This window comes from Cyanistes caeruleus, chromosome Z (genome assembly GCF_971803275.1).
Source record: "Cyanistes caeruleus chromosome Z, bCyaCae1.hap1.1, whole genome shotgun sequence".
NCBI lineage: Eukaryota > Metazoa > Chordata > Aves > Passeriformes > Paridae > Cyanistes > Cyanistes caeruleus.
The window spans coordinates 61480118-61768475 of NC_141732.1; the positions used below are offsets into that span (position 1 = coordinate 61480118).

General features: G+C 38.7%; 4 protein-coding genes and 4 long non-coding RNA genes across 20 annotated transcripts; 1 reads left to right on the forward strand and 7 right to left on the reverse strand.

Annotated features, from left to right (window-relative positions):
• Positions 1 to 5017: 5017 nt before the first annotated feature.
• Positions 5018 to 7785, reverse strand: LOC111941534 (uncharacterized). The gene is made up of 3 exons (XR_002870092.2): positions 7665 to 7785; positions 7176 to 7218; positions 5018 to 6181 (listed from the first exon to the last, which is right to left on the reverse strand). It is a non-coding gene; the product is annotated as an uncharacterized LOC111941534 (long non-coding RNA).
• Positions 7786 to 24467: 16682 nt separating this feature from the next.
• Positions 24468 to 28443, reverse strand: LOC147648505 (uncharacterized). Its single transcript, XR_015280124.1, has 2 exons — positions 28348 to 28443; positions 24468 to 27803 (listed from the first exon to the last, which is right to left on the reverse strand). It is a non-coding gene; the product is annotated as an uncharacterized LOC147648505 (long non-coding RNA).
• A 14178-nt stretch (positions 28444 to 42621) lies between these two features.
• IPO11 (importin 11) lies at positions 42622 to 123978 on the reverse strand. Of its 6 annotated transcripts, none has more exons than XM_086867093.1 (33): positions 123602 to 123897; positions 123073 to 123141; positions 120375 to 120474; positions 116539 to 116612; positions 116111 to 116254; positions 112304 to 112404; positions 107494 to 107566; positions 103953 to 104156; positions 102188 to 102320; positions 101212 to 101270; positions 100352 to 100400; positions 99179 to 99249; positions 97608 to 97800; positions 96727 to 96879; positions 96422 to 96465; positions 95471 to 95561; positions 94006 to 94053; positions 93289 to 93394; positions 89551 to 89677; positions 87560 to 87593; positions 87339 to 87379; positions 86133 to 86249; positions 84655 to 84768; positions 83333 to 83448; positions 81784 to 81860; positions 76981 to 77060; positions 76294 to 76374; positions 73881 to 73976; positions 72243 to 72356; positions 71205 to 71326; positions 51453 to 51548; positions 47883 to 47967; positions 42622 to 42934 (listed from the first exon to the last, which is right to left on the reverse strand). In XM_086867093.1, exons 5-33 carry the CDS (start codon positions 116246 to 116248, stop codon positions 42770 to 42772), a joined length of 2928 nt encoding a protein of 975 aa, XP_086723219.1. In that variant the 5' UTR covers positions 116249 to 116254; positions 116539 to 116612; positions 120375 to 120474; positions 123073 to 123141; positions 123602 to 123897; the 3' UTR covers positions 42622 to 42769. The 6 variants fall into 6 exon arrangements, with proteins under 6 accessions (XP_086723219.1, XP_086723221.1, XP_086723223.1 ...); XM_086867095.1 differs by having other exon boundaries at positions 120375 to 120444; positions 123602 to 123813; XM_086867097.1 differs by having other exon boundaries at positions 120375 to 120444; positions 123461 to 123611.
• On the reverse strand, positions 57996 to 61750 carry LRRC70 (leucine rich repeat containing 70). The gene is made up of 2 exons (XM_023944608.2): positions 61523 to 61750; positions 57996 to 60903 (listed from the first exon to the last, which is right to left on the reverse strand). Exons 1-2 carry the CDS (start codon positions 61538 to 61540, stop codon positions 59089 to 59091), a joined length of 1833 nt encoding a protein of 610 aa, XP_023800376.2. The 5' UTR covers positions 61541 to 61750; the 3' UTR covers positions 57996 to 59088.
• An 840-nt stretch (positions 123979 to 124818) lies between the features above and the next one.
• DIMT1 (DIM1 rRNA methyltransferase and ribosome maturation factor) lies at positions 124819 to 133021 on the forward strand. 2 transcript variants are annotated; one of them, XR_015280125.1, is made up of 13 exons: positions 124900 to 125082; positions 125220 to 125293; positions 125717 to 125803; positions 126194 to 126255; positions 126366 to 126459; positions 126553 to 126602; positions 127475 to 127598; positions 127709 to 127801; positions 128088 to 128238; positions 128511 to 128575; positions 128860 to 128923; positions 129432 to 129538; positions 130271 to 133021. XR_015280125.1 is itself a non-coding variant. In XM_086867105.1 (12 exons), exons 1-12 carry the CDS (start codon positions 125028 to 125030, stop codon positions 130311 to 130313), a joined length of 918 nt encoding a protein of 305 aa, XP_086723231.1. In that variant the 5' UTR covers positions 124819 to 125027; the 3' UTR covers positions 130314 to 133021. The 2 variants fall into 2 exon arrangements, 1 of the variants encoding a protein (XP_086723231.1); XM_086867105.1 differs by lacking the exon at positions 128088 to 128238 and having other exon boundaries at positions 124819 to 125082.
• Positions 132978 to 190657, reverse strand: KIF2A (kinesin family member 2A). 7 transcript variants are annotated; one of them, XM_086867099.1, is made up of 21 exons: positions 190251 to 190653; positions 167448 to 167542; positions 166075 to 166194; positions 165589 to 165643; positions 163501 to 163566; positions 162804 to 162904; positions 160341 to 160436; positions 159511 to 159565; positions 156369 to 156531; positions 152998 to 153088; positions 152795 to 152858; positions 152301 to 152392; positions 151927 to 152069; positions 151038 to 151242; positions 147608 to 147718; positions 143419 to 143486; positions 141604 to 141717; positions 140326 to 140476; positions 138672 to 138773; positions 136569 to 136704; positions 132978 to 134743 (listed from the first exon to the last, which is right to left on the reverse strand). In XM_086867099.1, the coding sequence occupies exons 1-21, from the start codon at positions 190312 to 190314 to the stop codon at positions 134658 to 134660; spliced, it is 2178 nt and encodes a 725-aa protein (XP_086723225.1). In that variant the 5' UTR covers positions 190315 to 190653; the 3' UTR covers positions 132978 to 134657. The 7 variants fall into 7 exon arrangements, with proteins under 7 accessions (XP_086723225.1, XP_086723224.1, XP_086723226.1 ...); XM_086867098.1 differs by having other exon boundaries at positions 163444 to 163566; XM_086867100.1 differs by lacking the exon at positions 190251 to 190653 and adding an exon at positions 189787 to 189805 and having other exon boundaries at positions 163444 to 163566.
• Positions 176231 to 177318, reverse strand: LOC111941488 (uncharacterized). The gene is made up of 2 exons (XR_002870047.2): positions 177088 to 177318; positions 176231 to 176917 (listed from the first exon to the last, which is right to left on the reverse strand). It is a non-coding gene; the product is annotated as an uncharacterized LOC111941488 (long non-coding RNA).
• A 35556-nt stretch (positions 190658 to 226213) lies between the features above and the next one.
• LOC147648506 (uncharacterized) lies at positions 226214 to 231984 on the reverse strand. Its single transcript, XR_015280195.1, has 3 exons — positions 231825 to 231984; positions 231654 to 231753; positions 226214 to 229031 (listed from the first exon to the last, which is right to left on the reverse strand). It is a non-coding gene; the product is annotated as an uncharacterized LOC147648506 (long non-coding RNA).
• Positions 231985 to 288358: the final 56374 nt, after the last annotated feature.

Consider the following 288358-nt stretch of genomic DNA (forward strand, 5'->3'; position numbering starts at 1 on the left):
AACATATCTGAGAGCTCAGATTTTTCACCATGACCCCTTCTGAAATGCTCCTGAACAACCTCTGGATGAGATGATGAGACCAGATGGTCTTGGCATTCATTTCTTCTTGTCTTGTTTGTGGGAAGCCAGGTCCAATCTAGTTCTCTGCTGTTGAATATGCAGAATTTCCTTTTGTCTTTATTTCAGTCTTTTCTTCATTTTCTTGAACTAAAACCTAAAATATTAGGCCAGACAAAACTCTCACAAGTGTCAGTAGGAGATTTGTCAATGTAAACACTTCAGCACAGACCTGAGAATTCTTTGCACACACTTTCATCAAAACAAAGTTCTAAGGACAGCTTAAGTCTTGAAAACCATCCTACAGTAGCAAACAGAAGAGACTATCCACAGTGCAGGAAAAAATAATTTGTGGAGGATGGTACAATATTCTACAAAACACTTTACCTGAAGTTTTGTTATAATATTTGATGTCATTTGTTTTCTTGTTTCGCTTTACCTGCATACTGATCTGGAAAACCATCACTAAATCCAGCAGTATCTACAACAGACTGTTAAGATATCTGCATCTGAACTATGAAACTCCTACAATGATAAATACAGCTCTATGTGGGCGTTGTCACAAATGAAGAAATTCAAGAGGCAGCTTTCCACACAGACACAACTGCATGTGCCTATGGTCTCGCTTGAAAAACCTGCACATTTTCTTTCCTATCCTTCCTTCCTCCAACACATCTTGAGCGCACCACGTGATTCCTACAAAATTATGTAATTATTTTATTCTGTGGTTCAACAAAGATTCAGAATAAACTTGCTGTTTGTTTGGTTTTTTTAAAAAAAAATCTACATCACTATGTCACAGCAAGTGTTTCCACATTATTTGAATAATGTCAGTCCTGGAAAAATTGTGTGTCACTTATATGAGGTCGTCGTTAACAGTAGGTGAATTAGCTTTCAATTTGCCACATGTCACACCTGTTGCCTTTTAAGCAAGGCAGACACCCTGGTTCAAGGAGCAGCACAGTGGCTATGCCCAGGCCACTCGGTCCTTTGCACACAGACATCAATGTGATGGATGGCAAATGGCATTTATTGCAGGAGAATCTGACATTTTATAACCTAGGGTCACTGTGTTACTCCCATCTGCTTTCATCACAGCCAGGTGCTATTGGCTAATTGCAGGGGTCATTACCATACTAAAGAGGAGGGGGAGTTACTGTCTTTCCATTACATCCCGATATCTTCCGAGCCACCAGGCCCTGCTTCTACATATTCCCCCCTCTTTATCCTTAATCAAATTTGCTAGAATATAAGGTGTATTAGTCTCAAAAAGTTCTAACGTTATTTTCTGTATTCTGTATTTATCTCTAAACATTTTGTCTAACTTGTCTATATTATAAAAAGTTTTAAAAGTAGATATTATAAACTTGAGAAAAATATAGGGTACACTATACTTAACAAAAAGGGTAAAAACTTATAAAATAGACATCACAGTTTTTCATTAACAAACATAAGGCACATGCAGTGACCAAGTGTATTTTTAGAGCATCTGTTGCCTTTCTGTAAACAGGATGTTAACTTTTTCTAGTTGGCTCTTAACAAAAGACACAAGCTTATTTAAAACACACGGTTTTTCAATTATCTGCAGGTCTTCATCAATTGTCATTTGTAGCTGAGACAGTCTCTGTTGTTGGGTCACGATGGCAGAGATACCTGTGGCAGCACCAGTTGATCCCAGGCCAAGCAGCATCGCTATGGTTACACCTATCACCAGTTCTTTTTCTGAAGTCGGGTGAGTCTCTTTGCTTGCAGGCTTAACTCTTCATCCAGGTGGTACAGGACCCTGGGAACAATCACAACTTGCACACAAAAATCGTAAGAAACAGTGAAGTTAAAAACTGATAGGCATAGGTAATCATTGTCTCGTCTGTGCTTATCAGCCACTGCAGGCTGGAGCCTTGCAGTTTAGGATTTATTGGTGAGTGGATCCTCTGTCCCCCCTCTGTCATCTGGACTGGGAATGCTAGCGCAGCTGAAGGGACCCTGCTGGCATATGCAGCTTTTATCTGTCACCAGTCTGTGAGAGGAGTATCCTCTCTCAGTTCTTTTCTAATGTGGAGGGGAGCATTCTTGTTTATTGTTTCCTCTTCTAAGGACTCAGTCTCTAACCATTCCTCTTCCTTAGTATCTCAGTCGAATCAGAACTTGACTGGCTGGCCATTTCCTGTTTCCCGTGTGTTTTGTTGGGCTCTGGCCCTGCCTACAGCCCCTGTGGGTGGGCTGTTTCCTCCCTCCTGGTTCTCCCCACCCTTCAGTCCACCCTCCACTCCGCCTTTCACCCCACCTTTCACTCCGCCCTTCACTCCACCCTCTGTTCCTCCCTCTGCTTCACCCTCCTCTCCTTTTCCCCTCTCTTACATTCCTTTCCCTCTCCCTCTGTACACTTCCCCCGGATCTTATCTCTTTCGCTTCAGTTTCTCTTTCTTCCTCACATTCTTTATCTTTTTCATCCCCCTGACTATGTTTATCTCTCATTGCCAGTGCTTGTTCTTTATTCTCACTAAGGACATTCCTTTCCCGCTCTATGTCTTTTTGCTCCATTTTGCGCCATTTTGCGCCACCTGGGGGGTTGGTTCCCCCTGGGCTTTTTGTGCAGCACCCCTGGCCTCTTCTGTTAACTTTCTCCAAAAATCTTCTGCTCTCTGTTGTCCCCTTGAGAGCAGATCAGGGTTTGGGGATTGAGGGGATGTATCTCCCTCTTGTGTCCCCTTCGGCTCAGCCGAGCTGCTCTCGTCTGGGGGCTGTGAAGTCTGGGTGGCCGCTCCAACCCCCAGTGTCGGGGTGGCCAACAGACAGTTTCTTGCTGCCCTCCAGGCCTCTTGCTCTTGTCTAGCTTTTTGTAAAGCCTTGACAACCTTCCCCCATGACTTAAGATGTTTCCCACTACCCGAATCTATGGTTTCATTAGCGAGGGCTCTGGTACATTTCTCCCACACCTCAGGGTGGAGAATGTCCACTGGTTGCTCTATGACCGCAATATGCAAAAGCCTTGCGATAGCAAGTGTAAAATCTTTAGATCTACAGTCTATTCCCCACTGTTCATGTAATTCAGATACAACTTTTATCAATGCTTCCATCTTCCTTCTGGTCTCAGGGATGTCACCCTCGCCAGGACTAGTCCAGCTGTCCTGACTGCTGCTCCCGTTTTCCAGGCAATCCTCACTTTCTGGGTTTGAATCCCTCTTTTCGAATTTGGCTTCCCGGGTTTTCAGCACCAAATGTTGTCTTTTAAGCAAGGCAGACACCCTGGTTCATGGAACAGCACAGTGGCCATGCCCAGGCCACTCAGTCCATTCCACACACAGGCATCAATGTGATGGATGGCAAAATGGCATTTATTGCAGGAGAATCTGACATTTTATAACCTAGGGCCACTGTGTTACTCCCATCTGCTTTCATCACAGCCAGGTGCTATTGGCTAATTGCAGGGGTCATTACCATACTAAAGAGGAGGAGGAGTTACTGTCTTTCCATTACATCCCGATATCTTCCGAGCTGCCAGGCCCTGCTTCCACACACACCTCCTGTTTCAGTTCCTGTATTTGTTCAATTGTGAAAAGTTTTATGTAGGTAGATATGTAGATATTAAAAATCTATTTGTAATTTTATTCCTTTGCCATTTTCCCCCAATAAAAGACAAATTCCAAAGCTTACAGAACAAGAACAAAAGCCCTTAGTAAACTATTTAGAAATCTACACAAAATTATTATTACTCAATCCAATTGTTTATGCCTATTTCTTGCCTTGGTAATCAAGGATTCTAATTACAAATTTAATATCAAAAGAGTAACTAAAAGAGATACTGATGGGTTTGGGTGATTGTGCTGCATTTTCCCCATCAGTAAGGTTCTCATAGTTTTTTGGGCTTCTCTGTTTATTGGCAAAAGTAATCCCTAGTGCTGTGATTTCACTGATTAGATATTTTTACAATATTTTATTTGAAAGTGATTGATAACTTCATTATCTGACTTTTGCTGGCATTTATAAATTAAACAAAAAAATACACTTAAAATAATGACTGTTATTAAGACTCATATTTCAACTAATTTCCTGATGATCAACACGAAACAAACACTGGCCATGCTTTGGAGTGAAACAAAATTGTTGAGACATTAGGATCTGATCAAGAAAGATTCCACACATACATCACATTTCCTAATGTGGAAAGCCAAGCATGTACAATGTTTTCTATTACTATAACAGCCCCTTTCCTAGGAGACCACAGCTGTCAGCTTGGGAAGGCAAACAGTACCAGAATGCCCAGGAATCACAGGGAGAGAGAGAGAGACTGGGCTTCAGCTGAAGGCAATACAAAGAGGAGGAGCAGGAAGAGCCCAGGACTCCTGACATCAGAACACTGTCCTTCAGGCTCTCTCCATCATTTTCCATTGCCCTGGGATCTCTATTTGGTAGTAAAGGCACAGCTCCAGCAGCGATGAGATTCCCTTCACGGTGACTACATTCCCAGCCACCTCATTTTACCTCCTTCAGGTCTGCATGGATCCCACGGATACAGGACAAGCATCAAAGCTTTTATTCTCAGCACAGTACTTTTCTGGCAACAGTAGAAAAAAGCCCAAACACTTCAATTACTACATATATGTACAGGAAGACATTTGTGAAGAAAACAAGACAATAAATTGAGTTTTCCGAGGTGGCATCATTTCATTTATCTATCACTAACTGATTTTTTTAATATCTTATTTCCCCCATTAAAAGGAGAACACAGATGAAATAGTGGTAATTCTCAGCAGTTCCCTAAAGCTTGCTCTCAAATATTTTTTTTCCTTTTAAAATCCTAAACCATATTAATGCTGAACACAGAAACATATAAGTTGTTTTCTCTGGCATATATCAACTGAGCACTAGTTGTATCAAGTCTAGACATCTCAATTTAGTAGGAACTTATGTAGTGGAATAACTTATAATACATGATAAATAATAATATTTTTTTTAAATTCCACTTAGAAGACAAGGATACTAAAATAGTGATAAACTACAGTCTTCTGATAGCTTTTACCCTTCTTTCCACCTTAAAAAAAAACAGAACTAGAACAGACATCACAAGATAGGCTGAAACAAAAAAAAACCCTGAAAAACTACTAGTCCACAGCAAGAGCAACTTCAGCTATGCCTTATGCCCAGATTTTTTGCAAAAACAAAAAACAAACAAACAAACAAACAGGCTTTGTGATATACCCTTAAGAGTTTTTTTATGTTTAGTCTTTCATTTTAATGTCCTGAAAATAAATGAGCCATAGGACTGGATGGTGAAGAAGTAGAGATTGCACCTCCTTCTTCTGTGCTGTATTTACAAATGTATACCATATACTCACTGCTCATGCCATACCAGATAAAAATGAGTAGTGATCATGTGCCAAGACAACAGTTCAGAGGACATCAGAACCTCCAGCATGGTTTGTCACAAGATGAGCAGTGTTTTCTAAAGTGGGTTCGTTACTATTCACACACTGTGCCCTTTCAAGGTATTAGCCATCATTTCAGCTGTTCTTTTTGGTTAGACAGTATTGCTGCTGAAAACTGAGAGATTCAGCATCGACTGTTTCAGGGTTGTAATGCCTGAGCATGGGGATTTAATGCATTATTTGCATCAGTATAAGTATGGCAACATCCACACTCTCCTAATAACTGTCCATTGGCATTTCCATGATTTAAAGGTCAGCTGTAAGAATTTTAATGAAATCTGACACAAAATTTAAAAGAAACACTCTGTACAAACTATAACCCAGAGAAACTGATCTTACCTAATTTCAGAAGTTACAGTCTATAGACATGTATACCTTTAGTAGGTACAGAGGACTACCTGTCCTTTTTAACCTTTTTCTGATCAATTAGACCCTTTCCAAACCACAGTGCAAATATATGAGATGTACATAAAACATTTGCACATGTTTATGCACAGGGATTCTTAATTCTTGAAAACAAGGCCAAGTTTATTATATATTTGTAGTGCTAGAATCGTGAAAAATTCTCAGCCCTCCATGAAAGTATGTGGGCTAAACTCCTAGTGTGTTAAATACCACGCAGATGTACAATGGCTCATAGTCTCCAAAACAGAGTTCATAATCTAACAGTCTGATCCATGGTGAGGGGCAATGAAGGCCTAGAGGAATGAAGGAAAGATGAAAGTTAGAAAAATAAAAGAACAGCTAAGCACTTCTGAATAGACAGTGCAGTGTCTGTGCTAAGCAGTGGCATCACTGTGAAATGTCATTAGATTGCACCCAGACAGAGATTTTCCTTGTCATTAAATGCTGCTTTTTTCTTTTTTCTGTATACTGACTTATACACACGTTCTTTTGAGGATAACTTGCATTCTGAAACTCTTACAGAGTCTTTCTGCATATCTTTATACCAAAGACATGTTTCTATTCCTTGAAGGATTCAGTGAATACCATGATGACAAGAGCAACTAGACCATATTCAGCACTTACAAATTTCAAGGAAATTTCCTTTTTCTTTTTTTAAAAAAATTATACATGAATTTTGATAGAAAAATTCGGAATGCAATTGCTTTTCTCCTGAATTTGTTCACTGCAAGATACAGTAGCAATTTATTTTAAATGCAAATACATGGAGATCCATGGAAAAGTAGAGGTTTGTTTAACAATTCTGTATTTTTATCACTTAAGATATTATAAAAGGCTCCTTAACTTCTTCAGAAAAATTAAGAAATCCTGTTTATTTTCTGGAGTGCAAATCAGCTGACCATTTCAGCTGTCTACTGATAGCAGCAGCCTTTTAGCTAGCTGTTCCTGGTCTTCACCATGGAAACAACTCCCTTGTTTGCTCAGCACAGAGTTCATCCCCTCTCCTTACCCAAATTTCTCAGGTACCTAAATGCAAAGTGGAGTTTAAGAATTTCTATCCTTGAAAAATAGACTTGGAAAATCTCCTTTGGAAGATAAATGCTTTTAAATGAATAACAAGCTTTTTAAAAAAACCCAAAAATCAATGACACCCCAAGCTAGAGGCCCAGAGCTGAACTCCACTGAGCAGTATCTCATCCTATCACACTGCTCAGTGTCTTGAGTTTAACATTACAGAGTGTATGTGCAGCTACTGCAGGAAATGGAACATGTGCCCACTCAGTTTACCTTTCACAAAGGACAGACCAGCAACTGCATTGCTCCATCCACTCTGCAAGAGAGACACGATTCCTTGGTTTGTTACCACATTATGTTCTGCAGAAAGTGTCTGATTTAGCAATCAATTTCAAATTAAAATACGTGTATTAAATGAAGTATAAACAAAGTTGTGAAACTGGAAAGAAAATTACAAAGCCATTTCTTAAAATTTTCTCTCTTATCTCAGCCTTGGATGTACCTGGCCCAACAGTCAGGTAAGATTTAATCTTCTTACAAGTGAACCTTGGAAGGATATGATTATACCTAATTTGTAGTAAATTACAGGAAACAGAGCGTTAATTTAATCCTGTGTCACGATTTTTGCTCTTTAATAACTACTTTACAGGATAAGGGTTTTATGGCCCTTGGAAAGCAAAGCTGCTCACTTAGCCACCACAAAACTAGATTTTAAAAACTTTTCTTGCAGGATGAAAACAGCTGGGGGAAGGTATTTTAAACCTCTTTCTCCAAGCATGGTTCCATCAGTGTCCTGGCAATCCATCAGCTGGACAGCACTGCTGGGCTGCAAGTGCATGAAAATGAGAAAACAAGAAAAGTATTAATTTACCTTACAAGCTGATGAAAAAAAGTTATTGGCAAGTTTATGAACATGAAAAGCCAGCTGTAAGAATATTTCCACTTGTAAACAGGAAATACTTCCTTTCCCCTCAAATACAACGAAGATTTGGCAGAGTAATTTTTCCTCTATAATGCGGTCACCTATCACATGGCAGTCATGGTGTTCAGAAGTGTGGAGAACTAAACTCTGTGTCACTCTGCACCAATACAAAGTTCTGGAAAAGTACCCAGCTAGGATGCTATCATACCAGATTCATATGTTTTTTGGTAGGTGAGCAGGTTTTTTTTGTTTGTTTGTTAGATTTTGAGAGTTTTTCAGTGGGGGGTTGTTGCTTGTCTCTTGGGTTTTTGGGTTTTTTTAATGGGGATAATGCCACTCCAGTAGCTCTGTAGATGTTCTTTAGAAAATAGTTAACTTCTATGCTTCTGGCCCTACCAGACCAATACCAAGAAAAATTAGGGTTTACAGACATAGGTCTAAACACCGGAACTCTTAAGGAAAAGAGAACTTAATCAATTTTGACAAAAAAAAAAAAAAAAAAAAAAAAAAAAAGAGAGGTCTCAGAGGATCAGGTCTTTGAGGATGTAATCACACAGATTTCCAGGATAAAGAAATGCTGGAGTTTTACTCCTTTTATTTTTCTTTAATATATTGTAGTGGTGGCAGATCACTTACCTAACAGTGCTTTTTACACCAAAAGGCCGTGTGCCAATCCAGGTTTTAAAAAGTTCTTGTTCCTTTTTTTCGTGCCCCACTATTATAATAATCTCCTTCAATATATTCAGCTACCATATATTTAGGACCTTCATAAAGAGTACTAGTCCATGAAGAGATTTCTATTCAGTGCATAGATCATAAGAAAATGAAACATCAGAGATCATTTTTCAAGCAAGCCAAGGTCTTTAATAATACAGCCAAACAATGCTCTACACACACTGGAATAATCTTTTCATTATCTTTGTACGAAGGACACCGACATCTTCTCATTTTTCTCAGTGACATGAATCCTGACACCAAAAAATTCTGAAAACTCTCCTTCATATATTCTTGCTTTGATGAAGCATGTCCTTTGAAGTTCTGTTCTGTGAGTGCTTTTGGCTTGTGCTCAATTTGACATAATTAAACAACGTATTATATTTATGTATGCAAATAATCTCACTCAAAGTAAATGAAATGCCCTCTACACTCAGGATCAAACCCCTCATTTGGAAGAATGGAGGTCATTTGCCCTTTCTTGAGAGGTGCATTTGTGAATGTGAGATCAGAAGCAATCCCCAAAAGGTTTTAAATTATTACACATCATTTACTGAAGAGTCTGTACCACAAATAATAACTGTATATTAATAAATTGATTTTTATTTTCCTATCTTTACTTCTGGAAAGAACTTGTTGTGCTTCTCTTTTTTTCACAACTAAACATTTAGATGCTCAAGTGATCTGCAAAGAATTTTTCATTTGTGCCCACATCTCCTGTTTTGCACTTGCATCTGGCATTTTATTGATTTCAATAAAAGTCTCTAAATCTTAGAAGACTTCCCAGAATGTCATTTCAATTTGTTTTTGAGAAAGGTTTTATAAAATTATGAAATATTTTTTTTTTTTTAATTGAAACTTTCTTACTTCCTGACACTTTCAGCAGGGTGAACTGAAATGTTTAATTTGGCCTTTACCCTAGAAATTTTTCAATGTTTGTCTCATTATTGTCATAATTTCAAGCATTCCTCAAGAGGCACATCTTCCAGCCAGGGTAAAACTGAATATCAGTCCAGACAGGTAATAGCCCAGAAGTTGTATTTTCAAGAATATTTCTTTTTCCTATAAAAAATTAAAAAGGAGCTTAATATTATGTCACACCAATTTCCTTCTTCTTTGCTGGTCACCCTTGAAAAAAAAAGAAGACTAGAGCATGATTCAAGTAAAGCAAGCAAATAAATAGAACTATAAATAAATAATTTCACTTTATAAGTTGTACATACTGTCCTAAAGGCAATGAGAATTATTCTCAGATGATCCATTTCCATATTCACCTGCTTCCTGCTATCAGCTTTAGTAGTAAATGTAATGAAATGTAATTTTTACTGTAATGAAGTAAAAACGTTGATGGTCGTAGATGAATTGGATATGAAGGATTCTTTCTATGCAAAAATGGTATTCAATAACAAAGAAATACACTCACTGCTGGACAGTTTGGAGATTCAGTGCATGTATTATCTATATATTGTATATACATAGCTATATGTATTAATGGTAATTTCCAGAGTCACTGCATATTTCAGATTTATTTTTAAGATGCAGTGTTATGTACATTTTTTTTTTGTACAGTATTGTATATCCTGTACAGTTATTTATCAGACACTCTTAGTGTGAAGGCTCATCCTGATCATTTTAATTATCACAGGATCAGTTTGGCAATAACTGAACTATTTGGTATTTGACCGCAGGTCCCAAGGGACATCTTGGCTCCTTAGGATCCGAACTTGCTCCCTAACTTAGAGATGATTAGTTTGCAAAAAGAAGATACACAATGTAAGTAGTCACTCACAAGTGAAAATCACTTGAGGTTCCCTAACCTCTGGTACACTATTACATTGTCAGTTTTAAACTAACTAGCCACAAAACTTGAGATCTGTGCACTGATGAGAATACAATTAAAAATATTCTCCTGTAGTGAAATACACAGATTAAAAGCAAGCAATATCAAGAGGCTGTACAGAAAAAAGAAGGGAAACGTCTTTCCAGGAACATGAAAAAAGCCCCAGCCACAGCAGATCTATTTTTTTATGAGAGTAGCATGATAGGAGTTCATTCCTTGTTTGTGTGATCAAAGACAGAAACCCAAAGAGACCAGTGCAGAACTTTTACCCTCTCATGGAAACTAAAGGAATTACTTAACCATAATACTTTCCAGGAAAAAACCTCTCTGGCTCCAATTTATATGGCTACTACTGGGGAGTAGGTTACCTCCTTGTAGGAGTTTCTTCTGAAAATCCCTGGAGAGGACATTAAGGTTAACCACTCCATTATCTTTCTGTAAGATAGGGTAGCAAGTCTCTTGGGAAATATTTTTTTTAAACTCCCATAGAAAGGAAAACCAAAATATGTAATTTTATGGGGTGTTTTTAATATTATTACTGCCCACATTTACACAGTAGACACCACTTGGTTTCTTTAGGGCTCCATCTAAAGAACTAACATGAAAGATATTTGGAATTATCTGTATCTGTTATAGAAAAGCAAATGTTTTAAAACAGCTTGAAGGGGATTTTTTTTTGCTGTGTGTCACCATTCTTCAGAACATGATAGAGCCCAGAACTGTGGTCATGATGAATTTAATAGAAATCTATCACTAATAAAGGTAGGTGGATGGATGGATGGATGGATGGATGGATGGATGGATGGATGGGTGGATGGATGACTGAGTTGGTCACAGTGCAATTCATACCCAGCTTTTTAAACAAACCCTTTATCCAAGTAAATTTTGTTTTTCATTGACATTAATCAGGTATGTAAAGATTTTGTATACCAGCATGGAAAGCATATGAACAAACAAAAAAAAGTTCTATTGAATACATGTTGCCTACATCATTTTAGATTAGGCACATGCTATGGACTGTGGCAGGAATATTTCACAATTTATTCAAAAGGAAGCCAGAGGATCATGCCACTGAAAATCTGCTGAGAGGAGCTATGGAGAAGAAACACGATTTCAAACATGAGACATGTTTCTTAGTTGCAATTTTTAATTATTTTTTTCAACAGCCACTTCTTATATTCAAAAGAATAATCAGAAAGACAGGGGCACTGCGTAGCACAGTACATGCCAGCACGGCAGTACCACTTGCTATAAAACGTCTCAAAGCTTTCTGTGGACCTTTGCCAGAGTATGCTTTATGCACAAAATACTATGATCTACATTGGAAGGTTTGGTGCTCAAACTAAATGTTAAAATTTTCTTTGTTTCCCTTTGGGATAAATAGCTTTCATCTCTTAAATACACCAACACTTCACACAATTTACATAAATGGGAGAAGTGCAGTCTGGATTGTAGCCTCTGCAGTAGTTTTGCCCCCTGGCTCAGTCCCAGGCAGGCTTAGATAGCCCTATTCAATGTAATTATGCACTCAAAGTCAATTTTGTTGAGCCTGATACCGAGTCTGGCACCAAGAAAGTTAAGAGAATCATTCCACATAGCATTGCTACTAATACATCCATTCTGGGAGACTGGAATGGGTCTTAGACAATATACAGGCACTGGCTAGCTCCTTGGACATGGGTAAATGTCTTATGGTGCTGCTGGAAGGAGGAATCTCACCTGTCACAAACAGCCTCAGTGATGTTCTCAGAGACCAGCAGCTGAAGTCAGACGCTGTGGCAAGTGTTACATGCTCCCTCTCACACAGCTCAAGTAATGATACAAACCCTAGTCTTTTGCTATCATTTTTAGTAAAGAACTGCCAAGGTACACAGATATTTGAGTATATAGCATGCATTGACAGACCTACATACTCAAGTAAGTCATCTTGAAGTGTTCCTCTGAAAGAATATATACAAGGAAGCTGATATTTTCCAAATGCTCCAGTCACAGGACACCACAATAAGCTTTATTACCCACTATCAAATGCTGATTCCATATTAAAACATGCTGTTTAGCAGTTTAAATAAGACACATTCATTGTCAGAGTCCTAAGCACTCAGTGTTCATTATAGGAGAGCTAAACGCCTCAGAAAATGTCATCATTTTCTCAATAAAAATCCATTGGTTTAACCACCCAACTAAACATCAGCAGCCTGAAGTTTACAAACAAAAAAAAGTTTCTTAACTGAAATGGATATGTAAGTTCCTGAACAAAACAACATTGCCACAGAAAAAAAAAGGAAAGCATTTATTTATTTTTAACCCATGTATTTTTTCTTTCAAGTAAGTAATGATTTGTCGAATTTTTTTTGTTGCTGTTATAAAGAAATTAATTCAAAGATGGAATAAAGCAGCTATTCTAAATTGCTAAAAACAGGTATTTGGAAATGAAGTGGCATCACAAACAAGTATTGTACGTTTCATAATCCGATGCAGTTGAAGTGAATATGATGGCACAAAACTTTCTAATAAGAAATACCAGAGCAGGAATCAAAATGATTACCTGACTGACCAGAAAGAATTGAAAGAACAAGAATCAATATGGGACTTACTTTGGTGACTTAAGCAACGATGAAAGCAATTCTGCTTTAACTTAGTACCATAACATTGGCATAATTTACTAATCCTGAATGCTGGCATTACTTAATATTCCCTTCAAATTTAAAGTGTTTATTTCAGTTCTTCAGGACTGTAAGATTTCTTACTTTCTCTATTTTTTTCTTTAAATTCAGAGAGGTCAAGTACCTAGAGAAATATCTCTGTGAAAAGGCATCTATATTTCTGGCAAAACACAAAACCAGAAGCAATAAAGCTTTTTCTTTGTTCACAATCTCAACAGCCATCAATCTCTGATTACTATTTAAACATCTCTGTAGGTCTATTCTTCTTCTGAACAGCCTCTGCTGAGACCAAACTTTTAGGAGCCTTTATAAATAGTGTAGCTGTGTAATTTTATTTCATTTCCAATAAAAATCCAACCACCTTCAGCTGACTCCCCGGACATATGGTATAGACATCAGTTATAAAAATGATATGCCCCACTACAATGTCTGGAATGAATAGATTGATGCTGGGAATGGATGGCTAAGTGAGAATAAATTATTTAGTAGCCAGTATACAAAATCAAATGTCTGTGCTTCATTCCTGCCAAGGGAATGTGAAGAATATCTTTGAACAAGAGTGCATTGGGGCAATAGCAAATGGAAATTACATGTCAAATCTGCCTGCTTCTTTCTGGTGGTAGCCTTTGAGCCCAGGGACTTTGTCTTTGCATTAGCATTAAAGAAAAAAAGATGTATCTAGCCTTAAGAATAAGCAACCATAATCCCCCTGTATCACCCGGTGTTGTAGACTAAAGTACTGCATCAAACACCCAGTTAACAGCTCATTCCCTCTATAACTTTCCAGATTCCAACAAGACAATAAATTCAATATAATCCTCTGCTTGCCTTATGCAAGTTTTACATAAGGAAAATATAACTGTCTATAATACACAAGTGTTTAGGACTGAGGAAACTGGGAACAGGAAACTAAGCTTTCGTAACACAGAAACCAAAACAGAATTGGAGGGAGCAGCAGATGTGATCATCCAGGGTGCCAGTAATGCTACAGCAAAGGGCAGTTAGGAAAGAAGCCTTGGAAAATAATGTTCCTGTATTTAAATTATACATGTGGGATTTTTTTCTAATTAAATAGCAACTTTCCAACTGAAAACACACCTCCATTTTTCGGGCAATTTTTTGGTTGGTTTGGGTTGGGGATTTTAGTTTGTTTTTGGGGGGTTTGATTGGTTGGTTGGTTGGTTTAGCTTGGTTATGTGATGTTGATTTTTTATTGGTATTAGTTGTTGTTGGGTTTTTCCTTGATTTGATCTTCTGTTGGTTTGGATTTTTTTTTAGTAATCTAACTTACTCTGTGAAATCTGTAGTAACAATATGAATAAGAATTCTCTACTTGTCTGTTTTCCCCCCAGTCTTTCCCTTTGAAAAACACCTCATCTCAGTATTTCAGTGAGGCAGGTCAGATTTGGAGCTGCTTCTGTGAAAAGCTGCCTTTGTTGTGCCTCAGTCAGCTACACTTTGCATCTGTCCTTCCAGCTGCCTGCCCCTCACTCACAGTGTGCTGGGATAACCAGATGCAAAGTGAGCCCAGAGCACTCCCATCCAGAAACAACCTTCCAGCAGAATCCAGGAGAAGTATAAAGATGTGAGGTGTACAAAGAGAAAATTTGACAGTGTTTCTTAAAAGGTCAGAGGATTTCTAAAAAAAACATTAGTAACTTCTGACATCTCAAATGCAAACTTTCTTACAAAAGACAGGATATTCTGAAAACAGAAGCCTCTGGGGATTACTCCTGTTCATAGCGCTGCTGTGCAGCAACTAGAGCGTCAAAAGGTCAAAAGTATTGCTGAATACAACATACAGAAGAATTATTTGATATAAATTTAGTATCATAACAATTTCCAGTAAGAAAGGTCTTAAACATGGAAGGAAACTCCAGGATGCAGCTTTCCCTACACAAATGTATTTTTCAAAACTAAAAAGTGAGTCTTTTGTACATTATAGAAGAGGTCCAGCTCTTAAAATACGCAAATACCAAGCTGGAATAGTTTAAAATTACAAACAGTTAAGCAGCAGTTTTCAGCAGCCAAGCTGAAAAGGCTTGCAAAGGTTTGCTCTTCCTCAGGAAAGACTGAGGAATATGTACAGCAATACATACCCATGCTACAACAAAATTCCCATTTAAAGATGATTTCTGATGCACTAATCCATTAAAACACCTGGCTTAAAAACAGCATGGGAATCTTTTCAGAGAAGCTAATGCTCCCTAAGTTGGTCCCCTCCTGTATAGGTCTAGAAATTTCACCTTTTGAGAATTTTATAGCCTCTGTAGTTTCTGATTCTTAAAATTTAATTAGAAAATAATAGCACTTGGGTAGTATTTTCTATTTTGATTTTTCATCTTCAGTTGGTGTGCCAATAAACACAAAAAAATAGCTCTCTCCTTTGAGCTGCTTTGAAGCATGTTAAGAGAAAGGTCTTCACCCAGAGGGTGGTTGAGCACTGGAACAGGCTCCCCAGAGCAGTGGTGACAGCAGCAGCCTGGCAGAGATCAAGGAGCGTTTGGACAATGCTCCTGGGCACATGGTGAGATTTTTGTGTCATTCTGAGCAGATCCAGGAGTTAGATTCAACAAGTCAGGTTGTTCCCTTCCAACTCAGAATATTCTGTGAACTTATTAAGACCATCAAAGTTGCTGCTTCCTGAATTACTTGTAGCACTAATTCTTCTTCAAAGTAGGTGTTCTACCTGTAATTATTACACTGAATTTTTCAGAAATGGTTCTACAACGTTTTCTTGATACATTCAGTCAACTTAGGTCTGTAACTGGGATTTCTAATGCCATAAAGCTACATGTAGGTACACGCTCTTTAAAACCAACTATTAAAAAATAAATAGAAATAGGTGAAAGATACACCCACAATGAAACTGGAATGAGTTAGAGAAAGCCCTTTTCTTTCTAACTCTTCAGAGCTTCAGCCTTTGGAGCCTATTCAGAAGGGCCAAGCTGGCCAGCAGGTAGACAAAGCAAGCACACAGCCAGTGAATGATTTCTAAGGACAGGTTAAACATCACCCCTTCCTCTCAACCAATCATTGAGTGAATGTAGGTGAACATCACCTCTGTCCACAGCTGACATCCTATTCAGCATTCAAACAAAATTTATAGTACATATTGGCAGTGCTGGATCAGTTCACCAAGCCTGATTTCTTAGCACAGAAAAGCAGTCAGCTGAAGGTATTCACAAAAAGACAGATGATCTTGCAAACTCTACCATGCCAGTGGGTCTTACTATTAATAAATCAAGTACAGAAGTGATGAAAATTAGTTCACCTACTGATAATTTTATCTCTTTTAAAGGTGAAGTCGCAGCCTGTGCTGATAAATCCACATAAAACCAGAGGTTGTATGTTTGATGGGAGGTTCCAAACAGTGAAGACAAGTCCTACATTTCAAAAACTCCCTATGTAATGAAGGTCCAGCGTGATTCAAAAGAACATCCAATTAAATACATGAAGTAGTGGCATTTTTAACCACTGTCCATATGGAACAATTTTGAATTGTGGTCTGTATTAGAAGAACTCTACTGTGCAGAGTAAATCAAGACAAATGGATTACAAATGGATTAGTGTTTATCCTAAGCACAGTCACTGCAAACACAATCCCTTTGAGCCCCACAGGCAGGTTACCCATGGCAGGGACAGACTTCAGTGGCTGTGCCTCACGAAATCTGCTGTGCTGATGGCCACTCGTGGCTCTGGCAGCTGCTGGACAGAGGAGAGGAAGACCTGGCTGGCTGTGTGCAGGGCAGGGAGATGTCAAGCTCAGTCTTGACCAGACCTTCTCAGCACCACCTTTATGATCTAAAATCACAGGCGTCAATAACAGAGGAACATAATACATAGGTGTTGCACAACAAAAAGATGTATGAGCAAGTGAGTTTATAAGAGAAACAGTAGATCTGCAGTTCCCTCAATGGCTGTAGAAGAGGGAAGATGAAATCTGGCAATTTGAAAATCAGAAGCCAAATTTTATTTGTGTAGTTCAGGATTTTACCACCAGAATCCCTGTCAAACTACCAGGGCAACATGTAGCCCACGGTGATAACATTGTTTTCACTTCTCCTTTCTGCACAAATAATTCCGTCCAATTCTGAATCCATTTTATTTATTTTTTTTAATAAATTTTAAAGGTCAGAAAAATGGTTATGCACCATAGTACTGATTTAAGGAGTTGAAAAATGTATGACCTTCCCATCTGGAAGAATTCTTTTTTAGCTTTTGTATTTTGCTATTTTAAGTGAAATAATTTTCTGCTCTAGCTGTTGAAACACTGATATTCCCAAGCATTATTTCTACATCTTTAAGTTTAAAAAAGATATAAATAGGAAGAAAGGCTCTGGTAAGTCTGATATCAGCTGAAGAAGAAAAGATAGCTGATTTTCTTTAACAATAGTCACAGCAGATGAAAAAATATTTGCAAAAGATGAAAAAATAAGGGTTTCAAAATCTAAAAAGCTAATACTATTTTCCACTTTATATACCTCCAGAGCTTGTTCTTTTTATCTCCAAAGAATGGTGTAAAAAATGGGGTTAATGTCTTGCAGCTGAATAACTCCTGGTTGTGTGATATTAGATATTGGGGTTTTTTTCTCTTCCTCACATAAGTTTGTTCAATTCACAGATGTTGCAGACTTTGGATAGAAAATCTCAAAGGAAAACATTCAATATTCATACATGTTTTGGTAATACCAAGGATATAAGTGCACAGTGTAGAATATGCTATTATTCATTTGAGATAGATTTTAGGGGAAGATCTAAAAGGCTTCCTCTTCCTGGGGTTTTTAAAAGATGTATAGATGTGTCACTTAGGGACACAGTTCAGAGAGGAATATGGTGATGCTGTGTTGATGATCAGAGCTGATGATCTCAGAAATCTTTTCCAAATGATTCTATTCTATGATTCAAGAATAGCAGCAGCCAGAGTGGAGCTAACATCATCCTCTCTGGCTGTGGGCTCTCAATCCTTCCATCTCTCCCTGCTTTCTCCATCAAGGCAGTGCCTTAGTTCCCAATGCCACCTTTTCCCAATCAACATCTCCCTTTTTTTCACTCCTCTTTCCAAACAGAGCAAAGCCTAAGCTGGGTCCTGCCTGAAAAAGCAGGAAACTGACAGTGTTGGACCAATCCTTGGACAAAACTCTCCAAGCACAACTGGATCATAATGAAGTTTTACCATTAAAATCACAGAATTATGACAGTAATATCAATCAATGGTTTTAGTAAATGGGGAGAGAACTTTTAAATAGCTTTGGCTTCATCACAGCCAAAGAATTGCTGATTTCCTTAGATATACAGTATATTTATATACAGTATAGAGTATATTTATTTCCTTAGATATACACTATGGATTCACTCTCAGGTACCTTATCCATTTTCTTAAGTTACAAGCTTAATTTGTATTAAGCAATGAGTAAAACTGATTGTATAGCTACAAACTTAAAAAAAGCTAAAAAAACCAACCAAAAAAAACCCCACCCCAACCCCCCCAGCAACAAAAAAAGATAAAAAAAACCCAAACAAAAAACCCAAACAAATGAACAAAAACAAAATCCAACAAAACCCAAAGCAACCAAACAAAAAACAACAAAAACAAAAAGTACAAACAAAAATACCCCCAAAAATTCTAAACTAAAATATGTTTACCTAATATTCTACCATAACATCCACTCATCCTAATTAATTACTTTATATATAATAAATAAAAAATAATTTGTATTTGTGTTTTGCAGTGCTAAACATTCAGCCAATACTGCTAATGCAAATTAAATTATGCCAGTAAGGGCTGCCTAGTGACACATATCTCAGTATTTTCACCCACAATACACAATAGGATGTAAAATGTGCTCCTTACTACAAGGCAAGGTCCCCAGCAGAGCTGCTCAGGGGTGTGCAGGGTGAGCTCTGAGTTTAAGAACACTATTAAAAGCACAGACTAAAAAAGTTAGCCTTTTACACTTCAAGTTCATTAATGGAGAGAAAGGAGTCATGTCAAGGGAGTCATGACACTTTCATAGAGGATAATATGAGAAAAGCTGATGGACTCATTGAAATAAAACCTCATCACAAACTTGTGAACAATTCTTTCTCTCCAAACTAAGCCCAAGTCACCCTTTCAAAACCATTCAGTCATTCCCTTCAGCCATGATGAATCACAGAATATTTGGGGTTGAAAGGGAACCCTGGAGATCATCTCATCCAAACCAATGCCAAGGCAGAATCACCTAGAGCAGGTTACACAGGAACATGTTCAGCTGGGTTTTGAATTTCTCAAGAGGGAGACTCCACAACCTCCATGGGCCTGTTCCAGTGCTCTGCCACCTTCAACATGGAGAAGTTCTTCCCTATGTTGAGATGGAATTTGTGTTTTAGCTTATGACCACTGCTCCTCATCCAGTGTCTGGGCATCACTAAAAAAAGTCTGGTATCATCCTCTTGGCACCCACCTTTGAGCCATTTGTATGCATTGAGGAGATCCCCTCTCAGTTTTCTCTTCTCTAGACTAAACAGGCCCAGCTCTCTCAGTCTCTCCTTGTAAGAGAGATGCTCCAAGCCCCTCATGATCTTTGTGACCCTTTGCTGGAGCTGTTCCAGGAGCTCCTTGTCTCTCTGGGACTGAGGAGCCCACAGCTGCACACAGCACTCCAGGTGTGGCCTCACTGGGGCCCAGTAGAGGGGGAGGTCAGCTCCCTTGACCTGCTGGCCACACTCTTCCCAAAGCAGCCCAGGATCCCACTGGGTCCTCTGGCCACAAGGGCACACTGCTGGCTCATTGTCACCTGGTGATCCACCAAGACTCCCAGGTCCTTCTCTGCAGAGCTGCTCTTTAGTGGGGCAGCCCCAGCCTGTGCTGGTACTTGGGGTTATTCCTCCCCAGGTGCAGGACCCTGCACTTGCTCTTGAACCTCATTAGGGTTCTCTCTGTCCAACTCTCCTGCCTACCAAGGTCCAGCCAGAAGGCAGCAGAGCCTTCAGGTGTATCAGCCACTTCCCCAGTTTGTCTTGTCAGTATGAAATCAATCTTGGCTAAAAGGGAAAGAAAAATGAGAGAAACCTGAGAAACCTGTATGTGCATACATGGACACAAATAATGTTGTAAATATATATATATATATTTATTGCCAGTAAAAGATGGTCAAGTGATAAATTGATTCCAGTTAGCACTTGCAAGAAGTTAGATATAGATGTGATTAAATCATGTTTAACTAAATATAAAATTCATTTATCCTAGTTCTCACACTAAAAACTGACCATCACAAAGCAAAATGCATACTCATGAGCATATCTGAAAAACAGGTATGCAAATTTAAGTTTTGATACTCACAGCTGGATAAAAATAAAATATTTCTGCAGACATACCTTTCAATCATACTGGTTTTCCAAGCACAGCCCAGAGTTACCACTAATGGGTAATCTAACAACAGTGCTTGTAGTCGGCAATTTAATACACCCTTACTCATCCTGCTGAGACAGAAGAGTGAAGAACATGTTCGTGAGCAGAGAGGGCTCAAGAAATGCCAGACCTCTGAACTAAATATCTCATTCAGAGTCTGGCAGCAAAGCAACAGCAGCCAAAAGTCCACAATCACAGAGATTAGAGCTATAATGCCCTATTCACTCATTCCAGCTAATTCCCCTGAAAACTCAATATCCTTGCTAGCACTTTGCACCATTACCTCTCACTGCTTTTATTTTTCAGGGGTTTTTTTTTCACCTTTGAGGTCAGAGGCACACTGAGGAGAAATTACTTGGAATAGTGAAAACTATTTGTTCTTTATCTGTAGGATCTATTCTCCCTTAAAATCATGATCTCATTTTATCAGAAAAATGGCAAGGAAAGCACAGGTGATTTACTCAGAAGATTTTCATTTTTTAAAATTATTATTATTATTGTTTATATTTCAAGCTGAATAAAAAAAGTAACAAAGCTCTTTTGAGTGAACTTTTGTTCTGTGCTGATGCTTTCTGACCCTTAAATTAGTAATTTGACAAAAAGATAAAGTGTATCTCCAGACGTTTTTTTCTGTAAGTTGTTCAGATGTGTGGTTTATCTATTTAATTTTATTTTCATTTGTATGTAAATGATAGAAGAAAAGAAGATGGTAAGTTATATCAGCCAAAATGTACCTTCAAAATGAAGGAGCTTATTGACCTAAAATACCTAACAAATCTTTTATTCAGACAATGCAGAGACATTAAAATTGTAGAAAACTAAACAGAATGTACAGGCTGTTAAGGCAGGTAGCACAGTATTAAGAATTCCCTGGTGGGAAATTTCTAGCTTTGATCTGAACCAATCCTCATAGGAACAAAATTCAATTCAATTCAATTCTTGGACAAAACAAAGGACAAAATTCTAAGCCTAATTTTGCATTTCAAAAGAGTCTTCTGTAAAGCCAAGGTAAGTCTTGGAATGTTTAATGAATGCAGATGTTTCATTTCTGAGAGAGAGGTTGTACACTGGGGTACAATGAAGAACCACCACTCCATGGGCTGAAATAAAGGCTCAATTAGCCCACAAACAAATGGCTGAATATGTTATTCATTGTGTCTGAAACGTGTTAAATCTCACATTAATAGCCAAAAATATTTGTCTCTAGCAAGAGTTGCTTGTTACCTTTCTCCAAAAGCAATGATACAACTCAGCAGGAGTAGGAAACCCTCCAGGGCTTGGGAGTGTTCCTTAAGCCATGCTAGTCCACAGAGAAAAATTTAGAAGGGATATTAAAAGCACAGGGACAGCAAACCCACAGCTGAGCTCTGTCCCACCCCACCCCTTCCTGCTCCCTCCCTTGTACCAGCAGCACTGTAGGAGCAAAGCCATTTGCAAAAAAAAAAAAACCTGCAAACCACAATTAAATGAGCTTTCAGCTGAACCAGGGTGGCAGTATGGAGACATAGATAGTATGACAGGATCTGCCTTTTTCCCTGCTTTTCTCTGGAGCCCAGGGACCTGCTGCCAGGGTGACTTGACCCTTGAGGGGACGGCACAGAAGAGGGGAGATACCCCTCTAGATTAGAGTGGGGAAAACCTTGTGGAGTCCACAGGCCTTTGCAGCCACATGTTGGTGCCTTTGGGGTTCTGGTGTTCTAGTGTTTTGTGGGGATTAGTGTTAACCTTGTTCAGCCCCCATTTGCCATTTATGTGCCCTTCCTAGAATGTTCATCCTTCCCTTAACCCCCATTGGCTCTGTTTGCTGCATTGTTCCATCCCCTTGGATCTCCTGGTCTTAAGCCACTCCCTTGCACCATTTTCCCTTGTCCCTACTGGACCTTGACCCTCAGATCCACCCCTTTTGTCCCTCATTTAACCCTGTGCCCTGAGCCCACTCCTTGGTTCTTGTCCCTGCACCTACTGAAGGCTGTGTTCAATAAACCAGTTGCTGGATTGCCACATGAGAACCCACCCCTTTGTATTAAACTGTAAATAACTGCAGTAAATAAATGTATTTTCTGTGGTGTGCTCCAGGCTTGGACGCAGGTCGCTCTCTGGGATCTCCTTGCGGCACACGCCGTAACGCATTCCACCTTTACAACCTGTTTCCTGGACAACTGCATTGTTGCCTTTGCACTTTCTCCCTCCGTGCACAGGGCCCCCCCTTCATCATAAAGAAGCCAGAGTGCTTGTAAGGAGGTGAACCATCTGCACCATCTAGATGTAGTTCAGCAGTCTCACACCTGTCCATTCCTTGCCAGCTGCAACCTAAATGGGTTTGAGAAAACACAACCAGAACTCAGCAGCACAAATGAATACAGCGGAAAAAGTGGACTCGCCACCCGCTTGTACAATTCTTGTTCCTAATATTCCTCCTGTATCATGTCATGTCATCAAATCAACTAGATAGTAGAAAAGCATTCGATCTGTGTAATTAGTTTTTTATATAGCTTTGACTCATAGAACATTGTTTTTAAAAATCAAGACAATTTGAGAGAGAGAGAGAAATGTATATATGTTTCTCTATGTCTATAACTCAACCAACTAAAATGCTTCTTGCACTGGCTCTAGGGAGCATGAAAACAATTTCTTCAGCTTTAACCTTCAAGGCATTGAGTATGTGAAGGAATTGTAAGAAAATAAAATCTTATCCAGGCAAGAGCATTACAGAGTGAAGAAGTAACCATGAATGAAAGCTACCCCACATCATAAGAGGTTATGAGAGTAATTTCTATTTTAGAAAAAAAAAAATAGGGGAAACCACATTTGTGCATATTGGAAACACATGTGTTTCCTTGGAAAGTTTTGGTGCTAAATCCTGAGTCCTGCTGACCTAAACTGGTCTGCCACAGGAACAAATGCTCATCACTCAGCTTCCATACTTCAAAAAAGCACAAGGTTTTGCTTAGTGAGTTTTAAGTAGTTTAGGAAATGAACCCAGACGCAGATCAAAAAGTTTGAAAGATTACTTAAAATTTGATGCAACCATACTTCCTGGAAAAACAAAACCCAAATCCCAATACAATTTGCTATAAGAAAAAACCTTTTTTATCCCGTCCTTACTCAGACTCAAAAGTTTCTGCTTTCTCCTATTCCACGTTACCTAGAGCAATAGGACATGTATAATTTTTATCTCCGTTTTAATATCCTCTTTCTCCCTTCAGAAACCCTGCCATACAGACAGAATACAGAATTGCATCATAACTTCTTTTACCTGCATTTATTTTTTACTATTTTATCAGCCCAGTTCAATTTTTACTCAATGTGAACATAAAGTTCCACAATAACAAAGCTGATTCTGGTTCCTTCAGACCTTGTATTGCCTTTTGAAATTTAGTGATCCCTGAAATCTTTAGTCAAAAGGAGGCTATTTTAAAACAGCACCATCAGCAGTAACTAAATTAATCTCAGAACATGATATAAACTGTACAGTCATTAATGCCATTCCCTAGACACTGCAGATGATAAATTGGACTTTCCTGAGGTTTGATGACCAAAAATAGGACCAAGACACAATTTATTAAGGCTCTGTGCCTCCTGTTTGTACCTGCATAACATAAAAACATTCAGAACAGAGCAAAGGCACAGAAAATGGTTTAGAAACTTTCAAAACTACCTCCAGCAAATAAATGTAAAAATGTAATATAAAAATAGGAGTGAGTATTCATAGTAGGTAATTGAGGAACAGCTATGAACCTCCCACACAACATATGCACAAACAGACACTGTAATTATTATAGAAAAGCTGCAAGTGGTAAGAAGACCAAAGTGTTTAAAAGTTTTTAAAGGATTGACCCTTGAGAAGAATCATCCTATGAACAGGTGCTAGAAGAGCAAGAGCTGAACTTCAAATCTCTAGAAACTGTCTTGATCATCCTTTTTAAATAATTATATTAATATACTGGCCCAAATAAATAACTGATGGTGAATTCCACCATCTCAAGTGCAATTTTCCATTGATGTCTATTTTTTTTTGCTTTTAAAGTGCACATTTTATTTCTGTCTTGTCTTTGTTCATGAGTACATTTAAATTCCAACATTCCCAGCAAAACACTGCATCATCTTTGTATCTTCATGAATACTTTGTATTCAGCTTTGTCATCATTACACAGTCTTCTGTAACACTATGGTATTCTCACCGAAAGCCTATGAAAAACTACACTACACATGAAGATCAGCTTTTGTTCACTGAAGAAGATTAAAACCCTTTTTGAAACTCCTAAAACCTTTCATGCCATTAGGCCTGCCATCAGCATACACATTACTTTTCTCATTTTTACAGTACAATGCCTTGCAAAGAAGAGGATTCAAGGCAAAGGAAAGAGAAGAGAAAAAGCAAAAGCATGTGAAGCAGCCAAAGTATAGTAAAGTTGCTCCTGAAATCTCTCTTTGCTATCAGGTACTGGGGAGTTTTTAAGCTTCTTGTTTGGTTCAGCAGTCAAATATATTTCATCATGTGAGGTTAAAAAACCTTAAGGTTTTCACAGGTTTCAGGGATGCTGGCCCCAGGAAATTCCAGTTTCTACATGAAAAAACCTTAGGTCAACTCAAAACACATTAGTGCTGATGAAGAGAATCTATCACCTTTGCATCTGATTTATTTTTTTCACACTGTCCCTTTCTAGGGACTAAAATGACCAATTCTGGTGTATGCACATCTACTCTACAGGCTCACAAGGCTCACCTCACCCTGTGCCTCTAATAAGAACTCCACAGGTAATTGCATACATGGAAACTATTCACACACTTGAAAACACTGGCCAGATAAGTCACAGCCAAAAATCAAGTAAACTAAGACAATTGTTGTTTTAATACTGTTAAACTTAAGATGAAAAAAATACTATGCAAAGTAAAACTCTTTTCTGACATGCCATGTACTGACTCTAGAGCTGTACAAATAAATACACACATGTAGACCCGGGATTCTGAGTCATGAGTCTCTAAAAATGAAAATCAACACACTGTCCTTCACAGCAACCTTTTCCTCTCCCCAGTTGTCATGAACTCCTGAGTGCATCGAGTGACAGGGGAACAAAACACCTGACATCTTGGTGTAAAGTGCTTTGCTTGTTAGACTTAACAGGCATCCAGCCTTCATCCAGGGTTTATCAAAAAGACTGCACAAAATAGATTCCCCCTGAATGGTTCCAGGACTCCTGAATGTCCCCTGTATTCTGTAGGATGCTACCTTCTATTTTCAGTTTATTGTTTTTAAGCACATTTTTCAAAAGCACATGCAGGTGGCAAAAATCTTACTTCACATTGCCTAGTGTTTTTTCTGACACAAATATTTTCCCCAGAGCAACATATCTCCTGCTTCCACCCAAGACAGCCCCTTATATTTACCTCAAATGTATCACCAGAATTACTAGAAGCTTTGTTCTCAATCTGGTTATTGTCTCATTAATGCTCAGAGGACTGACATTTGCAAGCAGCCTAAGCTGAGTGCTGAAATCTTCTTCTGAAAAACTCAGACTGGTGTATTCACTGTGTGTAGAAACATCTTCTACATTACAGAAGATAGCTCAGTCTCTTTAACATGGTTTTCATAGTTTATTTTCAGATAATGTGTGCAAATAGGCCGTGCAACTCAGTGAGATGGAAAATCCTTCATGACAGGAATTAAAAATGAAAAGTGAGATTTGTAAATATACCAGGGATTTTAAAAGTTACTATCAAGAACAACTGTATGTTCTTTGCATATTCTGTCCAAAGTTCTGGGATAAAGAATGACCCTGCAGTAACTCAGACACTGGAGGAGACCTGGAGCAAGGGCAGTGTTAAACTTAGAAATTTAACTTGCATTTCATAGAATCATAGAATGGTCTGGGTTGGAACAGCCTTTAAAGATCATCTATTTCCAAGCCCCCTTCCATGGGCAGGGACATCTCCCACTAGACCAGATTGCTCGAAGCCCCATCCAACCTGGCTTTGAACATCTCCAGGGATGGGGCATCCACAGCTTCTGTGGGCAACCACTGTTCCAGTGCATCACCAGCCTCCTGCATTGCAGAATTTCTTCCTAATATCTAATCTAAGCCTATCCTTTTTTAGTTGAAAAGTCATTGTGCCTAGTCCTGTCACTGCCTGCCCATATTAAAAGTCCCTTTCCAGCTTTTTTTGTAGGCCACCTTAGCTACAGAAAGACTGCTAGAGGGTTTCCCCAGAGCATTTGTTTGTTCTCTGATTACATGACTCATCCTGCCTCAGGAAATACAGTGGTGTTGCAAACATATATATGCTATAGCACATATGTATAGCTAAATCTCTGCGAATCTTCTCTCATTGCTCACAGCAGATGCTTGTTAATGCATTTAACTCCAGTACAAGCATATATGGGGAGCTCACACAATTCAGTCTAGAAAGAGAAACAAATTTAAAATTGAGTGTCCTGCCATTTCTTAGAAATTAAGAACCCAAATTATGATACTTCATGTGGAACACAGAGATTGTTTTTGTCCCAAAATATCAATTCCTAAGGTCATTACATCACTACAGAAAGAAAAGAAACAGCAAAAATACCAGCTGAAACAGCTGAACAGTTGAAGTTATATCAGCTGATATATCTGACCTTCTAAAAAAAACAACCCTAAACCAAGTAAATATATTCTGCAATATAATTTGCATAACACTTGCCTTTTTCTGATATTAATTCCAGGAAAAGCAGTTGTTTTGATATTTATAGAGCCAAACCAAACCCATCAAATCTTCATGAGACAATTTTTCATCATGTACTTTTCCCATATATGAAAAAATTATTAATTTATGACTCAAAATATTGGATAGAGGAAAGTATGTATAGGTTTCTGATATTGATGGTTTTCAGGGGCTGGTGGTGTGTTTGTTTAATTAGCAGAACTTCAGCTCTGCCAACAGCTTCTATATTAGTGCAGAAGCACCACAGCAGTACTGCAGTGGGACATGTGATATGATGGATTTGTGATACTTGAGGTTAATGGAATTGACCATATTCAGCTGCAGAGTTGAATAATGAGGCCTGGTAAAGCCTGCTAAGGTAAGCAAATCCTTAAGATTTATCCTCTTTCTTCCTTCCTGAACACCAATAACCTCTCAGGTAAAATTGTTATTTTGTATTTGGAAAGATTCCACCCCAAAAAAGAGCGTTTATCAATTACATAGACAGAAAACCATACTGTGCTGTTAGGGTGTGCAGTCATCTGTTACAATAATTATATTTAATACAGGATTATACCTTTTCCTTCTGTGTACTACCATTAAAAACTGACATTATCCCATTTATACTGCTTTTTTTTCTCTTTTCTTCTTCAGGTCCTTCAGCAGAAAGCTTTGCTCAAGTGAGGCTCTCCTGCCAAAAGAGAATTTTTTTCTCTGCTTATGCACTGTGTCAGTAGGCAAACATATGCTTTCAGCAAACTGTACAGCATCTAGCTAAATCCAGGGCAAATGCATATGTCACCTCTTAAATCAAACACTCTCTCTGTAATTTTCAGTCTGCTCCAAATGATAGCAATTCAACCAAAAGGGGAATTAGCCCGTAGTACTTCTGGGTTTTTTGGCAGACATAATTAGTGCCAAATCATTTAATAGCTTGATTTAACGCACTCGTGTTCATTTTTGCTTGTCAGTTTAATGTGATGATAAGCAAATATCTGATGAGAAGCAACCCAGTAGTCTGGTGTTGCTTATTCTGTAGAAGAGAAGCTGAGGAAGGACCTTACTGCCCTCTACAACTGCCTGAAAGGAGGGTGTAGCCAGCTGGGGCTCTTCTCCCAGGTAACAAGATCTTGTAGTTGATAGCTTGAAATGTATTTTTTCCCCTCTTTTAGTTATGATTCCCCCCGCCCCCCCAGCTTCTTTTTCTCCCAAGTGTTTGCCTGGCGTCAAGTTACCGTGGTTACTGAAGTTTTTCTCGGCGAGAGGCCGGATAGAGTAAAGAGAGGACCCCGCTGGCATTTCCAGCTGCTTGAAGTTTCTTTAGCCCAGGAAAGCACGGGGCTGGGAGAAGAGAACTCTTCTTTCCAACACGGAAGTTTGTAACTCTGTTTTTCTTGTCCCAGAATGCCTCTGAGCTATGGAAGCTGAGAGGGTATGCTCACCTTGCCTTCCCTTTCTTTCCCCCCTGGGTTGCCAGGAAACCAAGCCCCCTCTCTCCTCCTCTGCCCCTCTGTGGAGAATACTCCTACACCTTTGTGGGCATTTGAAGAAGTTGGTGTCTGTTATTTCTTATCTTGGTGTGTGTAACCTTGACTTGTAGAAAGTTTGTAAGATGTACTGAGAAAAATAATTGATTCTTTCTCTGATGTTCCCTCCCTCCGAGAAACCCTGTTAAAAGAGACCCCCCAGACCCCAAATCCTTGGTCTCTCGTCCTTTGGATTCCCCTTCACAGAAATAAACTGTGGAATGCAAACCAGAGAGAGAGTCCCCCCCTGATTTCTTTACTTGCTCTATAGACTTGAATTCTTGAAGAAAATCAGTGAATCTCACAAACATATGCTGGCTTGAAACTCGAGTGAAGAGAAACCTCATCACTGAGCTAGCTGGGCCACACTTGAGTCAACAAGAGGCAGGACAAAAGGAAGTAGCCTCAAGTTTCACCAGGGGAGGTTTAGATTCGATATTTGGAAAAAAAAAATCACAGGAAGGGTTGTCAAGCATTGCCCAGAGAAGTGGTGGTGTCCCTGGAAATGTTCAAAAAGCATGTGGATGTGGACATGGGGACACGGTTTGGTGGTGACACAGTGGTGATATGGTTGGACTTGATCTTAGAGGCATTTTCCAGGCTTAAGGATTCTATGATCCTATGAAAGCAAGAAGTATCATCAAATAAGAATCTCATAGTTTTAGTTAGTCTATTTTTCTTACTATGAAGTGTGAAGTGTGACACACAGAAGAACTCATCCTACTGTTCCCAGGAAGAGTTACAAGGTCCAAGAAGAATCTGAAGCCAAATAAAAAGATGAGGAGAGCGGTGCCTTAGCCACCACCTCTGTGACCACAGTGATGCACCGTGAGCCACATGGTGCATTACATCAAGGCCCTGCAGCTGCCCAGCCTCAGACAGCAGTGCCCAGCACATGCCTTTCCTGAGAGCAGCAGCAATGAGTAAATATTAAAAACCAAAAAATCTCCCCACAGCACCAGTGTGAGTGAGCATGAGGCAGTGTTCTAATTCTCTGCCCTGTCCATCCAATCCATACTGCTCGTGTTTGTCCAGGAAGGGTGTCCCACCTTAGGAGCTGAGTCATTGTTGCTCTTCACAAACCTCCCACTCAGCTCGACATCTTCAAGCAGCCACAGTACAGAGCTGGTCTTCCAAATTTCAGTGTGCTTTCTGGGAAAAAAAAAATAGATCCCAAACAGAATTGGGCAGACTACATATGAAAGGACTACACTTCTTATTATCTGGGCCCCTGTGACTTACAAGTGCAGGTCAATTGTGGACAAGTTAAACTCCTCAAAGTGCTTTTAACTGGGCCTTAGTGCTGTTGAGACACCACTGAGACATTCAGACTGTAGATTAGAAGGCAACAGGTATGGAAACACCCTAATTGCCATGCTGTTGGCTGAACTTAGTTTGACAAAAGAAATTATTAGCTCAAATATGAACCAATTTGAGCATAATTTATAGATTCCAGGTCAGTTTAGACAGATAAGTTTGGCTGCTGCATCAGTGCTATGCAGGGCCAGAACTAACAGCAAGTGTCTGAGCCTGTGTAAACAGATCCCAGCGTGGTGTTTCTGGTCACTTTTCTTCACTTGAGAATGCTGCATGCAACAGCACAAGGGTATTTGTAGCAAAGACATCTCTGGTGCAGCAAATACCATCAGTTTTGGCTCAGCTAGAGCTGAGTTAATTCTTGAACAGTCTGTTCATATGAGCCAGGTTCAGGGAAAGCACAAAGCAGTGGAGGCTGTCCAACATGGACATGGGAGATAGCACAACTCCACAAACCAAGCCCTAGAAGGACAGCACAATAAGCAGTTCTGCAGAGGAAAGAACAGCCAGCTTGGACTTGGAGCCTTAACACCCTGCTAGAGCTCCATGTGGTACAAAAAATATTTCTGGACCATTTCTCACTATGTTCTCTGATAGTAAAATTATCCAAGCAGTAAACTACAATTACTCTGCTGTATGGGGCCCCTAAACAACTCAATGGGGAAAAAATCAAATCCTCCCATCCCTTACCCTGAGAACACACAGCTTGTCGGTTCTTGACCTATGCTTTATAATTTCACATCATAAAAGACTGGAGAGGAATGGATGCCCTGGGTTAGGTATAATCTGCCTCTACTCCAGCACTTAGAAATCTCTTATAGTAAGAGTGTATGTTAGCTTATTAATGTCACAACCTTTTCACTTTAAATTGTGTCTCTAGAGCCTCAACTAACGTGTACTGTATTTATGGGCACTAAAGCTTATATTAGTTACTTTATTCAAATTTACTACAAAATGAAGTTGAGTTAGAACTTCAGTTTAACCTGAAGCTGCACACAAAATCCCCTGTACTTGCCTGAACTTAAAATTGCTTAGGATTTTATTGGCGTAAGATTTTATAGACTTTGAAGTGCAAACATAACTGTGGGCAAAGGGAAATAATATAGATTTTAATATAATTTCCACTGAAAGAACTGTTAAAGTAATAACTTTGAGCAAATTTAGTATTTGGTAGACTGACAACTCCAGAGATAAGATTACACAACAAATCCCAGTCTCTGAAGGGGAGGCAAATGGGGTTGGTTTGTTTGTCTTTTCTTAATCATATTTTCAAAGTCATACTTTTCATTGGTGATGCCTACAGTAAGGTTTTACATCTATATTGGGGATGTGCAAAAATTATCAGTAACAATTGTGTTTTTGCCGCTTGGTGACTTATCACTGATCTACTGCAGTTGAGCTCTGAAGCTTCAGTCCCACACATCTTTAGTATGAGTTCATGGGGTTTAAAGCAAATGCCTTGTGTTTCTTATTTAAAACAGGAGGACAAGTTACATTAACAGCATCCCAACTCTGCCATGATTTCTATTGCTACTCTAAAATATGGCTGCAAGAAACAAATAAATTCTTGCTCCAAAACAGGAGAAGTCCTAGCAAACTTGAATGCCCCAGATGCAAGATTCAAGGGCATATTTCACTGGGCAAGCTCTGAGAAATAAAATAATCCTGGTAGCAGTGACAGAAACACAGATCAGTGCATGCACACTGAACTGAACATTATTACCCTTACACTGTGTTTTTCCTCTTCTCCATCCTTTTGTGTTTACCATTTTCATAATTTAGTATCATTCACTTCTTATGTCTGTTCCCATGTCAACTCTCATCACCTTCCTCTTTCCTTTTCTTTACCACTACATTTTTTCTCTTAAACACACTTTTTCTACCCTCTTCCTTCCTAAGGCAATCCATTTCTCTTTGGGTCCTACTGAGGAAATCTTGTACTCACTTGTTTTCTGGAAGCAGGCAGGTAAAATTTGCCTTCTCCAGAGCTACAAAGACAAATCACACAGCAGACAATATAAACTGGTTGTGGTTAAATTCCTTGTAGCTTTGGGGTAGGACAGGTCAGGGAGAATTAGTTTGAAAATAAAGCAAATTCAAAGGTGCACCTGGAGTCTTAGAGCCATAGAATCATAGAATGGCTTGGGTTGGAAGGGACATTAAAAATTATCTGGTTCCAACCTCCTTCCATGGGCACAGACACCAAGACCTGGTTACTCAAAGCCCCATCCAGACTTGCCTTGAACACTTCCATGGATGGGGTAACCACAGCTCCTCTGAGCAGCCTGTTTTACCACCCTCACAGCGAAGAATTTCTTCCTAATATCTAATCTGAAGCTACCCTATTTTAGTTTAAACATATTTTCCCTTGTCCTTTGAATTCATGCCCATGTAAAATGTCTCTCTTCATCTCTCTTGTAGGCTTCCTTCAGGTACTGGAAATCTCCAATTAGGTCATCCTGAAGACTTCTCTTTCTGGCTGAACAATCCAAATCTTTTCCGCACAGGAGAGGTTCTCTATTCCTCTAATAAACTTGGTGGCCTCCTCTGGACTCCCTCCAGCAGGTCCATGTCCTTCCTGTGCAGGGACCCCAGAGCTGAGGCAGCCCTGCAGGTGGGGTCTCAGCAGAGCAGAGCAGAGGGGCAGAATCCCCTCCCTGGCCCTGCTGCCCACGCTGCTCTGGATGCAGCCCAGGACACGTTTGGCTCTCTGGGCTGGGAGTGCCCATGGCTGGGTCATGTCCAGCCTCTCACCCACCAGCACCCCCAAGCCCCTCTGGGCAGGGCTGCTGTGATCTGTTCATCCCCAGCCTGGACTGATACTGGGGTTTGCTCTGACCCAAGTGCAGCACTTTGCACTTGGGCTTGTTAAACCTCATGAGGTTTCCATGAGCCACTTCTCCAGCTTGTCCAGGTCCCTCTGGGTGGTATCCCATCCTTCAGGTGTGCCAGCAGCACCTCTCAGCTTGGGGTCATCTGCAAATCTGCTGAGGGTGCACTTGACTCCTTTATGCCATTGATGAAGGCACTAAGTAACACTTGTCCCAGTACAAACCTTTGAAGGTCACCACTTTTCAGTGATGTCCATTGGGACTGAGCAGCTGACCATTACCCTCTGGATATTACCATCCAACCAATTCCTTATCCACCAAATACTCCTATTGAATTCTTCTCTCTCCACCTTAGAGAGAAGGATGTTGTGGGGGACTTTAAAGGCTTTACAGACGTCCAGATAAATGACATCCATAGACCTCCCCTTTTCCACTGATGTGGAAAAATCACTCCATCATAGAAGGGCACTGGGTTGGTCAGGGAGGACTTGTCCATGGTGAAGCTAAGCTGGATGTCCTGAATCACCTCTCTGTTCTCCATGTGCCTTAGCACAGCTTCCAGGAGGATCTGTTCCATCATCTTCCTAGTCGCAGAAATGAGATGGACAGCTTGGCAGGTCCCAGCGTCTTCCTTTCTACCCTTTTCTAAGATAGGTACCGTGTTTCCCTATTTCCATTCACCTGGGACTTCACCTGACTGCCATCACTATCTTTGTCAAGTGCCAGTTGAAGCAAACACAGAATATTTCTGAAAGCCTGAGAAAATCTTCTCAATTTCTACCTAGCAGTTCAAAGAGTCCCAAGATTTAGGGTCAGCAGAATTTTCTAATGCCACTGAGTTTTATTTAGTTACAGCTTGTGACTAACTTGCATCTTCTATATGTTTGTCAAGGTAACACAGCATATTAGCAATGGCCTAAGAAATACGCATTGAAGGTAACTCTGTTTAAGAAAAGAAAAAAAAAAGCTTTTGACTCTGGTAAATAGAATGGGAAAATCCCTAACTTAGTGGTCAGTTAGGATCAGCATCCTGGAATCCTTCACAATAAAGAGTAAAAGAGGTTAAAAATAAAATGTAGAAATAGATCAGCCCTGATATGGTCTGCTAGGTCTGAGGGTTGTGCAGTGTTCTAGTGTTACTTCAAAACAGTGAAGAAGGGACTCAACAGAGTAAAAATAGTCATTTTCTAAAGCCAGTTTCTGTCATTATTTTTCTATTTACAAACTGATTTTACGTACTGTGCAAATTAAGATAATTCCATTCAATGCCTGTGGGCAATAAGACATTAAAGACTTCATTACGTCTTTGGTGCTTAAGTCACACTTATATGCGTATATGTTAAAACAAGAGCCTTGAACTCCTGAGATCATGCTGTCATGAAAAACAGTCAACATTCCCATCTCAAATTAAGGTAAATGTCTTCCTTGCTCTTTTATAAATGGGCCAAGCCAACATTTGCTGGTTTTTGTTGTGATGAAATATGCATATTTCATCATGCGCATATGTGATGCCTCCAAACAAATTCAGGGTTCATCTGTCTCCAGTTTTGCAAGTTCACCTAAAAAAAAAAAAATGGGACAAAAGAAATCTCTTCTTCATTCGTCAGTTTCAGGGCAGATTTTGTGAGCAAACTCAATGTTAGACATTACAAAATCAGACCACTCCTTCCACAATTAACTTGCCAGATGTATGTGTCAAGGCAGAAAGTCTTTTCAAATTCTGCCTTTCCCCACATTAGTCCTCCCTTTACAAGAAATCAAATTAAAACATGAACTCATCTCTCCTGAAGAGGTCCTTATCTCCTTCTAGGCCTCTAGGATGTATCCTCTTTGTGAAGGTTCAGATATTTCTACTTCCTCACGATAGAGTACCTGTAAGACTCCTCCAGTCTGCAGAAATTCATATTCTCTTCTTTTTATGGGTCCATCTAGTCTCCAGCCCAAACAATGACCAGTACTCTGCTCTAGCCCATGAGCAATTCTGTTTCTTTTCCACAGCAAGTAACATTAGAATCCACTGAGTTTCACTATTTTATCTTTCCTGAGAGAATGTTTCCTCCAGAGCCACTCCACAGAAGGAGATGGTCAAATCTTGAGGAATCTCAGGAGTATGTATAAGTAGCCAACAAGAGAGATAAAGAAAAAGGGAGCTGAAATCCTCTCAGGGGTGCTCACTGACAGCACAAGAAGCAATGGACAAAAACTGAAATGTGAATTTTGTTTGAACATAAGATGTGAGCATGATGAGAGAGGCTGCCCAGCGGGCTGTGGAGCCCTCATCTGTGAACACACTCAAGAACCAACTGGACATGGCTCTGGGCTATCTGCTGCAGCTGACCTCTTGAGCAGACAGGAAAACTACATGACCTCAAGGGAATATTCCAAAGTGGACAATTCTGTGAAATCTCATTTCCAGCTGTGTGACCTTGTTCAGATTCTCTGTCAGCAATGAGACCCTCTAGATTTCCATTTCACAAGCCCCAGGCAAAACATGACACAAAAGGGCTGACTCTAAACCGTCTGTCACAAGGCAGATCAGCATTTTCTAGCTCTAGTGCTTCATCTATCTTTGTGTTGCTATTTGTGTTGTTTTTGCACAGCCTGTTTGTTTTTTTTTTTCTTTGCAGGGTGGGGAGGGACACAGTGGTGTCTTCCGTGAGAAACTGCCAGAAGCTTCCACCATGTCTGGCAGAGCCAATTCCTGGTGGCTCTGAGGATGGAGATGCTGCTGGCCAACTCTGGGCCAATTAGATGTGATGGCAACACATCTATGCTAACATATTTAAGAAGAAAGCAAAGCAATAGTAGCAGCACAGTTTTAATTCCAGCCAGAGAAGAGGAAGAGGTGAGAACATGAACATGGAAACACCAAGGTCAGTGCAGAAGGAGGGGGAGGAGGTGCTCCAGGTGCCAGAGCTGAGATTCCTCTGCAGGCCATGGTGAGACCATGGTGAAGCAGCTGTGCCCCTGCAGCCCTTGGGGATCCACAGGGGATGCAGAGATCCAGCCACAGCCTCTGGGGGAGGTGCTCATGCTGGAGCAGGTGGATGCCTGGAGGAGGCTGTGATCCAGTGGGAGACACAGTGGAGACAGGGGGACCCTGCTTCCAGGCTGGAGCAGCCTGTCCTTGGAGGATGCACCCCGTAGGAGAGTGACCCACGCCACAGCAGTTTTGGGAGCACTGTGTGCCTGTGGGAGGGACTCACAGCAGTTTTGGGAGGAGTGCTGCTTGTGAGGTTGGAACCACCCTGGAGAAGTTCACAGAGAACTGTCTCCCGTGGGAGGGACCCCATGGTCTCACAGGGGAAGGACTCCTCTCCCTGAGCAGCAGAAGAAAATCTCGGCTGATGAACTGACTAAAATCCCCATGTCCTGTCTCCCTGAGCTGTCGCTGGGAAGAAAAGAGGGGTTGGGGGAAGAAAAGGTGTTTTTAAGAGCTTAATTTACTTCTCATTATCCTCCTCTGCTTTTGTTGTAATCAACTCACTCTGTACCTGTAAAGCTGAGCTTATTTTGCCCTTGGAGTGTTTTCTCCTGGTCCTTATCTCAACTCATGAAGCTTTCATTAATTTTCCTCTCCTCTGCCCAGCTTTGGCAGTTTGGTCAGTGTCAAACTGCAATACTGCTCCACCCTGCTTGGTTACATTCTCTGCCATTTCTACTTCACTGGCAGTTTTTTTCCATCCATGCTCCTAAACCATCCATAAAGTTTGCTAAAACAAAGTCCTAATAAAGAATCTTTGCAGAATCTTTCTTCAGCCAGGTTGAAAACTGCTTGTTCTCTCTCCTGATTTCTGCCTGTTACTTAGATGTTAGCATTTCACGTCTGACTGCACCGCCACCCAGCCTCCCTAGGAGCCTCTGTGCTGCAGCCTTCCGAAAGACCAACTCCTCTCATTCAGCCATGCGTTTGACACTGCGCTTGCAGAATCTCAAGAAAGAGGCTGAGATAAATTTGTTGATTTCTTCCCAAGTACTTCAGGAAGTGGAGGATGAAAAGGAACTTCTGCAGAGCAGAACAATTCTGCTTGCAGGGCTCTCAGATGGATCCTCAGGGGAGAGGGAATAATATGTCAAAATGCTTCAACAAATGAGTACAGCTAACAGCAAAAGTCTGGATTAGGACTCCTGGGACTTGGTGTCTACCCACACAGGAGGCATTACAATATCATTAAATAAAATGCTTTAATAGCTTTAAAGCCAGATCGGAGAATATGGGACTCACCACTTCCTTCACCCACAGCTGTTGCACAAGCCAATCTGTATCTTTTGTTCCTCAGCAGAGTACTTGATGGCCGGCATACAAGAACTGCATTTATGTATTTAAGAACTGAAAAACACAAGCGCTTGTGAAAAAGCAGGCACTTGTTACAGATGTAGTAAACCAAAAAGTTACACTTGGTAGTGTAAGGTGTGGGAAAATACAGGGCAGAGCATTTCAACAGCTGAACAAGGTGGAAAAGCTGTTTGTCCATGTGGTTTATGCCTGTAAACTTCCTTGCATACCTGCCTGATATTTAAAGTTGGGTTGGTGAAACATCAGGGTGAAGGTACAGTTTTTAAGTCTATTCCCTTGAAAGCTTAGTTAGTGAGTCAGGAGTCATTCCCACAATCCAGATGTATAAGAATTACTAGTTTTTCTCAGAATCCTGTAAAAAATATCTGCAAGATATCTTTATAATTTTAGTAAAAAAACCCCCAGATTGTAACTATTAATAAATAGTTATTTGCCATTAAAACAAAGAGTACTGGTTTAAAATACTTTTTAAATTACTTATGGTGCATTTTTGAAACGCTGCCAAGCAACAAAATAACAAGGTGTACACTTTCTCTGCTCAGAATTTACCTATCAGGAATTTCCATTTTCTCAATGTGGTAAGTTATTGGGTATTTGTCTATACTGTATGACTGATTCAATTGTTTCCTGAATAACTAATGAAACAGTTTAAAACACAACTGCCATCTATCAGACAAGCCCCTCAATGTTCTGTTACTTTCTCTGATTAACACCAAAGATTTTGCTGGTGAAAATATTAGAAAAACAAATGTAACTTCTGGGTCAAATATTCGCATCAGCTAAACATCTTCTGTTTTAAAATGCTGTTTTAATAATCACTTCTGCTGGTTAAAATTCCAGCAGGAGGGGATGACAACCTGCAATCACAGTCAACATGACTAATTTTTTGTCATCGTTTTAAGTAGCAACTCTTCATTAGCTCTACGCTCTATTATGGAATTGAATGAGCTTTCAAGAGACTAATGTAACAGCTGAAAACCAAAACTTTCATATTACCTGAACCAATCTGCACATTCAGCAAATAGTTTTACCTAAGAGGATTTATTGTGAATGTTTCAGGCTTTTCACAGTTTTAGAGGTGACAGCTTGACTTCAAAATTGGCTTGTATTTTATTAAAAGTGGGTTAAGTCTTAAAAAGGAGAGAAATACAGCATTAAATCTAGGTCAAGTAATATGCTTCTGTTGAGTATTTTCCCTTCTTCAGAAAGGGAATGAAAAGTAAACTGCTTGCACAACTCCAGCCCAGGTGAGCTTCCTTGCCATCTGCCAATATCCACTGTTTACTTCAGAAATGACACTCACCCTGAAGTGGGTTGTGATTTTATTCCCTATAATCAACTTCTAAGTTGACCTAGTTGCTCTAGTTTCATTTATATACTTCTGGTTTATATTTGCTTGTTTGCAGCAAATTCTTTTAATCCTTTTCACTTCATTTTAGACCTAAACTGATCGTCCATTCTGTATAAATTTTAAAACTAACTCCTTCATAATCAGTGTATTCAAGCATGCTGTATATAGGCTGGTTATACACAGCCTAACAAACTGATGCATGGCTACCATGAGGAGCAGAGGATGTAACATTTGTAAGCACTCCTTATGGATACCCAATTAAATTTTTAAGGGGGTTGTCTTCACTTAATTTGATTTCATTTTCCCAAGAGTCAGCGAAATTTGTTATGAACAAGCTATTGAGCCTTATGAAATGTTTTTACAGAAGTAGTCAAATCTGACTGCCTGGTGATAAGTCATCATTATTAATCATAGTTAGCAGCAAGATGGAAATTGCGAACACTTTAAAATTAGTAATCATTTATTTTTTTGAAGCAGCAGCATTGAAGCAAGACAAGTAAATGAGTCTGAAGAGCCTTCAAAATGTGTACCTTAGTTACAAAGATGCTGCTTCTGCTAAATGAAGATGTGGCATATTCGCTGTTCTAACACTGTGAGCTGCAATTTAGGAGCATTACTAGAGTTTGGAATTGAATAAAAACTAAGGAAAAAAGTCAAACATACTAAATGGTATTCAATATTAACTGCAAATCTAGTATCTATGTTAATATGATGTAAAGAAATGATTGTATCATTGCTGAATCATCAGAAAAGAGTGTACCTGTTATGATTTGCAGCTAAGAGCTATGATTGTGCTTAGGAATTTGGCCTTCACTCCAAATACCTTGGGAGAACATGTCTGAACACCTGAGCTTCCCTCCTGCAAATCCTCCAAGGCTAAGAACATGGGATCATAGAATGGCCTGGGTTGGAAGGGACCTTAAAACAACCTAGCTGTAGCCCCTCTGCCATGGGTTGACATCTTCCACTAGACCAGGGTGCTCAGAGTCCCATCTGAAATAGTCTCAGTAATTTAGGGAAAATACACTAGAAAAAGCTGATGAGTTATTTGTGTATGCAAAGATCCTGAGAAGAAAGAAGTAGACATGAATAGCCTGCATGGTGTGTTCTTCTCTGGAGTCCTGGAACCCGTCTGTAGTGAAGGCACAGTGGGCAGAACACCCCCTGCCAATCTGCCAGCTATGCTGCAAGCAGTCACTTCCCTGGCAAGGAGCAGGGTTCTCTCCAGCAGCCCAGCCCACAGTGCCTGCTGGGGCAGGCACTCCACACTCCCTGTGGGATACAGCTATGGCTGAGGTCTCCAGCAAGAGCCTGATCCTGGCACTTGCTCACAAATGATGCAAAATCCTCCACCACTTCTCTGCAGGGAGGGTGGGAGGCCATGGCCTCACTGCTGGCAAGGCAAAGAGCACTGCAAGAACTATTGAATGGAAATAATTTATAGCTTGGATAATTTTAGTTTCTAAAGCTGAAAAAGATTTAACAGCTTGCAAAGAGATCACATGAGTTATTAACACTTCAGTTAAATCTTCATTGATACACCAAAGTTGTGTTTTGAAGATGGAAGCAGCAGAATTAGTCCTTTCATTTAATAATTATCAGAAGCAGAGCTTGTCTTCACCTTCATCATTGCCTTTTAGAAAAAGTAAACTGGTACCATTTTTAAGAATTCAATTTTTCCATAGGAAAAAAAATACCCCAATTTAAATTACTTTTGTCTTGAAAATCAAAGCCTAGAGAACAAGAGAATCCAAGATCCTTTCTCACGAGCTTTCCAGAAACTGTATTTTAGTGCTTTGGTGTTAGGCTAATTGCTGTATTTGGTTTCTGTTCTTTCCCTAAAGACCGAAGTTAAAAATCTCACCATCAGATTCAAAAAGGGCTATAGTTTGCTGCATTCCTAATCCATACTATTCCAGGGAAAATGCTATGTATATGGGTTTAATATCTAATGGTAGTATGTAAGAGTTTTTCTGCTGTTTCAAGCTGAAATTTCTCCACTTTCAGTACTAGATTGTTGCTGGCTGCAGATGGGCACTTGTTTGGCATTGTGCTCATTGACAATGGGTGTCATACAAACAGTTATGATAATAATTGTATTCAATTATAGTCCAAGCCTCAGAGTAGAATCTTCCAAGATCTCAAGCCAAACACCTAGTAACAAATTTAACTTGTTCCCAAATGCATATGAAAATGAACACTTGCAGTTATTCAGAGACATGACTCAGGAAGTTAATCACAACTTACTGTGCTGTTATTAGCTGGAAGTATGTCCATCATTCTTGACAGGGTCTCTGCCACCACCATGCATTAACATTAACCGCAGTTAACTCTCCACCACATGAGGTAACGGGGCTGGAGTTGCTCTGAGAATGATGCAAGCAGGCAGGTCTGTCTCAGCCACGATGACAGACCTGACCTGTCAGATGCTGCACGGGGAGCTGGGTGGTCACTCAGCAGAGAGCAGCCTTTAGGCCAAGGCTGCACAACAGCCAGGAGGATCTGCCTCCCTCCAAAACTTGAGGGAGCGCCCTCGGCACCACACAAGGGGTTCTGCGGAACGGTGGAAGGACAGTGCTGATTCCTGCCAGGATGTGTTTCTGTGTGCCAGGCAGTCATGCCAGGTGGGGTCAAAGCTAGCAAGGGCGACCAGATCTGCACAGACTTTACACTAAGCTAAAAGCTTAGGCTGGCTGTAGATGAACTGCACAACAAATCCAAACTTAGTGAAAAGCTGCCAGGTTCTGGTAAGTGTGGTTCACAGCTGAATGGGACCATCAGCACACCGAGTCTCCTCCCTTGCAAGTACCAAATGTAACCAGATAAACCTATTAATTACGAGATGATGATGGTGGATGATCGAGGAAGTAACATACACATAACATACAAACAAATAGTAGCAATTATTCTGGCAATCCTCCCTATGACAAGGTAAAATGCAGGAAACAATGAGCTGAGTTCTCACACAACTTCTGGTAGATGCTGACATCAGGGGACAGGAGAGGTTTTGCATTCAGAACTGTGACGGCCCCAACTGTCTCTGACATGTATGAGCCTTCCTCTGCAAATAGAGGGAAGGTTTCAAAAAAGATCACTCCCTAAAAGATCAGTAAAAGAAGGCTCGTATTTTTAAAAGCATCTGGTAATCTGCTAAGATTGTCAAAAGCTTGTAGGTGTCTTTAAACAGCTAATGCCTTCTAGAAAAAAAAAACTGATTCACTAGCTGAATCATCCTGTAGTGAGGTAAAGTTAATTTCAACTTTGAAGGTGGAAGATCAGTACTTAAAAAGTCTGAAAATGGAAATCAGCATTTTCTTCCCACTTCAAGGTACAAAAACCAAAGGCACACAGAAAGGAGCTGCTTTACCCCGCCGGTAACTAATAAATAAATAAAAGTAAGCCCATGTTTGTAAATAATTGTTTTAACTGTGACCATTTAGGCTTAAATGTTCTAGTAACAATTCTGAAGTATCCTCATGACATGGCTTTCATGAAAAAACAAAGAATTGAGATACTGTACATGGTAATTTTTTAAGTAGTCCAGGTATGGCCACAGATTAACTACTTAATGTAGTAATTAATGACTGAGTAATTAATTACTCACCTACTTGTGGTGAGTTTCTCTGTGTTATGATAGCTAGAAGTGAAATAGAAGTAGCTCAAGAAACTCGTTTTTTGGTAACAAAAATTAAGAAAACTTGGTGATAGAAAACTCACATCTTCAGACAGAAATACACACTGATGTTTTCTAACAATTCAAATACAATTTAAGTGTTAAAATCGAAGTTTCTTCTTCTCTGAGACAATTCAAATGGGAATTATCTTTTTCTCATGAAGGAATATTTCTGTTCACAGTCTAACTGCTTTCCTAAATCCCACTGTTTGTAAGGTTGAACACAGAGTCTAAAAACAGCAATAGAAAGGGAGAAAGTTACAGATCTACAGTATTAAGGGAAGCAGCTTCTGATACTGAATTCTGTTAACAGACACTTCGCATTAATATACATTAGTAAGCTCCTGCAGACCTCTGACTTTATGACAAAACTTTGTGAACCAAAAACATGGTTAATGGTACCAAAAAATGGTACTACACCTAGGGCAGCATAGGCCATGTTAGGAATCAAGGAAATGATAATACCCTTAATTAGCCCTTTATTATTAAAAAAAAAAAAACAAAAGAGCATAGATCAAGAGCAACAGCAGAAAATTTTTTTTAATTTTTGTCACAAGTAATTTTCACCTTTCATTAGATTCATCCATACAAGACAGAAGCCTAGAGTTCTTTTGATACTTTTGAAATAAAAATTTGACATACAAAATCCTTTTTCTGCTTATTTAGAAGCCTTGTAAAAATTCTTGTAGCTGGGCAACTATTTCTGTATCCACAGTTTCCATAAGGGCGTGAAAACCTTGTTCTCCCAGTAATTCCTGCTGTGCCTTTAACTTTTCATAGATGAATTGCTGCAGTGACACAGTGTGTACTGGGTCCTTCAGTGCAAGCTGTGGAAAACATGTAAAAAAAACATATATATAAAAGAATGCAATAAAAATGCTCCATGACTTACGCATTTGTATTACAACCTCGCCTCAAGAAAGAAATCTGCTTTTATTTTCTTTGTACTTACTTGAGAAACAAGAGGACAACACTTGTGCAAAACAAAGATCAAATTAATTAGTATCAAGGCAAATATCAATTTAAAACTGTTTGAAATAGTGTCAAATAATGAGTCTTACACTTTGCTCTAAGGTTTCATGCTTCTACAAGATAACACAATTTCAAAGCTGCTTTTTACTGCTGAATGAGATTCCTGTAACTGCTAAAAATCAGATCAGATCTTACCAAGGACTTTAGTGATGGCATGCACTATGGTCAGTTTAATTTTATTAGTAAGGAAACAAAACATCAAAAAAGTGAAACTTGTTTAACTATACAACAAACAAAATAAACTGTCCATATGTATAAAGAATTGACACACTTCAGTACTGATACCTATAAACCTCATAAATCCAGCTGGATTATGCAATTTTCTTTTGGGCAGAGAAGGACAGGGTATTTGTCACTATCTTCCAACATTAACTGCCTTTAAATGAAAGCAAAAATAGGTAAAAGAAGAGGCTGCATTGACAGCATTGGCTGCTAATTTCAGTGTCATCAGACACATGGGCAGGCTCAGGGCATTGACAGTTTGTGACAAAAGCCACATTTGTCCCTCAGTCCACCAGGCTGGACAGGAGGGGACAGGAGATGGGAAAGCCTGGTGCTCGCTGCATTATGAAGTAGGATATTGAATTAATGCAGACCTGTGATCTGCACTGTGATTCAGTGTCAAACCCAAACAACACTGCTGTTTATGCTGTAAGGTCAGGAAACTATTTTGCTATTTCAAGGCAAGATTTGATCATTTTATTACCTATTACTCCCATTACACTCTATAGAACTGGGAAGTAATTGCAGTAACAGTTTGGTACTCTGTAGGAGATTAGTTTTTTTTTTCAATAACTGTAATTTGAATCTCTAGAATAGACTTTTCTAACTAAATTTCTAAATCACAACTACTGTAATCAGTATTTGCTGAAGTTAGTGACATTCTTTTCCTGTCTTGCCAAGAAAAGAATCTACCAGTTTCTGAATGATTTGCATTTGTTCATCTAAAACTGTAATTTGGGACATATAATGCATTTATAGTTAGTTTCTGTAAGTTCATTGCTGTGAATAAAATTATTCTAGGGAATTCTGCACAGAAAAACAGGTATTTAAATATAAGTGTACTCATCCTTGTGACCCTGACCAAAGCCACTCAATCATACCCTCCAAAACTGGGACAAGGGAGAAAAAATATAATGAAAGGTTTATAGGCTGAGATAAGAACAGGGAGAGATCACTCACCAGTTTCTCACGTAAGCAAAATAGATTTGACTTAGAGAAATTATTTTACCACAAATCAGATCAGGGTAGGATAAAGAGAAATGAAACAATCTTAAAGCACCTTCCTCCCACCTCTTCCTTCCCTCCTTAGGCTCAACTTTAACCCTAAATTCTCCACCTCCTCTGGAGCACCTTGAGGAACAGGGGAATGGGGATTGCAGTCAGTTTATCAAATGTTGTCTGTGGTGCTCTTTCCTCCTCACACTCCTGCTCCATCATGGGGCCCCACCCACAGGAGACAGTACCCCCTGCATCCATGGGCTGCAGTCCTTCACTAACTCTTCCAGTGTTGATCCTTTTTTTCCCATAGGGTGCAATCCTTCAGGAACAGGCTGTTCCAGCATGGGCTCCTCTCTCCATATGGCTGGCCACAGGTCCTGACAGGAGCCTGTGTGGGCTTCCCGAAGGAAGGTCCCAAAGAGGAGAAGGGAAGGACCCTCAAGGGGTCAGATTCGTTCGGGCATCCACCTGCTCCAACATGGGCTGCAGGTGGATCTCTGCTCCACCACTGACCTCCAGGGGCTGCAGGGCCACAGCTGCCTCACCATGGTCTGCACCAGGGGCTGCAGGGGAACCTCAGCTCCAGTGCCTGGAGCACCTCCTGCCCCTCCTTCTGCACTGACTATGGTGTCTCCAGATTTGTTGTTCTCACATATCTCACTGCTCCCTGGCTGCCTCACCATTCAAAGCAGTAGCACTTGAAGCCAGTGACAGACTTCTGTAGTATGTTTAAAGCTTGCTGCTAGAAGCATCATCTACCATCTGTAAGTCAAATATGACTTAATACACTAACTTATTTTCATTCAGATAGTCACACCAGAAATATTTCAAGTAAATGAAAATTTCCTGCAACGAGAAGAAATTGATTTTCTTTTGCTCTACTTTTTTGGAACTTGTATTCAGAACTAATAAAACAAGTAACAGAGTTTGATATAATGAGTTTGTCAACAATATTTGACAGACAGCTGCAGTCTTCACTAAGCAAATATAATCATAAGTTTGAAAGAACAGTAAGCATAGCTGGCAAAGGACTGTATGTTCTGTAAGGACTATATATTAAGTCTGAGTTTCTGGGTGTGTGGCCGTAGGTGCTTTACTGAAATGCACCTGATTCTGATAAAGCAAAACAAACCTATTTTCCAGTTCAAAAAAACACACTAATAAATTTCAACAGCTTCTCAGTCAAAACAGCTACAGACAGTAAACAAAAATTTGGATAGTAACTGTAATAATATTATTGAAATGTCCTTTACGCTGCTTGGTGAAAACCTGGATTGGACCAGTTTTTAAATCTTAATTGATCTTGAAACTGGATACAGGTGCCCACCCTGGGGCTGGACTGAAGAAGCTAATAAATCATTTCACTGGCTGTAAACACTGGCTTGAGGCAAACAGTTCAGAGGTTTTGCTGATTCCCTTTAGGTTGTTCTGGATTTTCTTATCCCATTATATATTTATTCCCCCTTTTACTTTACCAGTGGCATCTGCTACTACAGTTTTCCAAGTTTCATGTGAGTGTGTGCACTGGTGCCCCTAGAGAGAGGAAGGAATTTCCATCACAAGTAGGTAGGAATGGGCCCAGGTAATGTTTTGTTCTAAATCCAGTTTCTAAAATAAAATGTTATCTGTGCTTTAGAAGCCATGATTAACAATTCTGATTATTATCTGACACTTCTGCTACCAGTGACCTACCCAAATGACCTGTACAAATTTGAAATAAATAGCCAAGTGTCGTGTCTCAATTTCTGCACCATCTGCAAAGCTATATATCAAGCTATTTCAGCTGTGATTCAGGATGAATTTCTAGCTAACATTGATAACAACTACAGTTCACTTGCTTTCATAGCTGCAGGAAATAACATTAAAAAGAGAAAGAATACAGTGTATACTAAAGTTAGCTGAAAAAATGACAGCGTAGAAGAAGGCTTAAGTCAGAAATATATCAGGACAAATTAACTAAATACAAGAATGAGACGACTAAAATAGCTGTTCTTACAAAGAAGGCTTGGAAGGAGAAAAATAAAGGATTTCCATAATGCTTAGGAATCTAGAAAACACAGCAACCATGGAAATAGTTAAATTTAGATTATGAGATTCAAAATGAAAATTAAGCTTTGACATTCATGTATGATAATTTATTCTCTGTAAACTTTCCAAGAAAACAAAAACTGAAAACATGTTTAAGTTTAATGTTAAAGAGCAGATGAGGAACAAATCTCAAGCAATTCCTTAGAAAAAAAATGAAAGTGATATGAAAAAGAAGATGTGTATAAGGGAAGATACACGTAAGGAAAGTAAACCAAGACCTTTAATGTGGTGTTATTAGTCTGGTAAAGTTCCTCCTTATCAAAGCACATTTATCTTTATTCAAATGACCATTGATGCCATATTGCATGTGACCCCAGAACAGTTCCCTCACTGTAACTGTGCTCATCAGCAAAATATTGTTGCTGCATCATTTAATGATACAGGATAATTCAGTGTGCCTTGCTGCTTTTCATTTTGCCTGACATATCCACACTGAAGGTAGTCCTTTAAAAATCCAGCAAGTCTAAATTCCTCAACATATATCCTAACCATTTAAGTTAACCTGCAACAGAAAAATTAAGATCTGACACAAAGCTATTAAAATTTAACAAGACAGTAATGTAGTCTGAGTATGCTCAAAACTAAAAAGATAAAAGCATTGTAGATTTAAATTTACTTTGCTTTTTAAATCTAATTAACAAACAAAACATGTCTCTCTCCCTATGATCTACAGACATATCAATCCCTATTGATAACACTATATACATATATATCTACACTGAGAGATTATACAAAACCACCAAGAATAAATGCTCTCACTCTGCTAAAAACAGCTAGAATTTAAGCCCACAAGCAAGAAGGAAGTTTAACAGTCTATAGATGTTTTTAATAATAACAATTATAGAACTGTGTAAGGACCACAGAAGATTATATTTCCATATTTTGTTTAAATCTGAAATTGCAAGACACTAGGAATTTCTCTTAAGGCATTTCTAATAGCAGAAGAATATGTAAAGGTTTTTGTATTTTTTAAGAAGACATATATTATATTGCTTTTCTAAATATATTCTGATATATTTATTAGTATTTAAATGAAAAGTTACACAGGTATACACTGGCTTCTTTGTAAGAGTTCTTTATACTAGGAAAAAATTCTGTGCAGGCACATTAATTCTTTTATATATAAGAAATTTAGCCTGCTATGACATTTCAATAAAGTTTAGTTCTCTGCTTTTTTCAATAGACTCCTTCTATATTGTGTTAATATCGTAATGTCCAGATTTTGTGAACAGATGATGTTTATTTTGATAACAGCTACCAAGATGCAAAAGGCAGGCAGAAGCGTAAGAGCTGTGGCTGCAAGGTTTGGCATTAAATTTTTTTTTCATTCAAAACTTGAATTTTCCAGGAACAATAGATCATCCAAATCTAAAAAGAATTTTGTGTGGCAGAAGTGAAACAGTTCTATGACTGAATAACAGATCTAAAACTTACCATTTTTTTCCTTTTGTCTTGTTCTGTGGGAGGTTCCTCATCTTCTGTAGCCTTGGGCTCTTCAAAATGAGACATTAACATGCAACTAAAAATGGGAATAAGAACAGTTTTAACATACACTATCATTAAAAATTATTTTAAAGCACTTTTGAAAACACAGAACAGATATTGGAGTTTGCTGAATGTCAGGCAATCTAATCACAAATAATTATTTTTCTGAAAACAGTGAATCTAAAGAAGCCTGAATGCATGTTCTCTGTTACCTCTACCCATATAACCATCTCAGTTATCCCCATATTTTGTGAGTTAAAATGCATTTGTGCACATAGAAAATGGACTATATGGCTTTTAAAAAAAAAAACATAGAAAATCCTACTCTTCCTTACAAAAATTTTCCACTCTTTTCAAGAAAGTGCTATACAAGCACTCTATGTTAAGTCAGTGGCACATACACAAAGATTGCAAAGATATCTCATAGCATTCATGTTTTTCATGAGATTTCTTACAAAAGGACCTGGAAACTAGTAAGGCCAGTGCCATTGGTTCTACAATAAAATCTGCAAGACATTGAACAAAGGTTTTAAACTCCTTTTTTTTTTCTTTGTGAAGCCCTCAACCAGCAGGTACCCATACGTTCAAATAACAGCCAGGTTTTAATTTTTACTTTTGAAGTAAGTATAAAACCATAAAAAATGAAGAAAAAACACTAGTTTAAAAGTCAGAGGCTTTTCTGTCTGCTGAAATGGATTGAATGGACTTCATAAAGACATTGATGAAAGCTATCCTATAGAAAACATGTCTTTCATTCACTTTTCAGTCTCTACACTGAAACAATAGACAAATATTTCACCATTTTATCAAATCTTTACCTGGAATTTCTCCCTTAAAAACCAAAGCAATTTAAAAAACATGCAGTGATGATAACTTGCCACCATGTATCAGATATGACTTAAGACATGAAGGACACATTATTTACATATTACAAAGCACCAAGACAGATGCAGATTACTGCTCATTTTTAGTCCTGTACTACTGTGCATTTTTAATTGCTGCATTCCACTAGATGTGAAATACTCCATCAACTAAAATGAATAACCCATTTTAATGTTATCAAAACAAAAAAAGTCTTGATTTTATGTGTTTTTATATGATTTTATATGAAAATGTTCAGATTTCTTCTGTTTATATGTTTAGTTTTCTATTAACATGAGTATAGAGCTGTGTGAAAGACTTGATAAACAGCACAACAAGCAGGGTCAAATACTAACAGAAAGGGATTTATTTATTTTTAATAAAGGGATTAGTTATTTCAAAATAACTATAAATAACTATTTTATATTTATAGTTACTATAAAATAACTATATATAACTATATAATAAGCTAATTGCTTATCTCCTCCGCTGAAAAATGGCTGCTTGCATCTCAGTTTATTTAAGGAAAAGGAGACAAAAATGTCAATTGTCAAAACATAAGATTGAATTAACTTTTTCAGACCTTCATAAATTTTAGGTACCACAAAATTCCAAACATGAGGAGAGCAGAGAATAAAAGAAGTGATGGTGATAAAACTGGGAAAAATCTGAGGATTGGTGAAACAAGTCTAGAGCAATGGAATGCTTTCCTCTTTCCAGAAAATGAGAGGTTTTCTTTTCTAATTATCACTACAATGTGAAATATGAACTCTAGGAAATCTGTCCGTAATCCCTTTGTATTGCAAGACAGTGTAAACATTTCCATAACCTGATTAAAATCCAATATAAATCTAAAAAATGACAAACTACTTCCAAAATCTCACTGCTCTAACTATAACAGTTTCTTTAAAATTCCAGTTTAAATGTATTCATTTAAAGTGGTTAAGCCACTTAAGCCATTGCCATTGTTTATCCTTTACAATTGTCCCTGTACATGTTTACCCTTTCTTCATCCTTCAGTGGCTTAAGTTCTATAGTGTTTCAGCTTTGATTTTCCTGTGTAAAACATACACAATTTTATTTCCTGCACTAAAATAATTATCCAATATGCTAATCAATGGACTACACATTATCTTTCTTCTGAACCAGTTTGGGCTTAAGCCATTCTTCTTCAGTCTGGAGAGCTAAAACAATGCACATGATTTCAGATCACTGCTCTCCGTTCCAGATGATGTCAAAATATATAATGCAAATGTCAGAATCTTTCAAACAGCTCTTTCAGAACCTGTCAACATAAATATGGTTGGTTATGTGTGGGTATATTTTATGAAGTAAAAACAACGCCCAGAGTTAGGAAAAGTAGTGACAAGTTCTACAAGCCTTTAGGCTTAAAATATTAAATGAACTAGGATGAAATTTACTTATTTCTCAGTGAGAACAAGTGCTGGCAAAGCAACATGTTTAGAAATAGAAGGGCTCTACAGTGTTGTCTCCAGCAGTAAACAAAACAGCACCAAACACTGTACATATTCCCAGACTTTGGAGTTACATCTTCTTTCCTGAGAGTTTGGTGGGAAGTACTTTGGCAAGCAATTCTTAGGCGTAGCTCAGGCACAGTGTGAAGTGCGTGTGGACTGTTCTCTACACAGTTGTGTGCATAGCACCTGTTTTAAGTGGAGATTAGATTGCATTTTGGCTGCTCTGTGCCACCTAGTTTCAGTGGCAGCAAACATCCCCTTAAGCAGTTAATTAATTAGCTCAGATACTGAGCTGGGATACAGAGATACAGTCTGTTCCACCACCACGTAATGATCTGAAAGAAAATGCTTGATTCTTAGCATCAGTAAAATCTGTTATGATCATGTAGTGTCTGTAAGAATATCCTACAGAGCACCTGTTTTTAATGTCTTACAACTCTCCATTCTAAAAGTAAGTAATCATTACAGAGATAAAAATGATATTAAGATCTCTGTACAAGAAATATCTTTCTATTCATTAGGTTGGGGTTTTTTCCCCCCCAGCTTTGATGGATAACAGCCAGTAACCAGGGTGCCATCAGGAGATGAATGAGTGTGCTGCTGAGTGGCAGCACATGGACACCTCCAACACCCACATTTCTGCCACAAGCAAGCTCTTGCCCCTATCTCTGGAGACTGTCTTTTGAAATGTATGCTGTAGCAGTACATGTGTTACATGGAACAAACAACTGGAGAACTGTCTGTGTGGGATATGCTTTTAAGTTCTCCAAGCTGTAAAATACTGTACACTAGGTAAACTCATATGAGGTTCACGTCACACTCAAAGAAACTCTGAGCTACCTCTGAGCTACGGTGGTCCCTATAAACATGCAAGCTTGTTTTATTGAAATTTTAGATGAAACAGTCCAGGAAGTAAAAAGCAAATCTAAGCATATGAATGTTTTAAGACATCATTTTGCAGATAACTTAATGAACAATACAAAATTTTACTATTGTTTTAAGCACTCTTTCCCCACTGCAAATATGTTCTTTTAAGATCAAAAATTTCCTCACTTCCTTTTTGAGAAAATAGGACTTTAACAAACATGTCTTAACTGTGTACAATTCTTCAAGTGAAAATATTTTATATAAAACAGTACTGCTACTGTTAAACCCAGTTTAAATTAGATTTTCTCCTTACTCTTTGTATGTTCCCGTTTCAGAATCTTCAGTCATAACATCATGCAGTCCTTCCACTGAAATGTTGATGATACCACAAAATTTATCTTGGATAACACTGTAAAAGAACAAAATTTATTTTGGATAACATTAGAAAAGAACAGGAAAGTGACTTAGCTAAAGGAACTGCACAGGAAATTTGTTCAATTGTGGAGTACATTTACTGAGAGGTATTTTCCTTGCTTATTGCTTAGCTGAGCATGCTATCAAGCAACTAATTCAGTAATTTTTTTTTAATTACAAAAAGGCTTTAAAATATACATGAAACTTTATTTTTAAATATAACAAAACTTAATATGCCACTGAAAACCTCAACGTAATTGCAAATGGAATAGAAAAAAAATATACATTAGCACAGGAGTCAAGAATTGAGTGGGAAAGGCATGCTCCTACCAGCAGGGAGGAGAGTCATGGCTTCTACTCCTAACACATTTACACCTTTTCTACCATCAGTACTCAATGCATAAACACAACCCCTTGAGTGATGGTTGCTTGCAAAGAAGGTACACTCCCCTACTTACCTTTATTTCTTCACCACCCTGAGTAGCATGCTCCCCAGAGTGGGTAGAAAAACCCTGCACCCAGTTCTGCAAGAAAATGTCTTTCCTGACTGTACAGAGAAAGGGCAACAGGATTAATCTGTTTAAACATGGGCACCTTCTGCCATTTGACACATAAAGCTATTTAGGAATAATTCAAAGGGTTGGTAGAGATCACTTGGGAATTAAAAGGCAGGAATACCTTTACTCAGCATGACCTGAAGGCTTGACTAGATGAGCTCACAATGCCCAAAATTGCATTGAACACATTTCCACTTGCTCCTGCCTTGAAAAAGCATGTGCCTGTAGAGTAAGGGCATATAAACGTGATCTCCCCGTGATGGAAGGTAGGTGCCACCAGCTCCTAATTAATGGAGAGCAGCCACCTGTGGCTTCTGCACCATTTCCTACTACTGTGGATCGAATGCCAAGGATATGCTACTGTAGAACCTGGGTTCTCACGCTTCTACTCTATGAACTGTGGAAGTGTGAAGACAAACTGCAGGTGAAAAACTGCTCATCTCAGGAATATCTCTAACTACATGCAGCAAAGAAAGAGAAAGGACCTAATGATGGTAAACTACAACCTTTTGCCTGGGACTGCCTGGGACTGAAGCACTTTATTGCTCCCTGTTTGGAATTTTAAGCTTAATTGTCCCAAAAAGATGCTGTTGGTGCTGCTCCCTAAGAGGCAGAGGCAGAAGCAGACATGTTTGATTTATTTACAGGCACCAAACATGAAGTTCATATACTGTACTTCAATTGTAGTTGATGATTATTTTAACACAGACAGATGTATTTCCTAATATTCTTTCATTTCCTTTTCTTATTTGGGTGAAAACTGAAGACATGAATGAACTGTAGCTCCTTATACAACAGCAACTGTTTTTGAAAAACTTCTTGTCAGACACTCAACAAAATTTTACACATGTGAAAAACTGTTAAATAGCAATAGCTGTCTTAGAAAAAAATGCTTATCAAGTTAGAATACTAAGCATAGAAGATAGTTCTTATATATTTGTTTTGATAAAATTATCATTTCATTCATGATCCTTTGTTTCAAAGGTATTAATTTTTGTTCCTTTTTTTAAATTCAGCTCCTGTTGCATGCCAGAATCTGAAGTGTATTCTGTATCATCAGACTTGAAATTCCTGAATTCCACAAAATGAAAACAGACATAATTTTTACTGCCTGATTGCCAGCTATGTATTTCAAAAGACACTTATTCCTTTGCCAAAAGGCTTCCCCATCACATTCAGAAGAGCAAAGCATTACATGTTGTTAGACTGAATCTCAGCAGGTTCTGAGGTTCTGCAAACATCAAGCAAACAACCTCCTGACCTTACAGCACAGCTGAGAAAGTGAATAGTGCCTCAGTCGCCTGCAGAATGAGCCCCCAGAGACAGAGCAGGTTTCTTCACAAAGTCAGAGGTCCTGCCTAGAACACCTCCATTAAGACTCTTGTGCCTCATCCTCGTTTTTGAAACACATCTCTAGGAAAATGCCATTAACATAGTTAATATTTTCCAACAAGCTGCCCTCAGACTCATGTCAATAGCAGGCAAGGGGCACTCAACGGAGAACAAATGTCAACACTTTGAGCCCTGGAGAAGTAAACTATGCCCTGTTCATATACATTTATTTAATTAATAATACAGGATGCTGTCCAATACCTGTATTATTCCTTCCTTCCAAGCTGCATGAATCCCAGAACAGTCTGTATTGAAAGGGACCTCAAAAGTCACCTAGATTTGAGACCCTCCTGCTATAGGCAGGTCACCTTCCAATGGACCAGGCTGCTCAAAGCCCCATCCAACCTGGCCTTAACCACTTCCACGGATGGAGCATCCATCCATGCCCAGCTTCTCTGGGCAATCCAGTGCCTCTCCACCCTCACCGTAAAGAATTTCTTCCTAAAATATAATCAAAACCTACTCTCAGTTTTAAGCCAATCCCCCTTGTCCTATCACTACAGTTTCTGATGAACAGTCCCTCCCTGGCTTCCCTGCAGGCTCTTTCAGACACTGGAAAGTTGAAGTCAGGTTTCCATACAACAGTTTCTTCAGCCACAACTTTCTCAGTCTGTCTTCATAGTGGAGATGCTCCACTCCTCTTATCAACCTTGTGGTCTCTGGACTTGCTCCAGAAGTATCAGGTCCTTCTTATATTGAGGGCCCCAGGGCTGGATGCAGCACTCCAGCTGGCATCTCGTCAGCACAAAGCGGCAAGAACATTGTTCTTGACAGGGCAAAAGCACATAGGGAAATCATTAATTTCTTAGAAAGGATATTCTTACTTTATGACATAAATGAGAAATAGTATTTCACCACTTTCTTTAGTGGAAGATTCATAAGTGTTTTTCTGGTTCTTTTAACAAAAACAAAGAATGTAGAACACCTTTCAAAATGTAATTTCCCTTCAGCTTTCAGTAAATAAAATAGCTTTTCTTTTCTCCCCTTTATTTTTTTCTTTCTACCATAGAAGCACTGAAATATTTACCAAGTATGGAGCCATTAAACACTGCAACTGTTTCTAGAACACAAGGCACATGCTGGTGAAATATAAAGATACCACAGACTCACGCTTTGAAAAAAGAAACCTCAAAGTTCAGTGGCAACATAAAATGCATCAGGCCTTATTTCCACAGATAAGAAAGCAAGCCATGTCATGCAATGTAATACCTTTTCAAAGAGAATAAAATTAACCTGCTTATTTCAAGAAAAAAATAGAGAAGGCATATGAGAGGATTCAAAGAAGACAAATGCTGTATTCAGGTGAATTTTCAGAACAGAACAGTCAATGTTTCATACTAAAATCTTAAACCTGAAGGAAGGCACCATTTAGGCCATTTAGTTTCTCCCTTGAATTGCATACAATCCAGATTAGCAATGAAACAAAAAAAAAGCATTAGGCTATAACTTTCCTGCACTAAAATAATTATCTAATATGACAATCAGTGGGCTACAAATTATCTTTCTTCTGAACCGGTTTGGACATAAGCCATTTTTCTTCAGCCTGGAGAGCTACAGTACACATGATTTCAGATGACTGCTCTCACTTTACTTCCAGATGATGTAAAAATATATTATGCAAATAATATACCCACTACCAGTCTACCAGCACTACCCAGCCTTCCTAAATTACTGGGTCAAAACCTCTTTCGGTATGCAGGAAAAATAAAAGGCCCACAATTAGGACCTAAAACATTCCAAAATCCAGTTTCAAAGATATGACTACATTTTTTTTTTATTACAGAAAGGATATTTTATGCTGCCTGTTAATAAAATTCACCTTACCAATAAAGAAAACAAAACTTAGCATTCAGAGCAGCTTCCATATGAATACTCTTGAAACTTTTACTTTGAAGTTTGCATAAGTTTTTAGATAAAAGAATATAGGCTTTGCAAGGGACAAAACAGCCTCCATCTGTTCTGAAAATAAAAAAGGTAAGTTTTTTTTCTCATTCTGTCTCTAATTTCTAACACATACAGCTATCTATACAACTTATTATCCAGAGGTTTTATGCAAAAATTCACAACTTTTAGTTCAATTATATAGCCAACTACAGTAAACAAAGCTCTATCATAATGTTAAAACATGTCTTGACATATTTTTAGTGGTGCTTAAATAAAACGGACCCCACACCTATTTCGCATATCCCTCAGAGAAGGAGAAAAAAAAATCTATATGAGAAAAAATACTTCTTCAGAGAGTAAAAGAAAGATAAAACATTCTCGGCTTTTCTACATTCGTGAATGTATGATGCAATGAACACCAAGAAGAGTTTAATTTCATATCTTTAATAGCGAACATATTGAGAAAGCTTAATTAATTCTTTATTCTTATCCCATTAGCCAAGGAAAGAGGTGGAGTGGGACAAATAGAGATTACTCTGCACATACTTTAAGTGATGTAAATGATTATTATACACAAACACACCCTTTAGGAGCTTCACAGTTCTCAGGAGCTCCTAAAGCAGTCAAGTAGCAGCTAGGACAATTTTTCCAAAGGAGTCCTATGACTGACCATAAGCCTAATCTTCACGAAGCACCACTTTGCTTTATGAGGGCAGACTCAACTAAGGCTTCTAATGTATTCCCTAATGATTTTAATAAACTTATGAACGACAAGTACATGAAAGGGTTGGTTTCCTGGTGCAAACATTTAAATACAAAAGATTCTGACTGTTAAAGAAAGGCATTTCCCTCACAACTGCATAATAAATCTCTCAGTGCCTTGTTAGTCTAATCTCTGTGTTGGCAAGCTGGATATTAGAGGATGTCTCCACTCCTAAGGATAGCTTTCAACTGCTCTCTCTGCTGCACAAACAGCTGTGACACCAGCTTCCTTTCACGTTCTACCACCACAGATGGTGAGACTCATACCTGGGAAACAAATCCCACAGCAGCTTATCAGTGAAAAAGATCCGCCTACAGAAAGAACCTCTCGTGCCTTTCTGTAAAGAGCAGCTGTGGAAACCAGAGCCTAAAATAACAGAGCTGCTCCCTGCCAGATTTCTTTGAGAATTGAGAATTAGGTTTATTCAGTTTTTAATATTTGTGCACAACCAGAACTCCTCTGTAACAAAGGCAGAGCAGCATTTCTAGCAAGAAAAACTTCACTATTTTCTACTGCATTCAAAGTCCATTATTTCTGAAGCTGTCCACGTAAAATTAAAAATCTAGAAATATAACACACAAAATTGCTGAACCTATTACTGTGCAATCATTGATTGTGTAGTTGTTACTAAGTGAAAACAAAATTAATATTTATTATGGATGCTAGCTTTGGAACAGGCTGCAGGGAGCTGCAGAAACTGCAGGCCCATGGCCTCTCAGTCCTGCCTGAGAAGCTAGCCTGGGAAATTCATAGGAGGATTTCAAAACAGTCCTCAGAGACAGAAAACAACTGCCAGGTGCTGTTTGTCTGTCCTCTTGTTTTCCTTGCAAGAAAGAGTCAGAGGGTGTTGTGCCCCACTGACCAATGATGGTAATGTAGTGATTTGCTAACCAATAAGAGTTTCCTTTCTGTACTTTCCATGTATCTGTCTATAAGACAAGCCTAGAGCAATAAACTAGAGAGATTCTCCTGTTCTGACTCCCTTGAGAGTCTGTGTCGTTCTTTTCGCCGTTCCTAATTAGAACGACAATTTATCACAAGGAATTGTGCAGGCGAGACAGAAAGCAACAAAAATGGGTTAAGGAGGAAGAGACTGCAGTGGATTAGCCTCCAGAAAAAAGTGCATAAATTACAGCCAGTGTTTTCACTTCTTAAAAGCATTTGTCCATTATACTTAACATCTGATCTTAAGTGAGAAAAATATTTTAAAAAGTAGTTTCTATTCAAGTAATACTGAACAGCTTAAGCTTTTGTTCAAGAAGCTGAAATGTGTGTTCCTTAGAAGTATCTGATCTATGATAACTGTATCATAGAGAAAGAAAATGACAGAAAATTACAGTCAAATACACTATTATTTCATTACACTAATAACAAACAACAATGAAATCACACTAGGACATTCACACCCACTCAGGGAAGATTTATATATATCCTGGTAGCAGGTAAGAGATTTTTTTCCCTTCTGGAAAAGAACTGCAGATGGACAAACAGGATTTCCGGAACCTGCGCAGCCTGGACACGCACAGGACTTACACCAGCGGGAAAGAGAGGGTATAGAACAAGAATGCTGAGGGCAGTTCTGCCTCAGCTGGAGACTGCCACAGGCTCCAGGCTGGAGCCTGGAACAGCAACACACTTTACACAATTTAAATCAACATCATGGAGGAAAGTCTATCAAAGCATTGTTCCCCACTTTTCCTTAAGGAAAACAGTCTGACTGTAAACCGTGTAACTTAGAAACAACACAGCTGAAATTTCTAGGGCACAGGCCTGTAGAAGACAAACAGTATCTACAAGACTAAGTCCCACTGGTTGTAAATTTTACAATATTGGACTATTTGGAACATAGTTTTATGACTTTTAATTTCCGTATAAAGTTTGAATTATTGAAGTAACAAACAGAGAAACAAAAATTGCAGAAATTAAGGTTGAAAATTAAGCTACAACATATTAGACATAACCTGACAACAGAACACCAGCATTTGAAATGGAAACAAAAAGTTAAATGCAAACTATATAGAAAAGATGAAGTGATCACTAAGAACACATCTCTTGAGCTGACACATCCAAATATAAACCAAATATGTAAATGTTTTCAACCATTAATTTAGCATTATGTACTTACAGCGTAGTGTACTCCTTCAATTTGCACCTCTTATCTAGCTAAAAAGTCCCTCAAAATATTACTACATAGGTGACATAGATGATGATCTTTAATTGACAATAATTAACCAGCTCTACTACTTTATACATAATAATTTGGTCATTAAACTTTGGTAAATTTCAACAGAAATTTAGCTTTTCTTAACTCCAATTTGGGGCATTTCACAAAACGATACAGACACACACTATCACTTTAATATATTCATTATACACACTGAACACACAACTTTGTATATTACAATATGCTATAGGTATGAACAGAATTTGTATAGTTTGACATTATTCTCTTACTCAAGAGTTTGAACATGCTAGCTGTAAACGTGCTTTTTTTCCACTGAGCTATATTTAACAGAGGAAGAGTAGAAACTCTATTACAATGAACACATGAAACACAGTTTTCTAAATCCCCAAAATTTCTTGGCTTCATGATCCCAAAAAGATGTTGTGCTGCTTCCTTATTTCTATAGGAACTTACATCATTAATACTGCAAAATAAATTAAAGTGTACTTTATACTGCATGTATAATTGAGCATAGGTGAATGATTATTACAAATAGGGACTGAGGTTAATAAACCTATCCATGTTAGTTTGAAATGACATAATGAAATAATCAATAAATTTCAAAACATTCAGTAAGCAAATGGTGATGCAGAACCCAAATTGTGCCATTTTCCACAGTTCTGTTAAGCAGTTGATTTTAATTGGTGGAGGTATTCTTACAGAATTGAGTTCTTGATTTCTTGACCTTTCATACCACCAAATCAAATGAGATAAATTACAATGATGAATGTTCGAACAAGATGACCTGTGCCTGACTTTCTGATGCTGTTCGCTTGAGTAGCCTTATTTGGTCCAGTTCTGAATGTTCCACTGATTTCCGAGTTAGAGATTGCACTGAGTCAGTTATGTTGTATCTGCCAGGCTGATAAAAGCCATAATATTCTATACTCTTTTCCCCTGAGTTTTCCAGCACCTTTAGTTTCTGCCTAAACTGAATAACTTTACAAGTTAAGAACAGGACAACAGCACAAGCCAGAATAAAAAAGGCTAGTAAGATGTCAAAAGCTTGATTCAGCTCTTCAACCTGTTGTGTACAAATCAGAGTTGTTTTCAATGATACAGGAGCAGGATCTGTTGTAAACAACTGTTCTTCTACATTTCTATTAGTAGGTATAATTTCCGCTGGTATTTGCACTGGTAATGTTGATAACACCGTAGCTGCCTGTGATGGCATTTCAACAGCATATTCCTCATAAGGCAGTGGGGTAGAAGATGTAGCTGTAGTTCCTTCCCAGAAAGCAATGTACTTAGTTTCTGCAGTGAGAAACTGCTGCAACGTGTTGTGCCTGTTCCCTTTATGCCAGGCCATCAGCAGAGTGGTAGCGCTGTGATGCATCCCAACAGATCCTGGACTTGGGGCAGAGCCTGGGTCGGCAGTGGGGCCAATGCAGTTTGAAAACCGAGCCCACTTCATATAATGCAAAGGTCTCCCACGCATACTCTGGGGATTCTGACAGTGGATTTTTGCAGAAACGGAAGATGATGCTAGCCAATTAAGTAACGCAAGCATTTTGCAGCTGCAGTTCCAAGGATTAGAATGTACCTGCAGATGAGTTAAAGATACTAACGGTTTGAGCACTTCAGGTTGTAATTCCGTGATATTATTAAAAGCTAAACTGAGTACTCTAAGTGACTGCCCCATTTTTTCAAAGGTACCATCACCAATATTGGCTATTTTATTTCTGTCTAGCTGTAGATACATTAAATTGTTCAACAAAGTGAAAGTGCTGGAATTTATACTTTCTAAATCATTATAACTTAAGATTAGCTGGCTAAGGTTGTTTAATCCAAAAAATCCATTTACAGCAACACATTTTAGCTTGACATTTTTCAGAGACAGATATCTAAGCTTGTTAAGTCCCCTAAATGCAAAAGGCTGAATTGATCCAATGGGATTGTGAGACAAAGTAAGTCTTTCAAGATTTTTGAGCCGTCCAATAGCATTTGATGGCACAAGTGTTAAGTTGTTACCTTCAAGAAACAAATATGCAAGATTTTCAAGATGATGAAATGCTGAATCTGATATCCGTGAAATCTTATTATTTGCTAGGTTTAGTGTCTGAAGACTTATCATTCCCCAGAAAGTCCCACTTCCAAGGACACTGAGACGATTTCTTTGAAGTGTTAAGTATCTAACAGAAAGAAGATCACTAAATAATCCTCTGGGAAGAAAAGCTATTTGATTATTCTGAAGGTATAAACAATGAAGATTGGAAAGGCCTTCAAAGATTCCTGGATCCAGGCGTTTAATATTATTGTTATTTAGATGCAAGTAGCACAGTTTGGGGAGGTCCACAAAAGCTTTTGGGTGTACATACAAAATACTGGAGTTATCCATGTAGAGTGCAGCAAGCTTCTGAAAGCCACTTAGATCCTTTGGAGTGACATGTGATATATTATTTCCACTGAGGTAAACAAGAATTGTTGTTTTTGGAAGGTTCCAAGGGATGCTTGAAAGCCCTGCATTACGACAGCTAACTTGTCTCCCTGTGCAGAGCTGACAAGCAGATGGACAGCCAAAAGCCTCCTTCTGGAGCAGCAACAAAAGAAAACAATTAAATATATACAGGAATGCTCCTGGGCAGGGTGGAGAATTTTGCAGAATACACATATCCCTGTCTTTGGCCTTCTTACTCATCTCTGACTTCACTAGTAGAGATAAAAAGAAGTATATAAATATTAATAATTCAAATATATTCATTATATATATTAATGATTAATAATTATTTGAATCTATGTGTACAGTCTTAAAAATATTAGTGTTGTTCTCAGTATTGATATTTTACCTAGTATTTTTTCATGCCAAACAAGCAGTTCAAAAACTCTAACTTACTAACTGGACTATGCTGCAAAAAAAATTTTAAGTAAATGGACAATTAAAAAAATATACCGGTAACATAGCCAGAAAATATTTAATTGGCTATAGCATAAAAGCATCTAACCTGACAAAATAACAGCTTCTATTAAATTAAAAATACTATACATTAACCACTTCTTATAGTTAACCATCACTAAGAAATGTTTCAAAAGCATTCAAGCAGAAATGCCAACTGTGAACAAGTTACCTTTTACTGGCAGCTCACTTGCAATTTGAATTTTATTTTTATAAAGCTAAGTTACTTTTAAAATAAATAGAAGCATTTCCTTACCCCAAATCTGAAGTTCATTATTTCCGTTATTTTGCTGTTTGCAGTCCACTGGACTATGTTATAAGCTGACCAACTACACTCATTTGTGAAACCTTTGTAAAGGCAGTATTGCTGTGTACTACAGCACTCACATTTTTGCCCCTGGGTTTGAAACAGTTTGCTCAGGAAACTAAGAAAGAAGTGCCTGAAGTCAGGTTGCCATGGATACAGGAAACCCTGGGACAGGAAGCCATTTTATCTGTGCTTCAGAAGCATTGTTGGAAAGGAAATCTCAATGATTTGTTTCTAGAAAACCAAGAACTATCTTAGTCTGTAACTGCTGAGTTTTGCTGTTTGAGTTTTTTATTTGGAGTTTTTTTGTTTGGTTTTTTTTTCTTTTTTTTTTAATCTACTGATTTAACTAAGAGAGCTAGGAATAACTTTCAGAATAAAGCACAACTATTTGCAGCAGCAGTACTGAATTACCTGTACCTCCCCTACCTTTCAGCTAGAACCTGAAATGCTTTATTGAATCGGTTGCAACAATTACACTGTTCTTTGTCTCCAGAGCCAAACTGCTGCCACATTCACACACATTCCAGTGGTCTGGCCAAGAGGAGAAACACACACTCTGGAGGGAAGAGCCCAGTGTCTCCTGCCCTCTGGGCAAGGCACAACTGGCTGGTAATCCCAGAGAAACCTGTGAAATCCTAGGACATGAGACCCATACGATGTGGCGTTAAGCTGCTATGTACTTCTATTTCCGACCTGACCCAAGCACTTCGTTAAGTCTCACTTCAGGCCACCCTTTTTAAAGCAAATTTATCCACAGAAGACTATGAGAGTGTTTCTGGTTCTGAGAGCCACACCTTTCATGCACAGCTTTCATTTCCTGTAGTGTCCCCTGCGCAGAAAAACACTTCATTGGCTATAAATATCCCTCTTGCTTAAGGACCGGACATTACACCCTCAGTTCATCCTTCACAGGGAAGAAATACTTGCAAAGTATTCAGTCACATCATCAAAGGGGAAAGGGGAATTTAAGCCTACAAACAGCAACATAACTAAGATTTCATGATTTTCCTGCAACGAGACCTTCTGCTCAGCCAAAGAAAGATGACAAAGCCCATCAATAGCCATACCCAAAAAAGGGTGCAACAGCAGAAGAATCAAGTCCCTTCAGCTATAGTAATCTCACACAGGAAGCATGAGTTCACATAAGGGATGAAATGTAACCCAAATGTCTTTATCTATATAATCCAATCTGAAATGCACATGAGAACGGGAAGTAGAACAGACAAGGACATACTTTTGAAGAAGCTTTCTTCCAAATACCTAATCTAAAATAAGAAATCAGTAAGTAAAACTGGTCCATGGGCCATTTTAGACAAAGCCTGTTACAACCCAGAATTACAACTGCAGTTGTTTTTTTTTTTCTGAGACCAACAGATCAACAAGAAAACTAATTCTTCTTCAGATTTCAATACTTATTTTCACACTTATATTTTTTCACAGTATTTCACATAATTGTTGACATAGAGAAAAGTAAAATAAAATGCCATGTCATTTAATTAAAGGGAAAACACTGTATAGTTCACAGAAACACTGATGAAGTATCCTGGATGTGGGGGACAGAACAGCAACGGAAAAAGATTATCAATAGTCAGATGAGGGGAGAATCAGAGACTGGCCAAAAATAGAAAGGGACTTCAAACAGGAAATTATGCTCTACCTAAACTTCACTACCTGTAGCCTCTTTATATTGAAACCTATATTTGTACAAAAAACCACCAAAAAACCCAAAAAAACTTTTCTTCTAAGGTGTGCTTTATGAAACAACCCTTTATAGCTACAAAAAGTCAAATTAAAAAAAGAACTTTTAAAAGGCAAATGTTCATAGAGCTCTCTTTTTGCAAAATGTCACAAGCAACACATTTTGAAAAACTAAATGAATTAATGAAGCTCTCCAGTATATCAGACAGCATAAGAACTTAGAAGAACCAGTAGAGCAGTGACCAGATAAACGAAAGCTGATGACCAGTAAGCTGGCTGAATGTCTCTGTGACCTTGCACTGAAAGTACCTTACGAATATTCACAAAATTTTTGCATAAACCCTAGTTCCATTGTGGTTCTGAGCACACTGAAGACTATTCTGATAGCTGAATCCCATGCCCAAAATCGGGGAAAAAAAAAAAATAAATCTTAATCTAGATCATAGCTCCTCCCATTCTGTACTAGGAAATGTAGAGAAAGTCCTGTTTTACACTTTGTCAATACTGCACCCAAAGGCCTGCAGAACTAACTGCAATGTAATTTAGTTATTACTTCATTAATACTACATATTTTTAAAGTATCTGAAAGCAGTACCTGTCAAGAACCAGACACAAAATTATGTACCACATAAATGATAGCATTTTGGGAAAAACCATAAAATAGGCTGGGTGGAATACATGTGTAACTTGGATCAGCATTTCTCAAACTGGCTTATACTTAAACAAAAAAATCCATTACTTTTTGAAAACTGTACAAAAAAATCCAGGGAACACTAACAAGCTTAGGCAGCTCTCATATTTCATTCACTGCAAATTTTCTTCTGTAGTGAGAGAACTTCTAGGTTTGTACCCAAATACAGCTTCACATGGTCACAGAGAAAATTATTTTTGAACCCACAAGTGAATTTTATCTTAATATACTAATATTGATGAAGCTATTGATGCTATTGGCTTTTTAACATTAAAATCTAGTTCAACAATAACTCCTTGTAAATACAAGCTTGAAACCTGAGCAACAGCAATTTGTCAAATTGTGCATAAAATGACAGGTTGAAGTAACTGAAAGAACATACAAGCACTGTACCCATGCAATATAAAGCCAATATAATGTATATTAGGTGGGACAAACTAGTCATCCAAATCTCACTTATGTATATAGCAGAGAGCATGCAGCAAGTTCAAAAACAGGGTCTAAAGTCAACATCTGAGAACGGATTTCATTCTCATAATCACTACAAAATTATGATAAAGCCCAAAAGCGAGAACAACCAAATTTTAGCACTGTAATTATTCATTTGACCTTTTAAGAGTGAAACTATGTATTGCCCTCCCATTGTGTACTTAACAACCATCTGTTCTTGCAGGGCTTCCTTGTACTTTTATTCTCCACAGGTAGGCTATTGTACAAATTTATTTTTTCAAATATCTACTTCCTTCTGCCTACATTATCTCTAGACATGACCACAAATCAAAGCAATTCAGGAACTAAACTACTGCTTAGGTAGCACAGACATCAACATTTAATTAACATCCAGTAGGCAGGTGAACTGTTTTACACCTTATTAACTTACCAGATCCCAAAATACTTTTCTGTTTTTCTCCTTATCGAGTTTAACTAAACATTTCTGATTGCCTCAAATATTATAGATACCTTCTAGAATTTAATATTTCTGTTTCAGTAAGAATACTGACTTTCTGCTCCATTTACTGAAAATTTCTCTCTTCCACAGCATGAAAACTATGAAGTTATTTTTCCCGTTGAGGATTTGAAAGTAAGTTTCTATTCTATGAACATAATTTGACCTTAGACTCTAGCAAAATAATATGACAGAAAGCTCTTGTGAAACTAAAAGCTCATTTGAGAAATTGTTAGAATTTAGTTAGTTTCTTCTCTTTATCCAGAAATCTAAGTCTTCCATGGAGCAACCACTAAGTTTGTGAACAAACCAGTAACATAATAAAGGCTGGCCCTAAATGTAACACACAGATGTGATATGCTGACAATAACACTGTAGCTTTAGCCTTTAGTTTTCACTGCAATTCTGTTCAAACTATAAAAGTATTAATGTACTCAATATGAATGCAAATCAAACCAAAAGGTCCAAAGAACTTAAATTCATTTCCCAAATTTTAACTTCTAGAAATTTAATCAAAACTCAATTGCAAAACCACATTCTGCCCACTAGTTTAGGAGACAGAATGGGCATATTCTTGGCATTAGCAACTGATAGCTCCAGATATTTAACAGAAAGAGACAGCTTCAATAGTTTGTAACAACTACTACAGAGAATACCCACACAAAAAATACAAAAGCTACTTCTTAAAAATACAAGCTACTTTTATACTTAGGTAATTTTTAATATCAAAACCTGATGTTTTGTTTTAAACACTCTCTCATTAAATTGCCTGATTGAACAGAATTGTTGAAATGAAACATCATTTTTCAAGACAGTATTTATTTGCAGAAGGTCTTGTAGTGACATGGGTTGTGATGTTTATCACTTCTGGAATCTTACCATAATAGTCTGGCACTGTTAAAGAAAATCACTGAAAAATCTCTACAGCTACTCTCTGTCAAATTTCACAGAGTATAGCACAGAGAGATAAGCATATATACCAACATGGCTCAGACAAATCCAGGTGCAAAACCAGATGTAAATCTATGTTTTAGGTTTGGGGTTTTTTTTATTTTTTGTTACAGTCTCTTAATTTTTACACATTTTTAGTAATATGCTATACTTCTGTCACTATTTATTCAGTATCTAATTTCCAAACATGTAAACAATACATTGCAAAGATTTTGCAGGAAGCTAGTTAGTCTGTTATCTTTTGCTGACTTTTATATAATTAAAATATTAAAATTTAGGGTAAAACATAATTAGAATAGTTTTAAGACTTCTGAAATATTTTATATAAGCCATAAACAAAAACAAGATACCTGCAGCAACCAAACCATTATGACTACAGTTTTTTTGGTTGTTTTTTTGGGGTTTTTTTTCAGCAGCAGCAGCAGTTTAGCTGCAATTAGTGATATAATTCCTTGCTATCAAGGTATATTTTTCCTTAAAACCAAAGCTTAAGGGTCTTAGGGGAAAAGATAATATGCTTCTGACCAGTCCATACTAGCAATCAAGTGTAGGAGAAAAATTGATGGAGACTGTGAACAAATAAAGTTTAATAAGTGCATCCTTTTGCCAATGCCATAATGTGACATGCAATTAAAGAAGTTGGCAGTGCTCTGTGCAACCTTCTGAATTATGCAGACTCTGATAGTCAGACTAAGACCAAACTCACATTTTTCACTCTTATCATTAAAACTGCACTGTTACCTGTCAGACGAGCTAAATAAATCCAAGGCCAAACACTGATGACAACTGCAAAATCATAATTTAAGGAGCTCCTTTAAATGCTAATAGTCTATTAGAGGTGTGGGTGAGCATGCCTTTAACTAGAGGGATTAAAAAAATAGAGGGGAATATAAAATAGCTTCAGTGTATCATCTCTATAAAGAAAAGAGGATGTACAAGTAATTATGTAAGAAATTCTGACTTTATAAATGAGGACATAACTATCCTGAAGAGAACATGACATTTTATTAGGTACTTTCTTGCCATTTACTAATATTACATATAGACAACTTTTTGAGAGGAAAATTAAAATTTCTAACTAATTTTACCAAATGACAGAGGCAAAACTCTATAATAACCTAATGAAGATTTATAATTGCATACTGTAAGTACTTACACTCACAAAATGCCAATTATCTAACTGGCAGAACTCATACTGGCTGACATATCAGACTTGATACACAATGAGAAAAAGCAGACATTCATTTACATAATGATTAGAAACCTGGAGAACCTCTTAACCCTTTCCTCACAATACATGAACATACTTGATTCAAAGGGGTAAAATGAAAACCACTCATTACCAGAAACCCAAATGAAGAGACAATAAAATACTTCATATTTTAAGCTCAGTAGAGTCTCCTGTACTTTAGAATGGTACCACTCTGCACAGGAAGGTCCACCAAAAACAAGCTTATCCTCAAGGACCACAATTAGTGGCCTATTTTGAAAAGCACTTTGAGTAAAAGTAAACTTGGCAATCTCTCATTCAAGCATGACAGACAAAGTGGAAAAAACACACACCTGTAGAAGGGGAGTACTTAGCTTTCAACATGGTGTCAAATGCTACCTGTGGTTACAGTTAGGTATCACTCCAAACTAGGCTGACCATTGACACTTTAATGTTTCCAAAATCTATTTCCATATCCTTACTAGAGAATAAATGTTCCCATCACACTTTAGCATCTTTTGGTGTTGTGGTCTACTAAAATACACACAACTGTAGGAATAAAAAAGATACCTACTTTGCTAAAGAAATCATTAAAAACTCTCAATATTATCGAAGAAGGACATTCCAAAATACTGTAAAATACTGGCTGTATACTGCAGTAAGCAAGCTAATTATTTCCAGAGCGACAAGTAGACAGATATAGGTAGGAGAAGGGGACATAGTACTACTTTAGCCACTACAGCATCAGCAACTACAACAGATGCTGAAGAGTTCCAAATGCAGAACCCTAGATAGTGGTGGCTCACACATTTTCCACAAAAAATAAGAGGCAGAATGTTGCTACTGACCATATTCACTAGGCACTATTTTAGGGACCAAGGGCACTTCTAGTAAAACTCAACTCAGTCTCGAAGAGTACTCTTGCAGCTGTATGTTAACAAACAAGCCATTAAGGATGCAGACAAGAGCAAATATGACTGAACTATGACAGCAGGAAAATCATGACATTTGTGAATTTACTCATCCAGGTTACTGTCACATCTCATGTCCCACACTCTAGCTCAAAGAAACTTCAAGTCTTTTTGTGTTTTTCAAAAAGCCGTTCCTGTTAGAGCTACTGTGTGTCTATGCACACTTTCCTCATGTATTAAATATGGAGACACTGTAGCTCCACCGGTGCATTCTTACTGCCTGAATGTTACCAGTCCCACTGTTATATAAAACAGTTTAAAGACAGAAGTCCTTAACCTATTCTATGAAACAGCGAGATTCCTTAATAAATGAATGAAAATGCACTAGGATGGATGAGTGATAAATGGGCAGTAAGAATACAAAGTATGAAAAATATTGCCAATGCATATATGTCAAACACAAACAAAAATTGCTAGCATTAATTGACCACACTTGGATAGCAAAAGTAGATAATTATATAGCTTTTAATTTGGGCAAATCCCTAAGTAATACCAGGAAATTACTGTTCCTTGAAAAGGTGCTGCAACACACTAATCAGGAAAGCAGCAGTTATTGTTCTTTTTTTAATACTAATTTCTAACCACTAACATGATGTGCAGCTGTGGGAAGATAAACAGGATGCTGGATTGAAGGACATGCATACACGATTAAAATGCAGCACTACTGCTGATATCAAAAGCATGCCATTATGTCTATCTCTGTATGGTACTGCCTAGATGAGAAAATTACAGTGTGGCTAACAATTTGTCACTTTATAACCTGCTTAGTCAAACTAGTCAGCCAAAGAACCACTGTGAACAACTGCTCTGCAGTCAATCCTGTCTTATCTGCTCTAAAATCCTTCACTCATGACATTGTCAAAGGTGCTGTACTTGAAACAGAAAATTATTTGTGTCAAACTGATTTTAAATTAATAATGATATAAGTTTTACCTTCCCCTGAAATGCAGGAAGTCCATAGTTCCATATATTTGTGATTATAAACTTGATTAATTACTAAAGAAACACTTAAAATCTATGAAGTAACACTACAGTTTACACAGAGAATAAAAGAGGTCACTGTTTAATACTTTCCCCAACATTTTATCCATAAAACAATGCTGAGGGAAGAATGAGAATACATATTACCTTCATTCTCACCCCACTATTTTTGTCTACTTCCTCTCTTTCCTCTATAAAATAATCCAATGCTTCAACTATAGGCTAGAGGAAGCAACTGGCAAAAGGAAAAAAATTCTCAGAAAGTGTTAGACACAGCACTTATAGCAGAATGCAGAAAATCTGAGCTTGCTGCAGGTACCAATCCTGACCACCACAGAGCAGCAAGCTGAGGAAAGAATCTCACCTTCACCTGTCCCAAGACAGCCCATCAACCATCCACTGAAGATAAAATTCTGTGGACTGCCTCTGCAGTCAAGAAATCTTGAACTTGCCTTGGATATCCAAAGTAAAATCTAATCAGGAAACCAGTTAGTGAGGCATTCCAACAGGAAAAATTACTTTAGCTTTTCTTGAAAACACTTATATTAATCAAAACATTTTGTTTAACTACTGTATTATATTTAAAACATTTTGTTTTGCTTCAACTATGCAAACAGACTTGCACAAGAAGTCTACAAATACAGGATACAGCAATTATGTGTAGTATAATCCCTGAAATACAGGAAAACCAGAGTGACTCACATTGTTCTAGCAAAAGAAACAATCAATTGACAGAATCCATTTCACACACTGTCTGAAGGCAAGTTTGGCAGTCTATCAATTGTACCAGTGAAATTTTCATAGCTTTGACATAAATCCGTCCACTAAAGAGAGTCTTTTTATTTGAGAAGCAGCTTTCTTAAATGATATGAGTAACTGAAAAATAAAGCTGTCATTTGCAGGAGGTTTTATTATGTTAGGGACTGCCAGAAATAATTGGCTTTTACAGCAGGAAATCTGGAGCAGCTGAACATAGTTCAAAATAACATGGTTATCTAAAGGAATTTCTTTTTTTTCCTTCCTCTCTTTAACAGAAACTTCACAGGAAGACAGATGTAGTTCAGCACCTTAAATGTTAGCTAATACCTCTTTACAAACATTTCAAATGTACCTATAAACGACATAATACTGTTATATTCACTGGGAAAAAACCTCTCATAAAGCAGCTGCTTGGTTCACCTCTAGCTAGATGTTATCCTGACTGTCCACCTGACATAAAAGAGGACAATTTCTGTGCATATAAAAAGCAATAAAGCTTCTAAATTACACCTAAGTGTTCCCTGATTGTTTTTTTAGATAATGTCTAAATGTCATAGTCCACAGCTTTGACAATACTACATATTCTACAGTTACTAACATAACTTTTAGGATTTGGGAATCAACATCTAAATTCCCAGACAATACTTCAAGACTGTTCAGGAAACCTAGCAGACTAAATGTAAACTCATGCTGTCTTGTCTTCCTGAATGTCAAACAGATAAAAATAATCTGAAGGTAACTAAGGACTGAACTGTCACCTAAATGTGTTACAGACTGCTTCTAGTATTGACAAGTATGAAGTCAGTATATTCAGCATTTTCATTTAAAACTTTCACTTTTTGTGTATATCCAGCAATGATGATGGCTACTGAAAGATTAATAGTAAAATGTGCTTGCTCTAAAATCTGTTGTGCAAAAACTGTTTCACAGCAACAACAGAGCCTTTCACAGCAACTTTTTCTTCTATTTAATGTCATAAAGGAGAAAACTAGGATGAAAGTTCAGATCACCTACAATGGGAAAGAAAACTAAACATTGTTCCCTGGAAGGGACACCAAAAGAGTAACATGTCAACTAAAGCCACTACTTAATCACAAATGAGAGAAACAGATAGTTCTAAGTTAATATGAATCAACAATAAAATCTGCAGTGCTGGTTCCTCACTTCTAATATGACATTTCCTATGAAATGACATTTCCTATGAAATGGAAGAAAGGCTACTGTATTGCTATGAAGCCAAATAAGAAGTTAATATAATGTAGTATGAAGTTCTATCTTTTTTAAGTTTCTCTTGGGGGAGAAAAATAAGTAAATAAAACTACTTGTATTGGAATATTTAGCTGCAGAATTGTGAAATACTTTAAAAACCATTCCAAGGGCCTTTGAAGCATTCTTATTTAATTTATTGTACGTTTGCTTACCTATTCAATGACGGCAAAAGAGAAAGCAATGCCAAAGCAGAAAGTTTTCTTCTTTCTGGCTGAGTGATGTTATCCATGCGATCAACCCACATTTCAATCATGTTACCAAGAATTTGGTCCAACTGCATTGGGAAACACAACATTCCTTTTCAGTTATGAGTGTGTTTAGAGAATAACTAATTTTAAGTTTTCTAGCAACTGAAGGTATTATTTAGTCTTGGAAAGACACTACACACTGACAGAAAGTAACAAGCAACAGGTACTTTTTAAATTTTCTATGACAATGATTCCAGGCCCTGAGCCCTCCATACCACTAGCTGTAACCTAGATGTTTGAAAATCGTTTCATTTATGGAGAGGGAACTAATTCAGGAGAGCAAATTATTCAGTTTTCCCCTAACAGTCTCATAGAAACAAAGCACATGGACTTAATTTGTTTTATCTACACAGTGACAAATTAAAAAAAGAACAAAAACCATGAAAAACAAAAAAAACAACAAAAAACACAAAAAAACAACTTCTTGTTATCACTTTGAAAACTGTATTATACCCCAGCAAAGCAAACTACTAAAATGTCACTTAAAGACATAATAGAACACTTGTAGAAGACCCTCAGTGACTACACCAGTGGAACTGAAGCACACTGAACCTGATACTCTAGAAACTCAGGGGAGAATGATTAGACCATTCTCCATCCCACAGTTCCCATCAATCTGGCACAGGGGAAGAAATTCTCACTCTACAACTGCATGTGAACTAAGGGAGCTTACATGGCTAATTGTTGGATGCACGAGGAAGAGAATTTAAGAACTATATAAAAATTTTAATGGGATGGTTTAAGTAATTATGGGAACACGTATATATTGTTACAGGATGTTCAGGGAAAGGAGAAAAGGAGGGGGAAAAGCCCCTTTTCAAGATGAACTGGGCAAGAAAATGTTTATTTAGGTCAAAAGAAAGCAAGATTTCCTTATGTAATACAGCTGAAATACCAAGACACAAAAACCCCAAAAGGGCAAAAAACGACAATAAACCTTACCTCCTGACCCAATTCACATGCCATCTGGCTCAAAAGTAATGAAAAAAACCTTGCATTTTGTAGTAGAACTCTACCCATGATCCCCAGATAAGTAGACATCACCACTGGGTATCTCTGGAACAAAAATAAACCAAAACAAAAGGTGCTTAGTTGAAGTAAAAGAAGAATACTTGACACATGCAGCAGCAATACCTAGAAAATACTTGTATGCATCCCTTATGTCTTTAACTAGATTTTAAACTATGAATTGCAATTTAAGAGCATCTAGGAGCAGAAGACTGAGTGAGCAGTCTTAAACAGAATTCTCAGTTCACACAATATGAAAACCATGGCAATTTCAAAGTCAATTTCATCCAAACAGCCATGCAATTTGCAAGACAATTTGATTTTACTTTAAATTTTAAAACCTGTATCTTAAGGAACTAACAGCTTATTGTACTGCTAAAAAATTACTTTTAAAATTGATTATGGTTCCAAGTTACTGCTTACAACAATTTCAGTAACATTAAGAACAATTAGTATTTCTGCAGTTATTACTTTTTTTCAGATAGAAACTATAATATATTTGCAAAAAACTAATCTGCAGAAGCCTCAAAATCAACTGGATACAGTAATAAGTTAATAAGTTCATTATCTTTGGTTATTACTTTTAAAAGAAGCTATAATTTTTTTCCTATTAAATTCATCACATAACAATACAACTGTATTTTGTAAAACAGCTTACTTGAAAAACAAAATGCCAACATTTACCTGAAAATGCTAACCTAGATTAACACATTCTGAATAGGGTATAATGAATTTATTAGTCTCAAATCAAAGGACATTTTAATAATCCACTCTATCTTTGTGCTTTGAACAGCAAAATGTACTTTGATATATAGTATTGGCTTAAATTTGGAAATTTTATTCAACTCAGTAACTGCAGCCACATATTGATATTTGAAAGTTTTCAACTGGAAAAAAAGCAAAGGCTTTGATCAAAGAAGTCAGAAAGCTTGAAGAATTCCACCCACTGATTCCTGCTATAACTGATAGGTTCAACACAGTTAAAGTATATTTGATTTACTCATTTTCATCCAACATAGAGGTTTGTTGAATACAAAGAGAGAAAAATGAGAAGTTAAGACATGTAAGCCAGAAAAATTTTAAAGACTATCTCACACAAACCATTCTCACAACCTTCAGCTCTTCATATTAGCTATGCCAATTAGGAAAAAAGGTCAAGTTGATCTTCTCTTGGTTCAGTTTGTTTTCCTATGGTCCAGGTACATTTAAAAAGGAATAGTATGTGTCTTTAAAAAAAACCCAACAAAAAACTCTTAACACTGACTAAGCATTATACTAATGGCCTAATGTTATAGCTCTTGAAAGTGTTAACAGTGAAGGAACAGTGGAATAGCAGAATAAAACTTGTGCTGTTTCACTAAAATAAACACTACATGACAAAACAAGCGATGGATAGGTTTTTTTTTCTTGTGCTACTGTGCTACTTCTACAGACTTTTAAACTAGATGTGAAAAATCTAACAGATGCTCTTAAAACAAGAGTTTTACAACATCAGTATGAAAAATCTGGAGATAATGGAAGGTACTGTCATTTTCCAAAGGAAAAGTAGAGAGCAGTTAAAGTAACTCTTACCTCCCCATCTATAATCCCCCTGAATACCGATGGCAGAAGGGGTTGAAACATTTGAGGACCCAGCACAGGGTTGACTTTTAGGACATTTTCTACAACCTTAAGAACAAGAGCAAATGAGACCATTAGTAAAGTACATTGATAAATCTTAACCAGAAGTTTACAACCATGTGTACTGGTGTACACATAGAAAGTGCTCATAGGATGCTTACCATTAAATACCAGCAAACCCCAGCTTGCTGAAATTATTCTTGTAAAACATTCTGCAAACCTCATCTGCATAAATGCACCTAAAAGTTCAATGAAACCCTAGCCAAGCACCACACAAGCTCCCCCATGGCCCAGACAAAGTTGATGAGGTAGTTTGGAAAAAGGGATCTTGTTTTGGTTCCTGGAAAACCAGCAGATTGAGGTGGTTGGTATGGTGAAGGACCAGTAGTTCAGAGTGTATTTTCATAGCTTTGTCATGTTACTTTTTAGAGAAACCACTGATTAGGACCTACCAGCTCTTTGCAGGCATGCTCTCAGAGATGCTATTCTGGGTACCTTGCTCTGGTTCCCCGTGTTTAAACTCTTTACCCTTTGTTTCTCAGCTCCTTTTTCCCACCCCATGTGCTGTACCCTGAAGTAACTTGTTTTCCTGCTTTCTTCAGTTTTTCTTTTGCCCGGATGTTTGTGCTCTACGCTTGTACCAAGAGAGATGGGAACAGGCTATGAGAATAACAGGCTGGGGGCTCATCACTTACTTCTATGTAGACAGTGATGACACATGCATGAAAACACTGATGTGTTTATAAAGCACATAAAGGTATCATAAAGATACCTCACTTAAACACTCTTCATCTCCATTTAATTCCATCTCAGAGGAATTTCAACAAGGACCGACTCTTCTGTGCTCTTGACCGACCTCTCCTAAATATTTTTTTCTCCTTTTTGAACCTTGCTCCCAATAATTTCATTTAATATTCTATTTTTCATGTTGAGAAAGGTCAACTGCTTAGCACTTATCTCACTGCCTCTCAATTTTGTAAACCTTTAATATGCAGAGGTATAAAAGAAGCTTATTATATACAGAGGTAAACATAACTTCCTCCACTCATCCTTTTGGGTACTGGAACTTTTTGTCAACTCCTTTGCTCCTTGCACAGTATTTTTAAACCTTTCATTGTGTCAGGTAATTAGGAAATCAAGACTCAGCAATCTTGCAAGAAATTGTCTTATCAGTCCTAATTAGTATTTTTCAACCTTGTTAATTTATTTACAGTTCTAATGTCTATTTACAGTCCAGCCAAAGCTGTTTGTAGGAAACTATCAGAGAACACCCATGGGTATTTCTGTTCCCAATGCTTATCTAGATTTCGGGACTTTTTTTGTTTAACAAGTCAGCATAGTGAAGCCTGAAAAAACTTCTGCTTTTTCTAAGAACATTTAAAAGGATGATAGCTCAGTTATCCCTCTGGAATCAAGAGGGCATACTAGGAAAGTGTTCCAAGTATACCAGACAACTCATGCAGCTAATGCAAGGCCACACAGGGATTCAACTGAATAAATGATTCTGTATTAGCAGTTTAATTCCATTTTAGAATTCTGATTAAAAGCTGCTGCATAAAACATTTGCCCAGCTACATACTTTAAATAATATTACTGTTAGACTGGAATTGACATTTTAAATTTCAGAACTAGAGGCCTTAAGCTCTTCACAGCAGTAAGTACAACAGGGAAGACTATCAACTTCAACAGTTGTTTTCTGTCCTGGATTCTGGAGGCAGTTGTGTGATCCACCAAAGAAATATGTGGGATCAAATTTATATCCTCTATCACATTCACAATTAATTGAATTCAAGTCCAAGTTCTCATAAGCCCCCAGTTAGTGCAACCACTGGAAATGTTAGCAGTAGCACACTACAGCTACTACTCAGTTATCTTTCAATGTATATTCCAACTTTACTTCCTGAAATTCTTCAAAAGACACATTCAAATTATTGTTATTAACATTTCAAAAGCTTATGAGTTCCACAGCACCATTTGAAGGCTGTGTGAAAATGTAACTTTCTGGTTCTTGGAAAAAACTTTAGCAGCTTTATTTAAGTAGTTATACCATTACAGCAGCAACTTATGCCAAAGGCAAACAAAGACTGAACTCTGTGATGGGTATAAATGGAAGTATGGTACACAAAGGAATTTCATGGAGACCACATACATACAACATTCAATAAAGAATGGAAAAGTTAACCCTACACTCACTAGATGTCTACACACATGCACAGGCTTCAAATAAGTAGTTAAACCACTACTGATAGGTTAACTTCAATGTCAAATTCTGCTACATGCATTGGTTTCTTCTACATGTTCTAAATTCTAATTGAAAACATTGTATGTAGAGAGCTGAGCCTCTGGAACTTTCATTATACTCCACCTTTAAAACTTGAACTTGACCTTCAGTAGTTATGTCCTTCAAAAGCTCACAAAATGACCGACATAAGTCAGCAGCATACATCTGAAATAAAAGAAAAAAGAAGGTACTGTGCAATATATTTTATATATTTGTATATATTTCAAAACAATTCCTTTTGGTTTACACATGCCTAAAGACCCAGTTTCTCTTCATAGATTTCATCTGCTAAAATGTTCATCATTCTAAACTAATTAAAATCTAATCTAAGCATTTTGTTGCATTTTTAACATTGCAGCACATTTAAACAATCAATCTGAAAGAATTTTCTAATGAAGAAGGTATGACAACAAGGTATAATATCTCTGTTTCAACTATTGGTAGAATATATATTCATAATTTTAATCTGGTAGGGTAATAAGAGTAAACTGTTATTATCCAACATAGGACTTTTTCAGATATCAAACTACTAAATCAATCCACAAAGCATCAATTCTAAATAATAGTATTTCTCAAATCTAAGTGTCCACCATGCACCATAAAGAGCTAACATTGGAACAGTATGTTTGTATGCACACAAATTAATACAAGTATAAATGTTTGTGTGTACAGTATTTTCTAAGACGAGAGAAAAACCAGTTTGCCAGTAAGGAACTAGTATGCCAGTAAGGTGGTAATATGGATCTTTATATAATGGTAACAATAACATACCTGCAAAAATTCAGATGATGATAAGAAAATATAAGCATTGATGATCTTAAAGCAATTTTTGAGGTTTTCTGAACTCAGCTCTGGAAAAAACAGAAATCACAGTTCAGAATCTGATCACCAAACTGAAGTACAACCAAGATGATTTGCTTCTCAAAGTCTTTTTCCTCTCGCAGCTTGTAGTGCCAGATGTCAACAAGTAGAAAAAATATCCTGGATCCAGTGACAGTCAGGTTCTCTCTCCCTGCAGAGAAAAGTACAGAACTCGGATGACAGCTCTTGTGTTCAAATGGAAGCACAAGAAGTCCTACAACCTCAAAAGCCAACACTATTTAACAACAAAAAACAATTGAACAAAAGTCACGTTTTGGATGTAATACTGGGTTAAGAAGATATTGAAGACAGAAAAAATGAAACATGTACTTTAGAGACTTGCAATTACTGATAAATGGTCTCTCTCACATTGAGTCAGTAAATGCTGAGCAGAAAGAATGAAATAAAGATTGCAGTTCTGCTCTTCTGACCCAGATGCCATACCAAATGGCATTGAGCTGACACACACTGAGCTCTGGGGCACAGTTTGGGTATTTCAGTAAAGAGAGCATACCCATCTAAGGGATAGATACAGAGGATGATATACAGCAGCAGCTTGAAGAGAGGAAAAAAGATACATCCTCAGGCATTACCTGTAAGAGTGTTTAAGAAAAAAAAAATGAATGTTGATACTAGTGCAGAAAGTCCACACTGTATTTTTATACAATGCAATACAAGGCAAAAGACCGAAAACAGGATAAATTTCTTTAAAAACAGCTTGGGAGACAAACTATTCCTGCTAAAAGAAGCAGACCTTAGCACGATCACTTTTAAAATATTTAATAAAATCGTCATGGAGAGGCAACAGGAAAATATTTTTATATGAATTTTAAATAAAATTCCTTTCCCAGATGGAACAAGCATCAGACTTCATAAGTCTCCCATGGCTTAGATGAAAGCAGCTGTACTAAAGTGTGGCTTTCACCCAGTGGTATTAGCTATACTACCAAAACCAATTATCACCATGGCCATGGCTGCTTCGCCATTATAACATCTGTGTAGTTCTGGGGAGGTTCAACAGATTTTCCGTTTTTCTCCACCCATGAGGTAGAACATTAATGCTCTTCCATTTGATATGGCCACAGGACACCTCTGTATTCATGAATACATTTGTATGCCATGTCGTATATTGTAATCATTTATTATGAGTATTTTTGTCTACTGAATTGAAAAGAGATGACCTCTCAATCCAAAACGCTCATCAAAAGATTCCAAGGTATCTATGAGTTTAGCTTCAGTCGCACATTACTAGAGTTACATACTGAGCTCTCCTTAGAGGTCTGCATTTGTGTTTTTGTCTTCACTGGGCACAATCATACTTGAAATTTCGGACACTGAAACAAGTAGACAATTTCAAAATAAATGGTCATATAAACAGGAAGTACTACTAAGTTTTCCGTAACTTTCCACTCTGTGATTCTGTGAGAATTGATAAAAGGTAATAAAATGTGTGTACTGCAAAAACTGAAAAACTGTACTTCAGGTCAAAATGAAAACAGGTATGACAGATGCAATGGAAATGACAAAACTTCCACTGCATCTGCAGCTCACAGTTTAGCAAAATTTTCTAGAAAGATCTCATGTTCAACTAACTACATTTAGAAGCTAATTATACATCAATTCTCTTTCCAGGTTTTCCTGAATCAAACATTTTTTTTAAAATTTATTAATGTACTCCTTTGAGTTTTGTTAGGATCAGAGGACTTAGTCCAGTTCCAGTAACCTAGTTTTTGCCAGTACCTTTACAAATACAGCAAGTGCACATTAAACTTGATGCTTTTTGGAATAGGTATGCTTAGATTTCGACCATATTCCCAACCTGAAATTGTATCAGATTCAAATGTTATTTTAAGCAGCCTCAGTGCAGAAATGCTTCCATCCTCAGATAATTAGTGTATTTCTCCGTTCTGCATTATTCAATACATTGAAAGAGATGTATTAAAAAGACTGTGCAATCTCTCTACAGGGCAATTACATTTCAACAGAGTTGAAATGGGTAGCAGCGGTGCTTAACTGAAAACAAAGTATGACAATTATGCTTTGAATAATTATTGTACATCAGGGATAGCACCATAGTCTTTGAAGGTCAGTCACTTAGGCAAGTGAAATCAAGCCTTCATATGAACTGCAACACTGTTCCTGAAGGCAAATCTAATTGACTTGTATAACTCCTCTGACAACCACTTCCAACAACAGTAGTATCCTGAAATGGGTACAAAAGGATCTTTTGTACAAAACGACAATTCTATCTGAAAGGGAACAACTACAAATTATTTTCATATTAGTTAAAAAAGGAAAATCAAATACATATATCTTTCCCCTTCAAGTTCAAAAATCTCACGTGTGAATTCTTCTTTCCCTGCCCTCCAGCTCTTCTCCTAGTTCATCCATGCTGACCTCTGACATATTTTATGAATGACTTACATGCTGATGTAGAAGATAAACATACCAGAAATACAGTTACATTACTTGTATATTACAGTAATTTCCTTCACTAAAAATAAATTCAGAAAACAAACGTCAGGAGGTTAATATTCCTTACATCATATTTTCAAGTACTAATTTTCTGGAGCATCTTGTTGCTAGTTCTCCACCCCACTCCAAAAGATGTAAGCACGGTAGTTACCTATTCAGAACTTCGCTTCACATCATCTGTCTTTTGATGATTTCATCATCCAGAAGTCCACTGAGAACCAGTCTTGGAGAGATTATCTTTTTTGCTTTATCTCAGACATTTAAGGCACACAAGACTTTGCAATTTTGACTTCTCAGTTAAAACACCTTGTTCTGACAGTTACATCACCATGTTAAGAAGGACAGAAGAGTCTGACCATAAGTGTTGGAAGTTTCAGCTGAATTCTAGTAGTGGTGTACTAGAAAAACTGTGCTACAGGTTTAATACTGAACAATTATTTAATTAACTAGCACAGCTGATCATCACTGATCAATACATTCTCTTTTGCAAGATGCTGCACCTTAAACTGTACTGTTGCACTTGATTTATGTGAAGAAGATTCAAGTGTCCTGAATGCAGCAGCTCCCTGAAGGGTAGCAAACAGCAGTGTTGTACTGGTTTTCTAACTACCATGTTTTAATATAAGGTTAGCACTAATCCAAAATTCCAGCTCTGTTTAAGCATTGTGATACCATGGCTGTGTCATGTGAATGATGCATATTTTGCAGCAATCAAAATTTTTGACCAATATGACACTCAGAAAAACAGTTTCTCAGAAAAGCTCTGAGGAAGTAAAGTAGTAGAGAAGCCTGTAGGATGAAATCACTGTGATTTTACCACTCACTCAAAACCCTGATTAAAAAAAAGTTTGACATAAGCATGTTTCAAGGCTTGTCCTAAAGAAACCCTATGCAGCTTAACTGAATTACTGATTCTACCAGCATCATACAGCTTTCATTTTTCAGAATAAATAATTTCGCTTGAGAATGTATTTTTTTTCCAAAGGAGAGCATCACTGTTCTTCAGGATTCATTCACAAAACAAGGAAATTATTACAAGTATAGAATATTCCAGAATGCCTTTTTAAGAAGAGTTTGCCAAGGTTTCCATTTCTACTCCTCTCTACTCTGAAAAGTATCACATGAGGACTGGGGAGAAAACATCAGCAGCAAACAAACAAGACACAAATACATAGTATTTCTGAATTTTACTCGAGCAACCTAGCAGTGTGACAAACCATGAAAATGACAGCCATTCATACAGAGCAGGCTTCCTTCAGCAGACACCACCTCTGATTGACACTGAACAAGAAAGTGGAAGGGTAGGTGTATAGTTATGGATGATGATGACAACACTAAGGACTCAGCAGCTACAGAATTTTAATGGTAGCTGTGGAGTATTTAACCATAAAGCCTCTACTAAGAAGAGCATTTGTCATTAGAGATCTTGTATACAAGGAAAAATAACCTTGACATCACCTTGCAACTACCTACCAAGACGTAACTTTCTACGGACCAGTAGAAATAAAATAAAACATTAAGTCCTGAAAACAATTATCAATTAAGAAGCTAACTTCTGTAATTCTGTGAACACATTTCTCTAAAATAATTAACCCATTTGCTATATTCATGTTGAAACCTCAGGAGCGCAGCTGAAGATCTAAACGCAAAGATATTAACATAAAATTAAAATCTCCGAATTTTTATATTCCATTTAATTATGAAGCATAAGCACTTAAAGTATCAGTATTTCCCCTAAGCATTGAATCCTAATTTTAAGTTTATATTTTGCCAACAGACTGCTGTTTTTTATTTCAGTGCTTGACCCCAATGTTTATAGACATATTCCGTTATTTTGAAAACATCCTATATTGTTATTATCTGAATGAGGGAAAAGCTAATAACTTCATTCTGGCTATAAGTAGAACAGGCAAGTATTCCATGTAAACAGTATCAGTAACACTTGGTACATTTAGTGTTAAATATCAGAAACTTCTTAAAATAACCTCTGAAATGATAAAGTGAAATTTGTCTTATCTTTCAGGCACAGCAGCTCCAATTTATTAAAAAAGAGAACTAGGGTAAGTAGATCATAAATATTAAAAAAGATGAGAAAGTCAGACAATAAAAACCTGTTCCTCAATTTTTGTTACAATTTTGCAAGCTCCATTAGTACCTGCAGCCACAGGAGCACTGCTTAGTGCATGAACAACAAGCTGCAGGAGAAAAATCATGAAATTTTATTAGTGAAAGGCTTACCAAGAAGGGCAGACATATTCTGAAATATTCTCAGGAGTTCTGGAGTAAGACATGGACTATTCTCCAGTGTCACTAACCTAAGAACAGATTAAGCAAAATATTTCAGATGTTGTCTGAGTAACATTTAGCAATCATTTTGACAGATGTAAACATTTTAACTTCCAGTAACCATCTGTATTATCAGCAATGTGTAACAATTACCAGAAGCATACTTCAACCAGAGCAATAGTCCTTACAACACACTCATCAGGTCTTGCAAAAGTAGGAAAACAAAGAAAAACATGCTACTGTCTTTTTATAAAGACAATAGAAGCTCTGAAATGCAACAGTGAGAATGTCTAAGTAGCTAACCAGGGAACTTGGAGAAGGTGGGTAGAGAGGGATATTTACAGTGCAAGGACAACGTGTTCTATGCCTCAAAGGAGAAACTGTCATGGACCAGCTCACGTGTTTACATTATTTTTACATCTGAAATGATACAATGATTACCAGATATTGTTTATAACATCTTAAAATTACTGAGATTTGAAAACAGTAGTTATAAATTAAGCTTGTATTTAAAACCACAACAACAAATTCCTTTTTTTCTTCTGTATCTTAGGCATGGGTCTACCATACATCTGGTTACGTGAAATATCTTAGTTGCTTTCCTGCTCTTGGTTCAAACCCTTGGAGTCTTAACTGTCTCTGCCAGCTCTCCACATTTCTCTAATGCTCTAGGACATCTTAAAATACCATTCTTCTGCACTGACATCAAAAGAGCAATCTCAAGATCAGTATTATTAAGAAGACATAAAGTTCTGAATTGATACATGTAAAAGGTCCCTATGCTAAGTTTTTGAAAAGGACTTTGACTTGGTGCCAACAGCATTATAAATCTCAGTTTTGCTATATATGGAATAGATCATTTGTAGATTAAGTATTTGTAATTGAAATGCTCATTTTCAATTTAGATCAAAGGAATCATTCACTATTTTAAGACAAACTCTATGTATTCCTATTTTTCAGAATTTGGTCCAGGTAACCATTCTCCCCTCTTATAGCATCAGCTGCATCAGAAGCAAATAAATCAGACTCATAGGAAACTGAGCACCGTGTCACTTCTTATTTTATGTTCAGTCACCAAATAGCCCAAGATAAAGAAAGTAACTTCTACATTTTATCCTTTTAATGACATCTCTTCCTGCACCCAGCTCTGATCCATTGGCTCACTGCTCTCCCAAAGTCAAACACACTAAACTGTTAAATTAGCATGCACATTATAGAGTGTCTAGACTTTTTGTCTTGCTGTTCATTATCACTACAGAATAGTATCTTCAGTATCAGCTGCCTGAAAATGAATAATAGAAGAAACACAACTAGAAACAGCTGAGTATATATATTTCCTAACCTCCTGTCTTCTGAGAAAAGGTGTGATGATATAGGTGATGTCAAGGTAAGGTATCAAGAACATATAAATTTTAATAATCTAAGCATTTTACAACATTTATCATCCAGGAATACAAAACCAACTGTTTTAAAATTAGAAATAGAAAGAAAACATTCTTACCACAGCTCTAAACCATCTTCCAGAAGATAGACATGAGGAGGCTGAGAAACATCTGTACTTAGTTGGATAACTGGAAGTAGAAAAGGGTAGAGATTTTTGCTGTCTGCTCCCAATCCCTACAAAATAAGAAAAATGTAAAATATGGTAAAAAGCCTTAAATCAAGCATTTCAAAAATAGCATGGAAGGTATCTACACTGCTGTTACATTCACATATAAATGTGCATTCAAGAAATCAAAGGTTGAACTTGCTTCCATTTCATACAACAATAAAATAGTCTGATATTCCTAAGCTTTCTCTCAACATGTCTTGAGAAGGTTATGTTTTTCAAAGACAACCCAGCTATCAACAGTCTGCAAGAAAATATTATAAAGAATATACATTCCTAAAAAAAAAAATTCACTGGTCATTATCTTTCTTGGAGAAGTCATTAGTCTAACAAACAACAAGTGACTAAAAGCTGAATGTTTTACAGGTGAAGAAAAGAATTACTCTTTGGTTCGTATAATTTACAAAATCATTTGATATATTCCAATATTCAGGAAAAGGGTTTGTTTTCATAGCTACACAAAGATTCAGAGACTGATGACAGTGATTCAGTTTCTAAACAATCCATGAGACTTTTGAACAATGAAAAGTAAATTTGGAACAAATTACTGAACAGCATTACAAAATACTGTAATATTAATACTTAAGAGAACTGAAGCTAGTGGAATGCTGAACTTGTATAATTCCTGCATTTTGATTATGGAAAATTTAAAATTACTTGATATTTCTAAGTGGCAGCTTCTTTGTGGATTTATCTACTTACTTAAACAATTATGCCTTAAAAGATTCTTCTACAGATCTGTATTCTACAAATACACCAAGAGACACACCTTTTGTAAAAAATTACTCATACTTTAGTCTCCACAGGGGACAAAAAGAATTTCCACAATTGGTTTATGGCAAAAATCTGTTTCCTCTTTATTTCAAGTTATTCAACCTTGGAAAGAACCTTTATTTCTTCTTTTATAATATTTGTCATTTCCCTTTCACTTTCACTCCAATGTTAACCTCTACAATACCATCCTTTTAAGTCATGCATTTCCACAAGTTCAAGACTGCCCTCACATTAAGTCTGCTCGTGTACAGACACTGTCCTAGGAGCACTTGGTCTCTGCTAGTCATAATACATTTTCTCTGAGATGCAGCAGGGGTTGGAGAAAGTAGTGTGGCATATAGTCTGTATTAAAGTAGTAGTTAAGACCACGGATTCTGCAGGCAATATTTTACCATCAAGAGAGAACTGAGGACAATGTTTATGTGACTCAGATTCCTTACCTGGACGAGATGGATCAGGGTGGTTAGAATGGCACATCGTAGCATATTGTGCTCCTCACTCTGCTTCCAAAGGAGTGGTAAATACTGAACCAAACATCCTACATATGGTCGTATCTAAAGTTCAGAATATAAATTAATTTCTTAGTATGTGAAACGAGATGAATCATTTATCCAAAGCATAGTTTCTGAAAACTACAGAAGCTGCTCTGAATAAAAACTCAGAGTTTGCTCGAATCTTTCTAAAACACTGTATTCTTCACTCTGTGACTGAAGTAACTTCTGACTGCAGAGTAGGTTGAAAAGAACATATTACTTATGGTGACATCTGTGCCTGGCAATCAAGCTTATGTAGTAAATAGAACACAAAAAATATTTAAAACTTGATATGAAGAAATATATTCATATTAGTATATTCTTCCCTTAGGATTTCTAAACAAGAGAATTCTTTAAAACCAGAAACAGACCCAGAAGGGAAGAAAAATACAAACCAAACAGCAAGCTGAATAACCTCAGGTGCCACTAAGCCTCTGAGCAGCAGTTAGACTATGTACCTTCCAGAGATATGTCCTAGCCTGTATTTTTTTCTACTGTGGTCTTCAATACTAAAAGGTATTTTGTCTATTTGTCTTAGAACGCATTTAATTAGGAATTAACCTAAACATATACAAGAGTTCTTGACTTGCTTTTAGCACTGCTTCTCTAAACTGCAGGGAAATCTGCTGTCATGTTGACTTTTTCTACAAGGGATAATTATGAAAGTTTCATCTGGCTCTCAGACAGGATTACTTGTAGAAAGACGAGGTAAATTCAAAAACATGCATTACCTTTGCCCTTAACTCAGTAATACTGAAAAAAAAAAAAAAACCCAAACCAAACCCACCACAAGAAAACCTGAGACAAAAGCAGTCAAAAGCAGTCAACTTAATCCTGCAAAACCACCTTCAAATTCTTTATGCAGAAAGTTGAAGGACATACTTTAACACTAAAGTACAGAGAATTAATAATGTGAATTTGAAACTTGTCATGCAGTTAAGGAGAGTGTTGTAGAGACAACTCTGACCCATATCAGTAACAACAAAAAATTACAAATTTAACTGCACACCCCCTACGAGTGCAAAGCATTTTTTCCCAAAAATGTCTTTTTTAATATGCAAGATAAAAACATTAGTTCAAATATGAGACAATTAGAGTAAATCACAAATAAAAAAATAAATTGCAAGAAATGCCACAAGACGTAAAAATCCCTAGGTACTCTAAAAGCTGATTCAATCCAAAAAGTAGAGTAACTTTAGAAAAATAAGTTAACATTTCACACAAAGGATAAATGAGAATTCAAAAGAGGGCCAAGTAATGCCAATAGTGCAGGCATCTCTGACAAAACAACCAGTCTATTAATTGATGACATTTTCCTTCCACAACAAGTCTTCCTGTGTGTTCTTGGCACAAAGCTAAAACTGAAATATATATTAAAAAAATACCTGCATATTGACTCTTTCAATCACACAGGACAGAACATGAAGAACATGCATTTTGGTGTCACACTGTGTTACTTCCTGAAGTAGCTGAAAGAGCAATGTAAACATGGACTCCAGATACTAGAAGAAAAATAAAGAATTACAGATTAGAGCACCAAAAATATAACTAGTCACATGAACTGTTAATTTTCCAGTATGTTTAAAACTCTAAGATATTCATAAACTTTGAAAAACACTTAAAAAAAGTGTGCAAAATGTTACCCTTTCACTTGGAAAAAAGCACATTAGCCAATCATTGCCTAAGCGAAGTAAAAAAATTCAGATACACTCCTACATATCAGTTCAAACATGATCATTTTGAATGTATTCCATTTTCAAGTTTTGATAAGCATTACTATGATTTCACTGGTAAAACAGGCTGTTTCTCCAGAAGGAGTATTTTTTAGAGTCAAACCAAAGGTACAGTCTTCCAGCCTTTGGGCCAACAGATGAAGGTTGAACTGAAAAAGGTGTCTTAGAAAATTCCAGTGTTTACAGTCTGATGCAGATGCACTCTGCATTTTCAGTTTATCTCTTCTCAATTGAGTTCAAATTAACATGAAGTCAAAATGAAATGAGAAAAAACATCTGCTAAATTTGAGTGAGCAAAACAAAACTTCGCTGTACTTATCTCTTTCCACTGTTTACTTAATGACAACAGTAATGACCATGGTAAAAAACACTAATATAGAAGAACCAGAAAGTGGTGCCTTTTAAAGGCACTACTGTAACCACACATTTGCATTTAATATTTTAAGAAGCAGCAGGTTGGAAAGTACTGCGAGAAACAGATATATGGGAAAGCCACAGTGTCGTGGAGATGTATTTGTTAGATACAGTTTTAATATTTTCTTATCATAAAAAAACCTAGTATCTGGCAACACCCACTATACAGAGCACTGAACACACTGCTATGAAGTTATACCATAATACTACACATTATATGAATTATAGCATAATACTACACATTAGTAACTTTAACACATTAGTATCTACACATTAGCAACCTTGACAGCAGCAGTCTGAGTATACATTTTGATCTGTAAAAACTGAACATACAACACAAACAGAAATTACTAAACAACATAGTTCAAAATGAAACTTGAAAATATTTTTCCCTGCTTTTCTCTATGGATATGTCTACTCTTTAGAATATATGAATGCTCTTACTGGTAAGAACTGGTCAGTTCTGAACTCAAAGTCATCTACAGGTAAACAAACATTAAGGAAAAATAACACAGACTGAAGATAGATACCAAGACTCAAATGAACAAATATTTCATGGATGCTCAAAAAATATAATGTGAAGAATTAGGTGTAAGTTTAAATTTTATTGTTTTCCAGTAACTCAGAATTAAGAACTAATCAAACAGCTTTGCAAGAAAGGATATTTAACTTCAGCGTCGTAGCTGTCTCAATACGGACCTGAAAGACAGAAGTCAAGAAGCATCATGCATTTGTCCACTAAACATTTTGATTATCCACAAAGTACCTGACAGTATCAGATCATTTGATGTTTTGGCAACTGAATCATTCTCTCTGTTCCATCATCCTCTAAGAAAAGCAGTTAGTTCATTTCATATTAGTAGCTTTTACATTTTATTTGTCATTGCTGAAGTGGTAGAAATTAAAAAAGCTACTGAGACAAAACCTTCAAGGACAACAAATAATTAAATGAGAAGATATCTATCAAGACTGTGATAAAAACTCTTGCAATAGAGGAGGAGTTTTACTTGGAATTATCTCCTTTTAACCAAGAAGCACAGAATCAAATAAATTCAACAAGTTAGACTGTTCTTCCCGTAGATGCTGACAACTGCCTTAGAAAACATTAAATAACAACAGCTGACACAAAACACACCCTGCTCTGCTAAAGTTGTCTGGAATCACAGAAATTATTTTTATGACTGGCAATTACTAACTAACATGTACCTACCAAACTAGCCAAGGTCATTTTTTTTTGGTAGGCTGCTAGCCTAGTTTGTTTAAAAATAAAAACAAAACAAACAATAGTAAAACCAGCATCTCAACTTCATCTCACCTGCTGGTAAAATAAAGTTGTAGCTTAAAACTACAGATTTGTACTCAGGCAGTTTAGCAACCAATGCCATTCATCATATCCTGTTAGCAGGTAACTTTAATGCCTAAATAATCATAGAATCACAGAATCATTATAGATGTAAAAGACCTTTAAGATCATTCAGTCCAACCACCAAATCAGCATCACCATCACTAAACCATGTCCCCAGCTATATCCACATCTTTTTAAAACATTTCCAGGTGACTACACCTGTTTCAGTGCTTGACAACTTTCAGTGAAGAAATTTTTCCTCATGTCCAACCTGAACCTTACTTGGTGCAGCTCGAGGCCAATTCTTCTTGTCCTGTCACTGGTTGCCTGGGAGAAGACACCAGGCTTCACCTGGCTGCTATCTCCCCTCAGGCAGCTGTAGAGAGGGCCAAGGCCACCCCTGAGCCAACTTTTCTCCAGACTAAACACCCCCAGCTCCCTCAGCTGCTCCTCACAGCACTTGTGCTCCAGAGCCTGCCCCGGCTCCCCTGCCCTTCTCTGGACTCACTCCAGCCCCTCAGTGTCTTTCCTGCAGTCAGGGCCCAGAACTGGACACAGCACTCCAGGTGTGGCCTCACCAGTGCCCAGGACAGGGGTACAATCCCTGCCCTGCTCCTGCTGGCCACACTATTGCTGAGCCAGGCCAGGATGCCATTGGCCTTCTTGGCCACCTGGGCACAGCCTGGCTCATGTTCAGCTGCTGCCACCAGCACCCCCAGGTCCTTTCCAGCCACTCTGCCCCAGCCTGTGGAGCTGCCTGGGGTTGGTGTGACCCAAGGGCAGGACCCAGCTCTGGGCCTTGCTGAACCTCACACCACTGGCCTCAGCCCATGATCCAGCCTGTCCAGATCCCTCTGCAGAGCCTTCCTGCCCTCCAGCAGATCAATAACCCACACAGCTTGGTGTCATCTGCAAACTCACTTGGTCAGTGCTGTATAGTAAAGGGACTAGTCACAAAATAGATCTGTTCAATCTACACAAAGTATCCATTAGTTTATAAACTGCTGTAAGACATTTGATAATTTTATTCCTATAATAAATAGATTGTTAGTCTTAAAACTCATTTTCCCACCAAACTCATCACTTACTGAACATCTTCAGGCCTCATTTAATGACTATGACATTACTGTTCAGTATCTCCACGATTAAACATCACCACATCTTCCCAATGTTTATCTTTTGCAAGATACAACAGACTTTAAGGAACAATGTTATGAAACTCTCAATCAAGTTTACACAAAGTGAGGTGTTTCTGTTTCATCTGTGGTTACAATTAATGTGTAGTCCAAAAGATTAGTTATTTATACTTACCACTAAGTCACGGTCTTGAAGCAAGTTACGAATTGCTTCATATAAAACAGGTCTCAAGTCTGATTTGAATTTTACAGAAATCCACTGTCCAATCAGCCATATTACTCGTCGGCGTATTGGTTTATACCTTTAAAAGTGGAAGGGAAAAAATTGCACTCGTTAACTCATTACAGTAGTTGTTATTGAATCCTTTGGTGAAAAAGAAATCAAGAATCATGATGAAAATGTTATTGTCCTAAAACACTTCGTTTGTCAGTATCAACTTCAGTGCAAAAACCTTTTCCATTAAAATTCTTCACAAGGTGACTCAGGAAAAACCAGCTTAGCCTGAAAAAGATAATTTTCATCCTAAATGTCTGAATCTTGAATGTCTCCCTAGAGATACAGTTCATTCCGCACACAACAGACCAAAACAAAAATAAATGTTACATTTATTACTGCAATCATGGTATCTACTGCCTTCACTACAGTTCCCAGCAATTCCCCTGACATTCTGTTTATGCTCAAAAATTTTAAGTCAGATAAAATTTAAAAACACAAACTTAAAGACTACAGCAACTGTCAGAGTAGCTCACTTCATCAGTCTAAAACTATTCCTAGAACAGACGTTACCTAATCTTGCACTAGTGCCATGACAAGGGCACAAATCAACAGCTTTAGAGTTGATGGGAAGAACAAACCAGAACAATGATTGAGAAAAGCATTTCACAGTGCTGCTATTTTTCTCCACTGATCAAGTAAATCAGACTTCTATGTTTAATTTACAGATGTATAAAGTTAAGAAAGATGAACCATATTTAGAGAATTTTAACTAATACATTGTTATCACAAATGTATTCTCCATTTGATGAATTACTGCCTTGTAAGCCATCAAGAAGCCATTTAAAATGATGTCATTGAGGTTTCTCTACATTAAGTGTGTTTTATTAAATATTCCCAAAACTATAAGACGATAAACAAATAACATCATCAGAGAACGTGAAAGTTGTGGAAATGGTATATAGAAAGCAATTCATTAGACTGGAACACATATCTAATGAGGAATTAGAGTCCAGCATTGCTTGATGTTTACTGAGTGGCAGTGAAGTTTAAGTAATGCATGCTGAAGCATGACTTACACAAAACATTGCCTCATTAATGCACTGTTCGATTTGTCAAGAAGCTGTGATGATACAATATTTTCTACTCTTAGAAGGCCTGTATCTGACACTTACCTTGTAAACATCAAAAAAAGCTAAGTGATTTTCTAATCACTCTCAAACTAAGAGACTGGAGTTGGATAGTTTTCAAACCACTATCACATAAAGAATCTTTAAGTGACATGATGTAAGTACATAACTGTCTGTAGAGTTATTTTCAGGTCTGGTCATATCTATTATTCAATACATACATCCTACCTCTGCATCTCTACATTATTTCCCTCTCTGTCCATGGTAGAGAAAATACAACATGGCTTTGAGATTTTTTGGGGTTGGTGTGTGTTTGGGTATTTTCTGGGTTGAGTATTTTTGTTTGGGGTTTTCTTTGGTGGTTTTGTGGGGCTTTTTCAATACTGAAGTTTCTCATAGGTGCTCATTTTTGAGGTCCTACCTTTTGGACATTCACTATTTCTGGGAAAAGCTCAGCTCAGAAGATTAGCTTTTACAAAAAGAGCACACATTGACCTAGCATAGGTCCACATACTGGACCTAAAGCTCATGTAGGAAAAGTGACCATATTCCAAATTAAAGCAACCTCTGCTGCATTAGTCATAGGAGAGTACCTTTAAGCAGCCTGAACTGCATCAGATATTCATGTGAAAAGTACTTTACTTTCTCTCTCAGCAGGAAATGTTGCTTTACAGATGAATTATCACAAAAAAAAAACCCAGTCAACTACTTTCATATTATAGAAAAGCTTCTCATTAACCAGTACAAAACTAAGCACCATGGCAAGTGATAAATCTGGCAGTGCAGTATTTCTAAAAATATTTTAGAACTTTTTTTATTAATTCCATATTTCTTCTATTGCTATGGTCATGGTTGATGGGTTTACTATCAACAGGTAACAAAAAATTCAGAGAAATCAAAACACTGCAAACTCCACAGTCACTGCTCACAGCACATAGGATTGTGTTTCCGAACATCAACCAGTTCTAAGCAAGCACTCCATGGGACATTCTGTGGGACAGCAGAGGACACCTTCTAACCTACTTTATCTGAACTGCCTATGTATTCCCAAAGCTGCTGTTAAAGCAGTACTCCATTCAAGCCACTAACACTGCCTTCCCTTATTGCCATGGACGCCTCCAATGGTGAAGGCAGTAGAAGCAGTCCAAGTAAACAGGGCTTCAAAATTCTAGACTTCTACTGCAAGCTTCTCTCCCCACAAGAATTTCATCCTGGGATATCACAAATGCCAACCAAATGGTTAGATCAGGTGTCTTCCTGACTGTAATACAACTGCATCAACAACATAAAACTTGCCAGTTTTACTTACGCTGTATAGGTGTGGCAATCATTCTCCGACACTAACGTAAGGTTATACATCCAAAAGTAAGTAATTAACTATTTCCATGTTTATTGTAGTGAAAAGAAGCGTTTTAATATTTTAAATTCCACTCTACAGGAAACTCTCTTTGTAAATGGAACACTCGGAAATAGAAGAGCTGATTAGTGACCAATTATGGAAAACCATTTTACAATTTATAGTAGCTCCTAAAGGTATAAGGAAACAAACTAGTTCATGTTTCACATAAAAAGTACCACTGGTAAGATGAATTGTGAATGTAGGAGAAAAACATAGTAACAGTCTTCAAAGGACACTTGGTTCACTGCTAATTACTGCACTGAGAAAAACTGGACATTCTTATTTAGAGTCAACTGTTGATTTGTCTGATAAGGATTAGCACGCACAGTAGTGGTCACTGCCCTTCCCCTGGGCAAAAAGTGAACTTGAAGAAAAGGGAGGAACAGTGTCCTGTTCACTATATAAAGGGAGGAACAGCTGTTCCTGTTCATAACAGATAGTTACAAAGAGAGACAGCTCAGTCCGTACTGAGATACCAAAAATGATCTTTCAAAACACCCCATGATATCCACTAAAAAATAGGAGGTACTAGTGTGAAGGCCATCCTTCACACAAGCGAGGGCGACCTTGGTGAGAAGTAAACACCACAGTTTAAAAACACTGTGTATCAAACACTTCATGGAGAACAAGGTGAAATCACTTGCACCTACAACACAAACCAAACCCTTGTTACCCTCTTTACTGCAGAAAGAGTAACTGAAGAGAGTTACAGAGGGCTTATATTTAAACATAAAAAGAAGAACAAATCACTATCTTGATTAAAAAAGCCACAGTTTTACAGGGACGACTTCCACAGATTTCAGTTGAACTTTGCTGCTTACAGGACTCCAGGGTCTCTGGAGGACTAAATGTCCTTTTTTAAACAAGCAGTGGTGGCTATCCTAAGAAGGTTTAGTAAACTCCAATGTATGCAAGAAGACAGACAAAATAATTTTACAGAACCCTGGAAGTATTCACCTCACAGTAATTTAAACTGAACTGTCAAGAACACTGTCACTTCTGTGACTGCTATCAGTTTTCTATATGCATTCCATCTCTCTCCTCATTTAATGGGTATGTTTCAAGGTTCAGCATTTTTCAACTCAGCAATCATTAGGCATTATATCTTACCAAATTTGTATCAACAGTTTGCATTTGAATGATGAAGGCATAACAAACCAAAGTGTTTACCTGTCATGAGAAACCTGTAGTTCTGCTAAGAGTTGATTTTTAAACCATTGATCAAAATCCACACTATCAAATAGTTCATAAGCAGCCAGTCCAACCGCATTATACACTGGTGGAAAAACAATAGTCATGCTTATTGTTTGCTTAAATGTTAATTTTTTAACACTAAATAACCAGATTAATTTAATATTCAAATCACATTTTGGCAACCTTAACATACTAAAGAAAACAAAATTAAAGCACATCTTTAGAAAGTTTTATCAGATCATGGTGAAAGGAACTCAGTTGGAAATTATTAGTAAGACACTATAGATGAAAGGTTAGATTCTTGAAAATAGCTAGAAGCCAAAAGAATGAGGATCTTATTCTATCACCAAGGAGGTTCCATAAGAAACAATTCTTTTCTTTTACCATAAAATCTCACTTGTAAAATGGACAGAGTATCTCTATGAAAATACTGAAGGTCATTTACTTGGCCCAGCAGAAAGAACAGGACAATAAAGGAGATTGCTTGTTCCATAAAAAAGCCAACAAGTAGAGTATTTTTACATAAATACTTTCAAAAGTGAAGGCCAACATCAATGAAAGGAGAATTGGGATTTAGGTCCCACTTTCCAAATTGCTTTAAAAAAATCTTGCAAATTCTTCATGCAATTTTTAAGAAATAAAACACATACACAAAAGTAGCTCTGTTACTTAAAAGATAAAATAAAATTTTACCAGCATCTTTAATCAGTATAGCATTGGTATTTTCCATGTTGGTAGATCCTACAAGCCAAAGTTAAAATAAATAAAATAATGTCACTAAAACAATGCAAGTATCTTTGCACTTAAATGCTTTAAGAAAGGAAGACATGAATTAAGACTGCTTTCACTGCTTTTATTCAATGTGCTAGTTCAGTCATTTCAGGTTTGATACTCTGTTCAGTGAATATATCAAAATCAAATCTCTGCTTCCACAGCCTATTTCTGACTTCTTTCGAGACGGTAATTTTTAATAACAACAATTTCAAATGAATAGACTCAAAACCTGAAAACTGCAGGCAACTGTCAATCACACAGTACTACATCCAAAAGGGTCCTAGACCTAGTTCCCTGATTTTTTATGTACATGTACCTAAAAGTAAATATTTTCTGGAGTTTTAAGAATTAATGGATTCTTCATATCATCTAGTTTTTCAATAGTAAATCTCAATTTGAAAACATGAAGAGCAGACGAAAACTGCTATGGGCCCCAAGAGAATTAAAAAAGTACAGGTATACCTTTTAGCATGGTAGTATTAACTTATGAAATTTTTGGGAAACAAAAACACATTAACTGTCAACTCTATTATAAAGAATTGTTTATTACTCCAAGCCATCCCAAAACCTACGTACACAAAGTACTTTATGATTTTGTGAAGTCAGAAACCACTCTCAGAAAATGAGTATTTATTTTATTTTAATAGAATGCAATGACCCTTCCTGATAAACTCAAATACAAAATACTGTAACTCAACTAAGAAAACCAGGGGAAACAACCTGAACTGAAATAACAGGGGGGAAAAGAAGCCACTTCCACTTACTATCTTTCCTGGCCATCATAAGACTTAGTTTGGGGGCAAAGAATCAAAGTAAAACAAAGAAAATATGAATCACTCCTCAACCTATGAATAATTCAGTCTTCATACAGAAAACCCATAAATTTTTTAAGCAGATTCTTCAGATTTGGAAAGTAATCTATATTATCCAAAATGACAGCACAATTTAACTTTTTCTTTTAAAGTTTTTTCTCCCCTGCCCAAGATTTTTGCAGAGACACAGCATGAACTGGCTTGCAACATTTGAATAGGAAGTTCCCAACTAAAAACAACCCAAAGAATTCATTAAGCCTGTGGATCACTCCCAAGAAAGCCTGAAACCTCATGAATTAGAAATGTCACAACATTTTTCAATCATCTAGAATAGTTACGATGAAAAACAAAGAGCCTTTAGGACTTCCTCGTCCTACATACACAATGCATTCCATTATGGTAGGTTTAGAAATTGTAGAATACTAACATGTCCTTTCAAAAATACAGAGAGAATGCACTACATAAAATCAGATGTTGCAAGGTCAAAGTTTTGTTTAATAGCTGACAAGACTATGTTATGAATGTAAAGAACTCTACATTTTATACTTCCACTACTTTTTTAAAGAACTTACCTTGTAGACTCTGAACCATTTCTAAAAGAACTGGGGTAAGAGTCTGATTATATTCATGAAAAATATCAATAAAAAGAACTTCTGTGCACGGCTGAAAAATTAAAAGATCTGGTTAGAATCTATTAAAATAAAGGCAATTCAAATACTTATTATGTTAAAATTTTAAGTGCTGAATACCTCACACTAAAGGTCACAATTTAAAACACAATATATAGTAGCAAAATTAACATTGTAAGAAGTACCACTCTTTCTACTATACATTGTGCTTAACTCTAGCAAGAGTTTGATAGCTGCATCTATATCAACCACTGTTCTGGCAGAACAATGAATCTGTGGAATGAAACAGCTGGTGCTGTGCTGCCAGTGACCACACTGCAGGCTTTGTCTATATTGGCTTATGGGCTCTAGTCAGGGACTTGGACTGAGCATCTTTTTACAGCCAGAACACACAAATGTATCATGCTGCATTTTTAATTTTAAAATAAAAATAATTCAGCAAATAAACTTCGAGATCTCTCTGCAAAGCAAACCACAGCAGTTAGAAATGGGAGATACACTACAACAATGTATTTCTGATCTGAACTAAATTAACTAATATAATAAGTAGTTAATGAATATAATTAACTAATGAAGATGCATCTGGAACTTGTTTCACTTGTCATGTCTACTAACAGTGTGTTAAATGTTTAAAAAAGAGAACTGCTGGCTTTAACCAGATGCTACATAATTCAAATGCTGAAACAAACTTTTTCCCCTCCCTCCTAAAATATGAAGTGCATAGATTCCCATATATTTCAGCAAGTTTGAACTGACAAAAAGAATGAAATTAAACTTTACTAAACTTGAAGAAAGATTAGGAATTTTTTCCAAACATTACTTGTCTTGGTTACAAAACTATCAAGAATTGCATTCAAGAATGTTTAATGTGTTTCTCTCAAATTGAACACTTACTCGGAGACTGTACTTCCAAGAATCTCCTCCAGTCTCTTCGACAGCTATTATTTCATAAAAGAAAAAAGCATTATTTCAACTATAGTTCAAATTAAGTTTAATGTTAGGATAAGAGGGTATCATAGACTACTGAGAAATCTTTTATTACAAAAAAATATCTAGAGGGAATATTTGTCCATGTAAGAAGACTGCAGGAAATAAAATGGCCAATATTGCAGTAGGCAAATTGTAGAGACAGTGTAGACATAAAGCACTTATACAAGTATCTCATTACACTACAACCAACTATACAGCATGTTTCTTACTGAAGCTTTCTGGATCCTCTTCCCACATGGTCAATTCCTCCTTTGTCAGCAGGAAATAGTGAGTGACTAATCTCCTACATATTTCCATTAGTGTTGGGTATGTGAAAAAAGCTGTCTTTATCTTATGTGCTTCAAGAGTTTCAGGACTGCTGTCTGCAATAAAACATGAAGATTTCACATTACAATTAAGTGGCTAAATGATCAAAGACTAGTAAAATTAGAAAGAAATCAATAAATAAAAAGTTCTTATCCTCTGAGAAAACCAGAAAAAAGTCTCTTTTCACCGCAGACTTTAACTCACTTTCATCTGGTAAGACAGGTTTTTAAACAAGTAATGTATTCTGACACATACCGTACATACAAAAAACTTTTCTTCAAATTCATAGAGAATACTAATTGTTATCTATGTGAAATAATGTGAAAGGTTCAGGTATGTTTTAATTCACATGTACAGAAGTGCATGAACATATTAATATATTCAACTGCATTTCCAATCCACTGTGTTTCTGTATTTAATTGTACTGGTATTAGTTAATTACAGAAGATACTCCATTTTATCAGATATATCATATGGGAAAGATGCAACAAACTAGTTCATGAAAAGAAACCAAACTTTGTATCTCAGTACTTTTTAAAAATAGTTCAATGGAAACTTAAACAATCAAAAAAGAAAATATATTTGTGCTCATTTTGCATTTAAAATTCTTTTGGAATGTCATTATCTATATACATTAATGCTTTGAAAGTTAAAATTACCAATACGGCGGCAGAACCATACATTTCAGTAATTATTAAAACAATAAAGGAATTTAGCCCTTGAGAATAGCTAGCAAAATGTTTCCCAAGACATAAAAAATTATTTCAGTAAATATTAACAGTACCTTCAATATTTTTGGATGGCTTGTATGCATAATTTTTTACAATCATCTTAATGAGATTCATGCATTGTACAATAAACTGCTCAAATACAACTCCTTCACCAGCTTCTGTGAAAACATAGCTTACAGAGAACTCCAGTGATCTCTGAATCAAAGCAGTGAATGAGAAAGGATGTTGATCCAGGAAGTCCAAAAGCTTAAAAAAAAGGAAGTACAAAAAGAGAAATCAAAACATTTATAGTGAAGCCTTATTAAATGCTTTAGTAAGCTAGATATCACAAACTGGTTTATGTAAATTTTACAAATTTATGTAAAAATTACAGAAAATTTAACATGAACAGGAAATTAAGAAGAGATCAGTATCAATTATTAATGAAACATTATTTAACAGCAAAATTCCTGATTTGGGTTCAAAATTACTTTTTTGTTTTTTAAGTATGAGGAACAATACCAATTTTCAAATGGACCAGCTTGCTAGTAGTAAATAAAATATATTAGCCATCCTTAAAACAGTGAGTGTTTGAGCAGATAATTCATTCCTATTAGAATCAGTGTTAGCAAAAGAGGTATAAGGGATATATAACATCGCCCCCAACAACACCACTGCAGTACAAGCACTTGCTTCCTCAACTTAATTTCTCCAATTAGTAATCTAAAATACACTGGTGGATTCATTAAATCTCCTTTACTACTGCAAAAATGCCTAAACTTACATTCATGCATGTGAATTTCTATAGGTGGTAGATTACCTATAATCAAGTTTACTTCTCTTCAGGTCTGTGAAAAAATTTGCACATTTGCAATCTAAGTACTTTGACAAAGATCAAAAATAATGTGTCAGAGCATCTTCAGCTCAATTTTGGTGAAGCTGATAGGTGCTTTTTACTTCTAATAACTAGGCTGAATATTTAAAATAGACCCCTGGCCTCTGAATAGAATCTGAAAACAATGGGAACTCTGAAGGTTTTGTAACTTTAAAAAAACCCCAAAAAACAGAAACAATAAACCAAAACAGACCACGCATCTATGTTAAAATTACCTTTAATACAATACGCATTTAACATTTACACAGAATCAGCTGACAAGTCCAAGTGTATTACACAATACAAGCCTCAGAGGGCAAGAGAGTATTCATTTTCTTTTGATTAATGAGTGTGGCCAATAATTCCACAGAATTAACAAAGCCATAGAAACAGTGATCTAACTAGCGATAAAAAATAAGATGAAAAGCCTTGCTCTTCTTTATTCCTTAATACCATTACCATTGTTTTACCAATGTTTCCAGAACCATTCTTTAAACAAATCCTAGTTAAATAATTTACTTACAGAATGCACCTAATTTTGCTTGAGCTAAGAAAATGTGTTCTTCACTGCTGCAACTTACATCAGCATGAGTAAATAGACACCAACTCTATCAAAAACACATCTCATAACAAAGAAGTTTTAAGTTGCAGTACCTTCCGTTTCTTTGAAAGGTCTGTAACAGATTCACTTTAAGGCACATATGTGTCTGGATGGGGACTGCTTCTCATGAGCTATAAACTATACAGTAACTGAAAGGAGATTTTACTTACCACTTTAGTGAACAGAATTATGGTCTTTTCTAGACGATCTCTGCATATGCTTTCTGCTCTTATACGTCTACCTGGTAGATCAGACATTTCACAACTATCATTTCTTAGACTTTCATTTTCCTTCTGGGTAGCTAAGTTTTAAATATTTAATACCAAAGAGTAACTTATTTTTATTGTAGTTAAGAGATTAAGTTAATCCTGAAAAAAGTTCTGGGGCAAAATAAATTCCGAGTCAAATTCAAGGTAGTGAGTACTGGAAATAAAAATATCTTAAACTGTTTCAACTGTAGTGAAATTCACTGCACTTGATCAGGCTATAATAATTGTGACATCACTACAGAAAATTCAGTGATAAAAGGTAGTTAAAATAATGCAAGCAAATTCTAGTATAGACAAAAAATAATTATGCTTTGGAAATATAAAGATGTTCTTTTAATAAAACTATCACTGTGTACTATTATGTGCTTTTCTAGAACCTCCACCTTAAAGATTAATTCATTATGTACATTAGAAAACATTCTGAATTAAGAAAAAAAACCAAACAAAACTTTTGTTAAAAAAGAGAAAAACCAGAAAAGGCCATATTGAAGGCATACAGACAGAAACACTAATGTCCTCATATTCTAGGGCACTATAATAAACACTAAACTTCAGTATGGGATGGCCTTCAATTTCTTATGTTTAAACTTGGCAACTTTCCTTTCAAAATGAAAGAAGAGCCAGAAGGAGCCTGATAACTGTAGCATAATGAAAGTGGTAAATAAGAGTAGTTTCTCTCTCTTCTAAAAATGAGGCTCAATGCCCAGATCAGCCCTCTTACCGACGTACAGGCTCCTGAACTCAGGAACTTCATCAAAATATCAAAATTACATAAAACTTATTTAAAAATAAAAATAAAAATCTTCCTGTTCAGTTGAGACATCTACTCTTGTAAAAAGTGTTGTCAGAATATGACACCAAATACAATTTTGGTGTGATTTTAGTCTGTTGATACAAAAAGGGACTTTTATTGAATTCTTCTTTGATAGTTTCAGCAGCATTTAAAGAAATAGTTTCAAACTATACAGAAATATCTTGCAACTAAAAGATTATTGGTGATGCACTAGCCTGTGTATTTTCATCCCCCTTCTAATGCTTAACAATGAATACAAAGAAAAATATTCAGATACTTACTACACTCCAGAAACTGTTTGAGCCGTTCAAATACGGCATGTAGAAAACCCTGAAAAACAAACATGTCTTTGACAGATCAAGCTTATTCTGCACTGTACTATGAGAACTAAGTTATGTCAAATTGAAGTCTGACAGATGTCTGTTAAGTTCAGATGTGTTACCAGCTCAGACATGACTTTTAACTGAACTCTTTGATTATTTTGAACAATTTCCTCAAGAAATTAACAATTACCTAATAAACAGACTACACCGATGATTGAAACTGACCTTCTTAGTACCACATAAACAGCATAGCAGCTCCAGTAGAAGGAAGGGTAAGTATCTACAGACATGTCCTTTAAAATATGCTTATCCAGTTCCACCCTGTTCTCAACTTCCTGTCATAGGTCATAGGTACTCAATTCCTCCAGCAAAACAGGCAGCACTGGAGGTTAAGGAATGTGCTTGGGTTTCTTTGTCTGACACAACCCTCTCCACGAGCTGCAGACCACAGGCTTTTATCTCAATCAAATAAATGTGATACAAAAAGCATATCATCACCTTCATCACTAAATGAAACACGTTTAACTGGGGGCAGGAGAGCAAGACATCTTTCAGTAAGCAACAAGTGTCACCATCATGTGGTGTGTAAATTGGAAAGGGTGTCTTTTCTTTTTTTAAAAATGATGCCATTAGTGTCACAGTGCTTACAATCTATCTAGGATTTGAGAGCTCTTGACTGATGGGAGGACAACTTTGAGAGAATGTTGCTTCATCTTCCTTTGCATAATACAAATGTGTGCCTTTTGACAATTTTCAAACACAGCTTGTCATGACAAAAGATTTCTAGAGTTCTAACCTAGAACTAGAAACACACTTACCATCACCTCTGCATTCCAATGGGGTTCTACAAAGCCATGGACCGTCAGTTTCCGAAGCACTAGGAGAAACAATTAGTTGTGTAGCTATCTATTAGCTCTTGTTTCAACAAATTTCAGAACACAATTACAATTCCACTTGCTGTGCCTTTCTTTCAACTCAAGGCTTTAAAAAATACATATAATTTTAGGTCCCAGATGCTTCATCCATACCTAATATTCACCTTGTTGAAATTAGTTTAAAATACATGTTGTGTAAAATAATGAAGAGAACTCCAAAAATTACTCAATCAGGAAGAATTCTGCCAAAACTCTAAGTATTCAACTCCTGAAGGACCCTGCAGTAGTAGCTAAGTAAGGCTCGTAAGCTGCTTGTAAATTCTCTCAGGTTTACCACTGCTAGTAAACTAGAAAAGCTGTATGCTGCATCTTCTGAAACAATTCAGGACGCAGATTATCTACATGTATTATCAAAAATCTCAGTTGTTCAAAGCAGCAAAGTAGTCAGTATATGCATTTACTCCACTCATACACCTTTGAGCATCAACCTAAAACATAAACTAACAGCTAAGGTTAGCTTTTCACCAGACACAGGGTGAACTTAATGGAACGAGACTTGTAGTCCAGCTTCCTCAATTAAGTGCTAAAGACATGCAAGCCTAAATTACAACAAACATACGAAAACATCCTGTTATACCACCCACTTTCCAACCTCCTAGACATTGACTTCTTACAACATGCACAGTGGAATGCAGTTTCTCACATACTGAGAAACAAGACTACTCTCTCCCCCTTCTGCATGAGCAACCCTCCTTCTGCCTTGCTAACAGTACACGTAAAATAAACCAAGAATATAGTTATTCCCAATGGGCATGGCTTTGGAATAGAGAATGGGAACTATTTACCAATGAAGCTATATACATTCCCTGTGAAGAAAATTATTTGATTCCTTACCCCTAACATCATTCTGTATTATTACCTTTCAACGACAACAAGGTCCTTTCAAGTGAATTTGCAGCTGCAGCTTCATCCCCTGTACAAATCTGCTGTAGGAATGTATCCGTATGATGATTCCACAAGGAACATGCAAAGCTATAAATACTTGATGTAAGCTGCAAAAGGAAGGGCAAGAATGTATTTTGTTTCCTGAATTTTGCTATACCATAATAAATCCCAAAATTTTAAAGGCCGGTTTACAGTATTAAAATATTTAATCCAGCTTCTTGTATATATTGCAGGCTACGATGTTGAATTTGTTTTTGTTGTAATGAGTTGTACTAATATAAATGTATTTTCAGAAAAATATCTTGCCTTTATTTGAAGATGTTATGATAGACTCACTGTTTCCCTGACTATTTGGGTCTATGACTCTCACCTTAAAGAAAACCATTTTGGGCTCCTTTCTTACCTGATTTTCAGTAAATACAGCTGTTGCTGTACAATATGGTATGATGCTTCAAAAACTTATCAGCTTTCCTCATCACCTCTCCTCCCACAAAAACAAGCTGTCCAACTTACAATTAAATTAATGTGTGAATCAGCTTACTCTAGGACATACTTAGCAGTTACAGGTGCAACAGTAATGAATAATGCCTACTCCAAAACTAGCTTTATTGATAGCTGCAAACACTTTTTCCTTCAATGTTTTTAAAACACAGAATGAAAAATAGTTTCTCATCAGGTAGAACTGAACAAATCTCAAATTTAACTCATATTACAGCTCACACACAGTGCTTAACATACAGAGATATCTGAATTACAAACAGAAGATGAAGGTTTTCTCACTCAGTTACGGTAGCACATGACAGCTTCATAATTACGGAAATCTGCACTTAGTCTGCTACACCTTATATCATGGAGTCAAAAGCACGTGACTTGTTTATTTAGTTGCTTTGACTGAGTAAAGGTTAGTAAAGGTCCTATTTACAAGTCAGTCTTCAATGCCTCAGACTCCTGATGGTTATTTCACCTTATTGATTACACAGACAGAAATTTCTACAGAGATAAATAGGTAAACCTAAATAAACAGTCTTCATTTTCAGAGCTCACTCCTTCCTTTAAAATGAAGGAATAAACTAAAATTTCAAAAATTCAAGAGTAACATATTTGGAAAAAATGCTTAACTCACAACATTCAGTTAACTGTACTACATCCAAAGGGGTTTGGGGATGCATGGCCTACAGCCAAAGTTATGTCTGTGTTCTAATCAGTGGATTTTTACAGTGGAGAATATAAACTGAATGACACAAGATTTTGCATTTGCATTCACATCTTGCCTTTTAATTAACTTGTAAAGATGGCCTGGAAAAACCTCAAACACATTCTTGCTGATGACAGAAAACTAAAATAGGTAGTAGGGAAGTCTAAACCCTGGTATTTCTTAAAGACTATACTGACTTAAGAATTCAGAATACACTTCCAAAAAAACTCCATAAACTCCTAGAAAAGTAAGATCATGTACATCATAAGGCTGATATGCAGACACTGTTCTGTTGATGAACAGTATCTGCTTCTTCACACAAATTAAGAGAACATTCAAGCAGTATGCAAAATTAATAAATATCTCAAACATCTCACCCAGAAAGTGACTTCCAGTTATTACAGTATACAGATACCCACAACATAAGAACACTTCTATTCCAGCAGACATTGAAGTCCACAGACATGCCAGCTAAACTCAGGAAGAAGTGAGCATGTACAATACACAGTCTGCATGCTCTACAATACTGCATCACATTACTTACATCATAGAAAAGCTTCCTATCTGCAGCAAGCCGTTTGGATGCCAAGGTTTTTGTAACATGGTAAAACGTAAGTAGCGCCCTGTGCTGTTGAAGACCATCCTGCACCTTCACAGATTCTACAAGAGTGGGTATAAGTTCTGGCCATTGCCTTGGGCAGTCTACTCTGGCAACTTTAGCAATCAGTACAGAGATCTGAGTTGCTATCTGCAAAAAAAAACAAACAACAGACATCACTAAATCAAAGGGCATTTAGCAAATGAATAATGATGAGATCCACAGCCAAATAAAACCTGAACCAAAAAAAACCTAGTATGGATTGTTAGACTTTTGTGTGCTTTTTCTCAAGCTGTTTTTAAGTTTGCCAACTGCAAACAATTGTGGAGAAAAAGTATTCTATTTTATGTTTGTACCAATTATTTTATTTGCATAAAATACTTAATACCTTGTTAAAATTTTACATAACAATCAGTAACTGTATTTATTCTAGAAATCACATAAATGAAGAAACAAGTATTTGAGAACCAGTTTTTACTTAGTGGTTTTTCTATCACTTTCTATTAAAATACACTGCTGAATACATGTTACCTTTAATTCTGCCCTAGCTGACTTTTAGATAGAGCTATCCCTAGCCCCAGGCACATGTGTACATATATGTAAGCTTATGACCCATCCCAGTAAATGGAACTGAGACTCTTTTGCTCCAGATCTTCCAGGGGTGCCTGCACCACCCATGCTATCTGACTTTGGTTGCTTGGCCCACATCCCACTCACACCAGTCTTGCAAGCAGCTGGAACCTGGTCCTTGCAGCACACACACATGATGAACAGAGTGAGATTACACTGTAAGACAGGTAAGGGATGCAATCAGATTGCAGGACAGGCAGTGGTTATCAGGCACAGGGTTTCTTCAGACACAGGCACAGACCACCCATGGTTTACGCAGGACTGGCCCTTCTTATGCCCTCTTTTGGTTTATTCCACACTTGGCCACTGTGCAACTCCCTTCTCCTAGACATCCGTAACATATTTTGAGGTCCCTCAAAACCCTACCTCAAATATCCAAATATTTCACATTCTTGTTTTCCCTGTTCTTATCCCATTCTAACTGAAAATGTCCTTGACTGGATTAGTAAAGCAGGCACTCTCTCCTTCAACACATTAGAACAACCACACTTCCAGCCTGGGGAAGAAGTCACCTTCTTAGGCTACCAGAATGAATCCAAGCGATTTACAGAGCTAAGAAGGACAGAGCTGTGCTCTTCTTTACTGCTTCCTGAGCTGTTTCATCTGGAGTCTGACAACCCCACCAAGTTTTCTACAGTATTTATTCCTACCACGCTGCTTAATGAGACAAATTGCTTCAGGAAAATGATGCCAACACTCCCAAGGAAGAGCTGGGAGTCCTACTTTTTACCAGATCAAATTACTTTAATTGACAGAGGGAGGAAATAAAGTCTTCACCCTATGTGGTACAAAAAGCAACCTCCCAGGAAGGCCAAAAGTTCTTCTGTCTTGAGGACCGACTTTTTAAATGGGGAGAAAGAAGAAAAAAAATTTGCTGTCATACATTCAAATAAGTGCTTTGTTCCACTGTTCCCTCCATATGCTAAATATCTTTGGAGGGCAGGGAAATTATGCTCTCAGCAGATGGTATGTTCTCCTTCTCTTCTCCACCCACCCTGGAAGTCAAGTTGTATCATCACATCTCCATACTACGCCTATTTCTCACTTTTTTGCATTGTTATTCTTTCTACACAAGAGTTACAATTTTTTCTGCCTTCAGTGATGCAAAAAGCACAAGCAGATAGCAACTGTGTTATGAACTATCTGTGACTGGAAATGTGCAGTTATCAGGAACACAGGATATCAAAACTCAGACATATCAAGCAGGCTGGGAACTAAACGAAAGATTCCTCTGAAAGGACACCTCAGGATACCTACAACAGATTGGGAAATAAGGGGAAAGAAGGGGATATGAACTCTGTAAACATATTTCAACATTGCACATAATTGTTTGGGCAATTACTTAGACTGCTACCATAAAAACAAACAGAAGTCTCCACATCTTAAAAAATTACATCCCAAAAAATGTCTTAAGGACACACAAATCAAAACATGAAGCTACCAGTCTTTAAAATGTCCATTAAGATGTTCCAATCTCAACTGCAGCTATGGTCAGAGAACTCCAGAACTGTTCATCAGGAGCGGCATTTTTAACTACAGAACATGCTATGCTGTCATTTTAGCAGGCAAACTGATCAAATACTAATGAATGTATGGAAAAAGTATTGATAGAAAGTTTTAATTGTTTTACAAACAATGCAATTAGTATTAGATTTATAATTAATTTACCTATTTATATGTGCAAAAAACGTACATACTTCAAAATTAAGCACTTGATAAATTATATGCTACCTAGAAGAAGCATAAATGATGCACATTATTCAGCTTGACATACTTTCTAGTTCTTTTTGGTTAAAATATAGAAACAAGTAATATTTGGTCATCTTGTTTACATTGAAACTATTGCTGCAGAACACATTTTACAATACTTTATATATTTTTTAAAAATTGCATTTGAAGTGAAAATTTTTAACTCTAGTCAAAATTGCCATTTCCCAATGGGCTTCTACAAAGACTACGTTACCCAGACTTTGATAAATTGCTGTAATCCTAGAAGTTACATTAATCCTGTGAAGAAATCCAAAAAAGTTAACACTGTCTGCAGAAGTTTATTTCCAATGCCTTTTCTTTTTAATCTTTACATTATGCCTATCATTTCTGTACCTCCTTGACAAAGTTATTTAAGATCTAGCTATACTACTTTGCAGAATCTTATACTTACATGAAGAAGTTAGCAAAAGTAAGATTAATTCATCAAGTATGTGCATATTCTGTTCCTGTAAAATTAGTTCTGTACTCAATACAATAATAAATTCTTATTCTAATCAAGATCAGGGCCACTGATTACAGTTAGCCACTTTATGTAAGAAAAGACACTATCACACTGAAGCTTCATTAAGCTTATTTAAATTCATAATGCTGTAAACTACACATGTGACAGCAATACCACTTAGGTGGGTTTATGTAGCAGCAATCTCAACAGCTCATTCCCGCTATGCCACTGCCACACTTCCTTGTATGGCCATGCTGGGAGTCAGGTAAGAGAACAGACACAGCTGAAAAAACCAAACATCACTCGGGGTAAGGTTATTTTTGAACTACATCCATTCCCTGAACCATTTCACCAAATGGTTGCATGAACAGCAAGGGACAACAAACCGCCACTGCAACAGAAAAAGAAACAAACCACAGAGACAAAACATGTTGTTTCCAAGCAATGTGGTTCCATAGTTCAATGAATTATGTTAATTTTTTTTAAATTCAATATTTCTGTGTTAAAAGATCTCACTTCAAGATCTGTCTGAAAAGCAGTATGTAAACTGCAACTTTATTATTATACTTAAATACTTTGTGAAGAACAAAACCAAGCTATCAATACAAGCATTTCTTGGGAGAGTAATAAACAGCCACCACTAACCTGATTCACTGGCTCATTAAAGTTGGTGATAAGTCCAGCACGCAATGTAGTTTTTTCTTCTTCAGAAAGAGCGCTGCCAGGATATATTTATTAAAATATTATTTTCAATTTAAAAAGTATTATTCATTCACTAAAAATTCATATGTAACTATCAAAAACACTGTCAAAAGAAAAGAACATCCTTTGTTTTTCCACTATCTCGAGTATCTTTAAAAAGAAAGGCAACAGTGGAAAAAATACTTAGAAGGCATTTTAGTCTCACATTTTGAGACCTGAAGTGATCTTTTTAAATATAAATGTCAAAAGAGTTGACACATTTGACAGAGTGAGATACACAGATATATAGTGAAAAAATACAAAACTATACAAAATACAAACGGCTCGCTCATAGACAATTGCTATACTGTTATTACTGCTAGAATTGAGGATTTGAACATGAATTTGCTCATGTATACTAATGGACAATGGCCAAGCAATGTCCAGAATAAGGCAATCCCTTTATCAGATGACAGCTCTTTTTGTAAAAGCATTAAGTCTTTTCTACTATAAATTCTTTTCTACACACAAGTAATACATTTACACTTAGAATCACAGACCCTTTGAAAATGATACCTTTGTGTGAAAAGTATGTCAATACATTCTCCATAAAATGCTGGGGAAAATACTGAGCAGGGCAAATTCTAGGCCATAAAGGTTAATTTTCATTCAAGTGCAGCATTATGCTATCTTAATACTTCATTTTAAGTGACCTCTATCTGTTTAAGACTAAAAGTTATTATATGATATTACACCCGTATTACTTCAGAATTTATATGAGTCATGCAATTTTCTTATCATTTCCAGGCAGGACACAAAATACATTGTTTTAAAAATGTTTTTTTTTTTGATATTTATAAATTATATTATTATACTATCAGGTAAAAAGAAAACTAAAACCAAACCAAACAAAAAGCCCTGACACATTTTCATTTACTGATTGCACCTAGAAAGCTGTTTCTTCTTCACAAAAAGCCTGTAAGTTATCACCCAAGGTTGTTCAGATTAAAGTTTCAGCTAACATTGACTTAGAAGCATGCATGCAAACATCACATCTCAGTGAAGACTAGTGGCTGGAAATTAAGAAGATTAAACCCACCAACACAACCACTTCCTCTTGTCTGACCTCAGGCACAGATATTAACCAGCTAGTTCTATATACTGAGGTTTAAAATGATGTCTGAAGCGCCCTAGAGCATAGGCTTTACTCTAATCTAGACAAATACTAAATATTAATCTCAAAATAATAAAAAACAATCGAGGCAGGAATTGCCATGAGAACAAATATTTGCAAAAATATTCTAGTTTTCACTTTCCCTTCACCCCTGCACAAAACCCAAGTATTCACCATTTCCTAGATCAAAGACTTATCATTTGAAGTATAGTACAGAAGGGGGGCAATTCATTTTTTCACTGGTGACTCAGAACTGTACACTAAGTCTTATTTTCTAAGGTAATTATAGCATTCAGGAGCCACAACTTTTTTTTTCTATTTTTTAAATCAAGATGCAGGCTTTAAGATTTTTTCCGCATAAAATTAAATTATGCCTAAAAAATTTTGGTTAAAATTTACAGAGATTTCTGAAACAGTAAAAGCTTTTCTGCATGTAACTATTTAATGTATTTAATTTAAAGCCACAAGATCACATTCCAGGAAAATAAATTTTTGTGCATTTTTCTTTTATAATAATAAAATGCAGTATATAATTTCCATGCATACAGGCATCCTCCAAGTGGTTTCTAAAACTTAAAAGCTGTTATTTATAAAATTTAAAAATCCATTCTCAATTAAGTGTAGGTTGTATAACATCTCAGTTCCAGAGACAATAGAAAGCACCTAAAACCTGGTTTGTAAAGAAAAAAATACTGTTTTCCTTTATTACTTCATTTACTTTGTTTGTGAGCTCACAAGACCCCTGGCCTTAAACACTATTTCATTATTATATTAAACTTATCATATGCACAGTCTAACAGCAGCAAGAATTCAGTTCATTAAGTACTGTAAATAAAAACGCTGTAATTAAGCTTTTGCCATTACAGACAAAACAAAGAAAAGAATTCATGAAGATGAATGCCTCAAATACACAAGCTTGCGATAAGCAAAACTGGAAAACAGTAATGAAAAAAAAAATCTAAGAAATGAGTGCCAAAGCAAGGGTCACACAGCACAGTGTGACAGAGTCCCTCAGGGTTTGCCAGACCCTTAGAGGTGGAGGAACCCAGCGTTTAAACAAGGCGAGAGTGACATCTGCCGGAGAACAGCCCCTGACGGAGACACAGAGCAGCACCACGGCTCCCAGCCTCCCTTGTAACGCCTTGCAAGAAAGCCAATTCCACAATTACATCTATAAAAGTTATAGGAAGGTGAGAAATAAGGAATAAAGTGCCTTACTCAGCCATATTTCCCTTCAGCACTGAATTATACATGCCCAAAAATTAAAACAACTTCATCTACACATGAACTTCTAAGTACTAATCTTCTATGTTGTAGTCTTTCACAATTTGCAAGTTCAACATTACTTTGATCTTTCCCTGTGTTTGTTGCATGGAAAAATATATACTCAAACATTTAAAAAATTATTTTGGAACTTTTTTCAATGAAGTCTGGTATTTTAGATTTGGATTTCTGGCTTATGAAGAGTCATCACAGAAGTATAAACATATATTTGAAAAGTATTGTTAAAGTTGCTAACATGGTACTCAAATAAGAGAACAAAGTCCACGAGACACATGGTACAAAAGTAATTGTCTGTAAAATCAAAAACATGTTCAGCTCTTGAATTCAAGACAAACCATTTGTGAAGAAAATAAAACACATACAAAATCATCCTGTGAGACCAGTTTTTGAGGAAGCTTCTAAAAAATTAAAAAAAAAAGACTAAATTGTCCCTGAAAAGAGACTATGACAACTCCAGGCTCTTCACCACAGCTATATGAAAAGCTGCCTGAGAAAGCAGGAGGGAGGAAGTTCATAGGCTCATCTTCAAATTCACTCTCACTGGAAAATGCAGTTTTAAGCCTGATCTGTATCTTAAAATATGTTTTGATGTACTACTATGTATGGATGGAGAGGGGACAGCTGCTGAAGTGAGACAAGAATTTTGCAAAGACAACAAAAATGCAGGCTCTACAATGAAGACTTCAAAAAATCACAACATTCAAAGTATGACTGGTTCACAAAATAATCAACTGAGAATTTAGTTTAAATCAGGATTTCTGAAAATGACTTTCTAAAAGAAATGTAATCTGGGTGAGTGTTGACAAAATGTCACATCTAACAAATTTAGAAAGAAAAACAGTTGGACAGACAAATTTAGTATGCATTACTCCACTGAATCCTCAACATCAGCCAACAATTCTCAAGATATATTTAATACTTTAATTGCATTAAATTAGTGGCAGAAAAATTAGAGATGGTGAGAAACAGGGTTGCATTGGAAATTTAGTATCAATTTAAACCATGAAATCTTTAATAGCCGAGAAAAAATTCTTTTTAAATTGCATTTCATTTACATTACATTGAAAAGTACAATGTACTTTTTTTTCAATGCAAAACTACAATGAAAGATTTTTACTTAATTTTTACCTCGAACATAAAAATCCTAGTCTTTAGTTTGGCAAGAAATAAACTATGCTTTTTTATCAGAAATGCTACTAGTGTATAAAAATATTAACAACTTGAAACAATGTTTAACTTCTTCCAAAAGGTCTTGCAAAGTACAAGAATTGCAAGCAGAATCCTTTAACCAGAAGTGTCAAAAATATATGACATCTTTCACGAAAAAGAGGTCATTTTTCTTCCACATAAAGAATCCAAATACTTGCAGATGTTTTGCAATTATATACTAATTCACACATAAAAATACTCTAGCACTCTACACAATAATGAAAGAGCCCTACACTACTTAAAATGTGCCATGGATACAGTATTTTATAATTTTTTCCTCTTTTGGCAGATCTTTGGAAAAGCCCACAATGCAAGGCAAAATACACTGAACTATCTCAAACAATCAACAATGAAAATCATACTTTGTATCATAACACTAACTTAGAATTGTGATGCAGAGAAACTGTACCTAGAAATCCATCTAATACCTTACATCTGACAGTGACAGTCCCACTTATTACTAGCATTTAAAAGAAACTGGACACTTGCAGGCCTTTGAGCTCTGGAATTGAAACCCTTAATGAAATCACACCTGTCTTTAAAGGAAAAAAAGACTGGGAAGTATATAATTCTATGGGTTACATATTAAAATGGCACTTTTGGTAATTTTTAAATAAATTAAATGAAAAGCATTTATATTTCTCATCTTCTTTGGAGAACTCTTTGTCATGCACCATCAGAACAACCAAAAAATGAAGACTAGAAGTTTTTAGTATGATAACTACTTTCGCTTTCCCATGTACACATTCAATATGAATCAGCTTAAATAATATGAAATGTCTCTCTTGCTCTCCAAGAGACTACCTTGCACTTCTTTCACTATCAGTAAATCCAGGTGTTAATGTCACTTACTGCATTACTTCAAAACCCATTAACCATGAAATAGCCTTCGAACTCAGTTCTCAAAAGTAAATCATGAACAGAATCACAAAAATCAATATAAAGGCAAAATGTTTTATCAGCAAGTCCTGAAGTTTGAAGCATGTTGTTGGTTTCACCATAAATTCTAAAGTAACTTCTATGAACTAAGGATGTGCTGGTTTTCCACAGTGGCAACCATAACAAAGACAACTTTAAGACAGCTAAGTGGAAGAATGCAAAACTTACTGTGGTGCAACCCGTCTCCAGTAGCGATCAATTCCATTTTTGAAGTACAGCACAGCTAGCCATCTTACATTCACATCCAGGCTATGATTTGTAAAGATATTCTATTTACAAAATAAAAAAATAAAAAAAAAGTTAAAAATTGCTCAAGACACCACAACTAAGACAGGAATTGTATCAACATATGCCCTGGTATGTGTGGAAAGACACATACCTCTGTGATATGGGTATACATAAACAAAAAATCTTAATCATTATTTGGTAAAAAAGTGAAAATACTGTGCTAAACAAAGTTTTAGAGATTAAAACTATATTCGTCACTAGCCCAAATTTTGATTTTTAAAAAACAACATATAAGGCAAATGTATTGCTAAACTTGTCTGGCAGAGAAGAAAATGTAAGGGTAGGTAATTACTACATTTTTTATATTATATATGTAATATATATATAATATATGTAATATACATTATATATATGTAATATATATATATTCTATATATAGGAAATTTTTATATTCTTTAATGATGTGACTCTCAGAAGTTTGCACCACTGTAGAATATATGGTAATGCCTTCTTCTGGTCAGAATCCAGTCTTCAGGTTATTTATTCATTATGTTGTCATAGGCAAAGAGCCAGTCTGTCTACCAATACTGTTTGTAAAACAGTGACCTGGTAGGTCTGCAATTCTCAAATTCGACTATGCTTTTTCTAGGAAATTAGTTTCTACCAGTAAAAAGCTATGTATCTATAGATACATACATACATACACACATATGTATCTATCTAAATATGCTTCATATGTATATATGTGCATACAGACAAACACAGAGGAGTTATTTTGTACAGTAATGCGGTAAAATTAACCAGCCAAGAGAAACTAAAATAAAGGTAGGCTATTGAATCTCAACACAGGTACTATGCTGAACAGCAGTTCTCTTCCCTGTTTTCTACTGCATCAGATGGATCCTTCTCAAGGGGTGAGCCACCATTAGTCCTTCCTTTAGAGAGCAAGAATGTGTGAGCTCAGTTCTTACTATACAGTGCACCACTTGCATTCATTGCTTTTACAAGTCCACTATGAAGGGACTTAAAAAATGCAGCGATTCTGGTCAAAAGCATTTGCTACTTTTGGGTGCCATGCCTACAGATATATAAACAAACCTTTCAAATAACTCAGCACTGTAGAAACCTGGGACCTCATTTTCACTATGAATTCAAAACCCTAACTTTCTCTCAAAATCTATTTCTAGGAATACTAACGTCTTTCTAGAGGTAATGGCCAACCCAACACACTCCAATCACTAGAAAATAAACAGACTTACATGCCAACAATGACATCAACTTCAAAACTAGCAAAATGTAGAAAGGTGGTAGCCCACCAATAAATACCACACAATATGAAAATAATCTGTATGTAAGATGCCCTCCTTCCCCAAAGCTCATTTAGGAAGTCAGACTAATTCTCTAGAAGACTTGACCTTTCCCAAATGCAACCTAAGCACATTAAAATATGAACAGGTAATTTCAAACATCACTTCCATATCACAGTAAAACATTTTAAAATAAATTAAACAGGGGAAACCCACACTATCCATACTGAAACTTCCACTGATGTTACAACTATTTCTCTCTTTACTAAAGTATTTAGCAGAAGCAAAAAAATAAGAATCTAGGCCAGGCCTAGATAAAAAATGAAAAAATACAAAAGAATCTACACAGAAACCAGTAGAACAACTCCTTATACTCTGTATCTTCATATGAACTTCCTAAAACATGAAGCATTTAATGTAACACAGTAATGCTGTCATAGAAGTAACAGGAATGAAGCCAATATACAAACTGATATGACTTATACAGAGGTTCTTTTCAAAACCATCCAATTTATCTCTGAATCAAAACAGAGATATGTAGTACCTTCAAGAGAAACACAGGAAAGTAATGATAGCAACTCCACTAGGTATTAAAAATGGTAGGATCAAAGATCCACGTCTCATGCTTATGATTTTTTCTACCCTGATTGTCCCAGAAGCAAGTGTATCTCACAGTAAGTAATTATATTACTTGCCACATCCCACAGATATCAGCTCTTACCCACTCTCCATTTACATTTACTTGTCTCCCTGCACCCTTTTCTGCTCAACCAAGAAGGTGGAGTTTCTCTCCCAGACATCCCACTGTGGATGCTAGCTTTGGAGCAGGCTGCAGGCCCATGGCCTCTCAGTCCTGCCTGAGAAGCTAGCCTGGGAATTCATGGGAGGATTTCAAAACAATCCTCAGAGACAGAAAACAACTGCCAGGTGCTGTTTGTCTGTCCTCTTGTTTTCCTTGCAGGAGAAAGTCAGGGGGGTAGTGTGCCCCCCTGACCAATGATGGTGATGTAGCACTTTGCTAACCAATAAGAGTTTCCTTTCTGTACTTTTCCACGTATCTGTCTATAAGACAAGCCTGGAGCAATAAACTAGAGAGATTCTCCTGTTGTGACTCCCTTGAGAGTCCATGTCATTCTTTATTGCCGTTCCCAATCAGAACAACAATCCCACCTGTCCTGATCCGTGTTAAAAAAAGAAATAGACACTTTATTTACTTGGTTTGGAAGACACTGTTGATATTTCACACTTAGAGAAAGGATGATGTGGCCCCAACATATTCACCTAATCATGTTATAGGAATTACCAGCCTTTGATCCTCTTTGATAAGCATCTAAACCCCTGAATTTTTAGTCCTTATATTTAAAATTAACTCATATCTGTTCCAGTTACACCTGTGAGTGCTCAACTTGCCTGCATCCTGAGGTGTAAGGTCTCAAAGCAAACACCCAGAGGAAATAAAATGTCACTAGCAGCAATTTCTGCTGTTTCCAATCAAGATCATTTACCATCACAGCTACACTATGACAAAAACAGGGCAAAAAAGGAAATTTGACAGCTTAAAATATCTTCTACTCCTTCCCCTAAATCCTCGGGCTCAGCTTAAAGTTTGCAAACAAATGAGAGGGTCTACAGAGAACACAGCATGTCACCCTACAAATCTGAGTCATTCAATCTATGCACTGAGGCAAGATGTTTGTAGAAAATACATTTTATCTGTGTCTTTAAGACTATTATAAATGTATGCATAGATATTGGAGAATAACAAGAGTGTTAACTTTCAGGGGTCTTTGCTGAAACCGTTTAATTTCCTTTTTGAGGGTGTTGTCATCACTTTGACCATATTAATGCATCCATTTCACTAATGGTCATAGTACTTATGGAAGCACTCACCTTCCCCATTCCAGGATCTTACTATCATAGCCAGGTCAGCTAAACTACCTGGGAGTCTCCCTCCACTAACAAGAAGGAAAGGAATCCCAGAGAGGTATCACACAGTGCAATGTAAAGCAGCATGAGGGAACTTCTATTAAAATGTTCATAAAGCATCACCTCCACAAAAAAAGAAAAGGTTATTACTGCCTTGGTTTACAAAAGGGTCCCTGTCTTTTGAGGTAATAAAGGCAATTCCTTTGACAAGGGCCCTCTTGGCCTTCTACCATCTAAAATTCACAACAGGCCCCAAAAGATTCAGCACTACCACCTACTCATACTGCCAGAGGCTGGATTTCCACCTCTTGAATGCTTGGGAAATGAGACACGGACACTTTGAGACACAGTGATGACAATGCCTATCACTGTCTTATCCTTCAGCATAAGGATTCCAGGGGCTGGCCTGTGACAACTCAGGGCTTGTTGCAGCCAAAGGTCACACATGGTTCAACTAGGTTCTAAGAAGTACTCAAAATTATTCATAATGTATCACTTCTTCACTGTATCTTACCAACAGCACTGAGTAAAAACCTGGCTGCGTCTCCCACTGCTTCAGTTGTTCCTCAGCTGGCTTCAACACTGCAGTATCTTGACTAGTAGCTTGCGTCAAGACTTGCAAAACAACAGTGCTAGCACTGTTGAGATCCATGAAAATCTGAAAGAAAATAAAAAAGGAGAAAAAACACTTATGGAGAAAAAGATAGCAAACATAGGCAGGTATTTTCCACTCATTATCCAAACATCCCACGCTCATTTTTCATTAGACTACACAGTGTAAAGATAGCATGACGCCCACTCACAGGCAGTTTTGGTACAGAGATAGAACTATTTGCTTTCAGAAATCTCTCAGCAGAAGAAGCAAGCATTAAATCTATCATTACAAGCACATTTTCTAGATTTCAGGAACTGCAGGAAATATTTTGATTGTAAAGTAGTTACCTCTCTTGTGAAGCACAGCAGTAAGAGCAAAACTGCAACCAGAGATGATTACTCAGCTGTAAGCATGGGGTTGTCTGAAAGAGGCAAAAATGCAGATTACTAACATTCTTGCATTTTATTCTTCCTTCAAGAGAGAAAATTACACATTCATTTAGTTAAATTCTACAATCCAAATTCATCAAAACAATTAATATCAATTAAAAAAGAAAGCATTAAGTCTCACAATTAGTTCTACATGAAACAGAATTTTCCTCAATATATTTGGTTTCCTTTTTATTTAGCATACAAATGCTGACCAGCTGAACCATGAATGTGTATTGCTGTATTTCCAATGTGTTTATATCCTTATGTACCCTTGTACTCTATGAAGGCAAAACAAAACAGTGTTCTTCAGATGGCAGAGATCACATTTATAATGACCACAGAAACGTTACAAGAAGGAAAAGGCACATATATGAAAGAAACTATGAAGTCCGTTTTCTGCTAAAAAAATCACTGTTCAAAGCTTACATTAACTTTTAATAACACATGCACAGATAAATATTCATATACTTAGGTTTTCTAAATAAACAACAAACAGCTTCCTTCAAAGAGGAGAGAGGAGGAGGTTCATGTGGGGCTTCAGGAGGAATTTTTTTATTGAAAGGATTGTTAAGCATTGCAATGGGCTGCCCAGGGAAGTTGTGGAGCTGTCATCCCTGGAGGTGGTCAAGAAATGACTGGATGTGGCACTTAGTGCAGTGGTGTAGCTCACCAGGTGGTGATCGGTCAAAGGCTGGACTCAGTCTTTTCTAACCATAATGACTCCCTGATTTGCTTTTATTTAATGGGAAAAAAATGTTTATTTTTCCACCTTCAGGAAAAAAAATCAAGATTAAAATTGTTACAGCAACAAAGTAAGTAAGAAAGTGGGAGAAATTAAATTTATTCTTTAACATTGGTATTAATAAGGTTTAAAATTCTGATTTTTTTAGAAAAATCACCTTAACAATAAAACTAGCCACGATAATGAAGACCTTTTATACCAGTAATAGCATTGCTCAATTGAAAAAAAAACTATTACACCCCTAAAAAACCAGTTCTTCAACTCCAAATCGCCAATCATCCTCAACAAAAGCTGACTAAAATTTGAAGGTTCTAAGGTTGAAGAAAGTTTACTTTCAAAGCCATGAAACACAAAATCACATCTCTCCTTACAGCAATAATTGAACAGGTTTGAGACTCTATTTCTGCTTTATACTTCCCATGTGAAGAATCTCCCAGCCTTTCTGCTTTAACCATTTGTTCACAAAGCAGCAGAAGGGGGGTTACTTCTGTGAAAAGCTGCAAGAAGGTTTCCCCATGTCTGACAGAGGCAGTGCCAGATGGCTCCAAGACACACCTGCCACTGGCCAAGGCTGAACCCACCAGCAACAGTGGAAGCATCTCTAGGATAACATTTTTAAGAAGGGGAAGGAAAAACCTGAAGGCTTTTGCTTCTACAGGAAATTTATATGCTTCATCTAGAACAGTTCTCATTGGAAGACATACTTATTTAACTTAGTAAAATGCAAGCACAAAAAATAGGTGACTTTTTTTTTCAGTTTCAAAACAATCAGCTGGCAGTTCTAAAGATGACAACAACAAAGAACAACAAAAATCGAAGTAAAATATTCGCTTATTTTTTAATAATGTTTCTCATTCTTGAAGAGGTTTGTACTTCCATGTAAAAACTGGAGCAGCTGCTGTTTGAACTACTGCTCAAAAAGAAAACCTGCAAGGAAAATCAAACTAAGCTTAGTGGGTCAGAAAAAAAAAACTTATTTAACCCAATGTTCTTTCTGTGTCAAAAACACAGCAGATACCCAGGTCAGGACATTTGTACATAATGCTGGCCCCTCATCCAGACAACTCTGGCTCAAGGATTTTTTATTAAGAGGCAGGGAATTTAACAACCCTCAAGATTTACTCTTCAATAAATTTGCACAGTAGCTTTTTGATCCCATGTAAAGAACAGCCCTAACACAATACTGGATAAGGCTATCACAATCCAAATAGAAAAACTAAATTAAAAAATAATCTCCCTGAAGATGGGTCACCTTTTAGATAAGGTTTGTAAATACTGTAAAATTTTTAAGAAAGTGGTATATTCTGTATGACTTGGATAGCAAAAAATTAACTGGAAAAACATCTAATAAACGTGTAGTAAATACAAATGACAGATGTAAAAAAACCTGTCTATTGCTACTACTTTTTAAAAATTCCTCTGAACAGTTTCTGTTTTCTTCTAGTAAGTCACCAGTCTTACTTCTATTAATTTCTATTTTTTAAAAAAACAGAAAGAAAATAAAAATAAAAAATTTTAACAAACTATCTTGAATCAATCCTTACTGCATAAAACTCAAATTGGCAGTTTAGGCTAGGTACAAATAAGCTAAAACAAACAGCTACTGTCACCAAAATAAGCAGTGTAACCTTCTGCTCCTCCCTGAACTCCTTAAATACCCAAAGATGGAAGAAATAGGAAAACTGCAGGTTTTGATCAAGTTTTCCAATCATTTTCACACCTCATTGCTAGACAGGTAAATGTGCTAGGCACAAAAAAGCAGGCAGAACAGCGAGCAGCTTTTATTTCCTGCTCTTATCAAAATGTGATGTAAACTTAGAACAAACGTACAAATAGTGACTGAGCCGTAACTGCCCACAAAAAGGCAAAAGGCAGGGGTGGGGTACTGGGGGCGCACACAACAAAAAAACCCAAACAAGGCAAAATGTCAAGCCATCTAAGCACACTGTCCAACAGACACCAGAGCACACTAGAGGAGAAAAGAGGAATATGTGACTTCCAACAACGTCAAGCCATTACAGGCTCAGGTCCTAGCAGGTAATTTCAACTCTGACAAAGTCCTTCCCTTCTCATCAACAAGATTTCTATGGGGAACTTATTCTCTGCATGCCCCCTGTCAAAACAATCAACTCAGCAAGGGCACCAGCTCCTATCTTAGTGGGAAATGCTCAAAATACAGTTTCAGTTACTGATACGTAGAGATGCACATGTGAAAGTTATACCTGCAGACAGACACAGCTGTACTTCAGGAGCTTAAACCCAGATGTCTCCAAACTCAGATGGCCTCACACTGCCCTCTTTTTTTTATTATCCTTTAATTGATGAACCGGGGCTCTTCAGACCCTAATTTACACAGAGGATATACAGATGCTTTTAACCCCAGACAACTGCAAAGTCAATGAATATCTGCACTAATACTATGGGATAGAGACAATCTTCACCTCTTACATGTCCAACTTCACTGTTGCATGGGAAAGGCAAAAGCAACAGAGGTTACCCCAGAGATTGGTTAAATCACAGGGACAAGGACTTTCTCCATAGTTCATGGGACTTCTACAGCTTTAGTCACTAGGAGGTGACTATTAAACAGCTACTGTCTTTTGGGTACTTTCAGAGACATGAGACACATATAGAAATTTTGGCAGTCTGTTAACCTTACAAGCAACATATTCTTAGAAGGAAGGCAAGGTCTGCATTTGTGCCACAATAGCCAGAATTTCCAGGTTTGATTACTGAGCAAGGGTGCAATTTCCCTTTCCTTCTAACTGTCAGTCTGTGTCCTCACAATAAACACTGAGCAGCATCAGGAATGTTTGTTGCTTTCTCCTGCTTTTCTGTGGTCCACACCCACTGCTATAACAACCAAACCGTACACGAACATTTTGGAAGAAGGAAAAGAAACCCCTTTTCACTAGAAAGTGTTCAATGCCATCAGTGGCAAACCCAAGTATGACTCCTAATATCAATGCCAGAATTCTGTCTTGCAAAAGGAAAAAGAGACTATCCTCACCCCACAAGGAAAATCTGCTCTCCAAGATCCCTCTGGATATGACAGTACTGAACTTGACAATAGCATTCAGCTGTCAGGAAGAAAGCAAGCACAGTTACACCTAGGAAAAAAACACATCAAATGCCATCTTTTAGCACAATGAGTTAATATCTTCAGAGACCACAAATACCAGTAACAGTTCCTCAACATTATCATCCAATGTCCTGCTTCCAAACTCCTTCATCTTCTTTAAGTGGCAAAAATTCAAGTCTCATTTCTGCTCTATTCTTTACTCTTTCATTCCCTTTTTAAGGGAGTATCTGCAAACACATTTTAACTTTCAAGACTGTTCCAAGTGTCTTAAATGTTCTAGTTTTATACTAGCCACACCAGTTTAATGTTTCTCCTGAACAATCAATCCTTCTGATACAGACAAAAAGGTATCTAGGTACTTTTCCCATCACACTAAAATACATCCTAATATTAAAATCACATTAGCTATGAAAAGAAATCAGTGACTGCTAAACATCTGAAGGGGTACAACATGAAGGATTTCATCACTAAACACCTCCCTACTTTACTTTTTCTGAGAGAATGCAGTGTAATAACTCACTCATATCCAGACAATTAATTCTGTGTATTTTTGTTCTCTGTTGTTAAGAGTTCAATTAATTCTTTCCCACTGTAAGGAGGTGCACGAATAAATTCAGCTAAGATTTTATGAAATCAGAAGAAGACAAAGCTAAAAACTTATTACACAAAATACAGTGTGCTCTCACAGATCATAGTGCAAATACATTCTGGGCTACTTCAAGAGCACAAGTGGCTCTGTGGATGTTGTTATCCTTCTTTATGTAGTGTCTGCAATGGCGTCTAGGACACCACTTCCAGTTTGGTTCCCACAGTTCTCCCTTTCCTCAGTTCACGAAGGCACAAGCTGGAGAGAGGCCACAGGATAGTCTGTAGTCTAAAGCAAATTATCTGCGAGGAGAGTTTGAGGACTTGTTTAAGACAGTGGAACCTAAGGAAGACTTTGCAGACACTTTAAACTAACTCCCTGAAGAGTGCTTACAAAAACGATTTGCTGTTTCTTTCCAGCCGATGATACAACTAACAAACAACTATAAAGCTACACCCTGCAGCTCTGTAGGTTCCAGCAGAAACTCAGGACTGTCTTTTACAGCACATTTTTTTCAATGAAAACAGGGAAAACAAAGGTCCCATGCTGAGAAGCCACAAGAACTCCTGAAATGAGTAACACAAATGCTGGCATTCAGTCATGTACACATAATACATTAGCAAGGATACTGCCACCTTCAGGAAATGTTGGTAGTTACCCTGATGTCCCTCCAGCCTTCTACAAACTTTTCTATTAATCTCTTTTCTTGCATTGCCACATGCCAGCAGTCCCACTGAGGAGTGCACCCAAAAAAACTAAAACTATCCTGGTTACTGAAAGTACTACTTAAACTCACTAGTAACTACAGCAATCCCCAAAACCAACACAATGACTAATGTTAAGCACTATTAAGATATTTCAAAACCTACATTATTAATTTTTCTTTATGTAACCAAACAATCTATAGTTTGCCCAATTTAAGGCACAGTAAAGAAGACAAATGAAAAGCTCTGAGCAGAGAAGAGTCAGAAGTGTTTTTTTCCCATACCACTAGTGACAGAAATATAGGAGTAGAATTTCCAAAATTTCATTTTTACAAGAATTTAACACTGAAACTAAAACCTAGTCTGCAAAGGTCTGCAAAAAGCATGCAGAAGATAGGAAGGATACAGGAACTAAGAACAATGAGGTCCACTGTAATAAAGGACAGCAACAAGCAAGGCTGGCAACAATGTTAAGGAAAGTCAATCAGATTATATTACAAATTCAGAAGACAAAAATTCACATTAAACTGAAACCATCAAAGTGACCAAAAATTCCCAAGAGAAGAAACAAGGAGTAAAGAAATAAATGAGACAATTCCACGGATTAACTAAAAAATTACTCTGCCACAGGGTTCAGTACTGATTATATAGAAAAAGCCAAATGGATATAATGTAAGAATATTTTAAACATTTAATAGTAAATTTCTAGACTGACCAATACTACAAAGTCAATCTCATTCCTCTGACTTCTTTACCTAAATTAACCTAATTTAATGGACTTTCATAAAGACCTGACAGACCACTTAAGAACAAACTAGTGCCAAACAGCTGAGATGGAAATACAAGTTTCAGTCAACACTCATGCTCTGGAACAGGTTTAACCCCTTTGATTTAAACTACAGTTAAATCCCACTTTGGGCGGTACAGTTTCAAAATGTTGTATGCAAAACATGGATGACAAAAACTTTTATGATTTATACACATTATAGTAAATGCCTTCCATGAGAACGGTGCAATGAAAGAATGAGAAGAAAAAAACAGTGCAGTGACAAGTCTGTATGAAGTTTCAAGAAACCAAACTCCATGAGGAACATGCTATTTGCAAAAACTCAGCAGTATCTTATAAACAATGAATATAATTTAATTCAGCAGCGTTTTGTTGACGTGCTCTGTGGGCTAATTTAAAAGCCAGGTCAAATATGTTACAGACATGACTTGATGGGAAGCAAGGCACATGGAACCAAGGGGGAAGCAGCGTCACTACTGCACTTAGGGCCTTGTTCTCGTACTTCACACACACTGTCTTCTACGGTAACGAACTGGAGAAGCAACTCACCACTGCTGCACTGAGCCTGCCTCTGATTAAGGGAAGACTGCTCTGCAGAAAGATCTGCTGTTCTTCAGCCTGCAGGAAGAAAACAACCACCTCGAATAAAGGCCAGGCCGTGCCCCTTCCCGCAATAAACAAGTTCTGTCAAGTTAACGCCTCATCTCCCTCCCATGCCTTCCATTAATTCTATCCTGACTCAAAACGGATTCAAGGAGAAAGCGGGAAACTGTTCCCTGGAATTAGGCAACAGTTATTTCCTTCCACCTCCGAGCAGGCCCTTTGCCGCTGCCAGTACAATAGGTAAGGAAGGCCCCGCTGCCTTAACCCGGGGGCGGTGCCCCAGAGCCGGCACCGTGGCGGGCACTCCACGCCGGTGCCGCGTCGGCTCGAGCACCTCAAACAGGGGCACAGCCGGCGGAGCAGCAGCGCCGCCCGCAGCAGCAGAGTCCCGAGGCTGCGTGCCCCGAGCGCTGCCTCGCTGGAAGCCGCCAGCGCCTTTCTCCCCCTCGCCGTCCCCCCCCAGCCTCCCACGAACCGGGACCAGCAAATGCCGCGGCGGCACCACCGCCTCCCCGGCGCGCGGCCCTGACGTCACTACCCCGCGCCGCTCCGCCGGCAGAGGCGGGACGCGGCGGGGGAGGCGGTGGGAAGGAGAGGAAGGAGGCGGGGCCTGGGGCGGCGGAGGCGGGGCCTGAGGCGGAGGAGGCGGGGCCTGAGGCGGCAGAGGTGGGACCCCCGGAGGCGGAGGCGGGCCTGGGGAAGCGGAGGCGGGGCCTGGGGAGGCGGAGCCTGGGCTGGCGGAGGCGGGGCCTGGCGGGGGAGGCGGGGCCTGGCGGGGGAGGCGGGGCCTGGCGGGGGAGGCGGGGCCTGGCGGGCGGAGGCGGGGCCTGGCGGGCGGAGGCGGGGCCTGGCGGGCGGAGGCGGGGCCTGGCGGGCGGAGGCGGGGCCTGGGGCGGAGGCGGGGCCCCGGAGCGCAGTGATGTCTGACAACAGGGCGGCGGCTGCGCCGGGTTCGTGTTCCCGGCGCAGGATCCCGTGAGGAATTCTGCCGCGCCTGGCTGATGTGCTCCGGGGGCGTTCTGGGCGGCTGCAGCGGCGCGGAGCAGGCCATCACGGACATGCGTGGTGTTTATGTCAGAATATAGCGCTAAAAATATATATGAAAAAGTAAAGCGAAAAGCAGAGGAAGTACTTAAAAAGAGAGTATACTTTATTGGCGTGCTAACATATGAGAATGACTGCACCGGCACTGCGACTCCGGGCCACGAGCACATGGCACTTTGTGTAGTCAGGGGTGAAAGCGCCGCCTTGTCTTATCGGCAGAAACTGATGAGGGTCGCCCTGCAAATTCTTTGTTTCTTTCTTTTATTTATTTCTCTCCTTCTTTTCATTCTTTTAATTAATTATTTTCTTTCTCCCATCTCTCTCTCATCCTTTCTTCTTTCCCCCTCTTCCATTCATCTCTCATTTTCTCTTTTCCTTTCCACACTGCCTATTAATCTAAAACCCACCGTGTGCTTACGGACTAGGTCAGGGTACTAAGCACACCCATTTTTACGCCGTGTGTCATTCACTAATAAGCCGCGGAAAGCTTTTGTGGACCCGCCGATTTCTGTCCCGCCTGTTGACCCCGCTCACTTGGGGCTCACGGCTGCTCCCATGCCCCGAAGGGCGCGACGGACCCGCCGCTCCCGGGACGAGCGAGCCCGTCGTGCCGCCGCGGTCCGCCTGCCCGCCAGGGGGCGCTGCCCCGCCCGCGCGGCACGTGGGGCGGCTCGCCAGCCGCGGTACCGCGGGCACGTGGGGCACGGGGCCGGGGCGAGCCGAGCGGGGCCGAGCCCGACCGAGAGGGGCTCAGCCCGACCGAGAGGGGCCGAGCCGGACCGGGAGGGGCCAGGCCGGGCCGAGCCGAGCCGGACCGGGCCGAGGGGGCCTGAAGGGATCCAAGCGGAGCCGCCGCCATGCCCAAGGCGCGGGCCGGGAAGCGGCCGGAGCGCCGGGACGGCCGCGCCGGCGGTGAGTGTGGACCGGAGCGGACCGGGGCGGGCGGGCAGGATCCCAGGAGCGGAGGCCGGCGCTCGCACCCGAGCGGGGGCCGGCGGGGTGCCGGCGGATCGCAGCTGCTGACAGTAACACGCCGGTCTCTGCCCTAGGCATCGTCTTCAACACTGGGGCCGGACAGCACATCCTGAAGAACCCCCTCGTGGTGAACAGCATCATCGATAAGGTGGGAGCGGCGGCGGGGCCGGGGGGCCGGGACCTGCCGGGAAAGCGCGGCCGTGCGGGGCCCTCACCCTGGCTCCGGCCTTCCCCGGGCAGCGGGGGAACCTGCTGCTGAACCGCGGCTAGTGCCATCATCGGCCTCTGTGTGTGTGTTTTGCCACCTGTGTGTGTGCCTTTGTGTTTGTTTTTCTCTTAACGTGGCTGCTCGCTGGTTCTTTCCGCGTGGCCAAGCGATGTGGCGCAAACCAGAGCCAGGACGTACTTATCCTCCCCGTTTCCCACTCGTCCCTTTCTAAACGGCTCTCACGCTCCCTTGATACCCAGTTCCAACTTCTTACTGCGTAAAAAGCGCTTACTTTCATTCAAAAGTCAAATGATTGCACGAAATGGGTGCTAGGGGTGCACTCAAAATGCTGTTTGTCCCTAGGCTGCCCTGCGCCGAACAGATGTTATTCTGGAAGTGGGCCCGGGAACTGGAAATCTGACAGTAAAGATGCTGGAGAAAGTCAAAAAAGTAAGTGCAGATTCTCTCACATACATCTCCTTTCTGGGCTGTGACTATGCTGTGGCTTAGACTACGGCAAACAGAAGGGTCTTCATAGGCATGATGCACATAAGTAGAATTACTCCATTGATATATTATTATTTATTTATTTGAATAATCTCAATGGGTTTTTAGCTGCTCATTTAAACTCTGTGTTGTTTTATCAAACTGCATTGCTGTTTCCATTGATGTGATAAAAGCTTGTGTGTATCTAGAGAGGGAGGAAGGTGCGTACCCTAATAGGGGTTTTTAAAGGATTCTTTAAACCCATAGCAGCAGATGGGGATTTTAGCAACAGGGTTGGGGTTTTTATGATTAAATTTCATATAGAAGTTGCAAAAATATATACTTTTTCTCCAGGTTATTGCATGTGAAATTGACCCTAGACTTGTTGGTGAACTTCAGAAGAGAGTTCAGGGCACGTAAGTATAAATTTTGGAAACAGGGAGAGCTTAAAGCAGCGGAGCTACTTTGGTACAAATTTTGGCAAGCTGCTTATATGAGGATAACCTCAATGTATCTTTTTCCCCAGGTGTCTAGCAAACAAACTTGAAATCAAGGTTGGAGATATCTTGAAAACAGACTTACCCTTCTTTGATGCGTGTGTGGCTAACTTGCCTTACCAGGTATGGGCCAAGAAACATAGCATACAACATAAAAAATATTTTAAAATGCTAATTTCCCAGAAATTATACTAACATGATTAATTTTTTCCTCAGATTTCTTCACCTTTTGTTTTCAAGTTATTGCTTCATAGACCTTTTTTCAGGTATGTGGAAGAATAGAGCTTTATATTACCTGGGGGGAAGGACTGTTTTAAAAACTATTTTGTTTTAAAATTATTTTCAGATCCAATATTTTTTTAATTGATAAAATAGTAGTTTGAAGGATCAGAGCTGCATTAAATTTTTTCTATAATACATAGCTATTTCCAGGGACATAGATAGTGCCTGGAAATTAAGTTTATGTTGATGTATTGAGCATGAGGAGAAAATTTAAACTTGGCAACAGTGAGTGCCCAGCAGATAAAAACAGGAGTTATGCCCCCTTAGTATTACAACTAAGTATTGTTCTAGGGATAAGAAGGGCATTATTGCATTTCAGTGCATTTCATTTACCTTCCTACCTAAGTTAGGCTTAGTAAAGGGTAGAATCAATGCCAAGTCACTTTCTTTTTGTCTGATCTAAATATTTAACTGCCTTGTCTGTGTGTCAGACATCAGTATGTCAGCAGCTCTTGATTTCTTTCAGAGGCATGTTGGTAACATTACTGGTGAATTTTTGGGAAGATTGTATCTGATGGATCCAGCATAGAAGTACTAAAAATGATTTATGTTACAGTCAGGCAACTCTGAGACTAGACTGTCTCTTTGACTGTCTCTGATCCATTTAGCAGTATAAATAATCAAGTTATGTAACAGCATTAAGGAGACTTAGATGGCTTCGCCAAGTTCTGTGATGGGTTTTGGGTTTTTTTCAACACACTTTTTTTCAACAACTAATTACGGCGGAGTTATTTATTATGAACTTTTACTCTTCTAAGTGCTGAGGCAGACGTGTGTGTTTTCCAAGTGTGTTAGTTGGCTTCTGGCATAAAAACTGATTACTTAGAGTTGATGTTCTCATTTCTGTTACTCTCAGGTGTGCAATCCTTATGTTTCAAAGGGAATTTGCACTTCGTTTGGTTGCAAAACCAGGAAGTAAACTGTACTGCAGACTCTCTGTTAACACTCAGTTACTGGCTCGAGTGGACCATCTGATGAAGGTACGTCATTCTGCATGTAGGTAACTCAGCTATCAAACACAGGACGGTGGTGCAAGGGATATGAGAAATTTGCTTATTCACACAGCTGCTTGACTGCTCTTAACTAACAGGTTGGAAAGAACAACTTCAGGCCTCCCCCCAAAGTTGAATCCAGTGTTGTCAGAATAGAGCCAAAGAACCCACCACCACCTATCAACTTCCAGGTGAGCAGAGTATACTCAACATAACATGCTAGTAATAATAATTAATTTAATTTTTCTTTACACTTACTACTCAATTCCATGTGCAGATTCTAGTACAAACTACCAGTTATTCATTGGAGTTTCCAAAATGCTTATTTCTATGCTGATCAGACTTGTGTTAAGACATTAACAGAACATGCCACCATCAACAGGGTGCAGCTTTGTGTACAGTATTTCTTATAAGACCAGGGTCAATTGGGTACCTGCTAGTAATAATGTCCCTTTCATCATTGTTTATGTCTCCCAGAGATGCTTCTGGCTGATGATTTTGCAGGTTTTGATCAAGGGAATGTATGAGATTTATCTTCAGATGAGTGTGTGTAATCTCAGAAGACAAATGTTACTGAAGAGTATCCTTAATTTTAAAACATGTCAAGACCATTTCAGCCATGCCCAAGGTTAGCCAGATTTTCTTAAAGTATCTGCCTTCTCTGCACGTAATAGCACCTAGGCACGAAAAAGTACAAGTCAAAGGGTTTGGGGAGTAAACTATTTTCTCCTCCATTCATATTGCTTTGTCCAAGATACAGCTGGGTTTGTGCTGTTTAGAAGGATATTTTCATGAAGGATTTTCCTTTGTGTTCAGTATTGTTCTGAGGTTGCCAGTAGACTGTTCTTTTTTGTAGTAGCTGTATGTTACTTCGTAAAATTCTGAAATTTTTAATTTCAGGAGTGGGATGGTCTGGTAAGGATAGCCTTTGTTAGGAAAAACAAGACACTCTCTGCAGCATTTAAGTAAGTAATTTCTATCAAAGGAAATATTTTTTGAAGTTTGAAAGCCTATCCAGTTAACCATTTATTTTGTGCAAATGCATAGCAGTTTAACATAGCCAGTGGTAAATGATGGTGGAAGATTATTCTGATGTCACAAGCTTTTTTTTGTTAGAAGAAAACTAGTCAGCTGTTTAAAAAGAACAGTTCTGTGTAATCTCTACAGTTTTTTGTAGTAGACATTAACAACCAATCAAGTGAACAATAGTTACATCTCAGTTTTTATGCTAAACATGTATTTCTTTCAGATCAAGTGCTGTAGAGCAGTTGCTGGATCATAATTACCGAATTCATTGTTCCTTACATAATACAGTAAGTTCCTTCTTAATCTATTACATTCTATTTCTGTATGTGACCTACATACTAACTTTTTTATAAGAATCAAAAATTTTGAAAACATTGAAAAGCTTAACGTATCAAAGGTTTTCCAAAAGAGCTTAGAGGTGGGAGGAACCTTCCTTTTTTCTTAGAGAAAAATCTAAAAGGGTCATTAAATCATAGTGAAAAACTTAAAATCAAGTATGTTATTACAATATTGTCCATATATGTATGTCTGAAGGTCTTTTACTAATTTAATAATTAGTCTGCTTTTCAATACTGTTGTGATTCATATGTAATGAATGATTGAGATATAATGAATGAACTGAGATACAAAAATTCAGATACAATAGAATAATAAAATAATCCATAGTAGAAAAATTATAACTTTATCACTTGAATAAAGAACTGTTCTAAGAGCAGGAAAGAATTAGATTATTTAAATGTACATTTTTCTGGGTTATGAGTAGAAAATAATTTCTATCCCATTTTTTATTGACAGGAAATCCCTGAAAACTTCAAAATTGCAGAGAAAATACAGACAGTTCTAAAAGATACAGGTTACTCTGAAAAACGAGCCCGTTCAATGGATATAGATGATTTCATTCGGTATTCTTTTTTTTTTTTTTTATGCCTTCCTTTTAAGCTTCTTTAAATTCTGTTTGCATCTGTACCTGTGTAGCACAGATTATTATTGGGTTGCACAGGAATAGTAGAGTTTCCCTCTCAGTACCAGACTCTCCTTGCTTCCAGTCCTGAATGTGAGCAAACAATTAAGGCCTACTAATATATTTTAAATGCTGTTTATAATATTGTGGAGCAACTAGGTAAGGATCCGTATTTCAGGTTTTTGTGTACTAGACCTTTCTGTGTCTTCTTTTAAAATGGCCGTAATGAAATTGGTTATTAAAATTTCCCCTAGAGTCTTACACAGCCTTTCTGTGCCTTGAGGATAAGGCCACGTATAGCATAATTTTAAACATGAATAATTAACGTCTATATTCTGCTCTTACTTACTTACTTACTTATCATGAATCCTCTCATAATTTAACATAAAAGTTCCTAGCTGTTTCTCATTTGGAGAACTAAGACAGGTAATGCTCTCTGAAGAAACATCATGAACATGGTAGGATTCAACATAAGGAACTGCATTGAAAATAAACCTGCATCTCTAAAATGGCAAATTTGCTAATAACTTCTGGTTTCAGATTTGTAAAAATTCTTTCTTTGCTGTTGATCAGTGATGACTGCTTTCATGCTGTTTTCTTTGCACATGTTAGAAATGCCTCAAGCTGAAGTTTAAATGGCCAGAATTGTAATACACATATTTCACTCTTTCAGATTGCTACATGGCTTCAACTCAGAAGGCATCCATTTTTCATAGATACTGCTAGAAGAATGAAAGATGAAAGATGCTGTATTTTTTCAGCAAAGTTTTACCCAAGCCAGAGTGAGTGCAATACAACAAGCTCCTCATAAAAGCAATGAACAGAATATGGCATATATGCTTGGACTCAAAATGTTAGATGTGGTTTTATCGCATACAGAAGGCAAGAAGCTGCTGCTCAGTATTTTAAAAGCAGTAAATTCTTTCAGAGCTAAAGTGAGGTGCTGGACTACCTCATGACCGTGTTTTTCTACATATATGCAAAACATGGATTGAGGATAATTGACATCTGTGTTCTCTGATCGTGGGCTTCACGTGCATTCATGCACAATACTCAACAGAACAACTCATAAGGGGTCTGGACAACAAAAAGAAAGTTGTACTAATTCTTTTTTTTTTTGTATCAGTCATTTGTGTGTTTGTTTTAAAATATATTTAAACACTTCCTTTTGGTTTGAGATGCCTGTCCCTCTCATCCCTCTGGTACTCCAAGCCTGTCAGTAATCTGCATCTCATAGAGAATCCCAGTGTTTCTCAGAAAAGAATTTACTTTATGGGATTGATATCATTTACAGAAGTGCCTTTACCTTCTCCTCCATTTTGGGAACTGGAGAAAAACTACCAATGGGCCAGGGCTCATAAACACAGCAGGGTGTTGTAGTTGATAGCCTGAAATGTATCTTTTCCCATTTTTTAGTTGTGATTCTCCCCCCACCCCCAGCTTCTCTTTCTCCTAACTGTTTACCTGGCGTCAAGTTACCATGGTTACTGAAGTTTCTCTCCTCAGCCCCACGGCGAGAGGCCGGATAGAGTAAAGAGAGGACCCCGCTGGCATTTCCAGCTGCTTGAAGTTTCTTTAGCCCAGGAAAGCACGGGGTTGAGAGAAGAGAACTCTTCTTTCCAACACGCAAGTTTGTAACTCTGTTTTTCCTGTCCCAGAATGCCTCTGAGCTATGGAAGCTGAGAGGGTATGCTCACCTTGCCTTCCCTTTCTTTCCCCCCTGGGTTGCCAGGAAACCAAGCCCCCCCTCTCTCCTCCGCTGCCCCTCTGTGGAGAATACTCCTACACCTTTGTGGGCATTTGAAGAAGTTGGTGTCTGTTATTTCTTATCTTGGTGTGTGTAACCTTGATTTGTAGAAAGTTTGTAAGATGTACTAACTGAGAAAAATAATTGGTTCTTTCTCTGATGTTCCCTCCCTCCGAGAAACCCTGTTAAAAGAGACCCTCAGACCCCAAATCCTTGGTCTCTCGTCCCTTGGATTCCCCTTCACAGAAATAAACTGTGGAATGCAAACCAGAGAGACAGTCCCCCCCCTGATTTCTTTACTTGCTCTATAGACTTGAATTCTTGAAGAAAATCAGTGAAACCCACAAACATATGCTGGCTCAGAACTCAAGTGAAGAGAAACCTCATCACTGAGCTAGCCGGGTCACACTCGAGAAGATCGAGTCAGCAGGGTTGGGTTTTTGTTAACTAAATTAAACCAGCTATTTTTTACGGTAACTACTCCACTGTTAGGGGAGGAAATAGCCTTCAGTGAAATTTAGAGCATGCATGCAAATTAGCAAAACCTCCTCTAATAAAAACTTTGTACACATCATTGAATCGTTAAGGTTGGAAAAGATGTCCTAAGACTTGAATTCAACTAGCAGCCCCATTGACATCCCGTTTTTTAAAAGTCCTTGATTAAGAAGCATGTATAGAAACAGGCACTCAAATTTACAGGCATCTTGAAGCATTGACATCCTGAAGCAATTGCATCAATTCTGCAAAAACTGAACTTGCACATTTATTTCACAGTTTTAAGAATTCAGTAATTCTAGTGCTGCTTCACTTTATGCAGAACCTAATGCTGAGTTAATTAAATAGGAATATGGTTGGACTAACACAGAAGGAACAAATGCTGAAGATGTGTCATACTTCCTTAATGTTTTTGTTTTACTGGAGAGGAATCGAGGGTAAGCTTGCTTGAATCCCGTTCATGTAATTATGGCAATGGGCTGCAGAAATTCAAGTGCCACAACCAGCACTATCAATTTTTTTTGATTCTAACTGCTTTGGTATCAGTGTAGATTTGACTTAAGGCAGGCTCTGGCACAAGGACTCGCAGTAGACAGTTTCCGATTGCATGTGCTACATGACAGAACACATGTAATTTACAGGGCTTTGTGAAAAGGTGCTGAAAGCTAACTGTCCTTCCTGTTCTTTTTGGACCCGCAGTAAGCTACAGCCTGGTTCTGGTGCTAGGCTTGCATGGACGAAGAGTATGGAAGCCACTGTTAATCCTGTAGCATGCCTTAGTCTTCAGAAGCTTTATAAAAAGTAATTATTGTCTAGAGCAGCTTCAGGGAAAACCTCTGATATACAATAACCTGTACTTTCACCTGCTAACAGAAGCTATTGCTTTCCATTCCACTGTTTTTTTCTTTTTGCTGTGATGGTGGTGATCTTAAAAATGTTCAGAAATAGGTGTGATGTTTCTTTAAGATCTGCTGCAAAACTAAAGTTAGGACAGGGGTCTGGGAAACTTCTTTCTATATAACAAACTTGTAGAGAAGAGTTGGCTTAATTTTGAAATCAGAGGCCTTTTCAAAAATGTAACTGATGTGCTTACAAATTGAAATCCTTCCCAAAGAATAACAGAAATTCTCAGATGTAATTCATTTATTAGCTTAATTTATTAAACACATTATGTAAAATCTACATTGTTTCAGTTTTCATGTTTACACACAGGAAGATTTTTTATTTGTAACCATGATGCGACAAGAGCTTCCCATAGCCTACCTTTCTATGGGAGATAAAAACATTAAACACTACAAGAAATTCTGGCTCATTTTAACTTTTTCATTGCGTTCCCCATATTTCCCCCCACCAGGCCTGACACAAACAAATAGGCTTGTGTTCCTAAAGTACACTGTTAAACATTTCCAAGGGAAAGTCTGCTGATACAAACTCCTGGAAAGGGGGAGAACTCCTAGAGAGGTCTGCAGTTCTTCATTTGACAACAAGTTCTTAAATGACAGGTCAATCTTTTTGGGACACTGAATTGCAAAAATAACTTGAGTGCCACCACCTAAAAAGTGCTGATACACATGGCGCCATTTGTGAGAATTCAGGAACTTGTGGGATTTCTATTAGCACTAGGTAGAGGTATTGTGCAAAATCGTCAAATGATGCAATTTAACCCCACTTTTCAGCTGCTGGCACTGTACAAAGGGAAAAATAGGTATTAGCTACTTCTTAAAGCAACAGAACTACTCAAGCTACCTGCAAACTACAGTTAATGTACATGTAACTTTGTCATGCATCAAAATCCAAGCTTTTAAAACAGTATGTGAAAGGCCAGTATGGACATATTTATCCCCAAAGTTTGATAGTTAACTTATCCATACATAGCATTATCACACCATACCACATATCATATTATCTGCATTATCCTAAGATACAACTCTCCTCAGTACTTAAAACATTACCCTTTGATATACATCAACTAGTTTATATTTTTGTGGTTTTTTGTTGATTTGTTGGTTTTTTTTGGTTTTTTTTTTAAATTGTTACAGACAAAATGTTAGAATTATATAACCATTCTTTATGGTATTCAAACAAAACAAGATTCCAGATTTTTGTAAGAAAAATGGAATGTCCAGCTGTTTCTCCACTCTTAACAGCTTGCAGTTCCTCTTTAAAATGATATGGCACATCCTGTGAAATGAAACTAGCCACCAAAAAATAAGTCTTCTTAAAGCACATCAAGAATGTACACACACTAAAGTAATTTATATTGACAAATAAGGAATGTATTTTTTTAAGGCTGTGCTTCAGAAAGAGGATGTTTAGGGTTAAGTAGCCTTCATCAAGGCACAGAATTGGAAGAGTTAAGCACAGCTGTCTGTGGAAGAGGAGTTACATAGAACCACTAGTGAGGTGTGCATGCACGCCACAATTTTAAACTGCACAGCTGGTCTTTGTCATAAAACTGAACATGGTCTGAAGGAAGTGCTGTGACTTTTTAATGGCCACAGTTTCATGAAAAATATGGCAAGTATTTCCAAACATTTCACTATTTGAATAAATGAAATATTTAAAACAAAGTGCTTCACAGATCTGAACCCTGCATGGTTGTGCTGTCTGGTCTAGAAGCATTTTGTAGACATCATAGAAGCATTTCACATAAAACTGAAAATGTCATTCAGGTGAATAAGAAACAGGACATTTCCACAAACATTTCTAACATTTTTACACTTTCAAGTAGTTGAGTTCTCTCGGTCACTAGGTTTTGTAACAAATGTGTGCTACAGCAGTACAGGTTCGTGAATTTCTTCAGCAGCAGGGACCCTTTTCAAAGGGCACGTGGTCTTTTCGGGTTGATCTGTTTACTGGCCTGTTCTTCTTCTTGCAGAGCTGCCCGGAAAGATTTCACTTTGTCTTTAAGGAAAAAACAAAAGAATGAGTATTGATGTGCCTGTGCTGAGCAGATCTTGAAACTAAGCCCCGATTTTCCACATGCCAGCCCTAACAAATTACAAAAAACATTCCTCCACAAAAATAGCTGACACTACAAGCTACAAGAGAATTGAGCTAAAGCTGTATTCAAAACCATACAAAGAAGTTACTTAGCAACTTAGTCTCTTCTTGGATACTACTCCTGTCTCTAGGCAGAATAGATTTGTAAACTGCACAATTGTATTGCCAACATGTAAACCGTTCACACTTCCATTCTACTTCTATCTTAGAGAGTCTGGAGAGGTACATGCCACCTATATCCTTTTCCTTCCCACCACCTTCCAAACCATTCTTAGGGACATCAAAATCATATTTAGTGTACAGACTGCTATTTCTGTACATTCTAAAACTCAGAAGAGTAAATTCTAGCCCCCTCTGTTTTCTTGATGTAATGTGAAAATGAATGTGAAAAATATTTGTAAGTAAGTTTTGGAACTTATTGTAAATGGTTAAATGCATTGTTCACTGGTTTCATTGCAATTCAGTAAGAATGGGAGAAATCTAATGAAGGAAGTGTGGCATCCTCATTTTTTCTATTCCTATCCCTTCCATTCCCCAGTAACACGGAGGAGACCAAAATGATGGCAAAAATACGTCAGTCCCAAAGTAACAGCAGTAAAGGCTGACCATTAGCAGCCATGAGCAGAACACAGACGATAGCAAGACAGCATTTTTGACTTTGTATGTGATACCTCCTGTAAAACTACAGTTGTATTAAGGCTGCTGTAAGGATCCAGGGTCTCAGCATTTTACGTCCAGTAGCCTTTTCAAAAACACTATCAGTATCTGCTAAGTTTTTGAAGAACAAGTAATCACCTAAACTGCATTTTTTCACTGCTGGTGTATCAAATTTGCATTTTCTGAAGAGAAACCCATCGTCCATAAAACTAAAGGAAACTCCAATTCCTAGCAGAAGTGTAACTGGCATGCTCAGGAGGCAAGCAGGCCACATCTTATCTGCTTGTTTGTTGTATTCCGAGCAGATACTCAGACTGAGTAAAAAGTGAGATTTTAACTTACTGAAGTTTTTTAACATAGACCAAGAAAACTTTTCCATCATCCCCCAAACCCACCCTTGAGCTTTTGCCAGCATAGCAGTACGTCTCCTGGAATCTAAAGAGTTAACAAAAACATGAAAAGGAAAATTTATCTCCAGGATGTACCCAACTGACACGTTGATTTTAGAAGACAAGTGGAAGAGTTAATTTTGAGCACTAAGAATTAGCTGCAGTTTGTTTTTCAGCAAGGACAGGCGGACAAAATTCAAACAAAGGCTGTTGAAAATAAAAGTAAACTAACAACTAAAATACTCAGAACTTGATGGCACTCTTGAACACAGTCTTAAAAATGGCAGCAGGCTGGCTCCCTGCTACACTACACAGCACAATAGCAGGGACTGGCAGTTCCTACTACTTTTTCCTCATAGCATAGCATTCTGTTCTTTTTCATACAGTTGGTCTGGATTTTCATACCTTCCTTTAGTGTTTTGGAAAAAAGGAAAAGTTGCAAGACTGAGTTTTTACTTCCTCGAGGTAAAACATAGACTCTTCCTTTATGTTAGGATGAACAGATCATAGATGTGAACTTGTTCTTAGACTGCAGAATAAATGTTCCTTCCACAGAAGGCCAGCATAAGACGGGAAAAAAGACCCTAGAATATAACTACTTTTTTCTTCTTCCTTGTTTTTACTGCAAGTCTCCATGGATATGCTAATAATGCACAGAGAAATTATTAAACGCAACTTACCTCTCAGTTCGGTCAGAATATCAATTTTTTGCTCTAGAATTGCTTCAAGTTGGGTAGCATAAGAATCCACATCATAGTCTACTTCTTCTGTCATCTCAAGAAGCAGTTTTTCAACTTCCAACCATCTAATAGATTCCTAGATAAAAGTTCAAAAATACATCAGCAAAGTGTCAAGACAAAGAGCTTATTAAGACCTTTTTGCATAATGACCACACATTTTACTGTCTAGTCACCTCAATAAAACAGACTGCAATCCAAAAATGAAACTTTATTCCTAATTCAGCAAAACTGCATTTTTTTCTACATTATTTTTTAATTTCAGTGGTCACATCACCCCAGCTACCCAGTTCTCTTCAAATTCAGAACATTAGATGTTTGTAAAGCTGAGAAATTTAGGGAACAGATCTTTATCATATTTGTGTGCCCTTAGACAAGAGTCAAACTTTAAAGTCAGGCTTTAAGTATGGGCTGCTTACCACTATATAATCACACAGCCAATATAACATTCCAAGAGCCAAGATAATTCAGCCCTGTTTTGAGAGAAGCCGTATAAAAGGATACCTATTTTAAACTCACTATTGTATGATCTAAATCCACACACAGGAATACAATAAAGGCTGGTTAAAGAAGCTCATCTTTGCACTCTGAACATTACAAAGAATTAGAGAGGAAAAAAGGCTTGTAGCAAAGAAGAATGCAGCCAGGAATTCAAAAGTTACATAACCAGGCAACATTGTGATCAGAAGAACTGAGGCCATTGGAAATGCTTTGGTTTAAAGAAAAGAAAGCAGCTGACACTTCTAGGATGATGACATACTAAGATGAAGTCTTTCCCTCTGTGCTCCATAGCCCAAGCAAAACTGAAAATGTAGTTCAAACCCCTTGCCTGTTTTTTGGCTTTCAGGAGAGATGGAACTTACACTAGGGTAAGATTCATCTCATCTCATATAACCTTGTACATAGAAGACAAATACTCCTGAACGTGTAAAGTTAGTTGCATTGATGTATTTTAGCCATTTTTGTTAGGAAAGGATGCTGTGTATCAGCTGCTTTCAGGAGAACGCTGACAGAAGATGACTGGTACAGCTGCTGGGTTTTGTATTGGTGCAGCCCACCTACATACACAGCGTAAACTCACAAGCCATGCCATGAAGGAAGGGACCTGAGGCTTGGACGCATTTCCTCGCAGGGACTGCCAGAAGGAGCAGTAATCTCCAGCAGAAGGCCAGATGGACACGCAGAGGCAATTACATCTTAAACTAATGAAGCTTGTCTCTCCAGAAGCCACATTAGAACATAGCCACAGCATATGGCACAACTTTCACACTTCTGGCTAATGTTCCCTAATAACAAGATCTCTACATCCACTGTAAGATGTTTTATTCAGCACCTTGCTTTATTATGAACACACATCAATATTCTACTAAGCTAGACACCTAATCTGAGGAGATAATGTGTATTCCCTACAGGTTTGATGGTCTGCTGTTCGCTAGGAACAGGTGTGCCAGACTGTTTGCCTAAAGGCTTTAAGGTTATGAACACAAGCAATACACATTTCCTTCTTATAACAAATAATTCATATTGCCACGATTTTGTGAGTGTAAAAGGTTCCATCGCATTGACCAGAACTGCATGGACAGTATTCCTTCCAAAAGCCCTGACTAACAGTGAGTGAAATCTTCACATAGCTGTAACATGGAAGCAAACCGGCAGTTTGAAATACATGTGTATTCTGGATATCAGAGAATGTCACAAAAGGATACAGAGATTCAGGCAAAATACTTGGAGGGAGATGACCAAACAGAAATGGTGCTGACAGAGATGTAAGTATTAATTACCAGCCCAGCAAAAGAAAATTTTACTATATTTCTGGAGTGACAGAGAAATGTACTTCACTTTAATAACCAGGACTAAGATCCTAGACTGTAATCTATTCCTATTTGTTTGATACAATCAGCAGAACATAATAAATCAGTTTAGGAATTCTGCACAGACAGAATGGCTACAGGTCAGATGCTCCTCCATCTTCAAGAGTATGCACTTTCATTGGGAAAACCTGAATTCCTGAATTAGGATAAAACAAAGTGGAGCTCCATTTTTTACCTGGAAGACAGATCTATGGTCTTCTACTACTTGCTCTTCCATTTCTACCATTTGAGACACAGCTTCATGGAAACTAAACAGCTGTGGAGAAACTTCTTCTTCCTAAAACAATAGTTAACCTTGTTAGCCTGAAAAGAACTGTGGCTACAGAAAAATGTTCAATTTCCAAAACATGGAAAAAAGTGCAGAAGGCAAAACCTGTCAAAAATAGAATTTAATACTTCTAAGAAGTATTAAGAAATGTTCAGGAATTAATAGAAGGGGAAATAAATTAAAAATATTTACAGAGTTAAATTTAATTAATATTCACCAAAAATTTCCAGTCACTAATCCTAGCAAATACTGGAAATCAGAATATTCCACATAAAAATAACAAGTTAAAATAATCGGAAGTCTCAAGGGAAGAATTACAATTCCTAATAGATATAAATAAAATAAATAATAAATAATAATAATAAAGAAATAATTTTTAATGCCCACAGAAAACTTTGGGTTTCTGTCAGGGCTTTTTGTTGGGCATGCTGTAACAGACAGGAAAAAAAATCAAAAAAAGAGAACAGCAATTACATTCAATATGTTTCAGGAAATCAAAATTGAATTAAACTTTTGGAAAAAAGAAGTTAAATAAATGTGAAGGGAGAAATCTTAAATGTACATAGTGTCTGATAAATTAGAAGAATGCACCCATGGATTTACAAACTGGGACAAAGAAGGCTTCTTTAGAAATGAATAGTCAACAATAGAAGAGGAAAATGCTGTAGGCTCTTATTAATGTTTAGCAGGACAATGTAGTTCCTTAGAAATATTTTTTAAAACATTAAGTAAGGCTTAAATTCATTTAACATGAGCAATGAACAATGGACATGATAGGATATCTGGCTGGAAGGAACATCCAATGGGAAGCTCTAGGAATCACTACCTGGGAAAAAAAGTTGTTTACTAAAGTGAAATATAATGCAGATAGCACAAAGAGATGCCTGCCAAGACTGAGAGTCCTGTGAAAAATGTTAGGATTGTAAGGACTTTTCCTTTATATTTTTCAGAGGCATTTTCACAGAGTTTTAATTCCTTGTGAATATTTAAGGACCAGGACTAAAGCTGATCATCAGCAATGAGAGAGAATGACCTTTAGAAGACATCTCTCAGCTCCCTAGTCCTCCAGCCCAGGGACACATACTGGGAACATCATCTCCCCAAACAGTGTACTGGGGTTTCACCCTAGGAAAACCAGGATGCCAGGAGGAGGAATCATGGGTAGCCAGATTTCTACATGCAGGGAAAGGCAAACTCAATTGAAATGGGGTTTACATGCAGGGAAAATAATGTTCAAAACCACAAAGGGTGTTAAATAAAACACATGAGTTTTAGGATACTTCCCGCTGCCTAAAAAAATGTGATACTATTGAGATAAAAATGCATACTTGTAGATCATCACCACAGCCTGCCTAGACATTAAAAGCACTAATCAGCAAGGAAGACAAAACATTTCAAGAAAAAATTTTTCTTTTGTATGAAAATGAGCATAATACCATAAAGAGAAAAGATGAAGAGCTATGCTGTACATATTTAAAATCTTGCTAACAGGCTATTCATCTGGATTTGTTCTGCCCACTGTATGTCATCATCTATTTCCTGTAATTCTGTAACCACTCACGTTTTGCTCACACAGCAGTTTGAGATCATCTCTCTGAGGAGAGCTTCCCACACCCCACTGTGTCTCCAGGTCATCCATCTGATTGGGAGCATGGTGTATAACAGAACGGGTATCTCCTGTGGCACTAGGATCAACTGTCAGCTCCTTCACCCTATGGGCAGAAAATGTTTCATTTGAAAATTAGTAACCTCCTGTGCAAAAGAGTCACAACCGAAAATAAAGCTCTATGGGTTTATGCGCAATCAATTCATTTAATAAGGAAGATGATGATGTCAGCTTCACAAATTTAATGTACTTTCAGTGACAAAAAGATATTAGTCCAGTTCCTAAAAGGCATGGACCTTTTTTACTACTTGCATGTGGAATAAACTAAATCTAGCAAGAAGTATGTTCTGATTGAAATCTTACCACTTGTTAACAGTTAAGAGGGCAAAAATTTCAAACCCCTCAACATTAACTGTTCAACAATGTGTGATATTTCAAATAAAAGGTCTTTTAGCACCCTAGATCTGACAACCTTTCTTTTCCTGCATACACAGTTTAACTTTTAAAAAGTTAGTCAATCAGCCCTGCACTAGCTGTTAGAAGCAAATCAACCAAAAAATGGTGAAGAAAATACTAACTTGCAACCAAATATTTCAGACAATAAATAGAGCCTTTCAACTTCAAAGGTGAAAATATTTTAATAAAATAGTAGGCTCTTTCAGCATGTGAGTAGTTTAAAGATTGATCATGGATCTGGGAAAAAAAAAGCCTGTTTAGCAAATTTATGAAAGATGCATGAAAGTCTGAAAGCAAGTTTTAGAACATATTCTTAATTTTTTTCATGGGAAAAATGTTCTGTCAAGTAGCACTGATTTACTACAATGAAAAATATTTTTAATTTTCAGAGTGCTGAAATGCTTTAATAGCATATATTTATATAAATATATATATATTTAAGAAAATTTTGTCTTTCCGAGATATTCAAATTACCCTAAGTACAGAACTGTTAGATTTGGTCCACTAAATGTACAAAGATGACATCACCATTTCTATTTTTTTTAAATGTATGAAGGAAACTAGCAAGCCTGGATACAGAATGTGGATGTTTAAGGAGGGTAAACAAAATACTGGGAAGATGATTGCATATCATGCAGAACCATCACCTGCCAAACCAAAATAAAAACGAAGTATGTGTGACTCAAGGCAAGGGGACTAATGAAAGGTTGGTCTGTAAAATTACATAGCCAAAAAGAAAACTTAAAAATAAAGTTCCATGTATAGAATGAAGTAGACCTGGTGTTTGAAGGAGAAAAGTCGTCATACTCATAGGAAGGAGAGAGATCAGAGCGACTGCCACTACCCTGTGAGAAGGGAATGTCCGAAGGACTAATTCCAAATTCCTTTACTCTGCAGCAGCAAAATACAGTGGCAAATTAAAAGAAAATGTTCTCATAAACACAGTTAAAATGACAACTCTTTGTTTAGCATACTTCTTTAATAGGTTAACTACAAAATTATTTTTATAACACAAGTGTTTCAACACATTTAAATTCTCTGCAAACAGTTCAGATCACTAACCAAACTGAACAAAACCAGTGCTGCTAATTTGCAGGGGACTATAACATCAGAGTTTAAAGAAGAGTAATTCTAGATTTCAGTTTGTATAGTTAATATGATTTGGTCTACATTCAATATTCCACTAAATGATTCCTTTCAAAATATCAAATTACTACAGCTACAAGAGTGTAAATTCTATTTCATCTCCTGTTATCACTGCCCACACACTAGTGTCCAGCACCTAAAACTAACTATTATGAAAATGATGTCTTGTTAGAAAGAAGTAGACAACTATACAAAACACATGAAGCAACATCACAGTGACAGGTATACACTCCATAACAACATACAATTTTAACATTAAGGGGAGGAAACTGTTTCAGCACAACTATTTAGTACAATAGAAAGAGGTAAAGCTTAATTTGCTTTATAGTGACTTTTTATGGAGTCACTTCAGCAACGTAAGTTTTGTAAGGAGTAGAAGTCCCAACAAGTCTTAAATGTGCAAGGTCCTGCATCATGTTACACTAAGCAGAGGAGTAGATGCCTCCTTTTCTTCAGGGAGGAAATGACACAGGCTGGTCTAAGCCAGGCAGGTTTACTACTAGCTCCATTAACCCACAAACAGGGACATTAGGAGATTAAGAGAAGCAGGCAGTAAGCCTTCCTAGCAGGCCTTGTGCCTAGCCAAGAAGAAGCAGTTATGGTTCTGCCTGACCTCTCACTGGGGCAAAAAGACCCCCAAATGGTGGCCTCTTCTGGCAAAGCCAGGGCTTTTGATGGCCCAGAGGCTGCCTGCCACCTTTGTCCTTTGCAGCAAAGTGTGGGGCGCCTCTGAGTCCCAGGTCTGCAGGGACACACAGCACCTGACTACACCATCTCCACAGATTTTAAACACAGGAGAATTGCAGCAGGTGAGGGCTCCTTTCACACTCACTGGAAAAAGTTGAACACTTTCTTAGAGCAGTACAGGTCTCAAGTGATGCATCCCTCTCTGGAGTTGCTAATTTCTCTATAGCAATCATAATGCCTGTTGGATCTTCTGCCTTTTTAAGACTTTACTTAGAGTTCTCAGATGTTTGCCTGAATTTGAGAAGCACGAAAATTTTTATGTATATGTAATACACACTGGCAACTGCACACTATTCCACCAAAGGGATGGGGAAAAAAAAAATCACATCACAGAAAGATATTTCAGCCAACACCCCAGGGAATCATGAACACCAACTATCCCTAATGCAAGAGATGGTCCTTTCAAAGCAAGGGCAAAACTAATAGCAGCATGTCCCACATACCTTGCAATCCACATTATCCATCTCTGGATAATGGCATAGGTGCAGTTTTAATAGATTATTTTGTAGTGGTTGTACGAAGTAACAATTTAAATTAAATGAGAACCTGGATCAGTAATTTGGTTTCCATCATATTAAGAAACACAACTACCATTGAATTATTCAAGTAGATACAACAATCACACATCATGGAACAGCACAATTTCAAATGTCAGTCATCAACAGCCAGTATAGCTTTAAGAAATAGCATTTTTCATACCTATTTGCATATCTCAACGTATTCAGAGTGTTTTCACATGATGCCATCCCCGGAGAAATTGTAGCAATCTCGAGAAAACAAGCCACACATTAGTAAATCACTTTGTACAGATGAAAGGATAGATTAATTTTAATGTATATATATATTTTTTTGATATCCAGTTTCATTTCTAATCTTCTACAAAAAATGTCTGCTATGTACAGCTGTCCTTGTACAGTGACATCTCAGGGTTCAGAGGTCCAGTCAAAGCTTCAATTTAATTTTTTTAACCCTACAAGGAACATCAAGAATTCCCAGAAATTCAGTTTCCCCAACCATCTTGGTAACATACTGTGTAAAAGTGAAATTGTAACCTTAAAAATTAATTCCTCAAAAAAGGAAATATGCAACTCAGGAGACTCTAATATATCCTATAAACAATTATCCCATTATTTTTTTATACATCGTTTGAGACTTTTCTCTGTTCAAGGAAATTCTATGCCGATTTTAGCCACATTGGAAACTGAACTTAATATTAGTAAAGATAAGCTTGAGTTTAACTATTTTCCTAAGTAGAGTTATATTTTTTCTCAATCAGAAATTATCTGTAAACAATACTTGATGGCAAACCTTTCATGAGACCTATCTGCAATCTAAAGGTCTTTCTTTTTCCAGTTAAATTTACTCTAAAGATAGTGCCACCTTTCCCATAATCAGCAAAAATGAAAAGTGTGATTGGGAAAAGTGGGATCATTATTTGTCCTAGTTTCTCTCAGTAGTCAATTTTCTCAGTCTCAATTTTTCCATCTGTGCTCTTTCCTAAACAGTCATAAAGGCTCTACCCAGAACAAACACCTCTATGATCCTACATACTAACATTTTTGTGGCATCACAGACTCAGGAGACTGAAACTGATGGTGATTAAATAATCCTCTTTCATCCTGCTGCTAACATTCCTGTATAGAAGCAGAGGCAGTCATCCCAAAAGGAATTTCTCCTTCTGGGGAGAAAGGAAATATATGTGGTGGAAGTAAACATAGAGACCTAAGTTTAAACCTCTAATACTGGTACACATCAATTACTAAGGAAAACAACAAGCTTGTATTTCAGATCACACAACAGCATGCTTCTTGTTCTGGATGCTAATTAACAAAAATCTAGAAGTTCCTAAAGCTCTTCCAAACTAAAATAACATGAAAAATTCATACATCTCTTCAACCAGTTTAATGTTCAGAGCATGCCACAGACAGTGATGTTTAGATTGATGGTATTTGTTTTCCCAAGGCATTGTAACATGTGACACCTGATAGCCTGGTAACAGCTGAACTATCCTGACAATTGAAGTGGTGAATGAATTCCATGTTTTCCTTTGCTTTGTGTGTGTGGCTTTTGCTTTACCTATTTACTACCACTGCTGTAACACTAGGACACTGTGCCAACATTTTAAAGATCATAAGGTATACTGCTCTAGGGAAGTGCCACTGTAGGTGCCTTAGTCTGTGTGAGTACTCTGTTCAGGACACATGAACTTGTGCACAAGTCTTGGTGTATAACCTCTTCTCAGGCCCCAACAGGCCCAGTCCAGTCAGGACAGGAGGATTCAGACCTCTCTGTTGATCAGTTTCTTGTTACTAATTCCAGATGAGGACAAAAAAAAGCTGCACTACCTATGAACAGGAGTATCTTTAAGACCTGTAATAATCGTTCTTCCTATTTTGAATCTATCTACAGTGCTTTGATCAAAGTGCAATCAATGGCCCTGTTAGGACACAGAAGTCTGCAGGTTCCTACTCCCACCCTGGAGAGTTGAGGGGTCTGGCCACTTCAGCTATGACTGCAGCACATGAAGGATGCAACATGTCAAGGAGCAGCACTGGTTAAAAAGTGAGGCTATTCTATGTAGTCACACTGCAACTTTCAAATGATGATTCATTATCCTACAATGCAACCCTTCAAAAACTTTAAATGGTTTCTCAAATTATTTAAAGACAAGGACAGTAAAACAGCAATGACTGATAATTTTTTAAAAAAAAATTATGCTGACTGTTAGTCTCTGGATTTCTTTTGAAGAAAGCAAATCCTGGTCATAACTGTCCATATTTTCAAAATATATTCCTGAAATTTGAAAAAACAAAGAATTTCCAAATCATTGTTTAATGTTATATACTCCATCCCTAAAGACCTAACTTTTACAACTGCAACATATCCATAAACAATAGAAGTCACATAAAAATGAAGTGTAGAAACTACCCAATGAGTTTTACTCAAAATATCCTTTTTACATTCACATATCAGAAAGCAAGTGGAAAACACATAGCACATATTTTATTATTTCAGGATTCCTTTAGTAAGTTAAAAATAACAGGATTTTACTACATCATTTTATATGCATTCTATACTGAAAAGCACCACATAGTTGCAAAATGTCTAATTCAACCAGATGTTTGAACAGTGGATCAAATCTGTCTTGTTGAGAAAGTCCTTAGTAATAACCTCCAGTGCTGGCTGGAGTTAAACCACAACAGTATCTAAAGATGAAACTCTGCTGATTACATTCTTAATTAAAAAATTCATGTAAACAGACACTAAAACCAGAATGTGACAAGTGGTCCTATTACTAAGAAAAATAGCAGAAGAATTAATTTGAAAGCAGTATCATATCCTCATAGAGATTTCTTAAGGTCTACACAATTAAGCTTATGTGAATGAGAAAATTTTAAAAAAAACCCATAATTCCAGCACATTTCCACTTTCAGAGGGGATTCTTTTTATTAATTAAGAACTTCCAAGAAATATTCACAAATGCTGATTATTTGATGCGCAGAGAGTAACTCTGGACAGGCTAATTTTTCAAACCTCCTTCAGCAGTGTGGATAAACCTGCAAGAATTGAACCATCTAGCTATCTAATCCTGCACAGGATTCATGAAGTCATGCAATGATTTGAGTTGGAAGAGACTTCTAAAGGTGTATTTCAACTCCCATGCAGTGAGCAGGGACATCTTCAGCTCAGTCAGGTATGTCTCAGTGGAAAAGAAAACTATCCTGTTGTTTCATTAAAAAGCTTAGAAGGAAAAAAGGTTAATAGAAATCCTCTTTGACCATCGTTTTCAAATTAGAAATACACCTAACAGCTAAAGGGAAGACTAAGCTGTTCTAAGACCATGGTTTTCACATTGTGATCTGCAGACTTTTCTGGCCTCTAGACTAAATAATTCAAAGGAGCCTGTGAAAAGTAACAAACACTAACAAGCCCAGTAATCAGTAGGTACTGCAGAGAAGTACATGAAGAGAAATGTTAAGGATGCACAAATAAAACAACTGGACATCAGGACTTTCATCTGTCCTTTCACTCATCTGTCAGAAGAATTCTGTCTTTCAGACTGGAGCAAATGCAACTGTACAGCTATTCAACAACTATTTACATATTTATATGCACTTATATAATTATAATAATAAAAATTATAATATTTACAAAAATTGTGATTTATGTTCTATTTTATATATTTATATGTTTTTATATATCTATTTTTTGTAATTACAACAGCTACTCCCTCAATAGCCTGAAGCATATTCTGATGACTTTGATACCAATTTCTAGTTTAATCTCTTGTCATTTAAAAATCACAGATCATCACTGTATTTCCAGTCTACACCCTCTTTCCAGAATTCTGGAAAACAAACGACTTTTTTATAATTAAGACAGTCTTAAAAACAAACTTCTCAAGCTAGAAATGTTTCTAGCTACTAGCCTAGCTAGAAAACTAGAACAAGCAATAAGAAAGGTCAATAAAAAAGTGAGAAGAGAACAAGTTATCTAAAATCACAGAATCACAGAACCACTTGAATTGGAAAAGACGTCTAAAATCATTTAGTCCAACCATTAACCCAGCCAAGCCCACCACCATGCACCTAACTATCAATCTACACATGTTTTAAAGATCTGTAAGGATTGTGACTAGATAACTTTCCTGAGCAGCTGGTTCCCATGCTTGACAACCCCTTTGGTGAAGAAATTTCTCCCAATATTCAATCTAAACCATTGAGACATGTCTCTTTTGAAATCCCCCTCCACATACAATGTCAATTTGTGAATAAATTTAAGTCCAACACACTACCAGTAACAAGAAACCAATTTCAAGCATTAAAGTCTAAGTTGGCAGTGTCTATTCTCTTTGTAATTGTTAGAACAGTTATCCAAACCAACTTACCATACAGGTACGTGAGTTTTCTCCAATGAATGAATCTCTTAACACCTGAGTAAGTTTACTTGCTCTGAAGGGTGTGTGAGGTTTATTTCGGCCTAAGGCTCTAATGCACTCCTGAAAGAACAAAGAGACTCTTTATCATGAGTTAAATAAACTTAATGAAATTGCAATTCAGAATCAGAAAATACAAGCCTTATATTTGATACATTCCCCCCAAAATATCAATAAAATTTACTGCTAAAGCTTGGATTCAATAAGCATTCTACTTCTCATTAAGCTCAGCAGAGAGGAAAGAATTCAAAAAGGACTAGAAGCCTAAAAACTGTCTCAATGTCATCCAAATTGTTTACATCTATTGTATCCAATAACAAAACTAAACAGTGTTGATGTGAAATATTCAGGCTCACAATTATTCCTGATTATCAGCTACAAAAGCCTGAATGAGCTACCACCTCTTCCAGCAGCAGCAGTATGGGCAAGGACATGGGTTAATTGTATTAGTTAAAAGCAGTGGCTTTGATTCTGATTTTACCACTGTCCTTTTTTACAGCTTAGAAGAAAACAAACTGTCTGAAAGCTTCCACACATCACAAACCAAGTAGGCACAGCTCTCTACTGGAAGCAAGCTCTCTACTTAGCATTGGAAGATGCTTGAAAACATTAGGTACTCCCTGTTTTAAAATAGTCTTTATGTGAAGAAACAGGGATAAGACCTCTTCCACTCCCAGAGGCAAGGGGCTACACTAATATTTGCAGCAGTCTGGGTTCCAGTAAGAATGCTGCACACAAATACTAGAGATGTAAATATTAGAGAAGTTACAGCAGCAACTAAGTACAACAATGACACCAATGATGTCATATCATTAATCTAACCATCACTTCTGTCCACTCAGAGCTCTAATATTGCCTAAGAAGTTATTCTCACACAAAGAAATTTTAAATTTCTGCATTGTTGTCATCATAGTATTTTGACTGTTAATTCCAGACTCTGCCTTTGCCTTAAAAGACATTTCTTCAGAAGCAAGAGTTCCTGGGTGCACTTTTAAAGTATCTTATCAGATACTTTATCAGAACTTCTACAACCAACCATACTTAAAATATACTTCGAATTAGAGCTTTGCTTTTAGCTGCACTAATAGATGGAATGGTCTTTGCGTTACATTAAAAATTCTACTCAACTCATCTTCCAGCTGCAGACATATCCTCTATTGAATTACTGATATGACAATCAACAAGTTTTTAATTGATATTTTAATTTAATATAATGGTTTTTAGTTTACTTACTCCTGAAAAATTAGAATTGGATTGTCTCCTTATAAGTAAAAAATTACAGAAGAACACCACCAGCTTCTAAATTTTTAACAGACTTTCAAACTATATTTGGTTTTCATTACATTTCTGAAAACCAGGTAACAAAGTGACAACACTACTTCCATGTACAGACACTGCAGAAATAACCTCCTGTGCCAAAATCCTGAACAGGACTGATACCCAGATGAAAAAAGAAAATCTTTTATTAGCAATAAAGACCACTTTGTCAGAATGTACTAGTTTAACTGGAACTTGAAAATAACTTCATGGCTCCTGAATACAAATGGAAAAGGCTGTGTAATGTTTTTGGGATAGATGAAAACTGGCAAACGTCATTGAGAAACTTCTGTCTTTTTGTGCCACCTTTCAGACCTCTGCAAGACCTCCACTTATTTTTATCTCCCCCTTTGCTATATAATTTGGATTCATATCAGTAGCATAGTGTCGTTCTGATTGGGAACAGCGGGAAAGAATGACACGGACTCTCAAGGGAGTCACAACAGGAGAATTCTCTGGTTTATTACTTCAGGACTGTTTTATAGACTGGTACGTGGAAAGTACAGAAAGGAAACTCTTATTGGTTAGCAAAGTGCTACATCACCATCATTGGTCAGGGGGGCCCATCACCCCCGTGACTTTCTCCTGCAAGGAAAACAAGGAATGGAAAACAACACCTGCAACACCTGTTTTGTGTCCCTGAGGATTGTTTTAATTCCTTCTCATGTTTTTCCCAGGCTACTTTCTCAGGCAAGCCTGAGGAGCTATGCGGCCTGTAATTTGTACAGGCACTGTGGTTCAGATTTAGCATCCATAGCATAGCAGCAGCAGAACCTTTTGCTATAATTAAAAAGACAAGTTGTATAAAAATTAACCAAATATGTTGTATGAGCACAATCCAGTACAAAATAAATAAACTGAAAAAAACCTCAAAAACTTCAAACCCCCAAAACAAAATAGCTTTATTCAATTGCATTTGGTAATGACTAGTAACATCAATCTAATGGTCCCTGCATTGCTTACTTTGATGTTAAATCAGAATAGGCCAAAGTTTTGGAACTGCTGCTTCCAATTTTGCAACATGCCACAGAATTTTGTAATGACACATTATACATCACAATTTTATGATGTATTATGGGATCTGTTTAGTCAGATGCCAGTCTTCTCCCAAGTTTATACTGGGAATAAAAAAGTAAACACAGAGATCTTGGGATTCAGATGTTTTATATAAAACCAGTGTTAGTGATGAGAACAGTAAACCTAAGCACAGTGTTAGCGATGAGAGTAGTAAACCTAAGCAAAACCAGCCAAAAACCAGCTAGAAATTCTAAGACATTCAAAACTACTGTTTCTCCAGCTTGAAATGAAAAAAAATACTTCCCCTATTTAGACTGAACCTTTTTTAATCACTATAAAACATCAAACAGAAAAGGCAGATGAATATTTAAGTAGTAATCCAATCCTGGGTTGGATCTGTAAAGAGACTGTTTCAGACAATTTGCTATGAAGAAGAGAAAAAAATAGATTTCACCTTTCAAGGTTTATTTTAATTTGCTATTTTTTTTTCTGGACATGCTGCTGTTATTTTGCTTTAGTCAATAAATTACAGCAGTAAATATGCTATCAGTGTAGTTTTATTTTTTATTTAAAAAAAAAATAAATAGTGTGATCAGTAAGACTACTTCCTGTTAGTATTTGATATCTTGAATACCAAAGTAAATCACTGGCCCTCCTATTTTACATATATATCAGAGATGTCTGCAGATTCAACCACTGGGGACTATTTGTGAACTTGTGAACTTGTTTTTTTGGGATGCTTTCTTTTTTGTTTGGGGATTTTGATTTTTTAGTTGCTTGCTTGCTTGCTTGCTTTTGCTGGGATGTTTTGATATTATTTTACAAAAACTACATGTAAGCTGATAGCACAATGTTTCTGCATTGTTTCTACTTGGGACTCACTGAGTGTTCCCTCAAGCATTTAGAGGAAAAATCAATACATTGTTCTACCTGTCATATCAACAGACAATGCAGACAAGCAAAGCCCACAAAAACACTAATTTTACTTGTCACTGCTATTGTATGTAGACTTTCACCTACTTCAAGGCAATAGAAACATATCAGTTACCTTGAGTGCTAAAAGGCTCTTGTTAATTTCTGCACCTTCCAGCCGCGTCTGCCTATCTGCACTTGAAGTATCTGCTCCTCTTTCATTGCCAGCCAAATCAATCAGAGAAAATTTACCATGCAGCTTCCCTTTCCTTCTGAGAATAATCTGGAACACTGCATGGCTTCGAGATGAATGTGCATTTGCAGATGTCTGGCCAGATGTCCTTTAAACAGGAGAAGAGTAGAGAGAGACATTAACTGGTGATTAACCCTCGCAATGATAAGTTTCCAGGGCAGATTCCTGTATTTTCTTACATGTTGATATGCTCGTCTAACACTCTTATGGACACTAGACATAGAACCTAATAACTGGATATACACAGTACAATTATGCCTCTTTCTCCATCTCTTTGAATGGAAATGGAAGATTAGTAATATTTTGCCTCTCTTTTAAAATCAGATCTTCACATATTTCAGATTATCAGAGAGTTTACACAAAAAATGCTGATAGCACTTTTATCTGATTATGCAGCAGTCCATGCTCAAGGCTAATTTTAAAAGCAATGAAGCTTTTAAGCACAAATTGTGCTTAACCTCTGCCAGTATGCATCAAGGCCTTTTAGAGATGAAGAACCTGGCAGCATTCCAGTTTTTAAATTATGTGAATTTAAGTCAGTAAGCTGCTTACATAATGCATGCAATTCACATCCTCTTGGAAAATTTGTTATTTCTCTCAAGGAGACAGGGAAACTCTAAACACTTCTCTTTAAAATGCAGGTAGAGTCCTTACTTGCAGACAACATCATAAAAAATATCTTGCATATTAAAAGACATCACGAGAAAGATACCCCCAAAAATTTTATTCTGAATGAATACAATGAAAAAATGATGTAAGCTATGGAAGATACCTGCAGCTGTTGCCTACGTCAATAAGCTTAAGAACATCCTCAACACACTTGACTTCCCGCTCCTGCAATCCCACCACCTGGACTTGCTGTTTACCATCTTCTAACACTCTTAATTTTGTCTTCCTGTTCAATAAGTCAAAAACCTTAGGGAAGGAGGAAAACAGAGCAATTAAAACAGGAGCTTAAAAAAACATTCCTGTTTTGAATTCCATTTCAAATAATATGAAACATTCAATGGAAATACATGATTGGAAGGGAAATGTAAATAATTATTTGAAATACAGCTTTTATTGCAAAGAGGGAAAATATTTTATGTGCCAAGCTCACAATTTTGTGTATGAAACTCCTTTCTCAGAAAAAGACCAGGTACTTACCTTACCACTGTAGATCTCAAAAAATGTTGCATATACTTGAAGTTCTAGCTTCTTATAGTTTGGTTTCTTTAGCATTAAAAAGACATCTCGAGCTGTGAATACATTTCCAGAATAAAAACAAATCTCATCATGTGTTTTCATTCAGTGAAGATTCATTCATTCGTAAAACTCTATTTTACAGCACCTCGTATTTTGCAAGAATGACAGACAGGGTCAGTCAACCAAGCATAAAACAGTGCAGTCTAAATTGCCACATTACACTGGAAGATGCAGAAGACACCAAAATGATAAACTTAATCTGTTATGGCATTTTTGTTAAGTAGTCTGTATTTACATTACTTTGTAAAGGATATACATCTAGGGACAACTTCTGATGTTACCAAAGCTCCACTGCAATGCAAAGTATGTCAACTGTTACAGTTGTATGACAAAGAGTAGAAAATTCATTAATCTCAACTGATCTGCCCAAATCCAACTGATCAATGAAGTCTCACCTGCAAGTGCATATATGCCCTTAGAACAATCTTGGTTCTTTCCCGAAAAGTCGCCACCCATTGTCTAAATTTCAAAAAAAACACAGCAAAGAAAAACACCATAAAAATCACAGAACTGTAGTTTACATATTCCTTATTTATTAGAACTCAGACCTAAGTGTGTCATGTGAAAACACAGTATTGCTGGTAGAAGAACTACTTACATGGGTTTTCCCACTTCCTGTTTGTCCATATGCAAAACAAGTGGCCATTCCCCTTTCAAATATAGTCTCCACTAATGGTCGAGCTGTAAACCTTGAATGCAAAAAAACTTGTAGTTAAAAAGCTGAAGTACTTTAAGATTCCACTGCCACAAGGAAAACTGAAATATTAAGGACAGAAGTGACAAAATTGGTCCTGTACTTTGACAGGTCAAAGGACATTTATACTTTAATTTCTGACTTAAGGAGACTACCACCTCTAAGGTATTAAAATCTTCCAAACCATCACAAGCTAAGAGGTCTCTCTCATTTGTTTTACAACAATATTATCCTCCTTTAAATCCTAAACCAATGATTTCATTTTCTAATGAGCCAACATCTCACAATTTACTAGAGGGAGTCTGGAGCTCCCTCAAAGTGACAGAATAAGAAGATATTGAAGTAGGACAGTGTAGCAGAGAGGAGTTTTGTCAATACTAAAATTCTGCCATGAGTTTTTTTTTCTTCCCAAATCAACTTCTAAGATTAAATTTGAAAGACAAGAAACTAAAACAACATTGCACCTCTCAATTTTTGAGAACATGCATACATTAAGAAAGGGCTCAAGAAAATGAATACCCAAGCTCTTAAGAATGAAATAATCTACTGATCTCTGAGGTACAACTTGCTGTATCAAATGTATTATCTGAAGTATCATTTCTTTTTTTAGCTAGTTAATTTAAAGAAACACAGAACTATTGTTCCTATTTCAGGTGCTTATCACCAAAAATGATAATTTTATCAATCACCAAATTTTATCAGTCAAAATTATTATTTCATTGTAAACTCCAAAAGCAAAGGGAAATTAATAGAGAGTTACATATGGAGTCAATTCTCTCTGCAAAACTCTTTCTAAACTTTTTCCAGTTGTTTACACACAAATAACCAATAGGTGACCAATAAAGGAAAAAATTAATTACAGAAACACTGAGATGCTACACTCTACTTTCATTCTGCTTTTAAACAAAAGTTCACTTACAAAAATAATATGGGCAAGACTGAACCATTAAACAGCAACGAAGGGTTATGTAAAGAACCTACATCTAGCTGAACCATGAATTTTCATCAATACACCAGATGATTCCTGAGCAGCCTTAGCCTTTCTTTGCTTCATCTAAGTATGTACCTCTGTCTTCTCAAAAGGATATTCCCATATTTTGATGTTTGCTTTTTCTATATATAAAAATTAAAAAATTCACAAACCCTATCCACTTTAGAAGCACACTCCATTACTTCTGTTTTATTAAATTTGAAACTGTTTATTTTGCTGATTTACTAACAGGGGACTTAAAGGTATGTATTTTAAAGTAAGAAAAAGTACAAACATATCTTAAAACATTTTCATAAAAGATTACACAACTCCAAATGATATACTATGCTAAGAGTCCAACTTTACTTTTATTAGAACTTTTATTTGCAACTTAGTCTTTCAGAAGCATAAACTGGTTCTCCTTTAAAATTCATAAGGCATATCCATTCCAAGTAGTGAGTGTTTTTAATATTACAAAAATTTGCAACTCTGTGTTGTGGTTCATAGATTAAAAATATTTAAAATACAGGTTAAGCAAGATAGTAACAGTAGTAATAATAAAGTAGAATAATAGTAGTAATAATAATGGTAGAAGCAGTAATAATAATAGAGTATTTTTCTACCTTGGACTGAACATCTTTTCAGTATAGATATACAGTAAATTTAGCATATTGGAGAAAACTGGAGCATCTTGTCACAGTATTTTTTTCTCAGTATGACCCTGAAGCTCTGATGAGAACACATGATGACACCTATCTTGCTCTTACTTCTGTTATTACAGAAGGCCTTAAAACAGATTGCCCTTCAAGTAATGATCATTATTGTGCCATATGAGGGAGAAGGAGAAAGACTAGAGATCTACTGTTTCAGTATGAATACAATAATCTTAAAATATATTCCTGTATTGCCATTAATGTATCACATAACTAATAAAAACTCTGATTAAACTCAGTACAAAAACACATTATACCAAAACCACCCCTCACATTAAACACTATGTTCACACATAGAAATAAAGGAAGGTGGAAGATTAGAAGAATGGATTGTCAAGCAAGAGAATTATTTCATGCATCATCAACCAGCTGGCTCTCCCACAGCTCTTCAGTGTCAAGGAAAGGAAAGATGATACCAGCAGACAGCCAGCAAAGATAGAAGGACACAGCTTTGTTCTTCACAACACTTTTGTTAGTATTAGTTTTATGAGATTTTTGTTTCACTTCCTTCTCCTATGACAAGCATAAGAAGTTTTATTTTTACAACCTTTTAATAATTTTTCTACTATGACTTTTTAGTTTTCCACTATCAATCACGACACAATCCTGACTTTCACTTCCTAGTTGTGGATTAAAAACAAGAAGTAAGATATTTCTCTGCCAATAACATTCAAGACTATGGGAAGCACTTCTCAAGCATAAGAAAAAATATTTTCACCAAATTCCTTTTTAATATCAGTATTTCCTGCAAAAATCTTCACAGTATTTAGACGCATACTAAGATTCTGCCCAAGATTATGTCACGGTGTCTAACCTTGCCCACTACTGTATGTACTTCATTTAGTTACTTGTTCAAGGGTAATAGCTACTTATAAATATGCTTTTAAAAGTGCTGTGTGAATTATTCCATACCAACAGTAGAACTGAAACAGAGGAATGAAAGAACAAAATACCTTGTTTTTAAGTTAGAAAGATTTGGTATTTTCTGCAAAATAACTTAGCTCCACATACTTCCACATTACATCAGCCAGATTGCTTCCAGAAGATAAATTAGCTCAGGTATCTCAGCAATACTGCACTATACAATCTCTCACTATTGGTACTCTTTTCTCACCCTCTACTGGTTTGTTTCCATTTCTTAATTATCCTATATTCAGACTGCAAGCTCTTTGGTGCTAGGGCTCTCCTTTTCTTCCAGGTTTCCTGATGACCAAAAGCCATGGCTCAGATTCCTCAGGTGCTGAACACACACTAATATGACAGTAATCTGGAAGCAAATGGAGAACTGATTACGTGGCTCAAGTAATCAGCAGCTGAGGAGGCAGGTGATACTTGCTAGAGCCTGGAATGCAACAGGGCTTGGAGGAGGAGTGGGGGTAGGACTGAAGTCAACAGAGGTGGAAATGACATTGCAGGAGAACAATTAGGGATATAGAGTTAAAACAAAAGTAAACAGGTAAAAGAATGGAAGTAGCAATATACCATTTGGTAACACAGAGAATAGGAATAAAGTCTAAGACCAATGTAACAGTTATTAGTATGGAAAAAACATGAGAAAAAAGATTAAACAAAAAAAAAGCATATACACATACCTGTAAACCATTTCATTAGGAGCCGTGTCATCAAAGGCATAATCAAACCGAAAAGTTTGGTTTTCTAGGTACCTTGTTAAATCCACCTTTTGTTTTGGTTCATGTACCATCACAACATCTTTACTAGGAATTGTTATTACATCAAGGTCTTTCATTACAGTTTCTATAAAATAAGTGAAATATATATTTAACTAACAACATATCATTATTTTTTACATTTCCCCATTGTTTACACTCTTATAACATCTCAGATAACACAGCTCCTCCAAGTAACAACACTGCAATGGATTTGGGCTTCTGATGCCTAGATAATAGTCTGCTAAGCAAGAGGTTTCATTTTGGAAGTCTAGTCATCCTATCCTACCAATTGCTAGAAATTAAAGAGAGGTACAAAGCTGTTTTAGAAAGACTATGATCATTAATTACAGCACTATCATTACAACTTTTTATGTCTTCTATAACACTTTACATGGATTTGAGGTCTTATTCCTCAGTGATTATATACTCTTTTACAGCTCACTGCCATATCCTTTGAGTTTTTGTAAATATCTTCTCTAGTGTAGACACTAGATACTAGTACTATACTGCTTAGACTATCAAACTTGAAAACACAAAGAAATTAATATCCTTAAGATAATACATTTTATTTTAAATTTTTATCTTGATATTTTCTTTAAATTTTGCTTTCATTCCTCACAGACATTTTCATTTGTGTATTCCTCCTGGAACCCATAGCACATATCTTTAATATGTAATTCCTCTAAAGTAAAAACCTTGCTAAAAATTATCTTGTAAACAGAACAAGCTGAAAATTATAATGATCCTTCCTATCAGTATGACTTCAACAGTGAGATCCTAGATTATAATTACTATACAGCACTGCAATTTACCACTAATTGTTGTATGGTATATGAGTCAGCAAAACAGAGAACCCAGTGATCCATAATATACACAAAAATAAAGACCCTTTTTGTGTACAGTCAGGATACACTAATGTGTCCTACTTGCATTTCTATGTAAAATATCTTAAGGCATGCAGTTCAAGAATTTGATGTTACTTTATACAACCAGATAGAAACATTTTCATGAGTTAACATCCTGACCAAACAGTACAGTGGTTACCATTGCATTACATTACACACCAACAGAAGCACACATTCCAGTCAAAGTATAATCAATTTTTCAATTGCACTGCAATAAAATGAAATGCAATTATTCTGCGGCAATTACAGATAAAAAGTAAGGAACAGTGACAAAAAGAAATGTATGATGGACAGTTCTTAGCAGCAAAAACTTTTTAGTTTAACCAGTCAGAAGAGAATTTTTCTTAAATAATTGTTTGGAGTAAGATATTTACTTCCTCCCAACTATTTGGTATGAGAACCAGTATCCTTAGCTGATCAAAATTAGGAATAGTGTCTCTGAAATCCATCATACATTTCACAATTATAAATACATGTCACTGAACTAAAACCTCAAAGTGTCACTCTGAATGCCTACTTCCTGCAAAGTAAATCCACAGAACAATTGATATTGAGAACACTTTATGTTTCTGTGATAATTCTGCAGTTTTGAGATGACAAAACAAATTAATTCTGTTTTTTTCTAATCATAAAGTTACAGTCCAGCATCTTTAATTCTTCTATACTTTCCATGATTTTATAAGAAATACTGTTTCTTATGAACTGAGTGTTTTCAGAAGATTGTATCATGTGGGTAACTAGATTATCATCCCCTGCATAGATTATTTAGCTAACACCTTCTTTACTATTTATTTTATTCTTAAAAATGCAAAACAGCTTTAAGTACCAACCTCATTTTTACTTAGACATTCATCTTTCTACAAACACCTCTGATCTACTTTTTTAATAGCTCTCAACCATTAGTACCAAAGATAAGTAACTTTCACAAAATCAAATCCCATTTCTGAGTCCAAACTCATGTCTCATAACAACTTGTTTTCATTTACTGCTATTTCAGTTTGTCCACCTTCAGCACAGGTAGAAAGTGACATTTTTCCTGACAGAGTAAGTAAAAATGAAAAGAAAAAATAGAAGCAGCAATGTGAAGGGGAAAAACAAGACAAAACCTAACTATCTACTGGTATCAACATATGTATGGGAAAGGGAAAATATTTCTCCCAGTTTCCTCTCGGTATGCTTCAGATAATCCTACATGTGTACTTCTGACAGTATCAAAACAATAAATGGCATCCCATATTGCCTCAGCATCAGAGTGATGCTCTTTTGAGTCCTTAAGCTGAACAGAATTTAAGAGAAAGGGAAGGAAAGAAACATCTTGCAGCACTGGATTCAGACAAGCTGCAATCCAGTAAGCATTTGTGTTCCTAAATTCCCACTGAAAGTCAAAGAATTTCCTAGGAAGACTGAGATTTAACTGGAATTGAAAGCTGAACAGTTTTTTGTTGTTTGGTTTTGTTGGGTTTTTTTCATACAGACCCTAGTATGATGAGCAGGCAGCAAGAAAAATAGTTTGAACACTCATCACATAAAATAAAAAGTCTTTAGGGAGTTCTCTCAGTACCTAACAGTTTTTTAGTGGCATTTGATATTCTCTAGGGTAACTTTGGCAGCTCTGAGCAACCACTCCAGGGTGTACAAGTCTCATGTTTGCCTGTAATCCACTAGCTCTGTGAGGATGTCTTGGACATGTTTAGGCACCAACCATGTCATAAGATACTTCCTTGATGCCTGATTCAGAACCACTTAGAAGTATAAAAATATATTTACAAAAACATGTATTAAAGGTTTCACTGTGTAACTCTCTGCTAGGGAAATCACTTGAAGGATACTTTAAAATGTGATCCTAATACAATGTAAGAATACTGAAAAGATTACAGCAGAATTCATTTCCAGATCAACTAAATACATCCTAGATGACCTTGGGAAAAAACTGCTCTCTTCCTGTGCCTCAGCTCCTAATCCATGAAGTTGTGGCAGGTAAACTACTTTTCTCCTCAGGTTATGACAAGTCTATGAATTTTCTAGGTTCGTCACACACACTGTCTAATATAAAAGATTCGCCTTTGATCAGTATTTCCAGAGTTGTTTAACACAAATAATGTTACTATCAGAAGCAGTTTTTCAGATAAACAAAAGAACAAAATCTTCAACAATCCTACCTTTCTTATTGAGTGGTCGTTTTCGCACACAAACACAAATCCTGTGCTCATCAATCTGCAAAGGAAAGTCTTTCAGTGAACTACACCCAAATTCCAGTTACAAAATATTTGACTTTATGTGACTTCTCTTTTCAGTTAAGTAACCAATCATTTAAACCAAGAGAAATGTCCCAGACAGCGAGTCATCTGAACATGTAAAAACCCATTGTGCCTGCACAGTAGCAAAGAACCCAAAAGGGAGAAGCATAAATTAACAAAACTCCCTGCAGACAGTGTTCTAATCCAACAGAGTTACAGGTACTATTGGACTATGCAAGCAAATCCAGCTTTAACAGGGTAGATATGCTATTGACAGAAATCATCACATTCTCTGATTTCCATAGAATTTGACAGGCTTGATCATGTAAGTATTCCACTCCTCTGACTTATCTGCAAACCAAAAGAACACATCGCCTTCAAAGATCAAATAGTAGTCATTATTTGAAGAGGGCTTTTAAGTAAGTTTCATGGTTTTGTGTGCAAATCCCTTAGCATCCCTGGAAAATTTACCATACAAAAGCTGAGTGACTACTTAGTACATATTGGCATTATTTAATAGTAAAAAGACATTTAAATAACTTAACAAGTTCAGTAAATTAGGACTTCCAAAACCTACTCATTTCAGTACCAACAAATTACTGGAAAAATAAACCCATGTTACACTGAATACTGCCATATATTGAAATACCTATTTTTTGCATTAACAGACAGAAATATACATTGAAAAAAAAAACCCTGAAACAGTAAAAACATAGAAGGATAACACATTTCCATGCTGCTGGCATACTTACAGGATCTGCAGTTGTCAGTGGTCTATAATCCAAACTTCCCCTGAAATCTCTTATCATACACATAATCTCATAATTTGGGTTTGTCGCATCAACATCCTAGGAAAAAGCAAGCAACAGAATTTCTATTATACTTTTTGCTTCCAAAAAAGGCCTAAATTAATTACCTATTAAAAAATACACATCAACTGAAATCTTATTTTTTCTGCAACACACCAGAAATGTCTCTTGAGAGCTAAATGTAGGTTTAATACCTTTTTCCACTCTGATGTAGCTAATTTACTGACCATAAAGGAAACAATTAGATGCTTCCCATGTCATTTTGGTTGGCATATAATAGAAAATACTTATAAATTGAGGACTCATAATTAATCTACTTAAGAAAGAGAAATTACTCCTGCCTTTGCCAGCACCTTCAAACTGAATAAACATACAGTCAACACTTCCTTTTCTCAATATGGCACTCTGACAGATTCATAGATACTCGACAGGTACAACAAACACCACAGAGGACAGTGCAGGAACCTCAGCTGCACTAAACACAGTCCTGCTGGATACAAGCCAGTTATAGTTTGCTCCTAACTACTGGTCCTCTGTTAATTTATACACATATCTGGATGCACTGCAAACTCTTCCAGGGGTCCCAGAACCCCAGCAAGGCAGAAGCAACCCCAAGGACACTCAATTGGCTACATCCAGGCTGTGATAGTTTTGGCTGGGATAGAGGCTTTGGGATTTGGCTTCTTTCTCCGTAGAAGAGTGTGATATGCAGCTCTGCTTTGGATTTGTGCTGGAAAGAGGATTGATAATACATGGATGTTTCAGCTACTCCTGAGCAGCACTTACACAGCAAAGTCCATTTTTGGTCCTCACCCCACCCCAGCAGCAAGGCAGTCTACACAGCTGACAGCTGAACCCATGACAGGCACAGAAGACAACCTATCCTTAAATGTGGAGCCATCAGTACCAGAGTAAATGAACATGTAAGAGGTCATGCATGGAGCACCAATAAGCTGAGCCTGAGCCTACTCTGTTTTCTGCAGAACTGATTACACAACTTTGCATCACCTCTCCCTGCAAATACCTGTTTTACAACCCTTCAGGACATGCTGCTGATGCCAGCTCTGGAGCTCAGACCCTCCTTAGTTTTGCATGATATAAAATTTCTGAATCATAGCTGGCTGTGGACACGATGTAGGTGCTCTCAGAAAGCACTGGATTGGTGTTACTAAGGTGAAAGGCAGCCAGCTCATTCTCTGCACTTGTGACAATCCTCACCTCAGAAAATACTATATCCTGGTTACCAGAAGCTGACTGTACCTTGATGTCATCCACTCTGACTACACGGAACTAAAAATTGCTGACAGTAAGTCTTCAAAAAATTTCTCTTCATAACATTCAGAAAAGAGTATTGTTTATCATGGAGAAAGCATTTACCTAATATTCTTCAAGACCTGTTTAAAGGTCTTGCATACTAGTAGTCAGTGCCTGGTGCATTACTGTTTCATTTCACGACAACCTCCTCATACACAAGTTTAAGACTCGAACACAAAAGGAGTGTTCACAGGAGAAATAAAAAAATTTTACAAGTAACACCACTTCAAAGCATTTGAATAGATAAAGCCAAAAATCGTCATTCATCACATATTAAGACATATTAATGTTTTGTGTAAACAAATGTAAACGATATGACACAAATTTTAATGTAGGTGATTTTAGGTCAATGTGGAAACATCATTAAACCATGAAAAGTAAATTGTATGAATGATTTACTTGATGGTGGTAATTCTCATGTCAGCAGCAGACTGGTACTATCTCTTTAGAGACTAACACATTTGCACAAGATTACAAGGCTGCCAACAAGATTACACTCCTAGGTTTGCTAAAGCTTTTACACCATTGTGACAGAAAGTCATTTAATATTAAGAGATTTTTCTCAAAGGATTAGCCACTTCATTTCTTTCACACAAGTTTTTAGCAACTGGCTGCCAAGCTGCTTGTATGACGAAATTACAAATGTACAGACCGGTTTAAAGAAAGAAACATTAGAAGTCACTGTTAATACCTGAGCCTCAAATAGATCTATAAAACATCAAAGATCATAATGAACAATTTATCATAATATTGTATTACTTCCTGTAGAGTAACAGACTTTTCTAAAAGTCAAAAGGTCGGTTATTGACAAAAATACATTTTCCCAAAGAAACAGCTATCATCAGTAGTTGTTCTCTGAAGAACATGCTGTATGACAGCAATTGAAAGTAATGATTTCTTTAGGAAGAAAAAGGGGGAAAACCATCTATAGTAGTAGTCCTACCAAACACCAAAATATTTGTCAAATTTGTGCACAGAATGAAAACCATTTCAAGATTATCACAGTCACAAAAATTATTAGACTGAAAAAAGAATAGCTCTGCAAATTTCTCTTGCTGACATATGATTTCCAGTTGAGCTAAAAATACTAACCTGAGCTCTCTTTTCTCTAAGTTCCTGCTGCTGTAACCTTCTTTTTTCACGTTTCTCTTGCAATTTTTCAACCTCTTTTACACAGTTAGATTTTCTACGTGCTTAAAGAAAAAGATGAAATTTTAAAATACCTTCCATATTTACATTGTGAACTTTAATTTAATTAATGTATCAATGATTAGGATATATCAACTATCAACTATGTTTTCAAGCAACTCTAAATAGTATAGAATCATTATGGCATTAAAATTTCTAAAATGCATAAAACTTATTAGAAAAATACCATGGGAATGGGACAAATTACACAAACAAAAATATATGACCTTGAAAGAATATTTGGACAGATACATGTGATCTCTTGGTTTGAATTAAAAGTAAGCCCAGACAAATAAAAAAAATTGGAAAAAAAAAAAGCTAAACAATACTACCATGGTTAAAAAAAATAAAGGAAAAACAAATTCCAAATACTAGTACAATTGCAACAAAAATGAACATATGTTTAGCCACAGCATTCTGAAAAGCTCCTCAAGGAAGCTCACAGACAACTGAGCATTTGTCATTTATGGATAACAAAAAAGTCCAAGAGAATGTACATGGACATGCTCAGAATGAATCAGTCCTTAATACATGGTTTACATACAAGGGGGTCCAAATTCCTTTTTTGCAGCTTGAACTGGAGATATATCTGAAACAGTACCATTCTGTTGAGAGGAGGAAGGCTGCTCAGGAAGCTGAGTAGGTCGTGTACGTGCAGAAGCAACCACTGCAAAGGAAAAGCAAAAAGCTCATCTGGATATGGAGGAGTAACCTTTCTACCCATTTCTGAAACGCTTTGTTAAGATGAGATAAAATGAGGCCCCTTTCTAAACACAACCATTTACTGTGGATGAGGAACAGCCATACTCTATTAATAAAAACATCTGGTATGCAGACTTTTTTATCCTAGTGCTGCACACTAACACAACATGATTATTAAGTACCAATGCTGCACACGCATATTTTTAAATACTGCAGAATTAGTACAACTTACTATGTGCACAAAATGAAGTGTTTACTTGGAGATACGCAGTCCTGAAGCATGAAGTGCTTCCATTTTATTTATATCGCAATTATACCCAAAGAAACAGTAAGAAAAGAAGCCCCACTGTTTCTCATTTTCTAGATTCTACAAAATGCTCCAACCCAACTGAGCCTATGATAACTGGAGGAGCAAAGCAATAGCAATTAAAGCCAGTGAAGTGCAGAACAATCTGTAAGTAGAAGAAACAAGCCTTTTTGCCTCTGTACCAGAAGGGATACAGATACAATCAATAGGTCTAAACTTATGCATAGATTCTATATATGCTAAGAATGCCAGTTTCTGAAGAAGTTGTGATATCTTTTTACAGTGAATGAAGTGAGAGTGGTGAGCATGCAAGCCTGTGTGATAGAGTTGAATGCTTTAAATTGTTTTTCAAATTGTTGCTTTCATCAGCTCTGCTTCAGCTGGCCTATTTCCTGCACACACCTCTGAGTGTGTCAGAGCAGTATATCATCTTTGATCAGCAGCCAGAGATGAGACTCCAAATGAAGGCCAGCTCACTGTATAACATGGAAACAACTACAGATACAGGTTTTTAACAGGACAGACAAGACAAATGCCCTGATCATTCAACATATCATGGGAGATCTAGCTTATAGTATAAATTGACTACACAAAAGAAAACAGTGTGATGAGAAAAGCTGAATTATAAGGCCAAAAGAAAAATATTTAGGCCAACAGTGAATAGGCATGGTACTCATTAAAATACAAGTTACAGGGTTATTTCATACCAAACAGATATTTTACTACAAATGACAAAATGTATGGATGTAAGGACAGTCCATCAGTAAGCCATCCCATAGGTAAACCACACGAAGTAGGGAAAAAAATCCCAAAACACTCTGGTAGTTTCATTCTGCTTAATACCCCTGGAGCCACATGGCAGAAGGGCAAAAGTAGTCCCTATCAGAAGAGTCTGATCACTTGCAAACAAGCCCACTTGTTTTCCAAGTTGAAACAAATAGACTAGAATCTAGTCTGAAGAAATCAATGTTTTTACATTAATTAAAGATTAATGTTTGGAAGAAGAATCATCATCACCATCATCAATTCAAGTCGGTTAAGTTGAACATAGGAGAGAAAATGAAAACAATACGCAGTAACTATTCTTTCACATGTTATAGATGCATTACATCTGTACTCATCCAATACAAATTTTTCACCTATTCTTCTGTGGTATTTGAGCAATTTTTTTTAGGTTTTTTCACTATTAACTGCGGAGTGATAAAAAAACCTTTAGGACTGAAGTATTCTTATATTCTTCTGATTGTTCACATTCAGACTGTAACAAAACAACTAGCAATTAACAAAAAAAGTTTAAAAATTGAAAATGTTAAGAATTCAAAGTGCACTACTTAGTGTATATTGAAACACTAAAATAAGCTGAGGATACTTATATATAAAAAGTCCATGCATGATTTAATATGGCATAATTAATTATCTTCAAATTTTTGCAGTCAGGTAATTCAGCTTAACTTTTATAATGATATATTGCCTAAACTTGTATATAAATATTATTTGTACAGTATGAATTCCTAAGTATACACAGGAATAATTCTAGGAATTATATACTCTATCTTTTACATGCCACAGGCATACATATCAAATGAGAAATGCAAAACTATTAAGGAATACTAGATAAACAGGAGGTTAAAATATTACCGTATTTTTTACTTCATTGAAATGGAAAGAGAGGACATTTACCTCTATTGTCTCTGGCAGGAGGATCATTCTTAGGAGGTAACACAGTTCTTCGACTCTATAAAGAAAGAAGTCTCTCGTTTGATCACCATATTATTGAAAGCATAAACTGCAGCCCCACCTCTGCCTCTTTCCAGTGAATGAAAATAACACAACATGAACAAAAGAGGTATTACTGCTGCCTAATGCCACCATGAAAATTGAAGGGGTGAAGGCTGATTGAACTGTATGCAATGCTCAGAAAAATCCAAAACCTTTTCTTTATCCTTCATTAAGACATTTAACTATATGAAATTGGTTCCAAACTCCCTCTCTGCCAAACCTGTTCTTAAAAACATTTAGAAATCCCTATTTACCACAGGAAAAAGAAAATAACACAGTTATGAAATAGCACCACAGACAAAAAAGTTAAGTTAAAAATTCTGGTATAGCATCATGTATAGAGCTACTGTAAAGTAACCATGAACGTGATGCATAGATATTACCAACCTTCACAATTTTGTTTACTTTGGCTGATGAAGCAGGTGGTGGTAGTGCCTCTGCGTTAGGTTCAATATCTTCATCAGGTGCAAGATCTGGGTTAAGTGAAAATATGCTCTCTAAATCAATCTGTGAAAAAGAGCATAAAACACATTAATGACACTTGACATAAATCCTCTCTTTATCTCCTGTTATGTTTGACAATAAACAGTAAATATTTAGTTTAGTGTTTTTACCCCACAGTTTGCTCCTTCTAAGATTTGAATTATTTTCTGTTCACTAAAAATAGACTAATCTTTATTTGAAAACACATCATTCAGTAAGGGGATGAATGCAAAATGACCAATAGATAGTATAATTTTGTAAGGCAGTCAAACTATAAGAAAAGTAGCTAGAATTATTATGGTAATTTGACAATTACTGAAAAATATGTAAGACATATTTTAAACATAACATAAAAAGGAGATGTCAGTTACCTTAAATTTCCCAGAGAGTGCAAAAGGAACAAATTGCAAAGATGCCAAAAAATCAAACCATAGCTGAAACCATGTTAAATTTATCATGGGTTTTTTTTGGTTCTTTTTAAGTATTAGTGAGTGTTATTCAAACTGCTGTAAAATGTAAGGGAAGAGGGGCAGATTTAAAAACATAATTTTGTAAAAATGTTGAAGAGCTTTGGTCTGTATACATTTCGATTTCTCATGGCTGAAGCTTCCAAAGACTTCAGCGCTGTATAGATTCTATGTGTCATTAGCTGGTGAAATCTCCTGGACCTTCTCATGGCTTTTTTTTTTTTCCTTTTTCCTGTGTTTTCACAAAACCAGTAAAGTGCAATTACTTCTGAGATGCTTCTCCAAACTGAAACTGGATAACACGGTCCAAAATTTAAAGGAAGATGTGGTAGGAAAGTTTTGCATAAAAAGACACAGTTTCATAAGGAAAGCAAGGTTGGAAAATTGCTGCCAAAAGTGAATAAGCAAACAAACTGGCAGTTGAATTCCTCAAGAATATAAACACAAGAAAATTTTTATTTTAGCTCTCCTACTAGCTTCCTGTCCGAATGGTGTGTCATTCACCGTCTTAAAAATTTGATTTTTCCAATTTGTAAAATCTGGATAACAAGGTCACCCTTTGTAATCTGGTTCAAAATCAATAAATGAAAACAACTGTCTAAAAGCTATGACACAGAGCTCAGGAATTTAAATTTACAGTGGGAAACAGAATTTTCTCATGATTTTCTGTACAAAATTTGGTTACAGTCTATAACCAAAGAATCATGAAGTAAATTAAATTCATGTCTCATTTTTGTTTCCAGTGCAAATTACAGGTAACATTCACATAGATAACACATTTTTTTAAAAGTTCTAAAAAAATAAGCTTACCTCTTTCCCTTTAGTATCTCCATTTTCAATCCATTCAACAGTTACACTTTCATTATCGTCATTTAGGGATGTTACCATAGCTTGGTGAATTCGGCCTAGAAAGCAAAGACAAGTGATCATTTATTAAATGGTAGGAAAAATTTCCAGAATGCATTTCCATCCATTTCTGCACTGAGACATATTGAGAAAGGTAGGAAGAAGATTGTTGAAAAAAGTTAGGTGACAAATAGAAGGTGATTGCAGGCCACAAAGTGTTTAGTGGCTCAGACCTGACCCACCAGGTGAGGCTCTAATGGGATAGTCAGCATCTAAGTGAAAAATCACAATGAACAGAAAATTGAGTGGTAAGTAAACAGAACCTCTCAGGAAAGCCACACCACTTAAGACTCTCTCTCCTTGAGAACAGAAAACTCCAATACCAGAAGATTCCCACAGGTGCTAAAGGCCCTGTAGGTGCACTTCACAAAGGCTTGTTAGTCTCCCCTTCTAGGCTGATACAACATTACACATCTGAACACTGAAATTAAGCCCTTTGAAACTGAGTTCTGATACTCATTTTTCCTATGCACTTTAAACTGCCTGGAATAACAAAAACCGTTATTTTAGAAAGAGCTACTTACACAGACTGCTGAGCTTGAGTTAAGGTGCTTTTGCACTGACTTCTCCAGTGCAAGATCCAAAGGAAGCAAGCCCTCATAGAGTAAGATAAAACCAGTAAATTTTCAGTAGAAATAAAGAGTTTTCTTCTAAAATATATAATACACGGCAATTTTTTTTATGTTCTCTTTCCTATGCACAGTACAGAAGAGCAACTGGAAGAACAGGACAGTCATGCACATGACACAAAAGGATCAAGACCCAAGTGCCACACTGATTTCGCATCCATGCTTTGCCCTAAAGAACCAAGAACTGAGGTTTCTAAAGAACAAGAATCCAAAGCAACTGCTCCTCACACACTCTCCTGTAACTACGGTCCATACTACGAAGAAGCAATCCTTTGCTCCACCTGCCACAGGCCACCCCCTAGGACTATGTGCAGCTCCCAAAGCATAAATGATTATACTGGAGCAGTTGTGAATATGCTGCTGCTGCTGCTGGGCACCTGCTCAGGGTAAAACACAGTACAATCAGCACACACGCTTCAGTTTGGGCATTCTCTGCCTTGCACTTCCTCTTTTTTTCTAAAGCTATCGGACCCAAAAATCCCCTTTACTACAAAGGCTGCCTAAACATTCACATCTATTTAAGATTCAGTAAGGAGGAAGAACACAGGGAAGCATCACGGAAGGTAACAGCAAATCCCTGTAGTGTCACACAGCGCAGAGGCAGAGACTTGCTGCAGCTCAGGTGTATCGTTCAGAGAACTCACAGAGCATCCGGCAGCCCTAGGCAGCATCACTTTCACATCTGCAGTACTCACCTCACTGGCAACACACATTACAGATGTATTTATAACCTCCATGCTCCTCCTGGCCCAAAGCATAACAGTCGCTCCCATACTAAGGCAGGTTAAGTAGTTTTTTAACATTCTAAATAAAAAGACTCCCCTTTTTGCTTCACTTAGTTTCTGTCCTCTGGCATTCTCTTGTTTTTATTTCCCTGACCCATTTTTGGGTCATTTTGTTTTTCTGAACAAACCCTTCCATTTGTGCTTCCTGAGCACCATTCTCACCATCCTGAATACACCTCCCCATTAATATTTCAGCATTTAATAACCTCTAGGGACTTAATTTTGAGCAAGAATACTACTGTAGAATACTGTATTGTATTGTTTCAATGAGCTATCTGGTCCTTTAGCAAAGAAGCAACAGAAGCTGCTGTCTTCCTGTAGTAATGCCACTCCTGCCTCTTCCGCAAACAGTGTGCTGCAACGACACAAAAACCCTGCGAACTGGGAATTTAAGCTTATATTGGTATAATCTTCTGCTCTTTTTTAAAGCCTGGCCCAGTTGTCAATTCAGAATCAAGAGAAAAACAATGTATGAAAAAGTATGTTTAGTAAAACATATTCTATACAATATAACAATAATATTTAGTACATTACCAAATTTTTAAAATTTTGGAGAAAACCACTATTCTCAGATGAAACCTGTCACAGGTTTCAGCTGTAAATAGTCACAGAGCCATCATATAAGTCCTACTATGTGTTTCTGCGATCTTACTTTTGACAGAGATCAAGTAATATTTAAAAAAGGTTTCAACTTTGCCATAACAAGTGAAAAGAGACCAAAGCAGGCTGATGAATGAACAGAAAATACCTCACACTCTAACAAATACAGTAAGCCAGCATGCTGTAACAAAAGAATCACAAAAAATCTTCCATTTCTGTGCCAGATTTCCTCCCTTCCCTGGCCAAGAAAGTCAGGGCTGAATAAAAACCACAAAAACCCACATGCTAACAAAAATAAAAGTTATGTCCATCTTACAAATACTATGAGCTTAAACATAAAATGTTCACTACAGTGTTTAAACTAGCAATGTACTCATACAATTTGTTCCAAAAAATTCTTTGTGTTACTAAAAGTTTACATGTTATTGAAGTGCCAGATAAAGCATTTACATCTTTACAATTGCTTCTTGCTCTCTGGAAACAGTATTCCATTATATTTTTCTAGTACACAGCTGAATACAGCAGCTGGGAAATTCAAGAATGCCAGCAACCAATTAGGCTGGCATAAACCTCGTCTAGCATATAAAGCAAGACCAAGCTACAAATGCTGAAGTGTAAGAGCCAATCTGCAGAGACTGTTTCAATGCAATGGCTCTAATTTCTGGTGCATTTTCTAGAGCTGGTATCAAAATTTGATATGTCAGCATGCCCACGTAAATATGAACCAGCATTATAAGCTGAAGAAGTAACAAGTAATTCAAGACACACACCTTAAAACCAAGAGAAGTAGAGCTGATACAGCAACTCTTCTCTTGGCATTTCCTTAATTTCTAGGGCCTCTCCTCACATGATTAGAATTCCAATCACAAGCAACTTTTTTTTCTGAGAAGTTGTTTCATTTCTGTAGGGCTACCCATCACAGCACCAAGCCTGTCTGAGTTTAAGATGTGTTTGGACAACACTCTCAGGCACATGCTATGACTCTTGTCCTGTCTAGGGCCAAGAGTTGGACTTGATAATCCTGTCAGGTCCCTTCTAACTCAGCATATTCTATGATTCTGTGGGGCTCAAAACTATGGAAGAATTATTTGAGAAAGCAATTATTTGGGTATGTTCTGTCATATAGCATGTGACATCTGGCTAATCTCTAGTGACCAGAAAATACTGCTGTGTTAAAAAAATACTGCTGCCAATACATCAGTACAACAGAAAAAATGTGTGATGCCAGCACTTTACAATTACCTTAAACACACAGACATTACAATACTCTCAGTCCAAATAGGTGAAAAACATCAACTCCCCATTTCCTTTCTTCCTAGTCTTCTGATAAACATTTGACAAACAGAAGGAAGCCAAACATACTGATCTGATATCCACATGTATTATATAAATATCCTCTACTGTAAAAGTTCTTACGGCAGCTAGTGGTGCACAAAACATTCAGGAAGAGCAGTGAAAGCAAATAACCAGGGCTAAATCAAACATTTTAATTAACTCTTAGCCTAGGTAGCAATGCCAACTCATTGCAAATACCAAGCGTACTTAGATCTTTACCTCTAAGCAAAGAGAATATTTTCTACCGGCCTAGCTTCTCCAAACCACCACAATTTTGAAGCAGAGATCAATCAAAGTAATAAATCAGAGTAATAAAACCACAGCCCTTTCATCATCCTACTACTTCTCAGAAACATAACTTATCAGTACAAAATATGGGTTGGTGTCTAAATTACAGTCTGAACTACAGCAGCAGCTGACATGTGACAAACTCCTCCGTATTTTCCCAAGTGATTCAAGAAATAGAGCTGGACCACATTCTTCCTCACCCTTCCACATAATTGAAGAGTGTCTACCCCAAAAATTGTTGTATTCACACAACTCATGCACAAGCTTTATGAAATCCTATAAATAGCTTTGAGCTATTTTGAGCCACAATAATTAAAAATTTACACTCAGGCTCTGGATTGGGCTACGAAGAAGTCCATAACTTGCACTGTGATCCTCTCATTCCACCCCCAAAAAAACAGTAGGAAGACCCTATACTGAAGTATTACATATGACCATCATACAGTTTGTCTTGTCAGCCCAAACACAGGTAACTATTTTCAGCAGGACCAGGCTGTGTCAATATTAACAGACCTTACCCTGGCTCATGGATTGCTCACACATTACATCCTTAGTACTTGCCACATCTTCAGGAGCATAAATGTGTTATATAGCTCTGGCAGTGGACCAGCAGCCAAGCACTTAGCCTTTTAAAGTGCATTGACAGATTAGGTGAATGTAAAAATATACTACTATTTTTCCTATCTACTACACTCTTGCTGAGGATGATCGCTGAAACAGAAGCTACTTGTGCCTTAAAAGATTTTAATACACTCTTGTAAAATAGCCACAATTTTCCTAATCATGCTCATGAGCAACTAATGTCAATGTTACCTGATCTAGAAACACTTGGACATGACTGATCATCACCATCTCAACTGACAGTGAAAAATTAAAACTGAAAATTCCAATTTTTTTCATTCTCTTTTAAGTAATATGTAACTCCAAGTTATATATATTTTAAAAAATAAATAAATTAAAAGCATGATGCTGCAAATACAGAAGCAGCACATACCAGATCGAATTACCAGAAAACTATCATCTGTGCTATGAATTACAGTCCTGGTAACCCGGGTTGGAAGAGTTTTCCTGCTCTCACAGAGCTCAAGGAGGTGAAAAAAAAAATCACCAAATAATGCCTGTAGCAAACTTTAAGGAAAGAATCCCCAGGAAGAAGAAAACTCCTGACTTGGTGTCTCCATCAGGGTCACACACTATTCCCACAAATCATTGCTTGTCATAGTCCTCCCCACACTACACAGACAGTCCTGCTGCTCATCCTTCAAGGAAAAACCAACAGTTAGTGCTGACTGATGCTAGTTTCTCCACAACACCAAATGTATTTGATTTTATTTTGTTATAAAGTTTCACTTATCCACAAACCAGTGGATACGGTATTTTATTTGCATTTTATTTATTACTTTTACACCACTTTTGTTTTACTTAATCATACAGATTTATTTCAGCTTTGTCAGCCTTCGCTGTTGTCTGTATTGTAGCTACAGTGTTATCACAACATGAAATGGACATTAAACAAGCACAATCCTTGTAATATTCCTAAAGCAAGTTCTTAAATACTAAAAATAAAATATAATTAAATACATATCTTAATATTTATTTCTGTGAATGATCCCTAGCTGCTACCAATTAATTTTGTTATATTATCCAAATTATCACAGCAATACTCAAAGTCCTTCATGTGACACATGTTACAACAACATCTTATCATCTCTGTAAATGTCTACAATGACCAGACAGAGATTTTAAGAACCCAAAATGATATTACCCAAAGCAAGTTTCCCACTTCTGCCTCTATGTTCTAGTGAATTAAAATCCAACTTAATCTACTCTTGCCCCTACATTAAAAGCTACCAAACTCAGAATTATCCCAAGCTAGATATGTAGGTAATTTCTGTGTAAGTACCAAACACAGCACTTAGGAAAAACATAGTTCACAGGTATTACTGACAGTCCACAAAGAAATGAGGAGGGGAGAATAAACAACACACAGACATGTTACTGAGCTGTGTATAACATTTAGCTTCAAAATACAAATAGTACATTTAATGTTCCTCACACAGAAAACAGGATGTAAATGACTTTTTGGTCACCAACACCAATAAGCCCTTTCACTTTGAACCACTAAATCACAGCTCACCATGCTCAGCCTAGCAGAACTTGCTAGCTGTCAATACTGAAGCACCTTCTCTAAAGAAGCTAACAAGAGCTACATCCCCACATTGCTCTCATAGATTTTGCTCCTCTAAAACTTTTCTGTCTCCTGTCTTGTCATGTTGTGATTTGGTGGCTTTTTCTGCTGATGTTTCATTTTGCAGGCTGATCTCTAAAATTTCCCTTTACATTCAAAACAAGTCTTCTGTGGTTTCCCCAGTTAGAGGAACACTTTTATTTCCCTTCAAGGCAGGTCCAGTCTCTTCTGGGGGTGTGGTGTTAATATCCTTTTAAGCAGATTTCAAAGGGCATTACTTTACATTAAAAAGCTCTGCTCAAAGCATGTCTTTATTAGCTTTCAGAAGCTTCAACTGCCAGTGAAATCAATGGCAGTCATACCACTGGCTTCACAAAAGGTTTTCAACAGCATCTCACCATGGTAAGTAGCATTGGGAAGTTTACAATACATTTGCTTCTGCAGGTGACTGAACTCATAAGAAAGTGTCCCATTATGATGCCAACAGATGCACTGATATCTTGGTATTTCCCATCAAGTTATCTCAGCTGTACCATGACAGTCATCCCACCATTTTCAAGAGTATATGAGTTCTCAACGTATTAATTTACCCACAGAAAAAGGTATCTGGAAGGAAGTGCCTTTGAGTCATATCTAACACATGCTTTTTTAAGTCCTCTAGAAAATTTTCAATAAACTGAAAACATTTCACTTTGAAATGCTTGAAAACGAGCACTTTGATGTCAATATATAAAAACTTTTTAAAAGATTTAATGTGTTCACAGTCATTTAGTACTCTATGCTCTCTTTTATGGCTTGTACAAACACCTCCGTACAAGCACTATCATCTCTACCTATTTCAGTCTTTTTAGAGCATCTGCTTTTCCAACACCATCAACCAAGAGACAAAATATCCCAGAGAATTTCCAGATCACTTTCAACACAAACACTCATTGCCAAATAGCACTAATTCTGAAACGGCACTTACTTATCCCCTTGGCACTTCACGCTGTCCACACTTTGTGACTAGCTAGAATACGAAGGTTTTACACCAGTCATTTACAGTTTATGATCTCCTAATCTACCCCAATATATTTACTGTTATATATGTATACTGAAAGCATGTCCACTTTGCGCTACTTTTACCCCCGTAGTTTTGCTCCATACCGCTTAATCTTCCAGCATGACATATACCTCCAGATAGATGATAATCATACTCTAATGAAGTAATGAAGCTTCCCACAAGCGGTGTTACTTTCTCTGTTATGACCAGGAATTAGTAACTTAAATGGATAGGAAAAACTAGCCAGGCAGTCCCAAAACAGATGCCAGAAGGTAGGTTAATTAAAAATTACTAGTTACACTATCATCACCTGTCTTAAGCACTTTACTGTTCTTGTGTTAAACTTCATCTGAATCACTTTTTATACTCTACTAAACAGTTTACTAAAGCTCAGAGAAACTTACAGCTTACCTTCACAAAATGGTCAATACTCACAATGCTGCACAAAGTCTCTCCAACCTTGATGCCCCGGCAGGGCCAAATTCAGGTCACCTCACACTCAGCTCCAGGATTCAGCATCATGCTCACCTCCTTCATCTCTGTCACACTAGTTTGGGACACAGAGACTAGAAGCACTTCAGTATCTGTCCTCCACTGTTTGCTACTATTTTTAGTCAAGGTACTGTACATTCCTAGAATGATTCAATTAGATTTGTGATTTTTCCATTTACTTTAGTTCAAGATCAAGCAGGATGAGCTGTAATCTCCTCTGAAACTGATATTAATGTGATGACCAGTTGCTCCACGGCCTAGAATCTTATTCACTTATGCTGGTTTTATTATTGGGGTACCACAACAGTCTTTCTCTTTGTGATGGAGTGGGTAAAGAACTCAGAGGAGGATCTAGCATTTGCTGTCAAGGTAGATTGTGCCTGTCATGCTCTTCCTGAACCATGGCATAACCCATGACCAACATTTTCATTCTCAAGCATCAGGCAGTACTAGGATGTAAGAGAAAATGTCCTGAAAATTCCTTCTGTGCCTTTTTTTCAGACCACACTGTGGACAGAAACCCTAAGACAGTTGGTGTGGAGTTGGTTCATGTTTACAACCGACCTAGAATAGCATTCTTTCATGGCATATTGCTCGAATGTACAGCACTTTAGTTCTCAGCTCAGGTCCCTCAGCTGTGCCCATGGTAGCAAGTAGAACACTGCTGCAACAGGCACAAAGAGGTGTGCAGAGCAAAGGTGATGGTGCTTTTGATCAGCCATTCATACCATAAAATGTGTGCACAGGACTGGGTCTACCACCACACCACATAAGTCTGACCACCTTTTGCCAGAGTGCATCATGCACCTATCTTGAATGCACTTTCCACTTATATTTCTTCCAAAAGGAATTTTGTGTCCACTAAAGCACAGCAAAAGGAAGTAAATGATGATCAGAAGATATGTGTCCAAAGTCCATTTTCTATATGAACTGAATCCTTGTTACAGAATGCACCCATGGTCCCAAATGGCACATCTAGAGTATCAAGACCTCTTAATTCACCTTGACCTACACAAAAATGAGAAAACTGCATTGCAATCTCCCACTATGATGCTTTTCAGAGCATGCCCATGCATGTTCATAAGAATATGAAAACATAATGCTTACTAAAATAAAGGACTGTCCAAGGAGTGACAGACAAAACGATGCAATTCAGGCCTCTCTTTAAGAACCAGACACAGAAGTTCAGGTTTTCTGTAGGAAGCAGGTCATCTAGTTCACTCCAGATGGCAGCCTGGAAGTGAACTAGCACATGTGCACTGAAAATTATCATAGTACCAGGACACCAGACTAAAATGAGGTGCAAGATAAACTCACAGCCAAAACAGTGCAAATTGTGAAATATTTTAATCCTCTGTACAAGAAGATTGCATACAAACAAGTACTAATGAAGTAGGGCATTGGAAAAGAGACGCATGTTTTATTTCATTATACAAGCTTTTCAAAACACTACAAACTTACAGAACATCTTGAGCCCAGTGTTTAGTAAGACTCTGTATTACACTGAATTTGCCATCTGATCCTTTTACAGGACAGTTTTTTGGGTCAGATGACTCCAAAAGACTCATCCCAAAAATACAAGACTACAGAAAAAAGTGGAAGATGAGCTTCAAAATTATTGGGATTTAGGATTTCTTCCTTTTGTTTTCTTCCTCTTAAGAAATTTTCTCCCATTTCTGCTGCTAAGAAACAATAACGATCAGTACTTAAAGAGAGACAAAAGAAATAACTACTTAGAAGGGGGAGGAGTACAGCTGGCTTTACTGTGCAGGGTAGGGGGTTTCTCTCGGAGGGGCAGAGATACAGCAAGAATTGGGCTGGGGAAAAGGGGACTAGGCACAGCTCCTGGGTCTCTTGCTCTCCCGGCTTCGGAGGGGGACGGTCGAGCTGCTGCTTGGTGCGGGGAACTTGCTGCCGCTGCCGGAGCTCAGTCCTGCCCCGCTTCTTGTGCTGTGGGTGAGCCTTTGCTCGTGAGAGCGGCCACTGAACTGGGACCTTACTGGCACCTTGCCGCACTAAAAAAAAAGGATCCTTCACCATCTGGTGGGGTGACTCAGGGGAAATCCCGGGATCCAGCCCCTTTCCCCTGCCAGGGAGCCTCTCCCTGCCGTGTTCGGGAGCCGGGCTGCCTCTGCCCACTTCCCCAGCCACCGCTCGAGTTTTTCGCCACACTGTACCCACACACCCCTTGCCTGCCGGGATGCCCCGTGGCTCCAGCTACAGCTGCGGTGTTTCCGCTGCCTCTTGCTTGCTGCCCCGGGTTAACCCCTTCCGCCGTTCCAGCCGCCGCTCCGAGTTTCCTGCTGCACCCCTTTCGCTATCCGGGGGGACACCGGGATTTGTAAGGGAAGCCCCTTCCCATCCCTTCCGCCGGCAGCGCCCGCCATCCCCGCGTGAGGGAGGCGGCGGGAGGCGCGGCACAGCGCCCCCTGCCGGCGGGGGAGTCACGGCAGCGCCCCCTGGCGGCGGTGCCGGAACTGCACGAGGGGAAGCGGCTGCGGCCCAGAGAGGGCTGGGGCTGGGCCTCTGCTCCTGCTTCTTGCTCCTGCCGGCGTTGCTGTTGGTTTGCCTTGTTAGACATGCACACAGTAGAAAAGAACTGATATTCCTTTTCTCATATCTTTTCCTGAAAGCCCATGTAGTGGTTTTGGTTTGCCAATTTGAGTTTCCAGCTCAATGCACCAAAGAATGTAGTGGGTTTAGCACTGGCTAAAATTGCCACTGCGCCCACTAGAATCACTTACTCATTTCCTCCTGTGAGATATGAATTAGAAGGACGGCAAAGCAGGCTCAAAACTTAGAAGGTATAAAGAACATTTAATAAAGTGATTAATAACAGAACTAGAAGAATAATAACAATCAGAATAAAACCTTCAGAACACTTCTCCTCCCCTCCCCACAACCTCTTTTCCTTCCCACTGACAACATAGAGACAAAACCTGGGATTTTCAATCTGTTACCACCTCTACAAGAGTCTTTCACGAGTTGTTGTAGGGAGATGAGTTTCTCTCACCATGCCATGGAGACTTCTTCACAAGAAGTTCTCTTGTGGCTTTTTAACTTCCACAGACAGCAGCCACCCAGAAAATCTGCAATTGTGAAATTCCTCCATCTCATGCAGCCTTCCCACAGCTGCCTTTATGGGCCATGTCAACTTGTGGGGTACTCACAGCACATTTAAGGATGAGCTGTTCAAAAGCAAAGGTTTTCCTCATCTATGAAATTACCTTCATCTCTGGAAACAAAGGTCATCTTCTTCTTACCCTGGGGGCAAAGGGTCTTCATCACTCTCATCTCTCTCTGTTTAAGCTTCTCATGGGATCCCAGCTCCTTCAACATCTGCTTTGCTTCATTACGGATGTCTCTGCTCATGTCTACAATTTGAACACTCCATCCCCCCCCATACTTTCTCATGAATTGAAGGGGATATTCTAGTGCATCACAGTCCATCTCTATGGCCTTATCAAAATAAGGCTTTCAGCCCAATACTACAGCATCGCCTCATTCTCCTCCTGAGACTTGACTCCTTCCTTACTGACCTTGGTGCCCTCATGCTGTTTCTCTAAGTGTCTTTACTCTGTCCTTTTCCCTCACTCGAGCGAGGATCAATGTTTTGCAAGTTTCATCTGTTCAGTGGAAGAGTTAATATCTCACCCAGGCCTGCAGGTAATCACGATCTCTGCCAGGCTGAGGCCAAAGCTGCTTATGCTTAAAGTTCTCTGGGGCCATGCTGTGGGGGAGCTAGGATCTCCCAGCAGTTCCTGGTGAAACTCAGCAGAAGCAGGATTTTCACTGACCCCTAGGTCTGCCTGCCCGTGCTGTGGGGGGACACCCGGCCTCGGCAAGGGCCAGCCTGACCGGTGCCCAGTTACCTCTCCAAGGCTGGAAGCAAGAGAGCCATTTCCTGGGCTTGCCTGTCTTTAAATGTGAATCACACAGAGGTGGGTCTAGCTTCTTAATGGTTTAATAGGTTGTCAATTCTCAGAGCTAGCCGGCTATTGGTGTTTGTCAGGCACAGAGGAAGCTCTTAGCAGCTTCTCTCAGAAAAATTATTTCCATGGGTGGCTTCTTCCCTTCTCAGCAAATGTCAATTAATGCAAAATCAGCACAGCCCCTTGTCAGTAGAGGACACAAGATAGGAGCGTGGATTCAATTAGGGTAGCCAGAGGTATCATCCAAAGAAAGTTTTATTTTGGGGTGCTTCAGTCCCTTTTATAAGATGTTCCAATACAGGCTTAACATGACTGGTAAAGGGAACAATACCTCTCTTGTCCAATAGATGGAACAAAAGAAACACATTCAGGACATCTGTACAATACTGTTTTGGGAACCAAAATCATATTTACAAAAACAATCCTTGAGAGAGAATATGTTCTCAGGAAACTTTCCCTTGGGAACAGATCAGCCACTGACAGGCTGAAAACTCAGACTCAGAAAATCATGTCTACAGCCCCTTAATTTCAAAGTTATAATAACTTGAAGGGAAGGGGATCCTATTTTCCATTCCAAAGAAGGCTCCTGCTTTCTTTAGCAGACACCTTTCTTTCAATCCGAGACAAATGTTAAAGATAACACATCCAGAGAAAACAAATCTTAATTACATCTTTATAATGCTGAATCTGAGAAAGCAAATCTTAATTACAGCTTTATAATGCTGAATCTGGAACTAGAAGTTACAGCTTTAGAGATCCTTTAGTTGACACAGCTCTCTCAAAACATCATTGCCTAAATATGCACCTGCAATGACAAAAAAAGCTGTTGGAACTTAAAAGCAAGTATACTTTTCAAACTACAAATAAAACTTTGGTACAACCACATCTCAAGTACTATGGCACACCTCAAAGAAGATGTAGAGGAATTAGAGGAGGTTAAGAGAAGGACAGATAACAAAACTAAGAGAATGAGGATTTAAGCAGATAAAGATATCTCACTTTTAAGGAGAACACTGAGGGTGGATTTGGTAGCACTTTACAACCATAAAGGACAAAATGAGTGAAAACTATCATTAACCAAATTCTGCAACACTAAAGCTGGGAGACTGAGTTGTCTCTTAAGGCATAAGTTACAGACAGATCCAAGTGTTAATGTACTTTTGTATGCAGAAGGCAGGGAACGTCTTGATCTAATATCTGTAAGAGGCAGGCAGTGTAAGTCTGGGTCACAAAAGGTATTCAATAAATTCACAGACAACTAGTCTAAAAATGGCTAGGACTAGGCAAAGCTGTACTTCTAACATTCTGGATATAATTCTAGATTGTGGGGGAAAACAAAGACTTTGGAAAGATACAAGGCTGATGTGCTTACCCTAAATAGCCTCTAGTTGCTGGGCTAATGAACCATCCATTTGATTCACTAGGGTACTTCATACAGAAGTATTAAACTTAATGGAAGTATCCTAAGTAGTAAGGAATCCCCCCCAGAAAGCAAAAATACTTCAGAAGCTTCTAAAAAAACCATTTTTTTCCAATTTCAGTAAGTCTTATAAGGAGAGAAGGCAAAGGTTTTATTCACCTTTCATGAAATAAAAATTTTGTCACAAATTCACATAGCAATATCCCTTTTAAAGTGCAAAAATTCCCCAAAATAAAACAATAATAATCTAACTGTTTCCAAAATTCCTGCAAGGTTTTCCAGCACCTCCTGGTCCCTTCCATAGCCCATACCAACCCCCTCCAGTTCTCAAATTTAAGAAGAATTAAGCAACAGAGATGAAAACTTTATTCAAATAAGAACAAGACATCAATGTCTAACAGGATCATATTTGCTGTCCTCTAGCAAATTTTTCTTTACTGATGCTGCATAAGTGCAGATTTCCATTCAATTCCGATAACAACATTTCTCATTTCTACCTGTCCCATGAGTTCATAACTTGCAAACACGTTGCAAGAATAGTTCAGTATCTTATAGGGTTTTTTTATATAGTATTATGAAACAGAATTTTACATATTTTTGTGCATTTAGTCACCAGTTCTTTGGAGACCTTTGGAATAATTTTGCAGGCAGCTTCTGTAAACTTCTAAACTGCTTCTCAAAGTTACTCTCAGAATACTTTATATATCTTTGCAGATCCAGGCCTTCTGCATTCAGTATAAATTTCATTACATTTCTGACATGTAAGCAAACTTGGATTCAGCTCAACTGTGTCCCGATACAGCACTGACTGAGAAAGTTATCTTCCTCCTAGCAGCCAGTATACTGCTGGGTTTTTGACACATTATTTTGAGAATAATGTTGATAACACACTTATGATTTGGCTGTTGCTAGTTAATGTTTAATTAAATTCAAATCAAGGACATATTAGTGTCCCATGCTCTGCCAGTGAGTAGGTGCGCAAGAGCCTGGGAGGAAGCATAACCAGGATAGTTGACCTGAACTAGCTAAAGAGATATTCTACATTTTACAATAGCATGCAGGGATAGGACTAGGGTAAAAGCCTTCAACTCATAGAGAGTAGGTTTAGACTGGATATTCAGAAAAATCCTAAATACACAGTTCTGTAGTTAACAGAAAAGACTAAAAATACATTTCTTATACGTAGGATTACACAAATCTGTGAGTGCCTGATGAAAGTCAAGAGAACATCAATCAACCTTGGACAACTTGGCAAAGCTTCAATGAGATTCCTGATAACTGGAAAGTAAGTAACATTCCAGTAGGTGAATAGAACTACAACAGACTACTAAAAATGAAAACAAAGTAAAAGACTTTTTGTTATCTACAAGTCACTTTGTTCCTGATTGGGAAAGGCCAATTAGTTTTACACTGTGCTGGTGTTACATCAGTGGCAGAAAATGCAGCAGACTGTCCTCTTTACAACCCTGGGAAACCCAGAAGTAGCTTATGCCTGACGGACCATGAACTGCCACTAAATAAAAACTAAGCTACTCTGAAAGCATATCTATTAGAATAAAGCAAAATAAAAAACTCTACTACTACATTCAAGGCTTTAAAGCAACAAAATACTTCATTCATCTTTCAAGAGTCAATATAGAGTATCAGATCCAGTGTTGTTAAACAAGATCCAAAATAAAAAAAAAAAAAAAAAAAAAAAGACAAAAGAGACAAAAGGAAAAAAAAAACCTGGTCAAGTTTTTTTTTTATTTAAATTAAATCTAATTGATTACTCACATTTTTGAAAACCATCATTAAAAGTTCTGGTTAAACACAGTTTTACACAGTTGTCTTTAAGAGCCACTACCTACTTCTTTTAAGCATTTCTAAAATTAACTTGGGTTCCTAGCAACAAGAAGCAACTTAATTTAGACAGTAATAGTAGAGTTATCAGAAGTCTTTTAGGCATGTTCTATTCATGCAAATGGTTCAGTGCACTACACACATTAAAAAAACCACATAAGCACAGTCTGATAAATTGATACTCTTATCCAGGAAAAGTAAATCTAATGCATTTTTACACACAGCTTTATTGCCTTTTGTCTAACAAATGTAAAACCTAGTTTTTGGTCATTTAGCAATGACCAAATTCAAAAGCAGGAAAATTAGCTTTGTAGAACAGTTTTTAATGAGGAAATGGCAATGACATCTTTGTAATACCCTCCCTGAAAACAACTACCTGCAGCTGCACCACTTCCCTGGAGCAATTACCAGGCACAGAGAAGTGTGGCCCAAGAGACCAACATCAAGCCCTCTGTTCTACCTCCACAGGGGGCTCCATGTCAAGAAAGCATTTAACAATGGTAGATGAATTCACTGACTTCTAGCAAATCATTGGTATGTGAATGTTCCAAGGTCAAAATTGACCTTATCATGATACCTTTTGGGGATATGAACAAAGCGTGTTTCCAGGTTATCAGACACAGGAAACACTGTCTCATGGCTAAACACTTAATACAGAATTCAAGGGATCCCTTTATAGAAGTCAAAGGTGTAGGAAAATCATGTAAATCACCCATCTATATATATATTTAGAAAACTACAGAAAATACAGATTGTTTAATTTTTTAAATGAAAAGCTTAAAAAATTGTACCCACAAGCAATATAAAACTGTGAATATTTTTAGGAAAGGAACCAGGGAAGAAAAAGAAAACAGCACATGTGCCCATACACAGATAATATGACTGGGTTTGAGGATATAGCTAATAGCAGTTTTAGACAATATCTAAATGGCATGTCTAAATCGTAGTTTTGGTTCCCTGTCCTCCCTTTCTCATTTCCCTACAAGACATCTGACTAAAAGCTAACCCAAATGAAGCAGGCAGAGAAAAGCAGTCTAAAGTTAAAATCCTAGTAGTCAAAACTAGCTGTAGCTAGCTAACTTAACTCTGAGAAGTGTCTAACAGTCTTATGTAAGTAGCCAAAACTCAAGAAAAATTGCTCCAGACACTATAGCTAGGAGTATCTGGTTTTATATCTATATTCAGTCCATTGCTGAGAGCTACTTAAATAAAACCCTAAATACCAAGTCACAATAAAACCTAAAGATTTGGAATATACAACTACAAGCAAATGTTTTAAAAGGTTGTTAGAAGGATCTTCAAAAACGTAAAAAGACTTCTGAAAATACATGTGCCATAAATCTGGAAAACACACACAAGATTTCAAGCAATGAAAAATATCTGTTCATGTATCTGAAAGCTTTCTCGTTTTTGAAACAGCCAAAGAGATATAACAGAGAATGTATGGCAGCTACACAAAAATCTTCTATCCTACATCTGGAAATACACACTAAAAGCATGTACACCTTCAAGCAGAGGTGCTATATTATGCTACAGAGGCATAATGAGAAATTTACTATTAAAATCCAGTGTCTTCTTAAAAACTCTGCAATGTTAAATCACAAATACCATCATGCCTTATTACATGACCATATATATTTTGTACGCATTCTCACTACTGGACAATGTAAAGACTCCTTAGTAGTCCTTACTGTGAACTTCCATATCTTACTTCTTATAGCACATTAGAAATTTAACTTAATTCTGAAATTAACATAAACCTTTAATATATCAAGAGTAATTGAATTATTTTCCTCTATGGAATATACATAATGTGAACAATTATAGGAAATACACTTTAGTGGTCACCATGGGTTGACCACAGCATTCTCCTCCTGATCCCAAGTGCTGTCACACAATATGGCGAGGAAGACATGATAACCGAACAAAACATAAGACATGAAGAAAAGCTGGAGGAAAAAAATCCCACTTTATTATACTAGTAAATGTTTACAAAGGAAGAATCTAAACAGTAACAGAGTGATGAAGTTAATTTACTCCATTCTGTTATTTATTCCTCAAGCACAAAAGAAACACCCAAAAATCCACAGTAGCACATTTCACAAGTAAATACAATAAATATGCTACAGATTTTGTGCTCCAAGAGAAAAGCTCACCTAGCAAATACTTAATATTCGTTTCTCTAGCTGGTCCCACAGTAAGTGAATGTATGAAAAAAACACCTCAAAAAGCTAGTTTATCTCCTACTGCATTTTTTTGCATTGCAAAAATATTATTTTGCAATGATATTACTCTTCAGTCAAGAATGACTTCTTCCCCGTGATTTATTGTCTTGTCCCATCTCAACAAGGGGAAAAGTGATGCTTGGTGCCAGCAAAGTCTTTCATTCATAAAGCCATAAGAAGAAAAGATAAGCAACACTAGGCCCAGGCAACAGGCCATGAGAGCATGGGTGCAAAGAACAATAATTTTACCTATTAAATAGAAACAAAGAACAGATTCGCCCATAACATGATTACTGGAGGAAAAAAATAGCAAAACAAAAAACAATACAAGCTGTGTGATCCTACTTGCCATGTACAGCTCTAAAGACATAAAGCCAGTAAAAAAAGCTGTATTAAAACATACTTATGGAACAAAGATGAGAAGATTCTCTGAAGAATAAGACTCAGCTCTTGTTATTCATCTTGCAAAAAAGCTATTTCCACAAAATACTGAAGGCCTACATCAATATCTGAGAATCTGTGAGTTACAATGAAAATTCATATCTTAATGAAAGCTGAATGAATAAAAAGTGACTTCAAAAAGGAGACAGAAAATTTAACATATCCTCCTGGTCGATTTTTTTGAGGGAACGGTGCACCCAGAAACTTTGGATGTAACAATGAACACCTACACCACATAAGCCTAAATGTTGGACCCATTAGCTGGACCAGCAGCAGCAGACTTGAAACCATGGGTGTGTTCTGGCTATTATGGAAGCACAAAGACACATTGTGTCTGTACAGCTTACATAGAGATTAGGTAATTGAGTCAAATGATTTAAATGTGGTAACAAAAACCTTAATCACAGGGAACAAATAGATGTATGTCACCAAAGGAAAGAGTAAAAACACATTACCATTTAAATCTATCCTCAAGAGCTTGTAAAATAGGGTGACTACCCAAATCTGAACAGAAATTTTATAGCATCATTAAACCTTCTCTCCTACTATAAAATCCCTCGTGCTACTGGGAGTTGTACAAGAAGATACAGGATTACTCAGAACGCAGAGGATGTTATCGATCTCTCAACTCTGAGAAACATGAGTTTCACCGAAGTTGGATTTTAAAGAAACAAAGTATAGCCCTGACTGTTGCTAAAATGTAGTCTCATTTGTGTCTGAAGGTGACAACAGTTACCAAGATGTTTTAGCAAGACTATAGGAGAGAGAAGCTCCCTACAGGGAGGTTTGTGGAATGAATGGATTACACTCTACCATGACCAGTTTCATCTGCTACAGACACAAATTAAGAAAATTCTTAAGAGTAGGCAATTAAAAACATCACACCACGGGCAAGATTTCTTCCTACCTCACATCAGTATGAGGTTATTTAAATTACAGTCTCAAGAAGAACAGAAACCGTTTACAGTTGCTGGTGTATTTTTTTTAGTTTTTATTGTAAAACTAGATATTCTTACCATCCTTCTTAAAATTCTGTTATGCTTCTAGATTCAATCTCCTCTGGTAACAAGCTCCATGTGATAACTGTACCTAGTCCTTTCTTCTTTTAACAATTTCAAGTTTTCCTTTCCAAACACTGACGGCTCTCCAATTCTTGTAGTACAAAAAACACGGGTATAAAGGCATGAACTTGTTTTTTTACACCATTTGATGGTTAATCCTTAAAAATTCAGCATTTTTCCTATCCTGAAAGTTTAGTCAAATCTTAAGTCAGTCTCCTAATTACAAGAGTGTCCCTTCTCCTCATGCCTGTACATTTTTTTTTGACACAGTGAGGTAAGAATTGTATTTGCCTATCTCTCCCATCCCACTTTCAAAATGAGCAAATATATAATTAATTTTTTGGCCTTTCTAGGCAGTATTTCAGATATGCAAGGCCAGGGAGAACAGGAACAGTCTGAGAAGGAAATGCACAGAAAAAGGAAAAAAAAATTAATCAACCTACTAAAGGGCTGCAGGCAGAAGTGATTTATCTTGTTACAGCAAAAGATTTCATTTATGTAGAAAAAAATGTGAAAGATTCTTTCTACAAGTACTTACACAGGTCTTTGTAATCATTAATGGGATAATGCACAGGAAGTGTAGATACAGGTATAAATTCATACATAAAACAGCAGGCTATTATCTGTGTAAAGAGAATTCATCAACAGAAAAATGCCTATCTTTAGACCTCAACAAGAGACAGCTTCTGGACAGGATCATTACCATGAATCTGGCAGGTACCTTTAGGTTTAATACTAACTGCTGTAAGCTTCCATGTTATAAGGTACATTCTTCAAATGTGCAAATTCAGTCCATTCTTAGCAATTTTCAACCTAAAACAAAGTAGTTCTTTCCCATTTCCAAGACAGACTATCAAGTCATATTTCAATAAATATGCAGAAATTAAACCAAGCAGTAAATTTCAGTATCAGAAGTTATTATGAAAACCTGAACTAGATGATGACTTAGTACCTCTTATGATACATAAACATAAATAGTTATTCCAGCTGTAACTGGAAATACTATCTGCAGGAGAAGATAACAAGATAACAGTTACAAGAATGTTTACACACTGAGAAAAAACAGCAAGCAGCTCTGCAACATCAGTTCTTGAAAATGAAGGGGTTTATCCGAACAGGTTTTCATGTGTTTTTGCCAATGACTTCTAACAATGCCTTTCTTTTGTACAACATTCATCTTCTCTTCAGTCCCACAATAAATCTCTCACTTCAGGCTAATTAGAACTTGTCAAAATGACAGAATATGTGACTTACTTTCTCCAGAATGTTCTTATCTTACTTGTAACAATCACGTTTCGCTAAAAAATTGATTTATTTTAGCTTTCATTTTAACTTAAAGAAAAACTGTTCTCTGGAATCAATAAAACTGTATTCAGAAAAAAAATGTTTAAGATCACTGGCAGATAGATGAAAAAACTCACAAACTTTTTCACCCACCCCACTAATGAAGTAAAACTATTCTTCTCTGGATTCAACAAATAAACAGGTAAGTAAGAAAAACTTAGAAGAATTACTGTATCTACCTCTCAAAATAATATTTAGTTTTAAGAAAGGACTCACTACAGACAAGACAGTAGGTAAAAAGAAAAGCCCATATGAACACATTCCTCTCTCCAAAAGTTTCCTAAACAGTTTTAACAGTGGTTTGTCAGCCAACAGCAGCTGATAATATAGACAACCCTGATTCTTGCCAGGATACAGCTCTGGGGAGAGCAGATCCAGAAAATCACATGTAAAGACTTCCATGTCATCCTGACTATGACTATGTATATTTCCTACACACTTATACTGCTGGGATCACAGATCCCTCTGTAAGCTATTGGAGCACACTAATTGTGTAGAAAACTAGTACATCCAAATGTGCTAATTTGGAAGTCAACTAAACTGTGTTTAGTTTATCAAATCATCAATTAACATATTAAATAATCAGAAGAAAAAATCATTAGACACACTGGATGTGAGAGTGTCTGTAAGAACAATTCAGCTGATAGAGGGACAAGCAGCAAGATCCTCGCATTCTTAGCAGCAACAAGACAAATTTCCACTGCTGGGGAACCACAGCTGAGGCTAGAAAACTACTTTCTATGAGGCAATGCAATCTAGTGCTGGCTGTCCTTCCATATCTCCCTCAAAATGTTCCCTTCCACATACCTAGGCCAGTTTCTCCTGCAATTTAATGAGAAGAGAATGACACTTAGCTGCAGTAGCCTGAGACAGAACAGGACATCTCTTCCAGTTCCACAGAAAAACAAGGGCACCACACAATAACCAGGAACCACCACTAAAAATTATGATACTGTAGGCTTGCTTACATATTGACCAACTTAACACAAATACTCAAAACCCCACAGTTCGAGCAAGTGCTGTGAAGACATCCCCCTAGTACATATTACTGATGAGTAACATAATGTGCTGCATCACCTTTTCCAGTGATACAGCAAAATACATAAACCACTAATAGTAATGAAAATAGGTATTGTTATATCTGAGAGTTACGAAAATCCCTTCTGATATTAAAAAATATCTAGAACCCTACAGAGTGGAAAACAAGAGCAGCAAAGCATTCTCATGCCGAATTTCCGAAGACATACAAACAAAACAGTAATGTTTCTTAGGAGTTCACACAGACATCAGAAAAAGTTTTACAGGTTGCTGCTGTGAGACTTTCTGAAATTTCAGACAGAGATCCACAGGAGTTATGCAAGTAATTGCCAGACCGATCAGATTCTTCACATGGCAGACAAGGTATTTGGTACAAATTGAGGGGTTGGGTGTAATCCAGTGTTCAGCCAACACCAACCATTATTTTATATGGATGCTAAATATGAGCAAAAGCAGGGAGCAGAGTGCCTGTGGAAAAGCAGGCCGCATAATTTTCTCAGTCCTGAGAAAGTGGCCTGGGAAATCATAAGGAGGAATTAAAACAATCCTCAGAGATAACAAACAGCCTTGCAGGTGCTGTTTGTCAGTTTCTTGTTTTCTTGCAAGAGAAGGTCAAGGGGTGGTGTACCCCACTGACCAATGATGGTGATGTGCTAGTTTACTAACCAATAAGAGTTTTACTTTTCTGTACTTTCATGTATCAGTCTATAAAAGAAGATCTGAGGAAATAAACCTGAAGCTCTCCTGTTCAACTCACAAGAGAGTCTGTGTTGTTCTTCTCACTGTTCCCAATAGAGCGACAATTTTATTATAGGGTTGAATTGCAGCATGGTACACAAGAAAGACAAGCTGCGTAAGGCTTGCTGGCTACTTTTTTCCTGCGTCATGACAGAACCATGCTAGCTTCAGAGCCTTGGACCTCCATATCTCTCTTCCCTTAGAAACATCTGCTTATTCTTTAGAAAGCTTCTGGATCCCAGGGGGAAAAAGAAAAACCAAAACAGCAGCAACACAACTTCCCTGGACTGCAAAAATCCCAGCAGAACTCCACCCCAGTTTAGCAGGTTTCATACACCTCACAGAGATTGAAAATAAATTACATATTCCCACTCAAATCCAAAAGCTGAAGTAATGAGTGATCTGTCATTGATTCAGTCAACTTCCCATGTCAGTTGTCTCCTGACAGAACTATTGAATTGAACTCATACTGGAAGGGACCTCTACAGACCATCTAGTCCAACCCTTCTGCCAAAGTGGGGTCACCTAGAGCAGGTTACACAAGAACACATCCTGGTGGGCTTTGAATATCTCCAGGGACAAATATGAAGATTTAGCACCCTAAACCTGTCACACACGCCTCCTTGATTCACATGTATTTCCAGATAGCATCACACATCCTCCCACCAGGAGAAGCTGGGCAAGACGAGAAACACTGGATCCCCAGTGGAGAAATTACAACTCACGGGCATAAATAGCAAGTACTCTTCCTACATTTTAATCACAAAGAACATCTGAAATAATAACATCATGCTTTCTGCCAAGTGATGGAAATGTCCAAAGGCATTCCTGTCAGGGCATTACCGTTGTGTCATTTTTCAGAGCACCGCAGCAGACAAGAAGTTATCTCTTTCAAACGAAAGGCCTTTCCTTCTTCCCTCTCTCCCTCCCTCCCTGTCTCCATCACCTCATCCCCTCCCCGAAGGCCCTCCTACCTCCCTGCCAAAACCTCCCCGACTCCCCTCCCACCCCGACCCACGCCCGAAACCGCACCCCACCCCCCCACCCGAGGCCACCCCGCATGTCTCGGTGCCAGCCCCACCCGCGGGTCCCCCTCGAGTCCCCGCCGGGCCCCCCCCGGCCGCGCCCGTGCTCCCCTGACAACCGCAGCGCGCGCCGGGCGTGGCCCCGCCCCGGCCCCGCGCACACAATGGCCCCGGTGCGCGCGGCCCCGCCCGCGCCCCGCGCTCGCGGCATCGCCCGGCCGGGATGCGGGGAATGGGGTGGGGGAAGGGTGGCCGGGGCCGCCGCCCCTCCGGGCCGCTCACCATCACTGCGCTTGATCTCCACGTAGATCCCTATCTGGATCTTGCCGAAGTTGGCCGTTGCCATCGCTTCATGGGGCGCACGGTGGAGATCAAACGTGTTGCCGGCCGTGTTTACCGCGGGGAGGGAGGCAGGGAGGGAGGGAGGGAAGGCCGCGCACGGCAGAGGCGGCGGTGGCTTTGAGCGGGCGGGACGGGCGGCCGGGGAAGAAGAGGAGGAGGAGGAGGAGGAGAAGGAGGAGGAGGCGGAGGCGGGGAGCGGAGAAAAGGCGCCGGCCGGATACAACAGGCGCTGTGGGCGCTGCTGCGCCTGCGCGGCCACAGCGGCGTCACGGCGGCACCGGCTCGCTGGAGGGGGCGGGGGCGCCGCGCGGCCGCAGCCCGCTCGCCCCGCCCCCTAGGCCCCGCCCCTCAACGCCGGCGCGCGCACGGGGTGCCGGGCGGGGCCAGGCCGGGCCGCGCCGTAGTGCGGGCCTCACCTTGGGCCCTGCCTGGCTTGCCATAGAGGCACACACGCGCGCTGCCCTGCGGCGCCAGATGGTGGCCTAGCTCTTCTGGAGCGTTAATGTAATAGCTTTATCTACCTGCTGCCTGCTCATGCGGCTCCCATGTGCACAGTAGAGCAGCTTAAGAGTAGTCGCCCTGCTTCCCCGCCTGCCAGCAGCTCTTGAGATCAAGAAAGGCACATAGTGTGGTTACTGGGAATGTGCTGTGCAGGGCTAACAGGTGGACTAGATAATCCTTGTGGATCTCTTCCAACTCAGACTATTTCGTTAGTCTATGAAGGGCGCCCCGTCAACAGCATCCATCAATCTCCCGAGCCTACAGGGGAGCCGGAGAGGGGCTCTTTGCCAGGAATTGTAGTGATAGGACAAGGAATAATGGGCACAAATTGAAAGAAGGGAAAGTTAGGTTAGATATTAGAAAGAAATTCTGTGAGACACTGCAACAGTTACTCAGGGAGGCTGTAGGTGATGTCCCAGTCCATGTGATCAAGGCCACGTTGAATAAGGCCTTGAGCAACCTGGTCTTGTGTGATGTGTCTCTGCCCCATGGAAGAGGGTTTGGAACTAGACGTTCTTTAAGGTCCAGTCCTTAACATTCTGTGATTCTATGACCTTTGCCTCATGCCCTGTGTCTTTCTACAGCTTTAATAAAAATAAAACATGATTTGTGTTCCACATTTCCCTATTGTGACGTCTTCTGCTCATCCCAGGCAGGCCACTGTTTTACAGATTGCCCCTTGGGTTTTTCCTCTGAGTGCAGTTCCCCATATGATGAATCCACCACTGGTTTAAAACTGTCCTTCTTGCACAGCTTCTGGTGACCTTAAGCAGCATCACAATAAACTCCCTAATTACTTGCCAAGTAAAAGCTAGTCTAGTAAAAATAATCCCCCAATCCACACATCAACTGGTTACATGGAATGACAGCTGACACCCAGCCACACCACTGAGAGCTGTGCCCTCCCAGCCAGCCTGTCACTCTCCTTGCTTAGCCTCTTCTCCCTGCCTCCACTGTCAGTTTTGTACTGAAATCTGTATGATACCCGGAAAGTCAGAGTGAAGAAAGCAGGGCTCCCAATTCCTACAACCTTTGTATGCGTAGAGTAGCAGCTGTGGTGGTACAGCTTTCCCCACTGCACTATGATGTCAGAAATACTCATTAGGCCTTGATGAACAGCACCACAAGCTGCTCTTGAGCTTATCAGAAACATTGCTCTCAGGAATTTACCTTGTCTAATGTCTCCTGTGTTTTAATCAATAAGATTGGAAACTTATTCTTATTGCCTGAAAAACAACCCTAGTCAAACATTTTTGTCATTGAACCTCCAAGGAAAGTTACAGACCTGAATTGTGGCCAGGATGGAAAATTGCTATGTCTAAAGCCCAGTTTCTTGTGATGCAATGCACAGCGGTCATGAGACACTTTGTGCTTACCTGCACTATTTTATTTATGATTAGTTTGTTTTAACTTGACCCATTTTTTTTTTTTTATGTGAAAATTTTAATGTTTTATATAATGTGAAAATTCAGGTTCTCACGTCAGATGGAGAGGAATGGAAAAGCGCCTCATTTGAAATAGTTAAATAAAAACCAAGATATTATTTTTTCACATTATTTGCTCTGTGTATTCTATAAATGTTAACATGAGCAGTAAACTATATATGCTTTTCTGGAAAATTATTTGACTCCTGTCATTGCAAAAAGAGATGACTACTTTTACAAACAAATCATCCCACTGACGTAACAACAAAAGTGTATCCAAGAAAAATATACACAACCTTAAGTGTTTACAAAATCAGGTTCTACTCTAAAATAATATAGGTGCCTTAAGCACAAATAGATCTGGAGGTAATAGATCTGGAGGTAACCCTAAAATCTCTGAAACACTTTAACCTTCGTCCAGTAAATAATTCTAATATATTCTAAATTTTAAACACATATTTGAAGTTGACTTATGAAAATAAGACCAACAATTATTGTTTTGCTGTATATGCTGTGATAACTGAGATTTTTTTTGTTATTGTCATGAAATATACATGGAAGCATTCACTGAGCAAGTCAGCAATGCCCAGAAAACCATTTGTTTGTGCCTGGAAAATGAACACTGCTAATAGTAAATAAAGTCAAAGTATTTAAAATATATGACTAAGCATTATAGGAAGTTTTCTTATGAAATTAAAGATTCCTAACTGGTTCGGGTTTTGTAAGAATGTATTCTCTTTATTTTTTTAAAGAAAAAGCTTGCAAAACTTTCTGGGTCCTACCTAGTATTCTAAATATATCTATATCTATATCTATATCTATAACTTCAAAATTTTCATTAATATTAATATATATTTAATCCAGTTTTAAAGAGAAGAATAAAGTTTTGAGTTCCAAAATCTAGTCACACATTTTTAATTGAGGTACAGGAAAATTTTATTATATAGAATATAAATTTTATTTGCTCCCAACAAAAAATTACTCTGATCATTTTTTAGAAAGCATATTCATAGCTTCTAAAGTAATGTTTACGAAGTTCCAAGAGTTGTATGTGTCTCCTTTTTATGTATCAAGGGCACCAATACATATTGCTCTTGCCAATACAGAAAAATAATTCAGTTACTGAAGCTTTGGCATTCAGTTTGAAACTTTGACTGCTGTTGGATTAGTCATCCAAAACACTAGAAAATGCTCATGCATCAGTTATATTTCAACTGTTATCTGAAATTCTTCAGTCTTTAACAGTTAAACTAGCATCTGCTTGCATTTCACACAGACACAATTGTATTAATTAAAAACGACAATTTACTATATTTCAATATAAAAATTAAGTTATTAATATGAGTCTACCGGCTTGAAGGTAGTCATTTATAATGATATATGACATTTATAATAATAAATGACTTGAAGAAGTCATTTATTGTTAACTATTTCACAGCACTAGTGAACAAATACGATTAATCCCAGTATGCATTTATAATCATAATGATATGAAATTATTTCTTTTACAAGCTCAAATATGAAAATATATTTCTGTTTCCATTAATGCATCTAGTATCAAATGTGTAAGCAGGGCAGCCAATAGTTAGGTTAAAGGAACATGTGGTCACATGTAAGATTAAAAATTAAGTCAAAATGTTTATTATATAGAAACAAATTTTAAAAGGAGACATTATACAACGATATCTTCTCAGGTCATCATGAGAACCTGTTGCAAAAAAAAAAAAAAAAGCAAATTCTATAATAGATGATTTTTTTCACTTAAGGATAAGAAAATACACAAGAAGAGCCTGAACTAGTTTGACATCCCCGTTTCCCACTTATAGTGATAGACTCATCCACTTCAGTACCTTGGTGAAAAGCTGAGCTCTCTCCCAGATCCCTCCCTTCCTCTTCTTTTTTTCTTTTAAGCGTCTCTTCATCTGTACTGTATCATTGTTTAAAGCTATCCCCTGATGGGCACAGCACTTCCTGAGTAATTGCACTATACAAGTGTGTCAGAAAGTAATAAAAAGAGAACTGCCTTACTTGAAGATAAAATACTTTAATGTATTTTCCACTGCATTACTATATATAAAAATCTGATTTTGATGTAACTACCTCAGAATAATGAACTATTGTATTATTCATAATTTTGCATAGCTGCCTTATCTGAGAGTTGAAATGTTTCCTACTGGACACTCAAAGTTTTTTCAGATTTAAACAAATATGTCTAAGCACAATAGCTTTCTTTGTATAGAGAACGTAAGTGCTGAAACCGTTGCTGTAAAGCTCAAACATGTTTGTCATATGTCTAATTTAATACAGCTGTCAGTGAGCTACCCAGGATCAATGATCTCTGCTCTTGCAGGCACCATCACTGTGCAAACACCTCATGTACACTCCACAAGTTTTAGTACACTTCTACTGGTTTGAATGGTCAGCCAGAAGTGTGGAGAAAAGAAATCACCGAGCAATGTTGTCCCCAGAAGCAAATGCAACTATAGAAATAAAATCATTATTTCACTTACTGATTATTCCAGATTGAGCTGCACTCTAAAGAGCTTCTGCATGCATAAAACCAGAGTATTGCTGGGTAGATAAATGAGTCAAGAAGTGAAGAGTGTGAGTGTATTTCAATCCTTTCAAACCAGGACATATGAGTGAAACAAACTGCTTTTGGGAAAAGCACACCTCCCTTCACTTCAGCTCTGCATTTGTAGTAATGGTGGCATCTTTTGCTCCTCCCTGTATTCATACCTACTTCTGCACTTGGTGGGATTAGTTATAATATGTTATTAAATGAAAATGGCATAATTTTACATCATCAAAATTCACATCTTATGAGAAAATGGCAGTCCAAGAAAAACTACATTAGTTCAAAAGTCACAGAACAATAGGGGAAGCACAGAAGAATAAGAAAACTGGGTGTCCTTATTGTAGTAGACAGTAATGTGGTTATAATAGCTCTGGCACATACATTACATATTCTCTTACTCATTCCATATGCTGCTGCTGGGTGTCTGGCCCAGGGCAGCTATGTATCTGGGGTCATTTTTCATTATGCTACCCTATTGATTGTACTAAAGACAAACAGAATTCCTACTAGATAACAAACTGGTTTGGAGAAAAACTGAGAAGATGAACCTCTGTCCAAGCTTCTTGATGCCTACAGGTTAGCCCAGAACAGCTATACTCTGTATATTTATATTTAACCTTCACCCTCCTTTTCTCTCTTTGCACATCTCTCCAAGTCTTCATGGAAGATCTCAAGGGGGTTGTGGTAAAACAGTGTTCCAGTCAGGCAATTTGACTGTGTGATAAACACACATTTCTTACTACCCAATTTCACTTTTCTGTCAGAAGGAATATCCAGTGACATATTACCTGTGAAAGTAACTTTAGCATGTATACGTCTATTTTAGAGCTTAATCTAATATTTTCATCCCATCTTTGCACTACCAGTAAGGCTTCTGCCGCAAATCATGTGGAACTATTGCACCTTGTATAAACTGAGTGGTTTCTTTACTTGTCCTTGAAGGTTATTCTATAGCTGTCTGTAGGTTTCTGCACTAGTTGCACACAGTGTTAGCAAAAACAGGTATTCATACATAAGGTATTTTTGTCTTAACACATAGCACTTTAGCACATGATTATGCTGAAATTTGAATTAATGTAGATTGTCAATATGCTTGTTTTGTGGTTTCACCCCTTTTTGATGTCCAGGGTAATACTTGTGTAACCAGCTAGAACTGCATGGCATCATACAGTGTCAACATCCAAACAGACAGTAGGTTTGCTAATATGCCCAGAGGACATGGAGCTCTGTCCTGAAAATGCCTGTTCCTCAACATACAAGTGAAAAAAATGCAAAAAGAGTTATTTGCAGTTCCTCAATCACACAATAGTCAGGGCTAAATTCAAGCTAAAAGGATATTTATTCTAAAGAAAGATGGGCAGTGGATTTAGTAACACAAATCCTGGAAGACAGAAACATTGAAATGAGTATAATGGCACAGCAATCTCAAGGTTTCTTTCAAGCACTAGCATAGACCTCTGATAGTAGATGTCCTTCTACTGGTACCTTGATTGTACAACTAGAGCCCACTTTAACTATAATGATGCATAATTTTATGAAGTAAAAATTGTGAGATAACTTTTTTACAGTCAGAGTAATTAAAACAGTGCTTTTCATCCATTCCCTCCTACAAAACAGTCAGGTACATTTTTGTTCCCAGTGTTTTTTTCAAAAAACAAAGTTTCATCCAGAATCATCATTCTCTAAGAAGTATTAGGGAAAGTGGAAGGAAAATAGTTTGGTGGAGTTCCACCCTTCCATCCTCAAGGGAGGCCCACCAGAAACCAGAGAACTCCCATGCCTCCCGCTGTCAGGCAATAGGAAGACAACTGGTGGATGAAGGGGAGTGGAAATGGGTTCCTGCTTGGAGAGGTAATAAAAATTCCTCCTGACTCCCATCACCTGCCCTGGTGCCACTTCAGAACAGGTATGAGGCCCTGGATGTAGAGGGTACAGCCAGAGGATGTAGAAGAAAATGATCTGCCCAGTGGGCCTTCCAATTACACTTCATCTGTCAGATGGATCACCACCTCTGACATAAAAAAGAAAAGGAGGGTAGTTGCAGTGGGTGACTCCCTTCTGAGAGGAACAGAGGCCCCAACCCACAGGGAGGGCTCCTGCCTCTCATGGGCCTGGGTACGGGATATTACCAAGAGACTCCTTGTGATTATTACCCACTGCTGATACTCCAGGCTGGTAGCGATGAGATTGAAAAGAGGAGCGTCAGGACAATAAAAAAGGACATTAGGACACTGGATCAAGTGGTTGATAGGGCTGGAGCACAGGGAGTGCTCTGCTCAATCCCGTTGGTGATGCAGAAAAACGTTGAAAGGAATAGGAGAGCCCACATTATTAATAAATGGTTCAAAGGTTGGTGTTATCAGCAGAATTTTGGGTTCTTTGATCATGGGGCAACTTTTTTGGCACCCCTGGCCTGGAATAGTTTATATTGAGTGTCATCGTGCAGCACTTACAGGATGGCCAGGGGATCAGACCCAGCCAGCATGGGTTTAGGAGGGACAGGTCATGTTTGACCAACCTGATCTCCTTCTATGACCAGGTGACCCACCTGGTGGATGCAGGAAAGGCTGTGGATGTGTCTATTTGGACTTCAGCAAGGCCTTTGACACTGTCTCCCACAGCACACTCCTGGAACAGCTGGCAGCCCATGGCTTGGACAGGAGCACTCTGTGCTGGGTTAGGAACTGGCTGGATGGCCCAGGGAGTGGTGGTGAATGGTGCTGCACCCAGCTGGTGTCCAGTCACCAGTGGTGTCCCTCAGGGGTCTGTGCTGGGGCCAGTCCTGCTCAATATTTTTATTGACAGCATGGATGAGGGTATTGAGTCTTTCATTAGTAAATTTGCAGATGACACTAAGCTGGGAGTGTGTGTCAATGTATTGGAAGGTAGGAGGGCTCTGCAGAGAGACCTGGAATGGTTGGAAGGATGGGCAGAGTCCAATGGGATGACGTTTAATAGGTTCAAGTGCCAAGTCCTGCATTTTGGTCACAACAACCCCCTGCAATGCTACAGACTGGGGATGGTGTGGCTGGACAGTGCCCAGGCAGAAAGGGACCTGGGGGTGCTGGTGGCAGCAGCTGAACATGAGCCAGGCTGTGCCCAGGTGGCCAAGAAGGCCAATGGCATCCTGGCCTGGCTCAGCAATAGTGTGGCCAGCAGGAGCAGGGGGGTCATTCTACCCCTGTACTGGGCACTGGTGAGGCCACACCTGGAGTCCTGTGTCCAGTTCTGGCCCCTCAGTTCAGGAAGGACGTTGAGACGCTTGAGTGTGTTCAGAGGAGGCAACGAGGCTGGTGAGGGGCTTGGAACACAAACCCTGTGAGGAATGGGTGAGGGAGCTGGGGTTGTTTAGCCTGGAGAAAAGGAGACTCAGAGGTGACCTAATCACTCTACAACTTCCTGAAAGGTGGCTGTAGTCAGGTGGGGGTTGGTCTCTTTCTCCAGGGAGCAACTGACAGAACAAAGGACACAATCTTAAGCAGTGCCAAGGGAAATACACGTTGTATATTAAAAAAAGTTTTTTACAACTGGAATGGTCTACCCGGGGAGGTGGTGGAGTCACCATCCCTGGATGTGTTTAAAAAAAGACTGGATGTGGCACTCAGTGCCATGGTTTAGTTGAGGTGTTAGGGCATGGATTGGACTCGATGGTATTGAAGGTCTCTTCCAACCTGGTGATTCTGTGATTCTGTGATTGGTTCATCAAGTCTTCTAAAAAAGAAAAAATAGTAAAATTGTTTTATAAAGAATATCACTGCTACATAAAATTATTTTCTTGAACTGCATTTGTTGTCTAATAATTTGACAGATTCATTGGAAAAATGAATAAATTTGCGTGCAAATGGATTCATGCATGTTTTTGTCTTTGTTAATGTCAGAGAAAAAATCACTTTGAAAAGATTATCAATTTCTATACCATTGCAAATCTCACTGCATTTCTTACCTGTTTGTCTTGGAAACTAGAGACGAACGAAACATGCAGACTATTCTGATCAATCGTGCATTTGAAAAATTAAGTTTCATGTCTGTATCAAAATTAAGACCTTTAAGAATATTGTAACAAATTTGTGTTTAGGAAGCTCTTGTAATTTATAAGCACAGCAAGCATAATATTTTTGTCTTTAAAGTTAAAAAAGAATCTTAGACATTGTAACTATCTATTGTAACAACAATAACAACAATGTAATAACAACAACAACAATGGCTAAAAGTTATTAATACCCTACCTTTTTTTAAAAAAAAAACCCATATGTTATTTTTCTATATTAAAGGATTATGGTATTTTTTTTTTCCTTTTTCCTGAGTTTCAGAAATGGTGAAACTTTTAAAACTGAAAAACCCTAAGCCTTCCAGTTCCTAGGCAAATGTCTTAACACTTCTTACTTTGCCAAGGCAATGAGAATGAAATGTTATGATATGATTCGAAGAACTTATTTCAGTAACTTCCCAGTCAAAGCAGATGTTTACCTCAGTACAGCTGCAGCTGAACTGCTACTTTGAGATAATTTGAAATCAAGGATTCCTTTAGATTCAGTGTGTAGGAGGGCAACTCTGAAAGAACAGGCATTTTAGACCAGTGAAATCCTACTCATCTTTAAGAAATAAAGTGTACTGGAATGGATTCTGTGGCACAGACATCTCTCAGGATGAAAATATAAATGGGGAGAAGCTGCACTTTTTTGTGGAAGGACTCCAGCAGGCATCAGTCTTTGGGCAAGTCCTTTTCCTGTGGAGGTGGTGGCTCTCCAGCCAGAAGCATAAAATTTATCATATTGAGAGAGGCACCTTTAAAGAAGACCCAGTGCCTGGCTGAAAGGCCTGGCATGGCTACAGTCACAGACAGCTGCAGGTGGCACAGAAGAGCAGTTATCTGAAAATATCAACATGCCTCAATACACTGTGAATATAGTGTAAATTTTTTCACCTAAATATTCATAATTGAGTTCCAATGTTTCCAAGCTTACTGCATAAAATACATGAAGGAAGAAAAACTTAGAATATTTTTGGGTCCAGACAGTGAAATATATAATTAAAAATATTTTAGCTTTTTATGCTTGTAGTAAGTAGTATACAGACAGTGGAATATACGAGGGAGAAAACTGCTTTTTATTTTGTTTAGCTCTGAAGGGTATGAAATGTTTTGAAGATGTGCTTTTCTGTCAGCTTAAAGAAATGCATTTGTATTTAGTTCTGGTTGCTAAATTTCTGAGACATACTTGTAAAGTGCTGTAAAGTTTCAGCTGAGCCACAGAGCTTACCCTAAGAAAGATCCTTTCTTTTTTTTTCTTATTTCCTCTGACAAAGGTGTAACTGATTTTCTCCTTTTCAGTGCAGCATTGCCATCCAGGCAAGTGGCAGAAAAGCTTCTGAAAGTTAAGCAAGTTTCATTTTATCTCTTCTGGACTTTCTAACAATGAGATACTCTGTAGAGTTCCCTCAAAAGCTCATTCACAGGACCCTTTTTTTTCGAAGTTTCATTGTAAAAGAGATGTTTTCCCTTCTTCTTAACATCCTGTTAAAAAGATGTACTGGGGCATGTAGAAGAAAGGTACAATCCTCAAAAATTAATATATCAGCAAGATTAAAAGTTGTAATTGAAATGTTAAACTCCCAAATGAGAGGTAAAATATTGAAATGTGTGATATTAGTGCCTTGAAAATTCCCATAGTATATACAAAAATTTCACTTAAGACCACCTGGTGTAAAGCTGCTCTTGCAGAAGCAGAGGTCAGTTCAGGCTAGATGTATTCATGAGGAGTAGCATGGAGTATGTTGTAGATTAAAAAAAATACAAATCTGTTAAGTGTAGTTGAACCCTGGATCAGATTATACAAAGTGTTTATCATAATTCTCTAGTGAAGGTGATTCAAGAAGAGATTAAGTATCTATTAGGGATGGTGTATACCTCTGAGCAGGAGGGGGTGGGTTAGATGACCTCTTTCAGATCCTTGCAACCTTACATTTCTATTGTAATCATGACAAATCCTTTTTCTCCTGCTTAAACCTTCTCCCTCACCTGGATTAACAGATTTCATTTGAACTTCATATCTGTTATAATTTTAGCAACAAGTTTAACCCTGTGTATTCAACCACCGCCCAAATGATTTACCTGCTTGAGCATGCAGCTAAGGAATTTGAAGGAAGAATCCCTGCCTTTCAGTATGCTGGCAGAAGAGGTGGAGGTTTTGGGTTTTTTTCTATATAAACCATCTAAGTGGCATTAAATTCAGTGCCTTTAAAATAAACTTACTTAGTAATTACTGAGGTTGTTAAAGTTATTAGCATTTTTCATTTCTAATTCTGAGGTTATAACCTCCTCTAAGGAAATCAGAAAGAACAGACAAAACCAAGTTAACCCAGACAATTTCAGGATAGGCAAGACATGTACACCTATATCAGAAATTTCCCAGACAAGTTGTTTTCTGTTGCTCGGATGTCAGCAGCCATCAATACAAAGCAAATAGAAAAGAAACAAGACCTAGTTATGATGAGAATAAAATCCCTGTCTGTAACTTTCATAATTTACAAATGTCTGTATTAATCTCCTTCTTTAACAGAAAAAGGTTTAAATAAACAGGTGATTTTTACACAGATTGTTCATCCTTAGAGTAAAATAAATTAGTGAAATAACCCAGCATAGTAAGAAACTCTGAAATAGGGAACATACAGATTTCCATTCTACATGTTATAATCTACCCATGAAGTTGCCAGAGATTTTAGAGAATGGTGTTTAATTCACAGTGGCTAATTTATAGAAACTGTAGCTTATCCTCCTCAGCCTTGATTTCTTATTTTAATTAAAGTCTTTGAAGAATTTGATTTCATAGGCCTTATGGAGACAAGTGTGGGTACTTAACATTCTGCAAATGAGGTATTGTAGTTAGAGATGCAATTATTTGCCCCAGAGATAAAAGATCATATCATAACTTCATTTAGTCACTATCTTATAGATTGTCACATATTTATTAAGCCAGTTTTCCATGATTTCCCAATGTTCACCAAAAAAGCAGCAAACAGAATGACCCTGGGTGATGATGGCACTTGGCAGGCCCATGGTGAGAAATGTACAGGGTTTTTTGCATGAAGTTTTACTGCGTTCACAGAAATCCCTTTAATTTGTCAAAATCCTTAACAGTGATCTGTCACGTCACACACGAGTGTGAAGTATTCACATCAGAATAATTGTTAAAGGAAACTTGCATCTCTGCAAAATACCTTCCATGCTGGAAGACTGATAATAAATGTCTAAGTCTGTGGGAAAGGCTTACTTTGAATAAGCAACAAAATGACATATTGAAGCAAGCTGTGCCAAGAGGATGGCTCATTAATACCTTATCCAGGAAGCTGCCAGGTAGATAAGTCTAAATATTGTTGCTGTGTTGAAGAATTCTCCCTAGGCCTGGCTAAAATTTGTTATTAATAGATTATTTGGATTAAGATATCCTCTACATGTTGATTTTTACTTAGACCAATGACACTTAGATACCCTAGCTGGTGTTAGAACACCAGGAATGTGCAGGGTTATGTCCCTCCCCCAAGCCAGACCATCAATGTTCAGTGGACTTCCATGAAGGCAAACACAAGACCATTAACCCTAGTGTTATCTCATGTGTACTATTTCTGCTACAAAAGCTTGTCTTTCCAAAACGAACTGGTATGTATGAAAACAAAGCTAATTATTGAGTTTTTTTCCATGGTCCAGATTTGATTCTTGTATCCCAGGAAACCAGAGGCATGAGGAGTCTTCCAATCCAAATACATTGAGTAAGAAAAAATTACAAGTACATGCAGAAGGCCAGTATTTCACACATTGCCTATTCTGTGGGGGTTTGTTCTGAGGGCTGAACAACCACAGCAATTCATCTAACAGCTGATATGTGTTTTGGTGTGAAATTGGTGCTACACATGAAGCTGTGTGTTAAAGACCAGTTAGCCTAGTGACAGCATTACCTCCTATTGCTGCACAGTCAATAATAGAGATGGTACAGTGCAGTATTATTTGCTGAGCTAAATATTCACAGATCATAGTCTAGTGCTTTAGTAAGGAATCTTACTAGTCCAAGTGGACAAACATAGTACCTGAGTTGGCTCAAGGATTTGATTTATTACCTGAGAGCTTCTCCACATTTTTTTCATCTTTTGCCTTTGCAAAGCTCAGCAGTTTGCATTGAGTAATATTGTATCATTTAGGTAAGATAAGATCTATTGGCAACTGGGAGACAGGGCCATCCCAGTCGAGACCAGAAGCCTATTTTATTGAGTATACAAGGTGTTTGTATAGGGTTTTACTCGTATGGCACTTATACAGGGTTCTGGTTTTGGTAACAGTTTCTCTTTGGTTACACATTCTTCATGACATCAGTTACCTAGTAGTCATTACAAAGTTTTACCACGTATCTTTTGGTGGCTTCTACCCTAGGGAGTAGTTACCTGTGTCTGTCTCTCCCATGGTTTCTGTTTGATTAGACCTAAGATAATAGGCTCCTTTATCAGTTCCATTGTGCTCTCTATTTTATTCCCCGCAAAGATCCTTCCTTTTAATGAAACTCTATCAATATTTCAAAGATTTCTCTGAAAAAATATATTTCTGTTGGATTGCAATGTCTGACTTTCTTTCTTAGCCCTTTTGTGGGTATAAATCTTCAGTTTGATTTTCATCACAGCTTTTTCTTTGTGGCTTTCCTTTTTCCCTCTACTTCAAGAGTACATCAACAGGAATGCATTTTCAAATGACAGCAATTTTCTGTAGAAGATGTAGATTTCAACCAGATAGAAAAATAATGTGATTTCTCCCTTGTAAGAAAATCTCTGGTCTTGCCCAAGATACGTATGATTCTATGACATGTTACTCCCCAGCTTTGATCTGTACTCGAATTTTTAAAAAGATGTTATCTATCCAAAATAATGTGCAAACATTTATCAATCCTGACAAAACACCCTTGGACAGGAGAATAAATGTTCTATGGAACAGTAATAAAAAAAAAATATTATTAAGGATTAATGATATGCTTCTAACAGATGAAGACATATGATCAGAAATTCAGCATGTATGAATTCTCTTGCATATGTACTCATTCCTTATAGTCTGTTGCTTTACAAAGCCCTTGCAGAGTGAAGTGCAGCAGGCTCACCCTCATCCTGAAATGTTCTGAAGTGTCCTGTCCAAAAGTCAACCCAATCCTTTTCTGTGATGCCAACCAGGAGCAACTCTTCATATTTATTGTACCCTCCTCTTTATTATTTTATTTTTTATTATTTTATTTTATTGTACCCTCCATTTAGATTCATTTAGAGCCTTCTCTCTCCCTGAAAAACTATAACCGAGATATGGCAACCTGTCCTTTTAATAACTTACTATATCACCTTATCATCTCTCCAGGCAATTTTGCCTTAATTAAAGAAATACAGTCACTTACCGAACATGCGTTATCCAGGAACCCCACTGGGGTGACTAGTGTGCATAGTGTGCATGCTGCTGTGGGCCAGCTCAGAGTTTTCCGCTGCAGCCACAGAGCCCCCTTTCCGGCATTTCCCCGGTGGCTTTGAACCCCTCTTTGCACAATGGTCCTGTGCAAAGTGAAACTTGCTCTGAGGGAGCTGCAGCACTGTGTACTTCCTCTCTTCATGGAATCATACAGTATTTGAGTCGTGAGCGACCTGTAAAGGTCAGCTAGTCCCTTCAGTGAGCAGGGAGATCTTCAACTAGAGCAGGTTGCTCAGAGCCTGGTCAAGCCTGATCTTGAATAAGCCCCAAGGATGGCATATCTTCCACCTGCCTGAGAAACCTGTTATAGTGTTTCATAACACTTATGGTAAAAATTTCTTCCTTGTATCTAGTCTGCATTTGCCCATTTTATGTACTGGGACAGTAAGGTCTCCCCAGAGCCTTCTATTCTCCAGGCTGAAAACCCCAGGTCTCTCGCCTTTTCTGCATAGGAGATGTTCTCCATCCTTCTTGTCATCCTTATAGCCCTCCTCTGTAATTACTGCAACAGGACCACGTCCTTCCTGTGCTGGGACCCCAGAGCTGAGGCAGCCCTGCAGGTGGGGTCTCAGCAGAGCAGAGCAGAGGGGCAGAATCCCCTCCCTGGCCCTGCTGCCCACGCTGCTCTGGATGCAGCCCAGGACACGTTTGGCTCTCTGGGCTGGGAGTGCCCATGGCTGGGTCATGTCCAGCCTCACACCCACCAGCACCCTCAAGCCCTTTTCAGCAGGGCTGCTCTTGATCTGTTCATCCCCAGCCTGTGTTGATAGAGGGGGCTTGCCGCAACCCAGGTGCCGCACCTTGCACTTGGTCTTACTGGACCTCATGAGGTTCACATGGCTCCACTTCTCAAGCTCTTCCAGGTCACCCTGAATGTCACATTGCATTTTCTGTGATGTGGCTCCAGCTATTGCCTAGACAAGCCGCTTTGAAAATCTTGGTGACAGTGCTTGTCAAAATCTGTTGAAATATATGTAATAAATACTTTCCTAAAACTCCAATGTCATCATGTTTTTCAGTAATTTCATTTTTAAAGACCGGAGCAATGATTAATATTCCCTGTCATTTCAGAATTTTTCTATCTCAAACCTATCTGCTTAAAGTGAAAATTGTTTTTATTAATGCCTTCAGCTAGGCCACCATCAAAGACGCTTCTTTGGAATGGGAGTCTTCCTGGTTGATCACTAACATGATGATGAAAGTGATACTTCAGCCACATATCACATTCAAATTGGTGTCTAATCCCTAGGATCAATAAAAATTTTTAAGTCTGATTTCCTATGTGACTGCATGGAATACCCTGAGTTGGTTCCTAAAAGATGCATGTGGAGAAACATATTTCTAATATGTCTCATAGATTCTCTTGAATTAGATTGGAAACTGCTGATGGTGTAAGTAACCATACAGAAAGCAATGCCAGCTTAGCAGACATATGTGGAATTTTCCTGATAATATTGTTGAAACTGGGTCACTTTTATGCGAAGTGTTAAATATTTAAATTCAAACTTAATCCTTGAAGTGTGCTAATTCTGTCTTTTTAAGAATTTGATAGCACTTGCAAGTCAAACTCTAAGGAGTATTAAAGCTGAAAACTACCAGAATTTAGGAAAAAAAAAAAAAAAGAAAGAAAATAGATCCCTAATATAAAAATAAGTGGAATTTTGGCAAACTGAATAGCATCTTTTTACTCCAGTATAGTTACATTCAGTGCAATACCAATAGTTTCATATTTGAAATCAAAAGTAAATTCCCTGCATAAGGAGAGATGAAGGATGAATTGTTGCTATTCTTCATTTGGCCAGATTAAAACACTAACATATTATAAATAGGCACTCCTTAAGCATCATATTTTTTACATTGAAAGGAATTGTTTAGATTAGTTAGATTAGATTTGACTTCAGAATACTATAAAATCTGAAATTATAGTCATTTATGAGGACAATTTATCTCTTGTGTCACATTTTTCTGTCACTAAAAGGCAAGAATCATGAAAAGAAGGCAACGGGGGTTGGAAGAGGAAGAAAAAGAATTATTTTTTAAAGAGGAAGTACAGCAGAATTAGGGTCCTTGTTCATACAATCTGATGATAATTTTGTTCAGTAGAGAAGTGATAGAGTGATGGCTTTACTATAAAAGACATAAATAGATGAAAGATGTAGAAGAGTTTACAGAATGTATTTCTAAACCATTTAATGAAACAAATAAAAATTCAACATCTTCAAAAATTATATGTCTTTAATATTTTAAAAGTTTAAAATATTTAAATTGTGGTATACTGGATTGACCAAAGTGATAACATTTGCTGTGGTGGTGATAAATTTTGACAAAATGCCACTCCTGACAGTGAATGCTGGTTGTCCTTTCACTTGGCGAAAATATTTGGCAGCAGTGTAACTTAGGAAGACATGGCATCTCCCAAGAGATGATTCAGAGAACCTTAAGACAATCCACTTACTAGTTAATATTTTAGAAAAGGATTTGAGAGGTTTATTCTTCTTTTTTTTTAAGAAAAAGCTGTTGAATTTTAAAGCTGAAAAGTAGGGTATGATCTCAGATACATGAAAAGAAAGCCTCTTTTATAGATGGGGAAGAAACTGTCATTGCCTTAAACTTATTCTGAATAGTAGCTTAAAGTTATTCTGAGCATTCTTGTGCCCTAGATTTTTCCCTCAACACACAGGATATGTTTTGAGATTAAAGTTATTCTTTCTGATAATCAGAAATAATGAATGTATCTGCAGTAACTTTAAACAATGCAATTCTATGAGTTTCAACAGTACTTTGGCACTCCAAACACTAGAACTATTAAAAGGCATAGGAAATACCATGAAAGGTACAGACAAAGGTTCCCTTCTCCCCTTTACATTTTGCCTGATAACTGGCTACATAGGCTTAGTTTTGCTTACTTCCCTACAGGAACACTATTTGTATACAGAGCATAGTTATTGGTATCTGGAAATGATTCATTGCTATAAGAGTTTCTGTGGGACTTGTTCCATCAGTGGCACCTAGAATCCTGTGCTATTTCATCTGTTTTTATGAAAGTTGTCATCAGGTTTTCAGCTCAGGGTGGCATGGTGAGCAGGAAGCCTTGTGGGCCGGATGGTTATGCCAGCAGTGTTTCCAGCAGGCACACTGGAGAGCACCCTGGTGAGCACCCAGGGGGGCAAACCCTTCTTTCAGGGTACTTCAGGGTTTAGCAGTGAACCCAGCTCACAGCCATTCTCTCTGAGACAGAGAGACTGGGTTTTGACATCTCCCTCGCTGCAGGGCAAGAAGGTCTCAAGGCAAGCTGTTTTGTGGGGACACTTACACAGAGAGTCCCTCAGGACATCCACATTTTTGTGATGCTATGGGGATCATGTTATATAAAATGATCATTGTACCAGAAAAGGTGTATTGACTTTTAATCCATGCAAACCAGCACTAACTAGCCTGTCCACTAGTACCTAAAATCTCAACCATTTAGTTATGGATCTTATTTTTTAAATGTTTGATAAAAATACAAACAAACTTGGCCAATGCATTACACATATAAAATGCAATCTTATTTGTATGCCACTGACACAGCTCACCAGATACAAGCCAAGTGGTAGTCACTACTTTTTCAAGAAATTTGCATAAAAATATATAATATATTAAGAGTTTCATTTGTTTAACATGGGATATAATTCTTTAATTGAGTGACAATTATATCACAATAATAAATGGCTTGCACAGAAGTGTTCATTAAAAGTGTTCATTAAAATCTCTTCCTAAATTCCCTTTTTTCCTGACCTTTGACAGATTTGGAGCAAGTCTTTGGAGTACACATACCATTAACATTTTCAGAAAGCTTTTGATGTTCGGTGGTGCGGAGAGCTTTCCTATTGCTTTGGGAACAGCCTAATGATACTGAGGTTTGTTGTGTTCTAACATCCCCATATACAGGTCATGGGTCTTTGTGTCTTCATGGTGACTTCATGGGCATGTCACATCCTTGACAATTTGCTTTTCAGATACACCTTTCATCAGAGATACAGTTCTACTGTGACTAAAGTGGATTTCTAATTGTCTTCTTTGAGGAATGAATTGATGTCAGCAGTAGGGACTGTCAATATTGCCTAAACCAAGCACAGCATTAGTATTATTCCTTGCCAAACAGATATTCAAGGAAGCTGTTATGCTTCCAGAAATTCTCAAATTGCAGGCTCATGTTCTGTTCTTCTCAGTACAAATCCCACTCTGTTGTGTTGGTATGTTAACACTGTGAACATTACCTATGTAACCAAGTACAGAATCTGACACAAAACCCATAGAACCATTGTATTGTTAAGGTCTATTGATGGTCTGGTCTACTGTATGTGGGAGTTGAACAGATGCTTATATGTCTAATATTAAGTGTTTCAAGTTTGGCCCTTAAGCCACTATGCAGGTTTTGAGATAAATTGGTCTGGATAAAAGACCAATGGTGCAACCTTGGTAAGAGAAACAAGAGGATTAATCAAAGGTGGTTGGAACAGGGAAGCAGAAGCTGCAGAAACTGTTTGGATATCTTCTAGCACTTCTGCAGATAGGATTCCTGCAGTTTGTTGTCTCCAGGAAACTATAATCCAAAACAGCCCTAGTTGAAGCCTGGTGCTTTTTTTATGGTAAACCACAAAAAGCATCTTTGATGTTTACAGTGGGAATCAAGATCAGAGTTGATCAGACATCTGCTGACAAGCTCCCCTGAAAACACAGCACAATGAGGTTGCTGTAGTCAAGAGAATATTTTTGCTTCTGTTGGAATAAACCTATTTTATTTTGTACAATACAAGGGAAAAAAAAAGTCTGTAAAGTGGAGCCTGGAAAGTTCCATTCCCTGCTTTCTGCCCTTGGTTAGACATCCCATGATAATAAGTAACAACACTTATGGGTAAATAACTGTCTCCCTAATATATCATTACTGTACTTTCCATGAATTATGTCTTGTTGAAGTGTAATAAAGAATTTTCTGAGAAGCTTGCTTCTATCACATTCTTTGCTTAGAGTAAATGAGGAATATTAAACAAGGAGCTTTTAAAAGCAGCAGGAGAACACTTTGAAAGTTTCCCCATCTCTTCTTTTCTAAAGCTCTGTAGATAATCACTCAGTGGACACAAAAATTTCACAACAAATACACAAACCAAGTATCAACAAGTGTAATAAAGCCATCACTGTGATTGACTTGGATTTTCCTGTGTTACAATAGGTCTAATATTAATCAAAACCCTTTTTTTTTTGTAGGATAATAAGAAAAACCTAATATTTACCCTTGTCAGAGCTAATCAGGAGTTACACAATGTCAGTCCATAGATTTTGAAATACCCAGGGATAATTGTCTGGAAATAGATGGACTTGCTGCAAAATTCTGGAGCCTTTTAGGGTGAGAGTGTTCTCTTTAGACCATGTCAGGAATCCATGCAGTAAATGGTAGAGGCCACTGAGTTATTCCAATGTGCTTTGATACAAGTAACAGCTCAGTGAAAGAAATTACAGTGACAGATTAATGTTAGGAATATATCGCTTTTCATAATGCATTCATTTTTTGAAAAATGCTACTTCATCCCTTTCAGCTTTGAAAAACATCATTTGCTATTCACAAATACCAGTGATAAAACCTTCAAATCTCATGCACAAAAGAAGAAGGACCACACTGTAGCTGCTGAAGTACTGTTAGGGCAGGAAGGAAGGTGATTTGACTTTTGGGTGCATGAAGTATACAACTGGCCCTGTTTATGCAGATGGATTTTTGCAATGACTTTTCTGTTTTGCATGGACTCAGAATACTTAAACTTGGCACATATTTTTTAGGCCAAGAATTAGAAAAATACTCCTGTGTGCTCATATCTCAGTGGATCTTTGCTGACTTAGAGTCTTTTAATAAAAAGATCTTTATTTTCTGCTGTGATTGTGATTTTTTTTAGGTGTTCCACTTTTTTCAATCAGAAATCCGTAGTATTCTTGAGGCTTTGTAGGAATGAAGATTGACAGTATCTGTTTAAATATAGCCATATAAACACGTAAGTCAGCCTGTTGAAATGATGCTATTTCTTTCGAATTCTTCATAAAAACATTGTCACAGAATAGAGCTATAGAAAGTGTTTTGGCAGCTGCAGCACTAACAATTGAGGCATCTTCATAATTAGTGTTATCTACAGCTTATTTACTATTTGGATGCACTGAAATTTGCTGCCAAATTAACAGCTTTTGCTCTCTTGGGACTTTTAGAATAACATGGTCCGGCACACAATTTTATTTCCAGCTTGCCTGCATTCTTGTTTTATTTTTTTATGTATTTAATGAGGCTGATTATTTCCCTATGTCCTTCAGACTTTTTTTTTTTTTTTTTAAATGAGAAATAAAAACAGATTTGGGATTAATATGGAAAAAAATACACAGTCATGAATAAATATAAGGGAATGAAGAAGAAATCTACAATGCTTAATCTATTTGAGCACTGTGTTACTGTTGTGTATCTCTGGGACTGAGCTGTTACCTCATAGCTGAGGCAATCTCCTAGAAGGAGATACTAATGATGCAGAAAACATAATTTATTACCACAGGCACATTCATAATATTTGTTTTGGAAATGAAGATTTAATTTTTGAAGAGGGGGTAGAGCATGACAATACCTTTTTGGTAAATACCAAAATATACAACTGCTGTTTCATAACAAAAATAGAGAGATTCCAAAACTGTTGCTGACTCAATTTGCAGTAGAGAGAGGATTAAGCTATGAGTTTACCAACATACTTTTTGGTCCCATGTGGTTAAAAAGATTCCCAGTTCATTGCTGCATTTTCCCTCTGTTGGCAGTAAGAGTATAAGTATTCTGCACAATTCTGTACTTTGGCTGGGAGAGAACAAGTCATTAAAAAGATTGGTGTTCAGCTTCCCTTTCACAGTTTCAGCCCTAGCCAGAGGAGATGAAGTCCTATGAACAGGTGAGTCCTGTTCCTGAGAACAGGCACTAGATGTTCAATCACTTGTCTGTGATTAAGCAGTCACTGTAATTAGCAGAAGTGTTCTCCCTTAAATGAAGTGACCTTTGGGTTGGGGTATCCAGTGAGGAAAGCTTTACCTGCTGGATTATGCCTTCTTGTGAGGGTCCAAACCAGCCACAGCAAATGGCAGGACAGTACTGTCTATTAGTGTACCTCTCTTCTTCCTGAAGAAGAAAGATTTGGGAGCAGGGCCATACCTTGATTCTCACTGCTCAGCACTGGAGTTTGGCAGCTGTAGGATGGATCATATCCATCTTCCTTGAACTGCCATGAGGAGTGGATTGAGAAGGATGTTTCCCTACATTACACTCCACAGAGCTGATTCCACATGAGAAGCCATACTGAGATCTGCTGTTGTTTTGAAAATTGTAAATTGTCACACTGTAATATATAAGTTTTGTGGAGCCAGTGACTGAAATCAGTCTCCTTTTAATTATTTGTACTGATATCAAACCTTGCCCTCACTTGTGTGTTTTGGAATACTGCTTCAGGGATAGTCCATTAAAATAAAATGTGCGTTGCATGTGCTGGTAGGTTTTCAGATTTTTTAATGTCCTGAGCAGAATAGTTTTGAAGTTTTCTGAGATTTTATCAGGGAGGTTTATTTCTGCCTGAGCTTTTGATAAGTCTGTGGAGTGCTTGGCATTTTCTTCTTGATAGTAGAAACAAAGGAATGCTAAACATTTTTTTTCCCTGACCAACAAATCCATTTTCTTGTGGCATTCACAGAGTGCCATGTCAGAGTGCTAGACCCATTTAGAACAAGGTTAAAAAACTGTGAATCTCTGAAGTCCTCTCCTTTCAGTGTGCTTTGCTTGATGTCACCAAGCTTCACATGGGTCTTGGTGTACCTCAGCTGTTAGAAAGCTGGTGAGGGAGGTGCTGGACACAGACCAATGATGGGCAGCTGCATTTCTGAACTGTTTTGTTTCTTATGCCCTACACATGGTGGGGCACAGTAGTGGTTAGCAGCTTCCCAGGGCCAGGACCATGGGAATTCCCCAGGGCAGAAAGACAGGACTTCACAGCCAGGGCTGTCTCACTCCTGTTTCATTAAGGGTATAGGAATTCAGCAGAACATAAACCTCCTTGTGCTCTGTCTGGTCTACAGATATCAGAAGAGCTGTGTGTGGCTGAGCTAATTTTCTCATTATAGCCAGTTTAGCACTGTAAGTCTGGTTGAGCTGAAAAGAAAAAACTCCATGAGCACAGATACACAAATTATCCAATTTACCAATTTAGTACTACAGATGTGATCACATTCAATATGGATTTGCACAATCCAAATTCATGAATAGTGTGGTTTATTGAAGCAACAGTAAAGCAAGTTCAGAGCTGCAGGTGATACATGGTAATATACTAATAAAAGTGTTAATATGTGACACAACAGAAAGTATAGTGAGGGAGATTTGTTATCCCAATATATTCAATAAATGTTCATGGATCTACACAAACACAGTTGGAGGTAAAAATCTCACCTAAAAATCCTCTTCAGGAGTGGAGGAGAGACACAGCCCATTGGCAGATTCCAAGCAGGCAGAGTTGTTTTCCTCTTCCAGAGGTGTTTTCTCCCTCCAATACAGAGGTGTTTTCTCTCCTCCTTTTACACCATAGATTCTGGCCTGTCCCACAGGAATGGAACAACCACATGTTATAGGTGGGCTTTGGAGACATATGATGTGCATGCTTTACATACCCCATGTTCTCCCTCAGTTGCATGTGGAGGGGTGTGTAAATTAATACCTAAATGGAGATTAATGAGCATCTCAGTTACTTCCAATCAGGATTTATAGTGGACAAAAAAAGTGGAACAAACACTTCGGTCCTACTCCACATTTTGAAGTGGCAATAAAGGGTTTCTCATCAGAGGGTCATTGCACCTATCATTTTCTTCTTCATTAGCTAGATTTCCAGCAAGGCTTGTTTTTCATGGTAGGGGAGTGTGGCCATTGACTGGTACAGAGGGACGGGTGGAACGACCCTGGGCTGTGAGATATCAGCTGCAGTTGATAGTCCTGCTCAAGTCAGGTGCAAGATAAACAAGGCATCCAACTCATGCTTTCTCAATCAGTCTCATCAATTCTTCTCTGTCTTAAGGTGACACCGTACAATTCTGACCCTTTACTAAAATGTCACAGCCAAAGAGCTAGGCAGGATGAGGGGACAGCAAGGCAGTCCTCTCCCTGGGCCTTGGGCATCTTCCTGGGGATGTGTTGGTATCCACAAGGTGTTGCTATGGCTTTAATGTATATAAAGCACATGCTTCACATGCATTATTTCAAAGTAAAAAGATTCAGTTGAGTTTTAGGTGTGCTACTTGCCCACTTTTACTGGACATCATCACTACTGTCACAGGGAAAGAAGGACTCAGAGGCCCTACAGCAACACTTTTGTAGCTTTACTGAAAGTAAACTGCACTTCTTTGAAAAATAACATACTCCAGGGATTGTCTGTGAATTCAGAGATTCTTTTAGAGACCAGCAGGCCATGGGCAAAGAACACTGTACATTAATAAATCAAGTCTGTTCCTGTTCCCTGTGACTAAGTATTCCCTCCCAAGCCCCTCAGGACCTCTGTATTTGTTAAGAATTCATTCTTGTTCTCTCAAAGTCTCTGAAGCCTCAGTGACCAATCTTCAACTCTCTGAAATAGAGAAAGGATGCCTAAGGTGATAATAAAATAAGAAAAATGAATAAGATAAATAAAGAAAGAAAATATAAAAACTGGTAATTCCAAAAACCAACTAACAGCAGTGTGTTAGTTTTGCATGGCCTAGTTTTGGTGGCAGGGGGTCACAGAGATGGCTTTTGTGAGAAGGTGCTGGAAGCTTCCACCATGTCCAGCAGAGCCAATCCCAGATGGCTCTGAAGATGGATGTGCTGCTGGCCAAGACTTGGCAAATTAAAGATATTGGTAAAACTTCTGTGATAACATATTTAAGAAGAAAGCAGAACAAAGTGGGGCATGTGCAGGATTTTTTCCTACCCAGAGAATAGGAGAAGGTGAGAACATGTGAGGGAGAACAACATAGAGACACCAAGGTCAGTGCAGAAGGAGGGGGAGGAGGTGCTCCAGGTGCCAGAGCTGAGATTCCTCTGCAGGCCATGGTGAGACCATGGTGAAGCAGCTGTGCCCCTGCAGCCCTTGGGGATCCACAGGGGATGCAGAGATCCAGCCACAGCCTCTGGGGGAGGTGCTCATGCTGGAGCAGGTGGATGCCTGGAGGAGGCTGTGATCCAGTGGGAGACACAGTGGAGACAGGGGGACCCTGCTTCCAGGCTGGAGCAGCCTGTCCTTGGAGGATGCACCCCGTGGGAGAGTGACCCACGCCACAGCAGTTTTGGGAGCACTGTGTGCCTGTGGGAGGGAAGCAGTTTTGAGAGGAGTGCTGCTTGTGAGGTTGGAACCACCCTGGAGAAGTTCACAGAGAACTGTCTCCCGTGGGACGGACCCCATGGTCTCACAGGGGAAGGACTCCTCTCCCTGAGCAGCAGAAGAAAATCTCGGCTGATGAACTGACTAAAATCCCCATGTCCTGTCTCCCTGAGCTGTCGCTGGGAAGAAGGGAGAGGTTTGGGGAAAAAGGTGTTTTTAAGCGCTTGTTTTACTTCTCACTATCCTCCTCTGCTTTTGTTAGTAATAAACTCTTAGTTTATAATAAACATAGTAATAAACTTTGCACCACTAAGTTGCACCTGTTTTGCCCTTGGAATGTTTTGTCTTGGTGCTTATCTCCTGAAGCCTTCATCAAATTTTTCTTTCCTCTGCCCAGCTGTGGCAGGGGAGGGTTAGTGAGCGACTTTTGTGGGTGCCTGGCATTTGGCCAGTGTCAAAGCACGACAAGCAGCAACGGCCTGATAGGGAACAAGCAGCCAGGAGTGCGCACACACCTGAACCCTCTGGAAGTGGTAACAAAACCCCACTGACTTGTAGCAAACTGAGGTTTTAGAACTCATATTTAGCAATTCAGCTGCAGAGTTAGTGGCAAAAAACAAGGTATTTGTATGCAACGCTGACTACCCGAGAGATGGGACAACAGCCCTGGCAGTGAGCACAGAACAAAGGAGTGTTGATCTGGGTCCACGGGTGCTGCACAATACACTGCCTGCATTTGTACAATTAGCCCATCATGACGTGAGTCACGGATTATAAAGAGCTGTCTGTAATCCCACGCAGCAGCAGCAGCAAGGCATATGAGGAGCTGTGGCTCTGCAGGCAGGATTCCTTAAGGAAGAATAATCGGGTCACTTGACATATGTTTCCTATCTATGGCCAAGCAAATAACACAGCCAAACACCTGGAAGCATCGTGGGCTTGGTAAAAACAGATGTGTGATTAACAGGAAAATCCTGCAAGTCCAGTTTCCTTTTCACTGCCTTCAAAAGTGCCCATCATTTTCCCAATGCACTCACTGGTGTAGATAGACCCATATAAATTATTTTTTGTAATTAAACTCGTTTATTTTAGATAAATGAAATGTTGTGCTACTCTCACTGAGGGCCAGATGTGTGCAGATTAATGTGAGCAAGAAGTTTATCAGAAAATATTATCTCAGCTTATCAGGACTTCAGTCTCAGCCAGCATATATCATCCTTTCATACATCTACGAGAATGCTTTTTTTGTTTAGCTGCATGCTTTGTTCTTTTGTGAATCCTTACAGAGGCAGCTGTCATTTTGGCTAGCTTGCCAGAAAACCAACAGTTCCCTCCTCTCTGCCACTTCTGTGACAATTCAGTGGGTTGCTGCAGGGTGACAGGCAGGAGGCCATGGAAAACAGAACAACAGAATTTCAGTTTCAAGTACAAGAGACTGCTGTCAATATCTTGAAGCTCTCTGAGAGGTCTTGAGTATTGGTAGTTCTCCGTAACTTGAAAGAGATTGGAAATCACTGATCTGAAGGATTTAAACCCAGCAAAATCTAGAACCTAAGACTTTGTTCTCTTTCTAGGTCTATGTGTAGGTAGCTTGGTTGGCTCAAGCTCATAGTCTCTTCTGTAAAACTAGCTTGTGAAGGAGACCATAATTCCTTCAGCACACTGTATTTTCAGTGATGGCTGAAACATTTCAGGGTTATGTTTTTTGAACAATCCTACTTCCAGGAAATAACTGATTCTATGACTAGGTTTGTACTAATTCTCACAAGGAAACAATAATTTCACTGAACTGTTAATTCAGCCATCATGCCTGTTGTCATTTGCCATTGTTTTTTAAATTGTTTTGATGGGACCTGTAGTGGTGACTTTTGATATATAAAAATCCTGAATTCACTTGTCTTTTAATTCATGCAAAGATATTTAAATGAACAAGGAAAGAGCTTTCCATCAGACAAACACTGGGAAAAAAAAAAAAAAAAGCCATTGTAGTTTATTAGGTTTATCACTCACTTTACACTTGTCAGCTATATTGGTTTTATAGGAATTTGCTTAAATAAAGAACACTTGAGGAAGTTAATTCCTAGAAATGTTCTGTGCTCAGCATCAAGAAAATATCTGTATGTCTGGAGAGGCCAAGCTTGAATTTTTACTGCTCAGTCTTATCAGACATAGATTAGAAAAGGATTTGGAAAGAAACACTGTTTACATTTAATCAGGCAGTACATATGCTTCCCAGATTGTTGCTGTATCAGGCACACTCTACTCCCATCCCATAGTGAGCAGAGACCATAGCAGCTCTGGGACAAGAGAGCCTGGCCCTGGGATGTCTGTTGGATTTTGTTGGAACTGTGAACGTTTCCAAAATATACACATTCTGTGTGAGACAAAAAGCAAAATAAAATTGCCCCTTAGAATAAGATTTCTTCAAGTCATTCACTTCCAAAATAAAATGTACTATTCTGTTTTGATTTAAACTTTCTAATAATATGTATCACATCCATCAAGTGTATTCTTTTGCTTTGAATAGAAGCATTAGTGCTTTAAATCCTAATGCTGGGGAAAGATAATTTGTGAATTAGAGTGAATAGTACAATTGAGTGAGAAAGGGGGTAGGTCACTAATGGATACTTAAAAGCAGCTCCACCGTTTATAAATTGCCTCTTCTTGGAAAACCCATCATGTGACATGTCTCTTTTTACTATGACAAGAAATCTCTCCTTTCTTTTCCTGCACATCTATGGCTTATGAGTAAAACGGCAATACCTCATTTGTGGACCCACTGTCATCCCTTCCAGCATTACCCATTCTCTGATTCTATGATTTACAGTGGTAGATCTTTTCAAGAGAAATAAATCAATTATTTTCCTTCTGAATAAGAAAATAAAAGCTGTATCCTTCTCTATCCATGAGCCATGGGTCCATGGCTGGGCACTCAGAGCCCGTGACGAGACTGCTTCAATGCTCAACTGTGTAATCACCCTCTTGGGTTTGGGAGATGTTCCTGGTGCTGTGTCTGCTATGCAGAGCTACTTTTAGAGGATGTCACAGCTGTAGCCAGATTCTTCAATTCACACATCTTTACTTGCATCAAACTCCAGCTTTAGTCCATTATCACTGATTTTTTACATGTCTGCAGTTGCAGTTCATCCAGTGTGAGCCAGCTGACTGCCTCACTGTAGAAATGTGGCTTTTTAGACTTTTTTCTCTTCCCATATGCCCTATACTGACCATACTTCAGGGCTTATCATTATACAGAACAGTCTTCTCATAAGTGGGAAATTCTGGCACCCTTCCTGGTGAAGGGGGAGCTGCTTCAGCCATGTCTGTTTAGCTCTTGAAGGGTCAGTTGCTCGGCTGACCTGGACACTACAAGACACTAGGAAAGCATGAAGATATAGTTTTGAGATGAAGAGTTGAATCATCACTCTCTGGCTACAGGTTTCTGATGTGTTATGGACATGTCTGACATCCAGGGCAGAGGGAACTGGCTGATGGCACACCATCAAGGAAAATGGGCCTTACCTAACATCACATCAATCCACCGTGCCTTGTTCTGGAAAAGAGAAATGTTGTGCCAGATGCAGCTATTGTCATTTGAAGGAGAATCCTGGTCTGGAGACTCCTCTATTTGATTTTATATTTGACTGATATCAACAACAAGGTCTCAGACTAATTTTTGTATGTCTTTGGCAGGTAAGTGCTATTGCTAGGCATACAGAGGCGTGGGAAACTTGGAAACTGCAAGGGAAGGATCAGCAAACTGCAAAAGCCTTGAAACCTGTCTGTTTAAGTCCTTTTGGTTAAAACAGGAGACAAGAGCCCTCTGTTTGATTTTGTTTGGTCTTGGGTAAATGAAGAGCCTCTGTTGGATCTTACCTGATGTGTTAAAGTCAAGTTCACACTAGTAATGTAAATTCATTTTATTGACTTGTTCTGCTTTAGTAGATAATATGTGGCCTCCCCAATCCTGAAAACTTACCATCTGTAGCCTGGGCTCTGTGTGGGAAGCGATAAGGCATATTGACCTAGAAAATGTTTGTTTCCTGGCTTCCTAAGGGGGTGTTATTGTCATCTTCTGGCCTTATCTTGTTGCTAATACTTTCCCACGGTGGCTTGTAATGTGCACGTTACCTCAGAATTTCTTTATTGTTTGTCTCTTGGTGTAGTCCACAAATGGCCAGTTTTGTAGTGTTCTTGAAGGAATTAAAAATTTATGCTGTCAGGAATATCTGTGACCTCATGCCCCTCAAGACATTACTGGGGCCTTTTCGCCCCACCGTCAGTCTTTCCTCCTGAAGGACTCCAGAGGCAGGACATGCAGTAGGAATGCACACAGATAACATGAAATATAGGAAAGAAGAGAAAATGCTGGTGGATTTCTGAAACTGTACTTTTGAAGACAGTCTGTTGCAGTGAAGTGATGTACTTCACTTGTAGGAGAGAAGGCACAATATGCTTTGTTGATATAACAGATTTCAGCAGTAGATGTGACTGTGTTTTAACAAGATTCGATGGCAAGGTACACTTGACTGTTTACAGCAGAGAGGGCAGAGTAAGAAAGCAGTCAGGGAGGCCCATTCACTGAGCCATGAGTTTCAGACAGGGCCCCCTTGCTTTCTAAACTTCTCAGAGAGGAGTTTAGGTGGGGCTGGACCCATCCAGGCTTGGACAGTGTTTTATGTGTGAAGGATGAGATGTACACAATCAGTCCTGTGTGTCACTCAGCTGAGATGCCAAAGTTTAGCAGGCACTTAGTCACTTACTGAGAAAGTGCTGCTGCAAGGAATCCCTCACCCTCAGGCATACCCTGGACAGGCATTCCTGCTCAGGAGGAGATCCTGCAGGACAACCCCAGGCCCTGGGCTGCCCACTGTTTATGGCTGACAGTCACAGGTGCACAGCAGCAAGATGTGGGGGTCACTGGTCTGGACAGCCCTTGGCTGCCAGGTTTCATCCATGCCCCAAAGTCCAGAGTGAGCTGTGTGCAGCCATCACAGCCCCACTGGTGATTATGGCTCCAGTGGGGCTGAGGGGAGCACACTGCCACATTGGCCAGGGAAAAGGATGGATTTTGAAAAAGGATGAAGATGGGGGCTTGAGCAGACCCATTCAGTGGAACAATGTTAATGCCACGTAGGGTCAGAAATCATGCCCTGTGCTGCTCTGCACTGGAAATACAGCTAGTTCCAGGCATGGTCTTCCCTCATCCTCATAGAAGCTCTGGCATCTGTAGTGATGGTTTCAAGTTGGATTCATGAGACCCTGAGTATTCTGTGCTGGCACCAGGGTTTCTCACCAGCATCAGATAAATCATGCAGCACATGACAGGCTGTGATGATGCAGGCAGTGCTTGGGGGATGCCAGCAGCAGGCAGACAGGCTCTGCTGTGTGCCTGGAGACATGCTCCATATCCACCCTGCAGCAGCTGGGTGGGCTCTGGATGAGGGCTGGTGGCAGGTGAGCAGGAGCACAAGGAGGGACTGGCACTGGGTTTATAGTGTCACCCATCATGTATACTGTATGTATACTTTGTGAGGAGATAAGAAGATCTATGTGTGAAGATATCTGGCCCAGGCTAAAAGGAGACACCATGTCAGAATTCACCTGTACATCTTGTTTTTAACCCTATGGACGTATTTCCTTCTGGAATTTCAGTCTTTATTAGTGTAATCACTATTTGTCCTCAGGAAGAAAATATACTCAGACAAACCTTTTCCCTTTCTATAATCCCATATTACTTGCCAGTTGAAACCCATCCTGCAAGTTCAAGCTTGATAAGTTAAGTATTTTTGTGGTTTTTAAAATAAATTCTTCAGGAACTAGTTGCATAAACCCTTTGGTCATTTTTTCCCCCCCAGTGAGTACATTCTAAGCCAAAGAGTTATAGGGCCAAAGTGACATTGAATGATACCAATTAAACTGTAGATGTGACAACCTTTTCAAAAGTAGAGTAAAAGATTTGGTTCAAAGGTTCTCCAAGCAATTTCCTCTTACAGGCAGGTACTTGCAGTCAAAACTGAACTGGGGGGATGAGATCTATTTTTGGTTATGTTGGTGCACAGCTGTGGCAAAACAGTGAAAACTGTGAGTGGAAATGGGTGTGTTTCAGAGACATTTCAATTGCTATGTACAGACCTGGTGTCAAAGCAGATGTCAGACCTCTCTTGCCTTAGCTTTATATTTGGAAAGAGTAGGCTGTTAAGCATGTGCTTGCTTGTGATATGCTACACTGAAGCTGAGAGAGGTACTGATTTCAGCTCTCAAAAGCTCTTCCATATTTCTTTTAGGATAAGCCTTTTTTCACAGCTGAATTCAACATTTGGAAGGATAGATTTATAGACAGTTCAAAGCATTTCTTTATTTATATCTCAAAAAACCACTAAAGTGGGAACTTAAATATTTCAGGATTGTACAATTTGCTGAGTTTTAGAGCCTAGTTAAGTAATTCAGGTTTCTTTTCTTGATATATGACATAATCATAAATGTCCTTATTAAACTAAACTTGTTGAAGCCAGAAACATTATTTATGTGAATATATTTATACAAAATTAATCTCATTTTCTGAGGTTCATTTCTCAAATTTAGTAATTTTTCCTAAAATAATTTGAAAATATGTTTTAAATGTTAATCTAAGTGCTCTTGAGCAGTACTATAAAAAATCAGCCCTTTAACTGGCTGCAGATGCTTACTTTAGTGAAGGAATACATTTAAGCTTTGAGTCTCCAACAGACCATGTGTAAAAAAAAAGACAGGGTCAAATTCAATGCTGATTTGGGTATGTTTTCATGGTATTCACCCTCTCAGTATCTAAGCACTGATTTATATCACATGGAACCTCGCAAGATTTTTTTTTTCTGCACAAACCAAGGATTTACCACCAACCTTAGGCAGAACCTAATATCATAGAAGGTTGTGGTCCTTCCTGGGGAGCAAGAAAGTACAGGAAAACTGTTGGATGCACATATAAGCAAATACTGACTGAAATGGAGACAGGCAAGCAGTCCTGCCTGTGTGCAGGAGCTCGGCTGCTTGGCAGTGACTGTGTGCTGTGCCCACGCAAATCTGTGCCTGGCAGTGCAAAGTGCAGACAGTTTAAATTGAAGGACTCTGAGCAATTATTAAACAAAGGTGGAAGTCTAATTGTGTGAGTATCTGATTGTGTGGGTGACTCAGAGCAGGTGGAAGCAGCCAAGGGCGGGGAGAGTGTGAGGTCTGGGCACAACAAGCAACTTGTGAGTGTGGAGAGGGGTCTAGCCAGGCTGGGTTGGCATCCTTCACAGGGGACACTGAAACTTCTTGTCCATGCTCAGCAATGAGCCAAGGCAGATGGGGTTGTAAAAGCAGCGTGGCAGACATCACTGTGATGTGAAACATCTTTACATGGCAGTCAGAATAGGAATTCAGGGGACAAAAATGCTGAAAAAGTGATATGCTATTTCATATTATATGTATTAACTTCTTTAAGGTTAAAATCTTTGGCTCTATCCAGCTGAAAAGATTCCAGTTTAAAACAGACATTCACTGGACTGATGAGAGTAATACAATTGTTAAGAAGTATTCAGTGTTTCCTGAGATGGGAACCTCTGTTGCTACATTAGAGAGGTCTCAGATCTGGATGAGATATAAATACTCATTCTCCAAACCACACATCAGCTTCAGAGTGCCAAAGTGGTGAAGAAGGGTCTATAAAAAGTTACTCCCTGACTGCCCAGTACAGATTTTGTGATAATCCAGATCCCCTCTCTGGAAATGGGTGAGATTATGTCCATCCTGACATTCTTCTTTCTGAGCTGCAAGAGCACTGCCATCACCAGGCTGCTACCCAGCAGGGCTAATTACAGTCTGCTCTGCAAATTTCCCATTGAGTAGCCTCAGGAAATTGAAATCCTAGAAATTAATAATACCAGTAAGACAAAAAAAATACCCCAAACCAAACCAAAAGTCACCAGATGCAAGCTAAGCATCTTTTAAAATACTAAAATTTAATTTTGCATAAGGCTGAAGAAGATTTCACCTCATTCTAGAGAAAATACATATCAGTATTCCTTATAAAAATATTCATACTTCTTTTTTATTTCCCTCAAATTTAAAGGTAAAGACTAGGTCTTTCTCTGTGTTCTTTTCTGAGAAGCATTATCATGTATACTTCTTGAAAAGAGCACAATATCTGAAAGTATATTGGTCACAGCACCTTCAACAATTTTTACCTACAACATTTTTTCATTAGAACTCCTCTTTCTATATTATTCTTCATACCATATTGTAAATTCAGAAATTATGAATATGTATCTGTAGTAGTTCTAAGAACATCCAGGAGCACTTTATATGCAGTCCATTTATTAATTAAATGACAGTTTATTTTGGTATATTTTCTCTCTCTAGATCTTTTGCTGTTATATTTAGCAATTAGAGCCACTTTCTTTCATACTTTGAGCCTGTGTGTGCGTGACACTGAGAAGTCTAAGAGCTTGTGTAGTGTCCTGTAAAATAAACTAGGCAGGATTAACTGTTACAAACTCCACCAGAGACTCAGAATGAAATAAATTCACATTAGTACAGTAGATGTATCTAAAATGACCAGGTTTCCTCTGCTGCAGAATGTGATGTGACTATTGCAGGTGATTGAGACTTCCACTTGTACCCACTGGGAAAGACTATTTTCCATCACAGCTGAAACACAGCATTCAGTGACATCCTTATGAGTTTGGACAATTGTGATGTCACTGGGGCTTCTCTATAATTAAGATTATTTTATATTATTTTCAACCTGACAGATTAGTGTTCTTGTCAGTTATTGCTAAATTGCTGAAAGAGGAAAAGAGGAAAATAGGAAAATATTCCACTTCACAGGAGTTCAAACCCATAATTTCCATACCATACTGTGCTGGTTTTGGCTGTGCTAGAGTTAATTTTCTTCATAATGGGTGGTATATGACAATGTTTTGGATTTGTGCTTGTGGTGGTTTGACCCTGGCTAGAAGCCAGGTGTCCACCAAAGCCACTCACTCTATCACTGCCTTCCGCAAGTGGACAGGTAGAGAAACTATAATAAAAGTCTCATGACTCTTAGAGGGAGAGGTCACTCACTGACCACTCTCAAGTGGAAAACAGACTTAATTTGGTGAAATAAATTGAATTTATTACCAAGTAAATCAGAGTAGAATAATGTGAAGTGAAATAAATCTTAAAAACCTTCCCCTATCCTTTCCTGGTGGTGCATGGGAAGCAGGGAGGTGACACAGCAGGGACAATTGACCACACGGATATCCCATCCCATTCTTAGCATATGAAGCTGGGGGAAGAGGAAGTAAGAAGCAGACATTCAGAGAGATGCTGTTTGTCTTCCCTAGTCATCAATACATGTGATGGGGCCCTGCCTTCCCAGCAAAAACTGAACACTTGCCTGCCCAAGCAAAATGCTGAATTGATTTCCTGTTTTACTTTGATGTGTGCATGGCTTTTGCTTTACCTAAACAGTCTTTATCTCCATACACAAGTTTTCTAGCTTTTACTCTTCTGATTCTCTTCCCCTTCCCACCAGGGGGACTAAATGCAGTGTTTAGTTGCTGGCTGAGGTTAAATCACGACACATATCTTTACAAATACCAACTATTTAATCATCTTGGTGCTCCACATGAGCTGCAGAAGTAGGACATACTGTAAGCCTCGTTCTACAGATAAAGAAAATGTTAGCAAATAAATAAATTACCCCTCTGATGAAGCTGAGGAATTAAAAAAAATGACAATTAAGAGGCTGTTCTCAGTGGATTACCCACTTTGGGCTGTTCTCTTGTGATCTGCCCATGAAGGCAGGCTGACCAGGCTGCCTGGTTCTGGGCCATGCCAGGCAAGACACCTCTTCCACTTGGGGTTGGAAGAGATGTGTGTGGCACAGCGATGTCCAGACCAGGTGCAGGTGGGAAGGACAAATTGAGATACTCAGCAGAGTGGCAGTAGGGATGACTGAATCTGCTCCAGGAGCCCTTTAGGGGGGTCTAGGCCGGTCCATGACAGAGGCACTGCAGGGGCTCTTGTAACAACTAATGGCTGCTGTGATGAAAAAGTTTTGTGGTATTTCTGAATCCAGAACCACACCATATAGCTCATCCTTTAGAATCATCCCATACACATGTATTTGGACACTATAATGATCCATAACTGACACTCTTGAGATTATTTAAACAATTAAAACCATGGAGGTTTATTTTCTTGATAAAGAGTTTAAAAGCCCTACCAAACTAATCCTTGACAATTTTAGTTTCTCAAAAGACAGAAAGCTCATGCATGTTGGTGGTACAGTCTCCCAAAGGCATCCTTGGGATGGCTGTATGGCTGCATTGATACTCACCTGCCTGTGCACAGGCAGCTGCTGAATGCTGTGGGGTTTAGACTTATAAGATATATTAGATTATGGACATATACAAAATAAGAGCACGTAGGGTTTAAGGAGGCTCAGCTTAAAATTTTGCTAACAGATTAAAGACTATGCATGCTTGATGCAACAGGCCAATAAATTAAAGAAATTTGTTGTGGTTTTCCATTTCATGCAAAAGCAATAGGCTTCCTTTAGTGGATTAGTAAGAGCAACTAACCTAGCATGGCATTGATGTGCTAGGGTTGAAATGTTTGCAAACTATGAAATGTTTAAACGTCAAGTGTACTTACAAGATACTAATGAAGTTACGATATGCATTAAACTAATCAGTGTTGTCAGACAGTCACTCCCCCTGTGTCTGGTGATCTTATAATGGGAGCATTGCAAGCGAAGCGATAAACAGGAGGATTAGCTGCAGGAAGTGCAGGGTAGCTATGACTGATACATGTGTATGTAAATGCCACCACTGGGAATAAAGGCAACATCTTTACAGATTTGGTTAGAGAACTGTTTTCCTCCAAACATGTACCTGAAAGCTCTCATTCACTTAATTTCTGTTGTACAACATAGTGAAATTGCTTCCACTAGGCTGATGTAATCTTTTTATGTTGTTAGAAACAGGATGAGGTACAAGTACCAGACATTTGGCCGTCTGTAAGCTGAGTTGCCTACTGTATGAAGAGTATGCAGGCTGTGTCTAGGGCTGGTGAGGGCAGGTGGGCTTTTCCAGAGCCTAGTTTGTTGCATGAGATTTAGGAAATTGTTGCTGGGGAAAGAATTCCAGCAGTGTATCTCTGTCCTCAGTGATTAGGAAGGATGTTACATGATGACCTTAGACTAGAGGCATACTCCCAGTGGCCTACGTCAGGCATGACAATGTTAAACTTCTACCTTGTGTTGCTTATATTGCACAAACATACACTGTTTCCTACAATAACTTCAATGGCTTATATATGACAGTTTAGGAGGAGAAAGATAATGATCAACAGATATTTAACTGTTCTGTCTTTAGCTCAGTTTGGAGGAAGTTGATGATCAACAGGTATTTATTTAACTGTCTTTATCTCTAGCTAACACTATTTTACAACCAAATTAAAGAAGATGAGCAATTATCAATAATAGTATGTTGAACAGATACAAGTCCTTCATACACAATGTAGGTTTTAGCTGAAATTTATTCAATTCCCTAAATGCATATCATAACTTCTAGCTGTGTTTTCGTTTAAATTAACAAAAGCAAATAAAAGACTCTCAAATACATTCTGTATGTAATTCTGTAAGTAACATGACTGAGATCATACATTCTACCTGATACTTTTAGATTTCAGGATAGACTCTTGTTGTCATGTGGCCCAGAGCTGAAGGCTGCAGGGAAACGCCAGTCCTTATAATTTTAAACAGTTTTGCCCAATACTCAGCTGTAAATTTGTGGATTCAGTCCCAGCAACTGTCAGAAACTTGCTCTACAGACGAAATGGCTGTGGCTCTCCAGGTGGTGGCACTACAACCCTGCTTTTCTTTAAGGCAAAATCGTGCCCTGAAAAAGCTAAGGGGCGCAAAGATTTTGTTTCATAATATTTGTTCTGTTTTTAAGTAAGTAGATTCTAAAACTTGATCTTAAGCGTCACACTTAAATAATCAGTAAAATGCAAAAAAAATACTTCTAATCATTGTCAACTATGGTGCTTAATTTCTTTTCTTCAAGCTTTTTAAAATATTCTGTCACTCTGTGCATAAAGACTGTTTAGTATTTCATGCACTATTTGCTCATGTTAAAACATGAAGTGACAAAGAATAGAGGCAAAGGTCTCCTACTTGCAAGCAACAGTGGATAAATATATTTGTTTGTAGTATGAGACTGCTGCTCCACTAGAGGGAACACTTGACATTTTGATGAGCGTCTCCAGGGAAAATAGGTACTAACTTCAAAACGTAATTTTAATTAAACTGAGGAGATTAAATTATTTAAAAGCATCCCACTGTAAGGTGCAGCATTTCCTAAAACAGTTTAGTGGGAAATGCCACATTAATCAGTTCAGTATTTCACGCAAATGGCTTAATGATGGGAAGAAATGCAAAACACTGTAGTATGGCAAAAAAAAAAAGAAGAGGCAGAAAGTTCATGTAAGGGAGTAGGATCATGTTTGAACTTTCTCTTTCAGCATTTTTAGAGGAGAATAACAGTGTGGAGAAGACAGTACTGGTTTTATTCTTGTTGGTGTGCTGGTACTCACAGTGGCTCTGGTACTGTGCTCAGCTGAGCAAAAACAAGATGTACCCTGAGAAGCTCAGAACCCCACAAGCTGTGCCCATGGCTTTTCACTGACCAGAAGCAGCATAAACAGAATCCACGTTGGCATTTATGCTGGTAGGATTAGAACTCTGTTTAATGGAGAAGACAGATCAAGCATCTCCAGACCCACTTTGGTTTGTCTGCCATTACTGTTAAAGCACAAGAGCACATGGATTCAGGTAGAGCATGTTCTCCTCTCCTCATAAAGGCGAAAGCCAGAAATTTGGGTACAACATTTCTTTTAAAATGAACAAAGAAATGAAGGTAAGTATGAGTTTTGGCTGTGTTCACTGCAGTTCTACAGTTCACAGACAGATCTGGCCATTTTTGTCTTCTCATGTGCCCTCCATAGGCATTTGTGATAACCCTGTTAATGACACACATTACCCATGTGTTTACACATTCCTGTGCCTAAACATTTTGTTATCCAGTCCTTTCTCCTCATCCTCTCTCTTTCACATCTTTATCCCCAGACCATCAGAAAAGAGTTTTCACAGCTGGTTCAATGCCAACCAACACAAAGTAAAATGAAGTTTTCAGTCAAACCATTAACCTTATAAAACATCAGAGAGTAGCTGTGATTTTTCTGAAGCAGCAACACACAAAGGTCTCTCCCCACAGAATGTCCTTAGGAGCAATGTCCTTAGTGGTACAAGTGACCCATGTGAGGGTGAGCACATTCAGCTAAGAGAAGTGAGGAGTTACACTAAAATTTTTGGCCACATCACTTTGTTCTTCTTTGAACAGAGGAGAGGGAGTGCAGTCATGGGGCTTTTTGAGTGATGATATTGATAGACAGGACAAATACAGAAAAACAGAAGGGTGCTGGAGGTCCTCTCTTGACTTACTGCCACTGAGATACAACCAAATTGTACTATCAGCATCTTGCTAATGTATACACTCTGGGACAATGCTAAGAAGTTCATAAAATAGTAAGTATCCGGCAATATGGATTTGCCAAGAATACATCATGTCAGACCAGTCTGATTTCCTTCAATGGCAGTATAAATAGCTTTGTGGTAAAGGGATAAAGAAGAGATGCAATATTTCAGCTTCAGTGTATTTGTTTGCACTGTGGCATTCTCGTAGGCAGACAAGTGCAATGCTGTCCAGGGGAAACTACCAACATCCATGACACAGGTCTTGAGAAAACTGACCATGGGGAATGGCAATCACTGGTTCACCTCCAACTTGGCCACAGGAATTGAGTGGCATATCATGGGTTTTGACCTTGTGTTGGCTATCGTTGGATAAAGACTTGGTTGAAAAATGAGAGAGGATGCCTGACATATTTTCATGTAAGTCTAAGCTGGAAAGATGGAAGGATGGAAAATGTTTTAGATAACAGGGGTGGCATTCAAAAGGATCTCAATGAAAATGAGATCTAAATGAGTTTAAACAGACTGAAATAAATAGGCTGTGATTCAATGAGGATAAATTAAAATCTCTGCCCATTGACTGAAAAAATGAACTGCAGTGTTGTGACAGGGCTGGGCAATGAAACAGGCAGCAGTAGCACAGATAAGAATCATCCTCTAACAGGTCAAAAAACAAACACAAATTAACCATGTCATGATGCTGTAGGGCAATTGAAGCAATCCTTCCATTCCGCCAAAGCCTCAGCTGGACTTCTTCTTCTACATGATTCACATGAAGGTATAGATTGAGAGAAGTATTTCTCAGGCTGCAAAACAAAACGCAAATGCAAAAGCAGTATAGAAATTTTATGTTACTAGAGCTCCCACAGTCAGAAATGTGTGGTAGAATATTACTGCGTGTTCTCTCAGTGAAATCATTAGGGCTGACACAAGAATAAATGGAGGCAAAAGTGTTGGAGATTTTCAGGCAAGATTAGTGGAGGTAAATGTGTATGGTTTGTTTAGGCAATGATTACAAACAAAAACCTGTGAAAAGTATGGTCTTTGGGAAATGTTACAGACATGTAAACAGGGGAGTGGTGGTGACAATCAGAACTGGCAGCTGAGCTAGTAATATAAAGACCCCTGTACTTGTGAACATGCAGTATTAGTCAGCAGTGTCCCCCAGGAAGTACTAGAACCCCAAGGTACACAAGTCTGTTGCCCTTGTCATCCTTCAGTGTCTCAGTAGGGAACAATCCCATTTTCATGGTTAGTGAGGAAGGTAATACTTACGTCCATCTTTCTCTAGATTTTAAAATGCTATGAAAAAAAAATAAAAACCAAAAAAACCAGCCCCAACCCAAACCTGTTTGTTTCATTTGTAATGTTATTTACAAATTCTGTAATACTCAGTAGGTTTTTCACTTGTTAATCTGAATTGATACACACATCTTTAAATAGATATAAACTGCCTAATTTCTCTGGTTTAGTCCCCATTCCTTTGTCATAATTTCTGGCCTTTCTAGTTCATTGTTGAAAAAGAGTGTAGGGCTCCTTTTTGACGGGAGGAGCCGATGTGCACAAACATCATCAGCCAGAAGACAAACTGTGCCCATAGGGTGCAGAAGCTGATGGGACATGTTACTGCTATCAGTATTTGACAACTCCTCTCACACCAGAGTCAGTGCTGTGGTTGCTGAGTCTCCAGTGTGTCAACCAGAACATCATTCCAGATGCCTCTTTGGAGGTTAAGACATAGTCATTTCTATCAAAAGGAAAATAGCCTTGGTGTCTCTGAACCCTAAAAAAGATTGAGTCAAACAACTGAGATGGGCAAGGAGGGTTTTGCACTGCATGCTCAAAGGTACGTGGCCACTGCTGCTTTGCCATCTGCTTTCTTCCTCTTCCTGATTTTGCTCTTGAGTTCTGCAGCTGGCAGTGCTGGAAGGTATTCCTTCCTTTGCCACTTGCAAACACCCGGAGCACACAACATGCTGGATAGTGATTTGCTGTTGAGATTTAGTCCTTTTATATATGTGTGATACCTAATTTTCTAGAGTTTAGTTTTTGAGGATAATACCTAGTTTGGTATGGTTTCTGCTCTCTTTGTAACTCAAATTACTGTTGGCTTTATTGCTGTAGCTACTTCTTCAGTGGCAGAGAAATATAAGAAAAATGTTTTGAAAGGACATTCCAGATTTGGAGGAGTCAGTGCTTTACCTTTTTCTTCCTCTTATCTTTTTTAATGCTGCCCTTCAAACCCTTTCTTCGAATATTTTCTCAGTGTCTAGAAAAGAAGCCCTCACTTTAATCCTTTAAGAAATTATACAAAGAACAAAAATCAACTTCCTGCCAGCTGTGAGCTGTTGCAGATTTCTGTGGCATTGAGTGCTATCTGGGTCGAGCTATGCTGGCACTGGGTGTCCCCTGGATGGCTCCTCTGTGAAATTGTGGCTCTAACCACTATCAGAGCAGCTGCTTCTTTGTGCAGCTTTATGGCCTACACATTCAGTGCACCTCAAGGATTATATATCTTACCCTTCAGCTCATTTTCTGAGCACTTGAAAACATAATGTTTCATTTATTTTTTATTTCAGCCACTTCTAATGTGCCCAAATGCGTGTTGTGATTATGAACCCTTCAGAGCACTAAAAGTCTATTTCATGTTAACAGATTTTTTTCTTAGGCTTTTCTACTAAAACTCTGTACATGTCTCCCTAGTCTTGACATTTAGCATTCCAATTTAATTATTCCTGTGGGTACCAGTTGGCAGCTACACAGTTGCCACCAATGGCTGCTACTGCTTTTTCTTGGTTATTAAATTCAAAAACTCACATGAGGAAAAGTAGTTATTCTTTCTTTTGAAAGTGTTTACAGTCAGAGGTTTAGCCACTTTGTAATGAGTATGTCTACCTCTTGCTGCTTCAAATAGTGACCTAAACTCTCCTGTCAGTTTTCTTTGGAAAACTCCCCAGATTTTTCCAAGCTGACATCTCTTTGGGAGAGAACAGGCTTTCCTCTACATTCTTTTTCATGAATCTCAGCTGGATAAAATCTATGAGGATACTGAAGACAGAATATTGACAGAACTGAAGGGAAATGAAAGCAAAACAAGATCCGAGAGGGGATGGTTTACACAGCTCAGTCTCTAACTTTAGTATAATCTTGTAATACAACACTTGGTGTGAAACTACAGAATCACACCATGAAACCTGAGGATTTCATCTGGCCTCTGGAAGCAGACGTCACCAGAACAAGAGAAGGTAAACATGAAGGTATTTTTGGTTTTTTATGCTGGATCAGAGTTATAACTATAGCTTTTGCTGATTCCTCTGCCATTAAGGATTGCAGGGAAGACAGCAGACGAGAGGTAGAAAGACAGAGAGGAAACTGTGGGGGGAAAGAAATAGAGTGTGACAGAGAAGCATATGAAGTAGAAAAAATACCACGGCTCTGTAGATTCCAACAACATCCTGTTGGTGCTCTTCCAGTCTTCTCAGTGATTGCAGTCTTGTCTAGATGGTGGTTGTAGACTGTATCCATCAACTGGTGAGGGAAAACATCTACAAAACACCATGTCTGTGGGGTTTATGTGCTGAGGCTGGGTGGGGTTGTACCTCCCCTGGATGAGGTAATATTGGATCCCTGGGCACTTCCTCCATCTTTCATATCTTCTTGAAACTGCTGCTGTCTCTGAAGTTAGTGTAGTTGAATCAGCCCATCAGTCAAGCTGAACTCCTTCATCAGACCAATGAATGACTCAGTACTTGGGAGGGGAGTTTTCACAGCTGAGACATCATGTGAGAGAGGACATTGGCATGATAGGAAGGATTTATCTCACCTGAAAGGATTTGCCTCTTATCAACCTTTTCCCTTATCTGGAAACCCAGTTTATAGCCTCAGGCCCTTCTGCACCGGGGAGGCCACTCTGTGCATCACTTGTAAAGCACCCAGCTGGTCATTTGAACCTTTAGCACCAATAATCCGGCCTCTTACGGCACCTCAGTGGTTACTGCAAGTCATCAAATGTTTGAGTCATTAATCTCCAGCAGCCCAGTCTCTCACAGTGCCTGAGGTCCCTCCCAGGCTTTCTGACGCAGCACAAATAGTGTATCCAGCCGCTCTGGCCCTGGGACTTCAGATCCCTTGGCCTGAATTTTCCAGTGAACTGGATCAAATGCAAAACCACACAAACCCCATGAATGAACAAACCCAGCACTCTCACCTGCCACTGATGTGCCTATTCTGCAGTGCTACAGGAATGAATATGATGTCTTCAGGTCAGAAACTTCCCTATGGTTTGTTTATTGTGCAGTTACTGAGGGTGGAAGATGACACTGGAAGGCAAGTAATAAAAATTATCTCCCTCATGTCAAGGAGAAAACCTTCAAGGACAAGGGCATCTGGCATGAGGTGCCACTGAAGAGAACACTAAGGTTCATAAGCAGCTATTGCAGACAAGCTTTTATTTTAAAAGAGAATAAAGAGAAACAGCACAAGAAAGCTGGTTCAGGCAGTGAGGCCTGTGTGATTTTTTCTTTTTTAATACTCCATTTTAATGTTTATGAAGCAAATGCTTAAACAAGCACCACTGGTGTTGTCACTAAAACTGTAACATTTGCCTTGAGTTCCTTTGTTGCTCAGGGAACATGTCAGATTTCAGTACATTTAGCCTTACCATTTCCTTCACAAATCACTGCTGCAGAATGGTGCAACCACACCAATTTTACTAGAAATGAAATGCTGAGGAAACAAAAAGTGCTGTTTGCAGGTATTCTGCTGTGCAACCTTTTCATTAATTTGTTTCATCGAAAATCTAAGCTATAAAAACATGGTATTCCTGTAGGATTAAATAATAAACATTAGCAGTGAGACACAAAACATACAGCATTTGTACTTTTGTGGATTCTAGTGCAAGGTTGTGTCAACAGAATATTTTTCAGAAGATGAGCAGTTAGTATTATCAAGGAGGATAACAGGAGATAAATCTAAGAGGCAAAAAACACTGAAGCCCTCAGTAACTTCACAAACTGGTATTTGAGCAAAAATTAAATGCCCTGTGCTGTATGAAATGCCTTTGGTCAAGGTATTTCTTGCTATAAATATTTTATGTTGGATTGTCATGACCAGCTTTATTTTTAAGGCAGTGACCTCTGAGGCAGACAGTGGAAGGAAGATGGTTGCACTGATTGAAATGCTGTTGCTGAATTCCAGATGAGGGACAGAGACATCTCACCCAGCTGTCTCTGGCTAATCCAGCAACTAGAAATAGTGCTGTATGAATGTACTGTATTTTATCCAATGAGAATTTAATTCCATATGTTTCTTTTTCAAAGGTTCAAGAGCTCAAGGGAGAAGAAAATGAGAGAGGAAGCTTATTTTCTTCCTCATGTGGAACTGAGAACTCGAACTCATTCTAATAAACTTTACCAAGGGCCTCACGGCAGAGTAACAGCCATGGATAGAAGTATTCCTACTTCACAGTGGTTCTGCAATGAGACTGAGTTGGAGACAGACACTTGACTTTATCCTTGTCTTACTGAAATGGAGGTTCCTTTAGCTATTTCATTGTTGTTCAAAATTTAATTTGGAAGGCACTGGGAAACAAAGGTGGTGAGTGACAATCTAAATCCTTCAGGTAGCTAAATGTGTGTAGCAAAGGAAATAGCACAGTTAAAATACAGTGTTTTGCAAAAAAAAAAAAAAAATTGAATTTTTCCAATGTTTTCCAATGTCTTCCATGGAATAAAAATTTTGTCCTTTCTCACAGCACAATTAAGCATCTTATTAGTAGAAGAATCAGCTCTTATTTGTGAGTATGATTTTATGTGATTTTGATGCTGCATGAAAGCTTGCACAATGCTAGGCTTATTTTAAAATGCTCATGTTTTGAAATGAAGTGTAGGTTACCATATGAGAGAATCACTGTAGTAACTTGTCATAGTCTCTATTCTATAAAACTCAAAGCTTAAATTCACATAAATATACACAGTGAAATTTGGCCAGCCATGCAACTAATTAAGCCAATTCTATGCTGTCTCCCTGATCATTATTCCATTAATTGGCTTACAGTAGTGGCTTTTATGTAACAGAGGAAGCAATTTTGAAGTAATGAATTTGTTATAAGGCGTCTGAATGCTCAGGTGTAGGCTCAATGCATCTATGTCCTTCCAATACTGTGGATTATGTGTTTCCATAGAAACGTTATAAATATTCAAGAATTAAATTTGGAACAATATGTTAGTAAATTACTTTCTTTCTTTACAAAATATTTATTTGATAATATTTGTTATTATAAAGAACAATTATGTCTGTTGGCAAATTTTAGGCTTAGAAATATTTGTCTTTTCTGACTTTTTTCCTGTTTTTCCAATCTTATTCCACTGTGAGGTACATTTGCCTTTCTACTATCCCATAATGCTTCTTCAGCCTAATTTTTATCTCATTTACAATATTATAATTTTGCCATGTCTTTGTTGACTGAACAGAAGGAGAAAACACAGGAAAGTAGTAATTAGGACTAAAACAAATTCTGCTACATCCTACTTTTTCCTGCTAATTTCTTTCTAGGTCACCACCCCTTTTTTTTCATAAAACAACACACAAGTGCTCCCATCCATAGAACAGCAACTTAGTGGAAAACAGTTTCCAAGATGCGTATTTTCTCCCTTATGCCCCTGCCAATGTCAGCAATAAATTTGCCTGGAATTGCAGCTTCTTTTCTCTGTAAATGAACAGGTGTTTTGCTGTTGAGTTCAGCAAGATCCATTGCCTAGCTCTGCCTTTTCCATGCCTCCTATTCCAAATTATTACTCTGAACAGTGAACTACTAAGAAAGCAGAATCATGTGTACATAAGTGGGGAACCTCCTGCTTTAATAAGGCTCTTTCTGAAATCTCAAAGTTCAAGCCTCCCAGTGTCAGAACATTTCAGAAACATGCTTTGGTCTGAGCTTAGTGTTAGTCCCTTTCATGGCCAGGCTGGATTTCTTCATCATCATCTTTGGCTCTTCACACACTGATTCTGTAGCCATGGATAAACATATCATCTTGCACTTTAGGTGTTCTTTGCATCAGTAATCTCTTCACAAAGTTGTTGAATTACGAAGTGACACATCTGATTCACTTTACAGTTCCTTTTACAGCTGGGAAAATTTTGGGGAATGTAAGGAAGAGCACAAGATGATGGCAAAGGTAGTAAGGAGAAAAAGGGCACTGTAAAGCAACAGAAAGAACTTAAGCAAATTTACCATTAATTTACAATCCTACAGCTCAGTAGAAGACCTTCAAATGCTCAACATGTTGACATCTTCAGGCTATCTGTAAATGCACCCCTTAATATATAAATCTGGTACCCAAAATTGTTCCATACTGTTGAAAATATATTACAGAAGCAGAAAGAATAAGGACATTTTCTGCCAAAGACTTAATTCAAATAGCATAGACTAAAATATTTCTTACTGAACTTTTCAAATTATGCAAAATTAATTATGTTGATGAGTGAGACTTGCAGAAAGTTTCATTCAAAATATGACCAAGTATATATATATATATATATACACCAGTGAAACACAGTCTCCAAATGACTTTAAAGCAGTGGCAAAAATGGTACACACTGCTATGTGATCATGCTGGATAATGGAGGGTCCATCAGGACATGAGGGCTCTGACCCTGGCAGGTCCAGTCTACAATTCTGGCAGCAGGAATAAGAACATGAAGAGTACAGGTAGTGGTACAACAAATGCATTTACAAAGGCCTTTTGGATCTATGAGTGCAGCACCTGCATGCAGGACTTTGTGCTTAAAAATGGACAAGCATTATGTGTACAATGTCAGCAGAAAGCAAGCTTTACAAAGTGCTTATGCAGTGCTTCACAGTCTCCCTGCCATTAGGTGACACCTTACTGGAAGAGTGCACCCTGCCTAGCACTGTGAAGGTTCTACTCTTATATTCAGCTCTAGCCCTCATTCTGTCCTTCCTACCTCTGACTAAGGTCTGTATTTACCACCCCACAGAGAAACACCTCATCCCCTACCTTTATCTCTCTACTCTTTCTGTTGTTACTGAGTACACTCCACACCTGAAGCTCTTGCTGATCTTCCTTGCTGTGCTGCTGTCTTCTCTTGTGTCTATTCATCCTCCCTAACACCAGTTCAAAATTTCTTTTAGGTAATTCCCCCACTTTTCTCCTTTGAAGAGAAGTTCTTGGTCCCTGTCCACTCTATGACCTTCCCTTTGATGATATCCTCTTATCATATCCTCTAATGCTTGAACTACTACATTTTGCCTTAAAAAAACAAGCAACTATTTTAAACTATTCTGTCATTCATAGTAATCTCCCTTGATCAAATAAAATATTTCTCTCTTCTTCAGATATCTGATGATTAGCTTAAAGTTAACTTGGTCAGAACTGAGCTCCTTTCAATCTTTTGCCAACTTCCATGCTTTCTTAAACACCAATCACATTAATATTATTGTTGTCTCTGACTCTGGTTCACGGTTGAACTGCAATTTTTAACACTTCTTTCTCACTTTCTCTGCATAACTACCTTCAGCCATGTTTATCCTCCCACTACGTTCTAGACTCTAGTCCTGCCAATCTGCTCTTCTTATTCAATTTAAATCAGTTCATTACCTGCATGCATCTTGGATATGTTGCTATATTGTTCTGGTCTTTTCCAAAGCTGTGGCATAATACTTTAGCACTCAAGAGAATAGAGGAACTCATTTTTCTCAGCTGCAGTGAATCTTTTTGTTATCCTCCTATTCACCATCATATGAAATTTCTCTTTTAAACTTCCTTTTTTACATCTGCCTTATATTCAATGTACTAGTGATGATTTCTTTGAAAATCCAATTTCCCAAAAACACACAAATACCTTTACTTTCTTGCCCCTTACTGCTCCTTGCACTCAAACTGTTGCCTTAAATTAAAGAGGGAAGCATAGCAGAGGCATGGATCAAGGTCTATCTAGCTCAGTCAAATTAGAAATCCAGAAAAAAGAGCAAAATAACAAAATTACCTGCAATGGCTGCATGGGGTAATAAGGCTTATTTTTATTTAAAATTTTATTTAAAATAAGGCTTATTTTATTTAAAAAAGGAATAAGGTTTTTTTGCTTTGGAGGTTTCAGATTATTCAGAGTGATGAGTTTGCAGCCAAAGTTTTATTACTTCTTTTTAAAGGCCATGTTTTCTTCCACTCTCTGATGTGCCCTTACATGTTTAACTTCCAAACATTTCACAACACACCCACCTGTGTGACCATCTATTGATAAAGTTAATTTAATTGAAAGTGGGTTTTGAGTTAAAACAAACTCAAAGGTGTGTGAGGGTGGCACAGTTTGTGTCTGACTGTTAAAACTGTGATAATGGTAAGGTCATAGGGACTGAGGATGAAATGCTGCTGCTTTAGTTAGGTTTTGGGCTGTATCCCTACTGTTTATGTACAGTTAAACTTATGTCAAGAATATTTGGAGTGTTTTCTCAATAAACACATTCACATAAATAAGGATTCTCATTCTCATTAATACAGTTTCTTCTGGTTTCTAATAGACTGAAACAATAAGCAGGAAAAAAAAAAAGGGAAAGACACCCCCTTCTTTGAAGGGTTTGTACCCTTAAGGTAAGAAAAGATATGGCAGTTCAAACAAACAAAAAGAGGCTCAGGAGGTAAGGGGTAGCCAGAGGTCTTCAGTAGTCACACAGACAGTTTTTGAAAAGGCTGATAATTTTACCAGACAACGATAAAGGGCTTTTATGCTGTTATTAGCAGAAAAAAAATGGAACATGCTATACATAACTATTTTAGTTTATCACTGCCCAACTCAGAATAAGTTGGAATAAGGAAGCTGTGTTTAAAGGTCATCGTGCTGTGTGAATCATAGGGGAAGATTTGAAGGAATACCACCATGGATTTGGGTAAAACTGCTCTTTGAAATGTTATCTCAGATCCTTTCTCCTCACATGCTTTTTATCTTACTCACATATCCTCCTTCCTCTGGGACTGTCAAATTTACCAATTTCTCATAAGCAGATGCTGTATCCCTCTTCATGTCAGCACAGTCCTTTGTACAAGGGAGGCCTAAGTAAGGTGAAGCACATGGTTACTAGGAAAACAATCATCACACCTGTTCTGCATTTCTGTGCCCTTTGCTTTGCTTGCAAAGTTTAAGAATAAATTAAAACATCAAGAGTCAGAGCACTGAGATCTTTAAACCCCTGTCTGCACGATGAATGGGGCAGAAGCAGAGAGAAAGATTTTATCTGGGCATACATGATGAACAAGACCAAGGTTCTTTAGCAACTCATATAGGTTTAACATTGTATCTTGACCTTGTAAGTCATGCATCTGAACCTTCATATTGGCACCATTACACCCTGTTGTGGTTTAGGAATGGTACTCCCAGTTTAGTGTTCCCACTGAGACTCTCCAAACCATGTGCCATTTGCTTGCCCCCTTCTCCTCTCCCCTCTCCGTGGGAGGACATGAGAATTGGAGGCACAAAAAGTAAAGATCACGGGTTGGAATAAAATGAGTTTACTGGGAAGGGCAGTGCACACAGGACACCACATGCCACACACCACACAGTGCACACCTGTGCTGCACACACCACGTGCTGCTCCCAGCACACCTGTGCCATGCTCTGACTGCCTGCCCTCCCTGTAACACCTGTGTCAAAGGATAACACCACCTTCAATCAGGCATTTCAGCTCTTGACTTCATAAATCTAAATAATATTCACTTTGTCTGTGATTTTCTTTTTATCTAAGAGGCTGGAAACAAATTCAGTGAAGCACACTAGGGCCACTGACACTGACTTTCACTGTGTCTTGGACCACAAGCTTTCAGCAGAGAGCTCCTGACACTCCACAGAACAAACACATTTTGTTTCCAGCTGATGGCTGTTACATTAAGGGGATGACTGGCTGCTGGGAACATGTACTTGGTCCATGAGCTGATCATGGTAGCCCATCTAATTTCCTTCTGTTTTATTGTGTTTCTGCTTCCACTTCAGCTCAGCAGGCTGTCAAGGTTTTCCTGAGCCAAATGAGCCAGAAGAGGGAAATTGTGACTTCTGACAGTCTGTATTGTATTAAAAAACTGAACAGATTTTCTGGGATGAAGTAGATGGTCTTTGTAACCTTGGGCTTTCTCCCCAGTCAATAATGGAATGCCTGTAATGGTGTAAGTGGTTCAGAAACAGGAAATTATTTAAATTAATGAATAAATTAATTGAATAATATAGTCAGGGAGCCATAACATAAGAGTTAATCTAGACAACCACAACAGTACATCAAACAACTCATGGTTTGGCTAATTAACATCATCCCAGTCAAGAATGCAAGAACCCTCAGACACTGGACAGTTAGCTGCATTCCTTCATCAGCTCCTAGATGGTGCTCTGGCACTGTATTGAGGATAAAAAATCTGAACAGAGCAGGATCCTTCACTAGATAACTGCAAGCCATTTAAGAAGAAGAAATTGATATCTCTTTCCCAATATGAAACATACTACTTCATCAACATATTGCAGGGGAGCATGGCTACATACCTCAACAAACAATTGCTTAAGACAGAAAATGTAAAAATATTTTAAATAGTAAGAAAATTATAATGTGGTTGTGTGCTACTAGAGAACAACTATTGCAGCATTGTGAGAGTATGTGTTCTGTTTTCTTTCATGTCACTAATGTGGATGTTACCTGCATTCTGTAGATGAGTGTTACTATTGAGTAAAGGGGGAGAGCTTAGAGCTAGCTATACTCACATGGAAGTTATGCAGTAAACACTGGGATGAACATAAATCTATAGGATTTACCAGATGGGCTGAGTGGCTTACCAAAAGGGTCTCTCTTCTCCTTCAACTGCCTCACTGTTTTTGATATTTCTTTTCATGTATTGTGCTGCATTTGTGCTTACAGAAATGTACTCTCCCTCGTAGCTTGCCCTTATCAGACATGCTTTCTTTTATGGAGGTCTCTTTAATGGAAGATAGACACAATTTCAATCCTCTAAGGTCATGTTGCTCTTCTCAAAGGTTAGGACATATGCTAAAATTAGGCTGGTTTTCTTCACTTAGTTACATTAATGCATTTTAGGAAAGATGTGTAATGGGCAACACGTTTCTAGAGAAGTACCATATATTAATAGAAGAATAAGTCTAAAAGAAATTTAATTTTATAGATAATTTATGAAGTATAATATATCTCTGCGCAGAGATAGATTAGAAAAAAATTTTGCTTTTTCTCACATTTATAACAAGTGGCTTGTAGTAGAAACATTAATACTAACAAGTCAGCAATTAACAGCCTCACAGAATATACCTGTCTTTTCTGAAAGCTACAAAAACAGAGACTGGTGGGAAAACCGAGATTAAGGCTCCCAGCAAGAACAAAAACAAGGCTAGAGCTGCCTAAAGCAAAGTTTGAGTGGCTGGAGAGGACTGCTTGGGAGACAGCATGTTCTCATCTTCTCATGTTCTTGGTGAAGTTGCCTCCTGAGTCACGGCCTTTGCCAAGAATATGAAGGCTTAGGAGCATTTCCTGTTCATTTAGTTTTGGGTTGTTTGTTTGCTTGATTTTGCTTTACTGTGGTTGGTTGTTTTTCTGGTTTTTGGTTGTTTGGTTTGTTTTTTTTTTAATTATATCTCTCTTCAATTTCTTTATTCATTTCCATATAAGCCCTTATGCCTACCCCAAGGGTCAAAGTGGGAAATAGAAATTCCAGATCCAATATTAAGTAATATAAGTAACCTAATAAAAAAGATATAAGTAATTTCTAGTTGATAGATAAATATTGATTTAGGAAGGCTTTTATATCTCACACTTGAGAAAGGCCTAATGAATTAATATCTAGAATCCCTTGCAATGTGTCACAATGTGCAGTGAGAGGATGTGGCTAGGGAAGTGGTCTTCCAGGATTTCAAATTTCAATTAGTCTGCAAGGCTAGATATAATCCCTCTAAGCAATTCTGGTAAATTTGTAAACTAAAATGTATAGATAGAGAAGATTTCTCCAGATTTAAACTCTAGATCATGCCAAAGGGAATGTCTCCTTTTTGTCCTAGTTTATATTTCTAAGCAATATTCTCTTGAAGCCCAAAAATGAGTACATTGAATCTATCCAGAGTGGAGGTCAAAAATATAAATAATTTCTAAGACCTTTACACACATATATATATACACATGTACTACTTTAATAAGCAGATTTTTACAGGTTTCTGGATATGCACATCATGGAACTTCCTGGGATAACTATGCAGGAATCAGGATTATGCCTGGTTTATTGAATATTTTTACTGATCAGCTGTAGGTAGGTGCAGCATTACAGCAATCTAAAATCTGTGGAAGGCAAAATAAGAAGTGATAAAACTGTGTCCAGGATAGACATAAAAAGAAGTCTCTCACCCTGAGCTGTCCTTACATGCAATCATGAAGTATCAGATAGAAGCAAGAGGATTAACCAAACTGGCAGTGTGTCATTGCTGGGGCTGGTTGTCTTCCTCTGAGAAGAGCATTAGCAATGTGGATACAGAAATAGGTTCAGCAAATGCACAGAGGAGAAGCTGTAAAGAACAAACTTCAGGACCTTGAGATAGTTATCTTATGAAAATTAATAAAATTATTTGGTATACAGGTGTCTACAGGGGAGAAAATATAAACCATTATATGTCCCTCACATTTCCCAGAGAAAGATCTAGTGAAAAGATAGGAGTTATTTTGAAGCCAACTGAATTCAAATTACTTCCACATTTTAATAGTTAACAGAGTGGGATGGCTGCCAAGTTTTGCTTCTCTACATTTTATAGAATCACAGAATATTCTGGGCTGGAAGAAACGTGTGAGGATCACCAAAGTCCAATTGGTGACCCTGCACAGGACAGCCCCATAAATTACACAATTTGACCAGGAGTGTTGTCCAGACACTTCTTGAGCTCTGTCAGGCTTGCTGCTGTGACCACTTCTCTGGGTAGGCTATTCAGTGCCCAACCACCCTCTGGATGAAGAACATTTTCTTAATACCCAGCCTAAACCTCCCCTGACATAACTTCATGCTGTTCCCTCTGTCCTGTCACTGCTCACTATAGAGATCAGTGCTTGCCCCTCTTCTTACCCTATAGAGGAAGTTGTAACTGCAGTGAGGTTTCCCCTCAGTCTCCTCCAGGCTGAACAGACCAAGAGGTTCAGAGGAGGAATTTCACCAAGGGCTGCCCACATATCTCCGGAGTTTGGAGAAAGGTGGTCCAGAGGCCTTGGGGGAGGGGGTAAATGGACCAGGCATAGGTGCTGAGGAGAGAGCCATGAGTCTGCTGACTCTGAGATGAGTCCCTCCAGTAACAAAAACATCCATCACTAGTCTGTGATCTGAAATTTGAAAGCTGCACGAGCTATAAAAAGTTTCTTATTTAAATAATTCTGTATGAAGATTTTTTTATTCAGCAAAATAATTCAATATTCTGGGATGAATTTTCTCAAATTGGACTAATGCTGTTGCATAGTGGGTCAGAAATCTTAATTTATTCCATTAAAATTTAGTATTTTTTACTCAAAGAAAATTGAAATGGAATATTGTAGACAGTGTTATCTATTTTTTTTGGTCATACTTACTATTGGTATTGTTATAGTTGTTTTTATAATTATGATATTTTTATTATCCTTTGTTAAATGCTCACAATGTGCTCCACACTGTAGAAGATAAAGTAGGCATCACCTGCCCCTGTGTGCATATAATTTCAGCCTCTGATCTGGCAATTTAAAATGCATGGCTGGAATCCACATTAAAGTTAATAGTGCTCCACTTGAGTGGTCTGCATGAGCATTATAAACTGTAGGATTGAGGCTGTGAGGATTTGCACATGGATATAAGATTCCCCTTAGTCTCTTAATCAAAGCTTATGGCTGATACAGATGGTGATTTTCATGCCTTGGATGAATACTACAACTGCCCTGAAACCAGGTGTGCAGCTTTATGGATTTGTATTTCTTTTATGTATTTTGAAAATAAATCTTTCTCTAACCCAAATTTCACATGAACCAGAGGCTCCTTCAACCCAGCAGCCTGCCATTGGAATGACTATCCTTGTCAGCTTTGCCATGGACAGGGGCTCTGGAAATCACCTGTGGCTCTGGGGCAGAGGTGGGAGCTGCTGCTGGGAGGTCCTGGACATGTCCAGCCACCACTGGTGGGGATGGTCGTGCCAGCAGCACCTTGTGCACGATTTGGAGCCTGGCTCCTGCGTGGGCACACCTACACTGCTCCAGGTTTCCCCACAGGAGCTGTTAGGAACAACAAACCTCTTTCTGGGGCCAGAAAAAGGATCAAGCTGGGATGTTTTGAGGGGAGCTATCTAGGTTCAATTAACTGGCATTTTTGGTGGAAATTGTGTTCATCAGTACACATCTGACTCATCCTTGGATCTTCAGTCATTTTAATTACAAGTCTGTCTGAGTCCTAATTTGCTTCTGCGCTTAAAATTGAAAAATACTTGAATGAAAAGGAAGAATGTAGCCAGTGGAAATTAATTCACTGTTGCAAATTTGTTTCACTAAAGAAGAAGAAATTGATGCAGCTGATGTTAAGGAAGACTGTGGGAGTGATGTGCACACAAGGAGTTTGGGAAGGTCATTGCTCCCACACAGCCCCGTGAATCTGAACAGTGTGCAGCATCTACCACCAAACATGCATTGCTATATTTAGAGGAGCCTAGCAAATACTATTGAGTATAGGATGTTGAACAGAAGAAGTAATTTTCATCAGTGTATTAGCTTCCTCCTCTTTACGCTGATTCTTCAGGAGAAAACAGCCAGCTAAACTCTAGCTGAGATTAGCAAAAACAGCAGCAACCCAACTGGAAGTAATTTCACTGTTGACTGCATTGCAGTGTATACAACAGACTTCATTCCAGATTCAGAAGAGAGCAATAGTATCATGGCTATGTTGTCTTTGACCTCTGCCAGCTGCAGCTAGTCAACATAGCACAGAAATAATTTTTTCCCCCCCTCTGAAACAGTGAGTGGCTATTTTAACTTTCAGGTTACATATGAATTTTGCCAGCTTTAGCCAGCTTCAGAAGCTTAGTGGAACTGAGCTAATTAATTGGGTGATCTTACCTCCAATACAGGGCTGTTTGCCTTCTCTTTGCTTCAGTTTCCACCTTGGACCAGAAAAGTTGTAGAGCTGCTTCTGTTAGACTTAAAGATCATGAAAGTTACAGCTGGAGAAGAGCACACTGCCCTCTTCAATGTTAGGTGAATACAGCAGCACAGGGTCAGGTGCTGCCCTCAATTACACCAATAGAGATCTGGAGAAATTTTGTTTTCTTCAATGACGTTAATCCTCTTAACTGAAAGTCAAGAACTCTACCTTCACATTTCCATTAGCACCCCTTCCTCAACTCCACTTCAGTTTAGAAATGATTTCTATCAAAAAGGATTTGGGGATATTCTGTATAGCAGAAGGTTTATAAATGTCAATGGTATAGTTGCCTGCATGATGTGAGATACTAGTCAGGTAGCCTGTTTAGAAAGAGCTTGTTTATCCTCTGTGGGAACCACAAGCATGACCAATCTGAGACACCTTGAATTTATGAGGTGTAGAGATTTCAGGAAAATAGAGCACCAGGTATTAATTTCTTCCTGCAAATCTACAACTGTCCTGATTCAACACAGTTCTTGATGTCCCATGCTAAGCTCATGCCCTGTTCCAGGAAATATCTTCATCAGAATTTTTAAAAAAGAAGGATGTGCTTTACTTCTTGCTTATCTTCACCTCTTCCCTCTTGGGGTACTTCCTGTTCTTCTGTGGTTTTCCCTTCTGGACTCAGCCCCTTATTCCTGTACCATTCCATTCCCTGTTCTCCTAATTTACACAGACCCTTTCTTCATTTCATTCTCTCCCACTTCTCTATACACTACAGAAAAAACATGTCTCATACATGTTTTCAGATTTTGGAGAGAAGAAATTCAGCTTAGATTGTTATGTTATTATTTTGCCTTTTTTGGAATAATAGCTTGGAAAAGTTACTCTAATTTGTGTAATTTTTCTCTGGAATCATGCTAGCACAAAATTTGAGTAATTGGATTATGCTTGTCAACTAAAAAGCTATAACACTGGGTGTTTCTTTAATAGTTTCTTTTTATATTTGGATAATTCCCATTATTTTTACACTTACCCCAGCTCTGCTGTAGAGTGTTTTCTGAGTAAAATTTCCATGGAAGCTTTCTTTGAGAGTGCAAATAGCTGCAGGACTCTGCCTGAATGCTTGATGCCTGTGAAAGACCACTAGTGGTGCTCTGATAAGGTGAATTCCTTCTTCATGGCAGCTGCCTCCCTTGCAGTTACAACCTGTAACGAAAATTTAGCTGTGTCCTAGTGCCATAAAGAACAATGAAGGTACATCTATAATTAATGTCTGAAATCTTCAGTAGAATTTCTCCTGAATGGGAAGAATAGGAAGTTGTGTCCCATCCCTAATAAACCAGCATTAAGCACAAAGTTGCTGGAATATCACTGTGTGGCTTTGGTGATAATTTGTGACCCATGAATGTACAAAAATAAAGATAATTCTTTCTAAGACTTTTTTTTTTCTCAGAAGAAAAGCTCTGTCCTCAGTCTATAAATCCTTTTTGTCCATGTTTTGTCTTTCCTCATGATATTTTTTACATCTATTCAAGTTCTGCTTGGTGAAATAACAGAATTCTGTTCATTGGAGCAGGAGACAAGGGTCAATATTTCTCAGAGGACCAAAGTCCACCCTTTCCTAGCTCAAAACATGTCACCTTAGAGTAAGCAGTAAAATACCCAGATAAAGCCCAGACTTCTTGGTCTCTAGATTTTATGCTGGTTCAGCTGTATTTTCCCTAGAGTTAATATTGATATGTTTTAATAGCCCAACTTATCTCCAGTTTTACTTGTCTAAACTAGGGATATTCGGTTTTATGTTGAAAAGTCTCCTGAAGCCTGGTCCATGGCAAGCTGAATGTGAGCCAGCAGAGCCCTGGCAGCCAGGAGGGCCACCTGTGTCCTGGGGGCATCAGGGACATCGCCAGCCGGGCAAGGGAGGGGATTGTCCCGCTCTGCTCTGCTCTGGGGCAGCCTCACCTCGAGGGCTGGGGGCAGTTCTGGTCACTGCAATATAAGGACAAAAATCTGTTAGAAAGACCTCCAAAGGAGGTCATGAAGATGGTGAAGGGTCTTGAGGTGAAGCCTTAGGAGCAACATCCAGGCTGTTCAGCCTAGGGAAGAGGAGATTGAGGGGAGACCTCATTGCAGTGGGAAACTTCCTTGTGAGGGAAAGAGAAGGGGCTCTCTTCTCTGTCATGACCAGCAACAGAACCCAGGGAAACATAGGAAGCTGTGTCAGGGTAGGTGGGCATTGGCTGTTAGGAAAATGTTCCTCACCCAGAGGGTGGTCAGGCACCAGCTCCCCAGGGAACAGGCTCCCCAGGGAAATGGTCACAGCACCAGCCTGACAGAGCTCGAGGAGCATTTGAATAATGCTCTCAGGGACATGGTGTGGTTTCTGGGATTGTGCTGTGCAGTGCCAGGACCTGGACTTAATGATCCTTGTGGGTCCCTTTAAACTCAGGATATTCTATGATTAAACCTCCCTTTCAATTTCTTTTTGCTCAGTGATGGAGATACTGAAGGGAGGTGGGGGTGCCTGTGCAGGGGAGCCTCACTGGAGGAATAGCTGGACATTACTTGGTTCCTCTGACCTTTCTGAAATGGCTGGAAACAACCCATACAAGGAACAACAGTTATTACAGTATAGAAAGTGTAGAATTACACTCAGAAAAATGACCCACCCTAGAATTTCAGGAGCACAGAAGTGTGTTTTACTCCAAATAAACAGATTTTTGTTCTGGCAAGGGCTTTGCAAAAATGAATACAGCTGACAGTTGGGTAGCATTTTCCTTCTGCATCAGGAGTCCAGGCACATCCTTGAGAGTGACAGGGCTTTTCACAGTGGCTGGGTGGTAGACACAGCTGAAATCTGCATAACAAGTCAGGAGAAACAATAAATTTGATTTTAAGATCATGATTTTTTTTAAAACAGAGATGTCCTACAAGTATTTTAAGACTAGCGCTTCCATTAGCATTTCCATTTAATTCAGTAAGACAATTCCTGAAAATGATGGACACTAATTACATTTGTACAGTATTTTAGTAATTAAAGGGAATATCTCTATTCCTTTGTAAAGTACTCTGAAGCTACTCAGAAATTTAGTACCTCAGAACAACAGCTCTCTGGGAACTTCTCTCATGTCTCTTGCTTAAAAGGCAACTGCTTTGTTGACTCTGTACATATTTATGTGTAGTGTTTTACATTTTAAATATAAGCCAGTGTGATTGGGCTTTTTTTTTTTTTAGCTTGTGTTTGCTTTGAGCTAAGAGAACACAAATGAGCTTGCTATTAGAAATCAGATATTCATTTATAGAAAGTAATTCCTTAAGTAAGCAGAAGACTAGGAAAGACATGAGGGACAAAGTCTTCTACAGCTTTGGTCTCATTCACTATTTGGTTTAAATATTCAATAATTCTGTCACTAACGAAGCCATTTGTGCATCTTGTCTGAAAGATATGATCTGATTTACCAATAGATGTATTTTTGCTTTGCTTCCCCATAAATTAAGGAGTCTCTGAGTGTCATTCCTGGACAATAACAAAAACCAAACCAAACCAAAACAAAACAAAGTTTTGTCTTTATGCTCAGGAAATTACCATGTCTATGCCATGAAACGACTTAGGCAGAATGTTTTAGACTGATCAGCCTTGGTAGAAATATTAAGATAGCACTTAAATAATTCAAATTTAGTGAAATTCCCAACTGTTTAACATAAAAGAACAAATGGTTTTAAAATAAACATTGTGATATTTCCACTGATCCGCTTTTGCTTAGAAGACAGTCAAAATCCAACCAAGTATCAGAATAAAATCACTGCAATACAGTGGCATGGTATGCATCCAGAAAATGGTGGTCTGGACAATGCATGGTAAAAGGATTAACAGAGTGGATGCTAATTGGATACTTAGCTGTCTGGAGATTTATCAGATGGGCTCTGCCTTAATAATTCTCAAAGGTTTTTTAATCTCTTGTCAGACACTTTTCACTCTCATTTCTGAAATCAGTACTCTCGATTCCTCTACCAATCACCCCAGGGCCCTGAAGTCTTTTCCAATCACCCTCAGACTTCTCTTTTTTGTTGCTGCCAGTTGAAACAACCAGTAAGAAAATAATCAGAAGGCCTTACTAGACTGGAAGGTTTTCCAGTAATATGCCTTGCCCCAGCTTCTGGGGGACAGACGTCTTTCTTGTGAGTTGGGTCTGGCCTCCATTCCCCTTAGAAGGTAAAAACCTATTCCAACACCCTTTTTTTCTTTTTAACAAAAGAGGCCTTGATGCAGGGTGCAGATAGTGTTGTTTCTTGATGCAGGGTACAGCTGGAGTTGTTTTGGGACACCCTGCTGTCTCAGGGTTGCAGCAGAATTCTCTGTAGATGCTGGGAGGGAAGTGAGACTGGGTGCTGCTCACATGGCAATTTGGGAGCAAGGGGAGCTCCTGTGTTTTTTATGCTTCTTCCTAGAGTTTTAGAGGGACCTTGCTTTAGCAAAGGGGGTTACCACAACCTCAGGTCCTGCTGTTCCTGCATAGCAGGAGTAATGATGATGGAATGATGCATTCAGAGGAGACACAGCCTGAACCACAGGGCAAAGCCCCTCCAGCAGTCCATTGCAATGGGCTGTCACAGAACTGAACTGCCTTCAATCTGCATCTGCTCCTCAAAACAAAGAATCTGGACTTATTTCTGTAGTATATAAATAGAGAGTAACTCCATGCCTTTCAGTGGAGTTCTCACTCACTCACTCACTCACTCACTCACTCACTCACTCACTCACTCACTCTTCTTTCATAGAAAACAGAGTTTGACCCAGATAAATGGGTGAAAAAGTCACAAGATTGGCAATAGGTTGTCAAACCCCATCATTCCATGTGGCTTTCTCATTAATTACAAAATACTATGGTTGATTAGCTCTAATTTGATTCCATACTTAAGTCTCTTCTGTGGGAAACAGAATTTGGGTGGGGAAAACTGAGGGTAAATGAGATCTTGTTCTGTGTGGAAGTTCTATCTGTTATGGATGTTCTGTGCTTTATTTTTAATTGCATCAGGACAAGGTCACCCAGGAAGTGACATGTGTTGGCTCACCCCAGGACATTAAATTTTTAAAAATGCAGAATAAAAACCATGAAACATTTGATATAATGGATATAATGGACCCCAAAGAGGTTTTTCCATTTAATCTATGTGAAAAAAAAAATTTCCCTAGGCCATCTACATTTTCCACTGTTCTCAAACAAGTAAGAAATCATCTATCTAGTTTTACCATATTATTATCATCAATCTGAAACAATCTTCACAATCCTCAACAATATACCAGTGAGAAATATATTATTCTCACTTGCATCATGCTGTTTTTATGGCAGATGACTGATGTCAGAATTGAGACACATTGTTTTTTGAGTGACATAACTCAGACTTTGTATATTTATTACAAAGAATTTAATAAGTCCCATATGGTCTAGGGTGTGGGAGTACAGTGAACTTTTCAGGAGATTATGAAAAACACATCTGAAAACTGGTTCACTGCTAGGAATTAGGTACTTGGGGGATGTTGAAACAGCCAGACTCTGCTGGATCTGAGGGAGCCCAGTCATAAGCCAGGCTCTTCCTAGTCCCTGAAGCCTTGTTTTCCCTTCCCTGGATATCACCAGAATTACCTGAACCTTTCAAGATGAGGGAAAGCATCCCAAGCTGTTTGAATTATGGAAAATTCCTGTTGAACTTTCTCGTGCACACTCTCATATAGCTACAGGTCATTTTTTCAGTATCTACCACTCCAGCCTATGAGCAGAAGGAACAGCAAACCAAACCAAGCCTACTTTCTTGGGTTACATTTGCAGAGATTCTTACACAAATGCACTTCCATTCCTAAGGTGTGTGGGCAGCCTCAGGGGCAGAAAAGGGATGAAGCACATAAAGTCTGGAAGTTGTATGTGTGTAAAGGACTGCAGCAAGAGAGAGAAAGAGAGGATTTCTTTCCACCAAGAATGTTCCAAATTTTAAAAATTTTAAAACCCAAAAAACAACTTACATATTCACACACAGCTCATGTGATTACAGTAAAATTTGGAGTTAACTGTATTGCTCTGTGTCATTAGCTACTGACTTCCTAACAGACTTTTCCTTTCTTTTTCTTTCCATATATATCTTTCAAATCTACATTGCCCACTAAGACAAAGTACATTGGAAAAAATAGTGAAAAGCTTACAGCCACATTCTTAACTTGGCAGTATTAACTCTTCTGGACAGAAACTAGTAAAGCATAATTCTATGTCTTAGTTTAGGAATGCAAGCACAAGCTACAGAGACTGGCATTTTATGTATAAAAACTTTCTATAATAATGGCACATAGACTTGTAAATATGGGAAGCTATTTGGGCCTAAGAGTAATTATTGTAATTGTAATTATATGCAGTGAGTCTTCCCAGTCTCTTCCTAGAAGAAGGAAAAGGAAGGTTTGATACAATTTTAAATTTTATTTTAGTGGGAAGCTTTCCTAGGGTCTTCCTATCTTCAAGAACAGTATAGTCCTTTCCAGAAAAAAAAAAAAATAAAAAAAATTGCATTTTTAATATTTGTCATCCTCTGTTTAAAAATATGCTTATAATAAGGGCCAAATTCTGGTTTTATGCAGCAACATCAACCCAGAATAACCCAGCAGAGAGATGTAATTTAACACTGAAAGCTGACTCAGCTGGACTTGTTGCAGATACAGTAAGTGGTAACAGTATAAAGAATTTGGCCTGTAGGATAGATGGTATGCAAGTGTCTCTGTATCTCCTTGGCTTGTTTCTGGGAGGGGGAGTTTCCTGGGATAACCTAACTAGACTAGAGTTATCCCCATGGCCTTCCCACAGTGTCACAGGGCTCTGAATACGGGCCTGGAAGCATCGCTGTTCTGCATCCCTACCCATCCCCATAAGCATCAGGAGACTCCCTTGCTTCAGTAGCTGCAGGATGAATAGTAGGAATGAAAAGGATGGGTGGCAGAGGACACTTTGGGTGGATCCCTTTGGACAGCAGAACATATAACTGCTTCTGCAAATGTAACCTCAGAAGTATTCTGAAAAATGTCTCCTCTTCCCAAGAAACCAAAAAAAAAGTAAAATTCCTGTTTTGCCTGTTGAGGGCTGTTTTGGTAGCTGAGAAAAATTTTCTGCCTTATGTATATTATGTTATGTTATTCTTTGAAGAGGTAGCTCAATACTCAACATGAATTGTTAAGTAAAAACCTTTAGTCAAATATTCTTGATCTGTGGACAGAGCAAGCGTTTGCATATGACAGTACTGAAGTGACAATGAAATCTGTGGGTTAGAGGTGAAAACACCAGCCCATTCCAGGACATGAAAAGTTTGCACTGCTGAATGCATTTAGAGAATGTAGGTGAAAGCATGTCAAAGGAAGCACCACCTTTTTTCCTTTGTAGTAAGGATGTAACCAGTGTAAGAAAACACCTGCACATTTGCTTTCCAATTTTCGGTCCCCCAGGGACAGCCTCCTTCTCATACAGCCTGGAGAGAACCACGACAGCTGCTGAGCTGCATGAGCCCCTGCACTTCAGAAAGAACCATTTCATTCTGTCCTCTGCCTTCCAGTCCTCTCTAGCCAAGGGCAACCTTCCTGGCCAGGGCATGGTTATGGGAGGAGAGGGCTCCCGACTGACAGGCGTTGTGCTCCACTGCAGCACGTTGCACACACTCCTGCACTGTCTGCAGAGATGGCAGCTCTGTGCTAATTAAGGAACTGTGCCAATTAGCCACATCTGGTCTCTGAGTCAGAGCAGATTACAGAGTGTGTTTCAGAGCCTAGTTCCCAGTGTGCATCATTTACTGTAAGAAGTGGCTTTCTGTTTGATCCCTTCTGTTTCACCTTGACTGGCCTCAGATGCACAAATGGACAGAGGAACAGATAGCGAAGCAGCTTCTTTCTCCATTGCTACTGATTTATACCTGGATTCTTTGAGATGTTTGTGCTTCCATTTCCCTCACATTGTGCCTGTCCCAGGCACATAGCATCACTGAAAGGCAGAATACGTTTGTTTATATCACTACCAGAACCAAGGTAAACAACTTGCTTCTTCTTTAAAATGTGCAGAAGTCTTATCTAAACTGCATGAGTGGCAGAGGACCTTGGCGCTCAGAATCTGCAAAATAAATTGGATTAAGTTTGCTTTATATCCTGCAGGTGTTCAGCAGTACTTTTGCCAAGTAGTAGCTAAACTGTACAGAAATACATTTTGGGAAATGGAATAATGAAATAACATTGTTGTTAGTGTTATCTCATCAGGCTAAGTCATTCTAGTGATGATGCTAGATAATACTCTGTGATGAAATGATGCTAATGATATTGAGACTTCCTGCAATAGTGGATAAGGCACTTTAAGATCTTGGTTTCAGTGGAGGGAGAGAATGCATTTAGAAAGTTAAAAGTATGTAAATGTAAATGTACATACAGATAACATTGTGAACTAATATGTTTCCTATTTTTAAATGTTTTAGGCAAAGAAAAACTCATGGTGAAATTCCTGGCATGTAATATGGTTTAGACAAATCCCTATGCATTCAGGCTTTTACAGTCCATATGGAAGTGATGTGAGAATTGGGATTCACAAAGCTCTTTTTTTCAGTAAGGATGTGCCAGAGAAACAATTTTCTTTCTTAAAAAACCTATCAGATCTCCTGACGTTCAAGCCAATGTGGAAGTCTTGCCATTCAGAGCTCAGAAACACATTTAGAGGCTATGGCTGATACCTTGATTAAACTCTTGATCCACCATTATAAATACAGGCTTCCCTCCCACAAAACTTGTTATCTTGTTGATTGTATTTTCTGTCCAGGTTTAGACCAAACAGCTGAAACCACAGCTGCCTTTTTCACTGTTCCCATCCAGCCAGTTTGCATGGAGTCTGTCTCCCACGAGGGGATTTATTCCCAGTTGGACAGTACTGCAGAAGGTTTCCAGTGACAAAATCCCTTCAGGCAGGCTGAGAACTCGGTGGCTGAAGGGGCTGCTAAGTGCTAAACCACAGAGAAGGTGTCCAAGCACAGGCTTTTCAGCAGTGCCCTGAGAATGGGAGCAGGAGGCAGCTGGCTTAGCATCAGAGTTGGAAGGATGCATGCTGGCAGGGTGTGGTTAAGGTTAGAAGGGGAAACAGTTTAGGAAACTGTCAGGATCCCAATTTTAGCTTGAGTGAAAGGCAGCAGACTGCCAGCTGTCAGAGGCAATGGTCCTCCTCAGGCTTAGCCATGCAGAAACAAAATTTTCTCTTAACTGCAGCAAATTCCTTCCTCCAGTGCCTTAAGGGAGTGAATGTGACTTTTCTCTCAAATAAGGATCTGTGATCCTCCAAAGATAATTTCAGTTCACTGTAGGCATTTATTTTAACCACTAGAGAGGAAGGGCATGAGGCTCACACAGGTTTATTTCTGAAGAGGGAGGGTCTTACATAGGACGTTAGGGGCTTCAGGATTATTTAGAGCTATGAATAGTTAGATAGATTTCATTTACACTGCTAAGTCATGCATCCAGTATTTATCTGACAGACTAGCAGTGCATGCACTGCATCAGAAAATCTCTTTCTAGTCCTGGGATGAATTTGTTAGTTACAGGTAGATCAGTGTGGTAAGCTTATTGCAGCTATAGCTGTCACTGCTCTGCTCTGGGACCAGGGAGTCCCACCTCCAGTGCTATCAGTCAGGAGCTTTTAAATATACAAAGTGGACTTAGAAAAAAAAGACTTTAAAAAAAAAAAATAATTCCACTCAAAATCAATTTCCCTGCTGTGAATTGAAGAATTCTTTTTTTTTTTTTTTAATATACTAAGCTATAAAAAAAGAAGCTTCTTTCTTTAACATCAAAGTAAGGCAACTGCACTTTATTTGGAAGACATGAATACCTAAAGCTGCAGTTTCTTCTTCACCAGCTCTCAGCAAGTGGCCATTTAGTCTTAATGGCTACTTACAGTGTAGCCCAATTAAGAATGGCATTAGCAGGCCAAGAACTAGTTAATAAGTAAAAGGTATGACAGACAGTTCTTGTTTTGCCTGAGGTTTCGATTGACATTAACGTGTAAAAATCTAACCAGCTGGAACCAACTCTCCAAGCAATGCAAGAGTATTTTCAAGCTATCAATTATAAACAAAATAAATGTACTTAAGTAATTGAGAAGTACAAAACTTTATAAAACACTTACTTGTATTTGGAAAGGCACATGTTGCAAAACTGACAGAGCCAAGGGACAGTATTGACATTTGACTTAAGAAATGCTTCCAAGCTCCCTTGAACTGGAGGTAACTTGTAGGAAGACACCTTATGGTTTGGCACTTCAGGGTACTTGTCCAGACAAAACAGGTAGACCTTTTCTGCTGGAAGAATATTTTTTTTCCAAGACAAGAATATGACGTGAATTGTGGAATTCCTATGGAAACTTCTGCCTATACTTGAAGGGAGCAGTCCAGAAGTCACACCTATCAATCCAGCTGTTTCCTATCATTACTTACACTTGCAGTGGCAGCTTCAGTAAAGTACATTCATGTAGTATTTTTTCTTAGAAAAACACTACACTCTGCATAGCTGTTCTGTGGTTATAGTTTCAAATCAATACATGCTTTGGTTGTGCCTCTTTCCATGAGCAGAATACTTGGTGCTCTTTTTCAGTCAGACATTAAGGTTTTATATGCCATTTGGTCTGAAGTCACCATATTTGTAACGCCAGAAAAGAGACATAACAAAATGGGCAGGTAGAAAAGGGCAGAGACCTGAATGCAGTTTATTTCAGGATGTGGAGGAATGTACATGTAACATAGAAGCCTGCAGTAGGATCACATTTTTGGGCCAGCACAAGTGTTAGCTGTGCTCTTTTCCACAGCAAACTCAATCCACTCTCCCTTGATGGGAGGTGGCAGGGCTAAGCAAGAAGAGGTTCTGCTTATAAGACAGAAATTTGTGTACAGGAACCTAACTTAGGAAAATCAACTTGGACAAAAACAATGCAGAAATGTGTCTCATCGTATGGTTGAAAGGCAGCCTTACCTGCTGACTTTTATGAAACTTGACAGATTTCAGTAATTCTGAGCCAGGCAAAACTCATGTTTTCTTGATACATTGCTAATAAAGACAGACTCTTTATTCCTACAAGAAAATAGTTTCTTTTCATCCACTCTATTCCTTAGAGAGAACAAGACGGGGTTTTTTTATCACAAGCATGTGCTCTCTCAACCAAGAGTTTTGTAGTTTCATAGGTGTGCCCTTGTTATTCCACCTGTGTTCCTTCTCTCTGAGAGCTTCATTTGTGAGAGGGTGTGTGGGGATGGACTCCACAGGATAGGTTCCAGGTGCTTGTGAGGGAAGCTGATCTGATGGATGGACTTGTCCCCTTCACTGATTGATGCATTCAGCTTATTTTTGAAAGGATTTTTATTATCTCTCTAACAGATAGATCTGAAATTCAGTGTTATAGAAGAAAATACCCTGTGTTCTTGTCCAGCAGTACGTATGTCACTAGTGGACCTGTAATTTAATGATCTTATGCAGGTCATGATTTTTGTCATTAAATGACAAATCATTTTCAGATAGGCTCTCAGTAGATAGTTTGACTCATCAATCTAAGGTGAAACCCATGGGTCCTTCCTAAATCTGAAGTCAAATTTATTACATTTCTGCTTTCTTTGTGCAAGAATTCTTTGCACTGATGCCCTGGCCCAGGGTGTTACAATGCCAATTGTATCTGTCCTGGGTTTTTCCACCCCTGCTGGTGTGTAGGTCTTTGAAAAGTAATTAGATGGAATTAGCTGGCAACTTCATGAATGGCAACTATTAGCAGCTTTCCAAAGCTGAAGTTATATTCACATAATAATCAACAATAGGATTTAAATGGGTATGGAGTAATCCCCACACAATGTGTGCTGCAGTCCCATCGAGCAGCCTCACTTTGTAAGCTGCTTTGTGAGATTAATAAACGTATCAATCCAGAATCCAATTCAGACGTTCTGTAAATCACTGGAAGTGAAATGGTGCCACAAGTGCAGTTAACAGAGGTTTTGGTATCAACTTCACCACAGCCAGGACTTCATGCCTGGTCTCAGGAGGAACTTTTTACTGGTATACCTCAAGTGTGAAACATGCTGAGCAGAGCCAGCCTGGTCTGCCTGCAGGTTTCCTCATCCTGTCTAGAAAAAATTGCTGTGCTTCTGCCCATTTCTAAACCCAAGTGACAGTCTGTTGCCACATTATGTTGTCTATCTGTGGGCCTTTCTCTGCTTAGTTGGTGATACCAAAAATGTCACAAAGTGTGGGCATGGGATTACCTGCTCAGAATAGAGTGACTGGATGGTTGTGAAGGATAAGCATAATTTTTATGCTTCTTATAATTAAAAAGTTTATTGTAGAGCTTATAAAAATTAATGTCTAATTATTTTCAAGTGAAACATTTTTTAATTAAAATGTTCACAATATGATAGGATTTGTTTTCTCTTCTGTTATGATCTCACTCTTCATGTCTAACTCATGACTTGCCAAGTCTGGAGACATTTCCATCCAGGGTTTTTTTATTTTGTGCACTTTCCACTTGAAAGCCCATTCACATCTCATGGCAAAGGATCCAAAAGAACATGGCACTCACCCTTGAGTTCTAAGGACACCACATGAATTAAACAGTTGTGGGCTACCACAGAGAAAACAGGATTTCTCTTACTATAGTATCAGCTCTCCTGATCCAGCAGAAAACATATTTGTGGTTTTTCTTTTAATTTTCTCTTAATTTAATTTCATCTGGGCTTCTGGACACCCCAAAATGTGCTTCTAATGAACCACAGGTATGCAGTGGCACTGACCCTAAAACCACTGGGCTTGTTGTATATACATGATTGCAATATTTTGTATGTCCCTCTCTGATTCTGTCATATTTACTAATTTCCTTCCCCATATATCAGCATCATACTCATGTGTTCCAGAACCATTAAAACATTTTTAGAAACTCTTCACGATATGAGTGTGGGTTTTAGGCATACATTTTGTGCATTTCATAGCATGAAAAAGGCTAATGAATTTAAACATTTACAAAGAAATCCAAAATAGCTGCACACCTGGTTAACAAGATCTTCTTCCCAGAATGTGCATATTATTTCAATCAGAGATAACACATTGAAATCCCAAACCATTGGCACTAGGTGGTACACACATGTTTCTTAGTTGTGTATGCTCTTGTTTGCAGATAAGGTTTAGCCTGAATGCACTCATTACAGTTTACGTAAATGCAGTTTTTCCCTGGTAAAGAATTTTAATATGCTTGTTAAACCTCTGAGGTAATTGCTGGATACTTAGTTATCAGATAATCAGTCCAGTGGTTTAATACATGGTTTTTATCTTGATTTGGTGGTGCTGTGGTTATATGATCCTTTCCAACCAGAACATACCAGAGAAGGTGGTACAACCCAGCACCTCCATCACCACCCCTAGCACCCTGTTTCTGCCTGCTGCCTGCCCAGCTATGTGCAGGGAACAGGTCCAAACTGGCACACTGCACAACCATATGACTGCAGGTCCCAACGCCAGAGACTTGAAGGCCATCTTTTAGGAAAGAGGGAGGTGATATTCCTTCTGATGACAAGGACTTCTACTGAATTCCAGCGACTCTGAAGCATGAACTGTGAGATTAAAGATGATCCAAATCTCAGAGGATCCCACCTTCATTATCCATGTTCATTAAGGCCTCAATTCAACACAATTCTTAAGAACATAACTCATTTTAAGTGTCTGAACTGTTCCGTTGACTTCAATCAAGCCGCTAATGTGCTTAAAATGAGGTGAGTGCCACAGAAATTGAGGGATTAAACCTTACTACCTATCACAGCTACCCCAAAAATCAACTGCAAAATGTTCATTGATTTAACCAGGCAGAGCTGTGCTGCCCATCTGCACTGAAATCACAGCATCCTAGTGTATTTCTCCGGCCATGGCCCTCTGGATCAAACTGAGAGCACACACTCCTCTACCTCCACTGTTACCTTCTCATCCTGACACCTGGGCAGTGGTGCTGCATGGTGCCTGGGGGGCTGATCACTTCAGGGACTCAGGAGCTCAAATGAAGCATGCTGGCCCTGAACTCAAGAGTTAACTTCTATATCTGGTCCCAAATCCTTCATACCAGCAAAACTTCTCTAAAATCATCATGAGTTTTCAGCTGTGAAAAAAATTTAGGATTGAGCCCAGAGCAGTACTCAGGGTTTAAAGGTTTTCATATCCCTGCTGTAATTCTAGCAGAGATTGATTATTTAATCTATTCTCTGAGTAAGTATGAAATCTTGTAAGTAACATGTCAGAAATAATCATTAAAACAAAACTTATTTGTCCCTGCAGAACACACAGAGCTATTGAAAATTGTAACAGTCCTGAATTTCTAGCAGGAGAACTGAGTAGTGTGTTTCAGTAGAAGGTGTACTGTGAGATCAAATCACTCACCTGCACTCACACTTGGTGTGTGGAACTGTCATTGCAAGCATCAGCAGTGACAGCTGCTTCTCAAGTGGGAAGAGTTGCTGAAACATGTTTTATCCTATTGTGCTATGGGATTTAGGTTTTGTTGATAAGCCTGACTTTGACTTCAGTTGATTTCACATAAAGCCAAACTCAGGTCATGGCTGAGGAATCTTTAGACCAATATTCAATATCAGATATTATCATATACAGGTATATTTTCAAGGGAGAAAAATAATTGTGTCCTGTAATGCAGAAGTTAGTCAGGCAGTTCTCATGCCTAGCCCTCTACCTGGTATGTACAAACCTCCTTTCTCCATAGACTTCTCTGTGTACATGGTCAAGGCATCCAAGGTCTTCTTTCCTTGTGAAAATTTTGACTGAAAAAAATGAGGCAGAGATTCAGTGTTGTTCTCATGCTTCAAGTTTGGGTCAATATTTTTTCACCTGATAGACAAATATAACTGGTACTGTATTTTTGGAAGTCTTTTTTAATATTATGTTCCCACAGAAATTTATTTCCCTCTCATCCCCATCTCTGTCTCGAGCTTTTCTTTCTCTCTGCCTGCAGTGGGGTTTGACCTACAAGAATTGGTAATTCTATCCTTTTTCTGAAGTGGGAGGTTGTGTTCCCACCCTATCTGGGTTTTACAAACACTGCAAAGCAAAAGGGCACCCAAGAGTGCAAAAAACGGAGATGCTGGTCCACATGTAACTGGCTGTGAATTGCCATGTGCTGTTCAGGGAAACCTAGCATGGAGCTGAACTTGGGCTTTAAATCTCTTTAGATAACCCCTCTGACCCCTCCTGTAGCTGCAATGAAGGTGTTGACAGCAAGACTTCATTCTTCCCTCTCACTTATGCAAATTTGTTACTGACTGTTCTGTGCCAAATAAAATTAATTAGGAAATAATACTTCTTAGGAAATAATGTATCTTCCATCTCTGTTGATGTAAAATGAGATGCTAATGGAATACAAGAGTGTGCTAAATGTGAGAACTATACATTTACAGCTATAAATGTCTTATATATTTCTGCAAAATTAATAGGTGTTATAGAATGCAAAGATTTGCATGATCTGCTCCATTGCTAATAGTTCCTTAAGTATTATAGTTAAAAGTTGTCAGATGTGTTCTAAAATATACTTTATATATAGAAATACAAAATGATGATGCTTAATTCAGTGTCATTCAACAATATATTTCATGTCAAAGGTTCACAATCTGTTAAGCCTAAAACATTTACTGAGAATTGACTTCAATCCTTAGGAGGTTGAATGTAGCTTCGGTGGGATTAATGGTTTAAAGTTAATTGTTTTTGCTAATGTTTTATTTGAAATGTCCTGCTCAGCAAAGGTAATCTGACATTTTGCTCACTAGGGATGTGGAGCCAAATTCATTGCTGACATAGGCAGGTGTAACCTCATTGATTTAATTAGAAGCTGCACCTACTCACGTCAGTGAATTTGGTATCTTGCCCTTTTGCAGAGAAGGGGAAATTGTAAAGATTGGTACTTAGAAACCTGGAGGTAGAGCACAGGGGACAAAAGAAAGAGGAAATACCAGTGTGTGAAATGAGTTTGCCAGTTACTCTAGAAAAGTAACTAGTAAAAGCAGCCAAAGCTGACTTTGCCTTCTTCTAGGAAGGACTGTGTATTAAATCTGGCTAAATAAATGGTATGGAAATAATCTGAGGTTTTAATAACCACTTGAAAGAAACAAACACGTAATTGTTTCTGAAGCAAAGAATAATCATTGCCCGTTTGTGGGGAAGAAACTTGCTCATTAGAAAGAAAAGAGACATAGTGAAAAAATGCTGATGACCAGGAGGAGGAGGGAGCATTTTTACATTTATAGGAGCATATTATCCCTGAAAGGCTGGGAGAGATAATGGGGAAGTAGAAGACAATTAAAGAAGTGCCTGGCCACTTGTCTCTACAAGACAGTGTCCCCAGGAGGTGTCAGGTGGTCCCTTCTCAGCCACCACAGCAGGAATTCTCTTGTGCAGAACAGAGCTACAGGCCTGATTGCTTACAGTGGAAAATTTACTAGCATTGCATGTGTAGGACTCAGACTCTTGAAGATGGACTTGATCTGTATTTTTTTATGCTGCATTTTCTTTCCTTCAGGGGACTTTGAGACCTCTCATTATAACATTAAAGTTTCATTCAGGAAAGGAAATCTGAAGGGTAGATCCACAGTCATTCTAAGTCCTCACTATATGCACAGTGAGGGAGAGATAATCCTTTGAACAGAAACAGATGGATCATATATATTTCATTTAATGATGGAGACCATACCTTCCCAGGCAAAATCTACAGATCTTACTAAAGCTGTGAATATGGTAAGAGTGTAGCTGGTGTGGCCTCACCTTGAGTCCTGTGTGGGGTTTTGGGCACCTCCATGTAAAAAAGGACATAAAACTATTAGAGAGTGTCCAAAGAAGGGCCAAAAAAATGGTGAAGAGGTGAAGCTGTATGAGGAGTGGTTGAGGTCCCTTCAGCCTGAAGGCTGAGGGGAGCCATCATCACAGCAGAAAAGTTCCTTGTGAGGGGAAGAGGAGGGGCAGCCACTGATCACTCTTGTGACCAGTGACAGCACCCAAAGAAATGGCATGAAACTGAGTCAGGGAGGTTCAGGTTGGATATTAGGAAAAGGTTCTTCACCCAGAGGGTGGTTAGGCATTGGAACAGGCTCCCCAGGGCAGTGGTCACAGCACAGTAGCCTTGATTTTCCTGAGCCAGTTTATTTTAGACTTCATGGAGAACATCAGCAAACCCCATTTGCTGGGTCTCCAGCAAGAAGATTGGGGAAGATAATAAGAGTTATCCTGGAAGAACTAGAACATGGTGCTGCATGCAGTCTGTAGCTGTGTGGTTTCTTGATCCTGACTCCACTCCTGGCCCAATCACAGGTTGGAAAAGCTGCTCTTGGAAGTAATGCTGTTGGAATCATTGATGTCAGCTGGTCTGAAGTTTATCATTTATCTCAGGATGTCTGAAATGTTTCCTAAAATTTTGACTACTCACAGCAGGTGAAAAACTCAAGTAGATAAGGTGAAAAAACCCTTGAGAATGCAGAAACTGAAATAAATCCCAAAGACAATTTAAAGAAAAAAACAGTTTTGGGTATTCAGGAGAGATTAATCAAAGGATAATTGCCCTTACCCTGGTCCTTGAAAGGACATTCATGACATTTGAAAAAATGTATTCTCATCCTCAGCCCACCACCTCTCCCTTCCCCATGATCTGTGGGAAGAGAAAGAAATGATGGAGAATTACCATGCCATTGAGGTGAGGCTCGCCCTGCCATGTTCAGAGCATGTTCATGGGTAAGGTAATACTCCAAGCTTTTTAATCCCTGCTGGAATTCCTGGTACATGTTGTACTGCACACAATTCAGGAGCTAGATATTGACTTCAGTCCAGGAACGCTATTGCCAATGCAATTGACTCTGAACGTAGTTTCAAAGCTTGCTGTCTGGCTTTGTTTTCAGACCACAAGCATTCCTGCTGATAATTAAGGGACTGTGCTCAAAAGTTATATATAAAATTATATTTTCTTGAAAAGATTAGGCAATTCATTAAGATGAAATCCAGGTAAGCTGAGAATCCTCTTCCAGTAGTTCATATAGATGGGAAGAAGAGGGGAAGTAGCAGATTATATAAAAATAATTAGATTTTGAAGCACTTTCTTAATGGGAAGTGATTTTTTTATGCAGTAAGAAATAACCTAATGCAATGTGTTGCCCTTTAGTCTTGGTCATGCTGACATTCATACATCATCACTGTAACCCTTTCAAATGCCTTACTCCATCTATAGTTCTGCATTTAGAATGTATGTATGATTTTCACTGGGTGACTCCTGTGCTTACAATTTCAAAATTCTCTGAGCTTTGCTCCAACACAAAAGCCTTAAAATAGGCAACAAGATAAAATGCTCTGATGTAGTTTTCTCCAGTCAGAAATGCCATTTCCTGGTTTATATCAAACAGATATTTCTGTAGGTGGTTAGAGACTTGAAAATTTTATGAACAGAGGAAATCTGCAAATGAATTATTCTTCTCAACTATCCAGGAAGTGTATATTACTGGTCAGATTCATATCTCTGGCTTGGTGCACAGAAACAATCAAATTTGGGTGTTAGATGCCTAGTAATGTACTCAATATAGAGGAAACTCAATTTGAGCATGAAAACAGCAAGCTACTTGAACTAAATAATAATGTTTGACCTTGGATTTGAATTCTAGTGATCTGCATGGATAAGATAAAGGTGAAGCAGTGAATGTTCTTTATGCTAGTTTGTAATATGTATCAATGCATTATGTTATGATTATTATGTTAATATTCCAGGAAGACATTACAGGAATTACTAGAATAGAAGGAGAGACCGTTACAGTCATGTAACCTTATCATTGTATAAAGCTGCACAAGGAACTGAGTGATGTTCTCCTGAGAGCTCAATATAAAGGCTTTGTTATTTGCTCAAGTAGTAGAGGTTTTCCTTTATTTGCAGTTTACCTGAGTTTTTTTCAATGCTTCCAGATGTATTTTGGTGAAAGTCAAGATAAGTTCAGCCATCAAAAAACAGTTTATAAACTAAGCCTAGAGGTGTGTAGGACTGAATAAGAGATGTACAGCAGTGAAGATCAGAGATGCAGGAGAAGTTGGAAAGAGGTAAAAGAGGGTATTTTGTGTGTGGTAAAAAAAAAATATCTGATAGTTATCCTACAGCTACATTACAAAGGTGTGCATTTTTTTTAGAAACTCACTTTATGATTTTAGAAGCAGGTTTAATATCTTACTCATCAAGGAAGCTTCTAAAATGGATTTTAGTATCTCCTGTACCACCTCTCATCACTGTAAGTCTTGGCAAGGGAGACAGAAAAGAAATGAAAAGTGAAGGACTGTTTATCATCCCAGACTAGTAATTGATGCAGGAAGTTCTTTCTGTCCCTTTTATTCACAAATATCCCCCCTCCCCCACCCCCATTCAATACAACTGGAACTTTCACTGTCTTCACAGAGTGCCTCTGATATTCCCAACGCTGTTTTTGATTTGCTGAGATCCCAGGAGGTCAGGACTGCATCTCCCCTTCTCCTCACCCGCAGGTGCTGGGTCCAGCAGCTGTTCTCCCCTGCCAGCTGCTGTCAGGGCTCCGAGCCTGGGGAGCCTCCTCTTGGTGGCACAGCACTGCAGATAGTAGGGGGCTTTTATCTGAATATGGCCTAGATGTTTATAATGTCTGTACTTTCTAACACGTTCCTTTGGCCGTGCTGACTAAATGGAGACTTTAATAGGCACATGCACTGTGGTGTGAGAGAGACTGTCACAGTGATATTTATCTGAGAGCTGTCATTTCAGAAGGCAGAAGTGCTATCTTGCAAGATAGGCTTTGCAACAGTGCATTATTTATTAATTAATTAGTGGTATGTTATTTATTAGAATTTGGTTCTGTCATCCTTTGTTCACAACCTTTAATTTAGACTGTGGGTTTTGGCTTACTAATTTCACAGCTTCAGTAAACTTCTCAGTTTTTGCATTTGGAAATTAATGTGCAAGAAGTTGTGACCTCTGTGCAGAGAGAAACTACACAACCATGTTGTATTGAAGCCTTGTTGAAACTGGAATATGCAGCCACACCAACTCCCAAAATAGAGGATAAAAACCCATAGTATCCCACACTGAATTACAGGGGACAGGACCATGGTCAGTGAAAACAATAGATCAGATCCTAGAATCAACAGTACAGAGGCGTCAATACTCTAATTTACTAATTAGCTTTGCCCTGCCATGTTGATGGTTTATGCTTCTGGAGGTAGCTCAGACATTGCTGGCTCAAGGTTTTCTCCTGCACTCCTTGTGCAGGACAGGCCCTTGGCCCCATGACACAGCACACCATGGCCTGAGGGCCTGGAGTGACTGTGAATATGCTCTTTATGCATTAACTAAACATAAACAAATTACTGTATGTAACGTGTGGGTTCATGTTTTGGCACTGATGCCAAAAATACTTTTGCTTTTTATACAATTTTCATATATTCATAGCTCTGTAAACTACTACTATATAGTTATATATCTCCTTAATTAACTCTAGTATGCTTCCTATCCTTTCTCTTAGAGTTTAGAACAATAAGCTGACCTTCTAAACACATTCCTCAAATATTGTATAGTCTTATTGTCAGAAAGAGGACCTACAAGAAGAACACTTTTTTTTCCAAACAGAAACTGAGAAGTCATAACAAAAACTGGGGCAAAGAAGCCCTTGGACCAACTCCAAGGGTATGACCCATGGCTGGGTTACTGGGATGACTGAATCTCCTATTGGGTGTACCAGTTAGATATCCTAATTAATTAATCTTATGAAATTGTGGAAATCAGATGCTGGGTATGACCTGTCAGCACCAGGACACCTGGAAGCTCCCAAAAAAAAGATCTGCTTTTTGTTTAACTATTCTAACACTATTGCAAGGGTTTGTATTTTTCTCTTTTGACTATAGGCAACAGCACAGCAGAGCTAACATTCTTCCACACCACCAGCACCTTTTCCTCTCAGTCCCACAGGTACATTTAAAGGAATTTCATCTTTAAAGCCAACTTTGCAATGTTTTGCTAAGAGTAAGCTGAAATTCTGCTTTCCAGGATCCAAGAGCTGCTTCTGCACACCAGGGTTTGCTCTGAAAATCTCCAGTGAAAGGTCTTTGTGGCTGCTAGCGTAGCTGCAATCCCAGTTGTAAGACAGCCTATGAAGTCACATTCACAGTCCATATCCAAATCCCTGTTTAGGGGATACTGTTTACATTCAAGGCATAACAGGACAGGGAATAAGGAAGAGTGGAAAATTAGATTGGAATTGCCCCAAGTGGTTTGTTTCCGGTGTTCCTGAGACATTTTAATCATTATTTTACAGTCAAATCTCTTTGCTTCAGCAATCCCATTTTTGGTGGTCCCTTGGCATTCCTATTCTCTTCAAGATACGGGATTCCAAAAAAACAACAAATGTCTGCTTCACTCTTATTAACAAGTTACCAGCCATCTGTTGGAGTGATTAACTTCTGGAGCACCATAATTTGCATGCGTTTTAAATTGTTTTGAGGCTAGGATGTAGTTTGTTTCCAGATTTTTATTTTTTTTTACTGTTCACTCCCCAAGCAGTGAACAACAGTGGTGGTGGGGATGTATTGGGAATATCAATACTGTAAATACTGTTTATCAGTTTATAAAAGCAATAAAATACTTAAAGTTACATCTGCATCAACCCTCAACATTTAAATGGTAGAGGATGGCCACCTATGTCCTGGGGGCGTCAGGCACAGCACGCAGTCGGGGCAGCGGAAGGGCCTCTCTTCTGTGTGAATCCGCTCATGCAGGAGGACATGGGAGGTTGGGCCAGTCAGGCAAAGGAGGGGATTGATTGTCCTGCTCTGCTCTGCAGCGGGGGGTCCTGGGTCCTGAGGGCAGTTCTGGGTGCCACAGTATAAAAAAGACAAAAAGCTATTGGAAAGTGTCCAAAGGAGGACATGAGGATGGTGAAAGACCCTGACATGGGGCTATATGAGAAGTGGCTGAGGTCACTTGGTCTGTTCAGACGGGAGGAGACTGAGGGGAGACCTCACTGAGCTCTTTGACATCCTCCTGAGGTAAAGCAGAGAGGCAGGTACTGATCTCTTTACTCTCATAACCAGTGGCAGGACTTGAGGAAATGGCCTGAATGGCCAGGAGGGGATAAGGTTTGATATCAAGAGAAAAGTTTTTTTTCCAGAGTGTGGCTAGGCACTGGAACAGGCTCCCCAGAGAGGTGGTCACAGCACCAAGCTTGACTGAGTTCAAGAAGTATATGGACAATGCTTTCAGGCATAGGTGTGACTCTTGGGGTGTCCTGCACAGGGACAGGAGTTGGATTTTGATGATCCTTGTGAATCCCTTTGAGCTCAGCATATTCTGTGGTTCTATGGTTCTGTGATTCTATTAATTATTGTATTCTGGTGCTTAACATTTACTTTTGTGCGAAGAATTAATTTAGAATGTCTGCCTAGATTATTTAACTTAATATTCATTATAAATTATTTGTTTTCTAAAGTTTTACTGTTTCATATGTTTAAAATAATATTTCAGAGCATAATTAAAAAAAAAAAGACCACTATATGGTTTAAAAAAACACCAGCTTAATCTCAGTTAAATGCTGCTATTCATAAAGTTCCAACACTGTTCCTGGAAGTTGAATAAATCACAATGGAAACTGTTTGCTGGATTTGTATCTTGTGATTCATCATGTAAAAGCACATACTTCTGTGCTGCATGAGAGAAAATAGCAGGTACAGAAAGATGTACAATGTCATAAAAAACACTAAGATGGAAACTCTACATGGGCTTTTTGAATTAACACAAAGTTTTTGCATCAAAAAGGGTCAGGGTAATTAAGGTTTTAGTTTTTATCCCAGTCATTTGGATTATTATTTATTAGTGTAGGTTGCAGTTTGCAGTTCAGCTGTGCTGCTGAAATTTCAGAATCATTGGGCAGAAGATCTCAGGTTTTCTTCTCATTCATGAGTGGGGAGATTCAGGTTACAAGAGGCTTACTCAGTTTGGTTTAGATTATGCAGACTAAAGAATAGAAATTTGATCTAATTTTGTATGTACCAGTCTTGGAAAGATCTGTGTACCACTTTATGATATAGGCTCATGGCTAGCTGTGGAGACCTGACTCTTATTTAGAGTACCAGGTTTTCAGGGTTTTTTCCCCTCTTTGTTTCTAGATGATTATTAGAGCTTTAAAAGGAAGCCCCATGCATTTTCAAAATTACATCTCTTCAGCACTTCTCTAGTGTACAGCAGAACAGACTATTTCAATTGGAAGTGACATAAAACATTCATCCAGTTAAACTATCCGACCACTCCAGGGTTGACCAAAAGCTACAGCATGTTATGTCCAAATGCCTCTTAAACACTGACAAGCTGGGAGCATCAACCAGCTCTCCAGGAAACTGTTGCAGTGTTTGACCACTCTCTTGGTAAAGAAGTGCTTCCTAAGCTCCCATGGCACAGCTCTGAACCATTCCCATGTATCCCATCACTGGATACCCAGAGAGGAAATCAGTGTTTCCCTCTTCACCTCTGCTCCTCAAGAAGCTGCAGAGAGCAATGAGGTCATCCCTCACCCTCCTCCTCTCCAAACCAGACAAGACAAATGTCCTCAGACACTTCCCACAGGACATTCCTTCCAGCCCTCTCACCAGTTTTTCTCCCCTCCTCTCAGTATTTTCACCTCTATTAGAGTCCTTGAACTGCTGGTGAACACAGGGCTATACACTGGAGTAGCATCAATTTAGTACAAAGGGAGGCCAGAGGAGGAACATGCCTCGAAGGGCTCAGTCCCTCATTTTAGGAGATGCAGATTACTAAAGTGAGAAATACTGATCTCCATTCCCATGTCATGATAAATGTTGAAATTTAAATTCTGACAGCAGCTGCCAATGGCTGTGGGTTTTGCTCTTTTCTCTTTCTCTTCAAACTTTTACTCTGGGTGTGGAAAAAGCAGCTGCTTTTTTGCTAGTACAGGCACTTAATGTCTTTGTCCACCATCACATGTACAATAAATGCTGTACAGGTGATATGTGACTCAAAAAGATGCTGATGGACAGAAAGCTTGGTGACTGATGTCAAATGCAATGCCCAGCAGCCATTGCGGACTGGAACAAGCTGGAGTGCTCTGTTGGTAAGGGTAAGATGTACAGCCCTTGGCTGGAGAGGGAACTTGCATGAACCTACTTCTATCATATTTCTGAGGAAAAGCTGAAGCAATTTCTGTGCCTCAGGTGTATTACCTCTTCAGAGAGCCCCTTGGAGCTGACTCACTCCTGTCTTTGCATCAGAGGTTATTGTTTGAAGTAATGACATATCTGTATAAAGGAAAGCAAAGTTACGGCCAGGGTCACTCTACCCCAGCCTACTTAATTAAAATCTAATTGAGACTGAGCGCTTTCTATAGCATCAATTTGTCCAACCTTTTATCTGAAGACTGCACTGGGTACTTTTGGTTCTTCCTGCATTTACAAGGTCTGTGATCTGCCAGTACGGCTCTGAGAAAATACTTGAACAGGAAAGAACATGAGTTCATAAATCCATTGATATGTCCTGACACGGATGGGATGCACAAGTATTATTGATGGTCAGCACCTGGCCCTGCACAGGACAGCCCCAAAAATCATACCATGTGCCTGAGACATTGTCCAAAACCTTGAATTCTAGCAGAATTGGTGCTGTGAACTAACCCCCTCCCTGGAGAGCCTGTTCCAGTGTTCAGCCACCCTCTGGGTGAAAGAGCTTTTCCTGATGTCCAACCTAAGCAACCCCTGACACAATTTCAGGCCATTCCCTCCGTCCTGTCACTGCTCACCACACAGCAGAGATCAGTGCCTGCCCCTCCTCCTCCCCTCACAAGGAAGGTGTGGTACAGTGGGGTCTCCCCTCAGTCTCCTCCAGGCTGAACAGACCAAATGACCTCAGCCACTCCTCACACAGCTTCCACTCAAGGCCCTTCTCCATCTTCATGCCCTCCACTGAGTGCTCTCTAGCACTGTCCTTATAACAGTGCAGCACCCAGAACTGCCCCCAGCCCTCGAGGTGAGGCTGCCCCAGAGCAGAGCAGAGCGGGACAATCCCCTCCCTTGCCCGGCTGGCGATGTCCCTGATGCTCCCAGGACACAGGTGGCCCTCCTGGCTGCCAGGGCACTGCTGGCTCACATTCAACTTGCCATGGACCAGGACTCCCAGGACCCTTTCCATGGCACTGCTCTCCAGCCTCTCATTCCCGTCTGTCTGTAAATCCAGGGTTGTCCCATCCCAGGTGCATAAACCAGCACTTTCCTTTACTCTTGAACTTCATATGGTTGGTGACTGCCCAGCCCTCTTGGCAGGGCCTCCTGGCCTGGAGGGAGTCAACAGCTCCTTCTAGTTTTGTATCATCTGTGAGCTTTGTATCCCTCCCAGCCCTGCTCCTGAGGCATTTATGAAGATATTGTAGAGCACAGAGCCTAAGGTGGAGCCCTGAGGAACCCCCCTAGCGACAGGTCCCCACTCTGATGTCACCCCATTCACTGTAATCCCCTGTGGCTCACCCATGAGCCAGCTGCTCTCCCATCAAATTATGTGTTTATCCAGCTGAGCCCTGCACATTTTGTCCAGTGGGACACTGTGAGAGACAGTACCGAATCTTTACTGAAATCTAAAAGGATTACATCAAATACCTTCCCTTGATCAGTTAGGTGGGTTGCCTTTTCATAAGAGGAAATTAGCTTTGACAAGGACTTCCTCTCATGAAGCTGTACTGGCTGTGACCAATGACTTTGTTGTTCTTCAGGTGTTTTTTCAACAGCTCCCAGAATATTTGTCTCCATAATTTTACTAGTCACTGAAATGAGGCTGACAGGCCTATAGTTTCCAAGAAAATGCATTTAGAAAAGTCAGTGAGATATCTGAGTATCAAATCCGTGTTTTCAGTCACTGCATGGAGCAAGTGCAGTCTGTCAATGCAACTTCAGGAAACTGATAACTGTCCATGCACATCTCGTGCTATGGGACTGAAGCCATAGGGGATAGCCATGAGAAATGAACATAGCAGGACAAAGTGACCCACGGCCCAGGGTCTGTAACAGAGAGCAGTGGGTTTCTGGAGCAGCCCAGCAAATCCCAAGTCAAAAGACTGATCTTGTATAATAGAAGGACACTTCTGTAGCAGTGTGTCCTGCATTGTGTCCCTGCATCCGTCTCTCAAGTGGTATAACAGAAAGACATTTTTGTACCTGTTCTAGTCAGAGAAAGATACACAGAAGACCTGCCTGTGCACACAAATCTCACCATTGGGAAGAGTGTCATATCCCAGAGGGTTCTGTCTTGTATATCTGTTTAGAATCAATCACTGCTGACAGGTTTTGTCCATTCATCCAAGCCCTGGTCTGTCACAGCCTATCCCAGATTGTATCTCATCTCTCAGCTGCTCGAGATGGATGCCAGTGTCAGATACTGGAGATATGGCATGGGTGAGTTAGAAAGGGTACTTGGCAGGAAACTATACTTATGAACAACTGAATGACTGGGAAAAAAAGATTAATCCTGGCACTAAGTTTCAAGCCTAAGCAATGATTGCAAGATCAGGCTATCAACAAGCAAAGTGAGGTCATGAGGAGACTGGAAAAACCAGGTGTAGTGGAGTATAATTATTATAGTTAATAATCAAACTTAGCTGCACAGGAACTGCAAGCATTAATTCCTTCTTTTGCTTAGAGGCTGTATTTCTTCACAGCTCTGACCCTTGCTGTCCAGCCAAAGAGACTTTGAGACCACATCTTCCCAGTGCCCTTTGGGAGATATTATTCTGCAGGGATCAGGAGGGGAGGCTGTTTCTCACAGCCCCTTGCCCTATTCCACATTCCATGGAGCTTCTTTGGTTCATTTTTTAAGACCTGCTGACATCACATTTTACCTCCTGTCAGCCTATAGCAAGGTTGTAACTGAGAACTTGTTCAGCAAGGTCAGGAACCCAGTACCCTTTCTCTCCAGTTAGCACATGCTATGTGAAACTACTCCTTTAATTCCTATTCTCACACTGAGATGGGTCTCATATTGATACAATTTACCTCCAGAGTAATGTGTTTGCTGTGCCTGTTCCTCTGAGCAAAGATTTGTGCACACAGGAGGGAAGGAGTGGAGCTCTGTTTCATGTGACTACCATGGAGGCAGTCCTAATGACAGCTCTTCAGTTGTGATAGAGCAGGGAAGAGACACTTTGTAAGAGAAATACCCCTCTTTAAAGATGTCAGCTCTCTGAAGAAACCTCTGAAATTCTTTATCGATTTAATTTTAATATCTGTGTTTACCAAATCTTGGTTTCAGTTAGGGAATTCAGGGATATTTTCTAATTATTTCTCTAGCTTTAAAAAGAAAAATTATGGGATAGCTATGCAATTAACTGTGACATACACATGTTGGTATAGCAACAAAAACCTGAAATGGAAAAGTTAAATTTCTACCTGAAGAAGAGTGTTTGTATGGATAACTTTTTCAAATGTGCATATAAATTGTTTTGACATATTTGGCAGGAAGGAATAGAGGTATATCACTGTTGAAATAGCTCTGGGTATACCACAAATGTAATTGTGTCTGGGACAAAAAAAAAAAAGGCTGACAAAAATGAGCCTTAAGTAATGGAACAGATTTACACTGAATTTGATCTCTCCACATTCAGCAGTGCTGAATTCACCATGCTGCACAAAAGAAACTCCCAGCTATTACAGGAAAAGGAGAAAGAGCAATGTGTATCAACACGAGCTGATTTTCCAGCAATGCCATGCCTTCCTCTGTCCAGGCCATTCCACAGTGCAGGAGCAAGGGGAACTGTTCCCATTTAGGCCAAACAAAGTTTAAATCTCCTAAAAGGTGCTCTGCTTTGCACTGAAATGGTTTCAGTATTGAAGTCTGGTGTAGCTGACACCTACCATCCACCGCCATGACAGCTGTGAGGACTGTCAGTGTGTTTCAGGGGTTATCCCCTGTGGTTCAGGGGAACACCCAATGGATGCCTGGACACTAGAAACCCTCAGCTCATGACTGGGAATTCTCATTGTGGTCAAGTGCACTTCTAGCTACTATTTTTAGCTATCAGTGACTATCCCTGCCCTGCTGCCTAAAGGCTACTCTGATATTTTAACCTACATTTTTGTAATTCATTTACTCTGCTTCCATAGACATGGGATCTGGCACAGCTGGATGAGGAGCTGCTTTGTTCAGTCAGACACAAGGTCTATCTCATCTAGGAGTCCATCTCTAAGTATGGCTGATACCAGGTTTTCAAGAGAGGCAATAGGAATATTTTACCTTTGGGATCTATATTTGAGACAGAAGTTCCTGTTCACTGGCAGTCAGGCTTGGAAGGCATGCTTTAAAAACATATTTGTCAGCAGTAGTTTTAGCCACTCTGGACAATGTCAATATAGTACCAAATTTCACTATGAACTGCATTTCTTGATTCTACATTTTCTCTCTGTCACTGACACAGGAGTTTGCAAGCATTTGCCTTTCTGTTTTCTCCATTTCTCTATTCCTGCACTTACCAGCACTGGTAGGAGCTGAAAATGCACTGGGTTTTCCAGAACAGATCCAAAGGCAGCAAGTGTGTGTGTGTGTCTGTGTAAGAAATTCAGCTCCAGTTTAATAAAAAACAAATGTCATTCACATCGCTGTGGACTGTCAATGACTCACCACACTGCTCAGAGCAAAAGAAATAGAAGAACAGTCCTTGTTCCCTTCTGCTGCTAAGTCTGTACCTTTGCCCACGGGGAGAAGCCTAGTTAACTGCTGACACCAGCTCTTAGTTGAGGCAAACCACTGTGAACCCTTTGCTAGACCTGTGGGAAAACCCACCCAGACACCTTGTTGCTTGTTTGTATTTGCAGGAGCAGGAGGAGGGCTTGCGCTCCTTGCCTTCCCAGCCTTGCTTCTGAGCAGGGAGGAGAGAGGGAAAAGGAAGGCAGAGGGGGAAGCAATTACATGTGTTCAGCTGAAGCATATAATTTACTCATCTTCCGATTCAGTGCTGTAGGCCTGTTGTGCAGTTTCCTCCCCCTTTCCATTAATTGAGGGCTAAAACCAGAACTGCCATTTCAATGAGCAAAGCACTGGCATGCTCACATGTGACAAGTGCCTGCCTTTCCCTGCTTTCATTTTTCCCAGAGCAGAGCTCCTGCTGCAGCACTTACCCTTGGGACATCTTGTTGGTGCTGCACCTGCTCAGGTGCCTGAGGACCATGCTGCACCTATTATTATTTCATAACTTGCAGTGAAAATTGTGAATTATACTTCTGCAAGTGCATGCATGCCACACAGAAATCAAATTGCTGAGAGTGCCTGCTGCAAGTGGCACTGTGAGCCTGGGTATTCCCCCACACAGGGAAGGAAGGGTACCATCCTTTGCAGCCACGGCTTGGGACAAGGACAGATATTTTGGCTTGATCAGTGTGTATCAAGGCAATCTAAGCATCAGGTCCTGCTGGTAAAGTTAATTAATTTGGGCTTTGACTGACCTATTGGCCTCACCAATGGCATCAGTTGTGGTTAAGGCATCCCATAGTGAGTTCCTTCCCACTTCTGCTCCTTCTCTCTTGCACAAAACCAAAACAGTTGTGCCTTTTTGTATCACGGCCAAGAAAAATAACTACAAACCTGGTGTGGTTCAGAGCCCAAAGTGATTGTTGTGCAAGATTTCCCATGGCTGTACCTTCATCCTCACTGGGCTGCTCTCAGCTGCCCCACAGCTCTTTCCTGAAAGCAGGATGAGGTGGGGAAAACGCTGTCACCACTTTAGTCACAGGGTGCATTTTAAATAGCATGGTAAAAGTTTTAAGCCTGGAAAGATGGAGCATTTTGATACAGAGAAAAGGAGTGTGAGAAATAGTTTCATGGGATGCCAAGTGCTGAATCACAGCTGTGGATGCAGCTGCTAGAAGCTACTGGAGATGTCCTGTGAGCAGCCTGTGAGTGCCCAGTGCATGTGCACAAACACACAAACACACAGAGATGCTCTCACATGCACATAGACAAGCCTGGACACAGCCCATCCATGTCTGCTTGATATGCCTTTCAGAGCTGGCAGCATGGGAAGAGAGAAGGGATAGCTGTGCTTTGTAGCAAAGTCCAGGGAACTGGGCTTCTCTGTAGGAGCACCAGAGAACATCATCTCCCAAAGAAAGCAAGCTCCTCATTGCACAGTGTGAAAAGGAATTTTAAAAAAGACAGTTCTGCACTCTGCAATCTTCTCAATGCATTTACCAGGTGTTTTCATTAGGGGAACTGGTCCGTGTGTGCTTGTCCAAATGTCTTTTCTCCCTCAGTCAAGTAGAGTGTGGTGCAACATCAACCACTCTTCATGCACAAGAAGGTGGCATTTCAGTGCTCTTTCATTGTCTTGCTTTGGTTTAACGTGTGCCATGGAAAGGGAAGCTGTTACAGTAATGGTAATTGCAGTAGATATTCACTTTGCATGGCAGGAATTTTGAAATGAGCTGCAATCTGAGGCAGTTAGCAACTGACTGTAAGAAGTGAAGTAATAAGACATTAGGCTGAGAAAAGGCTAGAAATGGCTTAGCAAAGTTACAGGGACACCTCTCCCCCAAGTACAAGTGGAGAAAACAAACATGACAGGTGCTGGCCACATTGCCTGAAGTGTGACCAGAAGGTGCTCAGTGACTTTGCTGATGTCTGAGGCAGAGGAGGCTATGCAGACCAGGGTCCTGCTTGGTACAGTCACAAGACTGGATTAAATATCTTCAATTTTTTTTATTTTTTTTTTTTTTCAATTAGGGACTTCACTGTATTTAAAACAATCATCATAGACAAATGAAAAGCCAGTAAGTAAGCTCAGGCTGCACTCTGCTTTGCAATAGCTGAGCTGTGGACAATTACAAGATTACCCTGGTGGGGAGTGGGCTGCTCCTTTACTCGGATGGATTTGAAAGCCAAAGCTTTGTGACATGGTGTGATGACTCTTTTGGGGACACAGTCAACCCGTAGCTTAGTCATATGAGGGTTATTAGCTGGAAAAAGGGAGCACAGCAAGAACACTGTCAGGTGTTACTTGCATCTAAGCTTCTGCTAGATCAGGTTTTTGAAGTATCTCTTATAAAGTCAGCTATAAATAAAACAATAATTTATTCATACTGAAAGAACACATGGCAAGATAATTAAAATCATCAAAGAGGGAGCCTGAGATCATGGTAAAAGAGAAGAAAAATCAGGAAATATCTAAGAATGATGTCTTAAGCATCTCAGTCAAAAAAATTAGATGAAAGAATTTCACCAGTTTTATCAGTCACTGTTATTAACAGTCAGCTGTTATTAACAGTTAAACACCTTCCTCTTCTTCTGTCCTCCAGAAAAGTTCAATTCATGCTGCTCTCAGACGCTTTCTGCTGGGATCAATCATTTGCCTGGAGTCCCGCGATTCCAGCGGTTTTCTCCCTGGCGGTGCCGGTTCCGAGCAGATCCGCGCACCCGAGCCGCGGCCCCGCTGCCCCCGTCCCGTCTCGGGCTGCCCGGCAGCACAGAGGGTCCAGAGCATCTCCTCGGCTGGAAGTGCGGATGTAGGCCAGATACCTGCCCTGGCTCTGTCCCTCTTCCGGGCCTGGCTCTGTCCCTCTCCCGGGCCTGGCTCTGTCCCGCTCCCGGCCCTGGCTCTGTCCCGCTCCCGGGCCTGGCTCTGTCCCGCTCCCGGGCCTGGCTCTGTCCCTCTCCCGGCCCTGGCTCTGTCCCGCTCCCGGGCCTGGCTCTGTCCCGCTCCCGGGCCTGGCTCTGGCCCTCTCCCGGCCCTGGCTCTGTCCCGCTCCCGGGCCTGGCTCTGTCCCTCTCCCGGCCCTGGCTCTGTCCCGCTCCCGGGCCTGGCTCTGTCCCGCTCCCGGGCCTGGCTCTGTCCCGCTCCCGGCCCTGGCTCTGTCCCGCTCCCGGGCCTGGCTCTGTCCCGCTCCCGGGCCTGGCTCTGGCCCTCTCCCGGCCCTGGCTCTGTCCCGCTCCCGGCCCTGGCTCTGGCCCTCTCCCGGGCCTGGCTCTGGCCCTCTCCCGGCCCTGGCTCTGTCCCGCTCCCGGGCCTGGCTCTGGCCCTCTCCCGGCCCTGGCTCTGGCCCGCTCCCGGGCCTGGCTCTGGCCCGCTCCCGGGCCTGGCTCTGGCCCGCTCCCGGGCCTGGTGCCGGAGCCCCGCTCCCCGGCCTGGTGCCGGAGCCCCGCTCCCGGCGGCGGGACGGCGGTGCCGGCGGGGTCCCCACCAGCAGCACGGCTCCACGGGAGGGCACTCTCGTTCCGCTCAAATCGAGCCCCGGGAGCATTTGTCTTTCTTCTAAAAAGGCAGTTTAGCTGTGACAGGTAATTTGGCAGATTTCTCGCTGAGATGTGCCAAATGATTTGGCAGATATTTCGTATACGTTTGAAAATAGGAGCACCTGCTGCTGGCTTACGGGGAGGCTGAGGATGAGGGGGATTTCATTAGTTGCTAATTACAGGCACTGTAACAAAACTCTCACATGGGGTGTTCCTGCCAGGCCCGGCAAAGAGAGACCCATCTGCCCAAAGATGTACAGAGGCACTCACTGAAAAAAAACCAACAACATTCCTCCCAGGGTGCAGCATCTTTTCAGTCATCTTGGGCAATTCCATCACCTTGCAATGATGAGGAGTGTTGATCTGGTTTGTCAGAGATTGATCTGGTTTGTCCATCACACCACATGATTGCATTTGAATGACTGGCAGATACAGGCGAATCTGATGTTCTGGGGGTAGAGAAACTTGTGAAAACTCCACTTCCTGCTCCAGGAACATATTTTTCATTTTTTTGCACTCCTAAAGGGTCTACTGAAATTTAAGCTAAAAACAGAGAAGAATCACTAACAAAACTTTATTAAAATATGTGTAGAGAGAATACAAAGGAATTTATGACAGGACTTAATTGTGAGCCTACCGGACTTTGGCAATCAAACTAATTGATTGCCCAGAATTCATCTTAGGCAAGATTTTCAGACTAGGAAAAGAACTAGAGATCTGTCAGAGACTGAAATTAGTACAAAACAGATGTAAAATACTAATGAAAATTATGCATTTAAATGTCTTCTTACATGCCCCTTTTCTTGATGAAGTAGTTTTTGGTTTAAAAAAACTAATTAAAAATAGGACTTAATGCAGACAACAGTCTAGTCTATGTGTGAATAAGCATTTTGGCAACTGTGATCACATAAATTGGCAGAAAACTGTACTGATGTCAGTCCAAATGCAGTGCAGAATATGAATGCAATAGCAGTTGACAAAGTTAGGCAGGTTTTGCTCCTTTCTTCCTGTCTGGAAATCTACAGGGCAGACAGATGGCCAAAGTTGGATTACGTTTGTAACTAACTAAACTTTAGCACATCCTGCTTTGAGTCATAGTTTTGGTCCTGTATTAGGATCCTATTAACTTCACAAACGGTTTGGAGGAACATTTGATTTTCTCATAATTTCTATCAGTCCCACCTCCAGCAAAGTTTAATGTCTTTATTTAATTATAAATATTTATTAAAAACCAAACCAAAACTAAGAATCAGCTGTACAGAATACCAGGGAGAAGGCAAGCAGGAAAAACAAGACCTGTACTCATGTATGAGGTTACAGGATGGAGAAAGTCCCTGGGTGCAGCAGTCTCTGCAGGGTCCAGACCCTGCAGGACCAAGCTGGGGTGTTACTTACGCTCATAGCTCAAACAGGATCACTTCCAGTTGAATTCCTCATATTTTCACGCCACATCTGTTCTTTATAAATTGTGTGCTGACCCAAAATGTCTTCTGAGAGTATCTACAAAAGAAATTAAGAAAAATTAAGATTTTCGTCAAAGCAAGCAAGCATGCAAGATCAAATGAAGCCTCTTTGCTCATTCCAAACGTTTTCCTGTCCACTGGCAATGATGAAGTATTGTTCCAGCAAAGACTTAGGCTCATATTTGCATCTCGGCCCAGCACAACAAGTGCTTTGAATACTGGTGATGGGCTACATTAGACATCTCTGCTCTGAATGTCTCTTGGGGTGCTAGAGCTGGCCTCAGAAGTCCCCTGACAGCCATAGGCACTGGGCATCTTTTGGGGAGGGGATGGGCAGGCATGGTAAGGATTGGAAGTCCACTGCTGGCCCTGACAGTGCCTGTTCAGTTTTCTCTGGTGGTTCCCCCTCTCTGTTCCCCTTTTTTGTCCAGAAAGCACTGAAAATCTGTGCCTATAAATCTTTCAAATTGTATCATGGCAAACCAGGTGCAATTTCAGGCAATTTAAGAGTTCAAAAAGTTAAAAAATAGGTATTTGAGGCTGTCTGTGTGGAAAGACACATTTGTTTCATTAATTTTACAAAATTTAGGGTTTATGTAGTCTCAGGCCAGGCAAATGCCTTGAGCCAGCCACTGAAGAGATTAAGGGTGGCCCTGGCCACAGGAGTTAGAACTCCAGTCTGTCCAGACAAACTATTGGTGCGAAAGGGATTCTTGGAAGTGTACATCAAACTAGTCATTCATTAAATAAAAGAGATCACTGTTTTATTTAATGCAGCAGATTAAAAGAAGCAGTCTGCAGGCAGAAAAAAATTCCACTTACTCTAGTTTATTCATATCACAGTTGTGATTTTGAGGAGACAAAATTAATTTCCAAGCAAAAAGAGCAACAAAACTTGAATTTCTGGTCCAGTTTTCTCTTGGAGAAAATCTGGAAATTTTTCTTCATGCTCTGCTTCTCCTGTAAGTTAGGTAGGTAGGTAGGTATCTTGTAGTAGACAGCATGTTGCAAGAAAAGACAGAACTGTGTCTCTCCTGGCAGTTTGAGATAATTATATATGCATCAGTTACTAATATGATCTATTGCTGTTTGAATATAGTCTGTATATTCTGTTTAGTTTTTATTTCAGGTTTTCATGATGAGCAAAAATTGATAATCTTGTGAGGAATCTGAATGGCAGAGCTTTAATTTTTTCAAATATTAGTATTTAAATAACTATTTTCATTCCCCTTGGGTAACAGTGAATAAATGAAAATTAGATCTTTTTAATTATAGCATCTGAATAGGGCTTGAGATTTTGACCTTGAGACAGTCACAAGGACTAGGCCACCCGCACCACTTTACTCATTACCTTTGCATTCTCTCTCAAGCAGAATTATACACTTACTATTTTTCTTCTTGATAAAATCTCTAGACTGATACCAAAATATCTAGAGAATACTGCCTGCTGAATTTGCGTAACTATTTAATTTTTTTTTTCAGGATAAATTATGAAAAGTGGCACTGAATTAATCCATTCTTGAGGACATTGTTAAACTATAATGAGGACAAAGTAGTACAAAATATATTCATTCTCACAAATTCTTCATGATTGTAACCAGAACAGCAAATGGCAAAACATGTTACTTCTTCCAGTGAAAATGTAATAATGGCAGAAGACGTTGTAACTTGAATTGATCGTTGTGGCAAACTTATAAATCACAAGGCCTTGTTTGAATAACAGACTTTATTTTTGTAGAAAACAAGTATGATACAAAAACTCCTGTAGAGGTACTAGAAAGGGACTGATCTGGTCATGTTGTTGTAGTGTAATAGCTCCCTTCTTAGAGACAGCATGAATTAATAGATGTTAAAGAAATACGAATCTGACCCAATGTTCAGTAATTTTAACACTTTATAGTCTGAAACAATAGTAAGCATGAAGGGGAAAGAAAATCTGTAATGATGGATGCTAATAAAGGAAACACCCAGTCTGAGGAACTGGTCCAGGGAAATGCTCAGTTTGCCCATTTGTTCAGGAACTGTTTTCCTAGATCCCTTGAGGAATAAATGGTTGTGATCACTAACACCTTCCTTCCACTCTCATGGCATCCTCAGCAGCAATTGGTCCACAAAGAGAAAAGGGCTTAAAATTGTTGTCAGTGTCTTGTGATAAGAGTTTGGAAGATAAGAAGCATTTCTCACCCCAAACCATACGAGTGGAATTCATATATGTGTGCATGAATAAATGTAATTTATACCTAGAACTAGAAGGTGATAATCACTTAATGGCAAAGATAATCATTCTCTTATCATTGCTAAGTGGAAAGACAATCTGTCTGATGGCAAAAACCAAGTTATTCCTGCTTCTAATGCTGTTTTGAGTAAAATCCTTAATGTTCAGACACTTAAAATGAAGCAGGGAGCTCAGCTGTTAAAGATGACTTAATGATAAAAGAGAGGAGCAAACAGGCTTACAGTTACACCTGCAGGGCTCCCACAGTGCTAGACAGTAATGATCATTTTTCAGAGAGCTGGCCACCTCTAGCATTTGGCTGTGCTGCAGGAATGCCAGTTGTAATTAAACAAGTTAAAAATACTTTTTCACAGCTTATTCAGGGTGACAAATACTTCCTGTTCTGAAAACTTTAGTGAAAACATAGCAGCTTTTCTCCCTGAAATATTGTTCCAAAATACTGGTTTTGTTTTAAGGAGTTGGAAGAATTTTGCACAATTTTCTTCAAACCTTTTCAATGCATGTCCATCAAAATGTTGCTCTTGCTGTCCAAATTCTGCAGTAAGGATTCACTTTGCTGAGTCACCACAGCCTGCTGACAGAACCCATTCCTGCTCTCAACTTGGCATCCAGCTGAGCCAGTGGGTCCACAAAAACAACTTTTCCTAATCAGCCATCTCTGTTGACAGGTAGAAGACAACTCTGTTGTGAAAATCATGCTAGACAAGGAAGAGCCAAATAATAGGAATAAAACAGTAACGTAATGGTAAAAAGAGAGGAAGTTCACCCATCATAGGCCAGGCTGTGAAAAAAGCCTAATTTCCCTAGTGTGCATTTTGTCAGAGGAAGTACAGGCCGCTGCAACCCCGGCCTGCTCAGCAGCAGGGTGGGTACACGTGCAGTGAAGGAACCCTCACTCTGCCTCCAGTCACAAATGAGAAGTACATGTGGGTCCTGTGAGGATGGGACTTGCAATGGACCACATCAGACTGCTGGCAAGGTGCCTCCAAGACATTTACCTGATCTGCTCTGCCAGGATGACCAGGCAGAGAAAATCAGATTTGACTGAACATGATACCCTAACCTTTCTGCTTCATATGAAAATTGATTTCATGGCTCTCAAAACAGCTTTCAGAGGACCGTGTTTATTGTGTACCTCTTAAACACACTTTTATGGCACTGATGTGTAAACAGCTGGGAGACAGGACTAACATTCCAGATAGACCTGTTGAGCTCATGCATTGTATGACAATATCATGGCCATCACGGCTGCGCAGTTTCTGTTCCACTATTCATACGTGAATTGTTATTTTGTCCTCTTTCTCTCTTCCTTCACTACTCTGCAGTAAATTTTCTCAGGCAATGAAGTTCTTGTGTTCTCTGTACTGTGAGTTAATGAGATGGATTCGATGCTGTGACTGCCTGTGATAGCATCAGGCTGGCTGTGATGGCTGGTACTGCCTGCTCCCATCCTGTGTTCTGAGGTTAGGGAAAAAAAATTCAGCATGCTTTATTAAAGCATATTAAGAAATTAAATTTTTGAATAACACAAAGGAAAACCAGAATTTGTTTGTTTCACTTAGGTTTTGTATTTTGTTTTTGTTTTGTGTGCATGTGTGTGTGTGTCTGAGACAGAGAGGGAGAGAAAGTCAAAATTTATATAAAGGCTGTAAGCTGTGAACATTGGTCACCTTCAGAAATGAGGTTTCATACTTGTTAACTTCAGGAGCTCCTCCTCACCATTGCCCTCAAAAGTCAAAGAGCACGTTAACTGATGCCATACAGCCTTACATTTGAGGAGACTCATTAAAGCTAACGGGAAGTTAGAAAGGCAAATACTGATGCAATCTGCTCACACAGTGATTCTACAATGCCCTGCCAATGTTCCCAGTGACTGCAGATTAAATTGTAAAGCGAAGTCTCAGGGCCTTCACACCTAGGGTGCAGAACTGTGCCTTGTCAATGTGTATACGAAGTTATCTCGGTTTTCTGAGACAGTTTGGCTCATCACAATCAGTTTTTAATCTCCTGTGATACTTCATTTACAGTACCAGGGTAGCTGTGAGAGAATTAATTTTTGTTAGTGTAATTAATGCCTTGTTTTTAGTTGCTGGATCAAATTACTTAGTGCATTATTTGATGTGTCACCCCATATGCAGAAATACAGAAAGGTATGCCTGGTTTCTCAAAACAAAAGGGTGACTCAAAGGTAGTTTGCTAAACAAAATTTTCTTCTGTCCTGTAACTGTAAAGAAGCAGAGGTACCAATAAGGATAGTGGGCTTGTGAATGCAAAATAGCTTAAAAGGAATTGATTGTGCTTGTTTTACTTCCAGAATGACTGGCCATCTTGGCTCTGATAAATCAAGTGACATTATCTTTATTAATTAACACTGGAGTTAACATTAAAAGGGAAAATACTGGAATGTAATTAGAAGTTAGCAATTAGCCATCATGCAGGACAGAGAATAAAGGACAGGATCTGCTGTCTTTTCACTCTGGTCTCTCTGTTTCATGCCAGTCTGGACTCACTCCCCACAACCAGCAGAACTGGGCAAGCACAAAGGTAAGCTTCAAACTGCTCCTGAGCAAAGCCTCCCACAAATGTCCTTGTTTTTTCTGCCATCTCCCATGCAGGCTGAAAAGATCTGCCCTGCCACTTGCACTGCAGTACAAGACAGCCTCACTGCTGGCTTCAGAGCTGCTGCAGGAGACAGAAATCACAGGGTATGCCTGGGACAGAGAAGTGAGGACAAAAGGAAAAGGACAGAACAGAACAGGACAGAACACAGACAGAGCAGTCCTGGATGCTGATTTTATCATGGGAGATATCTCTGTGTGTTGCTCTCCGAGCTAGAACAGGACTCCAGGGATTCCCATGCAAGAAAAAAGGCAAGAAGCTGCCAGACAGCTGTCCTGCCATGGGGAACTGCAGGGCAGCTATGAAGAGGTGGGAGGAAAGAAGTACAAAGTGCCCACATCTGTTTTCAAGCTATGAACTGGGATATTGAACACAAAGAGCTGGAAGATGAACAGGGTGCTTTTGGAGCCATCAGCTTTGAGTTGAATGTGCTTAAAAATTGGTGTTGGTCTACACAGCCTTTCGCAGCAGCAGTTCCACTGGTTACAAGAGCCAGTGTAAAACGACAAAGACAAGAAAAAGAAGGCCTGTCCTTGCTGCCATGCCCCTGTGCCCCATTCTCAGAGAGCTGACATTAGCCAATACTGCCAGCTTAGACCCATGTCCATGCACAGCTCTGCCTGTGGTGAAGAAGCAATGCTCCCAGGACATCCTGAGATGGAGATGACTCTCATGGGGGAGAAATCAGGATGGGAATAGGTTTGTGTCTCTTTACACCTTTGCACCCCTGCCATGTTTTTGGCCTGACCTCCCCATGCTGGCCAGACACAACAGCCTGACACTGCAGCAAGGACCAGGAGAAGGCATATTGATACTCTCCACCCCAGTGTGTCAGGACTGGGTGACTGGGTGGCATTTACAGTATTTACGGATACTGTAAATACTGGTGAAGAAGCTCTCTGGGTTGGTTAATCCAGGCACTTCACAATGTGCTGCTGTCAAGGTCCCAGAGCTCTTGTGGCCAAAAACTGCAGGACATGCCAGCGTGACACTGGTCCTGCAATGACAACCCCTGTCCTTGATCACTGAAAGCTGCAGGTTTCCATCACATGGAGAACCATCCTGACCCTGCTCTTATACTGCTGAGATGATGCAGAAGCCCTACCCTAAGAGACTTTAGTCCTCTAAGGCAGGCCCTTAGATAAATACCCTGTACCTAAGCAGTTAATTTTAGGATGACCTGTTAAAGAGTGTTTAATGTTTTCACGTTACAGCTAAATGTCATCTCCCATAAAAACAAAGAGGTTTAAGCAAATAAAAACCTTGCAAAAACAGCACTTAAAAAAGTATATTTTATTTAACTTCCAATGACATTTTTTTTGAAGCCCTGAAATGTAATTCACGTGTTGAATAAGTACCCTTCAAATATCATAATTAACATTCACATCACAAAGGGTAGTATGTTCTCTTCTGTTCTTTAGCAACATCAAAATATTGAAGACCATCCCTTCAGATGCTAATGGCAGTGTGTCTCCCTGCAGGACAATGGCAGCTGAAAACAAGAGGAGAAGCACATGTCACATCACCATTCTGGAGAAGCTTGTGTCATGCTGCCTGTTTCAATGTTGCAACACATTGAGTTCAAAGTGAAATGGTTTCATAACAAAGGGACATTTGTGATGAATGGTTGCCACAATGTGTTACCATAAGGTTTGTCAGGATTGGTGTGCTGTCAGTGGCAGTCATCCTAAAAAATACATCCCTATTCTAGTGCATATAAGAACTGTCTGTGAGTGGTTAAATGGTGGCTACAGGAATACATAAAAATGCTGTTTCTGATGTAGAGCATTTGGGTAGCAGTAAATAGAGCAATCCCTTTAATCCTGCTACTTCCTAGGTAAATAGTATAAAAACCCATATGCATAAGCAACATTAAATATGGCCTTCATGTGCTACCATGAAGAAATGCAGCTTGAACACAGGGAAGTTTGCAAGAAGGCATAGAAAAGGAGCTGTGAAACAGGAGCAGCAGGAGGGAGCTGTGTAAACCAGTTATCCAACTCTCCAATGAGGCCAGTGAGGGTAGTGGCTGTTGTTCATAAGTCCCACAGCTCAAGCTGCTGTCTCTTGGCCTCCTCTCCGGAACATGAAATGAAAGCTGAGTTGCATTGTAGGGATGACATATCCATGCTCCAGAGCTGCAGGAGGCACCTCTGGTCTGTGTCACCATGGAGCTTCCAGACGTCTTTGCAGAAAGCAACACTAGTGAGGCAGCTGTGGCAGTGAAGGAGGAGTTCATGTGTCTTGTGAAATCCATGCAGGAGATGAGGGAATATTCGTGGGACTACTTTGTGTCAGGTGGCATCCACACACAACTGTAATGTTTGCAATAGCTGAGCAGGCTGTTCTAAAGCAGGGCCTGTCTATGGAAACTGTAGAACAAAAATAGGCTGCAGGAAGTTGTACTTCAAGGGATTTGTATGTCAGTATTTTCCAGCTCGTAGTACATAGCAGAACAAATAGGAGGAGGAGGTTTGCTAGCTTGGCTGAGAGGTCCTCCATGTCACTATATCCCATTTTGATTATGTGCATTACAAATCAGCACTGTTTCATAAACTGAAGGGACCAACTTTAACATAAGAGCAAAACAGAGGCACAAGCTAATAGTAGTTATATATAAAAGAGGTAATCTCTGTCCTGCGAATGAACCTGGGGAGCAGCTCGGTGTCCCTACTGTCTAGGGGCAAACAGTGTCTGTCTTCTTCTTGAGGCATTAGTCCTTCTCACAGAAGACAATGCTCACTACCAAACCACACCCTCTCCATGGCACTCTCAGAAGAGAATTCATTACAGGATGCAGAACCCAAATCTGGCTCACAAAGAAAAAGACTGTGCAGAGGTTAAGGGCTGAATAGGAATAGGAGGGGACCAGGGACATAGGGAGCTGTGTTTGGTAAAGCTGGGCACTGTCCTGGTGAGGATGGTGAGGTTGTGCCACCATTCTTCAGCCTCCAATGTGGGTAATGGATTGAAATGTGGCCTCTTGAAGCCCAGCCATGAGAAGGGTCTAGTTTCTGTGATACTGAAACTGTTCAGTATGTTTATCAGTGGCCTGCATGGTGACAGAGAAACCCCCTCTCCCAGCAAATCTGCAGGTGACACTAAATGAGGAAGATTAGCCTAGGCAGGGAAGAGCAGAACTTCAGTCTATAATCACCTTAAAGATATGACATCTGAGAGTGTCAATCCAGACACCAGAGGTTCAAGCCACCAGTAGCCTCCATGAGGCTTAGCCATGAGAAGCAGAGGGTTTGTCCACTGGGCAGGACAGTCAGAAGCACAGCACAGCTGAGGAGTGCTAGGCTGTGTCACTACCCTGCTGAAATGGACCTAAGGATTTGGAGTGGACTTCAGGTAGAGGCAATTTCTGTGACCAAGGCCAGATGCCCACTGAAGTGCACCGCATTTTGATCAAGGGATGCTTTCATTCCTCTCTACTCCATGATACTGCTGTCCCAGGATAGAGCCCAGCTAAGGAGAACTGTGGAAATGGGGTCTAGGAGGAGACTACCAGGATAGGTATGACTGCAAAGGAGAGGCTTGAGGAGCTGATGTGCAGTCACAAGACAGTGGGGCAAAGGAGTGATCACCTAGAACAACTCAGGGGGGATGTAAAAACATGACAGAGCCAAGCTTCCTGAAAGATGACACAGAAAACAACAATGGCTGCAAGCTGGTCCATGAGAAGGTCAGTAAACATCAGGAAAATTTCTTTGCTAAGTTTGGAGTCCAGCACAGTAGGCTATTCAGGGAGGCTGGAAATCCTCCCTGAAAGCTTTCAGGACTGAAAGGAGTCAGAGACAATTAAACATTGAAGCAGTTCTACTGACAATAAGCAGAGGTGTAAGAGTAACTTCTGAGTGTTACTTCTTAAAATTCAGCAATGGAGAAGGGCTGCACTGAAAATAACTGCATAGCTCTGTGATTTCACAGCAGGGATGCTGTACTCTAAAGGAAGCATATGCATGTTGAGTCCACATCCAGCAAGGTGGGGATGTGTCACAGGTCTTTCCACTGTGCAGAAGTGAATTGCCCAGCTCCCTGAGTGAATCTTTTTCTCCTGCTCATGAGGAAGGGTAAAAAGGTGCCTGAAGCAAGGAAGAAAGGGCATCTTTACTGACATTACGCTTTGACTCTGCTCTAAGCCTTTTAATGAGACACTGAGCATGTGGTTCCCTCCTTCCACTGAAAAACAAGAAAGACTTACTGATCATTCAGCAGTGCTCCACATTTCTGCCACTGTGCTGCAACCTGGGCAAAGGTTTGATTGCTGTGGGGCACAAGGTAGATCAAACCAACCTTTGACTGCTCCTCCTTGTGCCCTGCAGTGGTCAAACCTCTGCCAAGGATGTTGAAAAGAAGCTGGGCCTGCTGGGACCCACACCAGATCCACAGCACTTCATGTCCCAGGTATGTTTCCCTCCCCGCCAAGGACCCTTTCACAAGGTCTGAGAAAAGCCACCGAGAGGTGTCCCAGCAACCAAAGGAGGGCACTGCCTATGCCTCATTTCTGAAACCTCTTCGTGTATCCTGCTGCAGAGTTTAAGGTGTAAAGAGTAAGCCTTGAGCACCAGCTTGTGTTGTTTCTGTGTCTTTGCTGGGCAGATACACCATCGTACTGAAACAAGCACTGCACCCTACCTGGGCCAGGAACAAGGAGCTCAGGTTCCATTTGACAAAAACATCCATTCATTGGGGTTGTTTCATTTTTCTAACTGGGGGAGAAGATCACCCATTATAGTGTATTAGACATGTCCCTGGGCCCACATATAATTTCCAGTGACTCTCCTCAGCATTCCACATTATAAAATCAATCTCTATTTAAGTAAGAGAGGGATATTTATTTCTTAATTTTTAACAATGTATTTTGTGATTTGTTACACCCCTCAGTGTTGTATAATTTATTTATTGGACCTATATGGTGCCCTGCTACATAGTAATAGAGAAGCGGAGACCTAGGCAAAACCAAATTCAATAATTTTGCTGCATCTAAGACTAGATCCAAAATTAATAAAGGAGCAAAAATGCAATGCAAGACCAATGTTTTTGCTCCCAAGTTTTAACTGACCCAGCGGAAGTAAGCTACAATACTCAGAAAGATCAATCATCACTGCAAGAAAAATTAGAACTGGATCTTAACATATATCCCAAGTTGTTTCAGAAATAAGTAATTTGCTGCAGAGTTCTTAAAAGTTAAGGAAAAAAAAATTGCACACAGGCTCAAATAGAACAAATATTAAGGTTTTCTTTTTGTTCCTTTCTTACACTCTCCCAGAAAAGATGGGTCCCTTTCAAAATACACTCAAAAGTCTTCAGCTCAGGGAAAGAGAAGATCAATTTACCTCAAAAATGCCTGCATTCACTAGGGTATAT

Excerpts from the sequence above, each read along its gene's own strand:
- KIF2A (XM_086867098.1), bottom strand. The coding sequence starts at position 190,314 with ATGGCAACGGCCAACTTCGGCAAGATCCAGATAGGGATCTACGTGGAG. Across the intron at positions 163,567-165,588 it reads TCCTGCCAGAGACAATAGAG|TGGTTGCTTCTGCACGTACA; the intron begins GTAAATGTCCTC and ends TTTCCTTTGCAG. Across the intron at positions 136,705-138,671 it reads ACCATAGATCTGTCTTCCAG|GAATCTATTAGATGGTTGGA; the intron begins GTAAAAAATGGA and ends ACTTTTATCTAG.
- IPO11 (XM_086867091.1), bottom strand. The coding sequence starts at position 116,248 with ATGGATCTCAACAGTGCTAGCACTGTTGTTTTGCAAGTCTTGACGCAA. Across the intron at positions 96,880-97,607 it reads GCCATCCAAAAATATTGAAG|ACAGCAGTCCTGAAACTCTT; the intron begins GTACTGTTAATA and ends GTTTTATTGCAG. Across the intron at positions 81,861-83,332 it reads GAAGATGGTTTAGAGCTGTG|GTTAGTGACACTGGAGAATA; the intron begins GTAAGAATGTTT and ends ATCTGTTCTTAG.
- DIMT1 (XM_086867105.1), top strand. The coding sequence starts at position 125,028 with ATGCCCAAGGCGCGGGCCGGGAAGCGGCCGGAGCGCCGGGACGGCCGC. Across the intron at positions 126,256-126,365 it reads CAGAAGAGAGTTCAGGGCAC|GTGTCTAGCAAACAAACTTG; the intron begins GTAAGTATAAAT and ends CTTTTTCCCCAG. Across the intron at positions 126,460-126,552 it reads TGGCTAACTTGCCTTACCAG|ATTTCTTCACCTTTTGTTTT; the intron begins GTATGGGCCAAG and ends TTTTTTCCTCAG.